A 255323-nucleotide genomic window follows, 5' to 3' on the forward strand; every position below is an offset into this window, starting at 1 on the left:
CCGCAGGTGACGATCCGCAGCTGGTTTAAACAATCGATACGTCTCCTCTAAATCCCACTTTTTTTTTGTTTTTGTCTCTTTGTTTATCCGCGCCGTTCCCGAACTGCGGGGTATCCTCCGAACTCCCCTCCGCTTTCCCGGCGGCGGACGGCGGGAGGACAGCCCGCGTCCTCCCTAAATGCAGCTGGATTAAAAAGCCACCGCCACTCGCACCTGCCGCACCGACTCGGAACAGGTGACGACACCGACGCCGTTCTCCCCCCTCGACAAGGCAACCGATTTTCCAGGGGGTTACTGCCCCCATTTCCAGTCGGGCTTCCGACTCGGTCACTACCGGTCCCACTAGCTTTTTTCTTTCGGTTCCGATTGGCAACACTTAAACGTCGGAAGTGACGGGGAGAGATCGACACCGCCTCGCCCTCCGAACCGATTTTATCGCGTTTAAATTGGCACGGAAGAAATGTTACCTTGGCGGCATGTGTGCGGCGGCGTCGCATTCCTCCGTCCATTTTATTTTTCTTCCCGGCGGTCGAACTTAGGCGTAATAACCAGCTGGGCGATAGAGAAGTGGCCCGCGGGTCCGAAGTTGACGGTCTTCTGCGGAAGAGAAAAGATTGCAATTAAGAAGCCGAACCGACTTACGCGTAACGTCGGTCGGGAGAGGGGAAAGGGGAAGCCCGACCCGAGGAGAGAGGGAGAAAAAACGACGACACAGAGAGTAAAAAATTCATTAGGTAATTAGCCGAGGAGGCAGGTGAAAGATCCGTCGGTTCGCGCAGATGTTCCCTCCCGAAACGACCGCTAGGTGCGGGCGCCCCGTCCGCCACCCGCCGCCCGACGGACACTCGAGGAGACAAAAAAAAGAGCACCCGCCCGGACACTCTCCTTGGAGACGGGGTCCGTAAGGATCGTTCTTTGGACGCGGGAAGAAGCGTTACGGACAAACCCGCATATAGCGTTTTCTGTTTTCTCGACGGCCAGGCGGAGGAAAACCCAACGTCACTTGGATTGTTGACAATTCTTCGAGATTAGTTTGATATTTTATACGTTTTCGCGCCCGGGATAAGTAGGAGGAGGAACGACGTCCTTCTCCCCTTTCGTTCACAACTGGGCACGTGACTAAACTAATAATTATCGAATAAAACATTTAGTAACAATCGACTCGTGCATTAAATATTTTGTGTTTTCCAACGGAGAATCTTCGATATCGGCCTCCGTTACACCTCGAATTTATTTCCGCCTTTCCCGATAAAGCGTCGTTTTGTTTTGGAATTTATTCCCAAAATCGCAACGATTCTCCACATTTCTGCTCCTCCCGGTTTCTCGGATAAAGCGCCGAACGACGCAATTCTCTAGCGAGGACGACGACGTTTACGACGTGTCTTCCCAAAAAGGATTAGCCACCAACTCAGTCCACCTTTGTAAACTAACGGAATTCGTTAATTCCGAGAACGGATACAAAAAAGGGGCGGAGAAGATTTCCAGGCGGTTTTTCGGGCGAGAAAATTCCCAACAACGGGAAATATCCCCGCGCGGACAATTGGGGGCGAAATTTTAGATATCGACCGGAAAGGAGGGGAAAAAGTCGGGGCGGGCGAAGGTAAAATTCCATTTTTGGCGAAAGACGGAAGAAAACGTTTGGAGGGAAAAGGGTAATCCGGTGGGTGGCGTTTTTAATAGGCAATCTCGGCGTCGGAGAGGTAGAAGAAGAAGTTTCTCCCACCGGCCTTAAAAAACTTCTGGTTATTAATCGGAGGTTGGCTGGGAATAATTGTCTGACGGAGATATATTTTGGTCGATAGCGTTAAACACCTTCGTCCGAGGATCAAACGGGCAAAGCTAAACACACCAAAAAAAAGAAAATCCAGAATAAGCAAATTTATGTCTGTATTGTTCGAATGGTTCCCCTCCTCTTCCATTCTTTCCTTTTTTCCCCCCTCCTCCTCCTCTTTCCAGACGTTATTCATCAAGTTTCTGGTGGAAAAAATCTCGCGCCAATTAAACCGCGCGTTATCAAAATAAATGTTGGAATAAATCTTAATAAAATTCTTCGCCTTTCCGACAATTGCCGCCGACGAAAGAATAAAAAAAATGAACGCGGGGATTACGTAAGCGCCGCATCCGGTTTCTTCCGTAACGCCGTCGGTTCTTCCGTAACGCCGCCACCACCTCGCGCGTGGCGTACCGTGTTACGCACGCGCGCGCGCGCCGTTATTCCTCTTCCGGTAGTGGTTTCGGGAGGCCTCCCGCCACCCGGAAGGGGGCCCCGGGCAGTGGGAAACGGAGGAGGCGCCTCCGCTCTTCCTACCGAAATTCTTCGATTATCGGCCGGGAGGGGGATAATTCGGAGAAAAATATGAAAAGAAGAGCGCGAATCTATAGAGGGATTGATTGGGAGAGGCGTTGGTTATATCCATCGGCTCATCAATCCCGGGACCAATGATCCTAGATTTACGTAACACCTGCTCACACTCGGACGGAGGGATCGAAGGGGGATTAATGAGTCGAGTCGGTCTTTTCCTATTTCCACTTTTGCCATCTGCCCCCGACGCGGCTCGCGCCGTCCGCGTTTTTAATTTCCCACCCCCGACAGCGGGAATAATTACCCTCCGGGTGGACGGGGGGAGAGACGCGTAAGAAAATCATTAGGGGAGGTGGGAGTGCGCGCGATTAGAATTTGTGTCCGGGTCGGTGTACCGAGAGATCCAAACCGCACCTTTTAGCTGTATACACAACTTGTGTGTAAGGACCAGCTGTCGCGAGTATCGATTCATCGCATTCTGCACCGTCTGCTGTCCTCTGCTTCTGTCAGATACGTTCTGCCGTCCCGCATTCTGTCCTCCACAGCGCTCGGTGACGTCCGCACCACGTGACGGAACCGGTAGGATAGATTTGTATACCCGAAGATACAAAATTATTAAATGGTTTATCCTTTGAGCCGAACGTGACGTAATTAGTTACGTGTCATTTATTTAAACGCGCGTAGAAACCGCCGCGGGGAGGAGGAGGAGGGTTTGCTTTCCCGGATATTTCGCCGGGTCTGCGAGGATTTTCTCTTTTAAACCGTTTCCGGCCGTCGAATATCGATTTTTCGACAATCGATTATCGGAATGAAAGTTTAAAACTTTTGTTACGTTTCGGTCGCGACGGATAACGGGCGGAGGCTCTTACGCCGCGCGCGCCGCCGCCTCCCCGCATCGGAGGCCAGCCACCACCGGTTTGGCCAGGCGTAAGACGCGTGCCGGGCGCCATTTTCTATCCCCCGAAAAACCTATGGTAAATAAGATATTTGGTGGAGTGTAGAGCTTCCGGGCGTAACGCTTCCACCCCGCAGGCCGGGGTTGGCCTCAATTTCTAGAATTCGGAGAGGAAGACGGCCGCGCACCAGGGTGCGTAAACGCGGCGCGACGGTGTTTGTGCCGAAAGCGAATGTGAATATTGGGAAGGCGACGGACGGTATAATAAAAGAAAATCTCAATCAATGGACGCACCATTTATCACGCGTGACAAGTCACGCCACGGCCGGGAGTTTGACGAATTCTCGGAAGACAAAGAGAAAAACAAGGATTAGAGGAGAGGAAGACGAAGGGAGGATTAGGTTCATCCGCAGGGAGGAGTCCAATTACCGGATTCCGGCCGAGTATAAATATATACTGGTGTTTACAATATAATTTTACGGCGAGGAAGAATAGTCGCTACTTTATTATTTATCGCCACTATTTTCGTCTGACAGGTGATATTTTGAAGCGAAGCTATCGACTGAATTACGATAACTAACGACGAGATTTTCTAGAGTTTTTTGGATACTTTAAAAAGTCTGAAAACGAATTATTGATAAATTACCTTCGAAGTAAGAGTAACAACTTATAACCCGCCAAAGACCGCCCGAAAGCTACTATATAAAGGCGGGGAGGGTGGCAAATAACGCGGCTCCCCCGCCTTTTCTCCTAACAAAACGTTAACCGACTTCCACCCTCCTAACTCGGCCCGGGGAATGGAAATCTGGCCCATAATCCCTTGCCTAGGTGCGAAATTTAAGCCGGGGACAAGCCCGTCTTCGGGGGGCACGAATAAATTCCGGGAAAGATATTAGGCAATCGGAGCGACACCGGGTGGGACGAAGAAGAAAATGCGGCCGTTATTCCGGGTTTAATTATCGAGTGCGCGTGCATCTTACAAAAGTTGCACGCGAAGTAGCCGGTGGCGGGCGATATTTCATTAAAAGATAGGCGGAGATTGCCTACCCGCGCCATTCGTCATGCGACTCTCTCTCTCTTTCTCCCCGGTAGGGTTTTTAAAAAAGGCCGGACTCGAACCCCGACCGCTCGGGGGAGGTTACCGAAAAGAATGTTTTTGGCGGGAATCGATTCGGCCCCCCTTCATTACCGTAACACAACCTGTCAATACACGGGAAAATTTAAATTGTAGGAAAGACGCCAGATGTGCCGGTCTCTGTGCCTCATTGATTGCAGTATGAGCCGAGCATGCTGCGGCCTGTCGTCACCTCTATCTTTCTTCCATTTATTTTCCCGGTCTCTGGTAAATTGCCCCTTTTTTCCCTCCCCCTTTCCTCTTCTCGGTCCCACCCACCGACGAAACAACCCAGCTGCTTCATTAAGGACACTACAGTCCGAGAAATTCCTTCGCCGGCTTAGGTGTTGCCGTCGGAATAATGACTGCTTCCGCTATTAACCTTCTCGTCTGCCGCGTGACACCTTCTCCTCCTAATTGGCATCGACGTGACACCTCGCCGCGAAAAAAGCGTGGGAGAATTCTTTTTTATACCTCGCTCCGCCACCCACAAAAAGCGATTCTGCCGCATTACCCAAAGGGGGTCGGCCCCCCTTTCTTTAATTATCGTCGGGGTGACGTTCACCTGGCAGTCGTCCGAATCCGGGCGGGTTCCCAATAAATTCCACGGGGAGAGCGCTTAATTAAACGCCGGTTGCGGTCCTTAAATGCCGGAATTTTTTAACTAAATTCCGGGAAATTTATGGGCGATTTCTCGACTTTACTCGATTTTAAATCGATATCCGAAAGGAAAAGGATAAAGAAGGGAACAAACGGGAATAATTTACCCTGGGATAATTAAACAGCGCCATCTTCTCTTCGAAACGCCGGTAAAATCGGTAAAGGCCCACAGCAAAAATGCCAGTTAACGGAAACCCTGGCCCGGTAAAGGTCGAAATGTCCTCCGTCCGAATAATTCCCTAAAGATTTCCCGCCGATAACGAATTTCGCTTACAAACCGGAATCTCCCGCTCTCTTTCCGCATTTAAGGGTGGTGGTCGGCGTTTCCTTTCTTAAATATTTCGCATCGTTCACGCGGGGAGCGTTACGAATAAGACACTACCCAATCCGCGGACGGACCCGCGCTCCATTAATCCGGTGGATCACCTCACAAATCGAATGGCGTTGGGCAGAAAATGCTAGAACCGAGCATTTTCGTTCCCGCTCTGCTACCAGAGTGTCGGATCGGAGTTCCCGTAAAATCGGAATTGGCCGGAAACTTACCACTAAATGAATAGGATAAGTTTAAAACTGGTGTACTTTTGCCTCCCAACGGCTCACCAGTGGCCAAGCGGTCTTCGTTCCCTGAACACTGGGAGTTCGGTCGTGGGTTCGTGCCTCGCTCGGACGGGCTGGCCACGTGGGTTTCCGGGTTTTCTACACGTCTCTAACGCCTAAATAGAGGCCAGTTTCCCTTAAGAAGACCTCTCGAAAGGCACCCCCGTAGGCAGATCGCCCAAGTGTTGCTAACTAAACAAAACAAACTTTTGCCTCCCCCACGGGACGGTGGCCAATAAACATTTCGATCTTACGTAAGCCCGAGAATTCTTTAAAAAGATCGACGGGTCGGAGTCATCCCCGACTTAAATATTACGGCAAATAGACGAAAAATTTCGGTACCCATTTTCCGAGTAGTCGGAAACGATGAGGGAGGAGGAGAAAAAAAACAAATAAAAAACGTCTACCCGCTTCCCACGGGTAAGGCGCCTTTAGTGAAAATTAGAGGGGAGACAAAGACGGTAAAACAGCGCGACCCGTGGGGAGGGGGAAAGGTGGCGTCGAGAATAAGTCTTTCTTCGCTCGCCACCGCCAATTTCAGGTGTTAAATTTCTCAGGCCCGTCGTAATCCGGTCGGCTCGTCACATAAATCACTTAGAGTCTGTCGTGACGCCCCCGCCGAACCGGGTAGATAGGTCGGAAGATACAGGTGGCGAACCTTTTATGCGTGCCGATGCCGCGTCCGGAATTCCTACCGAATGACGTGTTTGCGGATGCCGTTCTCTTCTCTTCCCTTTTCCTTCTTTCGTCGTCGGAAAAAGAAATTCACCGACGACGATTTGGTAAAATAATTTCCAACGTCGGTATCAATCTCGCGGCTCTCTCCGTCGTATCTTTTGCCCCTTTTCTTCGTCTTCTCGCTCGGAAACTTCCACATTTTCCAGATTACTTTTAAATTTTGAAGAACTGGAAGGCCAAGCTGTCGAAGATTCGGTACGGTCCAACGCGCGAGGGTTTCTCGCTTCTCACGCGGCGTCGAGCGTCACCGCGGCCGGGGATCGTCTTCCTCCCGTCCCAGACGAAAAGAAGGTATAACGCGCGCCGGGGACGACGCATCACGCGCGTTCGAAGAAGGGGATTTTGATGCAAAACTGAAAAAATAGGATTGGACCGCGCGACGCGGCGCGAGGCCAAAAGAGGAGGAATTACGGGTGGGAAGAATCGATCGACTCGTAATTTGTTGCTTAGAAATGTGGCTTACAAGTTTTGACATCGAGAGAGAGAAAAAGAATGTGTAACAAGGGAAAAAAAGTCAACAAATGGTTATGGGAGGCAGGAAACTTTCTTTCCGACATTCTTCCCCTGATTTTTTTCCTTGGTCTGGGTTACGCGGTCGAGGTGTCGAACGGCGCGTAGGAAGGGAGGAAAAAGCGCCGTTTCTCGGTGGCGCCGGACGGAATAATAGGAATTAGGTTAGATAAATATTTTCCCATTGATAATTACTAATTTAATGGGTTTACGAAATTAAAGGTTTATCGATTTTTAAAAGTAATTAATTAAATTTATTTACGCCGCTTTATGGTTTCCGGGTGCAATATTTTTGCCCGTTCCGAACCGAAATGGCCCCGGCCGTCGCGTGAACCCAATCGTTCTTTGCATTTTTCGTCGCCCGGATGCCGTTTTTCTTTATTAATTTGAAAAAACGCAAATTCCGCCGTCGCTTCCCGACGAATGGCGTCGGGCGCCACTGATATAAATACCGCGGTAATCGCCCGGATCCTTCCCGTACGTCGCGCGTTTAGTCACGTGACCGGCGGTAGGCTTCCCGTAATCCGTCTATCGGCCGGGCCACCGGTTCGGGCGTCGTTGCGGGGCCGCGATAACTCCCTCCCCTTCGTAATCGCGCGTGCACAATTGTCCGATTAATAGCGCCGCGCTTAACCGCCCACCGATGACGTAAAAAATCCGACGGCGGGTGCAAAGTCGTATTCGGGATTTGTTTTTCGGGAAAATTTCGTCTCGCCGAATGGAGGAGTATCCATTCGGCGATTCCATTTCCTTTATTCCAAGCGTAACGGAGAGTTCTCTGTAGTGCCAGGGCGTGAAAAACGATTATCGCCACCTTCCCGTATATAATAAATACCGAATCTTCACGTAAATAAAGAACTTAATGAATTAAAAAATATCCTCCGTCTTCCCTACGGGGATTCTTACGTAATTATATTTTCGCAACAATTTAATTTCCTGGCCTGGGGTTTGGCCAATTCCAAGAAGCTACTTTGGGGCTAAGCTCTGAAAACTGCATTAATTGTCGCACTTCGACTCCAAAAACTCTTTACGCCAGTGGCGGATGCGAGTTACGATGATCGATACGACCCCGCGCAATCGTTTCTTCCATGCAAGATTCCTCAAAGACAGATTTTTTCCGGAATTTCCTAAAGGAATAAGGCTTCCTAAATGCATTTACTGGGGCCTGTGATAATCTAAATGTTTTTAGGAGGAAGCTCTCTTTTGGTGTGACGAAAGACCGTGGCGTTATCCGGAAACGGGTTCGAGACCTCCCGGAGGTTGTCAGCACCGATTTGAAAACTCTCCTTTAAAGGATTCTCCGTAGTCTAACTCCCGATCAACCCCCCACTCGAAATTTTGGCCTGGTAAAACACGGGATGGAATCTGGGACGGAGGAGTTGGGATGCAGAACAGAAAAGAACGAAGAACGTTTCCGACCACTTCCGAGCGTCTTCTGGCCACCTGTGGCTCGAGAAAAGAGACGAGAAAATTCGTCTCCGATAACCCCCCGCAACAATGACAGATTGATGACATCTGCAACCAGAACAAGATACTATTTTATGACGTCAATTAGCTGTCAACCAATCGTCGGTGTCGACGACAAGCCGAAAGAGTCCGCAGTAATGTAACACCGTGGGGACATCTGGCGCCGTCGGCCCCGGCCGGGGGCTCGCCCATTAGCGCCATCTGGCGTGCGGAGGCGGTGACGACCGGGACTCACTCTCACGACCCCCGTTATATATATATTACGCGCCATTAAAAAATTAACACTTTCTCCTCCACGCGGGGTATTTCCCCCTTTTTTTTTAATCCACGTTCTCGAGTCGGCCTAACGAGACGGGGCAAGAACTCCGGTAGAAAGGCGTAGGGCGGGGTGAAACCCGAGGTTAAAAGGCTTAGGAGAACGAAAGGGAAAGGAAAAAAGCACGCTGTACCTCACGTCGGGAGCGCAGTTTATAATTTACAGTCTGCACTTGCCAAATTGGGATATAATTCATCGAAGTCTTTCATTTCCCAACAACACGCCACATGTGCTCTAGATAAACAAGAATTATTTATTTTCGCAGATAACAAAATGCGAAAACCCAATTTCGAAACGTCGACGTTTTCTTCCGATTACTAAAATTATCGAAACTTGCGGAGGGGGAAGAGAAGGGGAGCGGGGCGAGAGAATCGAAGCCAAAGACGATTGGTTAGACGGCGGCTCGCGCTACCAAACTCGACAATTACGAGCGGTGTCGACGTCCTCGACCCTCGACCCCGTCGTGTCACGTCTTAACCATCTGGTGCGACGTCTTGGGTTACTTTTCCCACCGCGTCGGAATCCTGAGGTTAGAGAACTCTGACCCGGTGGATTGGGAAACAGCTTTGCTCTTAGCAGCGGCATCTGGGCTCAAGATGTGCACGTCCGAGCACTTTTTGGGAAAGGGTGCAGTCCGAAACGGGACACTTTCGTACGGATTAACACATGGGTATCTTCCACTCTTACGGCAGCGCCACCGAGGATCGAATTACCAACGAATTAAAAGGGTTTTGACCCGACTTCGGCTAGGACGGACGATAAAAAGAAGAGAAACGGTGACGTAACGGCGGGCAAAAAGTCTCTCTCGAACCCGTAACGAAGAGCACCTTATCTTATTTTTAATGTTAGCCTTAGGATAACGTTTCGTAAGTGGCCGAGAAATTACATAATTCCGATTTTAAAAAACGTTTCGGGAGCCCGAAAATCTACTTCAAATATTGTGGTGCGAGTTATAACAACAAACTACGGTAACAAAGATTAATTTATTATTAATTTTATGCGCAGAAGCGAAAACGATGCGGGACGAGGAAGGTGGTGCACGGGTGGAAGCCATTTTGGAATATTTAGCATGGGAAGGGGAGAAGCAAAAACGATTTCTATTAATTTTATTTTTATAGAAATTTATTCAAAAAATTGAAAACGTCTAAAATGACAAAATAGGAAATAAAAAAGAAAATTGTTAAAGAAAGAATAAATCTGAAAACGAATGGGCCAAACGTCTCATTTTGCGAGATTTCTTCTCAGCCGGCGCCAGAAATCTTTTAATATGTTCTCTCCAGATACGGAATATCGACTATTAAAACGAGAAAGGCAACTTTAAGAAGTATAAATACCTAAGGAACGATCGACATTCCCCATAAAACTCCCCAACGCCTGCCAAAACGTTTCAGGCCACGTTTCGTTAGCTCTTCGTCATTTGCAGAGTCGCCGGTAAGAAAACCTCGTTTATCAACTCTCTCCCTCTCTTTGCAGAATTAAGGATAAGGCGCGGATTATCCCTCTCCCGCCAACTCCCCTCCTCCGGTGTTGGGGCGGAGGGGCGGAAGACGGCCACCGCCTTTGACGTTTCTGCAGAAATTCGGGACGTCTCGGACCGGTTTATTTTGGCGAGTCCACCATTGATTTCTTTGGTCGGAAGGCGTATTCTTCGCTACCGCATCCTTTTGCTCTCCGCTGCACCTTGTACCCCCGGGACACGCAAGCGTCGCACGAGGGGGTCGAACGTTTATTCAATCACGTCTCTTCCCACATCCATTTTGGTCTTGGACCCACACCTATCGATCCGGAAAAAAAGAGGAAGAAGAAGAAGAAGAAAAAAAGAAAGTAAAACTTCCTTTCTTCCATGTTTCTTAAGTAGTTCTTTCTATTTTTGCTAATCCCAAAGTGGATGAAAATTTTCCTTTTTCTTTTCCCACGAGAAAATTTCGTAATCGTAATTTTAAGACTCCGCCGAATTTCAAAATTTATTTTATAAATTCCGAATTTAAAAATCTTTGGAAAAAATTCCTTCCGAAATTAAATACGCCACTCGATTTTACAAGAAAATATTCGAAAATCTTCACCCTAAAACAAAGAATTGAATTACGTAAATTTGGAATAAAGCGCTAAATATTTCTAGACATTAAAATATTCGGTGGCTCACCATCCCAACTTAATTAATATTTACCCTGAAAATTTTAAATAATAAACTCTTCGATAAAATAATCCCCAAAATATTTAAAAATCGTTTTCGGGGGTTAAACCACCATCCGATCCTCTGATATTGTTAAAAGGTGAGCCTTGTTTAATTCTCCAAATTACTTTCGGATTAAAGAAATACCAAAATTTGTGATCACACTTGGAGATGGAATAGTTGTCGCGCATAGTCAAAAATTTCGGGAGGGTCTGTTTCACCTCCCTAAGAAGAACCCGAAATATTTAAGATATATAAAAAATAGGTTTATTTAATCGCTTAAAGGGTTGCAGAGTTAATTAAAACGGTTCTCCCAAACTGGCATTTATTTAATGGCGGAGTAAGGTGTTACGAAAACTCTAAATTCGACCTCAAATCTCTTAATTATATATTTTTACCCGCAAAATATCGGTATATTTTGCAGGATTTCAACAGAAATTAGTGGGTTGGTCTACGCCAGTGCGCGACGGGACCACGGCCCGATGCAAAATTTCGAAGAGGAATTTAGAGAAAAATGGGGTAACCTTCGGAAACCGAAACCGATCGACCTTCGAAAAATAAAGAAGGGGCGAAAGGCAACAATAATTTATAATTGCCAGCTCGTTAAACACGCCAAACGCAGCTCGAAAAATGCGGAGGAACTCGGAAAGATTTTTATACAAATCGATTTTTTTAAAAACTCTTCTTAAATCAGTTTTACCACTAAATAGGGTGAATCGGAGGTTTACCGAACGGTGGCGCTGCGTAACGACGGGAATGGGAGGAGCCCGGTGCGCGTCCACCCCCCGCTCGCGTCGCGGCCCCCGGCGTGAGAGGAGCGCCACGTGCGACGTCTCCTGGGAAAGTATCGACTCGTAACACGTGGACTAGCGCCTCTAAGGTTTCAAAATAATATCTTTGCTGTAGCGTCCAAGTCTTTATTGGGTACGTATTACTCCTAAGCAGGCAGAGATGATTAGGTTAAAAAGAAAGAAATGTACTTTACTTCTCATCTGTTTCTCTTCTTTTTTTTCGTCTCTCTCCTCTCCAGGTCGTAATCCGACATCGAAATGTCTCTCGGGTCGCCCGCTTGTCATTTACTTGGCGTGGATTCTTTTTTTATAGGCAACACGCTACTGGTTAAACCCAAGGCCAGAAGAACTTTCGCCACTTCCCAAGGCAAAATAACAGGTGAGAATAGCCCTATAAGAATTACACCTTACCGGGACGGCCTCCGCCGCCCGTAAACGGTTCCGGGTTCGAGCACCGGGCAAAATCTAAAGATTCTACGCTCCGATCTCCGTCGACCTGGATTAAATAATAGCGGGAAGGTGGCCGAACGATTTCAAATTCGAATAATAATAATAATACCAGAAAATATTATTTCCGACGGAGTTTTCATAAAATTTTATTATGGAATTGTACAGTACATCCATAGTACTTACACAGTCGCGCACCTGTTTAAAGTTTCCTATTTACCGTCTGTTTAACAGATGTGTATTATGTGTCATAGAGGCACGTGGAAAGCAGATCCACACGACTTTTGTGTAAACACAAGTTCTGACCGCGAGTAATTCGCTTTAATATCGTTAATGGCGACCGGCAAAACTTCCAAGACGCCTTCGCCTAGATAATAAGTTCATTAGACCAGTCCAGATATCGCCGGGATAAGCCCCCCCTCTTATCGCATAGGTGTAGGCGCTGGGAATTTTCGGAATCTCGTCGACCCGAGCCGCCTGTGTTTACCGTTCTTTGACACGGGACCGATAACTTTTGTCAAACGTTCCACGCGTTCTTATCGACGATAAACAAACTGCAAAATGACGGGCGGCTATAATTAACCGTGGCCGCCCGCATCCCCGGTGGTTCCCCGCGGCCCGAACGTAGGGCCTCTCGAATATCTTCCAAAACATTATCGTCGCAGGCCCTTCCCTTAAGACAACGCACGATCCGCCAGCGACGATACTCCAACAGACGTCGACGAAATCGGAATTTTTAAGCGTGTGGACAAAAGTTTTAGAGATGGGAAACAAACCCCATATTTCGCACCGCTCCTCTCTCAATGGTTACGTAATATGAAACCTTCGTTTCGAAGCGGAAAGGCTCTTCGCCCGTCTACATGTAAATCTACGCACACTTCCCACAATGGCAACAAGATGTGCGGGAATCAACCCGGCCGAATATTTCCCGCTTAGGCTCGGAAGGCTGCCATTAGGGTAAGGTTTAATCTGGCGGAACCCAAAGAAACGGAGCTTATGCAAACTTCTCGATTTTTCCACGTCCACGACAATCTGCGGACCGCATAATTACTTCAAACTTTACTTCCACCCAAACTGGAGTACGCGACTTGTAAATAAATAAATAAATAGATTCCCAATTGTTACGTCGGCAAACGATTAATCGGGAATTTGTTACGAGGCCCGGAAATTTAACGCCCGGTAAAGCGGAAGCGTGGTATTTTGTCGAGAACACGGGAAAAAAATTATAGGCCCGGACCCAGGCAATCGGAAGGTCACGGGATAATTAAAAAATACTGGAGACACTCGGCACGCGCCACCCTCTCTAACCTAAAGAACGTTCCACCAACGCTGCGGATTCGAGACGCGCACTATTTTAGGATCCCCAGGTAAAATGCCCGGAATTTAAGGGATTTCTCCCCAAGCACCTTCTTTCTACCCCTTTCACCGTCGGCGTAGAAATTCGGAGCTTCCTGTAACGGCGTTCGGTAAACAAGCCGAAACGGTATCGGAAGAGCGAGGTAATTTGTACTTCGCCACTTCATTAAACCCGATTTTTAAGAAGCTTAAGCGTTCCATCAAAAGTTGGGAGTGTTTCGATCGTGCCGTGACGTCATCAGTACGTACGTAAATGCATCTCCCTGGCAGACGTCGATGGCGGAAGCGCGTGGCCGGCGACGCCTCTCCTCTTCTTTGTCGGAGGAGAGCGTCACGCGGAGAATCCGACCGGGTCCGAAATCTCCGCCCCTAACCCATCCGCGCCCGGCGGAATCCGGATCGCTCCAGATTTCCGCGCCGAGTTATTTAAGTTTGCCTCACGCATTCTGGAAGCCGTCGGTCGCGCCCCTTCGGACGACGGAGCATTCGTCGGACCACTTCCCATCAGATTCGGGGACCGAACCCGATCCCCCTCCGGAAAACTATTTCAGAAACGGAATTACGGCGCGGCGCGTCCCAACCAACGGGGCAACCCCGATTTCCACCGGGGAAAGAGATCGACTGCGGGGTAGAAAAACTTTAATTAAACGCAATAAATTTGGCAGCGTAGACGAAAAGAAAGGGAAGGAACGTCGTAAAAAGTGGGTAGGAGCCAGAGCCGCGGTCGTAAAAACGGCAGACGGAGGTTTCGGGGGAATTTTTCTTCCTAATTATTATCCATTAGACTAATTAAGACCGGGGAAAACCGCCGGAGACGGGCCTGGGTGGATGGACGGGCGTTTACGGCGAGAAGGTCGCAGGACCGGACGGATAAAGACGGAAAGGAGTCGGCGCCTACCCAACTTCGGACCGTCCGAAAATTTCCCCCCACTGTAGCGCCCATTTCTCTCTCCGTCCCCGATTTTATACTTTTACGCACCTCCCGGCGGGAATTTTCTCCGCCTCCTCCCTCCCTCGCATTCCCGAGAAGGTCTAAACTCTCGTGGGTTTTTATCGGCAGAAAGGGCAAGGACGGGAGGGCGCATCTGACCGAATTGCGCCCGAGGCGGGGAGTTTCTTAATTTACGTGGAAAGGCGATAGACCGGGCGGAAAGGGGGAGCGAGATTTGTCAATAGGTTAGTCCTGGGTCAACAGTCACGCGACGGAATTGGAAGGCGCGCCCGGAGAGGTTAATTACGTTCTCCGGTAGAATTTACCCGTCACCGGGCTGGGGGGGAAATGTTTTGTCTCCCGCCGGCGGACGGAATAATTACGGCGGAGACGAGGAGGGTCAAGCGATCTCCTTCTCTTCGTGATTAACTTTCAATTTCCTTTGACGCTTCCGTAATTAGAGCGCGTGCCGGAGGTGTATTACCTGTCAAGCGTTCCGCATTACCGGGCGGGAGTAATTAATCCGTCCAAGTAACGGCGGGAGCCGGCTCTTCTCCCGCGGACTTTTTCCACCTCCTCGGCGCAACTTCTTCGTCTCCGGTCCGGATTGGGCCATAAATAAGGCGCCGGCTCGGACCCGGGCCTGGGCCCGAACCCAATCGCGGCGGCGGCGTCTAATGACGGAGAGAGCGGCAGATGTCGCGCTTCCCACCGGGTGCCGGGTGATTGATACGTTCATTTGCGGCCGTCGTCCAAGACCGAGCGGCGGGCGTGCGAAAAAAGACGGACAGTGGCCGAACCGTCAAAGGGACGAGGTGTCGACGGCACCTCCCCTTCCTCCTCTCTTCCGGGGGGGCGCATTTTCCGGCTGGGCTAATCTCTACTCTTTCCCGTTCGCACCCAGCCTGGAAACTGCCCGAGAGGGGGCCGAAATAGGCCTTTCATCCCTCTTCCCAAGGGTGGGGAATTTTAACTGGTCCCTTTTTGCCTTCTTTAAAGTAGCCACCGCCGGCCGCGGGTGGTTCGTTAGTGGCGCCGGCCGAATTGTATCAATCTCGTCTTTTATATATGATAGGAGTTCCTCCCTCTCGCCCGGCAAGAAAATGAACAGTTTTCGATACGGCGCATAGACAAAGGATAGCATTACCGAGAAAGCTCGCTTCCTTTATCGTGAAAAGACGGTACGGCTTCGGGAAATAGCGCAGATGTCTGGGCGTTATCTTCGCCGTTGTTTCGTGTCCATATTCATAACTCCGCTTCCTTCCCGTGGCTACTTACCTGTCTCCTACCCGTCCATGTGCGGAGGTTCCCTTCGTACGTTTTCTACCTGCAGACCGCCGACCGTGTCCGAATATACTTTATGCATACGCCACGCACAAGATGTACGACCTCCTCCTTCCCGCCCGTGCCGATCGAAAACTTCCTCTTTCCTTTTTCTTCTTCCTTTCTTTAAATGGTTATTGCGCCCGGCGGCCAGTTCCCCCACCTTCCCGCGCTGGGGCGGCCGCGCGCGCAAACTCAACCCCCGGCGGAAGTAGGTGGCATTCCCGGGTTACGCGAGTGTCGCGCGTTAAAAAAGTCGACTTTTAACGTCGGACATAAAAGAGGTTGGGCCCGTTTTAAAGGTTAAGACCTGAAACTGGGAACGGAACGGACATAAACTGCGAAACTAGAAATTTTCCAGTCGTATTTTACGACGATAAAGCTTAGTTGGGGAGGCGGAAGTCCGACGGGCCTCCCGCCGAACTCCGTACTTCCTCCCGGATGGAGGAGCAAAGGTTCTTTTTACGCCGCCCGGCTACCGGACTTTTCTTTTCCGGGGGGCGGAAAGTTTGCTGGGGCCGCGCGCCCGAAGACGCGCTTGCGTGTAAGAATTCCAACGTCACACACAAAGGAAGGGGGAGGCCGGTGCGGAACGTGCCGGCTCGAAGCAATCGCATTACGAACGGCTGACGTTGGAGCTTTTGCCGAGCGGCCGTTTGAAGCGTTAGTGCCGGTCACAGCTGTAGCTAAATACCCGACAGAAAGGAATCGAGAAGTGCAGCTGTTACCGTACTCTAAATGCTAGAGTGTGTACACGTGCGATGCGGCTTTCGATGGTATCGGTGCAGAAGCCACCCTTTTCCCTACCTTTCCGCGCTTTTCGTCTAATTAACCCTTTGGGAATTTCGGAAGGTCAACTGCCGCCGTCCAGCGCTTCTCGAAATACCCTGACCGACCTTCGACCTTTCCCTCTTCCTCTCCACCCATCTTTCCCGGCCCGGCCGCCCCTGTGCCCCTTCCTCCGTCCACGCCGCCGATTCGGGAGCGAAAAGGCGCGCCCGACGGGCGAAATCGTGGCTCGAACCCGGTATCCCCGCCGGAAACGTTTAATCCGCGGATCGATCGGATACCTCCGGTTGTCTGCCTCGGCACTCGGCCGACGTAACGTGTGCCAAAGGGTGTATAAGTCATCAGTAATACATTAGGGTTTACGTAAATGATGTCAGATACACGCGCGGACGTAATTTCGTATTTTACAGCCGAGCAAATAAAAAAATAGGCGAGAAGGTATAGTTAACCGAGCGGGAAACAAGTCGGTGCGGTTAAAGAAATGTCGAAAAACTAATTTTAGATTTCGCTAACTACCAGACAGAAAAACTAAAGAAGGAAAAAAATTAGTGTTTCGGTCGGTAGAATTCGCCCCGGGCGAATAAGGAGAGAAAAATATTCCTGGTCTGCGAAAATAATTTTTCCACCCCCGAATCCCAAATAATTGGAATTCAAATATCGTCTAATTAATAATCGTTAATCGATTTTCGATTACGAAATCGATAAATATTCTCCGGGAAAACCGTCGGGTTGGCAACATCTGCAGAAAATCGTATCTCGTAAAACGGACGGCGGAGGTGTTAATCAGAAGAGCCTTTCGTTTCGTCACACGTACGCAATAAAACATTAAAGTTTATTTCCACCTTTCCACCGGGGCTCTTTACGCGTCGTAACAGGTGCGCCCTTCCGACCGCCCTATTACCAGAGCGGGCCGAGCGTAATGGCGGAGGGCACGGCGATCAGCGGGGTCGTCTTATACTCGAGTTACGACCAACACCGGTGACGCTTAACGCCGACGCGTAACGACGCGCGGTCCGAACCTATAATGCGGGTGCGGTTAAACGGTTTTTACGCAACGTCGCTACCCGCATCCGTGCAAAATCGGGGTAGCGGAGTAGCGGGGAGACGGCACTAAATGTGGGAACAGTTACGCAAAAAGCAGGTAGAAATTTGAAGGGGTGATAGGCGAGATGAGTGTTAGGTGAGGAAGTGCGGGAAGATAAGACTCGTCAAGTAAGAGTGTGACGCGGCGCTAAACTAGAGGCGAGAAGAGACGGAAGTGTCGGAGGGTGGCGTAAAGATTAGGAAGACGAGGTGCGCGGCAGGTAGGACCGGTCGATGCCGGCGGAGAGAGAGTATTCGGGTGGGACCGTTTCTCTCCGGAGACGCCGACATAAATCAGGAGGGCAGCCGAACGTGACCGAGCCGTTATTAATTTAAGTGACAGACGAAGGAACGACGAAAAGAGAAACAGAGCCCGTCCCACGCGCGTTATTTACGCAAACAGAAGCTACCGTCTTGACCGCAATAATTAGGCACCGGGGGAGGGGGGAGGACTAGACGGGCCTCTCTCGTCTGTCGAGACCTCCGCGATTTTCTGCGAACCGTCTAATAAGTCCTTTTTGGCGGAGAGTGAGATTGTCCCGGTTTAGCTCGTGGTGTGTATCAATGTCAGCTGCTCTGGTATACGTCAATGTCTGCCACCCAACACACAACACATCTGGCTACCATCTTTGCTTAACGAATACAGAAACGTCTGCTAAAAGTGGTTTTATCTTTCTTGTCATCTTTCCACCCAACATTGAAATTTTTACCTCTGCTTCTCTTTTTTCCTCCCCCTCTTCTTTTTTCTTTTTTTATTACAAATTCTTGTAGCAATAATTACGGCTTTTCGCGCTCGAGTTGTGATTTATCGTTACTAGATGGCGACATGCTTTGATTTTTTAATAGTCTCCCTCTTTTTTTTAAGTTTGGATAAACAAGCGGCGTGTTTATCGTTTAGCACTCGGCGTTGGCGCGAATTTTCGGCCGGATCCACCCGCAAATTTTAAAAAAAAGAACACAGTTTTTTGATTATTTCCCTGGTAACTTTTAGTTAATTTTCCTCCTCGCCTACGTTATTACAATAGATCTCATTGTATTTTTCGTATTTCGACCTTGGAATGCGCCGCGAATCACGTGTTTAAACTGCGGAACTTCAACTAATTTTGTGCATGCACGGCCGGCCACAGCTGTAACAACAAATCGAAAAAAAGTTTTTTCTTTTTTTAAAAAAGAGTTTTTACAATTATTCAAGCTTATCTTCGACGTTTCTGGGAAAGCAAAACGATCCTTCACTTTTATCAGATGTCGATTAAACTACTTTAGCAATACGGAGCATAATTATTCCCGGGCTTCTGCTACTACATTAGGAACAATATAATAAAGACGAAGAGTCGTCGGTCTGGATGCGATTTCTAACACTCCGCCGACATGTGGCTTCTATTAATGTAAAGGTAACCAGAACCTAGACGTCCCCCCGCTTCCCACTATTACAGAAATAAGATCTTTCTAACCGACGGTTCCCTCGTCTTACTTTTATGAAATTGTTGCTACTGTAAGGGCCTTACGATTCTTCCCACCGTATGGGAAATTAATACTCTAGCCTCTTCCCGCGGGATCTTGCCACCGATAATTGTTAACGTTTATCCAATTTCCTACCGCCGGCTAATTCTTTTTCGGAATAATTAGTGTATTTTATATTAATGTTTCGTCAAAAAGAACAGGCCGTGCTCGAATTATTTCTACAAACGCTTACAATTTCTTAAAATAAGTTGTAAAAAAATATCGAACCACTTTAAATTCCAACAAAAATTCTTAATTTGCCAAGTACTTTTTGTCCGATTGACACCAGTCACGTGAATTACGTCACAGTACACTTATTGTTCGCTTTCAAAAAGAGGGACGAGATCTCGACCCGGCGAAACCATTCGAATATATCGGTGACGAACTTGAAAACTACATCCCGAATAATAAAACGGCGTTATATAGAGACGAAGTAACAAAGAAGATTGCAAACATCGCCGGATAATTCTACGAATATATAGATGACAACTTTAGACATTTCTGCGCAGTTTATATCAGAATGTACTCCCTTGTTAACTAACTGGCACCGTTCCCATTCATTTTTTTCTTCTTATTTGTCAACAAATTTATACGTAACGTAGGCCTATATATAATTTCACGCGTGGTTCGTTTTTCCTATCGATTTTTTGTCAAACCTATATTTACGATCGATTATTTATTAGCTATGAACGGTAATTCGCACACATACACACAATTTATAGGCTAAACAATGACAAATTGCAAGTAGAATTTCATTGAGGAAAATGCGCTTTCTAAGGTTATACAGAATAACTTATATCGAACATACCAGATGCGATTTACTTATACCTTCTCTCACACGCTTGATAGGGCCTATAACCAAATACTTCTAGCTCCATAAATTGGCATTTTAATGCGTGGAATATAGAAATTTTCTGGAATATACACTCTACGTTTACCTGGTAGGAGTTATAATCGGTTTGGGCATGGCGTTTACTACTTAAAACAATCATCATCCTCCATTGTTAGACCATATTCATTTACAGTTTTAAACGATCATATGGTATCAAAGCATAAGATTTTTGATTTTTAAATTCGTTATAACGTCGTTAAGGGGAGGCGATGGATGTCATTCTTTAACATTTCGCTCGATTTTGGCCGGAGAACCACGATCGAATCTACTATTTTGCTACCGCAATAGCAATAAATAAATCGTTTAATGCACAAATATAGAACTGGTGACACCCCGCCACGCTATAGTAATAACCGCAGTAACCGAACGTGTCCAAAAATTCGTTAGAAAACCGCCATTACTCGAATATTTTCCTTTCTTCCTCCCAAGCCACAATGGGAATTTAATTAGACCAACCATTTTTAATTAAACAATTTCCTCTATTAAACGAGGAGGTGGGCGTTTCGACGACCGTCCCCGACCCACCTGATACACCTAGCAGATGATCTCCTCCTAATTCCGAATTTGTCCCACTTTTTTGGAAGCGAGATGAAAATCTAAATTTGGAACGGGACCTAACATCTGCTCTTCGTTATTTCGGGACTGAATCGCGCCGGAAAAAATAAAAAGAGCCAGAGAAAAATTTTGGTGGAGACGACGCGCGTGCAAAGGTCGGAGGACCTACACACGTTCCAAACCGTCTCGTTAACCGTCCCGAGAGTGTGATCGAATTCGCCAACTGTTAAATTAATACAATTACATCCCGTATGATTTCCTTAACGGTCGATTATTTTGACCCGAATTTAATATTAACCCAGTTGAAATTTTCTACCAAACCGGTCCCGGTATAATTAAAACCCTTTACGGTTGTAAGGGTCGGTTAAAGTTCCGAGATCTCCGCCTTTAAATGTATTATTAAACTCCCATTAGTTTCTATTGTTATAATGCGTTAAGCACTACGGGGTTGGCCAAAACGGCGGAGGGAAAAAAGAACGTGGCCGACTAAAATGGTAAGGGCGTGCACCACCCGACGACAGTTATTAATGTGGCATCCGACTATTTTAGTAGTCTGGTAATTCCTTCCTGTTTGTTAGTCTTTCGGGCGCGCATCCGGAAGCCGAGACGACCATCGGAAGCGCAGACGACCCTACCAGGTGTTGGACGCACGCGGCGCATCCACCTGGTCGAGCGGACCTCCTGCCCCGTACGGGATCGTCCTCTTACAAATTAATACCTCGAACAGGTAAACAGACGGGCGGCAGCAGAACGTCGACGCTTTAACGGCACGTGCCGTGGCGGTTTTTATCGGGGAAGGCGGAAAAGGTAATCTTTTTCCATTACGTCCCCTTTCTTTCCTGTAGCGTGGAACTTCCTTGCCTCGGGCCACTTCCGCTTCCGGCGATCGCACTAAAGACAGTGGACAGGATATCCGGAGTAATCACCGCCAGAGGTGTATCGACGGCGATCAACAGCAATTTGTCTTTGGAGAAATTCCTCCCCTTCCACTCGTCGCCTTTCCATTAAAGAAACTCGTACTTTCCACCTAACTCCGCAACACTGCAGGCAGCTCTGTTCCTCCGTTTTGTTTAATTAACTCTTTTATACAATTATAATAAAAGGAGAAAATTGGGTGTAGATTCTAAACCATGTCCAGGCATAGGCCTACTTTTTACAATATAAATAAATCTGTAATACGCGTGAATGCAGGTTTTTAAATTTATAAATTTCATATCAATACAACATTGGGAAACCGAAAATATCACCGAAAGTCTCTCCATCTGTTTATATATATATTATATTAATTTAGAATAAAAAGAATTAAAATGCAGAAGGCGAAATTTTAACACAAACCCGCATGATCATTCATTCGCTTCTCACGAATTATAATTGTCATTTCAATAGCATTTATTAATTTATTATTACGAGTTTTAACTTTAAGAAATCAGTTTCGACATTAAATATTCAATATCAATTAGCGTTAATCGTTGTTAATTCTTAATGTCAATTATTGCAGCCCGTAGCCGATTAATGATATTTAAAAAGAAATCATCCATTGCAAAAATTAAAAATCTCGGATTTAAGTAATCGATTTTAAAAATACGATTGTTATAAACTGCATTAATTTTGCAGCTTAATTGACATTGAAATTAAAAGTTAATCGTAATTAAAGAAAGACGTCGCCGTTCGGCGGCGCTAGTAGTTAGTTACGGGCAATTAAAATGCGTGGAGCGACACGCGAAATCGCTCGCCACGTGGCGCGAAAGAAAAAGAGAAAAAAGCCTGACGCGCGATCCGAAAGGAAAACGGAAGAACGATGCGAATTTTTATCCCGTTTGTCACGTGGCAGGGGGAGGAGGAAGCCGATTAGCGGCGGGAGTTAAGGGAAAGTTTTCTCGGGAAGTTTGCAGGGACAATGTCTAAACTGTCAATAATGTCGAAATCAAGTCAAAATTTCTGCCAAGCCGTCACGTGATATTGGCAGGAGGGGAAAGAGCGATAAGACGGGAATTTACAGTTCAAACCAGTGGAGTGTACAGCAGACTTAAGTGTGTGTTTGTTATCTGTCAGATTAAGTTCGGTTCTGATTTTGTCTGCGGAGGAAATTATTGTTGAAGACATAATTGATTGCGGAGTTGGCGTGCACGACCGGAGAGTGAACGCTTAATTTTCCGTTTCTCCTTCTTTCCACTCCGGTGTGTGCGTTCGCTTCTTTCATCACCGTTTAAAACTCAACATTCGACTGCTTGTTACTCGAGATTGATGAATTGCCCCAACGCCATTGGTCCGATTCTGTTTTTTCTCGGTGCTTTTTCTTTCCCTCTTCAGACGTCCGACATCAACTCGCTGCGTTTGAAAAGAAATTAACTCTAATCTGGAGTGCAGGAAAATCGAAGAAAAGTTTCGCCCGGCATTCTTTAAATATTCCCTTCGCGCTACTTTCTCCGTCACGTGACCTGCCCAAGTTCCCCATTTCCGAAAATCGCTAGCCGGATTTCGTCCTTTCGGCACGCGACTTGGTCCGGGGAGGGACGGAGACCATCGACGTCCAAACAATTTGGCCAAAGGTCACGAAACGGTTTAACGATTTTAATTAACGTCGTCGTGGGTGGCTTCGCTCGACTAAACAGTGCAAATTTTTGCCTTAATCGAACGCGTTCCCGATCGATAACGTGTTTACTTGAGTTTTTATAGGGAGGTGGGTTTTAGCAGAGATTTAACTAAAAGAAGGGACTGTGGAGATCACGTGATCGCGCGCTTAATCCCCGGCTCGGGCCAACGAAAGCAATTTAGGCTGCAGTAAGAATGCCACCTGACCGCTCGATGTCTTCCCCGGTCACGTGATCGGAGTCGGTCTGCTATCGATCTCTCTGCGCGATCCGACAATAACCTGGCACGTCGCTCTCCTCGGAGTTAGCTAACGAGCAGTTAATCAGAGCTCTTGCCTCGACGTTCGTCAAACCCGTCATTAACCGGCGCATTGGTCTCGCCCGGCAGCCCACGACGCCGAAGGGGACGGCTTCCTCTCCACCCGACCGTTTGACCTTTCTCCCGTCTGCCTTAAATCACCGGTCTGCACGGACGGCCCCAAACACAAACAATTATTAACCCAGTCCGATCGTCCCCGTATCGAATCGTGGGATCGATAAATATTAAATCGGCTAATTGATCGAATCTTGGTCTCGTAAACCAGCGAATAGTTAGGAGGAAATCACGCGATTCGGTATTGCGGAGTGGAATGCGTGGTTCTTTGGCAGCAGTCTTGTTTGCGGGAGATGCCGTAAAGGAAGTCGACGTGTGATATTTCCCTTCGAAAAGCGAGCACCTGCCTAGAGGTGGGCACAGGTATCTCCCTATGAGATTGTCCAGGTGGTACGATCTCCCACCTACCGTCGTTGTTGCTCCGGAAAACACCTACATCCTCTAACGGAAGCGAAAATTCCGGCTATTATTAGTTAGAAACTAGCAGGGAAAAACTCGGTTCCTTTTCTTAATTTCTCTTCTTCCGCCTGCCACTTTACAAAGTCGTGTGATTCGCACTTGGGGCAAAATACTAGTCTTGGCCATTCGCCGGCGACCGATTGTAACGAATATGCTTCGACTTCCCACCCGGCAACTGCCCGGCAATACGAAGAGATCCGACACTTCCTCCGACGTCTTCACCAATAAACTAGCACGCGGTACCAGATATGGGTCACGTGGTCCGTCCGGATGGCAGTTCTCTCTTATCTCGGTCTACGGAAGCGACCGAGTTTACGTCCAACTTATAAATATACACACGACCGTTCTCAAATCACGTGACTGCGCCATTCTGGAGGATCAGGAAGACTATTGACAACTTATCCAGAAAAATAGAAGTCATCAAAGAGAGGCCGGTAAAGCTTTCGCTTACAGCAGTCGGGGTCTTGTTTATTTAGAAAGAGAAGATGGTAGCAGGTGGTCTCCGGACGCCCGATCATCAGAGAAATGGATCCAACACAACAAGCTTAAAATCAGATCCGTTATCCTTGGAGATTCCAAATTTATATAATCCTTTCCACATAAATCAGACAAATTTTTCCTCCGTTTCCCCCGAGCCAACCCCGAATTTTATTAATCGAGTTTTTAACAAGAATAACTCGAGTCGCCATCGGAATTTTGATACGGAACAATGCAATCGCCGTATACCTAACAACCGGCGCGGTGCGGAGGGCCTAAGAAATCGTCGGCATTAAGGAAGAGTCGCAACATCCGACCTGTACTGCTCGTCACGTGACGAAAAGAATTCCCATGCCCGAACGATAACAAACGGTGGAGGAACTATCACGTGACGGCCGGCCAAAGGCATCCGTCTGGCGGAGGAAGACATTTTTCTTCGGCGGGGCGGCGACCCTCTACCCTTTGGCTGTCAGCGGCATTTCCCTCATTAGCCGTCTCACCCGCTGCGCCTCGTTTCCCGTCCCCGGAGGAAGACTCGCCAATGAAAAGGTCTGCACGTCGTTTCAAGTGCACCGGGTTACGCGCCCTAAAGGTCACCGGCTAGGAAGCCAAGGAACTACCGCCATTCCTCCTCCAGTCATCGTTTCCGGTGTGGAGACTTGCCAGTTCCCAACCAGTCACGTGAGCAGCCAGCAGAAATAAGGCGGAGGACGGAAAGGGAATAAAAATTCCAAGTTAATTCCGAGTTAATCCACAATATATATAAATGAATTCTTTTTTTTATTGAGGGGGAAAGGGAGCCGGCAGCTGGCGAAGAGGCAGAGAGCGAGAGAGAGAGAAAGAAAGAGAAAGAACACGTCTTGGATCCTATGGGAAGAGGAGCATCTTCGTAATGCATGCATCTCTGCAGTTTGTCTCGCTCGATTGTGCTCGTGTGCTGCACACGTGTCGCGACCACCATCTGGATACCGTCTGTTACCCGCTTTTTCCTAAGTCTAGCTTTCCTCCCTTCTTGCCCGGTTGCGGCGCCGGTAATTACCTACGAAGCAGCGTTTAAATTAAGGAGTAGCGCGTGTCGCGCCCCGCTCCCCTTGGCGTGATTCGGTAGCGCGCGCGTACCGGCAACCGGAAGGCCGAAGAGACTACCGGGCCTGTCCGAAACTAACCTCCCTGGCGCGGCGCGTGCGATAAATGGTCGCGCGGAAAAGACGAGTTCCGGATCCGATAGATGGCGCTACGCGCGCCGACCCCCGACGCGTCGGAAGAGGAAGAGAAAGAAGAGGAGAAAAAAATGCTAGAGAGAAGGAGTGGTTTACTCCGGCTACCAAACAGCCGCTTCTTTGTTTCCGGCGCCTTTTTCTTCGCTTCTTTTTCGCGGTGCCGTGTTCCGAGAGCGGTTTAATTAATCCCAGCAGCTGGGGGCGTTGGCTGCAGCTGTGGCCACGATGTATGGCAGCCATTATGTGGCTTCATTAGACTGCCATCCGCTTCCGACCGGCCGTCCGGGGGAGAGCGGGAGGAGCGGGACAGTGAGAAAAAAGTCCCGAGTGTCGACTACAAACGTGACGCTCTACTACCGTAAAACTGTCACGCCAACGTTTATTGCCCATCGCTACGTCATTTTCCCTTCTTCTCTTTCCCGTAAGACATAAATTTGTTTGGGGATCCCGCCGCCGCGGTGGGCGCTGCCGTAGCCACGCGCGCGCCAGATATGTTATACAACTCGGCGTGGCGAGCCGCAACTATCGAAGAAGAAAGACTCGTCTTACCCCCGTAACAACTTTCGCTTTAAGCCGTTACGCGTCTTATAACGGCGCCTATTACCGTTACGACGGTACATCTCCACCGAGATTTACGCGTTTTGTCCCCGTCATCGTTACTTTCTCTTTCAATTAGTGCTTACGTTATCAGTTCTAGTAGAGTGACGGTGCTATTAATGAAATCGATAAGGGAAGAGGGGACGGATACCGCCGGCCGTCCGTCACGGTTTGTTTTTTGTCTTACGAAATGCAACGTTTATCTACACCCAGATGGATGCCACATCACCTATAACTTAATCGTTTACGGTGGCAATTGGCCATAGGTATGAGGAGAGACCACACAACATACACTAACCGTATTAATAAATGGGAATAATTTCAAAACGAAGTGACGATAAATAATTCCCAGCGACTGCACAGTATTGTTTAGTGATGCGGTGGTGACCGTCGGCAACAAAAACGTGTTCAAGTCGAGTCGAAGACGAAGTTGTTAACACCACAATAGCAACAATGCGTTTCTCTTTGCACAAGCGAAAGTTAGAGAAGGAAAGTTTAAACGGTTGAGGAAAAGGAGGTGCGACGTTGCCCAGAGAATTTATCGTCACGAGAGAGACTCCAGGCTTTTGCCACCTTCAAAATGCGCGGGAAGTCCTCCCGCGGTCGATCAGATCCTTTAAAAAAGACCCAATTTTTTCTCTTCGAATTATTGCCGATCAATTGCTCTAACTACACTAACTAGACAACTGCGCAATTGGTTCAATCGATCCGTTTAAGGGTCCGTTTAGCGCGATTACTTTCGACCAACCGATTACCTTCAGCAAAAAAAAAAAAAAAATAAATAAATAAATAAAATAAAATAAAACTCGTCTGGAAGGGGCGCAACGTAGTAGAGGGTCCGTTTATGAATGGGATAGTGATTTGTTAAAACGTGTTCGACATCTGGAAAGGGTGCTTCCGGCGGACTTACCTATTGTCGGGAGGGGCCCCCGGAAAATGCCGAATCGCGTGGAAAAAAAACAGAGTGTTTAGAGGGCGGCGTAGCCTGGAACCCGGCTAACACCTACCAGAACGGTAACCCTCCATTCGAATTAGCGTCACGTGTCATCAACCCTCTTACCTACAAGAACCGACAACAGTTTGCGCCAGCTGATCGGTGGGCTGTCGAGTTAGCGTCCGTTGCGTCGAAAATTTGCACGTGGCCGTTTAATTGGTTCCCTCTTCCTCCCGACACAAACCCCTTCCCCGCATTCGAAGCCAGGAGAGGGGGGGGGTCGGTTTCAGCTGCGATAGGAGGGCATCTGCGAACAGAGGCCAGCTGGTCTAGCGAAGAGGAGAGAGAGGAGAACCTCCTCCCCCCATCAAAACGGTAGCCTAGCACCCGTCCGCTACATTATAACGGACTATCCCTTAAATGTGTCATTCGTTTCTTAACAGGTCTCGTTAGGAGAGGCGAAGAATCTAAAATTTAGTTAAATAGTTCGACAAAACAAACAAATCTGTTCGACAAAACAAACAAAGCAACGGCGCGACAAACGGACGTCTCTTTCCAGTACTGTTTCGACGTTAACGGGAGAATCGAGGTATTCTAGGGAGGTGCCAACAGTCGGCGTAAAGTGCGATCGAGAACCGGATGCACTCTCTCGGATTAGACGAATTTCCTGTTAACTTCATTCACAAACCGTAACGGAAACCGAGCTAAGAAACTAGCCCTATGTACCACTCGAGCGAAGCGTACGGTTACACGTCGGTGACGTCATCGAGTTCCCTCCCCATCGAGTTCTATAGCAGATGGCCGACAACCTTCCCCAAAACAACTACCGAACCGACTTCTTCCCTATAACACGTGTCCCATTGTTGGCTCCCGTCTCCCCCACTCTAGACAGCTGGGCCCAAAATCGCAGGTGTTCCGCTGCTCCGCTCGCCAGTCATAAGCACGTGCCATAGATACGTCACCTCGTCACGTGACGCGTCGGGAGTACGTCGGGTCCGGAATCAGTTGCGTCAATCTATCGGGGAATACACGCACGCACACACCACAGTTGCGGCTTAGCCATGTGGCCGTCCGTCAAGTGATCTGGTCTGCGTCATTCCTGCCATTCGGTACTTGCAAGGATAAAGTCGACGAAGGAAAACAAAGGAGAATAACGCAGCTATGAACGGCTTGTTGACTACTAGCAAAAGCTATTACGAGTCCAAAGTCACCTATCGGGAGATGCAACCTTACGGTGAGTCTGTCCTTTTTTTTCCTCTCGTTTACGAATTCGTGAAGACCATCCATCTAAATTTAAATTCTCAGTGTCTATCGAAGTAGCCTTTCATACAATCTACTGTATTATACCGGTTATTGCGGCCCTCTTCCAATTCGAAAGTGTCACCGTTCTAACTACTACAGACACGTATCGGTCTCTCGCGATAATTATAATATCCGACGTAAGACACTTACGCCGATTAACTTTGACCAACGTACGTATATAAACAAGTTTCTGCCTGTTTACTATAGCGGCGTCGGTGTCGTGCCTATTGTATACAATTCGTATTGCCTAATAAGTAATACGTAATTATAAGTGAAATGCCCACTACTTAGGCCCATTGAACATTCTACTTATTTGTGATGTATTACACACGACCTTACACGTATAGGCTTTCCCTTGTGTAGTATGCAATTGTGTCCAATACTTTTGAACTGTATTTAATACTCTTATTCGTATTTATGTAGACAAGAATAATGTAAAACTGGTGTTATTTGGCGTTTTACTGTATATAAACAGTTTATACGGTCAACGATCATAAGTAGCCGTATCGAAGTTCGTGTAAACGCGCCGGATAGGGGGCTGCGAAAAACGGGTTTGCAGTTAACGTCTATATTTTCGGCGACGGGTCGCGTCGACCATCTAAACTCGCGACACTCCTAAAATTTTTATCGCCCATCTATTAATTATGAATTTTAATTAAAAATGCAGCGGCGCAGCTGGGAAGAGAAGGGATACGAGATAGATCGATCGATCAATCGATCGATTTCCTTACGTGCCAGACCCCAGAAGGTCTAACCTATAAGGGGATATAACGGGATATAGAAAAATCTTGATTAAAACGTTCCTCTCCCCATCGGTTTACATTTTCTCCGAAGCAACCATTCGCTCTATTCTCTTACGTTTTTAGCACATCTGTTCTCGGACTCTTTTCTGTCATTAGCTCGGTATTGACACACCTGTGCCACCTGCGATTCCAGGTACGTCCTCTGTAGCACATGGTGAGTAAGTTACCATCTGGATGCACCAATAAACTCTGTATTAGGTTCTAGGATTACCGGAGAGGAGTTTTCTAAACTTTTAATATCCGAAGGAGGATACGCTGCGCAAACACCAGGGGAAGAAAAACGTTTTGCTTTTCGCGATTTGCTTTATTTTAAAATTAATCGAGTCCCGCTCCTTCTACTTATGCCACTTTATTTACATTATACGGTAACGAGTCGTATCTGTTAATTGAAATTTCGGTTAACTAAACAACGTTCCGTTTTATTTTTAAAATCCTCTAACCTCTCGCAATTTCCAAAAAGAGTTTCTGCATCTTGGAAATTTACCAACCTCTATATAACGCCGATTAAAATTCCAAATACTTAAAAATCGTTTCTCAAAGCGTAACGAAGTCGGCCGCGTTTATATATCCCAGGGTTTGTACAGAAAATTATAAACACAGGTTTCTAAAAGAAAACTTAAAAATTCGTAATATCGCGCTTCCCCCTATGAACCTCCGTCGTATATAAAAGCTAGCTGGATTTTGCACAAAAAATTACAAAACTGAGGGTTAGAAGGGAGGAGGAAAAAATGTGCCACTCTCCGTCCTTTCGGAACAGAATTAAGAATTCAAAACGTAGAAATTATTAGTGGAGTCCAATAACTCGATACAAGTAGAGTATTTCAAACCTGGAACGAGGCGTAGAGCGTGTAGAAACCGCGCCAGCTGACACGACCCAGGGCTAAAGCTCCGTGAAAGGTCCTGCACCGAATTACCCTGGGGGTTGATCCGGCTACACAATCGACAGGTAACTGCGGTGTAATTACCCCGACTGTAACGGCACCCAATCGAATTCGAGTCGCGGTGATAACACCATTTAATAACTTGTCAACTAGTTCACCCCCCTCAAGGCTCTTCTGTGGCTTCAATTACGTCACGCTACAAGAAATAACGTCATTAGATAAGGTGGAAACGAGTCGAACGGATACTTTTTTACCCACCCCTCCTCTTAACGGCATTATTGTTAGCCCCCCTTTAAATTTCCCGTTTAATTTTAAAGAAGGGATCGGTCGATCGACGCCATGACCTCTTTAAAACGCCTGATCGCATAAAATACGGAGAAATGGAAGAAACGAAAAATATTTTCCTGCTCTTTATATAAGTATTTACATCGGGGAATAGGCTAGAGCCGAAATTTTCGGGAAAGATTTGGGGATATAAAGGGAATTTTCGGGGTGATTTCTATGATAAGTAGGCACTAAACGATTTTTAAGAACGAGCCGAAATGACGAATTTAAAAAAAATCCCAAAAGAGTAGATGGAAAGTTTAAATATAAAAAAATAAAGAAAAAGATCGGACGAGGAGGGGAAAGAACCGTAAAACGTACAACTTTAAATACAAAATAATATTGATTATTTCGGGGTTATTTGTTATCGAGGCTCTTCCCGGCCACGAATCGAAGCGGTAGCAAAACGTGGTTAAGAATACGAGATAACGGGGATCAAGGGAGATGGAACGGCGTTATATCGGGGAGTGGGCTAGGATGACCTTCTCTTCATTTCTACCCGCTTAGGACGTTGGAAGTAGAATCGGCGGGAGACCTCTGCAAAAATATCCGAGGGGCGCCTCTCGAATTTAATTTTTATAAAAGTTTGCGTTAAGACGAAACCCGGGATGATAACGATCGTCTTTCGATGGCAAATTAAATCAAGGAAGAGGAGGAGGCGGAGAGGATGATGGCCTGTTCTTTATCATCTCCCCTTCGAATATATCATCCGCTAGGTGGCCGGCGAGCCTTTTTTTCGGTTGCTCCCGTCGGGGGGATTTTTTCTGGAGCGGCATCCCTTCGGGCCTCGGCATCCTAACCCAGGTAGTTTTGTCGCCGTCGCTCATTGGACGGCGGCCGGGTCACGTGACAGGCGAAGGAAAGGAAAACGCGCCGGAGGTGGCGCTGCCATAGGAGCAGGAGTCGTCCGAATCCGTCTGCGGCAGACGAGCAGCGTACGTCGCCGTCGTCTGACGCGAGTTGCGGGCAGAAGCCGGCTTATTTTAGTGCAATTGTCTGTTTACTGTTCCGGGTGCAGAGAATCCGACGCTCGACACCCGCCTCTCCCCTTTGGAAGTGTTTCTTTAACCTCGTGTCAAACTTTCGCCCGCTTCCTCCTCGAGGTGTTGCTCTCCTTCGGGTAAGTTTGCTTCCATTACTCTATCTCAACTTTCGCATTTGTCGGGGATGGGCAAAATTCTTTCCACCCTCTCCCTACCAATTTCCTACTATCGGCGCGTGCCGACGTTAAGGGTCGACCCCCACAATTATCCCGGGGGAAAGCGGTGACGTATGAGGGTTTCTCGATTTTGTGGGCCTTCCGCCGGAACGGATGGCTTACGCCGGGTGGGTTTCGTTTCGTCCACGAATGACGTAACGGCGCCGAAGTGGAGACGGTGGGAGTTTGGCCCAATTAAGGGGGGCGCGTTTGGGAAGACGGGCAGAAGGGCCCCGCCGACTTTTTCCCAACGTTAGTCGGTGGCGAAGGTGATGCAGGCGGTGGACAAATCGACCGACGGTGGGTTGAGAACCACGTGACGTCGGTCGGGGTCAGGGGAGTGGAAGAGATAGATGCCCGGAGAAAGTTATTCCGGAGGTGGACTCGGAAAGGGAGGGAGGGCAGACAATTTTCCAGAAGAGATAAATCACATTTCCATTGTAATGCATTTTCTTGGTACGAGGTACGGGGTCTATCTGTTTGCCATTGATTGATCTGATTTGGGAGTTTTCGGATTTGCCTCACTAAATACTACCTCCAACGGTGCTCTCTTCCATTTTTAACCTTTTCAATTCGTCGTTTTCTAAGTCGGATTTTTAAAAGAAGAGCGCACCTTATTTTATTAATTTTCGAGTGCAAAACGGGATTGGTTTTTTCAGAGAACGACCGAAAAAAAGAGCCAATCCCGAGAGAGGACTTATTGGCAAATTATATATATATATATAAGAATATATATTTTTTCCGCGTTTTTAAATACAACAAAACCAATATTTTCCGAGAGGGAAAGGGAATAAATTCCATTCCGATATTGCTGCATACGAATTTCTAGAGGGAAGTCGCTTCTTTCGCCGCTGCAGCTTTTTTCCCTCCTCCTTTTTCTTCTTCTGCCATTCCAAAAAGTTCGGAAAGGGGGAGGAAAAACTAACCAAGGCAGACCAAAAGTGGTTTGCTTAGGAAATTGCATTTTCTTAAGTTATATACGGATAGAAAATGGAGGTTTTAAAAAGAAAATTCTAGAGTTTGGCTTTGTTCTTGTCTCGATAACTTATGCAAACGAAAGCCACGTGGCCCGTAAAACGTGACGATGAGCAGATGGCCGAGCAACGGCGACAGAGATTTGTGACAAAATAAAGGTGTCGTTTCCGCTTTAATTTTATTCTTCTTCCCCCCACTTTTGGCGTTTCGCTCCGCTTGGTTATTAAAAGCAAATCACGTGCGAGAACTCTTAAGGTCAAGTCGTGACAACCGTAACACGCCAACTTTAATCATTGTCGCACGTCGGAGTAATTGTTCAACGTGTCGGTCTACGACCTCCGACGCGTCGCACGGCGGGTCTGACGTCACCTCCGACAATCTTTCGGGACCTTACCGAAAAAATATCAAACGAATTGCCAGACCACTCTTCTACTTATCAAACTATGGACTTTCGCTCCTAATTTCGTAGGAGTGCACTCCGTATTTTCTGCCTTGATCCCTATTAATGGCATTTTATAAAGTAGTAACTTGTACTGTATCTCCCTACTGTACAGTACGTACGGGAGGATCAGTCTGGTAATAAAGGTAGGGGGTCCGGATCGAGGTACAAATCTCGCACCTTCTCGTCACCCCAACGACTCTTACTATTACTTTATCCAACCGATAAAAGTGCCGCAACCGTCCGATACTTTTCTTTATTTCGAGGTTTGGTAGACCCCCGGGACGAGTGGTGATCCTGAGGAGAGTCGAGTCCCTCTCTGGCAAAACGAAAAATAAGGAGCGTGACGTTATTGGGAGAGCGAGGAGAGGAATTGGTTACAGTTGGAGGTAGACAATCTTCACCCAAACGATTCGTCGAGGAAGATTTCGAGGATAACGATCGAAAATTTCGATAACAGAAAGAAATTTCCACACACTTCTTACAAAATATTGAAAATAATTAAGACTACAAACGAGGAAACACTCGAGATATTTAATGCCCATCTTTTTAGTAACGGGAGTATTTTACGGGGAAAATCTGAATAGACGGTCAAGAAAATTCATTGGATATTTTATCCAAACAATTTTGTATACCGAAATACAAAAAATTTCAAAGAATAAGGATAAGACGAGGGAATTCGGGGAGAAATGGCGTGAAAATCTTACCAATAAATTAATGGTAGTAGTAAGCGGAATATTTACACGGGAGCATTTAAAACGAGAATGTAGGAGATATTCGGGTAATTCCCTACACGGAAATTATCGCACCCATGGTAATTTCGTAAACATCCGATAGCGTTCTTCTTAAATACGAATTCATTTTGACTTTGTGTATCCGACCCAAAAACACGCCTTCCAGTATTCCATGCATGCTTTACAAACTAGGAATCGCGTCGGTTCTTCCACGCGGGAATCCGCCACGGCCACGCCCGTGCATGACGTCAGAGGATCCCTCCCAGTCTTTACACCCCGGGGGCCGCGAATTTCGGCCTCCACGGGCCCTTACGGGACGAAAAGCAGGAATCGGTCGGGTGGCGCGCGACAAAAGCACGTGCGAGAGACGGCGTCCGAGAAGGGAGTTAAAAATAAGGGACCTTAATGGGATGTAGAAAGGGGGACGAGTGCATTTGGGAAGAAAGCGCGGCGGTGCGGAGGCGAATTCCGCTACCTACGACCCACCTCCCACGTCATTGGAGGACGCGAAGTCGTGCAGTCAGCAGTAGCTGCGTCCCCCCTCGTCCCCTGGCGGCGCATTGAACGGCGAAGCGGGCACAACTGGCGGTCACTTGCAGCTGGCGTTGGGATCTGAAGCGACGGAAGAGAAAGGTCTGGCGGTGCAGCAGTTGCTTGAAGTACCGGCGGCAAATGAATGGAGGTCTGCTGTCAAACGCAGCACGAGTCACAAGTCCCGTGTTCATAATCAATCCCTGTAGGTTTTGACAGTCACCGAATTCCCCGCTCGAGTCCTTTTGTTTGGAGGGTGGTAACTGGAACTGACAACGGCACCGGTTTCTAATGGCCCGATCCGTCGCAGCCACGCGCGTGCTATCCCACCCCCTCCGCCGGCATAGAACGATAGGAGAATATCTTTTCACAGTCCTTGCACCATGTAATTTGCATGGTATTGTCGAGGAGAGGGTGGAGCAGTCGAGGTAAAGAAATTTCTCTCTCTTCTCTAAGCCACTAGCAGATTTGTTTGTTTTGCAAGTGAGCTTGCTGGGTTAATGCGATACACACTGGCCATTGTGATGCCTGTCATATGGTGGTGACGCTTCGTTCCATACAATTCTTTTCTTATCACTTTCTCGCATTTTTTCTCCTTATCGTCGTCTTCTCGCTAACGTCTCTTTTTATTTCCCCAATTTTAAAGCCAAGGACAATAGACTTATGCCGATTCGATACTCTTCTTTCGCTTCCCGCCCGGCAACAAGTCTCCGTAACAGGTTTTTGCCACTCGCCTTCATTAGAGGTTTCCACCTTCGCCTCCTTCTGGTTCCGGGTTCGATCGCGCCCTTTAAAACCTCCACCCTTCTCCCGTCGTCGTCGCTTCCACCCGCCCCACTCTCGCCCGCTCGACGCGACTCCCCGATCAATGGTAATGTTAGGCTGGATGTCATGTTATCTGTTACTTAGTTCCATTCCATGCCACCAGGTGATATGCCGCAGCTGTTTTTTGTTATTAATGTCGCCGTGTGACGTCAGACGTACGACAGATGGTCGTGAGACCAAATCGCATTCTGTCAGGATTCTTTTTTTATTCCTTCTCTCTCCCTTCTTATCGCTATTCGCGTTTGTTTATATTCCACGATTTTAATTTTTCGAATTTCTTTACCGCGTCGGCCGACGGAACGTTCCCAGGAAAAAATAATCATAAGAATAACGTGCGACAATTAATAACATTCTTTTTCCCGGGAGAGACAAACATATTGTTATGGCGTGAAAAGAAATGACGGCAACAATTGCCATTTGTGATTTTCACACTCCGATTAACTACGGGGTGTGTTCCGGAATATTTCTTTTAACTCGCCGCCATTCTTTCCGACGACCGGAGAAATCCCTTAATGGACGTTTTAAAAAACGTGCGAAATTCCCTACGTCACAGCTTTCGAAAAATGTCTCCTACCGCTGGGCGTGTTCCACCTTTTAAGTCTCCGGGGTTGATAATTTGGCAGGCGCCTACTTTAAGGGGTTCGGAGTAAGTTCTCCTAACGCGGTATTTAATTTTCGGAAAAAACAAATATCCGTTCGTTCCGTTTAGCGATTCTTTTTAAAATCGATTCTCCACCCCGTCAAAAATTAAACGCTAATTAATAAAACTTTCGGACAGGCATCGGGAGTTTGGGCTTTTACTCGTCGTGCCCCCTCGATTGTATCTTTAGCCGGGAATTTCTAGAACGTTAAGCAAGGACCATATGACACCATTGACGAACACGGAAACAGCTGCACTCCGTAACTTTACCTCTAACCCAGCTGTCGTATAAGCATCGATGTCATACGAGGATGTTTGTGTGTTTTTACTTATAGCAGACGCGTCGTTTGTAGCTCTCCGCTTCCATCGAATTACCCCGTCGGAGTAAACGTTACGAGTTTCGCTTTCGCTCGGCCACGCAAGCGAGAAAAGGGGCAAAAATCGGGAGGGGTTTTAGGGAAAAGACGGAAAATTTTCGTCGGGACGGGGAGGAATAAAGCGCCTGGATATCGCAAACTCTGCACGTGTTCCACATACGGCCGGACGGAAATAAACCGGCGAGTAACGGCCTATTTTAATCTAAAACCGTTAGGGGAGTGAAATTCGCGACGTTTCTTGCGTCTAGCGTGGCGTGGGATCCAGTCGCGCGCGAGACAGAGCGCGGGGGTGGATTTCGCTAGCTTTTATCCCGAAATTCGCAGTTTGTCCGGTCGTTAGGATACCGGGCACGCGGTCAGTCGCCCGGGAGAAACCCTCCCCGCTTACGAATGGCCGCATTTTCTGTTTTCGCCAAACATTCCGCCGGACAGTCGACAAACGGAATCGATGGAGTGGAATTCGGTCCTTTAGGCGAGGAGCGCGTGATTGGGTTTGGCAAACGCTTCCTATTCTCGGAGGTATATCAGGGCCAGACGGTCCCACCCGTCCGAAAAATCTCTAGCCGGCTTCCGCTTCTTTATCGTGGGGTAGAAAATGTTTCTCGGTGGCTAAGAGCGTCCCTCCACGCCACGCACCGCACCGCACGCGCGCGCTGCCGGGTGGGTGGAAGCGACTTTTGGTCGGTCGGTAACGCGCTAGGAGTCATCGGAAAATCCGTTACGACGGATGGAATTTCGGTCGCAACGTTTTAACTCGGAGAAAAGAGGGGAGGGAGAGAAAAAATGGCAAACGATTACCGACGGCTTCTCTCTCTCTCTCTCGCCTATTGTTCGTCTAGTAGTGGCACCGATGTATCTTCCGCAGACAACGTGACATACCGAAATATAAATAACGCTACCACAGGCTACTGCAGCGGGGAGATAAGATTGGCGATGTTCCGGCTCGTTTTTCTACCGTGTACTGCTCTAGACACAGCCACACACCAACCGTGTAATTAAACACGTGGCCTGCTAGCGAACTGATAATACGGGAGGAACCGACTCTAGATCTCCGACTCTTCTCGGCCGCATCTTATCCGCTTCTTGCAGGATCGGGTTTTTCTCGGATCCTCCACTTTTCCAGGGGGTGATTAATAGCGTGGCACTTTTTCCCCGGCCTTTCCCGCTCTCGCCGGTCGGAGCCACCGATTATTACGTCACTACCGCGGTCACGTGTCGACGTTAGTAGCGGAGTACCAGCTGCTGCCGGCCGGTGCGCGTGCCTTTCACCTCCGAAAGGGGTGGCAATCGTCGCGAGTTTTCTTCGCCCCTTCCGAAATTTAGCAGGTAAGAAGGAACGCGCCTGTCCCTAGAATTTCTATCCCGACGCCGGCAGGACAAACCTTAAAGCGGGAAAATTTTCGGTAAAGAGGAAGCGGGAGGCATTACGTCGACGCGTTAACGGGGGAGCGTTAATAAAGGGGTATAACTCTGGCATGGCGCCGAGTAGCGCCTCCGAGCCGACCTTGATCTTCATAGCGAAGCCTCTTAAAGAGGACGGAGTGTTACCGTTAATGTGTTTAGACCGATTGATTTGAATAAATAAAACAAAAAAAGGTATAAAGCCCACAGAAATCGATAAAGACGTGGCCGACGAAAATGGAACAATGGATAGGTACAGCTGGGACATTCCCATCTAGCTTCTAACACGAGCCTATATGTGTGTGTATATATATATATATATATATATACACACACACTATATATATATATATATGTATGTATGTACTGCATATTATAGGGGTAAAAGCATGATTTTAAAGTTATAATTAGGGAGAGGAGAGGAGAGAGCGCAGCTGTTCCTTAATTTGGGTTTTTCGAGCGGGGTTGGTCCGAAAGTTTTCCGGAAGAGCGGCGAAACGTTGTTGTTTTCCGACGAGAATCGCCCGGTCCCGTGTTTAATCAGAGTTTCTTAAGTGTAAATATCTTGTTGCATTTTCTAGGCGACTTAGTTCGGATGCACGTGCAGGCTGTTATTTTTTCCAGATGGTCGTGTGTTGCGACTGGTGATGGATGGATGCTATTACGTTGATCGGAAAATTTGATTTTTCCACAGAGAGGGTGTTCTTTTTCTCGATATCCATCGTAAATTACAAATTAATGGTGAAAATTGATTTGGCAGCTCGCTCGCCTCGCTCCACTGGCCAATAAAATCATTCCCTTTCCGAATATTTTTAATTAATCTTTTGTTATTTTTCCCAGACGGAGCCCGGCGTTGGGTCGTCTCCGCTCCATTTTTAACAAGAGCCAGTGGCCACCTTCGACACTAGCTTTCCCCGGCCCGGTAGCACCGTCACCGGATCCTCCGTTAATTTGGCAATCTTTCGCCCTTTCCCCTCTGTCGTTTATCTCGTTCTCGGTGTAAAAACGCGCGATTTGAATCGTCGAGAGCGATCCTTTGCCCACTGTTCCCATGGCGAAACCAGATTAAGTCCAACCGCCTGGCTAAAAACTACGTGGCTTGGTCGCGCCGAAATTAGAGCGGGATTAAAGGTCGAGCAGTTAACTTTCGTCGTTCTGGCATAAAGTGCTCGCGAGGAGCGGAATGCCGAGTTGTAATTTAAAAACATGAACCGAACCGGTGAGACGGGAAATTTAGTCTTTTATGCGCAAAGTGTCTCTCCCTTTTCGTAAACATCTTAAAGACAGAATATATGCAGAAAGGGAGAGAACGGTCGAGCCGAAACCTCTGTCCTATTCGGCAGGTGTATGCATGAGTGATGAGAAAGGAATTGTAAGTGGTGGGGAGAGATCACGCCAAAAACCTGTCGGCTAATGTTGTGGTCACGTCTATTGATTGGCCGTGTACACAAGTCGTGCAAATAAATATTTCAACTCGTATCGACTGATGTCATGGTTTTGCAGTAACGCCAGATGGTTCCAACCAGACAAACGATATTGAAAAATTACAAAGGCATATTCACGACCAATTTTTCTTTGCCCGAGGAAAAAAAAGAATTAAACTAAACTCGGGGACGTCCTCGAGTTCCACTCCGCCGGGATTTTGGTCAGACAGTAGGCAAAATTGCGGGAAGGAAAATTATTTTGGTAATTTTCCGAACTGATCAATCGGGTTGCGCACGGAAAAACAATATGGCGACGCGGCGATCGAACCGTTCGACAGAAAAGAAACCTTAAACCGTAATCACGGGGACGCCGTCGCTTCCAGCTGCCGCTCCATTCCTCCACTTCGATAGATATATATTTCATTCGTCACCGGCTCCCATCGTCTAGAGACGTAGCCTACGGGAGTGTGTCGGCCTTCCTTCGACCCCGGACGGGGAGCGACAAAACGCACGTGCACCGAACAGGTGTCTCCACGGACCTGTTATTAAAGGGCCGTCAGCTGTTATCCGGCGTGAAGGAAGACCCGAGCTCGTCTCTCACCACTTAATTAAAGATCGACTGGACCGACCGGACTCCAGCGTTACTCTCTCCTCTCTCGGCTCGATCTGTTACTCCGACGGCGTAACCGCTCAAAAAATCGCGTCTTTCCGGCAAAATTACAGAAGAGAAGACGACTGGCGACTTTCTACTCCTTCCTTCTCGCTTTAAAAGGTCGTTCCGTAATTAATGGAGAGAATTTAATTAATAAAGTGTAAACCGTAAAGGATTCCAATCTTCGGCTGCCCCCGGCCAAATCAATTCTTACAAAAATAGTTAATTTTCCCAAGGGGTCGAGAGTAATTTCAGAGTGGCTTACGGAGGGCGTATCGGTGCAGACTGCTCTGGTCTCTACTACCACCGAAAAAGTATCGCTTCTTCCTTTGATAGGCAAAGAACTCGCGCTTTCGAGTGGCGAAAAACGTCCTAACTGGCAGCGCACTCCCCCATTCGCCGTTTTCTTTCTTAAAAGCTTAAAAATTAAAACCCCTCGCACCTTTAGCTCTTTATATAACCGTAGACTCTCGGACACTAGCTCGAGATTCTAGGAATATCCGTAGGATGTGAGGAGTACTGTAGGATCCCGGAACATTGGATCTTTTACTAACGGCACCGGTTAGCGGCTTAGATAAAGATGGCGTAACACATCCAGCACGTAGACGATAAGGAAGGAATCTTATAACGAGCGATAGTTGTATATTGTTTATAGAAGGGAGAAGTTTTAAATCGTAAAAAAAGGACAGAAATCCAAGAAGTAGACAGTTAAATTTGTCGGGAGGCGTGCTGGTACCAGCACAAATCGCTTCTCTGCTTCGCTATCTCGGGATGATCGGAGAGGGACATACCCTCATATCCTCTTCGACTCGTGTGTACTTAATAGAGAACGCTTTCGACGTGTTTCTCTCCTTTCCGACGTGGAAAGATTTAATTTGTGTAGGATTTTATCTAGGCACGTGACCGAGAAAACATTAAAAAAAAAAAGGAATCGGTCGACGAAAAAGGAAATTAAGAACACCACCGGTCATTAACCGCAAACCCGAAATAAGCCAGGAGAGGGTTTCCACCCCCGCGGATGCGGAACGATCCGCGGATCGATACGCTTTTATCCGGGTTATTTTAAAAATTTGATGGAGAGATATTACAAACCTTAACCTGCCGCATAAATCAATAACGACGCTTATACGAGCGAGTAATGAAAAGGTGGCAAACAAGGTGCAAAAAAAAGTAAAACGTCAAAAACATCTGTATCGTCACCTGTCCTGTAGAAACGGCTATTTAATCTAGAATATTTGGGTTAGGCAAAAAATATTCCCGTTTAATTTCCATTCTTGTTACGAAATTCTTACAAAAGAAGAGTCGAAGACGATCGAAAGGTGACGAATGGCGATTTTTGCCATTTTTAACGTTTACTCGCGCCTCCCTCCTCCAATCTTCCAATTTCTTTCCCTTTAATAACAAACCTTCCATTAGTTTACGCCAGTGGCGTAGCGAAGGGGGTGAAAGGGGGTGTATCATGCACCGGGCGCCACTCGCAGAGGGACGCCCAAATGGTCTCCAAGACAAACTATATGTGTTTTTGGAGGAGGAGGGGGTGCCAATAAAGTGTCGTGCCCCGGGCGCCAGTTATGTTCGCTACGCCACTGGTTTACGCGCATTTTCTTCATTCTCCATTCCGTGTATTTTATTATAATATTCTACCTTGGCGCAGGAGGGAAAAAATTAACTTTTGATAGTTTGATACGCATTCATATTTTACATTGTTTTCCCTTAATTACGCGTCATAAAAATTTCAAAACTAGAATAATTTACTCACGAAATCGAATCTACAAGCCGGTCACGTGGTCGTCGTCACAGACGAGAGGCGGTTTTTGCCCGGACGAGGCTAGAATATTCGAATTTTCCAATGGTATTAATGGCCTGGTCATCGGAGGACACCCGCGGCGCTCAACGGTCACGCGATTATTAATTACCAATAGGAGACGACGTCGTCAATTACGAATATTTAAATCCGGTCGAGGAATTCCGGCAATAAATCGCGGGAATAAAATCGATATAGGTTTTTAGCGTAGGCAGACGGGCAAATATTTACGGGAGAGGCCATCTCTTTTACGCTATTAAGAAGGGGAGGCAAGGGCGGCCCGCGTAAACTGATTTGTCTTCCGTCGGGCAAACAAACGAACAGATGGCGAGTAGACCAAAACGCGTCCGTTGGACAACCGAAGGTTCCAGATGTCGACGGCCACGTGACGGTGAAACATCGCACTCTCATCCGACAACAGAAAGAAAGCGAATTGGGAGAAGAGAATAGAGGGGGGGACCACTCTCTTTTTTCCCTCCGAGTGACGGGTACGGCAGCGTTGCCAGTCCGTGTCGTAGTAGAGAACGTTGGAAACTTAGCGTCGCTGTCATTTATTCATCAGGCACCGGCGGACTTTTGCATGCATAGCAGCTGGCATACTTCCATCGAAACGCAGCAGATGGTAAAGTGTTGCCATCGGTGCCGTGTCGCCGGTACCCGATTCCAATAATCCTAAACGTGCCCACTCGACAATAATACATCTCCGACTGGTACACTCCGGATCCCTACCCACTCGCCAATTACCGCCGTGCGATACCTTCTCCCGAAAATACCTGGCGTTTTAAAGGGAGGAGGAGAGAAGACGGTTACGCGGCTTCTAGGGGGAGGGGAGGGAAAAAAGTCAGAAAATAACCTACCTAACTCCCCGATAATTTATCCATTATTCACAGTCGTGTCGTTCAGGTGAGTAAATTATTCAGGACGGTGACCCTCCCTTAATGAGTTTTCCATCTCCACAAATTCGAAAAGGCATTTCAATTTTCTAGATTTGTAATTGTCAGATGGTACCATATGCCATAATCTGCATACGGTGTAAATCACAATTTGAAACATCTGACATCTTACCGAGATTTATGTCCGAAACGGCGGAAATAATAATAATAATTTTCGTTTTACGTAGCGCCAACCGGTTTTAAAAAAAGCTGTCTTTTCGCACTTTTAATATCCTATATATATTTTTTCTTCCAAGTTTATTCCGCCTTTGCCCTCTAATTAACGTACACGGTTTCCGAACGGCTAACGAGTGGAAGCATTTGGACCACCCACGCCTCCATTAGCATATAATGTGGGTGGTACCCTTCTTTTATCCGTTAGCGGTAGACGGGCACCGGAGGTTCGAATCTCGTTTGGAAAGGGAAATGGCCAGTCTCCGGCGGACGGACCGGGATCCGATTGTCCTTCTAATTAATCGAGAGGTGCCAGATGGGGGACGAAAAAGAGGCGAAAATGGCCGAGTGGAAGCGCGACGAGGGGGCGAAGTTGTCGGTCCGAGACGATTTTGCTCGGGTCGTTATATCTGTGGGAACTTATGACGCCCAGAACAGGCTGTCTAACAAGCGAACGGGGGAGGGCGATTGATTAGATCTTGCAAGTAATCCATATCCTATTTCTCTCTTTCTATTTCCTCTGCCGTCTGCTCCGGTCACACAGCACCATTGACAAACGACCGTCTCCGGCACGTAAAACGGTATTTTTAAGAATGCCATGAATATTTACGGCCGGCCAAGCAGCCTCTTCTTACTCAACTCCCGACTTTCTACCGAAAAAAGAAGGGCGCGTAATTCCGTCCGACTTTTGTCTCCGGTCCGGCCCCAGTTCCCCGGGCGTCGTTTCGCGCCTTTTTCGGTGGCGCGCGCGGACCGACCCGTAACGGTTCCCTTTCGTTGCTTGGTTACCGGCCCGACCAAACACTACTCTTGCTCGATACGTCACGTGACCGACGCACCATCAAAATTAATGACATCGATTACATGGTTAATTTCTTCGCGATTTCTTTTCCTAACGATGTCTCGTTGCCAATGAAGCCGATAAAACGATTACCTGTTTTATTCGTTTTTTTCCCTCCTTCTTAATTCGTACAAATTTATTTACAAAGGGGGCTTAAGACCAACACGATTACTCTGGGAAACGATCGAATTTTCTCGTTAAAACCGGCGTACTTCCACCCCTTTGGCCTCCGTTTTTGCCACTCGGCGGGGCTGCCCGCAGGCCAAGCCACCCTTACGGGTTGCCGCCGCCCCCGCGAATTAACGAAAAAAGAGGCGCGCCCCGTGGGGGTGTGGGAGTCGGTGGCAGAGGGAGCAGTTAGTAGACGCTCCCCGCCGAGATAGTTAGGAAAAGCAAGTGGAGGTAATGAGCGAGTCGTCGCGGCCCGGCCAGTGTTTGGAGTTGCAAGTCCAATTACCATCTTACCCTTCGGTCTTAATTACCGAAGTTTTCAACAGCAGTACAAATAAAATGGTTCGTTTCTTTCGTAATCTCCTAATGGAAGCGATTTCGCTCGTCTTAACTGCTCCGGGCCAGAATTACTTTCCAAGGATTTTTTCCCTTTATCGAATACTCTCTCCCTTCCAAAGAGGGTGTCGCTTCTTTCTAGATGCGCTTCTCGCGCTTATTAACGTCGCTTAAATTCCTTTTCTTCGCCGGATAAACTTATAAACTGGCCCACCTACACCTTTATATATATATATATATATCCCGGCGGCGCGGTGGCCGGGGGAATTAGCTGATTGAAAACTGGGTTGAAGTCGCGCAGTTACCGGCCGGGGAGTCGGTTCATGGCACATTAACCTCCAAACGTTCCTCGAGACATTTGGCTCAGGTGGAAGAAAATCCTTTTCTGCTTTCTAAATTTGCTCCGTAATATTTCTAAGGCGCTTACGTCCACCTCCTTACACAAAGAACCATTAGCATTCGCATGTTTAACACGCTGCGAATTTCCGACCGGGTTTGCAGTCTACTTATTTAAATCGGCCCGAGTGCAAATTTACGAGCTGGCCTTTTATATTTACCGAATTTTCCCAGTAATTTTCGCGCCGGGCTCGGGTATCCCGCGGTCGTCTTCGGAAACAGCCACCGGCCGGGGTGACTCTCCCGCCCCGGAAACTCCGCACACGAGGTGGAGGCCGACCGGTCGTAATAAATTTTAAAATAATTATCGTCGTAATTTGGATTTCTTATCTGTTTAGAGATTGGAAGTTTATTCGGTCTGGTTTTATTTTAATGATTCCGGCGACGGTAAACACTTAGGCGGGAAGGAGCGTGCAGGTGCTAAGCAGCGAATCTGTACCCACAAGGGAATTACATCTTGTCGAGACGTAATATTAATCAAAAGTAAATGTGTTGTGCGAGAAAGAGAAGGGAACGGAGAGAGGGTTCGCTTCTCTGCGGCCTGGCATGCGATTAAACACCCGCCCGCCACCCTCTAAATTTGGTTAAACGGTGCACTTCTTCGCTCCCCTTTCCCGCGCGCCACGCGATATTTTAAGGAAGGTCGAGGGTCGACCGGGCCTACCGGTGCCACCGACCGAACGGGTTTCGTCAGCGATGTAAGAAACGAAACACTAGAAACAGAAGAAATCGTACGTTCCCGCCCGCAAATAGACGAACGAAACAAAGGTCGAGCGTGTGACGAAACAAATACAATATCCGGATACTAAACGATACCAACGAACTTTTGTGTGTCTAGGGATAAGAAAGAAATTGCAGTGTTGCGGTTTAAGGTAGGCCCGAATTAAACCTCCTTAAAAATAACTAGAAATTCATCGGACTGTAAGGGGAAAAGGTAAACGATGCTCTATAGCTTATTGTGACATTGGGGAAAACGATTTAGCGGTATAAGAGAGACGGATAAAAGTCCCTCTACGAAAAAAATCTCTGGCGAAAAATATTGTTTTTTAATCTCTCGCCACGCTCCGGAAATAAGTAACGATATTTGCCCAGCCCGACGGAGGTAGGGACGTCGACAGTAGGCGATTAACCGAGTTACGTGACGAGAGAGAAGAATCGTCGGTCACGTGACCCGACCGGCCCTTCCGGTGGAACCCTTTCTTAACTGCGTTTTACCCATTTACTGCACGTAAGAAGGTTTGGGACGTGGACGTTTTGAAAATGCGTCTTAATCCGGGACAGAATTAAAATTTTACGTTTTCGGTGGCAGACGGCCGCTAAGTGCGTAACTAATTTTACTTTTGCAGATTATTCGGACGGCGTAAGAATGCCAGATTCGCCGGATTGCAATGTCAAACCAGCACCGGTATCGACTTCGGCCAGTATGGCGTCGTCGGTGACTAATCACAAGATGACCAACGTCCAAGGTAGGAGGATGTCGCTTCTTTGGACCGTCGTTTAATGTTGTTCGCTTAATTATTAATTAGCATAAATTGTCTAAAAATTTAATTAAGACGGAGGTTAATTAAATCTCGATTCACACTAACGATTAACTAAAAGGGTAGGCGTACGTTAAACCCGGTTTTCATAAATTAACTTAACTTGGCAGAGATAAACGGAGGTCGAGTTAAAACTAAAATTTACCGTTGCGCGTGGTGGTAAAATTACCCCATTGGTAGGCTATACCCAATTTTCTTTGTAAGGAAAAAAGAAAGCATTTGTAAGAGAGTTGGGAAAAGTATGCGGAAGAATAAGTTTGGCTATTGTTCTTTCAGGTATGAATGGAACTCATTCTCCGCACACGACGTCGTCGACGGAGACCCCATCTCCACCGGCTACAAGCCAACCAAATATGTCAACCAACTCCATACCTACAGCCGAGTTGCCGCTCGGTTGCACTATCCGTCAGCTGGGAAAGTTGAAACGGTTCCTAACAACACTCCAACAGTTCGGAAGTGACATATCACCAGATGTTGGAGAGAGAGTGCACAATCTCATATTGGGGCTTGTGGTGAGTGCTTTTCTCTCGCCTTTTCCTTCTTATTCTTTTCTGCTTACTAATGCTCCCTTAATTACACGTTCCGACTAGTTAATATTTCCTATTATCTTAATTTGAAATCCGAACCGTTCGACAAATATTTTAATGTCCGAAAACTCGATTTAAACGTATTTCGCGTATTAGAGGATGCGACAGAGCCGAGTCCCTAGCGTAAATCCCCGATTAAGGAAAAAAATCTGTTACAGAGTTCGTCACTGACAATAGAGGAATTTCATCAAAAAGTGCAAGACGTGACTAACTACCCGCTGAGACCCTTCGTGGTACCTTTCCTAAAGGTAATTTTCGGCTTAACGACACTTTGGAGAGCGCGCGTAATGGCGAGAACGAACTTGACCGTGTCTTATTTCTAAAATCTGCAGTCTCACTTACCTTTGCTTCAAACCGAACTGATTCATTTTGCTCGACTGGCCAAACAAACACCTCAGCAATATCTCCGTCAACACGAGCAACTAGTCATCGATTCCACTCTTCATAACGGAGGAGAACCATTCGAAATTTTTCAAGCGGATACCAAGGAAAACGGAAAACGAAGAACACCACCCGACACGTGAGTTCTTTTCCTACGTCTAAATATATATAAATGCAAAATTAATATTCAAAACCCGTTGTACCCACCATTTGAGTTGTAATTAATCCGTCCTTACCAATCTAATGTTTTAAAAAATGGAATGATCGTTTATCTCGGAAAATATTTATAAATACCAGATAAATTATAAATATTTTCCGAGATATACGATTAATAAATATTTATTAACTGTATATCTCGGAAAATATTTATAAATATTTTCTGAGATAAACGATTAATAAACTCGTTCCCACAAGATAAATACTGGACACGAAATAAGATATAAAAATCAATTGTGTTGTTAAAGTACACAATTTCCCAAATCCTTTAATTTCTCCTCCCTTCCACTCCAGACCGAATATGTGGAAAAAATTAAGGGATTTCCATATAATTTCTTTTCCATGTTTTATTTACCACTGGTAGAAATTTTTGAAAATATATTTATTCCCTTTTTTCCTTAGCATTTATCTGAATGAAAATAAGTTTGAATGTTTTATTAAATATATCTAAAATGGAATCAATTGTTGCAAAAGTTTGTAATCTTTAATGGAATCATGCCAAAGATGGAGAAGGATGAGAGGAGGAAAAAAAGACAGAAAATTGCTACAAGTGGTATATATATTTTCTTAAAAGATTTGGTTTGTGTTACATTTATGTAATTTTTAAATGCTTTTTGAGTCTGGGACATGTGGATGTGGGAGATAAAGTTTAACCTTGGCAGATTTGTGGAAGTGGTGAAGGACAAATGGATTGAAAGCTTATCTCTCTTCCTATCTAAATCATATTAAAAATTTGGGGATCTAACTGTTTTTTTTTTATAACATTGGTGCTTTAGCCATTTAATTTACTTTTGCCTTTTATTAATAGTTTTTTCTAATTTTTTAATATAAACTTATATTAAATCTTTTAATTTTTATATTCAGAGTAATGATTATTAACATTAATTATAAATTAATTTTATGTTAAGGTAAAATTTATTTATATGCAAAAAATATAAAATAGAATAATTCTCTGTATTCTCTAAATTGCACATCTGTTTTTCAATAAACAGATGTGTGTGTCCGTTGTTCGCTTTCTGGAAACGCTTATTGTCGTATTTTGTAACGATGAATATTTTATCCCGATGCATAATGTATCCATTCTTTAAAAATTTACCAAATTTATTTATTTGAGGGAGGACGCCGTTCCGCCGCCGGCATTCTGATCCGTCGCCCCTCTCTGGGTCGCCCCGCGTGGCGTGCCGGACGACGTTCCCGGCCGAGTTAAACGGGAAGAGTTTCTCTTTTTATGTAAGTTTTCCTACTGGATTTACTCCAGAAGTTTTTCTGACAGGTTGTTAATCTAACAATATTCAGTAAAAGAATGATGCTAATACAAGACAAAAATTTCCAGGTGCCCTAAGTCATCTGGCCTGTATCACCTTGAAAAGGACTGGTTATTTTATGTGCTCTTTCTTTGTGGGGGTAACGTTTGTTACATTTGGTAGCAACAACATTCATGCAATTAAGTTAATGCACTGCAGTTGGAATATTTGAACATTACAGGCAATTTAGAAAATTTACAGGTTCTATACAGACAGGATACATCAAAACAAACTAAACATTATGTATGGAACTTTCACTTGTTTTAAGCTTTTTAGATTTACCGTGTATTTAAATTGTTGGAGAGAAATTGGAAGAATACTTTTTTCTTTTTTTACTTTTTTATTTCACACTGATCCAGTTATTGTTGCATGGCTAAAGCATCTACTCTGAGTAATCTGTCATTTCTTGAAGAACAAAATGTTTGATGCTTTTTCTCTGGCAGAATTCCAATTACTTTCTCCCAAAGCTTGCCACAAATTTTTAGGTGACTGCTATTTTGTATTTTCCACATCATTATTCATACATGCCAAAATTTGTTTACATGATATTAAAATTGAGGAAAGTATAAAATTTTAAATTATTGAACAGATGGTAATAAGTGCCATTTAACAAGTGTAAGATCTACTTAATGGAAATGTCTAATTAAACTTTGTTAGCATTTCTATAATCGTAAAGAGAAAAACAGCCAATATGAAAGATGTCAAGCGTGAAATGTCGCGGGCCCAGGGTTCTGCATTATTGTTTTTTTGATCGGAGGACTTTAACATGGGAAACATTCAGCCACTTATTTTAATGATTTCTTCGAACTATGATTATTAATATGTTTCGATAATTTAATGTTTTTCTTTTGCAAAGTCTCGATTATTGTGACTGTTTCTGTATCCGGGACAATTTTTATATCAAACAGGCGGAGTCGCGAGAACGGCTACTCGGACAGCGGAGGAGACGGACCGCCTCCGGCCAAGAGACACCAACCTCTACCCAGTCCAACGCTAGGATCAAGAATGAGTCCCGCAGCCGGTCCCAACCATGGACCAGTCGGAATGAGCTTCCGTTTTGATGACCCATCCGTCGTGTACAGAGAGAGGGAAAGGGATCGTTACGAACGTTACGAACGTTATGAGCGTGAGTTCTATAGACCATATTATGGTTAGTTTGCACGGTTTCTTTTTCCCCCTTTTTAGCATCTGTCAATAATAGGTATATATTAATAGTATTTTACTGAATATTTTTTAAAATTAAATTTCTGTTATTTTTTCCTTTACTCTAAAGTGTGTTTCATTTTTTTTTTGTGGTATTTTGTAATTTTTCTTTTTCAATCTACTTTGTTTAGTTATATTAGTAATAAATTTTTCATTCAGATTAAAAAAATTAACTGCACTGCATGAATTTCTCTATTTGCACTTACCTTTATTAACTCTATTATGTGTTTAATTTAATTAAAAGAACATTTTAAACTTATTTTTATAAGTATTTAAGATTACATTAATTACAAGTATATATTTAAATTGTTCCAAGTGAATAAATTACACAAACTATAATAAACAATAGAATTGAATACATGTAAATTAATACTTTATCAAAAGTGTAAGTGTATTAACGTTTAAGATTATTTATAACTAAAAATAAAAAATTTATTAGTAAAACTTTATTTATATAATATCAAAAGTTTAAGTATTTTAATAAAGCCAAATTTTAGAGAAAAACAGAATTCAAGCATTAGAAATCATTTATAAATGATGAAATATGACATATGTATGTATGTATGTATGTAATATGCATATATATACACACACACACATACCCAACATATATATAATAAAAAATATAAATGTATATAACAGAAATTTATGTTAATTTAAAGTTCTGTTATATAAATTTAATTTTTCATATTTATTATATTTTAGTAGAAGAAAAGCTATGATGAGATTTTAATCATAGAACAAAGTTCACAAAAAAATGTTTTAAGACAATAAATTTATATTTTAAACCTTAAAAGTCAAACTTTTGAGAGAAAAATCAATTTATTCCTGTAATATGATGAATATTTAATTAAACTTGTTATTTCTTTTATTTTTTTTCTTTTGCTTTAAATATAAACAGATTTATTTTTTCAAAAAAATAAGAAAAAATCTACACATTGACAACTAGGAGATTCTTAACATGCATCTTTCTCAAAACATGCAAGTTGTGATGACTAATCTTGCATTTGTTCTGCATAATATCGCAAACAATAACTTTGCATTTTATTCTGTGAGCAATTTGTTCTCATAACCTTAATATTCATTAATTAACTGTTAATTATTATCATTTAATTATATTATAATAATCATTAATATTCAAGTATTTATTCTTGTTCACTTTTACTTTTTTGTACAGAAACATAAATCAGCACATATCATTATAATATTGCAATAAAATACAGTTACATTTTAATCATTTGACTTGATTATCTCAAAATGTTTTTAATTTTACTATTTTGTTTCAAAGAACAATTCTAAAATATAATCATTACATAATATTTTATTTATTCAAATAATAAAATATTTAAATATTCTTTAGTCACAATGCTTCAATAATTGAATGTAGAGAAAGATACATATTACCACCCTTCGAAGCTGTTAAAGCAATGTTCTATTATTACTTATATACAAATATTTAGCTACATATATTTGCACATATTGATAAATTATATAATCAAACTAGGAAGACTTACAGCAAATTATCATCTAATTAGGTGAAAAAATTTAATTTTCATTATAAAACTATTAAGACATTATCATATACTTAGCATTTTTCAAACCTTTTATATAATATGGATTTTTCTTTAACATATCATCATTATATTATGTAAATAATAATATCTGTATTTTTCATACAGGCACTTTACATAGAGACTATAATGAGGAGAGGGATATGGAAGACGAATGGAAAAATATTCACACGGTAAGAATTAATTTGTTAAAATATATTACTTACGTTTCAATATATATTGTGTTAAATACTGTCTTTTCAACATTTATTTTGTTCTTTCTTCACCTTATTTAATTATTATTTACCGAATAGTAAGATATCTGGAAAAAAATATATAAATTCTTAAATAATTCAAATTTCTATAAAATTATATCAGTTTATTATTTTTTCAGAAACAAAATTCAAATAAATTAATTTTATAAATATTTATTTAAAAATTTTAAAGAATGAAAAATGTTTATGCTCATTAGAGCAGAGAAAAATATAAAGTAAACATTTTTTTAACTGGTAAACCACGAGCTTAATAGTTTCATTAAATTCGATACAATTAAAATGGCGAATCATAAAGCCTGGACAAATCTAGTTTAAGTAAATACTAAACAAATAAATCGCAAAAGAATTTTGATAAAATTCTGAATTTTAATTAAATTCAAAAAACAAAATTGAATAGTTTCTCCAAAGACGGTCAACAATGACCAAAAATCTTCTCGTTAATTAAAATCTGTATAGAGACAAAAGAATTGAGGTAAATTTCGTATTAAGCTCGATAAAACACTTCATTAGTTTAAAAGCAAACATCTTCCATTAATGTAAATTAACCAATATTTAAATGCCTATTTATCATGTGGATGATTTCTTCATTATAAAGATATTATTATAAAATTTTAAAAATTAATACAAAACTTTTATTATATTCGTAATTAAAAATTTCTTGTAATTTATAACTGTAGTATTGGCCCACTTTTGAGACTATTAATTGATTTTTAGGAAAAACGAATTTTCTCAAACTGATTTACAATGATGCAGTATTTATATTTATATATTTTTAGATAACACTTCAACTTTAAAACTTCAACTTTAAAACATGCTGTATATTTAATGACTAATTGAAACAATTGGAATTTGGAAATCTTTGCATTGCAAAGCTAGGATTATAAAAGATGTAGGTTTTTCGTCTTACAAATCAGAAAAAAAGATGATAATTTGCAATTAAACTGTCTCCGTGATTCATTTCTGACTATTTTTTTTTACATATAAATAATAAATGATACATCTATTCATCTATAATGAATTTTTAATTTAAAAGTCACATTGGCAAGATTGATTGTTAATTTATTATATAAAAAATTATCTTTGGAAACTCATACAATTTATAATTATTAATTTTTTTTCCTTACCAAATGTACTAAGATATGAGTTTCAGATCTATTGTATGATTTTTAAATTACAAGTTTTTTTTGGTGCATTTTTAATTACATTGTGATCAATATTTTGTATTAGATTAGTAGATTATAAAAATGAGATTTTTACTCAAACTTTCTTGAAGTAAACTATAATTAAATTTTGAATATATGATTAAGACTTTGCTAGTTAATTCTGCAGCTTTTGTGATAAGAAATAATTTTCATTAGTCAAAATAATTTCTGTTGTAATTAATAAACTGTTACCATGGTGTTTTCAAGACATGTTCTTACATTACAAAACTTTAGAGTGTTAGATTACAATTAGCTAACTTCACACATACAAAAGTATAAATGATTATATAAATATATCATCCATTATATCACTGTAATTATCATATTTATTTTTTCTTTTGAGCTTTTAGTCAATTTTGATGATGATTTTCACAAGAAAAGAAATGATTTGAAGAATATACTTAATGAAATAGTATATTAATTACTGTATGTTTATATATATATATGCAAACTCAAACCAGTACTGGCAATAAACTGGTTTTTGTTAAACCACAATTTTAGCAAAAACTGAAAACTGGTTTAGAACTTGCATAAAATCAGGTATTATTGTGTTGATATTTTTACTTTTAGTTGATGCTTGTTTTAAGATAATTTTGCATAAATGATGCCCTACCAGAAAATTTCATTATAATGTTACAACTTGTACACCCAGGGCTGTAACAACATATAGGTGGACCCCTAGGCTTTCGAGTATTTTGGCCTCCTCTGGCACTTCAATCTTCCCTCCAACTACAGCTGACAGCCTGACACTGGTACAGTGGGTGCTAGAGCACAGTACATAGAGCTACTTTTGTGTATTTTTATAAAACAGTATTAGTCTCTTTTTTTAATATATCTTCCCAAGCTACAGATTCACCATTTCCAGGGCACTAGGCATGTACCTAGTGTTCCCAACTGTTAAAATAGCCCTGTATACACATCATCCATCCAGAACATTTTAAAAATAACACCAACTATCATTCACATTTAAATTTGAGAATTAAAATTAATGTGAAAACTAGTGAATTAATTTCAAAATAATAAAGTTTTAAATTCTATTTGTTAAATACTTAGATTCCAGCATTTACCAGCATCAAAGAAATGCTGACCTTTTTGGTAAGAGTAATACATGTTACAGACATATTCATGAATCATGGCTAATATTTACTGTGGTGCTTCATTAATTTTAACTATAAAATATTTAATTATTATTGATATTCAAAAAATTCAATAACAAAACATTAACTCTACTGAATTCAAAGCAGTGTGAAACCAGTTAGGCATCCAACATTCAAAAACCAGCTAACCGATTTCAAGAATTTCTGGTTTTTACTATTAATAAATCAAACAACTTTTATTTCAGAAAGCCAACAATTTTTATTAAACAAAAGAAATGTTTTCAGTCAAATATTTGACCATTTTCAGCTTATAAACATTTATTTAACAGTTACGCGTGATGTAGAACCTATAGCAACATATAGAACATATAAATTATACATATGTATACTATTTTTGTTTCTATAATGTAGAAATTACAATCTTCATTCTTTTAATGGCTTACATATAAGTTCAAATGCTTAATTTTTAAATAAAAATTATTTAAAAAACTAAATTGATTTATTGTTTTAATTCTAAAAACATAAACAGTTTTTAAACTGCAGAATCAACTTATTTATGAGTCAGTGTTTTTAACAAAATCTATTTGCACAATTCCAAATTTTGTTTTAAATTATTCTATGATTTTCATAAGACTTTCCCACTGAGCATTTTAAAAAAATTATAATCACAAATCATCATAAACTTTATTTCAGATTTTTGTTTTTATATAATGTAAATACTTCATTTTCCAAAACAGAATTAAAATTACTTAATTAGTTAATTGTTCAATTTTTTTTTCTATTAATGATCCAATGCAATATAATTTTTATTTATAACAGAGTGCAAAAATTAAAAATATAAATTCAAGACAATTAGCCAACTTGAAATACTTGACAGGATTTCGTCATATTTGTTAAATATAAATTTGCATATCAGCATGTTTCAAAAACTGCAGGTGCACATAAATAATATAGAATCCACTTATTAAAAGATTGAGCAATAAATTTATGAAAAATTGGATTATTTAGTGAACCGAAAATCAAATAGACGTTAGGCATTTAAACCAACTCTATTATTAATCGATTAAAATCTTTTGAACAAACATATTTTTGCACATAAAGAACTATATTATTATTTCACAACTGTCAAATAAATTCAAAGCAGCAGACTAATTTTAATGATTGGTATTTAAGCTTTTCTTTTGACATTATCAGAATTATAATTTCTGTCTAGACTTATAAAAAAAAATATTATATAGAATTCATGTAAACATCTAATAGATTGATATAATTATTTCTTTTCTTTACAAATTCTCCTATATTACAAAAATTTTCTTTTTTTTTTATTTGTTTAAATGTTTAAACTCATTATTAATGATTTAAAATAAAATTATATAAAGTAATATATTTAAGACAAAAATATAGTTAAATGTAACTTTTTCCATACTAATTACCTGAACGGTTTGCTAATATTATATTTCTCTGTTTATTATATTTATATGAAAACATATTGAAATTATCTTTGATGTAAGCACTTTCATTAACATTACATCTTATAAATGGTTTAGCATTTCGTGATAACTAAATTTATTAATTTTAATATATAGAGGAGGTATCTTTGTCTATTTAACATAAACATGTTTGATGATTGATTAACTATACATAAATATTAAATATATAATTTTAATCTATAATAATTAGTGAATCAATAAATTATTTTCAATTTTTCTTTGTGTTCATTCAGTTTATATTTGTATTACATTATTTTATATAAACTTCTAGTCCCATAAAATTTAGAGAAATTCAATGAAAAAATTGAGATTATAATCAATAAAATTTAATTCTTATGATTTATTTTTGATTTTGAAACTAGTTAATTTCAATTATTCAAATTCTTCTAATTTATAATTTATGAATTACATATAAATTGATAAATTACATTCCATATAAATCTCTAAATTTACAATTTATAAATTATTTTAAATTATTTCTAGCAATGCATAGTTAACATTACAGATGCTTTTCAAACATAATTTTCAAACTATAGGACAATGTACCGTACCGTATATATGTAAAATGTACTTTACAAATGTACTTTGCAAAACTTATTCTATAAATCTAATATGCAGAATATACTCCATCTGCTACTATAATTCAATAGTTTTTTTCTTTTTAGATTGTAAATATTATATTTTTTTTATGCCTCCAAAGGGTTGCTATATCTGCTAAAGCTTTTCTCACTTTTAGTAAGATTGTTCATTTATTTAAATGTTTTCTATGTTCTTCAAAAATTCTCAAACTTCAAATTGATAATTAAAATTTATTATTTTAAAAATTAATTGCAAAATTACAACTCTGGATTCTTTATTACTGTTATTTCTTAACTAAGTATCTATTATATAATGCAAACTATTCAACTTGAAAAATGTAAGCTCATAATTTTAAACACCAAAGAATTACTTAGATGATAAAGATAGTAAATTTCAACTGTTTATGTGAAGTTTGAAGGGTTTCTGTTGAAGGTAAAAGATGCCAAAAATGTTTAGACAAATAAACAATCATTCAATAGTGCTTCTAGAAGTGGAAAAGCTATGTCAATTATTATAAGAAATTACACATAGTCTCTCAGTAAACTACTTTATATCTATTAATTCTCTTTTTATAAAATATATACTAAAACTGAAAAAAAATGATGAAATATTTTAGATGCTAAACTGCATTCTGGGCATGGTCGAAAAAACAAAACGGGCCCTGGCCATTCTCCAGCACCGGAGCCAGACGGAAAGACAAGATTACATTTCTTGGGGGAGAAGACATTTGGATGGAATGGACTTTGACATCAAAAAGAGAACAAGTGACATCATGGCTCAGTACAAAACGGCCGAAGAGAGAGTTTGTGAAGTCAGGAGACGAGCAGGTAGAGTGACATTTTAAATTTGGATTTCGATAATAATAGTACATTTAAATTTAAAAGACAAACAAAAAAATAATTAAAATATTTTAAAAAATTTCAATAATCATTATTAATTTAACAAAAGAGCTGTTTGAATATTTATACACATGTATATGCATATCATTAATAAATCTCTGCTATTATATGAATTAAATTATAAAATTCTTTTATAACTATAAAAATCCAAATGAAGATATCATATAAGCAATGTTAATATTTATTGTTTTTAGTAAATCAAAGTATATCTAATGTTACTAAAAACTGTTCAATCTTTTAATTAAAAATAATTTAAAAACAATTTTAAATACAAGTAACCCACTTTCCTGTCAAATGTAATTGCCATGTTAAAAAAAGTTTTGTTTCTCATGCACCAAAATTAAATTTGTAATCTAGACAACATTCATTTATATATTGAAATCTGTTTAGATAAAAATAAGATTTTGTGTTCAGGAACATTGGATATAGAAAAATTTTAGGTCATATAAAACCATACAGCAACTAGAATAATATTTAAAAACTGTCATACGATGTTGAAACATTATAAAAAGAGAGAAAATTTAAATTTCTGAAAAGAAAGGGAATAAATGAAATATACTGCTAGAGCAAATATACAGTAAATAAAAAAATAATAAAATGTACAATCTAAAAACATTCTGAAATTATACTGTAAGCTTCTGTATTTCGGAAAGAATTCATTTTCATAAGTAATACAAATTGATCAATATAAGTATGTACAGATAATAAGTATAATACAAGTATACAGTATAATGGTGTCAAGTAATTTTTGTTGTAAAATAGATTTTAAAATCTTTGAAATTGTGATGCTTTATATCATTATTACTTTATTCTAAGAGTTTATGTTATAGCTACTTATTATCACACACATGATGAATTGACAAAATTGAATTCACTTTCTTTATTCTTTCTTACAATTAGATCAGATCACATCATATTCTGTAACTTTTATGCTCCCTTGTGTTGCAAACAATCTGCTGGATTTTATTGGGTTATATTTTTTTAGGTTACTTTAATAATCAGAAGCAAAACAATTTGTCTAGAGCTAGGCATTTAGAGTCCCACTCTGAGCCAATTATTTTCTTCCAGAATATTCTAAAATTAATTAATTCCGTCTTTTTAAAGCTGCTAGGGGAGGAAACCAAACACAATTGATTTATTGGAAACATTTTTGACTCTATATGGTCAACTTCAGCCAGAAGGTTCTTTTACAAACTTACAAACAATATTAATGAATGTGAGAATTCAAATAAAACTTCTATAGAACTTTTCATTTTTAAAAATTTGATTATAAAGAATAGAATATCTGTAGAATTTCCGTTTTTTAAGTTTTTAAAATATAGAATATTTTAGAGAATACAATAATAGATGTACAAATAATGTTAATAAAAACTAAATTAAAAAATGAAAAAATATCAAGTTGACAACAATTTTATCCTTTTGATTAACCAAGAGACATCACTCTGTTGAGTACAGATTTCCAACATTCATTTAAGTCAGCTGCGTAATTTGCATTTAGTATATTGAGATGCAGATATATACTTGTTCTAAAACTCTGATTGGCAATCCTTTTTCCCATTCTTTTATTAATATTGGTTTTTATCATAAAAACACTTTCCAATGAGCTTACCAAGTTACCGAAGTGGATATCTCCAATTGCAGAGTTTTCATTGACCAAGTGTTCTTTAATTCTTTTATGAAGTGACTTGGTAGTAGAACCATACAAGAAGTTCTTATAACAATAATATTTGCCATGCTTGTTTAATTGCGGAGCATAAATTCTAGACTTAAAACAGAAATCCACTGTCTTTATCACTGCATAGAATATGCATTACTGTAGGTAATCTTATAATGTCAGAGTTAAAAAATATTGATTTTTCTTGTGTACTTAGGAGCTACTTTGAAGCTGATTCCATAGAGTAGAAAATGTTTCCAATAAATCTATTTGTGTTTGGTTTCCTCAATTAGCAGCTTTAAGAAAAAGATAGATAATAAATATGGTGCCAAGTTTTGCTTATTATAAAAAGTCTAAATTAAATTTAAAAATTAATTTATTTCTAATTATTAAATTCTCCAGGAGATGGCAGCATAACCATCCACTGTACCTCTAGACAAATTGCTTTGTTTCTAACTATTAAAGTACAGTACTCTTAAAATATAGTCCAATAAAATGCAACAGATCATTTGGCAATGTTACATATTATCTATCATAAGGATATTAAATAAAAACATATCTTCAAATAATTAAGACCCTATGTGTTGCTTAACTTCAAAATTTTGTTTTAGTTAGAAATGTGTAAAAGTTATTAATATACATTTCTCCTATGTAATATGATGGGCTAAGTTCCAGACTACCATCAATGGCAAAATACAACTTTTTTCATTAGACAATGCACATAAAACCTGACAATATATTTATACTATCATTAATTTCATTAAGCATGCAAACATACTAACTTTAAAAATGCAAAAGTAAAAATACAATCAATAGAAAAATCTCCAGAACTTCTAAGAGCAAGGCAAGTGCCAAAAATAATAAATAAGAATATAATTGAATAATGCCATAGCTAAGCACTGTAAATCAAGATATATCTGTATTTAATATAATAAAAACTGCAATAGCTAACACTATAACATTATTTTGTATATTCAGAGCATATTATTATCAATATCCTTACATTAAATAAATGCAAGAAAAATTTAATTAAATCTAAACGAAATTCAATAAACTTTTTTTATCCTCATAAAAATTTGGAATCTAAAACATTATTATTACTCAGAATGAAATTTGAACTAAGCAATAGAACTTCTGCATAATACCAGTTGATAATATTTATATTTATTTACGTATTCATTCAAAATAAGCTCAGTTTTAATATCAAAAAGCAATGTTTTAATAAAAATACATGAAATAGATAGCATTAAACTATATAAAAAGCATATTGAAAACAACAGAATAAATGTGCTAGAAAATAATCTTAATTTTGCTTTAGGAAAATATCACACACAAGAGTGTTAATCAATCATTATATGTTTCTTAAAAGTTCTAGTTTAAATCAAAATGCTGAATTTGTAAACTGGAAAAAAGAACAAATCTTTGATAATAGAATATATTTTTAAGCCAGGGGCCAGTGTTTCATAACATTAACTGGAAAACACACCTGTAAGTGATAGAAAATGCTAGCCTATTAAAGAATTTTCTGTTAAAGTTGTGTTTTCCAACAAAATAGTTTAAGATAAAAGTATGTTTGAATTATAGGTATTGACCTATCATAATTTTGTGTGGATAACCTATGGGTTACCTGTGTTTGAAAGGGGTGCGAGTTATGCAATTTGGTGGGTTATGTGCCAATTTTAAATTACAGAAAATAATTTTAATACTAATTGAGCTACAGTTTGAAAAAATGGTAGACTTATAAATTCCCACTGTCATCTGTCCATCCATCTGTCTTTTCTTAATCTTGAGAATGGAGTTAAATAGACAAAATCCCAGACCAGATATGGAAACCTTAGAGGCAGGAGATCCCAATTAACTATATTCAAACTTCTGATGCAAACCAGAAGTTACATTATTTCAATTAAAAACTTTACCCCTGAAAGCAGTTAATAGATGACTGGCACAACTGTATTGTTAAAGGAAAAGTATGATGTACAGGGGCAAGACACTACAGTAGTAATTTGAGGTGGAGAGCATATATGTTAAGTTAAATAAATTTAAAATATGATTAAAAATTGCAACCTGGCATTGTGACAATATCACAATAAATAATTGCTCATAATAAAATCATTTCCAGTTTAATTTTTTTTAATGTTTCTCTTATTATTATTACTGGACAAATGAAATCAGTCACAAAATAAAAATGATAATTGTATTTATTTATTTTTACACTTAATTTACATTAGGGACAGTTCATAAAACACCTGTAATCGAATTACAGGGGTGGCCAGTGAGTACAGGGGTGAATAGATTTCTACATTAGAGCTTAAAAAATAAAGTAGAAAAAGGTAATGCCATCTTTATTTTTGAATTTGTTAATTATTATTTTGAATTAAATTGGGTATACTATAGATTACCACCTATGGAATTTCAGGACTTTGAATATATTTCTGAACTGAGGGGACTGAGACGAGTTCAACAATACCCTACTTTTGGACCAGAGACGAAAAATAAGAAAGTTATCATACTTTTTCCAGTGATTGCATGATGATTGGATTAAACACGGGATAGGCTCTCTCTGCTAAGCCTATCATGTGTTTAACAGGCAGTCTGGCAAGTTGGCCATATAATACCCTCAACAGAGGCAGATGTTGATCCACAAGCACACTGATCGTCTGCAGTTAGAGTTAAGTCCTTTTCGCACACCCTCACGCTCCTCGACCTCAGGGCCTATGGCTCTTCAGCCGCCGACATGCTTGCTATCGCTCGTGGTCGGCTAGTACTACGCACTGCTATCGCAGCTTGTCCAACAAACCTAACCTATCCCTCCGGGAGATGATCGTCACCACTAGGTGGTGGGAAAATCTGAAATGGAATGGAATGCACTGTGAAAGGCAAGAAATTGTAAATATTATAACTTTCTTATTTTCGGTCTCCAGTCCAAAAGTAGGGTATCATTGAACTTGTCTCAGTTTCCTGAGTTCAAACGTATACTCAAAGTCCCAAAATTCCATAGGTGGTAATCTATAGTACAGCCATTAAATTTAATAATTATTAAATTTAATTCAAAACTTCAATAATTTTTGTAATTATTAGTCAATGTTAGTATAAGATGACAGTCTATTCACTTACCTTTTAAAAAAAATTATTTTTTGTTAATTATTAATACTTAACCAAATTATAGTCTGGAAAATCCAGAAAATAATATGATTATTATAGAATATTTAGGCTTGGTTGTTTATTTATATCTACAATTATTTGTTAACAGAAATAAGGAAACAGAAAAAGCAATATTTTGATGCTTGAGATGGCAAATTCTAAACTGCATACCAGTAATTATCTTGCTTTTGACAGTCATCCGGAGGCACAGGGTATATGGTGAGGCAGGTTAAAAGTTTTATTTTTGTTTTTGCAATTTTCCACAGGGTGTACGTCATCACAGGTTATCCACACAAAATGCTAAAAGCACAAAAATTGAATAAACCAAAAATTTGCTTATTTTATGTAATCATTTAAAATTTTAGGTATCTGCTTACAGTCCCAAATACAATGCATTGAATATAATAGGAATATTCTTAATTTTGCAATTTTTCAATAATAAAGTTATGGTTCTATACCCATGGTATTCTTTTAACAGAAATAAAATACCTTAAAAAAATTGTAAATGGTAATAACAAGTAAAATCATCATTAAGTCTAACTTTACAATTTTTTGTAAAACTCATTCCTACCGTCAAAATTAAGCTTTTCACCAATAATTAAAAATATAAAAAGTTTTTAAATAAAATAGCTTAAATTTCTTCTATTGAAAAAGATGTACTTTTTCCCATTTAAAACAGATAGAAATTACTAAATACAGAAGGATACTTTCAACAGAAGTAATTAATTTTTATATCAGTTTTAAATATATATTATTGGCTTATAAAACATTCTATTATATAACTTTATTCACACTAAATGTGCAAAGATATTTTTTTTTTTTTGATATAACCAGAACCTGATCTCTAATAACCAAAACACATCTATAAACTGAACAAGACAAGAATTAATAAAATTACATGATTTAATTCATTAATAAATTACTTCATTTAGCCCAAAAATAATCCAGTTTGTAGATATGTTTTGGCATTTTTAATAATGAAAATATTTATGGGATCCTCATTTCTATATTCAATTCATTTATATTCAAATTTTTAAACTTTAAAAAATTATAATTTTACAACTTGTCTTAAATGTTTAAAAATGTTGATAATATATATAATGCTCTTCTGATTTCCAATGTTTGCAGCACTGAATGCACATATATAATATAACTCTTTTCTTCATTATTATATGTTTTTTTGTAACTGTGGTTTTACTTTTAAAATTAGCAATAAAAATGTATTTTATCTGTACAGTTAGAATTTAGTTAGTATAGGATTAAATTTGTAGATAGATCATAAACAATTGAATTAATTACAAAGATGGCTTTCAAAGAGTTGGAACAACATTCTTTTGGATTCCCTAAGGCTGTTGTTTCATATGATTTCAGTTAAGAAGTCAACTTGTCATCTTACAACAACAAATTAATATATTTAGTATTTGTAAAAATTTATTTTAATTTAAAATGATCTTAACCTTGACTTCTGGTTTAGATTTTTTATTTCAACTTATTGAATATTATATATTATCAATTAATTGAGAATGTGCCAATTATGAATATTTGAATATAATCATATTAAAAAATATCAAAACTTCTAATATGTTTATGCACACATTTTTGAGATTTAAATCACAAAAAAGCTTTCAAAAACAATTCTTGAACATATAGTGTAAAGCACATATTATCATAACAATGTGTTTAATTGTTGCTATGGTAATATAAATAAAACATATTAGAGAGATTTTTGAATTAAGTATGTACTTAGAAGAATATATCAATATCACAATGAAAAATATATTACATGAATAATAGAAATGAAAAAAGGACCCTGTTCTAACTAAAGCAGTCCTAAACATGAAAACTGTCCATGTGACAAGACAAAATTTTTTGAAAAATTGACATCAAATGAGATTTATCATGTCTGATATCTTTCCGATACATGGTAACACTGAAAATACCAATAAATTTATTGGAAAGAATGCAGAAAGTCTTTAATAGTTAAGCATTAGAATGGATATGGAAGAAAAATTAATAACTGATGCATTCCAATTTGATGATTGCTCAAAAAAAATCTTGTATCTTAGAAACAGTCTTGGAATATTTTATTTAAAAAATTACAGAACAATCTTTTCTATCTTTTGTATTTTAAGTTATTTATATTACCAAAGTTATGCTTAGAACAGATTAAGACACAGTCTTACAGTAATGTATTCTTGTTACTGAATGTTCCACAAATTTTAAAATGAAAATTTAAAGATAATTAGTAATTTAAATCTCAGAAAACAGTTCTGTAGTTCAGAAAATTGCAAAATTTTTTTTATTTTAATTTAGATATTTAAACTTCATAGTTTAAATAAATCTATATTCATACTTTTCTCTTTGCAAAACCATTAATTCATTTTAGAAAATAATTTGAAATTTTGCTTATTCAAAAACATATTATCTCCCTATTATTCTCTCAGTATGAAATGTTAAATGCACTAAATATAAACTCATTAATAATGAATGGAAGGTTTCACACTCTTTTTAATTTAAAACTTTCAAAACAGTTCATTATAAATATGCAATCTTTCACATTATTAAAATTACATCTGAATGAATTAAATTTAAGATGCCAATTATTAAGAAATATAAATAAAACTTGAACAATTTTTCTTTAAATTATAGAAAACAAAAATCTGTTCAAAATGCTACTCCAAGCAGATGATTGTGTAAAATCCTCCCTTCATATTTGTTTTCAACTGTTTTATTTTATCAGTATTTAGAAGAATGTAGAATTTAAGATATTTAATTAAAAAATATTCAATTTGTAAAAATTGACCAAAAAATCCATTGCAAAATACTCATCAGTTTTGATTTAATAAAAATACTTTTATCAAACTTTAATGCTCATAATATTATATCGGTTTATAATTGGGTATTCAGTTACTCAGTTACTAAAAGTTAGTTATTAACAACAAGTATTACAATGTAATTCTGTAATCATTGAATTGGTAATGATATTCATTATAATAATTTTGTTTGTGTAGGATAATTTAAAATACATTTATTGACAAAAAAGTTATGCATCAAGGAGGAGGTATTGGAATCAAATGTAATGATAATGGTAATAAGTCATTACAATACAATGGCAAAGTGACAATTTCCTGTATAGCAACAGTACAATTTAAAGGAACATTGTAAAACCTTCTCTTGGCAAGAAACATTCAACAATAAGGTTTAAAATGGAAACACACAGGCACTGTATGCTACTCTGCATCAGATTTGTTTACAGATGTTGCAACTGCTGTTCCAGATTCTTCTCACTCAATAGATGGTCTAAACTGGCATCACATTTGGTCCCATAAATGCCTGAAGGGAGAAAATCTGAAGGCTGGGCTGGACAAGCAAGTATGGTAACATGAAAAAGACATTCCTGGAAAACCCTAGATGTGTATGACCAAGCATTATCTTGCTAGAAAATGTCTCTTTACAGTCATGCCATGAAAGGCAATGCAAGGGTGCAAGATTTCCTTAATGTAAGCTGTGTTATCAATGTCCTTTGCAATATTACCAGAAGTGATTGATTGTCATGTGTCAGCAGTGGAGACACTGTACTTGTCAATAGTAAAGGTGGGAATGAAGCACTGAATGGCCTACCATACTAACATGATGGTCATCCATTCCCAAACAGAACTGAGATTCATCACTAAAGACAGGCAGTCTTTAGCAGTCTATACTTTTCCATAAAGGCACTGCTGCAAATGAAGCCAGTGATGTTGGGTTGCTAATAGTAGAACATTTAGTAGTTGCCATATGTACAAATTTTCCTCTGCTAAATGCCTGCCAATGGTATCTAAAGAGATAGGATCCTGTGGCAAGGCTTCTACCAGTCTTTGGATGATGGACAAAACTGCCATTACAAGTGTTTGTTTTTGTCGTATCATTTCTCCTGGTGATCTGCCTAGAAAATCCAGGGTCTGCCCAATGTATCCACTGCTTCAACACCTTACAGTCAGGATGGAGGAATGTACATGGTGAGCAGTTTGGCAAAACAGCTATCTTGCTTCCCCCAGCCTAATGATGTGGTCTTTGTCAAACTCCATCAATTGTGCATAATGTCTTTTATTGCATTGTACAGGCATGTCTAGCATTTGAAGACCTCCAAACAGCAGGTATACCAAAAAATTCTAAAGACTGTGAACCTCTGCAAGCCTGTGAACCTTTTATAGGATACTGGGACAATTTTAAGAGACTCTGGTTGCATTACCTGGTGTGCAATTGGACTATAATTGTAATCATTTAGAAAGCAGTCTGAGATATATTTGCATGCAATGTTTTGCAGTAATCAGACAATTCTATCTGGATGCATAACTTTTTATCAATGAGCTTAATTAATAACGATCAACCAATGCCGAATTATCGGGCTAGCATATGGCTACAGTAATATAAATAATTTAAGACAATTTGGTACTAGAGTTAGGCGTTAGGCGCCATCTCTTGCAAGAGTCTAAATTGTCTTAAATTATTTATATTACTGTAGCCATATGCTAGCCCGATAATTCGGCATTGGTTGATCGTTATGTATAACGGGCTAGTAGTTGTTTATTTATATAAGCTTAATTAATTTTAACAATCTAAATTTGGTGATATAGAATTCTAGGTTCATAAATTATCTTTGATTTTATTATAATTATACACATATAATAAAATACTCATTTGATAAAATATACATACTTAGGATATGTTGTAGAAGGCAATGGAAATGATTTAATGTTTAGAGGCTGATTTGTTTATTTAATCTCTTAGCGGCTGAAACAATGATGAAACTACCACTCATCCAGAGACAACCACCTCTTCTTGCACCTCCGGAAGAAGCCGTAAATGAAGTGAAAAGGCAGGCGGTTGCGGAGTTCCAAAAAGCGGTGTCGGTGGCAGAAACTAAAGCCAGTGAACTAGTGGCCGTCGAAAAGAGCAAAGATGGAACGGCTGCTGAGCGAAGCTAGACGTCAGGCAGCCGAAGAAGCTTTAGCAGCAATTAATCAACAGGAAGATTCCACAGAGGTAAAAAATAAAAGCTATATTTTGATTTCGATATTATAAATAAATTTAATAATTGATGAAATTAAATGCGGTACTTTTCAAGAATGTTTTAGCTGCTACTTAAGTTTAAAGTATAAGTATAGTTAAGTTTAAAGTATTTTAAATTATGGACATTACATTAAAATTAGTGTTTCATAGATAAATTTGAAAATAGCTTAACATATGAAATCTATTAAAAAAGTTAGGAAAATTTATTCTTATCTTTTTAATTTACCAAAGTCAGGTATTTTTGTAAATTATATTAAGAATATAAAAATTTGATAAAACCACAATAAAATCCATTATTATCCTTTTACTTTCTTGACCTTAATAACAATAAATTGATTTTAAAAGACTTTAAAATCTTTACTTTATGTTATTTTCTTTAGATTTTTTATAAATGCATTTTGATCTTCCGATCCTCATCAATAAATGACACAGATAAGAAAACTTGAATGTAATGAAGAAATTGAGTAAAGCAGCATTTGGAAAAATTTGTTCTATGAAATGTATTAACATACTAATGAGGTTCAGTATTAACATTTATGAGAAAACTAAAAAAAATAGCATAAAGTAATGATTTTAAAGTCTTTTAAAGTTTATTGCTATTAAAGTTCACCTCGGATGAAAAGTCAGGAAAGTAAAAGGACAACAATGGATTTTATCATGGTTTTATCAAATTTTTATAGCTTAACATATCTTTTAGTTCATAGTTTGGAAGTTTCAAGTTATAAATTTTAAAATAAGCAAATTTATTTAAAACTTTAATTACATTTTATGAAATTATATTTTTGCAAATATTGTATCATAAAATCCTGAATTGCTTTGTTTCCCTTAGACATGTTGGAACTGTGGCCGCAAGGCAAATGAAACATGCAGTGGATGTAACGTTGCCCGATACTGTGGTGCTTTCTGTCAACACAAAGATTGGGAAAATCATCATCGAGTCTGTGGTCAGTCAGCTAATCTAAATGTTGGCACAACATCTGTGACACAAGCAACAACTGGTGGGACATCGGCAATCACACAAGTGACCGGAAGCACGGTACTGAAAAGAAGTCCGAGTCCTACAAGAACTGGTTCGATCGATATCAAACCCACTCCCGAAAATAAACATTAAAATGTTCATGCTGCATGGCTAATTATTTCTGTTTCATATTCATTGCTGATGATTTCATTGCTCACATTTCAATCTCTATAAAGAGAAGACTTCAATATCATTGGTGTTCATCGGATGGTCATTGAACTCATTATTGTGATGCAGCATTGTAAATAGGAAAAAGTAAAGCAAGTTCCTGTAGCATCGAGTCGTAGGCTGCACTGTATTTCCACAGAACTGCAATTCTGACCATAGAAATTTTTATTTGTTGTCATATTCAAACTAAGACAATTTATGTGCTATATCATTCATTGTAGTGCAGCATGTTTATTGTATAATAATTTCGTTGCACATTTTCATTCACTAGTCATTATATCAGATAACATAAAACATTATTCACTTGTTTATTTAAGCAAGCACCCGTAGACTTTACCTAACAAATCTAGTGGATCTACGGGTGCATTCTAGTCACCAACCATTCGAATTGTGCAGTGATTGTTAACGGCAGCTGTTGTACGTTGCCTTAAAACAACGGAAAATATCCTAGCAGTAAGTTTTGTTTTGTTTCTCTTTGTTTTTAAATGTATGGTCTGTTATCAATGTCCTAAAAGATCTTAGATGTCATTAAACATACCAAATATTTATATTCGGCTAAGTAGGTCAAACAACTAGGTTTTTGCTGCTGTTTTCCAGAAATAATGACTTTTGTTATTTTAATAGAAACCTTTTATTTTTATTTAGTTTTCAAATACTATGTATCAACTGAAGGTATGGCTGACAACTCCACTAAGTTATATTGTTTGATATTATTGAATTAAAAGTTGCAGACATTCAACTTTTAATATAAATAAATATATATATATATAATATATATATGTAATTTAATTATATATGTTTTGATAAAATAGATAACTAAATTCTTTTAATTCTAAAACATAAAATTTGAAAATGAGATAAAAAATGTGAATGATAATGTTGAAAATTTGTAGTTATGTATTTGCATCTCTTTATAGAGAATGCAAATTGTAAAAGCTGTGATATTGTCAGCTAATTCTATAAAAATTACAAATTCTCATCATTATTTAAGTATTCTCAATTTATAACAATAATATATTGAAAAAATATATCTCGTTTAATTAAAAATTATTAGAATTTCATTAATAAAATTATGTGTAAATTTATACATTACTTCTTTGATTCATGTTTAGGCTAAGCCACAATAAATATTTCTCATATTTGTTTAGGCCATTTTATTTTAACATTAAAAATGATTAAAAGAATTTTGTTACTATTTATAAATATACCAAAGATAAAAGAGATGTTTACTAGCTTACCTAGAATTGTTATGTATCAATGTTGAATTATATTTTTAGTTTCTAATCTTACTGATTTTAGAACAATGAAAATTTTCTATTATATAGCTTATGCAATAGCTAACAGTATTAGACAATATAATTTAATGCTATATTGTAGCATGTTAAAATAAATTAATATATTATGTATAAATATCCACCAACTGTAAACTCTCTGAAAATACAAATGGAACAAGCAAGAGTGCAATAATGTCATTTCATTGGCCAAGCATTACCAGTATACGTTTATAAGGGATTCAAATTGAGAAAAGTGCAAAAAGAAAAATCGTATCTAGTCAATTTAAAAGACTAACTTGCTAAATAACTGTAATTCTTATTCTGACTTTTACTCAAAATTTGGTCTCGAAAACTCATTTGTCAAACTAATATTTTTAAAGCAAAAGGATGAGCAGTTGAATTTGATTTTAAAAATTTTTAATTAAATAATTTCTGCAAAAATTTTACTACTTAGTAAATTGCCATATAAATATCAGAAGTACAAATCTGACTGAAATTCATTATTATAAATATTACTATTATATTACAGCAAATAGTTTGAATTCATTCTTTAGAATTTGTGTATAATAAACAACAAAGTATCACTTTAACATACCTGAGTGTTTATAATGTCGGTTATTGAGAAATGTGAAAAACTGAATGACAAATTAACTTGTACAAAAAATTTTATTTTCAAATGTTTACATAAATTATGTCAATAGCTCAATTTATATTCTCATAGTTAATATATAGTATATCAAAACAAATATTTACATTACCAATGAAGTCTCTAAAATTGTATATTTTTTTTAACAGCAGGATTTTTTACAACTTCATTTAATTGGAAACAATGTTAAATTTTACTACAACTAAACATGCTCTCTCCTTTTTGTGCCATATATTTAGGTAAAATTGGCCATGTATATACTTGTTCCATAAATTTATCTCAACATCTCAATATGTTTTGCTATTCTCTTATACCTTTTGTATATTTTAATACCTCTCCAACTGCATGATATTATTTCTTTTCAATATACTTGAATATTACCTGATATTTGTGATATTAATTGGAAATTATACTTCTAAGACCTTTAAGAGATTAATTAATATATTTATAAACATATTTTGAGTTTATTTGAAACCAAAGAGTGGGAGTGGAGCCATACCATGTCATTGTTTTTGCCAAATTTCCCATTTTAGTTACCATCTGTTGGATTAGATAAAACCATACTTGCAGCAAAGCGAAGCTACCTTATACCAGCCGGTAGCTATATTGTAGAAAAAATTAAAGCTGGCAGGGTAAAATAGTCTAGTTTATGACTGTGTGGAGTTGCTTTAAGTTTCTCATCACAGTAAGCTCATTTGTTTTGTTTCCTTATATAATAAGTTATATAAATATGTTGTTTTAATTTAAAAAATTCCTCGATCCTTATTTTTTATCTTAAAAATTGGGTATTATATTACAGGGTCAACCAAAGTAAATAAAAAACAAAGTGTCAATTTACTTTTTAATTTAATTTTTTGAAATTGTTTTTGGTTTTGATATGGTAAGTTGGTGTCCTAACAAGACAATAAAAGCTGTTTATAAACGCTGTGTTTAATGCATTCGTGAATAACTGTCTACAGAGTTCGATCTCTGGCTGCTGTTGTATTTAGAAACATTACCATAGACACTGTACAGTTGTGTGTATCAAACCTGTCTGTGCACAGAGCTCTCAGTTAACTGTTTGTAAACATATATGTATCTGTTTTGTATGGGACATTCAAAGAAGTCTTAATTTGTAAAAATGTTATCTATTCAGTATTTATTTAAAAATAAAGTGTTACAATCAGAAATGATAGCTACTTACTTCTCTTATTTATCCTGCATGCTTCCATTTGTAAATAAATTTAATTTTCACATCTTCAAAACTGGTAAATAAATTCCCAAAACACTGGATTAGTCACAATTACTGTACATTCTAAATATGAAAAGAATAAACAAGTTTTTAGAAAAATCAAACATTAATGCACTTATATGTAATAAAACAGTTAAAACACACTTAAATAGTTTAAGTTAGTCTTCATATCTATTCAACCTATCAATATATAGTCAGACTGTATATTGATGATAAAATTATTTTATTGCTAATTGTATTGCATATCACAAAATGATGAAAGACCTCAAAGTATGTTATTGCTAGGAAATTATTTCTGGAAACTTTTGTAAAAGTACTATTTAAAATTATTATTTTTTGTAATATAACTTATTTCATATACAAGTATTTAAATTAAGATATGCATTCACAATAATTCAGCATATCATTTTCTGCCTTAACTGTACTATCCTATAAAATTATAATTCCAAAAATTAAATGTACTGTAACTAAATATATAACAAATTCTTATTAATAACTTAAAAAATTAAATGTCCACATATTAAAAGTACAATTAATTTGATGTTATTAGCACTATAAGAATTGCAAAGTCTTCTCCAGAAGACAACCAAATATCTGTTAAGAATAATTTATTGAATTGTTTTATGTTGACTTGTTTTAAATTATTTTATTAAATCACTTCATTTTTATGAACTTTACATAGTTTTGTTTATGTAAATGTAAATTTAATTGAAGTGAATTCTTTAAATGTAGTAAAACCCAGGTAATGGAGACAAGTGCTACCTTGGATAACCGAAAACTCAAATGACTATGGCCATTTCAAATTAAAAGTTATGAATATAAAAGATTTATACGGTGTACCACTTTTAGACCTCTTTTTACACTTGAATAAATTTTAAGCATATATAAGGACATATTTTGCATAATTTATTATACAGCTAATATATGTACTATACAATATTTTTAAAAATAAAAATATATATTATTGTAGTTCCATTTTAATAGAAATAATTTGTCTCACATTGAAGTTAACTGAGAAAAGCTGACAAAACAAATCATTTTAGAATACAAGTTATCATTTTAAACTTTCTTTTATGAATTACAGTATAAGAAAAGTAGTGTGTTTGCTTATGAGTTTGCCTTGAGTAATGAGAGTTCTACTGTACTCAAAACTCAAGCACTTATGAGCCTTCCAACCTTATCTTCAGCATATAAGATGTTCCATTTATTAAATTATTTAGAATATATCTATTGTAGCATGTTAAGAAGTAAAATATGTTTTATGTATTTAATTAATACAGAGGTTTGTAAAGATACATATTTGATTAATGTAGTAGAAATTGCAAAAACTTTGAGCAAAATTTGAAATATACAAAAATTATGCTTTATTTGAACCAATTCTTTAAATATTCTTATTCTTTTGAGTCTTCCTGACTCATCTTCAAGGGTAAAAGATTCCAGAATACTTAAATTTAGAATATTTAAAAAATAAAGCATAATTTTCTTATATTTTTAGTAATCTTTTGTTAACTGAAGAAGGACATTAAAAACAGTTGAAAACATTTTTATTTATTAAACAATTTGCTGGATAGTTAAAGGTGGCATTTATTTATATTTTGAGTTTTGCTTGAAAGTTTAGTAATTTCTACCATATCTACTATATTTGTGTTACATTTATATACTTTTGCATTAAATACATAAAACATATTTTCCTCTTAACATGCTGTAGTACATTATAATACTTTGAATAAAGTGTAAAACAGAAAGTTGTTATTTAATTTATATAACAAATTCTTATTAATAACAAAAAATTAAACGTCCACGTATTAAAAGTATTTACTACCATTTAACCTTATCCATGAATTTTTTGAAGTTCTTTCATTGAAAGTCTATGTAGGTTAGGTCCTCTCATCATCACTAAAATTTTTTCCAAAGTCTAAACTTTAAAGTTCTCCCATTTAATCACTTTCTACAACTATGAAATCAAACATAATGGAAATCAGAATTAAACTTACGTTATATAGCTGAATCGGACAGTTTTATATTTCTTTTTCTATAATTTAAATTTTTAAGATGAATTAAGTTTATCATTACATTGATTGCTAAAAGATAATTAAATAATTTTCTGCAAGATTTCAAAATTTTTGTGTGATAAAAATGTCATTTGATTCCAAATATCATCAAGTAAAATTATATAAAAAATACTATCAATGCAATTAATTATATTAAAAAAATAATTATAATCTACTATTTATAATTTTTTAATGAGAGAATGACTCATAACAATTCATAATTAAACATCTTTCACAATATCTGCTGCAACATTTAGTACCGAAAACACATGCAGTTTTACACTTTTTGTGATAGAGAAACGAACACCTGCTTGAACTACAAATGCTTTATTACTCTGTGAAATTTTTGACAATGAAAATGTCAGGTAACCTTTATTATATATATATATTATTATAATTATAATATATATATAATATATATATATATATTATATATATTTATTTGATTGAGACATAATCCATATTTACAGTTGACAGATTCCATACCATAAAATATTGGACGGTGTCAAAAATGGCCTCATTTTTGTGAAAAGCATCTGCCAAAAATAGGTCAAGGTCAATAAAATCTCTATGTCATATTCTGGAACAAATAATTCAATCTTTAATTTCATAATATCTTATTGTTATTATTTAATAAATATATAAATCTGATTATTATAAAAACATTAAATAATCAACAATGTAAAATACTAAGAATTAATCCTCTGCATACATTTTAGACGGAGTAATTATTAACGCACCGAGTCTATATATTCTGAAATGTCTATGAACTGGTAAAAGTATAAAAAAGAAATAATTTTAATTTTCTGTATTTATATTAAATGAAGAATAAATTATATTCTCCATTTAATATCATAAATGTATTAAAAAGAAATAAAATTATGCAGTTGGAATAGATATTGAGTTGCACACAAAAGACAATAGTAAAATGTATTAAATGTCAGATAAATTTCTGGGAAAAGTATACAGGATGGCTCAAACATCAGTTAACTAAGACAGGCCTATACAATGAATTCTTGACATTTAGACAACTTGCTCTTTCATACAATACTTTGATACCCAGAAATCACATTTTGCATGTAAAATTTCAACTTTTGTACATTTTTTGCTGACAGACAGAAATTTCAATCTATTCTGTGGTGATGCTTTCTGTCAGTTTTGAATTTTGCCACATCAAAATCATTTGCAAAAATTAATTTTTATAGACTATCTTCTGCTTAATCTATGGTTTTAATATTTTAAATAATGTTTTATGAATTTCAGGATATTCATTTTAAAAAGTAAAATATTTTATTTTAAGAGATTCTATAATTTTTCTTTTAACTTTATAGTAACTGAATGTTTTTATAATACACTAATGCATTGTTTATAAACATTTTTAGGAATGCATTAAATCTGAAAATTGCTGACTGCCTGTATTTTACAGTTATTTTAAGATATTACACAATTTTATATTTTATTTTTAAACAAATAAATACAATATAAAATTGTAAAAGTATTATTTTGAATTGAATCTTATTAATAAACTAATAAACAAATCAACTAAAGATCCTTCTCCCAGCCTCAAGGTAGAAGACAAGCTTTAATAACAAATTAAATTGTAATCTTAACAATGCTTTATAGACTCTTATTAACATTCAAAATATAGGAAAATGTTAGTTAATCAGATCTATGAACTATATTATCCAATTGCAGAGAAGAAAAAACAAGTATTAAATGGCTGGCTTTTAAAAATTTAGAGGCTTCAATCCATTGCTTCAAATTGCCTTTCAACATTTGATATTCACTTTAATTTAAGTCAAGTTAAGAAGCATTTTCTTTTATATTTTGGACGTTTATAAGTTTGATATAATCCAATGTCAAATAACAACTGCAAGATGTTACCAAAAAAAAGACGGAATCATATACCTTTGTTTATATTAAACTTAAACAATACAGGTACTCCTCACTTTAAGACCGAGTTCCATTCCGACGACTACGTCGTTAAGCGAATTGGTTGATAAGAGAGGAGCTTGCGCCGGGAATGTAGGATCGTTGTAAAATTATACAAATTATGCACAAACTTCAAATTTATTCATAAAAAGACATGCATATGTACATATTATCATTTGTTTATTTGGTTATCTGGAGCTATAGAGGGTCCAGGTAAGGGATATGACGACGATGAAAAGTTGTACCTTCAAGGGCAGAGGTTCTGGATGTAACAGTCAAAAAGTAACTTGTGTGGTTTGCTTTGTAATCTTTTCTTTTGATAAATTTCTCTATAGCGTTTCAAAAGTTCACTCATCCCACGTTCAACTTTACTAAAACGTTCAGTATTTGGATCCATAGCCTCAAGTTCCAACATAGCTGCATTAATTTTGGAGAACACACCAGCTAACCCTCTACCATGAATTTCTTTTTCACTTCTTCAGTTCTTTCCTCTTCTTCCTCTTCCAACTGCTGCATCACTTCTAACTCTATTAAATCCTCATTTGTTGGCTCTCCATCGGCATAATCCACTAATTCAACAATGTCTTCCACTTCAACATCTAAATTAAGCGCATTGGCAAGGCCCACAATTGTTTGAATCACATCAAACTGACTAAAAAGTGTATAGTAAGTCTATAGTATGCTCAGTTCACATGTCACCAATCGCCACTAATCGACACCCATGCTGAGAAAGGGGATTCCCCGAATTGCAAGTCAAAACTTGATTGGTTGTAAGTGCAAGTGGTCGTTAAGCAGATAGGTCGTAAAGTGAGGAGTACCTGTACTAGATAAATCCTAATAACAGTATAATTTATGGTAAACTTTGCTAGAAATATTAAATTTAATGAGATCAAGAATTTTTTGACCCAAAAGAGTATACAGAGATGAAGACACGAAACATAGTATTGTGCTGACCACATGGTCAGGCTTGCCCTCTATTGGCTCAGAAGGTTCCAATTCCAAAAAAGTGATAATTGAAATACATTAAACAAGGATTCTTTTAATCTTCAAATAAAATTAAAAAATCAAAAAATATATTAGCAAAGTTAGGATTGTGTTGGCTATGTTGTCAACTTTGCCCTTTTTGTTGCTCAGGTCCCAATTTGTGTTCCCCACTCTTTCTCAGTTATAACACAATAATGACTTCTTCTAGTAACACTGTAGTGCATAACAAAGAGAGACAGTCTAAAAACCTTTCACAGTGTTGTATACAATAGAGAACCAACAAACATTTTCGGCCTCCACCGAGGCCTTCTTCAGGTTGAGAACTAAAAGTCATCCCCACCAGATCGCCAGAAGAGTGTTGCCTGTAAAATAAACAACATAGTGTCACGTTTCACCCCTCCTCCCGGCACTGTTCAAATTCTTCGAACAGGTACCTCCACACATGTGCGACCAAGTCCCCGTCCTTAAAGTTGATGCCGGTGCCATTGACGCTGGCTTTATATATCTCGCTTGCCTCTATATGCCGTATGTGATCGAAACGAAAGGAGGCCTCGGTGGAGGCCAAAAACGTTCGTTGGTTCTCTATCGTATACAACACTGAAAGGTTTTTAGACTGTCTCTCTGTGTTTCTCAGTTATTTTTTATTTTTATTAATGTTGCCACTCTTGTCGACAACAGACTCCCTCCCCAGTGATAATGGTAAGGAGCTTTGCTGGAAAGTGGACATGACATCTGGAGTGGGAGGTGAATGATGATGGTGTAGTGGAATAGGTAGTTGTGCTGGTGGTGTATCTTTTGAAGGTACAGTAGGCTCTGAGTACATTTCTCTATCCTGATCCCTCAACAAGAATGCAGACTTTAATCTGTCTATGATTATTGTCTGTTTCCCTTTTTGTGTGATGACATTAAAGTATTTAGATGTGTTGGATGCTACTTGGAATGGTCTATCATATACTGGCTGGAGCAGTTTGTGCATCGCATCATGCCAGATGAAAACGTGTGAGGATGTTAATAGTTCTGGATGTATGAAGATGGATTTTTGTGAATGATGTTGCAGTTGTACTGGACGTAGATCTTTGATGAAAGTTCTCATCTTATATAGGAAGGTAGGAATGTCCATGGATGTGGAGTTGTCATCCAGTAAGTTAGCTAGTTCGAGTAGTCTGATAGTCTGAACATATGATAGTCTGAGTAGAACTGTTGGTAGGGCAGTTACCAAGTTGTCTGTTAGGCAGGTTCTTAATGCTGCTTTTAAGTTATGGTGCCAATGTTCAATTATTCCATTAGAGGCAGGATGGTAGGCTGTCATTTTAATTTGGTGGATTCCAAGTGCATTAGTGTGTACAATTGCCAAGTGCGTGAACAGCTGTCATTTGAATTGTCTCCCCATTAGCAACAGTTTGTGCCAAAATGTCTGGCACTGGAACTGCCTCAGGCCAGTGGGAGAATCTGTCTACCATAGTTAAAAGGTAACTGAATCTCTGAGAGGGAAGCAAAGATCTCATGATGTCAAGATTGATGTGAGAAAACCAGGTTTCAACAGGTGAGCATTTGCCAATGCTAATAGTTGTGTGTTTTTATATCTTGGCACGTTGGCAGGGAATGCATGTCCTGGCCCACTGAGAGATGTCTTTGTATACATGTAGCATTAAATAGCAGTCATCAAAATTTTTCCAGAACAATTGAATTCTCCCACTTGAAGAATCACATGAGTTGCACTTGATTGTCCAACTAAATATCCTGAAATTTGAGAGAGCATGTGGTTGACTTGAGAAGCTTGGTTAGTTCCCTGCAGTTTATCTCTGCAGCAGCTATGTCCTCCAATGTGATTACCAAGGTTTATCCTTGAGCAGGCATCTGCTACAAGGTTCTCTGAGCCAGGTAGACATCTTATGTCAATAGTAAATTGCCCAATATAGTCCAAATAACAAAACTGCCTAGGTGTGCTTTATCTGGTTTTTGTTTGAAGGTAAAGGTGAGAGGCTTGTGGTCTGTGTATATGACAAACGTGCAACCCTTAAGGATGTGTCAAAAGTACTTTATCACTGAATATGTGGCAAGTAGCTCTTGGTCATAAGTGTTATACTTACTTTGTGAGTTTGAAAGATTTTTAGACTAGAACCCAAGATGCTCTATCAGCGAAACCTGCAGACTATGAAAGTGGTTCCCCACTTTCATAGTCTGCAGGTGCAGGGCACAAGCTTTAAAAAAGGGCATTGTACATTATGTGAGGAGCTTCGAACTCTATGATTTAATGTCAGATCAGTGCTTCCATAAGGTGGTGCTGGTTGCACTTGGGGTTAACTTGGCCTTGAAAACAAGGAATGGGGTTTTGTCAACATATGATAAAGTTGCATGGGTCAATGGACAAGCCTGAGAGGGGGCAAGTCTGACCATGTGGCCAGCACACTGGTGACCACTTGTGACTCCATTGTAGAAAGAACAGCAAGAATCAAGTAAGAGCTCAGTCACAGAAATCATGCTTTCAAATCTCATGAAATGGTGGACAATGAATGACTCAAACAAGATTCAGTTGGTAAACCATAGATTGCATGTATTACAGTTAAGCTACTGCCATTTTGGTGAAAGAATGTTGGAACGTGGTTCAGTCAGGTAGAATCACAATTTATTTACCACTGCAAACATCATCAGTTACAAAATATCATTAGTTTTCTCAGTTCAGTGGACAGTGAAGTGATGGATTTGGTTTCAGACCTCATTTCAAGACCACTAGTGAACAGAAACTGACATATTATTCAAATTTAACTATATTTAATGGTTACAGCAATAAAATACTGGAAATGTGTAAAATTCTATCATACTCCATATTCACAATTTAAACTACAGTCAAACCTGTTTTTATGCGCTCTTTTTATGTGCGATTTTTATTTGTGCGATTTTTTTAATGCGAATTTTTAATTTGTGCGGTATAGTTGGCGACTAGTCTCGTGCGATTCGTCATGTCTTACGTTGACTTATTATAGCTAAATAAACTTATTATAGCATAAATGCACTTATTATAGTAATATTATTGCATGAATATGCGAAAAATGAAATAATTTACTTTTTAAGTCAACAAAACACCACCTGGACAAAAATATGTAAAACAGACGATAGACCAGACGATGCAGTCAAGTGCTGACATCTGTTGTCAATAAATTCTATTTCGTACGGTTTTGAGTTATTTTCTATGTGAGACTTCTTTTATGCGGTCCCTGTTGACCGCATAAAAAAATTATTTTTTTAATTGTGTTACGAAAACTATTATTTACAGCCATTCGTGAAGTTTCGTGAGATTTTTTTTAATGCGTTTTTTTTTAATGCGGTCCCTATCCCCCGCATAAAAACAGGTTTGACTGTATAATAATATAAAATATGAGCAATGATTTATTGTGACATGATCACAATGCCAGGCTGAAATTTTTAATCAATCATATTTTAAATTTATTTAATTTAAAATATATGCTCTCCATCTCAAATTAGTATTGTAGTTCCTAGTACTAATTTGTCTTTCTCCTGTACATCATACTTTTCCATTAGCAATGGAGTCATGCCAGTCATCTATCTAACTCCTTTTGGCAGCAAATTTTTGAATTGAAATAACACAACTTCCAGTTTGCAATGGAAGTTCATACATAGTTAATTGGAGCCTCCTGCCCCTAAACTCTCCATATCTGATTGAATTTCATTTATCTAACACCATTCTCGAGATTACAGAAAGACAGACGAACAACAATGAAAATTTATAGGTCTAAAATTATTTCAAATTGTAACCCAAATAAAAATATTATAAAAATACAAACTATTGAAGCTTAAACAGCCAGCCAGTGGTGCTTTTTATTTGTGGTTTTGTAAATTTTTTTTTTTTATAAAACTGTATTCTATGAAGTTTTTTTTTAAGGGAAAAAAGCAATAAAAAGTAGAACTACACATACAGTTTAGTGTAACTCTCTGTACAAATACGAACAGCTGAGTATTTTAAACATTTTAGAAATGTTTCCTAGAATTCAAGTTATTGTCTTTCAGTTTATTTTTGCTTAATTTATTAATTCTGAAATCATTAAATTAACATAAAATTTAAATTTTGTTTTGAATTTGTGAAGTAGCACAATAATTTTTATTTATATAATAGTTATGTTTATTTATCATACTTGACATTGTTTTATTTGTATTATCTTAAATTTTGGATGTTGTTTTGTTAAATTTCAACAACTATCTCAATGCTTTCTAGTTAATCTGCATAATCATGTTGTGCATTGGTGAATTCCACAAAAAAAATTATAAATAATAATTTTAATAATTTATTAATAATATTTGTTTATCATTTATTTATTTGTAATGTAAAATAATATAAAAAATTTAAGTAAATTAGTGATGACAATTATATAAAAGATGACTCTAACCATAGTAAAAATATCAATTGTCACTTGGCACATTTAAATGGTACACAATAACAGAAATAGTATGAATAGACTTGTTAACAAAACATTTGTAATCAATCATTTATAGTATTCAAATCATTTAATTTTATGTGCTATGGACATTATAAATATTTTAAATGCTTTGGCTAAACTTTATCTCATTTAATATATCTATCTATTAGAACTTCCTACAATAATTTGAGATCAATTAAAATCATTAAACACCATCTTGTTATACATGTTAAATGATTTTAATTGCTTTTAATTTAAATAAATTTAAATTTTTGATCACATTTATCTACCAAAGACGAAATTCCAAAGGTTCTCTCACAAAAACTCAAATGCATGTTTTAATGAGCTAAAAATCAACTTAATTGTCTACAGATTTGCAAAATTCTCTTCCATTTCCATTATACAGACACTTCAAAACTAATGGTTAAAAGTTTAGATTTAAGCTTGGTTTACACAGTCATGCAAACTGTTAGGAACAAATGAAATGAACAAAAACCGAAGAAAAATAATGTCCACACATACTATGTGACACAAACTAAGTTAGAATGCAACTGATTAAAAAGGTTTCGAACACTAGCTGTGAAAAGTCAATTGGTCAAATGAAACAAAGTTCAGCAAAAGTCAAGATATTCTCAACTCCTAATGAACTTGTCAAACACTTTCCGAAAGGAATTAACTACCAATTTGTATCAACTTTGTAGTGGTTTTTGTGCCAGTGTGAACCTAGCCTTAGTGATTTATACAAAACTCATATACAGCAAAACCTCTTTAGTATGAAGTTCAGGGGACTAGAAAGTGCAAACTTCATATTAACCAAATTCAAATAAGTAATACTAATAACTATTGTAAATGGCAAAACACAATGGCATTTTGAATGCCAATCATTCACAAAGACCAGCACTCTTGTTTAGTCTTCTCCCAAAATGAAGAAGGCACAGGAGACTCGCATGCATGGCTACAGAAAATAAGAAGTGCCACAATGCTGTCAAAGTCAAGTTCAGACTCGGTCCTAAAAATTATAGTAATGTACTAGCAGATAAGCCTGGCGTTGCTTGGGCAAAAAGTAACGATAGTGAAGATTAAAATTATTACATTATAGCCAATCTTACCTGTTTACACAGAATGCAAGAATTAGGTCCCCCTGTTTCCAGACTAATTAGAGAATTTTTAGATGGGTCTAAAAATATTATCGATTTCCCGCAAAAAACCGCATCTGCGCCTGTAAATCTTGCATGCTGCTTTCTCTTAACACTTCCGTTGTTAAGGAATAAACTTCTTTCATCCCCACATGGTACTCTACTAAAACGCAGTTAAAATCAAAAAATTGCATCTAAAATAGTAGAGTAGAAGGAGAGTTCTTAAGGATAAGCTATAATCCTCTCCCTCTCTCCCATGGGGAAATTTCGAAAAATCCTTTCTAAATGTTCTCGTGACGTGCCCTGTGTACCAAATTTCAACTTTCAACTCCTAACTGTTTGGGCTCTGTGCTGGGTCCAGAACATTCGAGAGTGTTCTGGAATATTCCAGGATGTTCTTGAATACTCTCGAATACTCTCAAATGTTCCGGGATGCTCTTGAATACTCTTGAATGTTCTGGACTGTTCTAGAAATTTCTAGAGGGCGAAACTTCCAGCCCTTATATCTTCAAAGGCACGCCCTTCAGGTAAAAACAGTAACCTTCTTCATGGATGGGGGATAGAGGGCTGCCACACCAACTCCCTTGATCGTACTGGGACTCGTTTTTGAGTTTTAGCTGCAAGCACATTGTACACTTACTTTTATAATATATACTGATTAACCAACCCAAACAGCACGACTTTGAATTCCGGGGACCAAAATTGTATTATATATTAACTGAACAGCCTTATATTAAAATTACTATCTTTGCTCACAGGACCAGAAAATGACTTGATAAACAAAACTCCATATTATCCAATCTCAGATAAAGGAGGTTATACTGTAGTTACAAATTATAATAAGTAATCATTATCGGTATCATTTGACATATAAATTACAAATTTTGTTTCATCCACATTAATGCATTTTCTTGAATTTCAAAAATAAATTTTACTGAAATTATAGAATGCCTGAAAATTTAATTTATTGAGCAACATTTGGTTTTATGAACAAAGCTATTTCCACAAATGAGTTAATTACAAAATATAAAATGCAAACTTGTTCAAGAAAACTATTTCTTAAATAGCAAAATTTAAAATTCCTTCATAGATTTCATCATTAAAAATAGCATAACTGTCATTTGTTTCAATGAATTAAAATATTTTGATGTAAATTTAATTTCAGAAGTTATTTATTTATATGACACTACTCAAAAAACTGAACATGATACTTCCAAATAAACATACTAAAGCCAAAAGTAACTTTAATAAACTAAAATGATAATGATGATGGTTCAAAACCATCAAAGCATTTGTTTTAATTTATATTTTTATTATAGAAATTAATATTCTTCCCATTAAAATTTACTGATATATTATTAAATGTAGATTTCATCTAATAATAATCTTTTAACTGACTTTAAAAATATTACATTGTTTACACAAATAATTTTTAGTTACACTTTTTAAGTGCAAAATAGAATTTTTAATATAGCCAGGTTTACTTTCTTATAATAATTATATCTTATATTAATTGAATAATTATTATAAGTAAAAACTAAATTTAAGTTCTCAACTCAACTAAAAATACAATTGCTTACTGACTTTGTGCTAACAAGGTGGTTTTACAAATATAAATAATTTGTTTCCTTAAAACTATTTTCCCATTTTTCATTAAACTCAGTATGGAATGTCTGTTATTAAGAATTGCATAAACATATTTTGGGTGAGATACTGATCAGAAACCATCACAATGGATGCAGCAAAAGGGTGACAATGGCAACCTAGAGATAGAAAGAGACACGGGAAGACGAAGGGCATAATAGAGAGATGATATTGATGCAATATCCTGGGAAGCAATAGACAAGAAAGGCACGGGATAGAAAGACTTGGAAAAAGTTGGAAAAGGCCTAAATTGTTCGGCAGTGGACATCAAAAGGCTGATGATGATGATCATGACAAACAGATCTTAATTTCTGGTTTTCAGAATCATTTCTTAAGAATTCTGAGCCAGCAGAACTTTCATAACCTACATAAATCATTTGGATTATTTAAGTTTCTTTGAATTAATTAATTCTAGATGCTTTGATAGTATAAAATATAATGGATAATTTTTTCAGATGCTACAACTGATGCACCAGTGAATGGATTAATAAGCTTTTACCAGAACATCTGGCAACCTATCGCGATGGCAGAAGCAAACGATGCTATATTGACATTCACAGACTTATTTTGTTGAAATAACTTCGGGATAATACAGATGAATGGTAAAAATGGTATTACTAATATTACATTATTGCTCTATTATTATGTATGTATTTATCCGTGCTTTGATATATCTCTGTATTTAACCCAATTATGCTCTGGCAGTATCAAGAATAAATAAAGATAAATAAAATACTAATATAACCGCAGAGACAGTCATATTGCTTTGTCGGAACTATCCGCCCCCAAGAGTGCAACATGCATTGGTTGTAGTACCGACAAAGTCGTCGGTTGAATATCAAAACACATTTTAGTACATTGTGGATCACTGATACATACTGGAATGTACCCACTTTCTAGTTGTAAGCTGCTCTATTTTAGAATTTATCTTTGACTCAGTATAAAAACTAACTATAAAAATATAAGAGGAGCACTCCAACAATTACTGTACACTGCCAAATATTTTCTGCAGCTGCTGTTCAACACATTGCTGCAAATATTTCAAACTAAAACTTGTGTGGTAAACTTAACAAAGAGAATAATGTAATAAAAAATAAATACAGTAGAGCATCGATTATCCGACTCAATTGGGGACTGGGGTTGGTCAGATAACTGAAAAGTCGAATAACCGAAAAGTATGAAAAAATACATTATTAGTATAGTGTATTAGGCCTGGTTTAAATACTAGCCTCCCTTTCATGGTCGAGCCAGTGCTGCCAACTAAAATATGCAAAAATTTAACAAAAATAATATTAAAGTAGCCAAGACATAACCAAATATTGTAGCGCCACATCACTAGCAGACATTTGAATTTGCCGACTAGAACGTGGTTGGTTAATCGGGGGTCGGATAATCAATGCTCTACTGTATGTGCTACACCATATGCTGTTCCAACAGTTAAAGCGCCAAACACCGACATAAATGATAGCATGAGCAAAGGCACACTACAGTGTTCTACTGTTTAAACAGTAGAACACTGTAGTGTGCCTTTGCTCGTGCTATCATATATACTAAATTCAGTAATGCAGTCATGGTAGTATATTGTTTAGACTATTAATATTTAATATTTAATATTTTTTGGCAGTTTTGACTATTTACATTTACAGGATACTCCCATAAACTACATAAATGATTACTCTATTCAATTTAACGGCCAACAACAATCTGGGATTTCTTAAAAAGCTTTTGATAACGAAATGTATGAATATCTTTATTTAAATCTGTTTTTGATTACAATTAAAATTTTTACAGTAGTGGAAAGATATTAGATAAACTAAATTTCAATAAAATTTAGTCTGTTTATGTAATTTCTTTTCCACTTTTATTATTCAGGGTATCTATAACGAAAGTTCCACTTTCAGAAATTTATTAGTCAAATACCACGATAAATTAGCCGACACTCGTGGCACAAGGCACCTGGGTTCACATTATGGCCACTGCACGAAAACTTCCGTTACACTCCAGATAATACGTCGGGCATTGCCACGGCTTCTTCAAGTCTCATTTGCAGTTTGCACGGAATGGGCAGAAGAAGGGGCACAGACTTCATCCTTTACACAACCCCGTAAGAAAAAATTGCACAGACGGAGGGGACGGCATCATAAAGGCACCGCAATTACAATTTTTGCAACCAACTAGGGTAATTACATTAGGAGACCAGACAAGAGGAAGAAAAACACCAAGCCCGTTATTTTGCTATACATCCAATGCATTCTATGTGTGTCTGGTTATATGCTGTAAGTTACTGGAAGTGGGCCTTTTTGTATAGATATCCTGTATTCATAAGGCATATTAAAGCTATTTAATGATGCACCACCTTTGCAAAGAATAAACGACGTTTTGAAGTTTAATAAATGATATTTCTCATTCGATTACACTTAAACGTAATCCAAATCCTAAAGGGTAAATGTTGACAAATACGCTTGCTGTTATTACTATTGTTATGATCGAAATCGATGCACCATTTCCATTTGGGACTGAACATCTTATAAGTGACAAATTTATCCTTTCAAATGTATAAAATTAAAAAATTTTGAACAATTACTTTCTACGAATGAGATCTTCGCAGTCAAATCTGCCTAATTCGACGATGGTGCCATCTGTCGAATTAAACTTTACCACATTCATAATTTTTTTCTGTATTCTTCGTTCGTACTTTTATATGTTCTTATAACTGCGGAAGCGTCTGATAAATATTATCTGGATATATTCCAGCAATTATATTTAAGATAACATACGAATCTCGTTCGAATCGTATTCGAGTTAAGACGTCACGTCTCCGTTTGGTCGTTGTTGCCAACTTTAAAAATAAAAATTTACTAGACTTTACCGAAGACCACTATACACCGGTCTCAACTACATTAGCGAGGTTGAGGCCGAAGTTTTAAACGCGAAAACGTGTACGTCGGACGTTCAGAGCCGCTTTCCTGTAAGCCTAGAAGTTTGACAATGGCGTTTGGAATGTCAGGGGAATCATGCTCGGCATTCCAAACACCATTGTCAAACTTCTAGGCTTACAGGAAAGCGACGCTGAACGTCCGACGTACATGTTTTCGCGTTTAAAACTTCGGCCTCAACCTCGCTATTATAAAGCTGTGGCCTACGAAGAGCGTTGATGGGAAGTTTCGAAAATTTGACGTTAGAGGTCGCGATTACGAACCAAATTCGCGTGTTTTCGTTAGCATTTACTCGCGTGAGTAGCCTGCAAATCCGTAAATTAAATGTTTATTTTAAAGAGGTTATATTACCTCGTGCCTTTTTGAACGTCACGATCCGAGAGAACTAATGTAAATAAATTTCGTTTCGTTGGTTTCCTAAAAATAACGAAACAAACACGAAATGGGTCGTTGCCATTTCCACGCTCAATAAGTAAGAAAATTAGGTGACATTTGACTAATATTTTGTTTATGACAGCAAATTTATACAGTAGTTTGAAATTTTGATAGACGTTACTTTTGCAAATGCAATGACTAATGACCATTTTTTAACGGATTCAATGAGTAATAATAACTAAATAAAATGTAAAGAAATCATATTTTTATAGCCTATCCTGTAAGTGATTCTCGTTTGAAATAGAAGTTACTTTTATGTCATTTGCGTATACGTACGCTATTATTACTAAATGAAAGTAAAAGTAACTTCTACAGTACTTTCGTTTAGTAACAATTAGAAAAGTCCAAAGAGGACTTTTACTAATATTATTTAAAATGAAACTAATCTACATTTTCAATGCATATATAGAATGCCTCCGAAACAATACTAACATGCTGTAACAACACAAAATCTGCGAGTGCTTGAAAACCATTTTCGGAACACTTACATTTTACAAACTGTATTTATAAAATTTCAAATTTTGATATATTTTTCATTCTAAATTTAATATTTGCATATATAATAGAATTATTTTACTTTTCCGGCTGTTATGTGTACAAACAAGGGAAAGTATTGGAACCGTGTCAAATTTGACCCTCAGAGTTTTCTTTCTTTTTTTTTTTTTTGCAAATCTTTACGTTAAGACCCCCTGAACTCAAAAAAAAAAAAAAAAAAAACGGAAAAAGTTCCGTGGATGTGTGTGCATGTGTGTGTTGGCGTTTATTTCGCTTAATATCTCAGGACAGGGTGAAGATAAAGTAACGAAATTTGGCTTGTATATGAGGGGAATTGATACTATTAAATTTTGGTTGTAAAAGGTCATAGGAATAGATAGATAATGGGTGGTCATACGTCATATCTTGCGAAGAGTCAAACTTAATGAAAAGTTTACTTGTCAGCATTTACAGTATCTTATAAAACTCATCTCTACCCTCAAAATTAAGTTTTTTTTCTATTTTATAATAATTATGAAAATATAAATTTTTATAAACAAAATCTCATAACAGATAGCGTCACATACAATTTTAGTTACGTATTATGATTAATAATACAAATATTATTTTTCAAATAAAATCTCATAAAAGCTGGAAAAGTTACGCAACTCGTTGCTAGATTTTTTTAGACTTGAAATAACAATTAAAATATATTCAAAGTAGAAATGTGATCTGCACGATTTAGGCCTAAAAAAAGTATACCAACATCTGTTTGTAAATGTTTAAACGGTTATCTGTTTAGAGATATTTAGAGTTCTTCATAATACATATTTTTTATCTTATAACTTTTAATAATGTTTATATTATTTATCAACAATAGATAATTGGGGACTGTCCACATAAGAAAGCAAAAGTAAAAACCTTAAAACTATTGAATTTGATGAATTTACTGAAGTAAATTCTTATTTCAGTTGTTAGTAAAGTCTCATCGTGCCAATAATATATTGAGTCTTACATAAAAACCGCACGTATGGCTATTCAAGCACATAATGATATAGAATATGAAAACAATGTGTTAAAATGCAACTAAAAGAATTCAATAATACTGTATATGAATGAAACAAATATAAAAGGTATTGTATCCTTTTGTCAAACTGGTATATTCGTGCAGAATGCCTTACTAATCAATTGAAATACACCAAAGCACCAAAGAGTATAAGGTCGGAGTCTGTCTTACGTCATTGTATTAATTGGCAGGCCTAAGCTCTGGGAGGTTAAAACCACGTAAGAAAATCAAATGTATTGAATTTGCAGCATGTGTAGCTTATAGCATTCGAAAAATCTCGAAAACTGCCCTCATATCTACAACAGACACATCAAATGTTTCCCGTTCTGAAAAAACTAAAACATTATTTACACAAAATATATAACTGTGTTGTAACGAAACAATAATTATGGAAGTTACATCTAAAGAAGATTGCGGCAAAAAATATTTTTGTATGATTACAACACACTGAGGCTGGATTTAGCTTAAAATATTTTTGCATTATTAACGGTTATACTAACTAATTTTTTAAAATATTTTTATTTGAATAATTGTATTTCTTTTTAATGTTTTCCTCCAAAAACTACGAGAAGTTTTGTTTATTTGGTTATAGCAACGAAACACTTGAGCGATGCCTTCTGGGAAGTCTTTTAAAGGGAAACTGGCCCCTATTTAGGCGTTACAGACGTGGAGAAAACCCGGAAAACTCCATGTGACCAGCCCGTCCGAGTGATGCGCGAACCCACGACCGAACTCCCAATGTTCAGGGAACAAAGACCACATGGCCACTGGTGGGCCCACTATGAGAAGTAAAGCTTTAGGAATAATAGGAGATTATATAGTAAGAACAGTAGAAGAAATTGTAGAAGAAATTGTTTACAATGCGTTGAACTTCTTTCAACTGTTTAGATAAGATCACCTTTGATCAATTTAGTAAACCATCAAAATTTGGGTGCACTAGGGTTCATTTTTCCTTTTAAAAAAAATAAAATTATTGAACTGCAATTTGAAAAATTGTAGACCTATAAATTCTCACTGTCGTCCATCCATCCGTCTGTCTTTCCTTAGTCTCGAGAACGGAGTTAGATAGATAAAAGACAAGACCAGACATGGAAGGCCCCGATTAACTATATACGAACTTCCGATGTAAACCGGAAGACGCGTATTTTAATTCAAAAATTTCCCCGAAAAGAGTTACATAGATGATCGGCATGGCTCCGTTACAAACAGGAAAAGCATGCTGTACAGGAGCAAGATACAACTAATTTGAGAATTGAAAAAATATGATTAGAAATTGAAGTCGGCATTGTGACGATGTCACAATAATAACTGCTCGTTAAGTTTACAAAAATATAGTAAATTACTACTGTTCCTCCATACTAACGTCTAATTGAGGAAGCGAATGATCCAATATTGATGTGGTTACCGTACTGTGAAACCCCAACCGCTTGGCACCTGGTGGTTTGGGTTGCTATCAGGGGTGGATCTATATTGGGACTAATAGGACTTAAGCCCTGGGCCCCTAAGTGTCAAGGGCCCACAAAAATTGAATTATTATCATAAATTTTTAATACTTTTTCATTAACAATGAGCACTTATCGTATAATAAAAAATAGTTAATATTAATATATATAATAATGATAATTTATAGTATTATTTGTTTATTGTAATAATTCTTAATCTAACAAAAAATGGGTCCCATTGGACTTCAATAAGTTCTAAGCCCCGAAAAACCTAGATCTGCCCCTGGTTGCTATAGAATATGGTAAATCTATATAACACAGCATTGTCAAGATGGCGTTTTTGTACTCTTACTGGCTATATTAATTGAGTTATTAATATTTTTTTAAAAAATGCAAGGAACTATGCAGGAAAACGATCACGTTCGAGAACATCAGAGTACAAATTATGGGAAATTTTCGTATGGAACTGACTTTGTTTATTTGATTTACAGTTGATTAATTTCAATCTTATACATCTGAAATAAGAATCTAGGACGAAAGACTGATCGTCTTTGGCTCTGTGTTTCCTTTCAGTCGTATGCAGAAATGTTGGACTATTTCGAAGATTTTGTGTTTTACTAATGAGATAAAATAGAATGAAAAATTACTGAGACACTACTTTAGGAGTAAATCATTTACGGACTATTTATATAATTATTATATATTGAAATTTCATAATTAATGATAACATCAAACTTGTTTCGGGTCTGCAAACTGGCAGATATTTGAATTTATAAAGTAGTGTAATATTACGACGACAGATGGCGGAACCAGTTTAAATTCGTTAGAAACTAAATATAGTACACACGAAATAGAAGCATCATAGAGTGCTCTTGCCTTAGACTTTGAAGCCCCAATGCGAAGATAAAAGAAACGTAATCCGCCATTTTGTATGTTGATCGAAAGTAGTTGCTACGCATGGCGGAAATTAAAATAGTAAATCAGAAAATTTAAATCGGCTTTTTTAAATGCCGATGTGTTTTGCATATACTTTCACGAAGATTTAAAATAGGCTCGGGAATTACATTTTACAGCGAATTAAAAATATATTTTAAATACAATAACTACATACTGACTGTTATACCCTAACTTAATTTTCAATGTGTTTATAGTTTAGATACAACAATTATCTTTAAAAAAGTATTTAGTATATATAAATATTATTCTATAAATCTTTGAAAAACATTAAAAGTATAAAAATTTTGATATATATGTCTAAAATCGTTAAACAATCGTTAACCCAATAGCAACTTTACATTGTAGAAGAAGGTTTTGAATATGGTTTAATAGTTTGTCTTTATCTACAGTTTAAAGTGGGGGGTTTTTAAACTGGAGTCTTTCAACCCCTTAAAGATCACAGATCACAGATGAATTTCGGGATCTGTCGTCTTATATAGGAAAAGATTTACATGATTATTTTCTCTAACCTCTACTGTAACTGAAATTTAGCTTTTTATAATGAACATAGCCTAAGTATCATAGTTATTTATGGCCGATCACATCATCCAGTTTCTTGACAAATTCAATCATTAATTGAAAAATTTAACAGTTTACATCTATACGCACAGTATGTATTTAATTACGTTTTGTGCTTTATGTGAGGTCTTGTAGGTTACACTCCTCTTAAAGAGGTTCACGGCACACAAAAAAAATCCTGATTTGGAATATTTAAAATTTTTATCAATGTACTGTACTACTTATCCAGATAATTCTTACAACTTGTTTGATTGAAAATCCTTAGTTTTTCTTCTGTGTAAAGTCTTTCAATGAAATCTCTACATTTTATTAAAGACTTATCTGATGTTTCATTCTACCAAAACATTTTACTTATAATTTTTCAGTTTTCCTTTCCGTGATATTAGCTTTACGAATTGAAGCCCCGAGACAGAAGAAACGGAAAACGAATAAAAATACAAGGATACGCTCCGAACAAGCGTTAACTTTATTAATTCTTGAAGCAAATCATTCACATATCCAGTGCCGTAACTAGCCATTCCTGTGCCCTGTGCAAGAAGTTCCATTTAAGCCCCTTAATTAATTAGGTTTGTGAAAATAATACAATAAATACATTCATTTTGTGCCCTCCTTCGAAGTGGGCCCTGTGCGAGTGCACTTGCCTAGTTACAGCACTGCACATATCACTAAATTGAAACCTCTATGTATTTGCTTAAAATGTGCTTGAATTTACTACAAGTTGCATTGCAAGATATATTTCTTTTTTTTACAAAAGTCAAATTGTTTGTTACGAATAAAATAGAATCCTCGGCGATAAAAAACAGAGGCTAATTTGAAAGCTAAAGGTGGTCTTTTTTTTTTTTTTTTGTAACTCTTTCCGCCCAGTGGGCACTAAGAGGGCCTCTTATAGCAAGCCCATTATGGGTTCGGCCAGGCCCACAATGGGGCGGCCGGGCGGTGAGGGACGGGGACCGACATATCCGGACGGACCACCCCCCGAAAAATTCCTGGGGATTTTTCGACCCGTCTGGATTCGATCCGGGGTCCCCCAGGGCGGCAGGCTGCTAACCTTGACCGCTCGGCCATCCGGCCGCTGCTAAAGGTGGTCTAGGTGTATCTTCAGATCTTGCAAAATTATGCAAATATGGAGAAATGTATAAGTTGTACCACCAGTTCAATGAGCAATGATAATAACTACTTAATGAAATTTCAATCTGAAGTTATGAATATAATCAAATATTTTAAAAGCTAAGTGCACTGCAGTATGTATCATTTGGTAGAGAATAAGTTCAAAGTTACGTCACTCCATCAGTGTGGTAAAAATATTAGACAAAAAATAAATAATTTGATTTACTTTAAGAGGCTATAAATACTGTTATAAGGTATTTTAACAATGTTTTAGTGTATAAAGTAAAATGCAAAACATATTACTTGTTTAAATTTTGTAATAATTATTTTTTAAATAAATAATAATAATTTCGGTTAATGGTTTTTTTTTTTTAACTCTTTCCACCCAGTGGGCACTAAGAGGGCCTCTTATAGCAAGCCCATTATGGGTTCGGCCAGGCCCACAATGGGGCGGCCGGGTGGTGAGGGACGGGGATCGACATATCCAGACTGATCTCCCCCCGAAATATTCCTGGGGATTTTTCGACCCGTCCGGATTCGATCCCGGGTCCCCCAGGGCGGCAGGCTGCTAACCTTGACCGCTCGGCCATCCGGCCATTATGTTACCTATGGTAGCGAACATGGCGGCTCGTCTCTGAAACAGTGGGGACGCACGTTCTAACCTAACCTAACCTATTCTAATAAACTACCCCTTATTCTAATAATTTGGTTGGCAATAATTATGGTAATTTATTAGAATAGGTTAGGTTAGAACGTGCGTCCCCACTGTTTCAGAGACGAGCCGCCATAGGTTCGCTACCATAGGTAACATCAACCATAATTTCTATAAATAAGAATATTCTTAATCATAAACAAGTATTATTTTTAATAACTCATCAAAAATACAATAAAAATAACAAGTAATTATGTGTTGCAAATACAATAGAAATACAAATTTGTTTGTATTTCTATTTTTATTTAGAAGTGTTTTCCAATAAATAATGCGTTTAAAATTAATCGTTAATCTCAAAAGACACTGTGGCCATTTGGCCTTTTGCAAGTGCCACAAAAATACAAAATAAACAAACAACATTAGAACATCAACAAAAAACAAAGTGAAGAAAGTAATTTCCTGCATTAAAACAGGAAAAGCATAAGTTATACGTTGTAGCCAAAAACCCTTCGGAAAATTTACTTCGCCCCCTTCCTTCATTCTTCAGTTCTTTTTGGCGTATATCAATTATCATTTTTAGATATTGAGTACGCAGGAAAAAGTCTTTCATCAGCAGAATCGTTTGTTTTTTCTTCAGTTATAACGTTCTCACTTTGAAGATCTGACTGAGACGGTTTTTTCTTATGTTTGAGTTAAATTTCTTCTTGTTGGTTATTTCTTGAAAATCTCTATGTAACAAGTTCCAGTATTTTATCAATTGAAAGACTGGGGCAGTTTGTCCAATTGAAAGTTTTGTTGAGGGTTTTAAGAAGTTATAATTTAGACGACGGCAGTAGTTTTCCTTCCTGCGATGATTTTCGAAAATGTTTAGAAGATAACTGTTATGCGTTTTAAACTATAAATTTAAAGGAGAGAAGTACAGTTTGCTTTGCGTATAAAGTTTTTACGTTGTCGATTTTTTCTTGTTGATAACAATTGGAAGTTGATTCGTAGTAGTTTAATTTGAAGATGGCTCTCATTAGGTGATTTTGTTGTCTTTGCAGACGGTTAACGATATAATCGGATGTAGTTCCCCATATAGTTATACTGTATTGAATTTTCAGTTCTGTACAGATGTGATATAGTCGTTTTATCGTGTTTATGTTTAGGAAATCCTGTATTTTTCTGATTATACCAGTAAACTTAGTAACAGTTTTTGTTAAATTTTCGATATGTCTGTCGTATCTGAGTTTATCATCTATCAAAACTCCGAGATATTTTATGCAGTTAATTCTTTCTATCTTCTTTTCATTTATTACTATTTGAAGTTGCTCCTTGTCAACATTTTTATTTTTATTTACAAAATAACGATATTTTGTTTTGTTCACGTTTAGTTTTAGCATATTTGAGCTCATGTAATCAGTTTGTTTGCAAAGGATGTTATTTAATTCTTGTTGCGCAGCTTGGAGGTTATTATTGGAATGCATTAGGACAATATCATCTGCATATGCTATTACTTTCGCTTTTGGTATCACTTCAAATAGGTCATTCAAGTAGATATTAAAGAGTAACGGTGCAAGTATTGATCCTTGGGGATTCCGGTTTTAGGTGAGAAGCTTTTTGAATACACATTGTTTACTTTTACTTGATATCTTTGGTTTAACAAATACGACATTAACCATTATAGAGGCACTCCTCTTAAGCCTGTATTAAAAAGTTTTTTTCGAGAATTCGGAGGTCTACGCTGTCAAAAGCTGGACAGCGTGGATAAGTCTAGAAATAAGGTCATTATTTAAATTGATTTGTCTAATTTATTCGTGACTTCCTGTTTGAAATGTAATAATGCGTCTATTGTGGAGAAGTTTTGTCTGTAAGCATATTGATGACAATGAATCAGGTTCAGATTGGCAATGTATTTCCAGAATTTTTTATAGATTTTCTCTATTATTTTCACTAGCACGGGGTGATGATAATCGGACGGTAATTTTCTATGTCGCTTTTAGACCCTTTAATTTAATACATCAAAAATTTGTTGTAACAATTCCCGTTTATTCGGGATCTAGTATTATATATAACATACCACGTTTATATACTATTGTAATAGGTTTATATTCGGGTGTTCTTGTTCGTGAATCTACACTTCTGCTTCTTAGATGAAGTTTTAAACAAGAGTATTGAATTTCAATGAAATATAATTAAAGAAACGAAAGACCCGTATTCTACGGAAGCCGTAGTCCTTCACAGATGAGAACTTTGCCACATTTTATACTAAATCTTGTAATTCTGCAAACTATTTTCATAGCCAGTGTTGGCTATACGATGGTTCTTAATAATAAATGTAGGCTATACACAATACGAGGCTGTTCGGAAAGTTCGCGGCCTCAAATAGAACAACAAACAAAATAATGTTAAAACTTTTTTTTATTTTTCAATATACTGTAGTCTCCTTTATTAGCAATGCACTTATTCTAGCGATGTTCTAGCTTTTTTATGGCATCACAATAGGTCGATTTGTCAAGGTGTGCAAAATACTCATTCACTTCAAAGATGACTTCGTCATTTGAGTGGAATCTCTTTCCAGCCAAGAATTTTTTTAGGTTTGGAAAAAGATGGAGTCACTGGGGGCCAAATCAGGTGAGTACGGTGGATGTGGAACTAATTGGAAACGAAGTTCATTTATCTTTTGTTTGGTGATTCTGGCGGAATGTGCAGGTGCATTATCGTGGTGGAACAGAACCTTTTTCTTCTTCAAGTGTGGCCTCTTTTCTTCGATTTCTTTCTTCGTTTTTCCAAAAGTTCACAGTAATAGACAGCATTGATGGTCTTTCCTCTTTCTAGGTAGTCAATAAAGATGATGCATTTAGCATCCCAAAAAACCGAGGCCATCACTTTCCTCGCTGATGGAACTGTCTTTGCCTTGTTTGGTGGTGGCGAACTGTGGTGTTTCCATTGCTTCGACTGTTCTTTTGTTTCAGGAGTGTAGTAGTGGATCCACGTTTCGTCAGTAGTCACAAACCGACGCAAGAAATCCTGTGGATTTTTCTGGTAGAAGTCCAAACACTCCTTTGACATCAAAGTGCGAACACGTTTTTGCTCGGCAGTCAGCAGACGCGGCACCCACCTTGCTGAGACCTTCGTCATACCCAAATTTTCGGTTAAGATGTGGTGCACTCGGTCGACAGAGATGCCTGTTGTCTCAGCTATCTCACGCGTTTTCAAACGGCGATCTGCTAACACCAAATCGTGAACTTTGTCGATATTTTCTTCAGTGATAGCAGTTGACGGCCGTCCGCTGCGAGGGTCATCTTCCACACTCTCTCTGCCAGATTTAAAAAGGACTGTCCATTTTTTCACAGTGGTGTACGAAGGAGCAGACTCTCCCAAAACTTCATCCATTTCAGCTTTATTTGAGATAGGGCCAACCCTTTTTTGTCGGGTATTTTATGACCGCACGACTCTCCGTCTTCTCCATTTTTGACAAAGCACTTGCACACTGTCTATCTGCTAAGCTGTCGTGGCAAAACTTTACGACAAATCAAGCGGAAATTGGTATCGTATCTTTAGCAAAGATGGCTGAATAATTCCCGCCAAAAATTAAATTGATTGCAGCGCCACATATAGGCAAGCCCGCGAACTTTTCGAACAGCCTTCGTAGATGAAAGATATGAGAATTGTTTATTCTTACCTTAAATTATGTGTATTTGCTGTTTTAAGTTTATCGAAATGAGTATTGTTTGGAGTCTTGGAATGGATTAATTCACTTTCCATTATTTCTAATGAGAAAAATTGATTGGAGTTTGAACAATTGCGAATTCGAACGACCTCCTGGAATGAATTAAATTCGAAGTACGAGGCACCGCTGTAAGTGTATTAAACATGTATTTTGTTTCAAGAAAATTTAATACCGGACAAAAAAAATAAATAAATAAAGCATTCCAACAATAATTTTAAAAAAGATTTATAAAGAAAATAAAAATGATTAATTTTAACAAAATATTTTAAAAGATTTAAAAAATTACAAAAACAATTACGGCAATTGCATAAGGTTCACAGCCAGTATTCTGGTTAAATAATTGCATTAATGGATACATAATATAAATATAGGTTCTATGTCCCTCAAATTAAAATTTATTATTTTTGCCAAACAGTTTATCTCGTATAAGTAATTTCATTGGATAGTGTACTCTTTCTCGCCATATTTTTGACTAACTACGATTTTAGACCACGCCATTTTTTAAAATTGCAGAATTTTGAAACAATACCTGAACCGAATACATTATAGAAACTGTCTAAAATGATGGTACAATAAATCAACCCTTCTTAGAACAAACACAAAATATTAATATTTTTCTCATTTAATTGAAAAGTTCTCATATTCTATCCCGTAGAAATAAAAGGGTCTGGCCTGGAGTCCCTTATGTCTGCTGTGCTCCCAAACCGGATTGTCTAGTTACCGTGGTTCTAAATGTACCACTTTTAAAGTACTTTCAATAATATCATTTGTATGTATGGACTTAGGCAATAACTAACAGGATTTAAATTAGTTTATGTTTTGTTGAATAAAAGGCCTACCATTTAAATTCGTTCAACTTTAAACGGGGTTATCTCTGAACGAGTATTACTTTTCTACTCTAAACGTAGCATTGTGCGAATTTTACCTCCAGATAGTAAGTTCGTTGTATTAGGTGTTGACATATTATATATATATATATATATGGTCGGTAGATATTTCAATACAAAAAGTAATATCTTTTTACAACGACAGACGGCGAGACAAGTAATGACGTGTATCGTCTCAGTAACTTTTCGTTTCGTTGACAAAATGCGCCAAATCCGAGGTATACGCGGTTTGCGTGATAACGATAATAGCAAAGTTGAGGCCGAAGTTTTAAACGCAAAAACGTGTACGTCGGACGTCGGACGTTCAGCGCCACTTTCCTGTGAACCTAAAAGTTTGACAATGGCGTTTGGAAAGTCAGTGGAATCATGCTCGACATTCCAAACGCCATTGTCAAACTTCTAGGCTTACAGGAAAGCTGCGCTGAACGTCCGAGGTACACGTTTTCGCGTTTAAAATTTCGGCCTCAACCTCGCTTATGTTTGTTAAAAAACGATTTAACTTATGCATTTGTTTATCCGAAGAAGAAATAAGACAGAGTTTTATAAAAAGGAGAACCGTGGTTGATACAAACATTCAATTTTGTGCGAATTCCATATTGTAAGTTCGGAGGAATATCTTATACAGTATCTGAATCGATTTGACGGCCGGGTCAAGGTGACAACCTACCGCTCTGGGGGACCTGGGTTAGAATCCCGACGAGTCGAAAGATCCCCAGGAATTTTTCGGGGGGTGGTCCGTCTGGATATGTCGGGCGCCGTCCCTCACCACCCGGCCGCCCCATTGTGGGCCTGGCCGAACCCATAATTGGCTTGCTAAAAGAGGTCCTCTTAGTGCCCACAGGGCGGAAAGAATTTTTAAAAAAGTATCTGAATCGGTAGTTTGTGTCGGCAATCTTCAGATTTCTCGTTAATTTCCCGCGAGATAGTTTGGATCATAGAAAAGTGAAAGTATTGATCTACAGGTTATATAAACTGTAAAACTGGAAAATGCAAGCATACGTTAACAGTGCTTGTTTTATGTGGATAGAGTAAAATACTAGAGAAATGTGAATATTGAATAATTACAGGTTTAATTCATTTTTATAATATCTCAACATTTGTATTGCTTTATAAATTCAGTTCGTCGGAAATCATAGGATCCAAATTAGTTAATTAAAGTTATATCAGCCGGATGACTGCAGCGGCTTATCTTCGGCTCGCCGTTTTGGGGGCCCGGATTTGAGTCCAAGTCACAACTATCTGGATTTTCAATGACTGCTGGCGGTCTCCGAGAATTCAGCTGAGGATGAGGCGACTGCTATATCCGGTTGAAAAAGCTACTGCTGCCTACGTGAATATTCAGGCGGGCAGGGTGTCGAATACGTGGATCCCCACACCCTAGCTTCGGGCCGAACCCAGCACAATAGGCCTTTCGAACCTGTGATGGATAACTCTTTCTTTTCAGCATTAATATTATACGCACTCGTAATAAATCAATAGATTAATCGGATTCGTATTTGCCCGTAACTGAGCTTTCAAGCGGCTAAAATAATTTTTAGAAATCCTCATTCGTCACGAATTTACTACAGTTTTCTAGTTATCCCTATAAGTTTCCCGTATTTGCCACTAGAAGCGCCTCTACGTTTCAGTATTTCGGAAAATCGTTTCGTTTATGATTTAAACGATCACCGATGACTTTTTATTAAAAATTTAACAGTTTATTTTCATTTTCGTATTATTAAGGTTTTCTATTGTCCAATTTAAATTTGAATATTATGCCGATAGGCATTAACGTCCTTATCCGAAAATGTGTAGGAATTACTAATTTACAGTATTGTATAAGACGTAAAAGATCAGAAGGTGACGAACTTCAACGGTAACATTTTTAACAACCCGAAAACGTATGTTATTTTAATTAACTACCATTTAAAGATAAATAGTTACAATTATTATTTGCCTCATTTCAAACATATCAGTTATTTTAATAAAAAGTCAACTTTTTATTTCCTTGTCGTGATCCCTTACATTGCCGACGTTTTTGCGTTGATAAACTAAAAAACGTTGATAAAGAAGTTAGTACGAAGACATTTAAATTTTTCTAAAGATGCATCTTGACATTTGAAATAATGCGTATGATTAGTTTCATTCAAAAATACGTTTAATTGCTTTAAATATTTCTATATCCGAAGAAATGATTAACAGAATTGTAAGAAGAAAAGAAAACGGGAAAAAATTATAGTTTACACTAGAGTAAGTTTTATAATTACATTATTTTTTAGATTTCAATGTGGTAACTATAAATAAATATTCTCATTTTTCGAAGAATTCTGCTATTTTGAGAACAAATACTCGAATTCTAACTGCATTGAGCCGTCCTGTGCTTTCTTTTCCCTATATGGAAATAAGTTGTCAATAAAAAAATAACAATTTCAACTTTTAACATTCATTGCACAATCTCCTAGGGTGTCGCTCCCATTGTTACATAACAACAATGAATTGTTTCTATTTATAGAAAAACCTCGACGTGACAACGTCGATTCTTTAAGTAGTATACGAGGAGATTCACTTGAAGAAAAGTGAAAATCTTTCAACATCAATCCAAGATGTCGTCACTAACTTTCAAACTGCAATACAGTGCTGCAATCAATCTCCTTACAGTTTCGAGACTTCCCACAATTCTCATTTTATATTGTTTACGTCCCGAATTCACGGAATTAAATGCTCTTGCCGACAGTAAATGTCACTATCAGAGAAAAATGCAGCATCGCAATTAGTTTCAATGATACCGGGCGATACTTAAATATTATTTAAATCAAATTAATATAAGTTACTCGTGAAGAGAATTATATTTTTTATCCGACTTTTCCAATTTATGTGAAACCGGAATCTTCTCTGTCAAGCAGAATTAAATGAATATAAAGCTAATGGTTGGTTGGTTAGCTGGTGTTTTATGGCACAAGGGCAATATAAAGGTAATCCTTTCGACTTTTTACTTTTTGGTAATTTAATCGACATATACAAACTTGCTATCATCGTATATTTTTCTAAGTGATTTCCTATGTATTTCCATAATTAAATTAATAATTCGGGCTGTTTAATAAGATATCAAGAAATTTTGATTAGAAGTATTGTATTAAATGAATTTATTTTTTATTATTAAATTTAACACGAGATAGTGTTTTAACCGCCTATACCTTGAAGTTCCAGTTACGAAAGTAACGGAACGCATTTTTGTGGCTTTTGCCAACGATTGTTATCTACGATTGGTCGAGAGACTGTCACGTGATAACAAGGCGCCATTTTCTAGTCAAACGATAGATAAAGGCCTTGTCGCTTGTGTCTAAAGCATTTTAGTTTACGCGAGACAAGTTTAGATAATTTTAACGTAATATAGTTTAATTACTTAACGAAAATGAAATATAAAATGATTTTAGAAGAATTAATATTTTTATTCATTTTCTATGTCTAAATACAAGTAATATCTTTAATTTATGCCTATGATTTCTATGAAACTTTTAAATTGAATACACACAGAATAGATAAAAAATTGTATGAAAGTGTTACTTTTACAACTTTGTGTGACGTATGTTACGCCAGCAGGAATATAACTCAGCAGTTCCTATAAGCTGGAAAATAAAATTTCTAAAGATTAGTTTAACATAGCCCGAATGTTTTAAAGAAATATTATTAATTTTGTAAAGTTTTATTGCATTTAACCGATTAAATTAGAAGTTTCAGTTCTTTTAATTAGAATTTCAGATATATGACTTATACGTAAATAAAATTCTAAATACAGTACACACAAAACTAGCAAATACTAGATTTATTAATAACAAGAGTAGAGCTCGAGTGCGAAAAATAGCACTTTTAATTAAGCAAACTACTTTTCACTTTTACAATTCAAAAATTATTGATAATAATTCTAAAACTTAACAAAATTAGTCTTCTTGTTATATCAGTTCCAGTTAATCGATTAAATTTTATACAGTTTATAAAATTTAGCGTCATTAATGCGTGATATTAATTTCTTTTTGTATCAGTCGAGTGTTGTAGTGCTGTAATTGGGCTGCAATTTGAAAAAATTGTAGATCTATAAATACGCACTGTCGTCCGTCCGTCTGTCTTTCCTTAATTTCGAGAATAGAGTTAGTTAGAAGAAAGACGAGACCAGATATGGAGGGGGCAAGAGGTCCCGATTAACTATACATGAACTTCCGATGTAAACCGAAAGTCACGTTACTTTAATTCAAAATTTTTGCTCGAAAGGAGTTAGATAGATGACCGGCACGACTCCATTGCTAACGAAAAAGTATGATGTACTGTACAGGGGCAAGACAAATAATTTGAAGTGGAGAGCATACATTTTAAATTATAATAAAAAATTGCAGCCCAGCATTGTGGTCATGCCACAATAAATATTTGCTCGTTTTCTATATCAAAAATTGAATTGCGTCTTATTTAATTTGATAACTTTGCCTTTCTAAAATTGCTGTAATTAGAGTTTCGTTATATTTGAAACAGTTTATGTTGAGCGAACTCACTGTATTGCAATTTACGTGTTTTATTCCAGCCTTGTTCTGCGTGATGCTGAAAAGTATCTTTGCCCTTGAAATTATAATGACAATTTTATTTTATTTGCATTTATTTATGTTGGCAAAAGTGGCAACATGCCATAATTTGAACTGCCTTTTAAAAATAAATATGTAATTCAACATTATTGTGTTAATTTTAAGTACGTGACAAGTGCTGAGTATTGCCAACGTCCCAGACACCATGACTATAGTAGCATTCCTCAATTAAAAAAAACGAATACAGAGTAATAAGCATATTAAATAATATATAACGGAAAGTTAAATAAAGGAACACACAAAACTATTATTATTTTCAGAAAATAATCACTTATGAATTGATAACAAGTGAATTTCCCGACAAGAATTCTCACAATTTAGAGTTGGTTGCTTCTTACTAAGTCACTTTCTACGCACGGAAAATTTCCAATTCGTATTGTAAATAGCAATTTGTAATTTTCAGAAATACAATAATACATAATGAATCGAGTTTGAACTTCCCAAATATAATATATGAAAAAAACAGAACGATACAATAAAAGAAATGACAAAGCAAAAAAGACACTTTCAGATTACGAAACATTAAATATTTAATAGTCGAATCCTTATTAAAATGGGTGTTTTTTTAAAGAAAAACCGGAATAAAACCAAAACAAAGTTTACGAAAAGTAGGAATAAAAAATTGCAATGTCCTTACAGGAATTTCTAAATGCGGCCTTCTTATCTTGTTTTCTCAGCTGTCACTTAATCAATTGACAAAAGCAATGAAATAACAATTATAGGAAACCAGTGCTACTTAAGAAAAAGCGTTGAAAAGTTCGATAACCGAGCGGGAAGACTCATAAAACAACCCTTTATCATTAATTAAAATACATTCCGCAACTTCTACATTTTCGTACGTTTCCACGCGTCGATTTCTCACAAAGAATAAGAGATTTCTGGCCGAAACTCTAACCAAAATAAAATTCCCAGCGGAATTAACGCCTAACTCGGGTGGCTCCATCTAGTGATCGAAAGTAAATACGAAATGTCACTATTTTCCTCAATTTGCGTACCGTTTTGAGAAGTTTAATAAGAAATTTGCCCGCGCCCAACGAATCCGAGCTTCCGGACAATGATTCGGGAAACAAAACCGAATCTGGACAGTGGCGGATAAAATTGATAATGACTACGTGATAAGGTGACGTTATCGGTTCGGTTCGATGAAAGCTTACCTTCTCGGACCGAGGGATTATCTATCGTCCATCTCTTCTTCCTGACTGGGCTCTGCGGTTTCCCATCGGGATATTTATCAACTATCTCTTCCTTCGCGACACATCTGACACGGGTTACAACTCATTCCGCCCGATATTAATTTCCCACTTTGGACACTCTTGCCACCCCCTTCCAATTCTCCTACGTCGTCGATGCTCACGTCAACGAAGCCATTCCTCCTTCACCCATTTTCTTTCTTTTTTTTTTCTTTCCTTCGTGGACGAAGAACGTAATCGAAAAGTTTACATTGTTCTTGTAGTGTTTTACGTATTGGGGAATTTTTAAATTACAGATTTTACACCATTTTTGACAGGAGCAAAGTGTTTTGCTGGCAGTCGGAAGTCATTCGAGCGCTTGGAAATAGTAAAGTGTTTGAAAAAGATTCCAGATTAATAAACCGTTCTTACTTTTATAAGTCGGTGACTCGATGGCTAACTCGAAAACGATTAGCGCTATTAAAGAACTTCATCCACTTCTCAATAGGGAGCCTTTATCTAACGAGTGGAATGTCGAGTTTCTAAGCGATCTTTATATCACTCCATCAAAATAAATGTCCGAAAATATGTCGAAAATCTCGATAGTTTTTTTTTTTTTTTTGGATTGACAAAAAGAAGAAGGAGAAGAAGAAAAAGTAAAACTCGTTGGACAGAGTTAAAAATTATTGATGACAATTCTTTGTAGGTTTTTTCTTTCATTCGGTAAAATAAATATCGGTTTTGAAGATTAATGATGGCTTTCTAAGAAATTGTAACAAATACAGAAAGTATTTTACGACAGTAAAAAGTAAATAAAAGAAGAAAAAAGACGAGATGGACTTCTCTAGCGGTGGGTATAATTAAAAGGCGAATTTAGTTGGCGTTTGCCACGCCAGATGGCGACAAAGACGAAGGATATTTGAAATATTCCCATAAATACATCTGGGTATTTCAAACCGAAAATATTGGAAAAATAAATGACGTCTTTAAATAAATTTTTCAAATATTTGAAAATTAAAAATAACGCACATTTTAATCCGAAAAAAATTAATAAATTAAAGGACAGGAATATTTATAATTTTTGCGGGTAGAAGGATAAAATTTAGTTTCTTCTTCCGCAAAAATTATAGACGGAGAAGAAAGAATTTCTAGAGGAAGACATTCTGCTATCCTTCATCTGTAAAAGTATAAATATTCAAACATTTAATTTAAAAAAAAAACTGATAAAAAATTATTATAAATTTCTCATTGCGGATTATCATAAAAGAATAATGAATACTTAGTTATTCTCAATAATGAAATAAGTCGTATTTAATAAATGAAAATGCAAAGGAATAGGGAAACAAATGGTAGAATAGATAAGAACGGAAAAAAACATTATATTTTCCTCGGAATTTTTAAATTATTTTACAATTAAGTTATAAATTTTAAAGAAAATTTAAAAGATTTCGTTACTTAAATAAATAAAATAATAACTTTATCTTAAAATAATAAATAAATAAAGTGCAAAAAATAGATTAAAAATTTGTAAAAAGTAGATAAGTGATTTTTTTTTTAATATTTACAAATTTCTATCAACAAAAAATCAAAAATTTTATTTATTTATTTATTTTTGTAAGAAGGGGAAAAACAGAAAACAAATTTGTTTTCTTTTTTTTAAATAATAAAAACGCATTTTACGAATTAATTTTTCAAATTTTCAAGTTACTAAAGTTGGCATTTTAATGTTACAAATTAATAAGCGTAACGCAGAATCGAACCGAAGCAAAATAGAAATTCTTGGCTGAAATGTTATGCAAATATCCACATGTTACAGGCAAAAAAGAAAATAATAATTTTTGCGTTAGGGATTTTAAATATATTTAAATATTTGTATAATTGTAAATATTTTACCGTTCGGTTCATAATTTATTCTTTACAACTTTGTTTTTTTTTATTTAATGTTTAACGTTTTGCCAGACTGCAAATTTTTCGATAAATGTGAATAAGAGGATGCATTCCATTTATGGTTATGCTGTAATTTATAAATTCCATCTGCATTTTTTAAGTGATAGCATTTTTTTTTCGAAAAGGAAAAACTTGATAAGATAAAGCACAGGATGTCTGCTTAAGAGATTGAAAGCGACTGTTTACTTTATCGCAGTTTTTTTCTCTCTTATAAATTTGAATTTTTGTTAAATTAATTATAAAATTATAATTAATGCTTTCGGTAAAACGTATAAATACATTTTTTATATATATATTTTAATAACTTATAAGGTAAAATTTATTTTCTAGATGTAATCGCTGTAATAATCTTTATTTGTACAACTGTGGGTAAAGATAAGATTATCAATTTGTATATTTTTATATATTTTTATTGTATGGAAAGTAGGGGACGAGCCGAATATAATACAGGATCGACTGCAAATTTAAGAATCTTTATACAGAGTTTATCGCGTAACTTTTATCAATTTATTTTCTTTTTGCAAACTAAGATTTTTTTTATTTGGAACTGGTATTAAAATACCAGGCGAACCAAGATTGATGATATAACAATTTTATATACGGTCCATCGTTAGATACCAAACTCACGATGCACTTATTACATAATTATGCGAGTTCTAACAAAAGTTCTGACTATCAGAAGAAGATTAGACAGTAGTTACGATGTATTCTTTGCAAATTAGAGTACCAGAAACGGAGAGAAAGAGACGAAATCTTTGATTTATAAGCATTGCTTTTTTTTTTTTTTTTTTTTGGTAAAGATGTCGTCGCGCCAGGTTAAAAGTGAAAAACCCGCGTTAAGGAAATTCGTTTATTTCCCTGACATCGGGCCGGGGACGGAAAGAAAGTTAAAACGCGGAGTAAATTACGAGCAGAATACTTTATTGCTATTATTTTGGGGCGTTTTGAAGAGGACGAGCGACGTCGAAAGTAAGTGCGAAGCGATCGTTTAGTCCGGCAAGGCAGCCTAATGTACTGTGACGTTTTAATGGTTATTCCATTTTCCACGTCATGGGACGATTTCGGAATGGTCTCTAGATCGTTGTCTCTGACGAAAGAAATAGCTTGCAGTGAAAATAGACCGTACAAAAGATAGGGAACAATTCTCCCCCTTTGCACTAGATAAGAGTTCGATGAAATAATCAGCGGCGGTTTGGAAAAGAAATTTATCACGCTCACTTACTCTATTTAATTACGACATTACCAATCCTATACGAGGCATCAATAGTGGAAATGGACGGTCGCCATTGTGCCGGGGCCCCTTTTTTTTATCTACCTTCGTTAACAAAACTCTGACTTTGTCTCGTGCGCTCCAAATGCGTCAAACAATTCGACTCCCACTCGAAATGTTCTAAATAAGATTTACCCTGTATTTTTTGTCTCTAAAGATTTCAAAATATTCTTAAATGCTGCCTTTTCCATCGTCTCCATAGAGATTCACTGCGTTAAACACTGGCAATTTTCGCTTACTAGACGAAAAAATATCCTAAAGAAAAATTTGTGAATATTTTAAATTATAATTGAAGAAGCAAATGCATTTTGAGATTTTAAATTGCATTAAAACCGGATTCTCAAACGGAACTTATTTTAAAATCTTAAAATACAGCCTTAAAAAGAGCCACCATATTTGCGCTCTAGTGCTGCCATCTGTTATAAAAATATTTGTCGAAAGTAAAAATGAATTTCGTAAAAAAATTATTTTTTAAACGAAAAAAAAAATTCGTAAATACATTTTTTTAAAAATTACGCGAGACGGAAGAAAGTCGGATAACAAATTGGGGCATAAAAATGCGTGAGAGACACGAAAGGGAAAGTGTAAATGCGAGAAGGGATGTGCGAAACGCTCCAGCACACACGACAGCAAGTGACGTGTGACACGAAGACACGCGACAAGGTGACAGTATCTCTGACGGTCGGCTGAGTGGAAAGCCAATGATCGATCACCGATCACGTCACGAGGAGGAGGCCGGAATTTTTAGGACGGGTCCCGCGCGCTTCCTTCTACGGAGGGTCCCCCACCCCCGTTACGCGTGGGGTGAGACTCCCGGACACCTAAAACACGAGCCAAAACACGACGAGTCCACACGCTCCCCCGCCTCCAATTACCCAATTATATTCATAATTAAAGCAGGAAAAAGAGTAAATTTTATAATTTTAAAAATAGAAATAATTTATGAAAGAAGGACTTTTTTTTATCAGTGAAGGGTCGATTAGGGTAATATTCGCGTTAAATTGCGATAGCGAACCATCAGTACTTTACAGCAGTCAAAGTGGATCAATATTGCTTGGGAAGAGCAACATCAAATATTCCTGCAGATGGGAACATCTTGACACGGAGGAGAATATATTTCTCCAATTCTCCATAAAATAAATTCGACAAAAAGAGAAAAAAAATCTACCTTTCTGTTTGCACAAAGTCGATTCGAAAGCGATGGAAATGCACGATTTAACCCCTCTACAACAGAGAATTTTCGATCGTAAAACTAACCCCGATTAGACCCAATTTCTACACAAGTAGAGAAGTGGCCCGGTCGTTAAACTGTAAGAAGAAGCGCAAACCACCCGAAATTCGTAAGCGGCGGATTGATTTTCTTTTTTCTATTATTAAATCTACGGAGCTTTCTCTTCTAATCCCGGAGCGTGACTTAATTCCGAAACTATGCTGATTAATTGGAAATTACTTAGTACACGACTCCGTGTGCACCACCTACGTCTTCTGGACAAAACACTTGTATAAAATTGTTCTCGGGTTGTAACAATAGCCGGTAAAAAAGATATAGAGATCTGGTTGTATACTGATAGGCTCTCGAATCGCGAGGTGGATCTGATCCATCGTCTGGGGCGCAAACAATGCGAATGGATGATTTATGTTATCCTTCATTTACGGCATAAGATGCTCACGTTCGATAACGGTCCGACTCGATCAGATAAAGGTCGAGCGTGTTTAACTGCTCGGCCAGTTAAAGTTATGTTTCAGAAATTTGAATTATTAAAAAAACGGGGGGAGACGCGTTGGAGGTAGGTGGGTGTGCATTTTAATCGGAATAGACCCGACGACAGGGCGTTGCGATGTGACAGAGCGGTTTACCTTCGAACGTTCTGGTAATTTCGAAGGTTTTCGACGGTTAATCGAGTTAGAGATTGGCATTGGACCGAGGGATGCTCTAAGAAAGGTTACGGTTTGCGGGGGGCGCCGAGCACTCCTGAAAATGGAGAGAGAAGCGTTTTGGAAGTGAAAAATTGTAACGAATAAAAAGGTGGGATGGAAGAACGAGAAAGGCGCGATAAGAGGGAATATATTTTAGTTTTGGGGCTCGAAAGTCGGCGGAGCAAAAAGCGGCGCGGCATAACAATCATCCGGCTCTGTTAATTCGTGTGTAGAGCATCTCGGCGATTGCGGACTGTCCATGTCCACCGCAGAAGCAGACGACGTCGGCATAAGGACCAGGGATAGTTACGCGATAGCACCATCGTCCATAAAGGCAGTACAGTGTATATAGCAAGGAGTTTATCACAGTCCACCATGCACACTGGCGGATGTGATAAGAGTAGGCACCAAAACCGTGCCCAAATAAGGGCAATTTGAAACTCAACGTGTCTTATCAGTATGATACAGGTTTTGGAAAGCAGTCTAAACAGCAACCTTCCCTGTCAAGTTGTCGGCGTAGGAAAACGGAGAGAAAGAGAAGAGGAAAGGAGGGGGGAAAAAACTCTCCGATGTTCTGGTGACAGATAGAAGATCGCTTATTGAATGGGGCCGTCCATTCAGCACCGATACCCAACTTCTAGCGTTTGTAAATACTTTATTGACGTCACAATGAGATCGTAAGTGACGTAGCTACTTCCTACCTCCAATGTAAAATCTCGGTGGGAATAATCATTGGCCGGAGCTGCTCGGAATACATTTTATTTCCAGTCAGAATAAAATATCTGGAAAGCCATCTGAAAATAAAGAGCTCGTTTAATAGTTTATCTTGATGCAGGAAATGTAGCCACGAAACAGGATGAGATAATCCTTTACTCTTTTTATTTATTTATTTTATTTTAGCCCCTCTTCTAAGAATTGCATTTCGAAGGATCACATCGGACGATAGGGCGAGTTACCGCTGCAATTTTGAATTATTTCCAGAAATAAGTCTGGTAATTACGCGCGTATTGTTGAGAGAAACATTTTAGAAATTTCACATTTTCTTCGGAAGAATTTTTCGGGGGTGGAAATTTTACTAACGGTTACTTAAGGCTTAATTTATTTTCAGATCGAGGTAGTCGGTGCGGAAGGAAGGAGGAGCGATTCGTCTAGTTCAGCCGTAAATCCTCCTAAATCGTCGCGTCTTTAGAAGACGACCGCAGATTTAGAAAGGTGAAGGAAAATCAATTGCAGCAACTGGACCTGTAGCTGTGTGACATCTTATTTTTCCCAATTAAGAAATGGAAAGCGTGATTTTGATAGAACCCGAGATAAACTTAGTAATTGCAGATTGCAACATTTCCTGTTAAGATTATTATTATTATTATAAATAACAGTTTTATTCAAGTTTGTGGTTTGCCAGGACGGTAGATAGCATCGCCTTTTTCACATTTATTTTTATTTATTTTTCGCGTGCTCACGGTTCTAAGGGTGTGTCTCGATGAATAAATACATCTTTTAAGTTTAGCGAAAAGAAAAAAAAAACAACAGAAATACGAAAATATTCGACATCCTGTTTATTTTAGGAAGCTTTCGTCCCGCCATATGGAGCGTAAATTACAAATAAAATGAAACAATACGTTGGTATTACGCGCTAATGGAACAATTAAAATTATGAAACGTGTAACGTATTACGTAGCGTAGTTTTAAGCTCCCAAATCTCCACCCTTACGCGTAATAATCGTAATTTAATACCGTTAACCGGATGCTGATGTTATTTCAGAAATAAATGATTTCTTTAAGATGAAAAGAATATGCAAATTACCAAGTTTCCTTTACACGAGTGTCTTTTCTTACAAATCTCCCTCTAACAGAATTTAAAAGAATGACACACTTTATACTTTAAATTATTTATTTATTTACTTATTTGTTATACAAATGCCCATTATCTTTCGTCTGAATCGCTATTCAAACGAAAGATAACGGGCAATTATATTATAGATACGTAGCAAATAAGAAAGAAATAAGAGCATGTAGCAAATAGAAAGGAAGGTACTTACGAACCCATTGAAAGACACTGTTCTACACAATAGGAAGATACTCAATGATGAAAATAAATACGTAAACGTCTTAAAAATTCAAGGAGCGGACACCTAGTACGAATTTCTTACTCTTACTCACATTAGTTACAAATATGGACTCGTAATACAATAGTGTTTATAACCTATATAAACATACTCTATTATTATGCGAAATTTATATAGCCTACATAATGATAAAAATGGTGAACGGTGATTTTATTCTTAAATCCGTATTCTAAATTTATAAATTTATAAATAGGGGGAAAAAATAGCAAAAAATCTATAATGTAAACTTAGAAATACTGGAAAGATTTGATGCTTTACCGAGCTTATCTTATTTTTTTTTTCTTATAGAGAAGTTAAATATTAATAGAAACAATCGGATCAAAAAACGGAACGAAGCGAATTGCAAAGAGCTATAAATGAAGTGGAGCGACGTGTCCAAATGAGTTATAATTAAAATAAACTTCTCCCCTCTCTCTGGATTTTTTTTCGAAGGGGTTTTACGGTGGGGCGTCATTTTGATCAGAAAGTCATTTTCTTCGTTATTAGAGACTCACAGCCGAAAATGGATAATAAGAGATAAATGGAAGTGATAGGAAGTCTATGATGAACCAGGTCCTCTCCACACTACTTCTTTTTTTAGTAGAGGAAATTATACAGGGTAATCAGAAGCACGAGTTTTTTTCATCCTTTCTCATTCTCTCGCTCTCTCTCTCTATCCCTACGGCTGGTCGAGGTGAGAGAAAAACTGCCTCTTATCAATTCTACCGTCGAATGTTTTGTTAAGAACTGTAGATGGGTATTGACGATGGGTAAGGAAACGTTAGGGACACAATTGCCCAATCCTCTAGGGGAGAAGAATAGGGAAAGGGTTGGAGCGAAAAAATCTCTCTTCTACAGATGATGCTCCAGATAGGAATTTCGCTTGATTGGATTCGGCGCTTCGTTATTCTTTAAATTACGGCTTTCTTCATCGACTGTTTCTGTTTTATTACGTCTTCCACCTTAATTACGTTCTCCGCCGAGAACAACTCTCCTTCACTTCTTATAAAAGGCAGAAACGAAAAGATATAAAGCTAAGGCTCCATAATTATTTAATTAACGGTCTTCTTAGGGAGATCGGAAGGAGACGACGAAGAATAAACAATGCAAAAATATAGGATAGAGTTAAATTTATCTTCGCGCCGAGCTATCTCCTTATCTTCCAATTTTTTTTCTCTTCTTTATTCATCATTTTTTTTAACATTTCGTCATATCTGTACTTAGCCGATAATTCTCATCAATACCTCTTCACGTTCTTTAAAGAAAATCTGGGTATATCTGCACAGGAACGATGCAAAAACTCTCGTATATTCGCCCTCCGCCCCTTTGATGTTAATAAATATTTCAAAAATCGAATTTTTCATTCTATTGTCGAATTATCCAGATTATTTTTCTTCACTCCGCATAATTTACCGACCCTTTATTCGTCTATAAACAACGAAGGAAATCCTCAAAATTCCTCCTAAATTTTCTCTAGGATTAAAGGCGTTTTTTCCTCTTAGTGGTTCCTCAGCTTTCCTATTTCGGAACCATTAACGGTTAAAATCCTCCGGCCAATAATGTCCACTACGAATTTTACGTCCGTAATACGTCAATTTTATATTCATTCTTAAAGAGTATTTAATCAACAGAACTTAGGAATATTGCGCGTTATATACGGAAAGGGTATTGATCAGCCTCGATAGTTAATGCTAAGAATTTAAGAATCATGGCATAATTCCGAGAGACAGACAACAAGAAAATTATTCTTTCTTACAATTTGTGATTCAGCTCAGTTTATTGATCAGATTAATCATCACCTTGTGGTCAGTGGGTAATCCTAGCTGTCAAGTTTCTCTTATCTTATTCGAGAAGACATTCGGGAATCTCGAAGAAAGATTAGCACTTTCTTTGATAATGGTAAATTAGAATTTTCGGTATTCATTTTTTTCCTCTTATAAAGATATTATTGTAAGTATTCGAAAGGGTAAGGACCCAACCGGGATCGATATTTAATTATAAAGCGTAAACATCCGTGAAAACCAAGCGCTTGAGCTTTAATGAATAATTTTATGGCCTTGCATAATTATTCCTGCTGAAAATTATTGTTAGAGGAGCGATTTTGACTGGTGCAAGAAAGTTTTGCCAAACTACATCGGTGCAATAATTCAGGAATAGTTTGCATAATAACACAACGGTGCAATACCTCGTCTAGTTTAAGCCGTGCTGGAAAGATGCTCTTCCAAGCAAAAACGTCCTTATCGAAATATATTTTAAGAGCCAACTTTCCATGTTCTTCACTCCTAAGTCTACTTTTAACAGGAAAAAAGAAAGGATCGTCAATTAAAAATTTTAAACACTAAATCGCGTATTGGATGTTCTTAGTGCGTGTCTTAAAAGCAGTTTTTTTAAACAGAAGTGAAGTCGTAACATTATCATATAAATTGCTAGTTATTCCGAGCTACTTCATCATTTTTGAAACGTAAATAATGGACTTTAAATGAATATCTATACGAGTTTTAGGCGCATTCCGTCATACAGAAACGAGACAATTAGGATAAATTAAAATTATTCGTAAAAAAAAACCATTCTTTCCAAATCTAAGCGGCAAAATACACTTAAGAATGTATTAATTTTACGGAATATTCGTCTCTTTAATTAAATTAATAAATAACCTAATGCCTGGCGGAGAGTGTCCAATTGCCAAAAAAAAGGCAAAAATTTTTGCAATTCTGCTCAGACAAAATCGACTCGAGGCGTCGGTCTAATGTTATTCGAGACGAATTTCGCATCAGTAGCCGGCTATGACAATTTGACAATACAGTTGTGACAAGAAATAGCAGTTTTAGCTTAGTTTACGTCTCGAGGGAACGGGCATCTCGCACACATTCTCTCACTCGCTATTTTTTTTCTTCTTTTTTTTTTATCAAAGTTCCATCGTTCCCTCCCTAGGTGTAAGTGTAATCACACGGCCTGCTTATCTTGCTTCCAGACTGGAGGTGTAACCAAATGTATGGGGAGCCTATTGAAGCGCTAAAAGTTGGCGACGATAGATGGCGCCGCTATCGACGCGGCCGAGCGGAAGGAAAAGACCGATGAGAAGGTTTTTCTTTCTCTCTTCGCTTCTCCTCTGTGAATCGTTGCCTTTTTTTTTTTTTTTTTTCCGTTGCACCTTCCCCCTGCCACACATTCACGCAATTGTCGGACGACGGAGACATATCGCGCACGAGCTGTAAAATACGGATAAGCCCGAGAAATAGAAGCAGATGCTAAACGTCCACCTTTCGGAATGAGTAGGATTTGCAGCTGAGATTTTTCCCTCCTGCATTTACAGGAACTCAACCCAGGTCCATTCATTTGAAAAATGCACCGGCAAAAAGACGACTGGAAATTTGTAGGGAAAAAAAAGGAAAAGGGAAAAAAATATATATTCCCCTCCCCGCAGAAAGGTTTTTCGTACTTGTTTATCTCGGAGAGAAATCGGCGCGGGGACCCCCCTTTTAACACGGAGCATGCAGGCATCGACTCCTCTACTTTAATAGGAATTCGATAAATCATAAATTTACTAATAAAGATGGTGGCCGGAGTGCGTTACGAGACTTTATACGATTTTTCGCGGGCTAAACGACCCCGCTTTAAAATTGTTGCGCAACTTTTAAGGCACGGACACCGGGAAAATTGGCTCAACGTTTTTCGTAATTAAATGGTAAAGATTTTGCGTAATAAAAATGGATTAATTGTGTGGGAAAAATAGTAATTTCGTAACGAAGAAGAGAAGAGAAAGAATGCAAAATGCCAAACGATAAATCGGGGTAGAAAGAAGGAAAAATTCGGTGTTGTAAAAAGAATATTAGAAAAGCTATTAATACATAATAAATTTTGCAAGTGGGAAAACGGGCCGGCGTGGAAAAAAAAGGGGCAAAGTAAAGTTAGTAGTCGTAATTTTATTCGTTATTACGAGAATGTTTAAGGTATAACTATCAATGCGGCGATCACCATCTGCAGTCGGTTAATAGAGAGAAAGAATCACTTTTAACAGTAAAAAAAAGCAGCCAGGAGCAGATAACTATCGGGCGATGATTACAAAGAGAGAGAGGTTCAGCGGTTCGCATTGTGTCATGGAGCAATTTTGTGCAGGGCTATTACAACGTTGTTGGAGGTTAGTATCACGACTGGTTGGTCGGTCTTATCGCTTTTCGAGATAGGACGGATTTTACTTGGAGGGCGGATCCGTCTCTTTGCCTCTGAACCATCAACTATTATCGATGCTGGCAATCAGGCCTTATCTCGATTGAGGGAATGCAAATGTGACGGAGAATCTGTCGTTCCAGGGACATTACACGGATGTCTTTTCTGGCGAGTTGAGAGGAAAGTAAAATGGACGTTGATGAGTTTTATCGTTTACAAACAGCTACATTCGCTTCTACTTTTGTGTAACTCGATGAAGCTTTTCTAGGCGATTTTCTCACTTGTTTCTGCGATTCCTCGCTCGCCCCTTTCCAAATGCTTCTGGGCTTCCTCTTCTCTTTCCTCTTTATCGAACAAAACATCTTCGGTTTTCGAATATTTTCCAACTTCTATAAACATTTTTCTGTTCCTAACCACTTTCGATTATAACTATTTAGCGGGTCTCCGGTCACCCGCCTACGAACAGTCTGTAATTATAATTATTGAGATATTTTCTGGTATGCAAATCTTAATATCTAAAGTAAAAACCATAAGGAGAGATTTCTGCCTGTACAAATCGGCAAGGAACCGAAAATATTTTTACAATTCTACACTTAGGTCTAAATAAATAAACCTTTTATATTTTAGTATTCTAAAAATGAACAGAGCTGGGATAGGAATCTCGTACTTAAAAACGTGTTTTGTAAGCATTCTGGCATCACCCAGTGTCGTTTATATCTATGCAAATAACACTTAGTCATTATAACGGATCTTATTAAATATGCTAACGACTTATCTTATCCAGTTGTTAGACTAGCCTCGATGGAAATACCAGATTGCAGGTGGCTTATTTACAGCTTCCGAAACTCGAATTAATTATTATTATTTCTACAATTTATTAAGTCTGAGAATGTAGAAAATTTATTATTCAAAGCAAACTTTGTAACCGTCCAAAGAAATTATTTTTTTAAATCATTAGCTAATACAAACACTTATACCAGACGAAATTAGTTATCAATCTTTCTGCTTCGACAGGTGATTCTACCGACTTTAATATTACTTGGAAATGAGCAGATTCATCTTCTACATTACTGAAATTAAACTTACCTTACTGGCTCCGAAATGATTAAAAAAACAAGCAAGCCCGAGGCGGTTGAGTCTTTCCATTAGCAGCCCTACTATCTGAGGAGAAACACGTATTACAGGTCATCCCCGTTTAGTGTGTCGTATACGGGAGGACGAAGGTGTCTCCGAGTGACCCTTATTGATAAGGATATTCCTCCTCCTCCGTCCGAGATAATGCTACCCTCCGAATGTCGCCTAGACCTTGACAACACCTGTCTCGTGCATCATAAGGGGTGGGTAAGGGTCCTAGATTATCAGGGCTGGTCTTTGAAATTCTCTGCCCGGAATAAGATAAAAGAACTTTTTGGCTTCTTATCTGAAGAAAAAGAGATCTTTAGAAGATAAGTTCAAAACCAATTCCAGATGAACGAGATATTCTTAAGTATGAATTGCCCTCTATTTTAGATTAATGTTTTGAGTGCTTATATCTATTTTTTGTATCATAATTATATTTATCGAACTTGGCGAAAAGGCCTAATAAGCCCAAAGAGTAGAAAATTCCTTATTATCCATAGGAAACCGATAGCAATCTCTTCCGAGAAAACTATAATCAAAATAAATTTTAAAACGTGGACACTTTAATTCTGCGAATCTCTAAAGCCTCAAACGACTGGAAAAGTGAAAGATTTTATAGAATAACTTGGATTCTGCCACAGTCAAGCGCGTGATTTAATCAAGGGTGTCACTCGGTAAGACCCATATCAAAATAAAAAAAACAGTTACAAATAATTGTTTGTTTTTGAAGTTAAAGCGATAGGAAAGTTTGTTTGTATTAGAAAAGATAGACAGTTTTCCGTACGGGTTGTAAAAAATAGAAGAGAAACAGAAAGGGTTATCTGGGTCGCGCAGTTTCGATGATCTTTAACCCACTCGGGAACAAGTGACGTAGTACATTCGTCGATAAGTGCAACGAAACGTTATGAATCAGAGCCCAACTATTTCGAGTGAGACGTCCCCCCGGATAAGACCGATTTCACTTTGTTTTGCTTTACTATAAATAATTACTGCCGGGCAAACCTTTCACCGAATGCCACATTTAACAGGAGAACCGTCGGAACGAGCCGATCGGCTGGATAACCGGTTTTTGCCACCTCCTCGCGAGTCGGCATTTTATGCAAATCCAGACTTCGGCCGTCCCGGGGGATGTTCGAAAGTGGCAACTTATCACCCAACGGCGCCAAACCGCGGGCGCAGAAAAAGCCATGCCACCAATAATAATTATATCGGTTGGCCGTGTAATACGAGTGCGGGATGGCGGACGGGAGCAAAAATGTCTCCCTCTTCGATAGCCGAAGATAAAAACGGGCGAAAGAGTACGACACCGAAGCAAACAGATAAGAGTGGAGAGACAGAAGACAGAACCAGACATTTAAGACTGTGGTTATGACAGAGATCGCAGATAACGCCCACACAACACTTATATCTTCCCAAAGAAGATACGGACATTAGAGTGTCTGGTAGTGGCAATACATTTAGCCACCATATCTACGATCCTATTTTTTACCCAATCTTTGTCTCCCATCGTTCTTATCGTTGCATCGTGGTTTGTGCGCGCTCCCAGAGTTTGAAACTCTTCCAGTAATACTTTGCAATAAATTGAACGAGGCAACCTTTCCAATAATACGGACAAACGTCGTTTTCGCAGTGTGTCCCAGACAAATCCCACCCTCGATTATACGGTGCAGAAAAAATCTTGCGTGTTAAATTAATACTGGAAACTTATCTTCGTCCTATATTTTACTGTAGAGGACGAAGATAAGTATCCTGTTTTTGATCAAATATTTGGAATTTTATGAATAAACTGTAGATAATTTACATCTTTAAACATTTATAAAGTAATTTTTATTATGATAAACTTAATTAATAATTTATAAAGTGTGTCTTACAGTTTCTAGAAGGCGTCGAAGGGAGTGAATGTTCCAATGTAGCGAAGTGGGTGTTTTAAATAATCTGTAATAAATAAATGGCGAGGCCGATTGTAATTCGAAAAAACGTGATTATTTATTTTCAATGTACCTGATGATCTGGAGCCAATAACGACCTTTAGGCCGTATCTTCTTCATCTAAACTGCCTCTACACTTCCTCTCTAAACCAGATTTACAACAATTTGCAAGCTCTATCGATCTCATTGAAAGACTAACTGCAATAACTCTCTCGCAACACGTTTCACTAATGTATCTGTTTTATAAGATTATCTATTCCTTTATCTATTATATATTTTTTCGGTTTAATAAAAATAAGATTACTGTTATTATCGCTGTGACACACGATCCGTCTCGAGGGTGATTCCCGTATCGTAGGCCATGGCGACATCTGGTGATATTAAAGCGAAGATAAAACCGCCTGTGGAATTTGAACAAGTGTTCTCGATGGGGGTGACTTATAATAGGTGAAGATCGGCCCGTTTTAGGGAGTGTCGGGCGGGAGAGGGTGAAAACTGCCTATTTTCTTTACCTTCCTTCGAATAACGGATGGGAGGACGACTCTTCTATCGATTATTTAATCCAGATGATAATTTGTGTATCCGGATACGAATATCGTCTCGACACTGCCCGCCAAAGGTCACGATTCCAGATAAAATCTGATTTCTTTGCCGTAGGTTAATTCGACGTTTGGCGTGATGCGGAAGATGTTTCGAATTACAAAATATCAACCGTGAAAGAATCGATCGAAATAGTTAATTTTCTATCTTCGTTTGAAAGGACACCATTTTAGTAGGCTATCTCTCTATAAAATCTGATCGATTCTTTGCAGACTTAAAATCAATTATAAGATCTCCAATAGAACAACTCCAAGCTGGATTCTTGTTAAAATTTATGAATTATCACACGATTAACCTCACTCGTCCGGTTAATTTTACGAGCTAAAATTTATAAAATAAACCCCCTAAAAATGCTTTAATTTAGTTATCAAAGTTTTGTTAAATAAACTGGTCGAAAATGGGCCCTTTGATTAATGACGTTCTTGCATCAAACTGTTGCTCGACGAATGGCAGACAAGCAGAAAAATATTCTTCTAATACTTCCGAAGAGTCTAAACAGCCGAACTCTCCCGCTCCTTTGTATTTATCATCATCATCATCGCCAGTCACCCCGGTTCGGCCCCAAGGCTAGGTCGACTGGTACGCAATTACCGAACGCTCTTAGATGGTGGAGTCGACGTCGTTAAAGACAAATAATCCCTCTTTATAATCTGTAGTAGGTAATTCGAACTCCGAAGTCGCTATTCCAAAGGTCGTCGCCACTTTAACATTTTATACTACTTTAGTAGCCGGTGTTCAATAGGTTAAGTCGAGTTTCCACACCCATCGTGGCGACAGCCAAGCGTTAATTGTATAAATTAAGACACCGTCACAATACACTAGGACGTATCTTAAACGCCAGTTATGCAAGCGTATATTAAAATAGTGCATCATCTTTCTGGCAGACGACCTTTGAGACACATCAGACATCATCGATGAGGAATACCTATACGTGGATGGCTTTAGAATAAACTATTTCTCCGTCGTTAACACTTTAAACAAAGTCATAGACAGGCAAGCTATTTTGTCAATAAATACGTTACAGGCCGTAATTTTCAATTATAAAATTTAAAAAACAATAGTTTTCTTATTAAAATAATGAATTTACAGAATACGCAAATTATATTCTCTCCTCTCGCAGTATCAACTGGCAGCACTTCTCCTAAGGGCATCTTGCCCAAATTCGTCTCGCATACGATTAGGCCATATTCATTTCGTTTCATAATCCGCATATTTCTCGCTCCGGGTGTTCGAATTTGAACACTTAAAACGATTTTCGTCTCAGTCTCTTATCCGATTACAAATATTTAGATAAAGATAGGTGAGGTTGGAGTCGGAATATTGCTAATCGGCAATAAGAGATAGCGATTTGTGAATGGAAGCGCGCAAGTTCTATTTCTAAATGGTCTTTATCGAGTCCAAATATTTATAAATCCTTTAACTGGTGACTCGGTAGAAACGATGGGATTGTGAACAAATTACCGACTGTAGACGGAGTGCTATTTTGAATTTCCTGATGAAGAGATAGACCTTGCCTCCGAGCCATTTGTTAAACTGCTATAAAATGTTATTAATAAGTGATAACGGCAAATCCACCGAGGAAAATAGCAACGTTGTCTCTCTATTGATCCCTATGGGGGCTAATCGTTGCGCATCTCTGCAATAGTTTAGCAAAAGATCCTAATTGTGAAAATTGGATTTTAGTTTCGAAAAATATTTACGACGGTCAAACCTGTTAATAGATTATATTTCTACCATTTATTGTTATTATTAGTGTAACTTTTAATTGCTTAATTAGTGTTTATCTTGGCAACTCAAGCGTAGAAAATACGAAGATAGCTTAAGTTTCGGATTTTTCAACGATAAATTTCGAAGATATCGTTGGAAAATAATGGTAAAAAGTGAACTGTGAAGATTTTTATAGCAATTTTCAAATATTTAAAAATATTCAAACTTTTGCTTCTTCGTCCCAAACGTAAGCGTAAACACAGAGGCTTACTCTAATATTTTTTGTTTAATTCTTCATATTTCTGGGACTTCAACAAATTAAATTTTAACTACTACCCATTCTTTTCTACAATTTAAAGCGATTGGTAGGTAAAAATCTCCGTCGCAATGTCCAATCATCATCAGAAGGGCGAAAAATACATCTTTTAAGTTCCCTTTTTCACATTTATAGAGGCGAGGTGGTAACATCCCGGTAAGAAATACGTAGCCCACACGAAAACAGAAACAAGTTATTAAATTAAGCGTATTTTAAAAGATATACCAATCAATGATAATTTTACGGACAAGTCGACAAGGTCGTATCTAGTAAAAGACACCGATAAATAGAATAAAATCGAACACGGGCCCCGAATAACCGAAAGAATTAGGAATTATTAAGGGAGTGACGTCATCGGTCGAGAAGACCACGTTTATTTGTTTGTCGGAGTGACATGGTCATAGCACGAGTCGGAGCATCCTCGGTCTATTATAACAAAATGTGACGAACCGACAACACGAGATAAGTCCGATTATTATTCCGCGGCATCTCTTCTCTCGGCACGACAGGACGGAATAAAGTATTATTCTCCTTTTTTTCGCTATCGGAACCCAGATTTTGCTAAGTGAAAAAATCGGCCCCATCTTCAGATGGCTATCTTCGCGCTCGACACGTAGCGAAGGCTAAATCCTCGTGACGTCGGAAACACGCCGGTGGCAGTTGTCGGCGCTTGCTCGATGATCTCCGTATAGGTTCGGCTAGAGTAGTGGGAGCGCATGCGCCGAGAGCAGGAGTGTCTGGTCGCGCTGGCACACACGGCAGACGGCCAGATACGCACAGAGATCTCGTCTCGAACGGTACAACCCACTTTACAATCCAGGAGTTGACTCGATGCTTTGGAAACTCGAATGGTGACGTGGTGGAAATTGTCCGGAGATTGTAACAAATGTCCCGTCGGAAGCAATCGAATCCAAAGCCCTTAAAACGTGAGTACCCCATTGGTTATTCTTATCTAAAGAATCAAAGGTTTTGTCTAAGTCGAGAATAACGGATAAGCGAATTTCGCCTCTCCCACCGATCGGACGGGTGGTCCAATCGGGCCAGAAAGGTAAGTTTTCGGAAGGGTGGACCGCCGGTGGCAGACGGACGACACTACACCGCATTCGGGCTCCATTACTGGACGGTAATAAAGCGCGTGATCGGCCGGAGTAGACGAATTTCCAACGGGTCCGGGATCGGACAGTACGTGTCGATACGTCGACCGTGGACCCGGCAATTCCCCGACCGACGTTGCCATTTTCGAATCCGTAGTTTGACGATACGAGCGCGTGGTTAAGGGGAAATTTCACTAAGGCCTCCATCCCACGCATCCATAGAAAATGCCGCGAAAATTCGCGGAGGGGGAGGAGAGAACGGCGACGAAGGAGAAGAGAAGAAGGACGGGAGACGTTTGGCAAACGGAGAATCCCGGAGAGAAGAGCCGGGTCCGAGATGTGGCGCAAACGTTTCAATTAGCGAGATTGATGGGAGGTAGGGGCTAAGTGGGGAGGCGAGACGGAGTCGGCGTTAATTTGTCGTTGCGGCATGCCCGGCGTGCCGGTAAACAGTCCGGAATTCTCACGTCGACGTCCAGAAACATCCGTCGGTAAGTGGGAATTACTTATGATGTATGATAGGGTTTGTTGTTTGAGTTTGCCTCGTTTAACTGCGCTCTTCGTGCAGACCGAGAGATAAAAGCCGGCGTGGTTGGCACGTCCCTTTCGCTCGGCCTTTAAGTCCGAAGGGCTTCTAAGGCTCACTTTTTGATGAATACGTCGGCGGAAAACTATATTTAAGGCCGGCTCCGAATACCGCTCAATCCAGATGGGCGGGCGACTCGCATCCTACTTCCATTTTATTTACTGGCGCGGCCTGCAAATGACTTTTAAAATGCCCGCTTCTACTCGAGCAAACGTTTAAGTTCTTTGTTAGTTTTTTAAAGTGGCGTACAAACCAGACGCGGAGGTAATTAGGCGCCTGTTACGCACGTGGAAATAATGGCGAAAATCGTTTATAAACTCTTAATACGCGAAATTCGTTTGACAGGTCTCGAAGTGTACGCAGACCGTGTACCACTCTTCCCGGCGGGGGAGAAGCTCGCTACATCTGACAACACATCACTCGTGCATTTATATAGGCTTATCGCCAACGCATCGTGATCCGCGCTGTCTCAACAAGTCATACTTTCCGCTCGCTAACTTCTTCCTCCTTTTCCTTTCGCCTTTATTTGCTTTGCTTGGACGTAAAAGTGAAAACATTTCTGGTTTAACTCAAACTGCTCCTTTTTCTTTTCTGTACTAAAGATGGAGGAAGCTCTACCGCCGCAATTTCGCGGAAGGGGATGAGCCCAATGTCGGAACCGAATTTGAATTATGATCCAGATTAAATGTCCTTATTTTGATAAGATACGAATCGAGATAAAGCGGCGGTCCTTTACAATACTTCCACAGTTTAAAATAAGGAGAGGGAGGGAAAAAATAAGTTTACGGCTTAAAATAAAATGACTAAATTGTAAAACCAGATCTTTATCAGTCGATTTATAAAAGGATTTTTAAATGCTGGCAACGTATTTTTCTCCAAGGCCTTACACCTTCTTTCCAAATACGAATTTCTAACCCACTTTCGAGACGGCCACGTGTTGAGCATGAAACAAAAACTGACTAAATATGTCAGGGGTGAGTAGACGAACGGAATTACGTAAGCGCGCCGCACGGCGTACATGCGTGAAAGTTCTATTTAGGTCACGGGGCAGATCGGATTACCAGCGCCACGTTTGGACCTACCTATGGGCAGCTCTTAATGGCCAGGGCTCGAAACTCTTCGTTAGACGAGGGTGGGTTGCAGAAGTGCCGAGGGTGGATTAGAACTTCTGCAACTTAATCACGCGGGGTGTGTCCGCCGCCGTAAACATGTTATTACAATTCTGATCAATACGGTCGACGATATTAATAATGATGTAACCTTATAGAAGGCTAATTATGCCCGGAATTGGGTCCTATTGGATTATGGGGCCGGACGTAATGAGGTTTAATAATAGATGGATTACTTAATAAATTACCCCAGATGTTTATCTATGTATATTGGACAAGATCTCGGGTGGGTGAAGTTGAATGACTTGTTGGCTTTTGGTTTTGTCGCAGGAAGTATGTAAAGATTTCGTACACGTGTAAACACGCTCCGGATTTTTTTCCCGAAGGTCTCCATTCTAGTTATTGTCCACCGGCGATAACATCAAAAAATTCGCCAACTTGCATAATTTCGTCGCTCGATATTCTATTTTGCAAGACAGAATGTGCCTACAATCCGCGTGTAATACGTCCCCTTTTAGGATCTAAGCTTAATTTTACGTGCTACGTAACGCTCGATATACGAGAAATGGCCACGTTCGAACAATAATTTGGCACCGTCCGCACGTTTCACTTTCTCGTCACTCCGCATTTTGCAAATCTTTACAGGTTTTATTTTCATACAATTGTTCGAAATACTACCGAATTTTATTTATAGATTTAGTTATTCGGGATCTGCGTAAAGGTATATTTAGCTCTCGATAGTGTCACTTATCAATATTTGTCTGTCTATTTTCAGTTTCTAATTTTAGTACAATATTTAACAAATACGTTCTATCGAAGGTAACAAAATTCTTCAGATATAATTCTTGATTTATGCGCGATATAATCTACTGGATACAGAGATATTTTTAAACCTGCCTGTTACATCGACTTTAAATATATCCTCTTTATGAGTCTGCGATTGGTTTTTTTATAGAAAGCTTTTTGTGTTTTTCTTCTATAATTGTTTACTTCCTTTACCAGGATCCTTTTTTTCCCTTGACGAATTTATATCGTCCGTGTACATGTTGCTAGACATATTAATTTGTTAATATAAGAAATGCTGATTTTAAGACGTTGTAGGAACATTGGATACTCTTATCTTCAGATTATTACGTGATATGGAGAATATATTTTAAAAATTTTCCACGGATTCTGGACGTTTAGAGAGGGGGAGAGAAATTTGGCGATTGCAAAAAATTCGTCGAGTAAATTGTAAAGGAGGAGGACGATTTTACCTAGGAAAAACGATCAAATATTACAAAGAATTTTAGTATATTCTTGTTGATATAGCAGTTTAAGAAAACTTGTAAAATACGACTTTGACCAGCGATATAGATCGATAAGAAGAGTAAACACAAGCCTATCATGCAGTAAGTGTACTCGTTTCAAGATGATCATTGATGATAAGAAATTATAACCTGCGATTTGAAGATACCAGCTTTCAGTTGATAACTTTTTAAGAAACAAAACTATGTTTGATACTTTAATCAGCAATTTAAAATTATCTTGATATTTAAAACTTTTGCTCTGACAACGTATCACTTTTTTTTTGTTTGCCTAATAACAATTTCATATATTAAAACTTCGCAATGTTTTCATTTTTACACCCAAGATTACAGAATTATTTTTTTCTTGTGATATTGTATATATAAAATTATAAAATTTTATTTTAGTGTACGGTATTTTTATCGGTAATTTTGATCTATAGAGGGAAGGTTATGTAGGTTAAAGGCTATTTAGAGGTAATATACGAAGGCTGTATATATTTAGATTGCATTTTTACTATTAATAAGCAAAAAAATACAATTTTAATGTAGATTATATTCAATTTTTCGAGAATATTACATATTTTGTGTATAAAAAGACTAACTAAATCATTAATTGTGTATTTAATTTACCTTGCACGCTTGTATATAAGGGAATTGGAAGAGAAATTGTAGAAATCTTCAGTGCTCCCCTGTAACTATAGAGAATTTTTTGTTTTTATACTAAATATTTTTATACCGAGAAGGAAGAAATTAAATTATTTGTTTTTAATTATCAGAAAATTTATTAAAAACACGAATTTTGAGGTAGGAAGGGCTCAGATGGCAATTCAACCCCGCGGGTAAATTTCTTTCTATTAATTTACGATCTTTTTGGATCGGAGAGCTTAAAAAAGAATTGGATTTTTAAAATCTTCTGGCTATTCAAACACATATTAGAAAGCCGTAAATTTATTACCGCCGTTTTAATATCCGAATTTAGCATAAAAATAATCCTTTGCGGAAGATGGAAGGAGCTTCTCTACTCTTCTAAAGACATAAATAATGTATGCAGAGAGCCTCTAATAAATTATCTCTCGACCGAACGTATTCTTTTAGCTTAAGTAATACGGAGAAAAGGTGGCCTCTCGGAAGACATCTTGAAAATTTTGGAGAATCTCCCCGGGGGTGCAATTTTGAAACCTCCTATCTGGGTACTTTAGGCCTTAGATATCTTTAGATACTCGCTGGAAAAATTTCCCTTATCTAAGATTGTTTAAGTTATAAAGAAGCGAAAACTTTAAGTATTTTTAGAAAAGCGTGCATTTTTCCCTATTTTTATGTCGGTGGTTGAAGTCGTTTATGAGAAAAGGAGGAAAATTTTTATAAATATATACGTAATCTATATTTATCTGTTATTTTCCCTTAGCTCGTTCAAACAATATGATATTTCCTTGGCCTTAGTCACACCCGATCACGTGGTCCGATCGAGAGAAGTTTGTTTCTGTTGTTAGAATAAACTGGTTTTTATCGTTTGGATCGAACGTCGGTTAATATGTTAACGTTGCACTTTATCCATATTAATCGCTTTTGCAAATATTTTCCTGCAAAATAAACAAACAAATCGTTCGAGAAGCAGCATTAGAAATTGGCGCCGACGTTTAACAATTGTTTCTTTATACGTTGTATTGTTTACTAAAACACGTCATCTGCTTGATTACGTCATTCCGACCGAGATTGCTTTTCTATTATTCGGTGGCCATTGGGGATGGCCAGAGGATAGCATCTGCCACTCCTTTATAAATGGAAGCTGCACTACTTTCTCTAGTCACGTGAACCACAGGAAGTGAACCTGTAGTCCTGTTACATTGAACTTCTGCCCACGTCCTGTTTAGTTTCGCTTCTTTATTAGGAAGGACGTGATAAAAATTCGATTCGAAGAATTAATTTACTTAATAACGGGGTATTTATACTTAACAAAAGAATTTATGCCAAATCGTGCTTTTCCCGAGACTAGTACGAAATTGTTCCTTAAGGGGAAAGCTTGCATCCACGAAAAAAAAAAGAATTGGACATAATTTTACAAAAAAAATTAAATAAAAATTAATTAAAACGACTTTCGGAATCAATTTAAAATTAATTATGGAGATAGAGTAAAAGGACCGGTGTCAATAGTCGATCAGTTATTTTTCAAGGGGACAAACTGGTTTCCAGTTCCATTTGTTGCTGGCAAGAAAAGGTTACAGAGCACGACACTCAAAACTAGATTTTCTAGTTTTTTAACGAACTTTTTAATTCTCGATTTGGCTCGCTTTCAATATCGAAATTACTTCTATTACATCTGATAACCTCCTAAGAATGTAGTAGACGAATTAACTTATGCAAGCCTCGTCTTCCCCGGGAGGAGCCACCGGAATCACCAATCCCCTAAACTAAGTAAACAAAATTTGCTTTCGTCACTGGACCTTTAAACGAGGTGTTAATGTAGACGTAATATAATTCTGACACCAAGGATAACGCTACCTCTGGTACGTTAATGTCGCAGGCCAATCATACGTTTGAGTTTGGCAAAAAATCAACTCGCGCCAAGTAGTTTTAATTAAGTGGGAGTTCCACTTCCTGATTTCCCAAGGAAATGGCTACATTTCTGAATCACGAGGCCCTCGACAAACTCTTCCTAGTGATGAGAGAGTTTGGAAGGGAGAACCGTCTAGCGAATGATCCTATTTCAAAGTCCCATTGTTGGAGTTAATCTTGACCTCGTTATCTCTCTCCTTTACTTCGTCTAGCTCCGTAAGGATGCTAAAAAGGGTCAGTGTCGAGAAGCTAGCCAATTACGACTTGGACAAATTTTTTTAAATTGTCGATTCTGGGGACTGTTAGGAATTATGAGGGAGGAGAATGTAAAATCTCTGGTTAAACTTTCGCCTTGTTAACGTCCACGAGATGGTTTTAAATTCCGAATTTTCAATCGATAGTTACTTCTTAAGGTAATTTTGAACAATAATAATGATGCTTTACTCGTTTAAATCGGGGTGATTAATTCATTAGAAGGGATATTATTAGGCCTATATGGAAGTGTAAATCTCTGATTCGGCAGACGTGTCGTGTATCTTTTAGGTTGCTCTCGTGGTTTATTTTCATAAGTTTTAAGCAAAAAATTATATACATTTTCCGAAAGTAATTACAATATAAAAGTAATTAAAGCCGCACAAAGGCAACAATTTAAATTAAATTCGGCTCCGAACAGGTTAAAGTTAATGAGAGTTTTACTTGACTATGTAATTACGCATCTAACGTATTTAACACGAATGATTAATGGCTATTTTATATTTTAATGGATAAGAAGAGGCTAAAAAATAGATTATCATCTCCAAGAAGGGAAGGAATGTCAAGCTTTTCGTCTATATTAATTCCCAACGTGTTAATTGAAGAGATAAGAATTATGAGATTTCTCGGAGTTCAATGACATAAGAAGACTTAAGGGCTTTATTTACGATTATAACTGTTGCACTTTCACCTTTCAAATCTTCATAATCCAGTCGATTTCTTCTTGGGCTTTGGGAACGATTCTCGGTCGCACTCTGCACATGACAATCAGATAATCGTTATAACACTTGAGGTTATAGTGAACACCCCATTAAATCGGCCATTACTTCAATAGTGCCCTCTAGCATACAATAAGATCGGTCCGCTTCTTCATCTCGGATATCATCTCAATCACATCCCAGACAAAGTCCTGCAGTTTTCTTTCTCTTCCTCCTTACGACTTTACATACCTTTCTACACACGAAACTTTTCTCGTATACTTACGCTACAGTTATTCACGTGTTACAGTTACCATTATTCGCGATTTCATCCCCCCATACCTGGTCACTAGAACTGCTGTATTCTGATTTACAGCAGACGACCCGTTTAATCTATATCCAATATTTAAATTGCGCTTTCCTCGTATAAATATCGTGCGTTTCCTCGCGTAATTCGCATACCTCCGAGTCTTCCTATTGTTATAGTACTGCCCTACTAACTTCTATAAGCAACAAACACGCGATTGCTTACCTGTCACGTGACGCTCCCCATAGCGATTAGCGGCAGCGTGGCTTCTTATCGATGTCAGTGTGACAAGGCTACGTGTGCGATGAATTCTTATCTGTATAAATGCAACACCGAATGTAATCGACTATCTGGAGCATATCGTAAATATTTTATTTCGATGATTAAAATTTAAACGCGAGAAATTCGAATTTAGACCAATTTGCGAGTTACGTAATCTTGCATAACAATTGCGTCGACAGTAGGTTTTCCTTCTATTTTCAGAAAAAGCTTGCATGCGCGAATGAAACGTTTCCGTTGTCGTTTCCTATCCCTCCCCCGAGTTAAACGGAAGATCTAAGGTTTTAATAAGTTAAACGGTGAATCGGGAGTAGTAATTTGTAACGCGAGCATGCGATCTTTCCTTGGTACAATTTACTATCTTCAAAACAAAATTTTCGAACGTAATCATTGTATCCTCCTCGAGATGCTCATTTTACCATCCTGCCCCATAGAAAATTGTAGCAGGATTTAGTATAGAGGAAAATTTATAATAATTTCTAAATTGTTCAAAACAAATATTAAATCCCAAGAATATTTGACATTTCTTAAGCATTCTTCAACAATTCCTACGACTAAACACAGATGAGGATTTTCAATTTAATTTCGTATGAAAAACAAAAATAAATAAATAATAATAATAACATCGGGATTCGTATTGCTTAGATAGTGTTTAAAATTACGAGTTTACAATAGGAAAGCACTCGGTCGAAGTAAGAAAATCCCATAAGATACGATGAACAAAGTATAATGTTGTTATAATAGTGTTATTGATTTCGTAAGATAAATAGTAGAGAAATTTTTCTTAGGATAATTTTTTCGATATCTCGCGAGAGATTCCGCTCGTAGCACCAACAGCCATCTGTATTATGTCCGAAACCCAAAGGGAATACGTACGTAAATATGGAGTCGTGTATTTATAAATTGGGACTTTGGCTTTAAATGGGAAAAGAAGATACGAAAAATTACAGTGACGAGGGCGATAAATAACAAAAGACGAGGGTCGAGCTACCTGCCACAGTTTTAAGGCAGATCTATCGCGCTCTTAAGGATCTATCAGAATTTTTCAGCATTATAGTTAAGCTGGCCGATGGCACCCATCGCTCGATAAGAGCAGAATGTGACGATAGAGAAACCTCTTCGGTCAGAGGGATTCTCTACCAGACGTATCGTCCGGCTTCGGTCTGTCGAATTTTGCTGTTCGTTTGGGCATTCGAACCGGAGGAAGAGCCGATTAAATTAACACTTTACCGATCTTCCGAGACGGGGGTCGTCCACCCTCCAACTTCGTCCCCAATTACGGGGTGAGTTAAACGATCCGAAACTGTGGTTCTCTGGTTAGGAGGCTCAATAAAATCTCCGCTCGTCGCCCGAGAAATTCAAATTCTATTTGGACCCTTTTGGCACGTGGTTGTAAAGAGCCCGGAGGTTGTATTAATGGTTTCATTAAACTCCTTTGGTCTTCCTAGTAATGGAAGTTTTGTTTCGCTTCGACATCTCGAAGTTCAGTTTTATCTTTCGACGAGATGCAAACAGAATATCAAAGAGCAAAGTAAGGGGCAAGGACGCTGCCCTTCCTACTTCTCTCTTATCTCATCTATCTATCTATCTATCTATCTATATTTCCTGCGGATTGTGAGAGTGTCTCGCGGCTCGCACCGTGGCAAAGACACCTGTTTGCTTATCGCCGCGTCCAGGTCCCGGGATGGTTGATATTCGATTCTCGTTCTTATCGTCTTTTATCTTACCTCAATACTATTTCTATAATCTTATCTTCGGTCCTTCTTTTCCTTCAGACTCGTATATCATTTCGTTTTGAAAAATCTCTCTCGCTAAACCGCAGCCGAGTAGCCTATTTACTTTCTACTTATTGCAAAATGACCTTTTATTGACGTCGTCCTGAAAAGTCCAAAGACGAAAGATATTTCCGCGCGTGGCTTTCGGTTTCGGTTCACCCAACCAATCCCTTCTTTTAAGCAAATTGCTGACAAATTTCATACGACGATTGCCTTTAGTGGACAGCTGTGCGCGAGTTTTACAACTTGTGTAATAGATACTAAAACGCTAAATATTTTTACTTGAAAACTGCCAATTTCGTAAGATGAAGTAAAAATGACCCCTCTAGGCTATTCACTTCATTAACTTTTTTTAAAACGTAACTGAATTTTCAACAAAGTATAATTCATCTTTAAATACTTGACATTAGTATTCATCTCACCTACCTTAATTTCGAGGATCTATTGTTTGCCTTCACTCGAAAGGGAAAATATTGAAACAGTTTTTGGCAAGACCACCTCATTCGCAAGGACAAGACACATTAATTGAGTCTTTCTACTGTCAATATATAAATTTCAACCAGTTTCGGATCGACGAGTGACCAAACATGTCTGCCTTCTGTCTAGTCTTCTAAGAAACGAAAAAAGAAACCTAGAAAAAAGTTAATTTAAGAGACGTTTTCGACGAGGATAAAATAAAATCGAATTTATCTGCTTCCAAAATAGCTTTAAATCAATTTATCTCGATTATAAATAGATATCGTGTTATTTCATTCTCTAAACTTTCCATTAGGAGTGGCCTTGGAGGAATAAAAATCATAAAAAATGGGTGGAGTCGCTCCCAGATAGAGAAATTATGTAGGGAATAATCCCGAAGTTTTTATTTCCAGTTATTTACCGTGCACACAATCGAACCTTATTGAAATTCCATCTTTGCAGCCCCTAATGTGGCACCATGCAGATTTAACTCCATCTATCACACGCTATCAGTCTGTAGGTTTTTAATGCAATTTTTTTATTATTTGCTTAGAAGATTCTTTAACGAAGAACGTTATTAATTATTTAAAATAATACCAAATTCTGTTTCACCCCTTCTAAGTCCGGCGTACCCCGCAACAGAGGTTTTGCTGTTGATGCCATACGCAAAAACATGCAAATTAAGACGTACAGAAAGTGCATATAGAATCAAAATAAACAGGTGACAAACTCTAATTAAAATCTAGTTCATGCCTTATACCCTTATAACATTAGAAGGAAATTAGGACATTCCTCCGCATGCACGTTTCAATCATTGCTCAAGTGCTCTATAATGCTTCGAATCTTAATAAATAGAGGCGTACAACCGGTTGAAAAGTGAGCTTTAGAATATACTTGTGTATCCAGAATATTTAATCAGTTACTGTATCTTTCTGAGGGTCGTAACAGCGGTAGTGCTAAACACAGACGGGGGGATTACCCATTCTTGCAATAGTAGAGAAACAGTCGGGTTTGGTTAAGAGCGCGAAAGGAGCGGAATAGTCACATACGTGTCGGAACTACATGCAATCTTGCATGCGTTATCGAATAGAATGCCTCCATCCGAGGAATGATGCATCGAAGTCGTTTGGGCCGATAACGGGCTTCGATGAGGAAATGTCACCTTTTAGAAGACAATGAAGAGAATCCATAGGTACAGTACGTGATAGATTACGCACGACAGATGTGCAGCCGGAATGAAAGGGCCACCACGATAACGGGAATCACTTGATTGATGACGTCACGGCCGACCACGTGATTAATGGTATTCGGTGCGGGAATTTTGGGTTCTTAAGATAACGGGCTAAATCACACACGCTACGTGAAATTTTCGCAAAGTGTTCCTTTAAGAAATTGCACGGAAGATATCATCGGCGACGTCCTTTATGCAAAAAGAGAAATTTGTAGGCTTGGCAAAAATTCCGGTCAACCATTAAACCCAGACAAAATTTCGCATTCTTCCTTCTAACCAGCCGCGAATTCATATACATTTTAAATTAATAACACTTTATTTCTTCATTTTTCCTTGTGTTAGCCTATTTATATTTAGTATTTTATAAATTAAATATTTTTTTACTGACCTTCCCAGAACATACTACAGAAACCAATTACGGTGTTTTCCCAATTGCTCGTACCTAAGTAAAAATGAAAAATATATATCATTTCAAAACATTTCCAATCACTACGATTGTTAAATATTCCGGAAGACAATGGCTAAACACCAAAGATAGATTTATATATAAATGAAAGTCCCGTAACATTTTGTCATTAAATGATTTATTCACAGAAAGGAACAAAATTCATACAAGTAGATTGGTTTGTAAACGATTCGCAGTAATTTCAAGTTAGAAATGGAGTAAAAATAAATAAACAAGTTAATTATAATATTTAATTCGAATGACCGCCGCAGAAAATGGCGCAATTCATCATTTTACGTTGCAAATGTTTACAGAACACGGCGAGGAAACCAGTTCTATTGCATAATCTAAGACGAACCTCCCACTCCTTACTAGAAATTGTGGTAAATAAACGAAACTTTTAAGAAGAAAATTCGAAAAAAATCCCAAGTTCGGACGTTTAGAGTTAACCCGGAGGCCCGGAAGGGGCCCTTTAATTGTCGTTTTAATCGAAGTGTAAATCTGAAAAAAAGAAAGGAATTTTTTTTCGATTCGTTTCGACCATAAGCGTGGCACGAGGGGACTTTCGGTTCCCAGATAGCGGAGCCGGAACGCGGTAGCAACAATTCTTCATCCAAAACTCCCAGCAGGTCATCCGAATCCAATGGGGAGTACCGGAACTCAGATAAACAGCAAAGCTAATTGAGAAGGAAGTAAATATCGGATAATTTAAATTAAACCACGTGCAGCTATCAAACAACGGCGGAGCAGATGGGTAACTGCCTCCTCTTTTGTTTTGTGCGCCAACTCCAGTTTTGCCTTTCTATCTGAATCCGTTTTTTTTCCCTCTCTCTCTGCTAAAGTCCCGTTTTGCGCGCCCCAAAGTTACGCTTTAGTTTGTTCGGTTCTAACTTCGTAATTAGCAAATATCGCCCCGCTTGTGTTTGTGTAAAAGCCGGGTTTATTCGAGCAAACACTTCTCGGTGCGAATTGATTGGTGGGTAATGGTAATCTTTGCTTCTCCCCCGCCGCTATCTGGCCTTATAGCGCACAATGCGTGCAGATAAATGGCGACAAAAAAGTTAAATTATTTGATTAAAATTTTAAATTTTAAACGGATTTATTTAAGAACGACTTTACAGATATAAGCTTTTATATTCGTTCTATTTGTCCGCCTGGTTTCCATTTGGAAATCGTCTTTCTTCGTGTTTTTTTCGCGTAATTAGCTGGATTTAAGAATTTTGCCTTCGATTAAATAAAATTCAAGAATCAGAATCTTAATTCCTACTTAGCAATTTCGCCGTTTAGGTCAAGTCGGTACAGAAGCCACGCATCATTTTCCAACAGTAAACTGAAGATACGTGTTGTATTATTATAAAATAATGGCTCGTCGTGGTGCCACCTTCCCGCTTAGAAACCGTAAGATCCATTTTGAGAAGAAACTTTCAAATTGTGCATTCGGCTTTCCAAGTTTTTCCAGAGAAATTTTCCAGTTCGTGAAATATCGTACTTAAATAATTCTGGATTTAAGGAAGTGTCAGGTTCGTCAATTTTATACAGAAATCTGGCAGAATGGCCGAACAGTTTGCACGGGAATATTATAAAATTAGAAACTGATTGCCATTTTCGCGGCTGTTTTTCTTTTTCGTGGGAATGGCTTAAACCTCAAACTACTTAGAAATCTCTCGAGTTAAAAACTAAACACCAGATTTTCCTGTTAACTTCTCAATATATTGTTTTGTTAAAAATTATATATTGTATTCTCAATATATAATTTTTATTTTAAATTATATATCACTTTTGTCAGGGAGGAAATTTAAATCTCACTTTACTAAGATAAAATGCAGTCGAACGGTATTAAGTTTAATGTTATTTTAACGGTCGACGGTTATTAAGTTGAATGGCGAGTAACCGAAAATTTTGAAAGGCGAAGACGTTTGAGTCGGGGGGCATTCCTGAGAGAATTAAGGGCTCGCCCCCACGCAAATCAGCCTAGACGTGGAGGATAGGGAAGGGTCAGCGACGGTCGCGCAATTCTAGATACGAGCGAAAGGGCATTATTGGCCATTTAATTGTTATTTAATTAATAGTTATAAGAGGACGGGAGAGTGCGAGTGACAAAAAAGTGGATCGTAAATAAAAATTAGTTATCGCGAAATTCCGACCCATTAAAACGTAATCCCGGCGGAGGGGAGAGAAAGCGGGAGATTATTTGACGGCTCGGGTTCAATCGCAGCAGGTTAGTGTCGACCCCGGGCCGACCTCGACGCAACGATACACCTGTCCTACTACAAGTTTTACTACCGTTTTACGGCAGCTTAATGATAGGCCTACAGCTAGTCTGATGGACCAAAGTCACTGCCGAGGTTAATGTCTACCGTCTCTCGACTGGTTTCCACCATGTTCTGCACCCAGATTAGACTATTCGATCCCTGGAAATTCCTTCCGACTGGGATCTTTACGACTCTACCACGTATTACCGTTTTAAGTATTTTGTAGGGTTCTAAGGGCGCCACTCGCCTTGTTCTACTCACTATTTTCGCCCGTCGGCGTCGTTTGGACACACACACAAACCATCTTAATTTTTATACGAGACTTGCACCTATTGCTTTGGTCCTACTCGCTTTTCTCTACGTAACGCGACGGTATTACGACTCTGTAAGTTTGCTCCGTGCCAAATTTGCACTCCTTTTACAATTTTAATTGTATCTAAATAGGTATTTACCCCTCTTTTCGGTTGTAGGCGCATCTGTAAGGGATCGAGTATGCCGTGGTGTGATGATCAATCGCGCTTACACTAGAAGAGTACGTGTAAAGTAAAACGTTTACCTACTTTATAATCTCCAGATAGACCTACGTATGTCCTATTTACGTCGGTTGTGGTGAATATATTTAACATATTTACCAGAAACGACAAACTCCATTATGTATGATTGTGCAGAAGCTACCTTCTGTTCTAGAAAATAGTACTGGAATTCCCGAAATTTAGCATTTTAAACGAATTGCCTTTAAGAATTTTAACCTATTTCCTATCCTTTATCTACGGCTTTTGTCTTTTTCTATTTTTAGCCGGAGTCTTTTTCCCAATTTATCCCCACTCCGAATAAGACACTAAAAAAGCTTGCTCTTCAACAATATATTTGATGAAAACTTCTACAGCGGAAGATATAATGGGCCCTTCTTCATAGATTGTTACAGTCGAGAGAGATGCTGAAATGAAAACCAATTTTAAGATACATTTATGTGTCACGTGACCGCTCCTGGAACAAAAAGATAGGCTGATTTATTGCTTTCCCTCTACTTGTTCAATAAAGCTGTTTAATTGGTTGCACAATTTTAAGATAACTCCGACGTTACGACGACAATTCGGCGTATAAAAACGAAAGAAACTAAGGTGATTTCAAACTAATTTATTTATTACTCCGCCATCACCTGTTGAATTTTATAAAGGTGAGGAGGAAATGAATACGGGTTAAGCCGAAACACGTTCTATTTGTTACCACGCCGACAAGGAAAAGGTTGAAACGGTCTAAATTAGATTAATTCTTAGATTTGAGGTGGCGCAAGAAATCCGAGAGGCGATTACGATCAGTTTCGATTTAGACGATTCCTAGTAAGGGAGTGTATGGATAAAAGATGCCTAAGGGATTGTAGGCGCTTAGCCTTGAATTTCTATTGTTTCACGATACCGACATCGATGCAGGAAAAAAAAACATGTCCTTGAATTTGGTTGGGAAGGGCTGCCTGCTTTATTCCACTAGAGGAACTTTTTAATAAATCGAACTTTTGCGGAGAGGACGCATCTTCATGAAAACGATTCTTTGCGTCACAACGTTTTCGCTGACGCAAAGAAGTATGACGTACTTTCGAACCCTCCCATCGAGTTTTTTTTATTCATTTCCTTACGAACAATAGACCCGAGTCACAATAAAATAAACAAAAGTTCCGTTTTTGTTCCGGTTTAACAATTAAAGGAATTTTTCAGAATTTACCGAAACACGAAATACGCAACTTGTTTCCGATTACGTAGAGCTGAAAAATTTTTTAACTCGAGTTCCGTTAGAAAAAATATAGCGGGGGGGAAGTGTGATTTTTGCAAAGTGCAGTCGACGAGACGTTTTCGGTTAGCTTAAATTGCATTTTATGCTACAAAAGCGTTAAAGGCAGGGATAGACAGACGAAAGACGTCGGAGCAAAGTCCATAAATAAGTGGCATCACACAATCGGCGAAACGGCGGAGATTTGGAAAAACAGGTTATTACTTAACGTCACTCCTTTCCACCCGAGATACAATGGATAGCTCCGGGTTACTTAGAATATTTATCTGAAATCTAGCCGCTCTGCCCGTACGGGAAACAGCTTGTCTTCTAACACAGTGTATGGCTTACATATACAGACTGTTATCTGTTCAACCTCCGCTGAATAACTGTCCTGATTTCGTGCTGGCAGTCTGCAGCTTTTGTTTCTCGACTGATATCGTGTGCACATCTGAAAGTCGCACCCGATCACAACTCGATAACGGCCCCGTTCTAATTACGGGATCGTTTAGAAGGGGAAAATGCGGCGATTGTTAAGAGCGGCCACTGCACCCCTCCCCCTCCTGGCCCTATCTGGCCCTTTTGTCTTTCTCTTATTTTTCTCGAGCGGTTAAGATCTTTATCTTTTTACTTTTCGTTGAAGAAGATGGAAGAACTGATAACGGCCGAATCTGGACTGTCTAAGTAGATTTCTTTTCTTCTTTCCTCCTTCGCTTAGTTCCATGTAGCTCAAGGTCGAAGGTGATTCGCGCCTCCCCTAATTGTTTCGTGAAGAATTAAACTTCGCTACTTCCTCTGAATATTTATAAAGTTTACCAGCGCCAAATTTACTTTAAAAAAACTTCGTTAATTTACAATATTTCTTGGAAAATTTCGGATAAATCTGGAGATGTGCAGAAAATTTCTGCTTTTAAACGGAGTTTTTGGAGAAGAGATGCGGGTAACATTTCTGTATCTAACGACTAATAATTCAGTAAGTATCTCCACCATCTGCGCTAAATTTGATATAAATATTAGCACCAGATTTAAAATAAAACTTGGAAATTGTTATCTCGTACGAGTGAATGATTATTTTTTTTAGCACGATATTCTTTATCGACTGGTAACAACTCTACGTAATGACTTAGATTCGGTTATCAAATTTTGTTGGCGAGTAAACAGGATACATTCGTCCGACTTCTGCTATTCTTCCTACCTCTAGAAAGACAAAACGCCAAATTTTAAAGTGGACAGGTACGATTTTTTTTCTAAGATTAAGAATTATCGCCATCGAAGCAGAAGTTATAATTAATTAAATTGAAAAAAATGTGTTAAACGACTTGTAAGTTGTAGTTGTGCAACTCGATGTTGCAACTTTTGTTACAATTGCTGCGGGCTTATAAAGCGTACTTAATTCTAGAGAAGCTTTCTTCTAATTGTTTCGATATTATTCCGCTTCTTTTCAGTGTTATTTTTCTAATTTTTGCGTAAAATTCCAGTAATTATATCCATTACAAGTGTAGAAAGTACAGTCTATTATTTACTTTTTTTAAGGGTAAAATATATAAGAGAACAGAGTAGCTTATTTTTAATTACACTGTTATCGTCCGTCACTTATTATCGAACTCTAAAATATGTAAATTAGAAATGTACTATACCTTGCATCGTGTTGTTAGACTATCGGTTTGCACTGTGCACTACAAAATCGAAACTTTGGCTTCTCAAACTGCATAGATTCTTTCGATTCACGCTTAAATTCGTTAATTATTTTTAAAAATGAGTTGAAATGACACTTCCATAATTTATGCACCTCCTATTTTTCCACCGACAGTTTTCTGATCGTCATTACCATATCGGTCACGTGAATCTTTGACGATTTCTGGCGAACAAAAATGTTAATTATCAATCGTTGCGAATCTATTAAATGGCTCAGAATGGTTCCTAAAAGGTTCGCACCGAATCTCTACTTGTGCAACAACCACAACAGTTCAGTGACACTTTGAGATATTTCTGACTTTTCGATCAGATACGATATGTCAGTCGAAATCTCTCGTCACTCCACACCAGCAGTTTTCGTGCGATGTTTCAAAGATTATGCTTTTCCCAACAGTTTTTAATTTTCTTTTTTTCCTTTCTCCGAAGTTTCGATAGAAAAATTACAATTTACAAAACCGAAAATGTGTCAAAACACACTTCTACTCTAACGTCTTTTCGAACGTAATTATTAAAGTTAGGAATATCGAAGAAAAGGCGCTATCATTAAATAGGGGTTTTCTCGTATATAACGAAATTGGAAATATCGAACAAAAGTTCTGCAGCGTTTTTCTTAAATGGGGCACTTTTGATTCTCGGATATAACGAGAAAATCCCGCATTTAAGAACACTTTTAGATTTTCCTCTGCAGTAAATTTCGATGTTAATCTCGTTTTTCTAGCAACCGCAACGTCACGACAATAAGCCGATATTGGCCAACCATTCCGAAATTGTTCCTTATTCCTTAACCAGATACGAAAAATATAAAAATATTCGGCTGGTATCTAGAGGTATTATCGATGCACGCAGATAGGCATATAGGGAAAAGCGGGACAAGTTAACCAGGTTAACTTTGTTATAAAGCTGCTTCGGAAATTGCGATAACAGCATATAACTTATTATCACTTATAAAAGGATAATTTATATTCATTATTACTCCATTACATCATTCCTTTTAATATAATGCTTGGCGGAAAAAAACGACAAAAGCGATAGTAAACAGATTAATCATCCATCCAATTTGGGGGCAAGATGACGAATATGTTTTCTTATGGATTTTCCCATTGATAAAATTCGCTTACGCATTGACTAACGTAATTATTAACCTGTTTCTCGCTTTGCAATTCGATATAATATCGAATACGAGAACGACAATTGACGTATCCAATAATGTATTAATTCTCTTCCTCTCGTACGGGCCAGAAGAATCTAGAAGATAATTATATTGTTTATTTTCCAGTTAAATTCTCGAGAACGTCATTTTAACCGCGAGTATCGAATGTAATGACATAAATCAGTCTCGTATTGCAAAGAATAATCTTTAAATTATTAGGCGTGTCCCGCTGGAAAATTACTATTCGTCGTCTTACCCCGGGCACACTTGATTGAAAACACAGAAACTCGACACGGAGAATTAATATTCGTTAGTGTTTAATGACGAATCTATATCTCAATAAAACATGGCACGGAACGATTATTACGCAGATATTATCGGCATTATGATTCTTGTTTCTCTTCCAGGAAACAACAAAACAGAAATTATCTTAGTAATTTCTCTTTTGAATATCTGTAACAAATTCCGAGTAAGCGTATATTTACATAAAATATTAAATAACTTCTCGTCTTGTAAAGAAAATTCGCCTGCCGAACGAATTCGTTAAACGTATCGAAGCATAATTGACAAATTGTTTCGGCAATTGTGAAATTTCGGCATTTCCAGCGCTCGCCTAATTAAATGAAGAGGTTGGAGAACGACGTCGTTCGTGTAATAAAATTTCCTACTGAGTGGTGTCTCTCCTCTAACAGGGCTAATGAATTTTCCGAGTGCCCTACCGTGAAAAATAGGAAAAATATTTAATGATAATTGAGAAACCGGTTTACTTCGTTACGTTAGAAGAATTTCTATAAGATTCCGCTTACTTTTGTTGTTTCCGAGACGAATAAAGCAGGCGCCACTTCGACTCTATAATGGGTTAATTTTTAATATTTCTTCTTCTCCTGGCGTAGTCATATATATACACGAACGGTGACGTGCGTAGAGTGTAGCGAGTAGATTTTGCAGCCAATTCGAACGCCGCTATAGGAAGGAAAGTGCAACTTTATCCTTATGGAAAGACGGTAACGTCACCAAAAGAGAGAGGACCCGAAAACCCAGGTGGTCCGAGTAAAGAGGGGAGATTTCGGATCTCGTCTGCCATCTTATATAGGGACCAGCGCGAGACGGAAACGATGATATTGGGTGCGTCATGCAGCCTCCCGACCGTTCTTATCTGAGCCGAGCTCGGGTATGCCCCTCCGTCTCCAAAAACACACAGTCTAATGGCGCCAGTGCGATGCCGATAAGCTATCTGAGTTGGATCGGGATGGAGAGATAAGCAGCCGGTCTGCGTGCGAACACAAGGACTCGGCAGCCAACAGATCCGCTGCCCTTCTCCAATTATGAGAGTTTATCTCTTCTGTGTTCTCTTAACCTACTTACTATTTGTTTGCTTTCGAATTTGTTTCTCTTCATTGTTTGCTTATCTTCCACTTTACTAATTTCGTATCCCGTCTCTTCGCCTTCTTCTCCTGGCTAATAAATAATTTGCATGACGATTATCTCGACAGATAGCGGCCCGAAGCAAGCTTTTTATCTAAATGAAAGATCTGAGTAACTATCGAATTTCGTAATTGATTATTATAAGATTCGAGCCGAATCTATGCAAATGGATCGATAAGGCGACTCGTCCTCGAGCTGACAACTGATTTTAATGTCGGTTCGTTTCTGTGTTCGATTCGTCTTTTTAAATTCGCCCACCCCCGGAAACACGTCGTGGAAACGATTTAACGCGGTAGAAGGAAGCATGGATAAACATGTGTGGAGGCTAAAATGCGATACTCGTCGAGCTAACCCGGTCGACCCCTTCGTCGTTTCTGTTTCGGAACAAAGCCACCGGTTCAAATTCTCCGGCGCAAAGTACAAAAAGTCACAGGAGGCGATAAATGCAACGAAATAGGACTCTACTGTTGTTTGCAGTCACACGTGCTAGCTATTGGCCCAGTCTCTCTCCTATAGATTCTTATCTTATAGGTATAGTATTACCGTTTCCTGCTTTTTTTGCCCCTTTTATTCTAAGAATGTAAACATTTGGTTACAGTCCGAGAAGAATAAGAGAAGTCTTATCTTCGAATAATTAATAATTATTAATTAGGTGGAAACTCGAGTGGCTAAAAACAGTTGACACTTTATGTGTCCAGTTAGGAAGTGGAGGGGCGAATAAGGGCCGTTTACTTTTTAATATAGTCGATAGTAGATCTTGTAATAACTAGGCTTGTGGCCACAAATATGCGGGAAAGCGTAAATTAACGGGTTGCCGACCTTGAGTCCTTTCGAGTAGTTATGTGACAGTCGTCGTTGATAACGGAGGCATTCGTGATGCAAGGTTCTATTTTTGATCTTCGAGATTAACAGAACTTTGTAGAGCAAAATCTAAAATATTGCTTGGATCTCGGGCAGATAACATTCTAGAAAATACAGATCCACATTGAAGATACACTTCATTAGCGACGTCGCATTAACAAAACAGTATTAAAGTTACGTCTTCGCAGAATGAAACAGTATCACTCGTTAGTCTGCGATACAGAAAGTTACGCTTACGTAACGCGTCGTATGTTATGAATTACGTCCAGATAAATCTTATCGTTAAAACGTTACGTCTTCTTAGATACAAGAACAATGGTTTGTAGTAAACAAAAAGTTATAATAATAAATCGGTTATGGATTTGAACGATAATTCATCAACCAAATCGTATCAATTCATCTACATCATTTAATAAATGTGGCGACCGTTAATAACTTAATACGAGTTTCCAGTCGAGACTCACTCCTACATAAATCCTTGAAAATCCATTAACAGTCGATCCTTTGAAAAACATCAAACGTATTAAGAGTTATCCTTAAAATATATCGCCAATTAAAATCCAATTATGCCAATTTTATGTAATCGAAGACCATAAAGGTATAATTTCATTTAAGGATCTTCAAAGAATTGATTGTAAAGGACCTGAAATGTCACTTACGAAAACATAAAACCAGATGTAAAATTAACGGCAAGACTGTTTATAAATGTCAGAAATTAATTATTTCGAAGGAGAAAAAAGAAAATAAAATAGGCTACACATTATATATTCCGAGTTCATTGGCACCTTCCTACTAGCTCTTAAGATTATTTCTTCTCGAACTGCTTCCAGCCGATTAATATAGGATACTCGGTTAGGATTATCACGACACAAAGTTAATACCTCCGAGCATTTTCCTTAAATTTTTCTCACGAAATTCAAAAAGTAAGCATTGATCCAATTGATAAATATCAATCGGGGATAATCACGACTCTTAAAAAATTAATCACGTTTTTTAACGCAATGTTTACAGTAAAGTGCGAGTGTTAACCGGTAAAAAATTTCACGATCGTATAAACGAGATAATAAATTTAATCGTAGTGTAATTTATGAAAGTAATCTAATTAAATTAAGACGGTAAAAATTAATTAAAATCAGCATATTTTGTACGAATTAAAAAAACAAATTCCTTGGCATTTTTTATTTATTTATTAGAACTACTTTTAAATTAGAATTAGTCTCGGGGCTTTAATTAACTTAAAAGTAGCTTATTCGACAAGAAAATTAACACAGAAATCGACTTTTTATCAATATCGAAACGATAAAACGTCGTATCGCTCGACGCGTAACAAGTCTAGAAAGGAAGTCGAAAAGACAAAATGTCTTTCATGTAAACTGGCAAAATTTCCTTTTTTTGCAGCTGCAAACGAATGATTAAAGAGGTAAATTAATTCAATAAATTAATAAAACGCGACAGACTAATTGATGATGATAACAAGAAAAGGCACGAATTAAAATATATATAGAGAAAAAATTCCATAAATCAATTTCGATAATTAAGAAATTATATATACTTATAAACAGAGTGTGTGACGATTAATAAATACTGTAGAGACGTAAAATATGATGGAGATATTTACAAAAATATCAGGAATATTACGAAATTGGCCAGCCAATGTTGAAGGGGACGGTCATAAAAAAATGTAGAATTCTATCAGTTATTTTCATTATAATTTATAATTTATAAGATATTTTATGATTAAAGTTCTTAAGATAAAAGATGTTTGGCGTTCGTCTTTATCTATTTAATGATATCGTATCTCGGAGAACATCGGAATAATTAGCGAGAGAGGTGATAAATTATAACTTTATAGTGGATTTATGTTATTAAGATTTTTCTGATGAATTTTTTTAAATCTCATTTGCCCCGTTTAACATTCTTATAAGTGGATAATTATAATCATTTATCATTCGACTTATGAGATTTAAGTTTCTTGAACCTAAAAATCTAACTTTAAGCCAGTTTGTAGGACCCCCCGAGGCGCGGACGGCTCATTTGTTAGTTTTTTCTATTGAACGACGGAGCGTAACAGATATTCAATCATATCATCGACACAAAGGCCACTCGGAAAATTGAAATTTCTCGACCCGTATACGGTCCTCTTTCCATTTACTACTAGGGCTGGACCGGGATAATGATGGGCGAAACTACACGTCCAGCCTCTTAATGACTGTTATTAATTGTTTACGTGATAAAATGGGGAACTAAGTGACTATAATAGCCGATTATAAGTCGTATATAATTATTTTGATATACGACGCGATGGAAATTTCCAAATTTACACTCGATTTCTGTTTCGTATCGCGTTCGATTCCTTCTCGAGCCTCTGGTGTGATACCGGCCTTTTCGTTATCTGTTTTGCAGATATAAATAAGATAATCTAGATGGGTAATTAAATAAATGGAACACTTATCCGACACCTGTTCTGGCTCGGTAGTAAAAACTTCCATTCCGAGGGCATACTTTGTTTTAGCTATTTAATTAACTCGGCAGTTTCTTTCTTCTACTTTCTCACACGCTAAGAGCATGAAAACGAAATCCTAATAAGGATTATCGTATTTACATAGAAAAATATAGCGCCCGTCACTCCACTGTAGTAAATGACTAAGAACAATGGCGGAACCAACCGACTGACGAAAGCTGTAATTGTTACGCCGGCTGGATTTGTTAGAAGGGCATCACGCGCGTTACGTAGACGAAAGCTGCGAACAATGTAGGCTGTAGAATATGGGTCGAGCGAGCAACATGCCTTCGTAGATCGTTTATCGAGCATTATCTCAAACACAGCGGCTATCTCTACTGGATCCTGTTTACAATTAAATAACAATCAAACTTCTAAGAACGAGCTTTATATCGATAGACGTAATCCTATATTTAGTGCCCGTTTCCTTAGAGATCTCGCCTACGTTTGGGATGTATTTAAAAATATATATATCTGCAGATTTGCTTTGTTTTTTCTGTGTTACACTGGTGTTCGAATAGGATAGAAAATTCTGTCCTCGGACCGGAGATTCCTTTCTATTAACCTAATTTAGGAAGTTTACGAAAGGTCGACGGAGTCGAGTTGCAAGCGGGGAAACAAGGTGCCACGTGCGTTCCACATCGGGTCCCACCTTAAATACTAGTTATATAGTTAACGAACTCGCGTCTTATCGACATTCTCGATTATCACCCTCGGCCGTTGCTCCCTTGTCAGATAAGATTATAAAAAGATAACCATCTGTCAGGTTACGAGTTGCCTTTAGCCGTTGTTTGTCAGGTTGTCCTTGAGGCCTAGTCAATAATGCGTATCTATAAAAGGATCACTTCCATTTTATGAATGGATATTTTAGATTTAACGATCACTTAATTTCATTTCGTGTTAAGATTAATGTTCGGACGAGTCATTACTCCATCTATACAATTAAGTTGCGCCCGGGTTCCGAGAGGTCGAGTATAGCGGTCCACTGGCTTATGTTTCTTCAGGTGAGCCTAAACGAAGAGGAGGTGCCCCCTGTCATTCGCTTCTTCGCCTATTTTCTCCGGATTATAAATTGACTTCTCCCGGTTATGGCTACTAAAATAGATTATCCCCATAAACCGTTAGGGAATTAAAACAATGGCGGAATTTTATTGCCAACCGTCGCTTCCTCCAAAGATATCCCGGATTTAATATCCCAACTGACTAATTGTTTCGAAAATCCTCAAACATTCCGGCAGATTGTCGAGGAAAGCTTCGATCGTCGGAGTGATTCTCGTTTGGGGTGTTCACTTTAGACAGGGAAATCGCTTAGGACAATTTCCACAGCCAAAATATAAGGTTTAAAAAATTCTTATAATGCTGAAAAATATGATTAAAACGGCCGAATTATTGGTTGGAATCTTGCAGGTGTCTATTTGTAGCTCGGGAGCATTGTAAACACTTATGGCGACTAAACCTTTTTACGAGTGCCCACCCACTACAGCTTAAACTACATCGTGAGAATTTTATAGATTCCACACGAGAGGCTGCTTCTTAGAACCGAGTAGATCTCATTGGAGCCATGTGTATCGTGAGAGCCTTATTGGTTCCCATTGGAGTTAACTGCGGCGTGAGAAACTCCAAGACTTCTTGATTCTCCATAACGAAAAAATACGCCACGTAAATTTAGGCGCGCGTTTTAAATTTTAAACTGAAAATAATTTATACGAAGATATTTTTTCAACTTTTATAAATATTAATTTATCAATTTCTTGCATATTTAAGTCTTTTTTCGCAATATCGATGTCTCTATCTAATTAGGGTACAATAATTATAAGTTGATAAATCCCTTCGTAAGCATTGTAATTATCTATGGTACATCTATAAATATGTCACAGTGTCGTAATAATAGCTAATAGGAAGGTCGAAAAGCGGTCGAGTGACTTCTGTGCGATAATCTTCTTATCTTAAAAAATAAAAAAATAAAAATAAAAAAAAAGGAATTTTCCGTGGAGACGTTTTCGTCTTCATCATCTCTTACGCCAAATCATCGATTTATCACGACATAGTCCACGCCATAAATTACATCTTCATTAATCACTCCTATAATTCCGAAGTAAAATTATCTTCACCTTCTCCACTCTCTTCCTGGTTGGCAAACGTGGCTGCCAATATGCGGCGTCGGACTTAATGAAGACACCTATATCGAGAGGATGGTAAACGGAATGTTTAATACCTTAATTTATGCCATGCAAAGGGATATTTTCATGGCGTGATGAATGCGTCATCGATTGGGGAAGCGCCTTATCCTAAAGATTTCGCAGAGACTCTCTCTCATCGGCAGATCTAGGAGTATTGTATCGTGTCCGATAAGTTTGTGCGGTTCTATTGATCAGTCCTAGTCGATCTAGGTTATCCCCGCATCTCGCAGATCTCCGATTTCGGTTCTTCACCCGCAACAATTAAAACCCCGCCGACGTTTCTCCTGTTAAATATCGCATTCCGTCCGGGGTGGCGACCTTAACGTGTTTAAATTTTTAAAAAATTCTTGGAATTAAACCACGTTTGAACCGGCGATAGAGTGGCAAAAAGTGTTTTCGCATCCGCTTTAAGTAAACATTTGGTCGGTTGGTAGGTAAAGTAAACTTGGAAGAGGGCATCACGAATAAGATATCACTTCCTCACGCAAACGACATATTAAAAGGAACACGATAAAATTCGTAGAAACCAGTTTGAACTTGACTTCTCCGTCTTCGGGTCAGACAGCAACGGGTCACTGCCCTTACTTTAAGAACAAAACACAGGCTCACCCCGGTCGACCTTTTCCTTAACGAGAAAGAAAAGGTTATAATGGATGGGACGAAAGAACGGCCTTTTAACGGCTCTTCCTCCGTCTCGTCACGTCGGCCGAGAAGTCAAAGATCACAAGAAGCGGAACAAATTAATTCTTGTTTGTAGAAGGGTTAAAACGACTAATTATTCAATAAAACCGTAGCCTTGGGCTTCCCGGAACAAAACAGAAAAGTAGTCCGTGGCCACCACACACTAAATGAATTTAACGACTTATAAAAGGTGCTGTATGAGTTATAAAGAAACACCAACCTTTAACGAGACATTAAGGACTATTAAGATGTTGCGACATTTCTTTTTATTTTTATATATAAACTAACAAAAATATTTACTTCTTCAAAGAAGAGCGACGTTTTCCGATGAAAAATTGTAATTTATCACCCGTTTATTCCTGTAAAAGTTGAGAATGAGACTTTTATTTAATTGATTGCAATTATAAAAGTTGTTTCGCACGTTTTTCTCCCCTCGTCCGATCCATGCGATGAAGGATTTATTACTCGAGCGTACGAGTGCCCGAGAGGGATTGTCTTATTTTTCTAGAAAAGCGGTTCCCAGCCTATCCTAAGCTCAGATACTTACAACTTTTGCCTTAAGATGTTTTTCTAAATCAATTTTAAACTCAAGTCATGATTTTTATTTTTTAAAACTACGTTTAGAAATATAATAAAATTTCTCGACAAGTCGGAGGGCCATTTAAAGTCTCGTTATCCGATCGAAATTCGTCCTTTAAATTTCTTCTCGTAAATGGAATTCGAACGAATTCCTTTCGAAATATTTACAAATTTTTAAGCTAGTAGAAGCCGCCATTTTTATGTTTTCTGCCCTTTAGAATATTGCCACTGTACAAAAGTCCTTAACAAAATCTGAGATAATACAATTGAACCAATGCTCGCTCGTAGCCTACCGAATAATCTCTGTTACTATCGAGAGTTTTGCCTATATTTTTCATCTTTTTTACGTATTTTTATATAAAATTCGAAGCCAACAGCTCGTTGGGTAAGTCTACTGTATTAATTAAAGCTTTAAACCCATTCGACTAGAAAATATCAGGTTGGAAATTTTGAGTTTATTTGAAATCTAGTTGCATAAAAATCCCACAAACTCTTCTAATTTTCACAATTGATTAGCGCCTAAGAATTCGCTCAACAAAAACTGATATTTTCTTAAGATTTCGATAATTGTACACGTAATTCGCGAAATAAATGGCCTAAAATATGGAAGTAAACATCGATTCGTTTGTAAATATTGGAAAATAAAGCAAAGACGACGTTACTTTCCGTTAATTCGTTCTCAAAATTGGTAGATAATCGTAATAAAATAATAAAAACGATTAAATTTCGTTCGGTCCAGATCTTACACTCGAACTTAAATTCGAATTTCCCGACGTAGTCGACGAACGAAAAATAAAATAATCGTAATTAAGTCTGACGAATTTTCTAAGAAACGAGGTAATAGAGACTTAGTCTGATAAATATTCTATCGAAATATTGTTAAATAATAATTATTTTTTAAATATTTCTAAGACATATTCTCACTTCCTTACATTGATTTGACTTAGGAATATTTGTGACTATTTAAACGGTTATCGAATATTTATATTAATTACCACAGTTCGTGAGTCATCTAACGTATAAAAATGCGATGAGAAATAATTTTCGGTCGTCTTATTTAATATTCTTTTGTTAGAAAATAGAAATAATTAATACGTATTTAACTTTTCAAGTTTTACGTAAGGGGAATGGAATTTTTTAGAAAGTATAAACTTCACATTAAATAGAACGAAAGAAGAAAAAAAATATTATATAAATTAAATGTAAGATATGGTCACGACCGCAGGATTTTACTTTTTCTTCCAATCTAGACCTTAGTAATATCCGGCAGGGAGAGGGTGTTGTTGACAGTTTAGAAACAGGAAATTCGATCTGGAGCGATAAGAAGAAGCGATTTTTATTTTGTATCGACACTTATCAATCCAACAAATGACCAAAATGTCCGACATCGGTTTTAAATATGGAAAAACAAGAAGAGAAATCATCCAGAAGAGATAATTCGCCTTCGTTTTCCTACTGAGACAAATAAAAGACCAAAGTGAATAGAAGAAGAGGCAATTCGGTTGGCGAGCGAAAAACCCGGACCATTGAAAAATTAATCTGGAGTAAAGATCGGAGATAAAGGATTGGAAGCATTCTTTAATCTAGTCGACCGGCGACGACGACGCAAATGGTGTCGTAAAAACTCTACGACGATGTCATGCTTAATTAAGTGTGCATTCAAAATACAGGAACAGTCTATTTAGCAGAAGAAGGTGTTTAACTCCTGCAGATAGAGTGGAGGCGATAAAATGCGATCTGCGGGCAAAAAAAAATTCCAAATCGAAAATGAGACGGAGGGACGACCCGGCCTCCTAGGGACTTAACACCCTTTGATTGCTCCTCCTGATTAGCGCCACCTAAATTATACTAGCACCGTCCCGGCTTCGCTTCCTTCGTTTGTTTTTGTGTGTGTATAGGCAGATTCTCTTCTTCCATTGTTCGTTCCAGAAGTGAGAATTACACTTGATTAGTAATATTGCCAGCAACGAGACGGTATGCAGTCGCCTGTTAAAAGATATTTAAATATGGCCGTTGCCATGCGGAAGTGTGGCTCGGAAATTCTTCCAAATTAAAATCCTTCCCGTCTTAATTCGAACGCGCTCCGTCCGATTTCGTATTTTACGGGGAAGGATCTACCATTATTTAAACGTTCCAAAGTCTTCCTCCGGTTCATTTGTAAGAATTTAAGGATAAATAATTCAGAGTTGAAAATTTTATCGACTCAAATATGGTTGAAATAATTATCCTTACATCCCATTTATTAGTAAAGAACATTAAATTTTAAAACATTGAAAATTTTCAAAATCTTTAAAATTTCATGCGGAGAGTCGCCTTACTTCTGATTTTTACATTATAACCTTTAAAGAAGGGTAAAAATGACAGGAAAGTATCTGCTTTAACACCTCGAAATCACACTTTGTTAAACCATTTTCCTAATATTTTACGATATTACGTCTATAAAAATGTATAAAATTATAAAAAAAAACTCTAAAATTTCTATTTATTTCTCGTTTCAAATTTTAAGTTTTAATTATAAAACAAAAATATTCGTTTTTTTTTTAATAAGGAGGGAGTGTCTATCGAAGTAACCAACAACAGAGAATTAACAAGAAATTAAGACGTTTACAGTTCATTAACACGGCCGGAAGACTTATTTTTTCTTCTTTTTTTGCTGTTTTTTGTTCCTGGAATCTTCAATAAAGTTTTGTGGAAGAAAAGTGGGATGAACGCGGCAGACAGCTGTCTCCAACAGATGTTCCCTCTAAATAACAGCAAACAATCAGTGAAATACGGTATGTTGACGTTGGCTCAAACCGACAAAAATGTCATTCGGGGTGTCGACAGCATCCCGGAAGCAAAGCCAGTTCAAGGAAACTGCTAGAAGGGAGAAGCAGCGCTGAAAACGTCGTGTAGTGGGGTCAACTTAGATTGTTTTGATTGGGATATCTACGTCCACGCCACAGTTCAACAGCTTATAACATTATTCCGTAGAGTGGAAACTGCTGATAGAAAGCGAAATCATGAAATAGACGTTGGACCACGACTAAAATTTTGGTAGAAAGGAAGAGAATTAATCGAAATTTAGTATTTTAAAACTTCCTTAAGCAAGAATTTTAAAGCTCGTTTTCTAAAAATTTTGCGTGGGAAACATATGGCACACACAAGGTTAAAAAGTAATTTTTGAGATTTCTTTCTTTAATTTATAGCTTCGAGAAGCGTAGAAGATCGACTGATTAAAAATAATAAGTTTTTATACAGTTCTAAAGAATAACTTAGAAACTATTCAGTTGGAAACTCGCTAAGTAATGCTGCAAACATTTTAATTATTTAAATTAGAAGCGAAATAGTGAAAAATACAACGGTTCACTTAATAAGAAGAGTAATTACGAGTACTTCTAAAAATTCAATCTAAATCATCTGAAATGGCAACAATCAATGAGGAAAAGAAGAAAGGAAAAAAAACCGATTTTTATATTTATTCTTAAACTTCTTAAGCAGAACGGACGTAATTAAGGTAGTGACTAAATCACATTCCTTAGCCAAAAGTGGGAGTGAGGAGAGACGAGCTAAAAAAAAAGTGCACCAACAGTAGATAACTGTCATAAACAGATTCCTCCTTTCAAGCTTGCTTTTACCATTCATTAAAATCGAATTGATTGTCTATAAAACTGGGAGGATTCCATTAATTGAAGAGACGCGTCGATGCTGTTAACTACCTGCGAGCTACCATCTTTTCTTTTCTTTTTTTTCCCACTCTCATCTCCGAACTTGGCAATCTAATGCTGATCGAAGTTTCTCGAGTATAGACACACAAGGATACTGTGTTAATTTTCATCTTTACCCGGTCAACATCTGTTTATTGGGTGCCTTAGTTGATGAGGTTGGTGTTTAGATGAAAATTATCCTCTCAATTAATTTGATTGTTTCTTTTTTCTTCTTCTTCTTCTTCTTCTTCAACGGCTTCGGGTGAATTTTTAAATCCATAATTATCCTATTTATACGTAGAAGGAGGCTGGGATTTTTGAAGGCGATACTTCGAGTTGATCACATTCTCTTCTTTCCTCGCTACTACGCTAATTAAAGTTGATTTTTGCGTATTATTGGAAAAGCTTTAAAGAGACGAATTAAATTATTTATATCTTTATACACTTCGTATTGGGCTTGAACGGCTAAATCCTTGGCTAAAAATTCAATTATAAAATTGAAAATTCCGTGCGAAACCATAAATCGTGAGGTAGATCTTAAAGATTTAGTGTATTATTGAGAAATTATGTTTAAGTTATACGCGAAACCTGCTGCAACTTTATCAAATATTCGCATCGAAGACTAAAAATGATAGATTATTTTGGCTTTTATTATTCGATATCACTTCTTATACTTTCAGATAAGCTTGCGTAAAGTATGTTTGGTTAAACTGCAATCAAATGTAATAACACTAAAGAATCTAAGATCTATGGGTTTTCGTCTTTGCTAATTTCAAGAAGAGGGTAATTTTCCAGATTAAATAATTTAAAATAAAACCAAAATAAGTTGTTAAAGCTCCATTTTTACAATTATGCAGAGAACAAAGTAAAGACGTAAGTAAACAGAAGCATTTTGTAAGTGTTGCCTTGTAACTTATATTGAAACATTAGGAGCATTATTTGGTATTTTTTCGCATCCAATCATCATAAAGGGCATATTTTCTTCGTTAATATAACGTAAATTGAGAGAACCGAATTCACAACTTCATCGGATCGTTCATCCATTATCCCCTCCTACCATAGAAACCAGATAATAAAACCATTGTCAATTAACGATAATTAATTATACAAAACTGCAAAGGAAAAAAACAGGGAAAGGCTAACTATTAGACAACAATAAACATCAAACACTAATGAGAGATTTTTGGTTGAAAAATGGCAATTCTGTTTATCGGCTTTCTTACACAACAAATTTCCTTTTATTCTCCTCCATTCTTTTCTCTACAATTTCTGTATCTTTGGAGACGACTACTTACCGATTCGGTAAAGCTCCCATCAACCTTCTTAGAGAAGAAAATTGTCCTCAAGGTGTATCATGTGCTGGGGAGCATGAAAAGAGAACAACGCTATCTTTTCATTAAGTTTGAGGGTCCGTTCAGGTAAGACGCTTGATTCACTAGCACTTTCTCGATAACGAAGGCAAATCGGGGTTGTAATTTATCAGTAATATATCGATTCGTCTTTAATGAGGTCTCGTGTTAGATCTCCCCCTCTTCTCTTTTCTTCCTCCCTACCTGCTATGTTTGTGGATATGCCACTCTCTTCTTTTCAATTAATTTATCACCCATTCGTGTTGTTATTTATAAAATTAACTTTGCATCACCTCGCTTTTAACGTTTATTATTTTTATAATTTAATTTTCGACTCGTCTACGAGTGTCTGTAACCAGTCCTCGCCTACAACTTAATAACTTAATTTGAGGATTTGATTAATTGCATTGGCATTTGTCGTTAAGCAAATTTTCTCCGTCTTTGCCGCCTTCTACAATAATCTGTTCTTAGAAAATGGCGATTTCAAGTCGCTTATCCGCTGTAAAATTTTCAACATTTTTATTTTAATAACTATATTTTAGCGTAAAAATTCAATTCATTATACAAAATATATATGGCTTTTAAAGGCTATTATGTAAATCTTTAAAAAAAGTTACGTGCCTAAAAAACCGTCGTAAAGTCGTGTAATAAAACAATTTTTAATTAAATTTGCTAAAAATAGAAGCTTAAGTCTTGCTTAATAAAGTTTCTAAAATTATTGGAAAAACAGTTCCTTATGTTTAAGTTAAGCAGGAAATAGTTAGCTAACGTCTTTTCTATGGAGCCGCGAAGGGAAGTGTGTTTTACAGGCGCACAGTACATTTTATATCAATTTACGATATTCTAATGTTTTATTAACATTCATTTCAATAGTTTTAATAACTATTTCGTACGTTATTAAAACACTAAATACTAATTAAAATATTTTAAACACGCTAAAATATTCATTAATTTATAAAATCTTAATTGTTTTAATATTATTTTAAAGTTTAATTTTGAAGATTAGTGTCGAGGAGGAGGGAAAAGTTTCAGGATCGTGAGAAAATAATTTAAAAAGTTATAATTAAAACATTTTAAAATTCAATTAAAATTAACTAATTTTTAGTTGACGCTAATTCAATTTGAATAAAATGGAGGAAAAGTACATTATGTAACTAAGAACTTTAATGGTTTACAAAGCTAATGATAACAATATTTAGCTGCAATTTAAAAAAATTTATATACTTATATTGAAAATATATAAATGTTTATGGGCGTAAATAGAGAGAAGGAACTTAATTTAAGATATGATTTTAATGATTTTCCACGATATCATCGCAGATATCCACGCCGTACATTATTAAAGTTAAAAATCACAAAGAAGGGAAGATGTAACTCTATAGTTATAAATAAGCAAAGATTTAAAAATTGATAAGGACTGCATTAATTAAATATGTTTTACATAAAAAACACGCTTTTTTCTTTTCGTATTGATATTTAATTACGGTAATTAATTTTTGTAATATTGTAATCAAGTCAAATTTAAAAACCTATAGACTAATTTATCTTTTAGATTTTCTCTTAAAAAATTAATTTCGAGAGAACTAATTAGGTGTGAATGGAAGATTCGATTAATTAGAAAACTCTTATATTAACTGCCAAAATATTACAGATCTATATTTACAAATATTTTTTGAAAAATTCAAATTTTCTAAAAGGTTCGAGGCGTGTTTAGAAAGTTATTTACAAGGCTAACGGCTTGCCAAAAGATTTTCTTTTTTCTTTGATCTACGGAGATAGATGTTGGGGAATAGTAAATTTGATGGTCGAAGACTGAAAAATTCCTTAAAAATGGAAATCTTCAGTTTATAGAGCGTAGGGCTAAGCTGCTAATTTGGAAGCGTAGTTGTAGAGAAAAATCTTCACTAAAATATGATCTAAGATGTTAAAAATTCGAATTTTTACATCTTAAGTTATAATATTTAAATTATGCTACATTTTTCGATAGGTTTCCGGTGCAAAATGTCAATGTTTTCATCGATTCCTTCGAAAACATTGCCGTTATCCATAAAAAGAACACTGCTTTGCATTACGCATAAACAAATAGAAATTAAAAAAGATTTTACGGATAAAAATGAAGTTTAGGATGAGAGGCAGCCAATCCGTATCTATTTTAGAAAACTTTCCAGCAGTTTGTCGTCATTTAGATGGGGTAAAAGTAAGTTTTATTCGAATGTTTTCAACGCCCGAGACAATTTAGATCGGTAAGAGGTGGAAATATTAAAGATAACGAAACTTAAAATTCGTGGCAGAGAAGCTTTCCCCCAGTAAATTGGGAAAAGAAGCCTAATCCAGTTTTGCACCATATTTTATCCATTGGTAGCAAATGTCTCTTAATTTGCCACTTGTTGCGGTGACGCGGTCGAGAATATCAATTTTGAAAGAATCCAGAACAAAATTCCATCCACGTACAACACAAACTGCTGTTACTCGGTGTCATTAAACCGTATTTAATTGGCTAGACCAAAAGTGTAAATTGGAGTTCCAATCACGTCAGCTGTCATTCTGGCTCGACATTCTCGAGAGCCGACTTTTTATTTCTTTTAATTAAAATTATTTTATCCTTTTTACCCGAGTGGGAGGTATCACGTGATAAATCTCGGTATAATTAAAATTTCGTCTTTCCTCCCCTTTCTCTAACAATTTAAAGAGGATTTTTCACTTTAAATAAAGAAAAGGCTTCGATTTCGATAAGAAATAAAAGATAAGTTAATCTGATTAACCTCAAAAAATACATTTTTATTAATTAGAATGCTTTTAATTCTTATCTCGGGCTTTTATTAATATGTTTCGAATATTTTCAAGAGTAATCGTCGAAACAGAATGCCGTAAGCTATTAAAAATGAGCGACGAAACTCTTTAAAAATGTACTGGATACGATGGAAAATAAATAAATACATAGAAAACTCCTAACACCGATTTAAATACAGAAATAAAATGGAAATTGGGTCCAATTTGTTGACAATTTTTACCATTTAGAGACGAAGACACAAGTGTATAATATATTTAATATCTTGAGAATTAGAGATTTAAAGTATTAGATAAAAATTTACAACCTAAAAAACAGTAAAATAAATTCATTCGCCTCAGTGGTTCTTAACCTTTCCCACTTCTCGCACCCCCTCGAATTTTTAAAATGCATCCTCGCACATCCGAGAAGAATCTGTCGAGGCTTTAATGGAGTAGAGTGGTCTCGTTTTTCCATTTTAGGTGCAGCGATTAAGGAAGAAAATTCATTAATTTAGGTCTAGGTAAGAATTTACAACAGAAAAAAAAATCCAAAATTTAATATCAGTGCATTTTACTTCAAGAAAGAACTGGATTGTGAATGACAAAAGGTGGAAAAATTCCAGAAAGGGTCTGGCAGAAGTGCACCCTCACATTAACAACTGCCGATTTGTGTTTACAATTATTGAAATTTTTAGTAAAGATTGACTCCAGGTGAGAAATTTCACTTTTCGATGACTTAAAAAAGTTTGTTAACGGGGAAAACACCTTTCTTAGTGTTTAAAAGGCCTCTTATAATCTTAACATACACAGCAAAACGATAATGGAATATTATTGTTTCCAAAAATGCCTTATCTCTATCGATTTCCTACATACACACGCATTTTTTTTTCTAATTTTATTTCATATTATTTTTATCTTACCACATTCGTACTCTATTCAAGATAATAGCGATTTGCGAATGAAGCTAAAAATTATCTTGAAGTTGATGATTCACAATATCTGCAAAAGCTAAAGTCAGATAAAACTTCCAATAGGTTACAATAATATTCCTACTCTGGGGATGGGGGAACTCTCTCGCGCTCTTTATCTTCACTTCTACACGTTTTATCTATTGAAACAGATAACAGAAAAATGAATAATTTAGAAAAACCGAATCGGAATCAATCGAAAGTGGTAATATTCTTCTTATAATTATCGTCGTACGGGTTTTAAATTGTTTAAACCCGCGGAGGGATCGGGATTTAGTCTTCTCCTATACTCTAAATAATTGCTTCGTGCTACGGCAAGTAGATGAACCCCGCCTTTCTTTTATCTTGTAGAATCGTGGGAAGAAACGGTCACTTGTCATGCATGGCTACTTTGCTCCTAAAGACGCTTTATTTCTTCTTATTCCTGTCTCTTATTAGAATTTTTTAATATATAATTTAAGTGCTAAGCCCTTCGGTAATTTAGCCTTTTAAATCTATACGCATCATCTCTTCCTCTAGACGTTTCTCTAGAAAAAAAAGCGATTTTTCAGATATAAAATTCTTTAAAATTGTCACGTTTTTTTCGTCTCTTCCGCTTAACTTCGCCACTATTATTAATTATATCGGTTGATTGGAAAACAATGCCACTCGTCGATAGAATTGCCAGAGAAAAAAGGGCCAAAATGAAAAATTTCTCGTCCAGAGTGGTAAAAAATTAGGCGGAAACCTGTTTTGCTCGAATATCAATTAAGGTTTCGTTTAAACATAACAAAACAGTCATTAAGATATAAGTATCACGCATACGTCTACCCGACTTTGGCGTTGGTAAAGGTGTTAGTTGCTGGTAAATTAAGTAGAAAGCGGAGAGAATTTCTTGTTAGAGAGAATTGCGCCGGCCAACATTAAAAAAAAGGGAGGTGATAAATCGATAAACGATCACACAGGTAGTATCAATTTAAATTCTATTCGATGACAATATTTAGAATGGGGAGAAGAAATTCTTTTTTAACTCGGAACCCATTTCTCTTCAAACACAGATGGAGAGATGGGATGATGCGATTCCTGCTTCATTTAATCCCACACGGTACGAGGTGATTGATGGCTGTTTAGACACTTACCATTCAGCAGATAGCACGGGACGATAAGGTTTGATAAAGCGTGGCGATATCCTTCTCTCTCGCTGCCGACGACCCTTATCAGATGTTGGATGCTGTTCGTTAATGGTTATACCCCCTACATTTCTATCCCTTCCACCAACTAATTCGCATTCAGCATCTCTTTCACTTTATCTATACCTACGCCCAGACTTGGTCTTTCTGTTTGCATTGCTTTTGCAACATCTGCTGTTGGAAGATAATCATGGTTGATTAGCTTTGCAATGAATCACATTCTCTGGTTTTAAAGGCGAATGGAAGATATTTTTTCTTTCTTTCTTTCACCTCTCTGTCCACTAGAAGGCCTTGAATCACGCCTGGGTTTTATTGATAAAAGGTTGTTTCAGTTTCGGCGAGTCGGGGAAGTATGTCCCTCACGTTCCTCCCCCGCATGCTAAGAGCCAATCTCTTTGAAATTCTGCGACCGGCATTGAAACGAAGAAAAGAAACAAGATATGGCAATCCTGTTGAAGAAACTCAGTCGATTGGGGATTATAGTCCGTCAATAAACTTTATTCTTTCTATGGAGAAAATCTTTCTCTTACTTTATACTCCCAGATTATAAGGATTAAGGTCCGCCAAGTGTTTTTGGATCCGCGGCTATAACCGTTTCAATTCTTTAACAGATCTCGAAACAGGTTGAAAAATTGATTGTCCTCTTTGCATAGAAAATACTTTTGATCCTCTCTTTATTCTCCCATTTTTTAAAGCTACAAAAATTGATTGTTCTATCGTTTTTTATGCACGTGATTTGTAAAAATGGAAAATATTCCTGTTACTCCGGCATCAATCTTGATTCTTTTCCAGAAATTTACTGATTTAAAAACGATTTTTATTACTATAACAATTTCTTTAAGTATTATTAACTGTTTTTATCATTAGAGGAGCTGCGTACCTTGGCGGGATTAGAAGAATTGCTCCGCCAATTCCTGTATCAAGATACACGTAACGCTCGAAATTTCGGTTTAAACATGTTTAAAAGTGAAAAATTAAAATTTAAAAAAATGATTTTTAAAATATTGAAGAGGAGTCGAAGATTTTCCGAGTTATTTTCCATCTTCCTCCAGCAGATGATGCTCGTAGCAGTTAGTCTACACTATTACTCATCTATTCCAACTTTCATTTTAATGCAGACAAAACTTAATAGCGCTGAAACACGCGAGTAAAATAAATGGTCGATAACCATTAATTTTACCTATAAATACCTATAAGGCTTTAAATGTGAAGATGATCCTATTCTAAGTTTTAATATTAAAGTATCGAGTAAGTGAGAATCGATCGATCAGTCGCACCATTCGATCCGCTGGGGGCTCACTAATTTTAAATATCTTTTGAGTTGCAAGACTTGTTCTATGCTGTCTTACTTGGCATATATTCTTACCATACGAATAAGAGGAGATTTTTACACCATAAGAATTAGCCATTAAGTACAGTAGTGGAGTAGCGGTTAACTATAGAAAATCAAGTATTCTGTTGTAGGATGCATCCCGGATGAAGATTGGAGTAATCCGTGACAGTTATCATTTAACGATAGACCAAATTAGTTCGAGTTTACTTTTATAATTGGACCGTAGGCGTGGGCCCTATTAATAGACTAATTGAAGGGCCGTGACCAGATAAACTTTAAAAAGCGAGAAGTATCGAGTCTAGCATTCATAAATCAGTATAGGAACCTTTAAGAAGTGCGAATCCCGTCGATATATCATAACTTAATGATTTTTCCTTTCTTAAATTTGCGAGGTGTTTTATCTCCCGAGTGGATTTTCTTTTTTTTTATGGAAAGTAGGGAGTGATACTCTCATTGACCTATTCCTGTTTTATCTGACCTACTGCAGATGTTATCGGAAAGAGGACCCTTAGAATATCTCATCTGGACAACCAAATGGATTTTACATGTAAATGCCGGTCTGGTATTCCTTATCTCTTCCTTATCGTTCGTCCTAGGATTAATAATTTCGAACCATCCAGTCTTATCGTCTTTCTTTCTATCTAGAGGTAGTTGTAAGGGAAGAAAAAGCGATTGATTTGATCCTCTTTTCTATCACTCCGGGTCAAAACGGTCACTTTTGTTGTTAGCTTTTAAAATTTATACGGGATCCTCCCGATAATTGACTGATAACTTACACTAAATTCAGAAATCTGAGCTGGAAACTCTGTAAAATTTTCAAAATGTCAAAAATTATGATTTTAAAACACATTTGTAATACGTAAACGACGAAAAATTTTATTTTAATTTGTATTTTTATGCACCTAATTATAGAAATGAGACTGTTAACTTGTTTGAAAAAAATTTTAAACGTTATTTTTTTTTAATTATAAGAGGAAGAAACGATCTTATTGGTCCAACGCTTTAAACAAAAGAAAAATAAATAAAGATGAACTTAAAACACTTGAAAGTAGGGAAAAAATAACCAAATAAAATATGCGTAAAAGCTAAAATAAGGTATTTCACGTGGAAACGCTTTTAAAATATTCAATTAAAAATAGATAAAATCTCCACATTAACCTATCCCTCTTTGTCGACCTTTTAAGATATCTGCAAACTTTATTCTTGAACTTTGCTTTTCCGAAAATGTTAAGAAACTGATTATGAATGGGGTTAAAAAGGTTGACGAAGCTCTTTTAAACGCATCGACAGCAAACAGCATCCCCATTAAGAGCACATCACTCTCTTGTAACGCGATAGCCAACGATCAGTTGCGGGAATTCCACTCAACTTAGGGACCCGGGCGACATTTTGACACCATCACTTATCGCCAACCATCTCCTTTATCCAGTTTTAACCTCTTTCGCTGAAAGCCAACATTCATCCGCATTGGATATGCATTTATGTATAATGTTACCAGACAATCGGCAAGGCTAAGAAACTTTCTGGCATTTTCTCCCGATACTCGGCCCGGAAATAAAGGGGAAAAACTGTTCTAAAAGTCAGAGAATAATTTTATTTTTTTTTAAATAAAATGTCTCGCCGCATTAAACGAGATTTGGAGACGAGGTCGAGAAGTTAAAGCCCGGTAGAGCCACGCTGGTTCTAAGATAGGGCACTCTCGAGTCTTTCGGTAGGGTGGACGTTTCGTCTAACGATGCCACGATAAAATAGGAGATTCTTATCCGGCGTCGATACCTTTTCTACTTGCAAGCCGGCGGATTGAATTCGAAACAATTCCAGGACGAAAGGAGCCAAATTGAATACGAGATATTTCAATTTGCCTCACTTAACCTTCATTACCGGGCAATTCATGAGCAAAGTGCATAACGAATAGGTTTAAAACCTTAACTAAAAGACTCGCCGCGCCCTTAAAACAGACTAAATATAAATCACTAAAGAATTGAAGAAGGACGAAGAACCGGTAGTTAGATACAGTAAGCAGGGTCTAGTCTTGTTGCAGATCTTTATCTACTTCAGATTGCATCTTCTTTCCAGTCACCAAGGACATCCAGCTTTTTTCCTCGCTGGTTTTTTTCTTTTCTTGCAACCTACTTGACATTTTAGTCCTTTACCGCTTGCAGAATTTCAATTGGTTACTTAGTAGGCTTGATTTATGCTTTTAGTCAATGTCGTTGTACCGATATAATTCAGGCTTATCCACATATTCATTATCGCCGACTTATAAACGAATTAATCTTTATCTAAATGCTATCTTATTTTTCGGGAGATTAGAGATTTAAGAGATGACTATCGACCTTCTTAATTTATGACTTTACCTTTTATATGGCTGTCGTTTGAAATTCTAATGTTAGAAATGCAGTGGCAATTTCGCTTTTGCCATGTCGACGATAGGAATTGTTGTTTATTTGTTGGATATCCCCCTTTTTACCTCCGGTTATTAACTTTCTAGTTTAAATTTTATTACTTTACCAAGTTTTGATCTTGTCATACCGCAGAACCGAGAAAAATTTTTGCATAGCGACTTAAGTTACTCAACTTCTGTTAACTTAGGAAGTGCGAAGGTGATCAATTGAAGTCCAGTTTGTTAGAAACGAGACTTGAACTTTCCTGGAAAAATGGAAAATCCGATACTTGGTGGAAATTTATATTTCGTTTAAACGAGACGGTTACATGAGGCAAAAAGACGAATTTCGCCGCGGAATTCGGATCCAGAAATAAAGGAGAAAGAACAAGTCACGATAGAAATGAAAATTTATTCTTGTACGGGCCTTCTCCCGGGTTGAAGGCCTTCACAGATATAGAAGAGAATCGAAAGGAGTGATAAAAAAAAAGTAAATTAAAATAGCTTATGGCTGGAACTCTTCTCCCAAGCGGTGCTGCCAGTAATGAAAGGGAAAAAAAGCGAGGAGATGCAAAGTAAACAATGAAAGTCCAATAGAATGAAGAGAGCCGTAGAAGAAAGAGCAGCTTTAACAGGGAATGAAACTGAACGAACAAGGAGAAGTGATTTTCAAAAACTTTTGAAACGTCGAGCTGATAACGTTTCGAGAGGAAGCACAACAGTATCGCAGCATCTGACTGACTTTGCCGAGTGCCACTAGCATCAGTAATGGATGCAGGCGCTGTTCCGTTTCTAGTAAATGAGGAAAGAGATGAATGAGATAGGCACCTTTCCCTCATTACCGGGTACCATCAACTATCTTCTCAAATCTGACTAGTCCATTCTGCAATCGGCTTTTGTTTTATTCAAATTGATAAATTTGCTATTTGGATTTTTTAGGTCGAAGGAATAAGGATTGTTAGCCGCATCTTCTCCACTGAAGTGGTAAACCTTTACAAAACTGGCGCCTTTATTAGAAGCAACCCGTAAAACCATCGCTATCTTTACACTTGGCTTAATTGATTCGACATTTTTATATTTTCATTTAAATTCTCCTTTTTATAGACTTTCTTTACAGCTATTCATCACCAATATATATATATATATATGTTTGTGTGTGTCTGCGTGTAGGAAAATCTAAGATAAAAGAAGATTGTCGCCATCTCTCTTCTCTACCTTTTAATCACGTGCTTACGAACTGGCATTATACAACTCTATTACACATTTTAGATCATGAATAAAGATACCCTAGTAATTAGGCGTCTATCATCTATATCGTGAGCTCTTCTTCATTAATTATGGTTTCGTGACCAGTTTTACAGATTTCCCCTGCCTCAATCCTCTTATTTGTTATATTTGAAATTTCTGTTAAGAATCTTTGGCGCATTCGGAAATTTCGGCACTTTTGTTTTTTCGACGCCGAGATTCTCGTGTATCAAACGACACGATTTTGTTAGATGGGAGTCGCCATTGGAAACTTATCTGGCGGCGTCACGTGGCGGCTATTCTAGTCCCTAAATATCCACCTATTTCGGTGTCCTGTATTCGATATCTCAAACATTTCCCTATCGCTTTACGTAATTCACGCGTTCGAACATCGAACGGGGAGGCCACCGATCGTTTCAGACCACCCAAAGACGAATGCGGGAATTCCCCAGAGGCCCTAAGAGGCCTAATTATCATACGTCACCTAACGTCATCAGCTAAGTCTGAACTTTCGAGAGATAGGGGCGAGTGTCATTTTTGCAATACACCCGAACGGTCGATAGACATTTTATCATCAGAAATCGGACCTCTTGTTATCTTTCCGTTGGTAATGGACTTGCAGATAATCAATTGGTCGCTCGAAAACTTTAACCCGCCACTGCTCATGCGCCGTGAGACGGTTGGCAATCTAACTGACCTGTATCGACACCTTATTCCGATGCGTATTTATCGTCGCTACCAGTTCGGGTGTTTGTCAGATATTGTCAATACAAACGGAGACAATGCCAAGTATCGTTACATCTAAAAACCATTAATCTGTCATTTAGAGATGATTTTCCTCGCAGATAATGAATGCAGTTTGTTTAAAGCTTGCCAACGGCTAGCTTGCTTGCGAAGTAAAAGTAAACTGGTTTGATGTTAGATATCTTAATCTCTTTTAATAAGCGAAGCAGATTAGAAGATCATAATTCGATTAATTAAACTTTAAAGATAACTTGTATACACTTAACAATTTTCTGTTTATTTTCGCCATTTTTCAAAACTTTTTTTTTTCTAATTTAAAGTTTAGAATTTCTCCGAATGCCTCTTCTCCTTTTCTGTTTTATAATTTACTGGGTTTTCTTATACGTTTTTCCCTCCCCTTTCCGTCTTAATTAATTTTCTAGCCTTGTTTGGGTTTCCTCCTTCACAACTTCCTCTTCAATTTCTCCATGCTTCTTGTTGTATTGTCGACTTTAATTCATTTTCGCAGCTTTCTGGTAGATATTTCTCGAACGGTCTTTCATTAATCCTACTAAATTGCATTTTTCTGAACTTTTTCTTCTTCTTCTTTTAAAAAATATATACTCAAATTTAGAAAATTCTCTCCTAGTTTAGCGAAAATTTCAAACAATTCTACGCCATATTTGTAGGCGAAAACAGGTAAAAAATCGAATTGATATCACAATATTTATTAAAGTAGTAGTTAGAAGGCCTTGAAGAAGATAAGATAAGCTAAAAATAATGTAGAGTTTTAAAAATATATCTTATAATGGGTTAAACATTATCTGTTGATAAGTTTCGATGCGTTCTTTACTATTTGCATTCTTCCAGATGAGCAAAAGTTGAGAGGAAGCGAAATCTGCTCGGCTTGCGTAAGATTTTTTAAATGATATTTTACTCTTTTAATTACGTTTAAAAATAATTTTATAATTATTTACTAGTAAAAGGGACTGTACGCATTATTAAGAATAGTTTCGCACGCGTTAATCTTCGCAATTAAATTAACATTTCGCTTTTTTTTTAACTCGAGTTACTCGTTAATTATGCTATTTTACTCGATGTCCGTTCTTACGTGTTAATTATTATTATTATTTTTTGTAACATAACTTTATCAGCATATGTATTAAGTAGATCTATTATAATCACTTAATTATGACTACAATACTTGTTATTAGTATATCAGTTCTGTATCGACATAAATAATCGGCATTAAACGTCTATACTTTGTATACTAATGCACGCTAAGTATAGACATTAATATAAATTAATTCGCAGTAAAAGTTGCAGTGTTATCTGCCTAGTTTCGTAACATAATGTTTACCGTCGAAAAAACCAAAACGGCTGATTTTTTTTAAATTACGTCTTCGTATTTTCTCAAGGAAGAAATTCACTAGTCGATTATTTATCTATTTTTTTCGTCAAGGCGTGTTATTCGTGAGAAAGGGAATTTTTTATGGGGGTGCAATTCGAAAAAAACGACACCTTACCGCGTGGTGATGAGCAAGCGGCTAGAGTTTTCGTAAAATTGAAAAGGATCCGGATAAATGAATGCCGGGAGCAAAGCGGAGAGACAAACTATTGTCTGTTTGGGTAATTCTCGACTGTAAAATTAACCCAGTCGACGGCACTCGTTATAATTCAGACGTTATTGACAAATACGTGCCTATTACGTACACCTTATTTAACAATCCGCCCATTGAAAGGGACTGTCTCACTTCTCTCTACCAATTCGTCTATTGTGCGGAGGCGTATTACAACACAGTTCTCCCTTTGAATAGAGAAGTCTTACATCTTACATCAATTCACCCATTGAATAGAAGCATTTTGCGCCCAACTAATTCACCTTTAAAAAATAGAAGCGCATTATCGCGCCGATAAAATTTAAATGATAAGCAAAACATTCCTCCAATCGATTTTCGTCTGGGTTTAAGCTTTATATAAAGTCCGGGGCTTTATGGAATTCGTTAAAATTTAACGTTTACTTTTCCGGACGTAATGCAAAACCGGCTTTAATTGCGCATGTCCGGAAAAAAAGGATTCCCAATGGGTGAACAAGAAGAAACATAGACCTACTTGATTAATTTCTACATTTTTTTTCCTACTTGGCTGTTTATCTCGCGCGCTTCTTCCTTCCCGACTCTGGCTTCGGATCGGATTTATTAGTGAGGAGTCTCGAGTCCGTAATGAAGCAGATGGAATGATAGGGACAATGCGTCGACCTTATTAGGGATTGCCAGTGGATACAGTTAATAGAACCGAGTAAGAAATGACTTAATTTCTTCTCTCGTCTTAACACCCTTCCCTTCGCTTTTTTACAAAGCTCTTTTTCCCCTCTCTCCGTACTCATTCTCTCCTCCCTTTGCCTTTAAAACTTTCAATAATTATCCTTTCTATCTTCATCACTTTTATTTAACTTTTTTCTTTTTTTTTTGTTTGGGCGAGATATTTTTTAAAATTAATTACAATGTTTATTCGAGTGTGGAGTGAAGTAGATAGCCAATTTAATTCGATTCTAATCGGATATTTTCAGTTTGATTTAATGATCCGAATTTTTTTTATTTTTGGAAGAACGATACCGACTTTCTAACTTACTTTACATATAAATGTATATATAAGGCCTATTTGGTAAGTTTTATTTATTTTTGTCCTCGTATTTATTTGCTGAAAGTGTTTTGTAATGATTAGAAATTCCCTTCTCATTTTATGTTAGTTAATCTTACGGATCTTTGATTTTCTCACGTATTTTTTAAGACAATTTTTTCGAAAATACAATATTATAGCAGATACAATATTTGCCTTTTTTTGTATATTTGACTCTCATGAAAAAGTGTAAAAAAATTTGTTTTTCTAATTCTATTTATTCTTATTTTTTCTCCCAAGTAACGGAAATTTTCGGACAGATTTTCACGCGACAAATGATTAATATAAATCGGTTTCAATGAAAACATGGCCCAGAAAACAGTCAAAATCACCAAAAATATTTTGAATTTTTTTAAAAATAAAGATAAAGAAATAAATTTTGTATTAAATTTGTAACAGCTTACCGAAATATCAATATTTAAAATATGAAAATCGATTCAATTCGTATTTTAGAGCTCAGTTCCAAAAAACTGGGCATTTATTTACGAGAAATTTAAATAAACGGTGTTTCAATCCGTTTAAAATCCAATAAACACGCTTTTAATGTATATCTAGATTTAGAATAATTGTATAAATGCGGCTTTAAAATTCGTCCTATTGCTTTGTACTTGCAAGAAAAATTTATCTATTCGAAACAGGCCCGTATCATGTTCCCAAAACATGTAAAACAATGAAACAAATTCAAAAATTTTATCAACGGGTAATTAATTATTTGTAATATTTTCACGGTACAACATTCCGATTAAAATATTACGGGGCAATTTTACAATTATTTTAGTGTTTAATGAGGTATCGATCCGTAAACCCGTCACAAAGCAGGCAAAGGATTGAATTTTTGAATTTCTGCTCCTTCCCCCATCCTAATTTCTTCCGAAATTAGGCAAAATGAAAAGATTCCGAGGGAGGTGATGTTATTAATTATCCGAGTAGTTCGATTTCTGGACAGAATGTGGAATTTCTTATTAATCCGAAGATATTCGGAAAATCCCACGATCGATTTTCGAAGAGGTCCCGGTGGGTGGACGTGAATCTAAGTTACGATTAGCATTATTTCAAAGGACGATGAAAGGAATAGATTGACACAATTTGTAATATTCAACTCGCTTTGCTTTGCTCTCCTTATCGCAAATTTTTATCGTCGTCGAATCTGAAAGATAATGAGTAGACAGTTCCGAAGGGTGGGCCGTCTGCCGGTTAATCGGGGCAACGCTGGTTTTATTATCATCATCCCTCGTAACACATCGTAACTTCGGGGGGTGGCGGGGAAAGAAAAACTGCTGTTAGTGGAGATGTAGAGATATAAAACATCCTTCCCTCGTAACGATATACTAGGAGGATGCCGCACACCCCCTTCCCGTTTCGACTCTTTTTATCACGCTTTGCATCTCTCCTATCGGCGACTATCTATGCCTGATGGCATAAGTTTGTTAAGCTCGTTCCTTAGAGATTAATAGAAACACAGTCGGGTAAATGAAGTAGTAAATTCTCCAAAAAAAATCCGGCCAATCCAATCTTCTCCGGCTTCATCTATCACGTGGTAATTAACGAGCCAAGATGTTAAATGCAAAGTCGAACGGTTATCTCGTTACGGAGAAAAGTAGACATTTCGGTCCTCCGGGCTAAAGGAGCCGTCCCCCCGCGAATAGTGCAGACGTTCGGATTTTGATCCTGTAGGAATTGAAGCGTGGCCAATATTTAACGCCATCGGGGACGTCCATAATGTTTACGCTTCCTACGTCGACCCGAGACGACGTTTCCTGGGGAATTCTTGCATTTAACTTCCGGACAGTTACTAATACTTCACACTCTTGGAGGGAATTAGTCGATCTCGGTGACGTAAAATAACCGTTACACCGTCTCCTCTACGTAAAAGTACTCCGATACTCCGTTAGATTTATACGCGAATGGTAGTGTTAATTAAAGTGATTAATTACAGTTGCAGCCAATTGTTAGATAACGCGCGGAGGGAGGATTTAATTTTCTTAAAATAAAATAAATTTACCCGTAACCCGAATGGAAACGGTAAAAAATACGTCACCGGTAGGCAGCGCGTGCTGGCTAGGTGGACGCATACATATTAAAGGAGCAGTAAAGGAAATATTGGAAGGAGGAGAGGGTGGTGACGAGGACGGCGAGTGCCCCTCCCATTCAAATAAACAAGCCGGAGACATGTTTATTTCTACTTCGTCGAATGTCTTTAGCGATATCGGCAGAAGGGAAAGTATATCGCTTCGTCGACGTTATTTTTTTTCCTTCTTCCTCCCCCCGACGCCTTTAGCTCCGTAATCGTAACAACTCCCCGACCACCATTACCCTATCAAAAAAGTATTCGACCTCTTTTCTAAGAAACCTCTCCTTAACTCAACCAGTCCTTCTTCAGTGGCAAGATTAACATTAATCATATCTGGGTCACATTGTGAGTGCACTCACACACACATCGCACATATTCGCGCGAAGCTCGGATATCCCCCGCTGCAATAGCGCGGGGGGAAGGGGAGCAAGAGGGGAAAGAGGGTAAAAAGAAAGAAGACGGGGCTAGAATGATAGCAAGAATGATAAGATAAGAGAAATGGATTGGCGTTGGGGCTTATGCACCTAAATTTCACGCCTTTGACGGGGGCGGGCGATGAAATATGAAGCCGAGCACTGACGGCCCACTGCTGATACGGGAAGTATTAAAGAAGGGGGTGGGCGAGGGGGAGGCGAAGGAGAAGACTTTCTGCATGCTCGCTTCTCTCGTCGCTTGCCAAGCTGATAATGTTTGCAGCGGGCTCGGCTGCAAACAGATCGGTCGGATTCCGTTCGGCGATAATTCGCCGGCCTCGGATCATCCCACGGCTTACTTCTGCATTTAAATCGATCCCTCTTTAATGTCAAGGTCGGGCCCGGCCGGACTCGCGACCTTCGACCTTATCTACGGAGGCCGCTTCCATTAAGTGGCGGGAAGGGCCCACCGCCACCTCCGCGCTTTCTCCTAAAATCGCCAGACCCCCAGCAAATCCCGTTCCGGCACGAGACACTGTATTCAAAGCGCGTGCAAATCTTTCCCGGATTTCTAGGATCGTGCTCGCGATTTATTTTGCACCTTAAAAGTTCTTTAATTTCATAGCGCTTAAATCACGACATTTTATAATATTCTGACGGATTTTAAGTACAGTCGACATTTAATAATTTCTGAAATTCGTTGGCTTCGCTTCTTTTTTTTCTTTTAACATTTTCTTATTTTAACAACAAAATGCGAAAAGAAAACAGGGGAGAAAAGTTTTCGATTAATTTCCTAATCGGATTTTTTCAAAAAATACGTTATGCGGTTGGGAAGATGCAAATGCGGATTAACAATGAGAGACAAAGCCAGACGAGTAAAGGGGGCAAAAATAGAAAACGAGGAATATCAATGAGATATGAGCGGGGGGGAAGAGACGTAAGAAAAAGTGAAAAGAAAGGGAAAGAATAAAAAGATTTACGCGAGGCACATCACAATAATGTGTCTGAAATGCCGCTCTTTTATAAACCTTTAGAGGGAATCGCGTTTTGTCAAAATGCTAACCGCCCGTACCTTTAGCCCCGGGCTGGAGGTTCCTGTGCCGGGATATTTGTTACGGTTTTTGACACGCCAATACCTTACCAATATTGCCGCCGTCTGGCTAGAGGGATGTTAATACCTCCAAACCACACACAGATTAAATTTGTACTCGGCCAATCCACATTAAAGCATTGCATTCCTCCTTTCTCCTCGGGCTCGTCTTCTCTCCGAATATATATCTCGTTCTTATTAATTCGCCCTTTTGTGCCTAAAATATATCCCCCCTTTTTTTGTCCAATTGAAAAATTGTCGACCGAACATTGTTCCGCATTTTTATATTTCTGATATAATTTTTTCGACAATAGAAAGCGTAACTTTCAAATGCCATAATGGGTGCATTGTTACTTTGTTACGCAATTTATTTCGAAGCCAAATTCTAACGTCGAAAAGACGTTTAGATAACGACTCTTAACCGTTACCCTCTGTAAACGAAGTAGAGATTTTTATTAGGGAGAAAAATTGTAAGCTCTTTCTTACTATTTAAGAAGTTAAACCTAATCAAAAATAAATAAATAAATAAAATGAAACGCCGAAGGGGGTAGAATTTGCGTTATAATCGCGAAATTACCAGTGTCTCCGACTAATAACATACGGTACCGTTAGAGGGAGCCACCCCACAAGATAGTCGAGTAGAGATGAGATAAGGGCTTTGCTTTTTAACTTTTTTCCCCTCCTTTCCCTTCCTCTCGGCTGAGTGTTTCTATTTAAGTTTTTATCTTAGAAGTGATGTTAACCCCTCCACCTGTTTAATGTCAGCTTTCTTAAAGACGTAGAGAGTGCACCACCTCCTTCTGCGTGGGTGACGAAGCAAAGGGTTGAGATAAGGGCTCGTCCTTGCCCTCTTTGCAATAGCCTACCACCAGATGGTCTGATGACATTATCATTACTATTGAACTTCTTTGTGAAAATTTTAAAAACTATTTAAAGATTAGAGATAGAAGACGAGCCATTCCGGCAGGGCACGAACCGAGTTTAGAGTTTCTTCCTCCCATTTTTCTGCAATTTAAAACGTCGCGATCGAGAAACAATAGACTTCTTTCTACTAAGTTATTGTGTTTGTTTAAAAATTTTTTTTTTCTTTTCTTTACGTGACTTCAAACTGGTGCTAAAGAGCGTGAACCGGGGACAAATTCCTTACCTTCCGGACATCCCTAATCAATTAAGGGGTCGAAGAGAGGAGAAGGGGATAATTATGGGGTTGCAGATGACCCATAGTTGGTGTGGGAACGAGTGATGGTTATCTCTCGTCCTAGGACGGGGTGGAACTGGTGTGGCCACGTAATGTCGGGGCGGGCCACGCTGACGATTATGCTACGTTTCCAGAAGAGAGAGGTCGACGTGGGATCTGGTAGTTGATGCGGGGGGATTTCCCGGGATTGTGTTACAATTTGTGAGGATTAGCGGGGTTGCACGTTTGTAAATTACACCCTTCTCTGTTTTTTTATAACCACCGGGGAAAGTTTTGCTTATTCAAAACGAGTTTTTTCCCTCGTCGACGGCGCAAAAACATCGAAGAGACGAAGCCCAATTTTTTATTTTTATGATTTAAAAAGGAAAGGAACGAAATATAAATCATTTTATAAACACGTCGTCTAATCTAACAAATGCAAAATAAAAAACAAAAATAAAAATAAAAATTTGAAATGTTAGAAACCGTTCTGTGGACCCATAAAAATGGAGAGAAAGAAATAATAAAAGGCAATGGAATCAAACTAGGACATTTTATTTTATTGAAATTATTTGGAAGGTGTGTAAGACTTTATTTATAAACAAGAAAAATAATTATCGAGGAGCTGAATAGACAGAAGGAATAAAAAGGAGGCGATTATTAACGTTTAAAATAAAGACGAATTCCTCTTTTACTTCTCACCTTCTAATGAAAAGGATAATTCTATAAAGGTTATTTTAAGTTTTTGATTATTTTTGTTGTTGCGCCAGCGTCGATGCTTGGGCGTTGAAATCGAGATAGCATCTTCTAAATTAGCTCTTAAAAGAGGCGATATTTCTTTTCGTAGCGAGAAGAGTTTCATTCTAAGTTATTGTCTAAGTTTTTAGAGTCTATTTACATTAGAAACAGTAGAAAATAGCATTTCTTTGCTTGGCCACTCGGTCCCTCTTTTTAACTGCTCTTTTTCCGGGATAATCGACTTTGCTCGATTGAATATTTATAATAATTAAATTATAAATGGAGTTTTCGTCCATTCAAAAAAGCGCTAACGGTTTGCCACTTCGGCAACCGTTAAACTGTATCGAGACTGCGAAAAAAGGAATGGCGCCGGCTTGGGTCGGGCGTAAACAATTGAAAAGTAAGCCGAAAATCCTGAATTTGTTGCGATTTATCTTCGGCGCAGTTGGAATTTTCAATTTTCTGATGTTAACACTGGGTGGCGAATGGGCTCTTCTTTATCAAACAAATTCGAGGGGCTAATAAAATAAATGCGGAGGAGCGCCCCGCACGGTTGAAACGATTTACTTAATAATCGAGATAAATCCGTAAATATAATCGTACAAATCTGTTTAAGATGGCAAATTTTTCATTAAATTTTTTCTTCTCCTTACCAAAATCATTGGAGTTTAACAATTAGAGAAGAGAAGCGTCGAACATAAAAAAAATTAATCCCGGCAAACGGCCCGTAAATCACAAAAGGACTTATAAACCGTTACGAGGTCAATAGTCGGAGCGGAAACTAGAAACGTGACGTTGCAAGCGGAGACAAGAAGAAACCATTAACAACATTTGACGACAAAAGAGGAGAAAAAAGTGTCTAGCGTGACAGTTATGTGACGGATCGTGTCTGTGGTGCATGCGTGCCAACTTGTTGACGTGGTGATTGGAAAGAAGATCGGATTGTCAAGAGGCACATCGTCTATTAACAGGTCGGCTAATACCCCGAGACATTGTATCTTGTCAGGTGGGGGAATTAAGGTCGGCCCCAAGGTTTTACGAGGAGCCCTCCACGCGGCTGAGATAAACGAGGAGGTGCAGCAATGCGCTGCCGCAATAATAACCTGAAGATTGTGTTCCCAGATTTAACTATAGGTTGCTGTAGATGGATTACCGTCGCTCGGTTGACCCGTCCGAGCAAAAACAACCGGAAGTGGAAAGCATCCTTCCATTTTCCCTGCAATGTTCATTGATAATGTTACGTTTCATCGACTTACATTTATTTATTTATTTATTTTTTTACTCCGTCTTACTGTACGTGGCACAAGATCGAACGAAGAGAAGTGTTAAAATATTTATCGGGTGGAAGGTCGAACCGAATTGAATCGAATTTATAATTGAATGAGGCAACGAATCTTCTGTTAGGTAAATATAGGAGGATAACGAGCGGAGAACTTACGAATTTTGTGTACAGCCTGTTGATTAGAGGGGGAGAGGTTGCCAACTTTAGCCCTTTGGAGAACTTATCTTTCCATCGGGCCCGGTTTCAATTACGACTTAAAAACGAGAGAGAAAGGGAGATATCTGCTAGGAAATCGGTCCAAATTATGCCGAAGGAGGACACTTATATAAATATGAGGAACCGATTCATTAATCGAATTAGGGAGGAACCGGCAAGCGAATGTAATCAAAGAGAAAGCCCTCTCCTTAAATATTCGAGACAAACAAAAGATCGACATATTCGGAAGAAAAACTTAACAATCTAAGAGTAAAGATATTCTGGGCAATCTGCTTCATCTCTGGTGAGAGGAGAGAAGTTGCAGCCAGATATACAACGGAAGATAAGCTACATCTTGCTGTGTGTGTGTACTTTAATTCTAAGATAAGAAACATTAAGTTTTTCGGAGAAAGGCCTAGTCTGCTAATGCTTCGACGACACTTGCAGCCAGAGATAGCGTTCTGTGATTATACAGAGCCCTATACCAGCTGACTCATAAACAACAGGATCTGGTAGAAGATAAGCCAGTTTTAAAGTTTTGTATTTTTTGCTTTTATGTTTTTTTTTTCCTTTCTTTCCTCCTTCTCCTTCTTCTCGACTCGAATGCCACTATAGATTTTGCACTTATATCAACAGTTCGCATTTGATTTTATTTTCCACCAATTTGGAACTGTGGGATACGAAGGATTTCCAGAGTTATTGTGGATTTTTATCTTATCTGCGATGAGATAAAGTTTCTGGAATTAGAAAGTCTCTTATCTGGCTCTTAGGTTCTAGATGGGAGTTTTAATTGATAATTTTACTTCTCGAGTGTTTTACTCCAAAGTATTTTTAAACTTTATTTTCTACTTAACTATTTCGTACGTAAGCTTCACGAATTTGTACTCCTATCTTTATTTATCTCTCTTCTCTCTCAAATAATCTCCCAAATAATCTCACTTGAAAAATATTTTTATTTGTTTTATATTTATAAATATATCTTGTTTACTTTTTATAATTTTCGATTTTATAAATTTATCTTTACAGAATTAATTCCGTAATTTTAATTACGTTAAATAAGTTAGTTTAACGACATTTCTAGGTAGTTCATATAATTATTTTAAAATATAATTACCATAGAAAGGCGTGTTTAAAGATTTATTGAACATTTTAATTACAAAAAAAAAAAAAAAATCCTCCAATAATAATTCGAAGCATGCTTCAGAGATGTGGTACTTATTTTCTTTTTAACACCCCAAGAAACTATTGTCTATCACACTTGGCCCACGTTTATGGGAATTCCTAGTCAGTCCGTCGGTCTGTCGACTTCCCACGCTCCTTGAACTGCAAAGTAGTGCCGTGGCGCAGGCTCTCCAGGAAGAGCACTAAAGAGAAATCGAGGCACTTTCCTCTTTGGCACAACGTCCCAGAAGAAGGATCGAACAAGTTGGTTAAATTAGCCGACGATTTCCATATATGGAAATCCGGTAAATGCCGAGATTTGACGACCAATGAGTGCGTGGCTACGCGCTATCTGTTTAGTGCTTCCGTCCATATACGTCGTTAACCATCGACCATTAGTGCAAAGCATGGCAGTTAGTGTCCAGAAGTGTTAATTGCAATTGCGGAACGTGTGCCGAGGATATTTAGTTGCTTTCACTCGTTATAAACTTGAGTAATGGTGGCGACAATTTAAACGGGACACGTGTCACAACATTGCAAACTGCATCTATCATTTAGTATCGTGTTCGCAACTATATGAGAATCCAAGCACTGATTTGCTGACCAATGTCACTAATCGGAGTTGATATCGTTCGTTTCGATCTCTTAATGGCCCTTTATAGTTTGGTCCCTATATATATATATATACATATATATACATATATGTCTACCCGACAAACTTTTCGACTCTATACAGGCCTACCTAAGATATCGACGATAGAAAAATATTCCGATATCATTTCAAAAATCCTCTCCGCGTAAATGAAAGCTAAACAATATAAATTACCGCATGAAGGATTTAAATTCTCGCAGCATATTGGACATAATTCGTCACGAATTTTTTCGTTCACATTTCCGTCGGCCGAAAGTTTTCTTTAAAATTATTTTCGTAATTTATGTGAATGCTGTAAAACTTGCTTAAAATTTTCAATTTTAGCACCAATTTTCTACTTAATATTTATGCTTTATCTATGGTATTTACTGTAAGCATACAAATGCCGATTTACCTGCGCAAGGAAGGAAAATCTATAAATCGATACAGGCAGTGGCTAACCTATAAAAGTGGCAATAGGCTAATTGCTACACGGCGAAAGATGTGGTGGACGGTAATCAAAATGACCTTAGACCATTAGAGGGATATTCGATCTCTCCGGTTTTGGCCCGGCTCCGGACAACGTTCGGACGGAAAGGCCAACGTCAATAACAAAACGTTAATGGCGGTCGATGCGAATAATTGGATGCGATTTCTTATATCCCACACACAACAAAAAGGGGGTTCTTTTACAGATCAATGATATAATGGAGGATGGCCGATTTCTTCACTGGCTAAATAGTAAATAACAGCAGAAATATCTCAGTTTAATTTATTATCACAAATTTGGATTAATTGAAAATGGATAGCCCTTAACAATTTCTGTTATCGTAACACCGACTTTCACAGGATTCGTGTATGTATATATATATATTTGGAATTTCCTATAGGATGTGTGGTAGTAACTTGAATAGGGAAAAGCATAGAACATTTAAAGCGTTTAAGATGCCGTTTTCGCTCTTCTGCCACGTAAGAGCGGTTACGGTGCTAACCCGCCAATCCCGTAACCACCCCGAAACGTAACCGTGGCGAAGGGGGGTAGGAAATTGGCCAAGACCGAAGAGTCTGGCGTTTGGCAGCTGCGGAGGGAAGAAAAAGGTAAAGCGCACCCCGCAATGCACCCATGGGGAGCGACGACTTTTATAAATTCGCGATATCTCTTCGGGTTTCCGCCTTCCATTTGACGTTAACGTCAAGAGCAATAGGAGGAGGAAGGAGCGGCGGAAAGAGTTAGCGGGGGGAGGAGGCAGTCGAAATAGGAAGAGGCAGAGAGACGCAATTTGTTTATTTGAGTGCACGAAAAAGGAATCGGTAGAGCGGAGTCGGTTTGTGTCTTCAGCTCTTGCCGCGAACACTAAATGCAAGTCTACATGGCTGGATGCGATAAGGGAGAAGAAAGGAAGAAGGCTTAAGGTTCACTGCAATGGTGTGGGCTGTGTTTATGTGATAAAATTTGGTGTGTGTGTGTATGGAGTCAGCCATTTACCCGCTGGTTATCATATCGGTCCTGTGCCATCCATTCGTCCCGCCGGCTGTGTTTAGAAAAGACTCGGTCCAGCCATTGGACGATAACAATAAGCATTCTATCTGTCCGAGAGATAAGAACACTATCTTCCCGTAGCATGCATCGCACTGATACTTTACCTTGCTTGATTCTCTGCACCCCGACTAGGATTTGGTACCAGATAGCATTCTTATCGGACCGTACCAAGTCGCATCGCGTCGCCCGAGGAAGGTGGGGGCTTCTGACGGTTCGGGAGGGACGGGACGGTCCAGATAATGTAAATGAACCCGGGTGTGATGTCGTTCGGCCACGCTCGACAGTGTTGCCACCGACGGATGGAGACTATCGACGTCACTATCGGGAAGGCGCCACCGCTTTTCCTCTCTCCCGTTGCCAGCCGACGGTGGCATTTTTCGAAGGTGGACACCTTTTCACCTTAACATCCGCGCAGGGCGAGTACCTGGGCCGCAAACTCTCGTAAATGCGTTCTTTTGGATTTTCCTTCGTAGAGATTGAATCTTTTTTTCGGCCACCGACTTAGTCATTTTTTAGCCACTTCATCTACGTTACGACTTTCGGCCCCGAGGCGAATTATTATCGAAATGACAAACCGAAGAAAGGAGAGATAGCGTGATCCGGGAGATTAAAACGAGAATTTCCTAGTGTGAGTGATGCTCCAGAAAAAAATATAATAATAAAGTGAGGTGAAACTGAAGATAGATTTTAGAGAAAAACGCTTTGATTCCGGTTAACGTCGCAGCGTAGATAGTCGGAAAAAAGCCGGTTATTTCGGTGGTCGCCGTTATTAACATTGTGTTTAATTTAATTAAAAGTTTACACCTGTCCGGGCGCGCGAAGGGTGTCGAGGTTTGTCGCGCAATAAATCGATCGGGCACGTGTGCACCATCTTAAATGGATGGGCTATCTAGCGTCCGAGATAATGCTTTAGAATCTCGGATTCGCTCCTTAGTTCCCACAGAGTACTGATGTATATCTGGCGATACCCCGACGAAGAGAAAGCGAGACCCAGTGTGTATGTATGTGTACGTGAGGCGCTTTGATGAGAAATGCATGGCTTATCACCAGTAATCACACAGTCCGCAAAAACAGGAAATTAATTCGGTGCCCAAACGTGTCATAACTCAGCACATTTGCAACGTGCTCAGATAAGGCAGTACATTTATTATATATCGCTCGGCTGTGGAGCTTTTTTCCCTCTTCGCCCCCCGCGCGCCCCCCGCAACTTTCCCCTTCTCGCCTTCTTCACGGAGAGGCAGTACTGTCGCTGGAAGCTCAGATAAGCAGCCACTAACATCAGGAGATTTATTGTGAGATGAACTGTTCGATCGAGAGAAGAGGGCTCGCCCGCCAGCCAGTCGACTACCGAACGCGAGTTGCTACACCGCTCACGCGACACTCACGTAAGTCGTGACGTTGAGTAATGTCGTCGCCCGCGATTTACGTCGCCCGCCTAGAACAATAAGAAGATTGGACTCTAAGGGTCGAGTTCGTCACCCCCAAAGTCGTCGTCTTAACGACCGTTACCCCGGAGAAATTATTTTTCGACCCCTTCGTCTGGCCACGCGGATAAATAAATCACTCCGGTGGCAATTGAAGACGTTGCGGATGGGGCGGATCGTACAATTAAAGAAGGAGGGGAGGAGGGGGTTTATCTGGGTGCATACAAAACTGTTATCTGTTTTCCGAATTTTTCTTATTTCTGACGTTTTGCTTTTTTTTTTCTTTTTTCGAAAAAATCCGGGATGACGCGAGCGTAATTAATATTTCAGCTTTGTTGCTTCAACACTTGGCATAAAAAAAAGATGGCTCCCGCCTCCCGTCATCACCTGTTGTGTTAGTTCGTCAGTTTTTCTTCCCTTCTGTTTCCTCGTCCCCCGCTTTTCCCTCTGTATCATTTCTTTCACAGAGTGTTTGTCATAAGCTTCTCTTTCTTCATCCAGGAAAAGTTAACGATGATATGTTATCTCGGTTTTTCAATTTTTGCTTCGGTCCAATTGAAACCCAACTTTCATTTTCGTTTAGACGGGTGTCATTTCCTTGTTTTTAAAAATCCTGCGCCTGGATTTATCAAAAAATTCTCTCGGGTATCGTATGGTAATTTGGTCGACTATAATTGGATAAGTTTTATTTCGTACCCCGATCTAATCTAACCAATAACATATCGTCTTGCCGTTTTAAATTTATGACGTCTCGAATCTGCTCCTCCCTTTCGAATTCGAATCGATTTATCTTCGCACCGAATTATCTGATATCGAAATCGACATTCTTAATTTATATAATTAATAATATTCCGATAAGCTTATGAAGTCGTCGCCAAAGGATAGATTTGTGAATAATGACCGAAATATCTTTGGTAAGAGCTTTGTGCCGTGATTAAATATTGCCGTAGTGTTTCATAAATACAAAAACGATAGTTTAGCCTCCATACAAGCCAAATTTCCATCTACCTTCCTCGTATTTTTGGCTAGATTAAGGAGTCTCGCGAGGAACTAGATTGGATTTTTACGGTTTACAAGTATTTATACAGCGTTATACTATTCGCCTTCTGTTATAGAGCTTGCTCGGCGTATTCCGAGTGCTTAGTAAAGAAAAATAAACACATCTGTTGTGAAATCCTATATTTAAAAAAACGTGAGCGCCGCGAAGCGTGAAGAGCCATCGAAGACATCGGTTCGCATATTTTACAGATAATGAAACGAGTCATAATTTGCCAACAGGTTAAAACAAGGTTATCCCGATCGTCGAATCGCGAGGGGGGATAAAATAAAGAGCGAGGGAAAAAATTAAAGCGGGAGCGGGAAAGTTAATTAAAGAGAGGAGGGCAGAGAGAAAGAGAGAGGCATTTGCTGCTTTTTATTCATCCTTTCGAACCGACTCAATCAGCAGAAGAGAAGAGTAAATTCCTCGGTGAGCAATAAAGAAGGCCGACAGTGCAGGGCCACATCGATCCCGGAGGGACCAAACTGCCGACACTTCTCTTCATTTCCACTTCTTTCAATCGGACCCGTCCCGAAGGGTCCGTATGTGGGTTACAGGTATATATATCACCGACTTTAAGAGGATGGATGGATGGAGAAGAGGAGGGGCTGGATGGAACTCGTAACCGACGAACTGCGAGTGATGGGAGAGGAAAGTATTAAAGATGGAAGAGTGAGATAATGGAAGGAAATCTGAGACCGTCTTAGCCATTGATGTGTATTTAAATAGATGGGGTGAACGTGTCTCACATCTCATTTCGGTCTCCTTTACTTCTCCGCTTTATTTCCGTTTTGGAGAATGTACCTTAGAATCTTCTTACTTTGCTAAGTTCGGCTAAACTATAAAAATGCTTCCCTCCTTTATAAAATATGCAAAATCCTTCACCTTTCGACCTCTTTGTAAAATGTATAAACTTAAAACCGAGTCGATATTTATCTATTTTAAGCAGTCGACTTTAAGCTCATAATTTCTCCCGGACGAAATATTTCCGCGATAATTTATAACGTTATAATGTCGTATCGGCGACGAAATTTTTGAAAAATATTAATTCGAACGAAAATAATTCTTAAATAGTGAAAAATTTCGTTTTTTCCCCCCTCGGAATATTGGAGGAAGGCATTAAATGGCGGATAATTATTGGGCAGGTTGCGCCGTCTCCTTGTTTATCCCGACGAAAGAAGACGATTGCCGGTCTCGGCTAGTTATAAAGAAGTTTTAAATTCTCCGTTAAGATTGAGGAGTTAAATTTATCTAAGAGTTAGGGTGATAGGAGAGACTTTAAACAATGTCATTCGATCTGGCTCTGGCGCGACAATTATCGCTGAAGCATCTAATTGAACGACTTGACACGTTGAAGTGATGGCTACGTCTCGAAACGACGAAGTTTTTTGAAGGAAGAAGAACCGTCTCCTACACTCTGCGAGGTTAAGTAATGCCGTGAAGACAGATAACACTTCATCGTCTTCGAGTACGTCGACGGCCTCCAGGTTGACCTAAGGCTGACTATTTTTCAATCCATTAAAACCATTCGAAAATATCGCCAATACGCTTTCCTTAATGAGCAGTTCTCCTTCGGAAAACTCTCCTTTTCTCAACGATTCGGATTAATTTTTTTAACTTCTTTCCAATATTTCAATTTTATATAAACCGCAATTAACTATAAAAACGATTCTAGTCAATTCCACAATTAGTTGTGGATGCTCCAGATGATAAAAACGTTAATAAGTGTATTGAACGTAATTGCGGCTCTGTACCCAATTCTGCCGCTTATTTTAAAATTATTTTGTGTAAATAACTGGAATACGATAGAAAGATAATATTTACGTGTAAAATAGGGACTAAGAATTTGAAATTTGTATAAAATACTGTCTGGAGCCCGGTCGGAAAAGAACTGCCATCGTTGCTCCACCACGTCGGACGTCACAACCGGCCGCCATATTTATATCAATATACATAAAGTTAAAGCGAAAAGATGATTTTCTAATTATTAATCGATAAAAAACGTACAAACATAAAAAATTCGAATCATCCTCGTCGGTAAAAACGGGAGGAAGATTTACAGGACTGGTTTATAATCTTAAATTTGGTCGACCTAGGAATTAAAATTGATTCGATTTTCATTAAAATTAAAGTAACGAGAATTAAAAAAAAAAAAAAAAAATCGAATCTTTCTGGATGCAAAATGGAAGGACGACGATAAATGCGCCAGTTTAATCATCCACCCCGCTTATATTGCCATCTATCGATCGAAATCGCAATTAAAGTTATTTAAAAAATTCTATAAAGAGAATTTGGAAGCTTGGAGGTCGAATGGCGTTTGGAGGTTTATTTATTCGCCTCCCGACCAGAAATAGCCGTAATACATAAAGGGGAAAAAATAAATAAATTTAAAAGGGAAAAGTGGAAAAATTGGAGCGTAGTTATTCGAGTGGTTGCTTATCCTTCAGAGCGTGCTGTATCCGACTTTAATCTGAACAGATTGAAGAGTAAGAGAACTATTAAAGGAAGATTAAAAAAAGGCAAAGGAAGCATCGACTAATCGCTGCACACGTTGTTTGAGTTAGAAGCTTGTTTCGGTAAACAGTTTCGCCCGGTATATCACACGACGGTGGGTTTGGGGAGGGGGAAGGTTCTGTAAAACATAGAGGGGGGAACGAATGTCCAAGATTGATGTCTCGCCGGCTAGTCGTTGACTAGAGGGACGGTCAGAGGAGATAACACATGCACGAATGCCCAAAGAAATGGCACGCTCCTATCTAAGTCCGGCTGACGCGCCGGACGGCTGGCCATGCCGAGATAAATCGGCGGCGTTGACAACGTAGGGGGTGTGAAAGGGGGAGCCGAATCGTGTTTGCGGTAGTAGAAGATTCCGAGTGAGGTGTCTTTCCGATTGGCGCAGAGTTACGAGAAAGTTTGGCGTCTTCTCCGTCGAAAGTTTTGTGCGGCTGCGGTCGAGGATAAAAATCCCCACCCCGGGGGGAAGAAGAACTTTCTCTCCCCTGTAATGCGCTTCGAATGCTGCAACCCGGCTATTTTTTAAATAAGAAGAGGCCGAGGTTTTTTGGAAAATGTAATTGCAAAATGGAGCGGTTAAAATGGCTCCTAAAAAATGAATTTCTCCGTCTTTTCTTTTTTTAAGAATACGATTTAAAAATACCAACAAACAAGTCGACGCCGCATGTAATATTTAGTCGAAGGTATTATAGAACAATTAATTACTATCCTCTAAAAAGTACCCCGTATAAATGGACGAATTAGGCAAAACTGCCACTTGGACTAAACCTATATAAAGACGATAATTTCGTGAAAATAAATGTCAAAATAGCCGCGTATTATCGTTGGAAGTTTATGACTAAATGACAGATTTATAAAACATTTGAAAACGTAAAAGATTGCCTCGAAAATGCTCTCTCCTCCCACCGACGACTAAATCGATGAGGCTTTAGTATAGTTTGAAACGTGAAAATGATGCCAAAAACCGAGTTTTCGATGAATTAAAATACAGTCAAAATACTATGGATTAAAGTATAAGTACATAGATATAGATGTATAGAGGTACAATAGAAACAAGAGCATTTACACCACAGAAATTCTAATGGCATACAAATTCGCGTATGGTAATGGAAGCAAATTCTCGTTCGATTTACTTTAGGACGTAATTACAAAATTTATTGAAGATTTTACTAATAAAGCACCAGAAAAATAACCCTTTCGTAGGCAGAAGGAGATAGAAAACTGGTTTATTCATAGATTCTGTTGGCTGTTTAAGATATAAAAATTTTTTGTAAATCCAAATGTTCTTTCGAAATCGTCACTTTGCGAAATATCGGAGATGTCTCCACGGGAACACTGCGATGACGAGAAAAAACAATCTCCCGAGATGTTATTTATGACGTTGCCAAATGACAAATGCAAATTCCGAGTCTACTATAAACACGGCCAACCGGATCCTTAAATATATGCATTTTTGAAATATGTCTTTGTATATCTTTTGAATAACGTGACAAAATCTGTTTAAACAAGGAAACGAATGAAATTTAAATAGGAAAATTTCTATTTTCTCGGTACGTCAACGACTTTACCAGGTGTTCTTTATCAGAATTTTGGTAGTAGCGTTCTTCGATTCTTTCCAAAGCAGACTTTTATTAATAACTGGTCAATAATTATTATTTTGAAACGATAAACACGCTTTACCTGCACGTCACAATACTTTTAATTGTACTCTCGGACGTATTAGTCGCGATCCATTGCATTCGTCATCGTATCAGATAAAAAGGAGTCGTATCGCCGACAGACAAAGAATAACGTTTCATCACCCTGACGAGATCACGAACGGATTTTCTAGAAACTATTTTAAAAAAAGCGATTATATTTGCGGATAGCACAAAGTGGACATCGAGTTGGAGTACTTCTTTAACTGAAGATTAATCAATGACAAAACACGAAATTATTCTTCATCGCGGACGACACGGTGTCATCACGCATTATCTTTTCGCTCGCGGTTAGTCACGTAGATGTAAAGCCCGAGAAATTAATCGATTATTTTAAGGTATCGAACGATTTGCGTAGGCCCGGCGCGAAAATTTTGCAACGCTTGAACCGGAAGTTCGGGGAGAGAAAAGAATTTCCCTCGTAAAATGTTCTAAAATACCCTTTAATGGAGAAAGAATGAAGTAGGACGAGCGGGTGGCACCAAATTAGCATTTTTCGAAGGGACGTCGGTAGTCATTAAGGCTTTAAAAATACACCCGAGTCTCCTTAAGATAGAAAAATAAGTAAGATTTTATGTGTCATTCTTCGATAAGGGACCCTTTGAACCGAAATTCTCTTAAAGAGACCAGGAGAGAGCCCAAAGAAGACACGCGAGAAGTCGTAAAAGAAAGGTTGGGTCCCGCACTCGTTTACCTCAAAAACAAGTCGAATTTACACCCGAATGCGCTCTCGGTTAATTCGTCGGGGCGGATTATGCGCGGAAAAGGCGGTTTCATTTTAAATTAGGATACTTTTTTGTACGGACGAGCAAATTAAACGGATTTCTAACGATTTTCTAACCGATCTCCTCAGGGAAAGCAGAAGACGAATTGGAAGAACTCGCAGAAGTATTGAAATTGCCGACGGATGTACTGGAAATCCGGGAATCCCAACAAGCGGACGTCGATTATATTGTTTGTAGCCACGTGACTATCAGGGAAGGAACGCTTTTCGGACCATACGGTGGACATATCGTAGCTGACGTAGATAACAATCACAAAAATAACGTTCTAGAGGTAAGACCGTTAAATCCACCTAACGTGTTTCCGTACAAGTTGTGTATATTAGTCACAAAACAGAAGAAATTTAGACAATTATTGGCATTAAAAATACACGGAAAAGATTTTAATTAATATTGAAGGACGGTCTACGTGTGCAACTTATTAAAGTTAATTGCCACAAACAAAATACCTCACCCTTTTACAAGAATTAGCCAGGGCGCAATTGAAAATTTCATCTTTTCCACGGTAGAAACGGAAAGGATACTGCAAGAAAGATGGAAACTTTTCTATTTTTTACTTTACATTTACTTAAGCGGCACGGGTTTTACGTGGATCTTTCGTCAAAAAAATGCGCTAAACTTGCCAAAAAAGCGGATGGAAATTCGGTCGTTGTCTTTGTGACAATTGCTCCAAACTTATCTCTGGATGAAGAGATAAATTTCGTATATTTATTCAAAAAAGAAACGTTAAATCATTGCAAAGGACGATAAAAATCTTTCTTTATTCGACGCTGGAAGCTCGTTTAACGCTTAAAAGTGATTTTAGAACGACTTTCGGTTAATTGGAAATTGCCATTCGCCACGTTTAATTGTCAATGCGATTTTCTAGAAATATCTTAAAATAAATTTTCATTTTAAATTTTCTAAACTCCGGGGAAAAAAGTCCACAATAAATAGAATCGGAGTGATAATAAATTTAAAATATCGACTCTTTTCTTTTTGGTAGACGCAAAATACAGTCAAAAGTGAAGGTGAAAGTGGATATTTTTGGAAATCGGTTCTCTTTTTATGAAAAGTTGCCGAATAATTCGGTTTTGACGAGTCTAAGCGAAAGTTTCTTTTAAAAATTTCTTTAATACAGGACAAACTTTTTAAAATTTTGGACCTTATTAACGACCCGATAAGATCCACGTCTTTTCTGAGGAGTGCTAGTGGGGCCGTCGAGGGAGGAACGTTATGGACCCAGAAAACTCGAGAGCCCGCAGTGGTTCTTATCTCTATAAATTAATGCTATCTTTACTAACAAAAATTAAAATCTTTAAGATTGCTTTTTATTAATAAATAATAAAAAAGTGGAGTAAGAGGCTCGCTCTATCGGGGCCCCAAACAAGCCCCATACCCCTCTTCACTAAAAATAAAATTGTGAATTTTTTCCTAAACCGTTAAATTCCTAAGCTGGATCTAAATGTTTTTATGTATGGACACGAATGAGTTTTCACGCTGTAACTAAAGTTAGGCTAAAATAGAGGCAAGAAAACGAGACAATCTCGCCCCATTAAAGAAATAAATGAACGAATTTTTACTAGTTGCTAGAGCGTGTTGAAAACGTCGAAGGGGTGAGGACAACAGAAAAGTTAAGTAATAAAACCGAACTGGTTTCTCGCGCTAATAATTAGCCCTACATAAGCTATATTCCCCCTTAGGAAATCTTATATTCTTGTTATTTTAAAATGGACGTGCTTACGAACCCATTAAAATACACGAGCGTAAGTTTTTTGGAGTAGTTATTTTTATTTATGCCCGAATAATTTTAATCCTATATCTTTAGGCTAAATTTCTTGTAAGGAAAAATATATTTGAACAATACAATAAGTTAACACATAAATTATTTTATCTTTAGGTTAGGGATACTTAAACAAAGGAGCCTGTAGGCAGAGAATTAAATAATTTAGAGATCGAATAAAAAAAATTAATTATCCTATTAATTTTCAAATAAATTTAATAAATCATGGGACAGAAGGCTAACAAAACTGAAAAATACAATAGAATTTCCTAATATCGACCCCAAAATATTAATAAAGAAACGGATAAATTTAAATATCTTTTCATATATTATCTGGAGATGAAATCTTTACATTTCGGCATAATTAGATTATAATTGTATGTGACTGACGAATTTTTCACCCCTTTCCACACACAGGCGCGTGACAAAGAGGGACGAAAAGTACATATTTTGCCAAGGAATGATTCTTGCGCCTGGCTCAAAATAGTACGAACGGCATCATCCGCTTTAGAAGCTAATCTCAACGTTCTTATGGACGGTAAGTAACTAATTATATTCACGAATATCTAAATACCATAATTTATATTACGAATTGCTCGGATTTTCACAAAAATAACTCCCCTATATTGTGTTAGATCCCTAGGGAAATACTCGAATTTAACGCTGGAGAAAGAATATTTATTACATCGGATCCGTTATTCCTCGATATACCGTCGATAGTATATGGAAAAGTAACAGATATTCCTCCATATACCGGATTATCAGCACCAGTTAACACGTCATTTTTCGGTTATCGATTAGAGTAAGAGATGCTCAGATTAATATATGCTATTATCTTTACTAAGGGCCAGTTTCGATAGGTTATTTTTAGTAAATAAAGTGAATATTTGGTAAACTTTGTACCGTGTTTTCATCTAATCCAAATGAATCATTGGGCCGTAACAAATAGCGCGAACTATCTCAATTTCTTACTTTAACACGCGAATAAATCGTCAGAACAGCCCGAAAAAATGTCTTCCGCCCTTCTTTATACAGTGAAATATGTATTTATAAAGTCTGATCCCTGTCTACAATACTACCCCGTTGAGAGGCTCAATTAAGGCTCGAAGTCTGGCTTTAGTTAGAGCGGGCTTCGTCAGATGGCGCCACAGAGCGGACGGGTGAAAATGGCAGAAGATAGTGTTTCATTAAGCGTAGATAGTGCGCTAGGTTGGATCCGGTCATTTGTCATTATTATTTGCTGCTCTGGTTATGAATAGCAACACGATAGGAAATGAACGGATGAGGAAGCCCCGATAACTCTTTATTTGATTCTTGAAAACTTTTTCCAACCCAGTTTTTTCGGATTTCGGCATTCGTTCCGCCTGTTTAAAAAGTAAAAATAAAATTCCGTTTTAAACCGAAATTTCGTATAAATATCGGTCAACTAAATAAGTTCTATTAGGAAAAAAACTTTTCAAGCTCATCGACCTTCCGAGATGTGTTCGGACCGCATTTTACTTGATGATTCGTAGAGTATATGCACGAGTTGCCACTAAATCATCCCTGCAGAGCTAAATATAACCTATTTTCCCACATTTTACGCAAAATTTGAATACGTTTTTTGCTATTTTTAATCCTATAAAAGGTAAATCAATTATATCCGGGGCTAAAAACATTTATCTTGTTTAGTTTGAGTGATTTCTACACTTGGTTCTTCAGTTCTGAGTTGCGAATTTTACTTCGATCGAAACTAAATTTGTTAGATTTTCAGAAATTCCATAAACAAAAAGAAAAACTTGTACAGATTGCTGCATCTTTTTGCAGCTTCCTGGCAGTATTAAAAGTGTTCAGAGAAATAAAAGTCCTTAAAAACAAATTATTATCCAGGGCAAATAAATGTATATTTAGCAAATTCGTCAGTTTGCCTTCGATTAAAAGCAGTTATCGACTGCTAAGTTCTGAGAAATAAAATCAAACATTGGTTCTTGGGGTATGATCTAATGAAGAGAAAATACTGATAATATCTAACCTGACAGACGAAGAAAAACTGTTAACGTATCGTTTCTAACGAAAGGTAGGAAATCACGATTAAGTGTGTCCGAAAAAAGAAGAAAAATACTGACACGAAATCCTCGAGAGACGTATAAAGCCAAAAAATACTTTCCAGACTGAAACCATCAGATATCGAAAAAACATTGACATTGAATCCCCAAATACTACACAAAGAAAAATAAACTACAAATCGAGATTCCAGAGATATGAAGTATTGCTAATAGAAAATACTTCAATTATTAAATCTATTAAAAACTGTGTCGTATATGCTATGTGTTATGTAAGTTGTGTATGCTGTGTGTTGTGTGTGTGTAAGAATATTGCAACATTATTTCTCTTTTATTTAAGTAAACAACAGGCACAAGCGTGTTATGATTGATTAAATTTCTTAAGAATGGATTTCTTAATTTCGCATTCAAATAATCTTTTCTTCTTTTTTTTAATTAGGAGAAGAGATATGGTGTACAGTTTCCTGTGATATACCGCCAAACATAGAACTAAAGGCATGGTACACGATTCGTAACGATGCTCTCAGATATTCCAAGAGTGGCACGTGCAACGGTCCAGCCTTCTGTCTTCCATCGCACACCACATGCTACGCGACTAACCACGAGTTCGAGGACCATAAATTAGCTTTACCCAAGACGTCGGAGGAAGGAATAGAAACGTCGCAAAAATCGTTAAGTCCTAGCAGAAGTGTCCACTCTGCGGGGAACAAAGAATCTGGTCAAGAGCCGGCGGTTCTCAATGGAGATTTGCTAAAACACGAACCTTTTAGTCCCACATCTTCCACTTCTCCCGGTTCCAGTCTGGAAATGTCTCAAACAGAACAATATTCCGAGAACAATAATCAATATCCCGGAAGTACATCGAATAATTTCTCGGCCTTTCCTTTCCGATTGACTTCGAATCTTCCTTCGGGTGAGAGATTCGCATTTTTAGTGACTTTTTTAACGCTAGATGGCACCACCGAGTGTTAAACGCGTTTTACTACCCCCAATTAATTCAGTTACTCTATATGCTATAGACAATTACTGAATAGATAATTCGCAATTCGAACTTAATTAACAAGTAATATTTATAATTATTTTCCATTAGGTGGCCATTTCATTTATGTGCCATTTGTTCCTCAAGTCGGCGGAAATCGGACTCCGGCAACGGAAAGCAATGGAGAAAAACTAAGTAGGTAACTTCTTGCATTTATTTAGATTTAAATTTTCTGTAAACTTCCCTCAAATTGTACAACTAAGTTTTCCCGAAATCTGAAATTAATCTGGAACCTACGTCACAATCTTGTAATCGGTCGCAAAATGCTCTTTATCAGGAGGATCTCACTTAACTCCGTCCAGTATAACCTTCTCAATTGTAAATATCTACCAATCTAAGCCGCCTTTTACGATTTGTAAAAATACGCACTAACGCAAACGTAATTAACAACGAATTTCCATCTATTTGAAATTCGAAAATAATCACGTGATTAACGGAAAATCGTTTGATTGGTAACCGAAACGATTCGAACGTAAACTAAATTCCGATTGGTCGCGGTACTGTGTTCGGTCTGCCAGTTACCAACGATTTAAAGTGGTTATTTGCCAGAGCGAAACTAACTTTATATTAATTTTATTTATGTAAATATTAATTAATACTCCGATTTCGATATAAGTTATATTTTTTTCTTTGATTGCTACTTTCTACAAAATTTCAAAACGCATGCGATTATATTTATATTGAATAATGGAAGATCTAGAAACAATTCGGAAATTTTACACCACCGGGGTGTTAAGACGCTACTGCCATCTGTCGGGGAAAATGTTACGTATAGAAAATTAATAAACTATTTTCAAGTTTTGTTTTAAATCGAAATTTTACAAAGATAAATTTAATGAGATAAAATCGCGCCCTGCGTTACTAAAAAACCTACAGATTTATTATTTTTATTTTATTTTATTTTATTTTTTTTGCGAATTTAAAGGTTTTTGTGAAAATTGAATTTTAGGCTAGTTAGTAAATGTGCTAAAATCACTACGGATCATTAAGTTATTTCATTAGCGGGTTTAATTATAATTTATTTAATTAAGTTACCAATGAGATAAAGAGTGTGATGATGTCAATCAAATTTTATTCTCTGGTTAGTGTTTGTCTATGCATGTTTTTTTTTGTTAAAAAAAAGATTTTTGTACTTCCAGTTTTAAGTAGTGTTGCAATTAATTTCATAACTCCGCTTACACACCAAATTGCAATTAAAGAAATGCGCAAATTCGATAGGTTCTACAGGTAAATCTTTCAGAGTTAATTGGAACTCGTTCCGCACAACACCGTACGATCGGCGTTAATGACAGAGCAATATTTGGTGTGTAGGTCTTAATATATGTACAAAAAACCATGTGTAGGTTCGGTATCTGATAGCCATGCCCCATCCGGTTGCAGGTGCCAAGTTTCAATGCGTACATTGTGGCATCGCATTCAGCAACGAAAGGAACCTCCAAGTTCATCAGGTTCGCTATTGTTCCCTGCGGTTGGGTAGACATTCGCAATGTGGCTACAACGGAGCAACTGGGGAAGACGGCAAAACTGGTAGGTGACTATTCTTCTGATGTCTTTTCTTTACCAGAGATTGCGGCAATCCGCCTATTCTATCGGCGTAAAGATTCCATCAGACGATGGTGTTTTGGGCACGATAGCGGCACCTTTAGTTTTACTTTCTCTTTAAAGATGTCGGTGGACTTCTCTCATACGTTTTATATATCTAAAATATAGAAGGCCTTTTTAGGGTTTATATTACTTGCTTATTTATACAGAATCAGACATTTTGTATAAGAGATGTTTCTTACAAACTGACATTATGGTTGAAGAACTACAAGCCCGATCTCTAAATACTCCAAGTTCAAAAATTTTCATGGGTTATGAAAACAATAAGAATGCCTACGTCCGCAATCTTTCTCTTTAACTCCATATGCTACAGGCCTAATTATCGCCTACTCTCATTAAAGAACCTAAATAAGCTCTAAAACTAAAGATTACTACGGATGTTTCCATCTACACCGTATTACCACCGTTACATAAGCAAATATAAAAGATATAACTATGAAAGATATAATTTTCTGTCTTTCCATGAAGAAATATAGTTTGAATTAATTCGAAAGTATTAAATTAACGAGGTACTGTACATAGTTATATTTCGAGGCACACGGAAAACGTGGGCTAAGTGGGCACGGAACACCTAACATCTTACCATCAAAGTATCTTTATGAAATCTTGAAATTCAATCTATTAACGGATGCTATATCGGTATAGATAATTTCTATATGTAATATTAAATTATGCTGATAAATTTTAGCCACGGTCAAACGAAATATATTACAGGTAATTCGTAGTAAAAGAATCTTCGATGCTCTAAGATAATTTATAAAATCACCTATAATTTAGATTATAATTATATTCTTAATCAGGGCAGTATTTTTTTATTTAAATCTAAGTATTTGCGTTTATTAACTCAAACTTGTCTCGTTTTTACTTCTTATTTCATTTTCTTTTCCAAAGTAGACAAATATATTTTTTCACTGTTTTTGTCACGTAGTGCGCTAGCATATCTTAAGAAATACAGGCTCGAAATTCGTGGTTGGACATATCTGGGGATTGGTCCACTCGTAATCACTACCAAACTTTGGGTTGCCGAGATTTCTTTTCCCCTCCAATGTTTCGATAAAGAGGTGAAATTTGTTTCCAATTCCATCCGGTGATTGGCACGAAAGTGAATAACAATCGGAAATACGTCACTTTCTTCTTTCTACGTCAACGATAAATTTCTTCCTCTTAATTAAAGAGAAACTTAGAAGTCAGAGAGCGTAAACGTCATTCCCAGCGTGTTTCTACCAATCAGAACGGACGATCCGAGTGACTAAGTCAATGTTTCTGGAAGGGAGGACGGGACCCCCCGGTGCCATTCGGCAGCGAATAAAACGAAAATTAATTCCCACGAACTCCGACTAACAAATATTTTGAGTGTCACTCTACTAACCGAACGGTTTCCGGCTGGAAACGACCAATCGCGGATGACACCGTTATAAATATTGCCAGTTCTCGGACAATAAACTTCGCCCTAATTTGAATTTTCCCAATTTAAAGACGTCGAAATGCTGGAGAAATTCAAACCGATAAGTGCAAAAACATGATTATATTTACCTATATTAGTTTACGTTGACATCTCTTTAATCTCATTGGTCGATTTGCGAAGCAAGTTTTAAATATGGCTGCCGGTGACGTTATTTAAAGATGTCGCGCTATAAAAGAGACCGAATTAGAGACCAACAACGAATCCAAGTGATCTTCTCGCCAGAACAATATCAAATTAATTCGAAAACACATCAGAATAAAGCGGCATGGAAGAAAAATCAATTAAATTAATAAAAATAGGATACCATTGCGATTAAAAATGAAAATATCCCACAAACCGATTGATAGAATCAAAAGAAAGGTCTGGAACTTTACTTAAAATAAAGTTTTCGACCCACCTTTTAGTTGCGTGCGTTGGTTTAAGGGATATCATCGCGATAGCAATTGAACAACACTCTTTATCTACGTAGATAATGCCATGAAATCAGATGTTACGGATGATAGAAAATCTTAAAAGTCATTAATTTTTGATGGTATTTTATTACCGTATCAATGAAACTTATGGAAAATCGACATTTTCTACTAATTTTATTAAGTTTCGTTTATCACTTTGCACGTTTTCGTAAAGCCTGCGACACCTCGAATGCTGTCGTCCGATATGATTTTAATTGATATTATTCTTTCTCGCGGTAGATTTTGTAGAATCTCTAACGATTAACGGTATGGTCGATCCGATCATCGACCTGCCATCGTAAATAGTGTCCGTTTGTCTGTCTACGTGTCGTTTCGGCGATATTGTGCCATTTTACGAGTTCTACTCGAATTTCGTAGCATTTACAACATCGTAACTTACAGAAATATTATTCACGGCGTCGTTCGGAATACGTGGTAACAAGAAATATACTGGTACCAATATATCACATCTACGGTTTCCGGTTAGAATTGTATTTCTGGTAATAGATTGCTATAAACACCGATTCAAAAACCAGAAATGCTTCTGTTTCCAAGCTTAAAATTTGAATCATCTTATCGATCGAGCGATATGACTAGGTTTGTGCATAAGTTTGGATGCATTCATTCAGAAATATTCGATTGAAAATTCCAGTGTGTGCCTAGAAGTCTGTTTTCATTCATGTTTAGCAACGGAATCGCGCAGTGTTTATTAATAGAACTTTCACGACGTAACAAACGTCAAAAAACGTAAACATATTGTTACGTTACTCGAGTGTATTTCGGTTACGAATAAGAAAATTAATCTTACCCAGCACATTTTTAAGTGACTTTTTGGGGGGAGGTCGAGCCCGCTTCTCGATTTAAATATAAATAATTGGCTCCACCCCAGTTTAATGATTAGTTTTAATGAACTTTTTTTCTTTTCTAAAAAAAAAAGTGGGACAAAAGGGAAATTTTTACGACTATTTCTGATATTGCCGACAGAATAGTTAAAAGAGAAACGAGAACGATTGTGACGTTTCGAGACTTTCTTTTGGGCGCCATGACGAACACAAAACGGCATACGGGACGAAAATTAATAATTATTATCTGGAGATAAACAAACGGCAAGCAAATCATAAATATGCACATTTAGTTGGAACAAAAGACGAAAACGCTATCCTCATCTTCCTTTCGCCGGCACAGCGACAGATAGCCGGCAAAACTCTCTCTCTGACGTCCCCCCCTGCGCTTCTGGTCACGTGATCGGGATGAAAAAGCTAATTAATGCGGGAGTTGCGGTTCGATGTGACGATTTGAGCTACTTTTGTCAACAGCTAATTAATGTGCGGCTTATCTGATGGCCCGTCGCACACACAATTAAACATTTTAATTAAAAACCGCGATAGCTGATAAGAGTTTGGGTTTTGTGAGGAAATGGCACCACTCTATCTGCGGCACGATTAGGTCGGAAGGTAGTTAAGTCACCTGGCCCGACAGACTGACTTTTGCGCCTATCTGCAGATAAGCCTCATATTCACTTACAGTCCAACCTCATTAAGCTATTAATGGCGATGTCGGGCTAAAGTTTCTACGTCTTCCGTTCGGATTTTCTAATCTTGTTTTGGAATCGGCCGGCGGATTGCCAGATGTCACGTGATAGGCTCGGGATTCTCTTCCGCTTCTGTTTGTTGCTTCGGGCGCAACATTCCCTATTCTCCGCTCTTTATTAGTTCTTCTTACTCGTTTCTTGCCGTTCAGGTGGCGCCGAACAGACTCGTAAAATGTCATTTTATCTCACCTGTGTCAGGTATTGCGCTTTCTGGAGAAAGAAACGCCATGACGTAACGGAAGACAACCCGCATTAACTGTAAAGTGACCGGGCAAAGTTTTTGAGAAAAAGAAGAAGAATTTTTACACTCGGCCTCTGATATATCGAATGCATTAAAAATACCGTTTACCAGCGCCAAATTGCCAAAAATACACTCGCAACGTCCCTCCATCTGGTTGCCGGTGGACGAACTAAAACCGAAATCGATTTATCGAATACGAACCGAATGACGTGAAAATAAATCGAAAGCGGCAAAAATGAAGTGAAGAACTAGTTTTAAACTTCATCTTTATTTATTTAGTTTCTGTTTTTAAAAGTTTAAAGTAGTTTTCGCATCTTGCCTTTATACTAAAAAACATTTATAGACTCCCTGTCAGATACGTAGGCTACCAAGAGTGAATCAACCGTGATAAATGATGGGAAAACACTCCAAAATATTCTTAAAATGCAAATAATTGCTTACAATATTCTTTAATTATATTCTTTGATTTAATTTTCTTATCTACTAATGAAATACACTCCTTTATGTTAAGGTACTGTACCAGAAATTAACGGTTCGACTTTAGTGGAAACGAGGCGGTTTCTGGGGGATTTTTTTAGGGTTTCTGCATTAAATAATTTGAGAATCGCTGTAAATTTATGACTGCGCGAGACACTACTTATATACGATTTAATACAAATGGTTACGGAAGTAAATTCTCAAGACAAAAATGCGTTTTGTCACCGGCGAGTTAGTGTATAAATTCACTAAAAAGTTCGACGACACAAGGGAAAAAAATAAGCAGAGATTGGGTAAATTACTGTCGTAGAATAGATTGTTTTCAATTTCTCGTCCCCTACGAGACCTTCGAAGTAAATAAGGTTCTGAACTGGGATCGTTTAGAACAGAAAGTTACTTTAGAGAAATGACGTCTTTCAATTATATTTATAGAGTTTAACCGTTAAACCGGCGAGTGTTAAACAGTGCAGTTGCCATTCGTCTCTATTAGACGGATGGCATTTTGTCTATTTTGTCAAATTTTTATTAAAATTTATGAAATAATGTGTTGAAACAAGGACGATAAGTTATGGACCGTAACCGAGTTAATGTTACGTTACGTTTTTTTTCTATGTTAAATGGAGCCAAGACTTATTATTTGTACCAATTAGTCATTTTATAATTAATTTTGGCAACGTTTCAATGTCGAATGGTTTATAAATTCTAATATTTTCATCTTTTGCTTTCTTCCCTAAAAACAGACATTGAAAAAAGTAATTTTGAAATTAATCTATAAATTTCCATATTTCACGTGACAGCAAAAGCTGGAAAAGTGTAAAAATTCGTACTGATCCGTCGATATTTTAAATAAAGTTTTGAAATTTCGAGCTTTGTCAGTTTAGAAAACAAACTAAAAATAAAAACAATAGAATAAACAGTAAATTTAGTTACGAATTTCGAATGCAGATGGTGCCACCAGTTCGAGTAGTCCTCCCTGTTCAGTGATGCTGGAAAATTCGTCGGTCAATCCTACATTTAAATTAGTATCGCCTGTTACATGGATAATATTTATTAAAAACTGAATGGAAAGCATTTAATTAGCAGTTTTTACATTTGATTTTTATTTAATTAGATCGAATGACATTTGGAAGAAAGAACCTTTAATATGCCATATTAATTCACTAGACGGCCACGAGAAGGCGCTCGTTTCATAATTTTGAACTAACACACGGCGAAGATGTCGATACGGGGTGCAATTGTATTTCTTGCTACAAAAATGTCTCCTAGCTCAAAAATTCTTTGCAGTAATTTACAAAGCTCTTACATACAAATTTAAACAATAAATTTCTATTCACAAAGAACAAAGATTAACTAGCAAATACCATTTACTACGATATGTCTAACGTAGAAAGCCAGAATTTCCCGAAAAACTAAATTTTCTAGAAAGAATTATTCCCTTCCCATTATCAAAATTACTTGGGGATAAAGAAATTACTAACGAATGTTTAATATTGCCAATTTTGCTTCTAGAATCGCCGCTTTCCATCCCGTACGAGAAACAAATTTCGGTTGTACCGTGGAGGGGTGAGAACAATATCGGAAACACGTGGTTTGGTAATTATAATCACCCGGGTCAGTAACAAAGTGGGGAAGCTTGCGGTCGACAATTGTAGGTAAGGGTCGTATCGATTTTCGTCTCATTCGGTCCGCATCCGATGATTGGATTGGAGAAAACAAGATTAAAATTCTCCAAGCGTATCATTCCGCATCTTAACCGAAAACACGAGGTTAGTCGTGCTCGATCCATCATTTCCTTACATCTGCATGAACTGCTTCTTTTATGGAACCTTTCTCGGGGGATGTTGGCACTGCAATAAAATGCGCTTTCTCCACTCCACTTATGCTCCGACCTCCTCTCATCAATCTGCACCCTTTCAGATTAATATATTAATATATATATATATATATATATATATATATATATAACTCCTAATTTTAGAGGTGGTGTGGCCATTGTTTTTCTGTGTCGAGGTTAAGCGCGCAGCAATAATATTCGCAGAACGGACAAATATTTATAGCCACTCGAATTAACAGGCAATAGAGTTGTGAGAATTTTCCACAAAAATAATTCCAATATTCTTGAATATTCTGTCAAAAATCAGACATTTTTAATCGATACTTCAGAGAAAATCGCACGCTTAACGATAGTTTGCGATAATAAAAAGAATTCAAATTTAATTCCTAATTAAAGCTTTAATGTAAATATGTCGAGTAAAAAAAAAAAATCATTTGTTTGTAAAATTGTAGATTGATTGTCTCTAGAATTGTAGAAAATCTTTTAAGTCGAAAAGAAGATTCGACTGGAAAAAAAAATATTCAAAAAATCGGTTTTTTAGAATAAAAATGAGAAGAATGGAGAATATTCTTTCTTGTGCCAGTGGAGTTTAAAACTATCTGCGAAAAGTATTGGATAGTCTGGCTTTTCAAAAATTGTAGATGGAAAGTATCCACAAAGAATGTTTGTATAATCTATCAATTTCGAAGAGATCTTAGCCCGAGGGTGTTAAAATGCAGCAGCTTTAGAGTAATGAAAGTTTTCGGGGGCGGGTTACAATCGAATAAATGCGGGGAAGACCACCTCACCACCTTTGTAATGCGCCGGCGAGCGGATAGAAGACGGTAGAACTCGTTACCGGGAAATTCTGAATAGATTAAAGGCTCTAAATTTTATTTTAGGAGACTTTTACATTCTGGTCCCAGTCTGTTGACAATCTCCTACAAATATCGCTATGTCCCCCTTCCCGAATTATCGATTGTCCTTTGCGGCCGCGATCTTTACTCTGATTTTATTCGCACGTAAAATCTAGTTAGGGGTGGCCAATTCCCAAATTCGCTTCAATTTTAAACGAAAACTTGCAAAACGAATTGGATCGAAGTTCGGAGTAATTTTTAAAATTTTAAATTTGCTTCTGACGCTGGTAACACTACCACAATGACTTCGTACGTCTGTCCGTAACGCAATTATTATTTACCACTTAAAAACTTTTTAAATTTGTATATAAGTTTACTATATTTTATTGTACGTTCTAACATATAGTGTCTTATAATAACCGTATCGTCTAAGTTCAATTTAACAGTAAAAATTACTATAATACCTATTATCCCGTTATACAAAATTATTATAGTAAAGATTTATTATTTAGAGATTTCGTAAAAATTTTAATAATGTAATTTTCCCGTATTTATATATAAATTCACAGTTTGTAGTTGGCCACATAGGAACATCGACGTGAATTTCTTTACAGACACATGTAATTTAGATACAGATATGCGAATTCCTTCAACTGTGGCAATTTATCTTGGGAAATTTCTCTTACGTAAGACTCAAAAAAGTGCTCTTCGCATGCAATTTGTTTCGACTCAAATGCTTCTTTTAAAACAAATCTCGTGTTTCCTAACTATTCTATATTTTTGCCGGTACATTTATCATTCGAAGAATAAACCGGTGTATAACATTTATGTAGTTTGAGAAATAATTCATTGAAAATCTGTCCTTTCTCTTAACTATCCATCAAATTTTCTCATATTTGTCTGAAGACGCTTCAGGTCGAACCGAGAAATTTCTTTTTCTTTTTATTTTTTTTCCAAATCCCACAAACATGTCATAAATTTTAACTCTCGAAAATTCTTCCGTTTGTTGTGTTCTTTCCGATTTTATAAATTCGTTTAATTCGACAGTGCAGCATTAATGCATGTAAACGAAAATTTTGTTGTAATTTTAGCGCTTTATAACAGAGTAATCGTAAATAAATAAACAAAAACGGTAGAAAGCAAAATGTAGTAGGCCTATATTAATTTTCTTCCGCAAAATATGTGAGGAAATGCTGAAAAAATACAACTATTGTCTCCTCATCTTACACGTCCAATGCGAATGTTTATAGCGACTTTATTTATTTATTTAAACCTCTCCTAGGATCCTCAAACTTAACAAAATCGATCAGAGATTTTCTCCCTCAACCTCATTTCGCCTTTATTCAAAATTAAACGTAAACACGAAAAAATGACAGGATAAAACGTGGAAAGACCAAGCACACTGTAAATATTTAACTAATCGAGAGAATTTCTGGATAAATTCTGCGCGAATTTCGATTCCGAGAAGAAAATACGACTATATTAATGAAGTGTCACCGGAGGAGAGGCAATCTGGAAGTTGGAAGTAACATAAAAAAAAAAAAAAAAAGGTAGAAAGCCGTAGCAGACGGTCTCTCTCTGCAATAGGATCTCGTATCAGCCGAGCGAAAAACTATTGCCACTCACCCTCCACTATTAGATTTCCTTCCAGATTCGTTGGACCATTGTGCTCTCGGTTATTGGAAGGAGGCATCGGCACGCTCTCCTCTAACATAATTGCGTCACCAGACGTCCGTTTCCGACTTCTCTCGACTAATTGGGTCAGAGCAGTTGCCTAAATACGAAAGGCTCCCCCCTCCCGAAGGCTAAATCTCTCCAGAGATACGAGCTACTTTCTGCTTTATCCAATTAATGACAGCGATCGAGAGTAAGAGAGAGCCTATCGATTCTTACGTCTTCTTTCTTTTACGGACGTATACTATATTATAGAAATGTATTCCCTGAAGAAAACGAGTTATGTCCAGATATTTGGTAGCCGTGGCGCAATCTTACGTCACACCAAAAGATATTTTTTTTTTTATAACCGAACGAATCAAGACGTTGGTTACTCCGGTCGTCAGGCAGCACGGTATCGTAACAGGAGCAAAACACATTTTTTCACTTTTTCGGCTCTGTTATATATAATAGACAGAAAGTATGGCTATCGGTCAAAAAATGACCCCCAAGATTTTTACATTTCTGGACTCGGGGAACCTCGAAACGTCGAGAAATGCAAAATAATTCGGGGAGTTTTTTCTGTATGTATGGATGTTAGTGTGTGTGTGGGGAGAGGGGTGATTTTGTTCACTCTCTTTGAAGCTTAATAATTCCCGTGCTTAGCGTCGAAAATTTTAGAAATTTTGCAGAGAGGTTTGTTTATTAGGGGATCGATGATCTTAAATTTTGGTGGTTAAAGGTCGAGGGGTGGGGATATAATGGGGGTCGTGTATATCAGGGGTGGCCAACTTTCGTTCACATAAGATCTACTTTTTATCGTAAAAATGTGTCGCGATCGACTTGTTGTCATAGGCATAGTCTAAGTGGGGAAGGGGAAGTGTGAAATACATACTATGTTTATACACTGTTTCAGTACGAAGTGCACTCACTGCTTATGAGTCGAGTCATAACTGCATGCATACAGTTGCGTTCGGTTACAAATATAATACATTAAGTCAAGACATCGCTAGCGATCGACTAAAATTGGCTTGGCGATCGACCGGTCGATCGCGATCGACTTGTTGGCCACCCCTGGTGTATATCTCCCGTAGGGTCAGGTCGGACTTAACGACGATTTTACCGGTTATTGGCATTTACATTTTTTTTTTTTTTTTAAATAAAATGCGTCTCTACCCTCAAAATTAAGTTTTCTGCCATTTTATAATAATTGAAAATATAAAAAGCTGTTAATAATAAAATATCGTAACAGATGGCGCCACACACGCAGTTTTAAATGTTGCCGGGAAAGTTAAGCAATTCGTTGCTAAATTTTCTATCCGGGTTTTTGTTTGCTTCCTCGAATGTAAGAACGAATTATAAACCGGGTTTTATACTTTAATTTGTTTATTAACTTGTTATTTTTATTTATTTACTTGTTATATTTATTATTTATTTACTTGTTATTTGTTTATTAACGATATCGTTCGCTCGGTTAATACGAGAATCTTTTGCATATTTTAAACTTTAATCGAACCGTGCAAATTTTATCGGAGAGGCAATAAAATGAAGAATATTCGATATGGCAAATTCGAATGAATTTTTATTACTCGCCGTCGGTAGCTACACTGTGATCAATATGCGGCCGTCACTTGGAAGTACTCTGCGCTTTAACCTTCTGGCTAAGCAGTTTTCGGTTAAAATGCCGGCATTCGTGGATGATTTTTTTTTTTTTTTTTTTTTATACATTACTACATTTTCCATCGATGTATCTACCGGAAAAGCTGGCACGATAAGCCCCAACAGAAAATTTCTAAACCTCGTGCCACGTGCTCCCGTAGCAAAGTCCTTCGCTTAACCTGATCAAATCTTCGAAGTGAGATCATTGTAGAGAACTTTGATATATCACGTTATTTGGCTATTTCCTGATTCGACTAAACATTAAAAATTTAAACTTAGATCTTGACCCTAGCCTAAAATGAAACTCCTCTACGCTATTAGAATTTGGAACTTCTAAATAAAGCAGGAAAAGAAATATTTATCTAAATATAAGCATACGATTAATAAACACGATGGAATTTTTACAACTTTGTTATAGGATGAAGCTAGTTTCATCCTCTCTTTCGTGGTTGTTCGAGTGGATCCATTAATAGGATTAAGGCTTATTTATCATTTCTACTCTGGCTTTAATCAACATAACGGTAGGAAACGAAACAGGTTTAGTACAATGGATACCATTCGAGCAACTAGTAAATCTTTAATTAAGCAACTAATACTTATACAAAAGAATAAAACGGTAAATAGGATTAACACATCTTAACGTGAATAAAAAACGTAATTTATCACGCTTAGTGGTATAAAAAGTATTGACAAAGTGAAAGTTTTTCACGCTACGTAAATAAAAATTTCCTATATTAAATGCTTAAAACACGCTGGAAAATGTGAAGGAAATTTATAAATTTAGTAGATTAACTCAAGAAAAAAATTTCATAAATTTAAATGAGCCAGGATTTCGCTTTGATAATTAATTATCGTTTAATGTATGCGATGTAAGTATCTATTTTGCGCATCCTTAAGAACTTTACCTCGCATCTTCGGACAAAAAATTGTGAATACCACGCTTATGAAAAGAGAGATAGATGATAGTTGCCCGAGGAAGAAGTATTTTTTGCCATCACTTAGATGCTATCTACTTTCGAAAAAATATCTATTAAATATATGAAACATGCCCGCACCGTGTTAAAGGGTTAAATATATTATTATACAAAAAACTAATTATTTTTCCAGTCTATTTTGCTCTTAACTTGTTCTCATTTTTAAAAAATTTAAAATCGAAAAATTAGGAAGGAAAACGTGGATAATAAAAGCGGTAATTAGGCGAAAAGTAAATAGCGTATAAAATCGAGAGAATTTTAAATTTGTTCAGTCGAAAATTTGCTTTATTTACAGTAATGACTAGACATTTCGAAAAATATTTACTTATATTGGTCGATTAAATCCAGGAAATTCTTAAGTAACCCATAAGAGATATCCAATCAGAGTTAATCAAACAACTCCTAAGAATTCTTATTTGTCTTTCTGTTTAATTGAGCACATCTCTTCAATGGATTTTTATCCAGGATCACATCAACACAAAATTCCATATTTCCTTTCGCGTATTTCTAAAATTGGTGAGAAAATATCACCCAAAATAGGCCGCGCTATGTAAATCCTAGCCAAAAAAGAGTAGATAACGAAACTTTGTTCTAATACACTTGCGTATAATACTTTCAATTCTTTTAAAAAATATAGTATTTTCTTATATAACAGCAAACGCTTTATTCTGTGAATTAACAACGTATTTTCCTATAAAAGCACTATAGTTAAACATACGTCTTTACTTAAAATTATTTTTCTTTTATAATAAATTTACATAACTAGTGAAGGATTTGCTACAGAGTATGTCTAACTATTTACTTATTTATTTGCTGTAGACTATGGATAAGCTAGTGTACAATTTATTTCGAATATTTAATATTTATTTGGAATTTTTGGCTTTCGCTTGTGTTGGCCTGTTCGTAGCGCGAGAGTTTATATATCATAATATCGAATATTATTCCAAGAAAAATAGGATCATAAATTGTAATGCTAATTGATCATTTTTATTGTAATTAATAATAGAAAGCATTAATATCGACATAGAGAATCAATTGAATTTGCAATTATCTTTTAAATACAATAAGAGAAGAGTGCCAAATCGATCATCTTTGTCGTTGATTTTCCGAGGAAAGTTAAACGGATTTGCAGGTTATTATTTTTGAAATATTTATTTTAAAACCAAACTCTTTTTTAAATATTTTTACAAGGGGGGAAAAACGAATTATTGTAAGATGTGCCTAACATTGATAACATTTTCATCTACTTGATCAATAAATCGAATACGTCGAATGAGAACATCCATATTGGATTAACTCTTTATAACTTATACATAGATTTTGTTTTATGCATAATGCCTTCCAATGGAAAAAATGTATTAAACTTCGCTGTCTAAAAACATACAGACAGTTCGACGTGCATTATTCGTCCCAATATAAACAGTTTTAATTACAAAGCTGTTTAAAAGTCGATGAACATTTACATGCCTAAATTACCTTTCATGACATTTATGTGCTTTCCTATTTGAACATGCAACAAGAGAATTTGACGAACGTGACGGATCAAAAGTTTTGCAGAGAATCTCCATTTCTTAATGAGTAAAGTGCACGGATTCGAAAGAGGAGGCGTAAATATTATATTAATAGTAAGTTAGGATACGTGGTGAAGTGTTAAATCACAGAATTCCCTTTAGTTTCGCAGTTGAAATGAAAGCGGAAACGATGTTCGAGTATTCGCTTCGGGAAGCGAATTCCGAAGGAATTTATTGAAGCAAAAGACAAAAGCATTTACTTATTAAGATGTAGAGTTATGTAGAGATATACAAAGATTAAATATACGGCTAAAGTTAACAATTCTTGCCGGATATAATTAGTTATTTTGTTAACCACTAAAACTATGGTTGTTACTATAATCGATGCAAAGTGAATGTTTTGAAAAAAATCAACTCTGTCACAGGTTATAGTGACGAGGGATGGTAAAACACCGATACGAAATGCATATAAATAAAAGATCTGTGTTAGAAACTGAATTATGACTATTTACAAAAATATAAAATTTTCGAGTCCATCTTACATCCTTTTTCACTCCACCACAGAAGATATCCTTGGGTGTTCATGTTATGTTATTACGTGTGCTTTTATGCAAATGAACTTTATGATTACCCGAAACCACCACCAGAGGGCCTGAACCAGTAATATATTGTGCTAAAGGACAAGGTAGTTGTGATTAAAAGTTGTAACCATTGTTTTAGTTTAAAGGACGCCGGATCCTCTAATAAAAGGTCAGCGTTTCGATCAATTTTAACTTTGTGTGAAAATTTACTTATAATTTACCTGTTGTTCTAATGAAGTTTATTCAAGCCAATACACTGTTACTTCTGTGGTGGAGTGAAAAAGGATGTAAGATGGACTCGAAAATTTTATATTTTTGTAAATAGTCATAATTCAGTTTCTAATTGAAGATATCCTTGGGTTGTTCATGTTATGTTATTACGTGTGCTTTTATGCAAAAGATCTGTGAATTAAAAATTATCTTGGATGGTTCTTGACCTCTGGTGAATGTTGAATTAGAAGGACATAACAAATTTTGTTTATTAGTCTATAAACCCCCTTTTAGTGGTTACCAAAATATACGAAGATTGTATACTTACGATACAATACGATGCACAATATTAAAATATTGGTTACGTCTGGCGTGTTCCCCTTAGTAACACGATTAGTTTTTGACAATTATCATGCCTCCTTAAAATTTTTTTCTGTTTATTTTATTGGTGAATTGGTTTAAGTTTATTGTTGTGTATTGCTCGGAATATTCTTCTAGGATATAATTTTAAGGATAATATGTACTTCTAGGATAAATAGGCGATAATTTTAGATTAAATTACAACTGCTTGGAATTTATTGGCAGAGCATTGTCGGATGAGGTGTAATATTAATTTATATTATAGTTACGCCCATTTATACAAAGTATAGACGTGCTGTTGTTTCAGATCGTCTCTTACGTTGCGCAAGAGCGGTGTCTGCTTCGTAATATTCCATACACGAAAGTACAAAGTCAGTATTTTTAATTATTATATGCCTGAAGAACGATATCGTTGGCACGATAAATGCTTATCTGTAATAAATTCTTTACCGATCCCAAATATATCTGAATGTTTCGAAAACGTTATTATTATCATAGTGATGATTATTGTTATTTTTCAGAGCTGGAAAGTCAAGAGGCATCGACAGAATCGGGCGAAGCGTCGAAGAAAGAAGAAAAAGAAACGGGATCGACTTCGAAACGGGTAGTGGATCGAGAAGTTTCCAGAAACGATAAAGTGGACGTTAAACATCAAAAATCCGGAAGACAATACTTGTGTCGATACTGCAATTACACCGCAGACAAAAAAGCAAACTTAACTCGTCACATGAGAATCCACGGCTCACCTTCTCCCACATCCGATTGCCATATCAACGAAATACCAATCAGGACTCCCCCCATTGCTCGATACTGTTCTAACTGCGATATTCAATTTTCTTCCTATAAAACTTACCACGTGCACAAACAGTTTTACTGCAATACCAGGCACGTGCAAAAGTCTACCCCGTCTATATCTAGCCAGGGGAACGCTAGTCAGACGGAACAAAGCTCTCAGACTCCCATCAACCAATACTCCATCCAGTCGCAGGATAAAAGCAGGAGTCCTTCTCAACTTTCCAATCCTTACAACTTAGTGCTAAATCAACCGGTCTATGCAGCTATTTCCACCAACCCTTTGATACTGATTCCCTGCTCGTACGTGGCGGGAAATGGTGTCACTTCTCCGAGTGGAATCATTCCTGCTGGAAATATAATTATTCCATCCGGTTCTCCCGGACTCAATAACGACAGTGCTAACATTATACCGGCATTTACGGTCATGCCGGGAGGTGCGGATACCAAACGATGTAGAGATTCTACAGAAACTAAACATTCGAATTCGAGACACGATACTTCCGACGAAAAGTTATGTCCTCAAGAAGATTCTTCTCTAGGAGTACCCCAAGACGTAGATGCAACAGAAAAACCTCTCGATCTTAGTCTTCGCAAACATGATACTTCGCCGGCGGTTACGGACATTGATGACGGCGAGTGTACTAAGTCTTCTATTTCCAGTGTTCCTGAACAGCAAGAGAGTAAAATCGGTGCCAGAAACTTTCAACTGTCGCCCTTGCAGTCGGCTCTCTCTACCACGCCTATAATCGTTTCCCCAGCCTTGTCCACAGGGACATTACCTCTAGCTGCACCTACAGGTGACACAGTGCCTCAGATCACATCACAAGTGCTAGTCAAACAAGGTAACAGCAAATGTAAAGAGTGCAATATCGTATTCTACAAATATGAAAACTATTTGGTGCATAAAAAACACTATTGTGCAGCCAGGCAACAAAAGCCAGTAACTAGAAGCAGCGCTTCTCCGGAACAGAAAATTAAAGACGAAACCATTTCATCCGTCTCTGATTCCGAACGGAAGGATGATGAAAATGGCGCTTTGAGTAGTAGGATGAAACGGCCCAGATCGTCCACACCCGGAGAAACATGCGATTCCATAACTCACTCTCCACCTCTTTCGCAACCCGTGTATCAATTCTACTGCATGGCGTGCGGAATCAAGTTTACGTCTCTGGATAATTTGCAGGCGCATCAGACCTATTATTGCCCTAAACGAGAGGCGCTCAGAGGAGCACAGTCGGGATTGCCAGTGACGATGCAGAGGCAGCACGAATTCAAGTGCAGTAAATGTAAAAATTCCTACCCCACCGAAGAAGCTCTGAAAGGGCATCCCTGCATCGTGCAAAAGAAATGTCCGTATTGTGACGTGTTCTGTCCGACTCTAAGTGCGGCACAGCGTCATTTAGCCACACACACGGGCGTAAAAGCGTTCCGATGCACCATTTGCGGATATAAAGGTCACACTTTGCGAGGAATGAGAACCCACATTAGGATCCACCTAGACAAAGGGCGAAGTACACCCGAAGAAACTTTCATCGTATGTGTAGACGAAGAAGGCACGACCATCGGATCTCCATCATCTCGCAGGAATAGTACCGACAGACACGTACAGGAGAGTGCTGCAGTTGTAGATGTGCCTTGTTGCGATTCAGCATCTTCTAACCTGTCGGCATCTGCAAGTTCGGGACTTCCCGAATATCAGGACACCAACGGGAAGAAGTGTTCGAATCAGGAAAAGAGTCCGGAACAGACTAGCGAAATTACCCACTGGTGTCAACTGTGCGGTTATTCTTCCTCTTACAAGGGCAACGTAGTCAGACACGTAAAATTAGTACACAGGGAGAGAATAACAACTCAACAAGTCCAATCAGCAGTTAACAGCCGACCTAGTGAGGCGACCGACTTCAAAAAAGCCGAATCCCCGGTCTCTTCTACCAAAGTAGAAAATGAAGTTACAGTGGAAAACGGGCTAAGTATTAACGAAGAAGTTACAGAAGCTTCTTGCAATACAGAATGCAGTAACACAAGCGTGGGATCTTCTCAAGAAAAACAGAGTGCTACAGACCAAAACACGAAAGTGGCAGGACCAAAATATTGCAAAACTTGTGACATATCTTTCAATTATTTGTCCAACTTCTTAGCGCACAAGAAGTTCTATTGCACACCGAGAACGGACGATGTCGGAAATCAAGAACCCGCACAGGTACAGTGAGAGAACGTCTTCCGTCAGACAGGAGGTAACACTACTTCGAACAAAATATCGATATTCACAAACAAAAATTAAGAAAACAAATCCCACCGCCTCCTAAAATTAAAAAAAGAAGCGAATGCATTTGCTACATACCAACGTTGTTTTTTTAAGTTTCTTTTCCTAGTCCTGTCGATGCCATTCCTAGTCTGTTGTCTAGTACCATGTAATATATACTCTAATGTACTTACGTGTTATCTATGGAAATAGATGAGAAAGATGGATATTTGAAGCATTTGTCAACCCTATGTTGGGTTTGTAGGTTGCTGAAACCTGCTTGAAGTAAAGTGTGTGTTTGTCAATTAAAAGTGTTGCTTTATTCGTATATTTTATTCCTCTTAAGTCACCGAAAAAAAACCGATTTTAGTCCAGTTGCACACAATAAAATCATACACCAGACTACGTCAGAAAGTTCTGATGAGTTTAAGCGATCCTCCTGCGAGTTTGAGTTTAAGCGAGTTTAACAGGTTTAATTTTAGGCTATATATAACATATAATTGTTTTTAAACATCGCAAAACTATTTTAGAGCTTATTTCAGGCTAAATTTTTTAAGATGGGAATTGATTCTTATTTTTTCCTCAAGACCAATCTCCATTAAAACAGTTCCACATTAAAATACTTTGTTTGTGTTCTTACACGCATCACAGAGTACTCTCAATTCCACTGCATACGTAGTACCCGTATACATAAGTTAGGAAACTGAAATTCTCGATGTAACAAGACAAGTAATAATACCAAAAAAACATTATAAAATACAGGACAATTGTCTAATTTTTAAGCGAGTTCGAGTAAGGAAACATCTTAATAAAGTCGCTAGTCTAGGCTATTCCGAAGAATATTTTAATGTGTAATTAGCGAGCGGATAGTGCCGTATTTCAATATTCATCTTCATGATTAAGTGAAGGACTTTTATACATTAATCACGGTTACTTTCCGAAAATTGAAAGGAGTAGAATTCTCACAATTCGAATTAAACCCGACAGCCATTCCCTGGATGCCGCCGCCACCGCAAAAAGGCCATCAATCATCCGCTACTTGAATGGAAGTGAATATAACACTTTCACTCTCATTCCTCCTCCTAATTTTGATTTATGTCGGCTAAAAAGATCTTGTGCACCTATTACCAAACGAGGTTAAAATTCTGTTGAATGAAACGTTTCGACCAACAGGCGGGCACAGTTATTAATGGCAAGTTATTCCGATGCTGATATTGTTCCAGGATGTTGATTTGCATACGACTTATTGTTAACAAACATTTTCATACGTTCGTGTAAGATTTATTTATCTATTATTTCTTCCACTGTAAATATGGCTTTTTTTTTCAAATTTTAACATAAATTCTCATTAAACTTACCAAAATTTGTGACGCAAAAGTTACAAAAATACAAATAAGAACGTTTGACAAATCGACGTAGGAGGAAGCGGGAGTTTCTCGTTGTCATGAAAGATTATTCAAATAATTTATCAAGGCCGTAATCAATCCTTATGTTTCTCGAACTACGCCAACTATAGACGAAGTGGATAATCTCTATACTCGTAAAAATAGCACAAACAATTAGCTCTACATTATCTTCGGGATTAGAAGTTTTTACAACGAAATCCGATCGCTTCGGAGAACTGTTTGCCCTTCAATTTATCGACTTATTAAGTGACAGGAACCACCGCAGACGTCTTGAGTAATTGATGTCTCGGAGAAAACCTTTTGTTTGGAAGAAGACAAGTAATCTCTCGCTGAACGAAAGACGACATCGCTAATCTCTTTATCACTTTCTGATAATAGCAAAACAAAACTTGTCTACCTTAAACAATGAGAAATTAAAGATCTGAAAATAACTTCGACCCACACACGTACATATGGAGAAAGATCATTTTTATTAATATCGGATTAATTCTAAAAATACAACAAACAAATTGAAAACTATATACAAGTGAAGTCAGTATTACGTTTCTGTTACTATAATTAATATTAAAGCTAGGTTACCGAAATAAAAAGTGTAATTTACCAATGGCTAGTTTCCCCTTTTCATTCTTAAACGGATAAAATCGCCCAATGCCGTTTTTCTTTGTTTTCTTTTTTTCAAAACCACAGGTGACATTTCCTGATCTTTATCTGTTCTACAGTCTGAGAAGGATAGTTTATCGTAGCTGACGTTTCTATTAAATGTCACTTCTACTTTGTTCCTATACTTTTTCTCTCAGATATAAATTTAAAGAATTAAATGCGAACTATTTAAAATATAATCCATTTTAATATTAAACTTAACGTATTTTCCTAACATCGCCCTTAAATTTTTTCTGCACACAACTTTTAATTGCTTGACCATTCTTCAATTATCTTCCTCGTCTCTGCTTTTTACATGAATATTTCATCCATAAATTAGGCAATTTTCAGCTGTACAAGCTTCAGTTTTCGAAAGAAAATGTTATAGTAGTAAATACAAAGCAGGAAAGCAATATTTTCTTCAATACTGTATTTATTAAAATACAAAATAATTACTCAGAAAAACGGAAAGACAATTAATTCAGCTATAAAAAAAAGTGTTATAAAAGATTAATCAAGATGTGAAAATAGTAGAAAAGTATAGGAAAAGAGAAGTAGAAAACAAGAGAAAAAAAGAAAACAGTAAGTATAGAAGCTGGAAGAAGAAAAAACAGAGAGTGCTATGACCGGAAAAGCGGAACCTCCGTACTGTACAGCAATATCCAGGAAAGTAAAACAATAGCAGAATAACAGCAGGGAAAGCAGAGAAGAACAAAGAAAACCGATAATATCTAGAAACCGGACCTGTCCACAATATTTTCTCCATCGAATTATTATTTAACCAACGACTCACTTTTTATCTAATAAACAAGAAATTGGTGGGTAAAGCGTAATAACATATCTTATTAAAAAGGTTGTTTTGTTAAAAGTGGAATGATTGACGTGCCTCGCAGCCCAATAATTTATTACCAATTCTACTATTATCGTAAACATCTCGCGACGTGGGCTTGTTCAATCCAATTTAAATGATTATTCCTACGAAGACACGATAAGGGATAAGAATCGATGTTCCGTAACAAACAACTCTGCTTCGGTATAGCGGCTGTCGACTTTTCTCTAGTAACAAGATATCAAAATTCCGAAATTTTTCCCCCGTTCGATAAGATTTTTTCGTGTAGACAGGAATCGATATCTATTAGGAACCTCTACTCTCCCGATTTCTCTAGCCCATTCAGTCACGCAAACGCCTACAAATATTTGACCTTTCGGGATCGGCGAAAAAAAAAGACAGCCCAATAGATGAACCTGCACTGTCAAAAACACATAGTTTTCGATATAATGCGTTATTTTGGGGCTTTTCCCCCGTTTCGAAATCGTGCTGAATAGTATCTGTTGCGTATAAAACGGGTACGAGCGGCTTTACAAAATTAGGATATAAATACACCTAGATCAAAACACGAAAAATACCTTCCTCTATTCGCTTACTTAATTGTTTCTTGACATATTTTTACAAGTTTTCATACGTTTCAAAGGAAACTTGATGAAAAACAATTTCTTTTTAATCAATTACTTTATGAAGTAAAAACAGGTAACCTAGGGATGCCTGCGATAACGATTTTTAAAAACAGATACTAAATTAATTGCGTCCTATCACTTTTTCTGACATCATAAACGTCGGAGGAAATTTTAATTTTTGCTAGAAAATCTGACATTCAATTTATTCGTGTCTATCCTTTTTTCCCTGTTACTTTGATCAGAATTTTAGACACGTTTACTAATTTCTAATACGTTAGAAGTCTGTTAATTCGGCACCCACGAGAGCAGCGTGGTGCCAGATTACCGGATGGTCTTGTACTTTTCCAAACTTTCGTAATTTATATGCGATCCGAACGTTGTTGATATTGATGCGCATTTTGTATGCTTCCGATTTGTTTATGCACGCCCTTTAATCACTCCGATGATGATACAGTGCATAACTCTACTGTGTTAAGATTTATTTAAAACCTGTAGAAACATTTAACGAAAACGTCATAGCACAAAAATCAGATTTCGCAATGTTTCGTGTGCATATCTTCTTCAGATATGTACTGTATTCCGCTCGGGGTGTTTAGCGCAGACACGTGATTCGCTAAACACCCCGAACTGAATACAGTACAGTACATACATCAAATTCCCATTGGTGGAATACTACAGTGCCAACATTATCGGACAATTCCAGATTACCGGCTACTTTTCAGCGGGTGCCGGATTAACGAGCGTCCATTTAACAGGAAAAATATATTCTAACCAACGTAAAATTTATCTTTCTTTAAAATCATATTTTTCGATTTGTTTCTCGGAGTAAATGGCTATTTTTTTACAACTTTAACCACCGGATTTCGGTTTTCCGCCCTTCTAACTGGAGAACATCCTTTTCGCATTTATCTTCTTTAAATCCCTCAGCAATTTAATCTCTGCTAAGATCACATTATATGGAAAGATAAATTTCGTGTCCTTCACTATCGGATATTTTCAAAATCGTGTCTTTCCTTAATAGTTCGGTTCCGCTTTATTCTCTTTCCACCATTCGAGTTTGATCGCGTGATTCAGACCTTCCTCGAGAGAATTTGCCTTAATCTTTACACTCACATATAAACACTTTTAGAAATAAAGAAACAAAAAGTCCATAGATCGAATCTTTAAGTGTATTTTTACGTTTAAACTGTGGCTTAGAGAGAGGGGAAATGCCTCAGTTAAACAAAGAAAGCTGCGAATTTATAAAACTTAAATTGTAAAAAAAAATCTTAAGAAATGAAATTAAGATATTCAATTTAACTTAAGAAAATATTCGCTTAAGAAAAGAGCAGAGAATGTTTTCTTATATAATTACTCAATTATTCCATTCCGTTATTGATTTGCAGGAAATTTCTTCTTCTGCATATTTAATTACTTTATTTGAAAGGATTAATTTTGTTTGCATTAAATTACGATTAATTTCGTATTCCCTACAGATAGGTTAATTCTCTATCGTTTCAATCGTCCCTCGCATTCTTTATTATTAAAGTTTCAGATAGAAGGGTAAAAATACTCTCCTCTTTAAAGGCCATAATTTTCTTCAAATTATTTTCTGTAAAATAGAAATTACAGTCATAAAATGATACGAAAATTTCACGAAAAATTAAGATATATAATCTAGTTTAAGAAAGAATGCTTCATATAAAAACTATAATTAACCTAAGAGTCTGCAATGTACGATTACGAAATAACTATAACTATCGTTTGCAATAAAATTATTAATTCGAGGATTTTAAACTGTAATTATGATTTTTTTATTCTTCTGACGGTAAAGATATGGAAGAAGAGGAAAGAAATTATCAATAAATATAGGTTTATAGGGGAATACTCTATAGAAACGAGGACAATGTTTATATCAAAGTTCCTTTCCGAATCAACTTGTATTCTACTTACTTGTTAGTTGTCTGCAGCTTTTACAAACTTTTGACTTTATCAAAGTGTAATGATAATGTAAAACTCTGCACCATATTCAACTCCTGCGAACTATTATTAAGCGCTCCATAATTATTCGATCGATAAACTGATAACCCCTTCTTGCCTTTCATTCGCTACGAATACAGCAGATTCCTAACAGAGCAATTATTTATTTCGACAAAAGAAAATAAATACTATCGAAAATCGACCGAGAAAAAGTTATCCGATATTTTCTGCATAATCGATAACGTATACTTGTTTCCTTTCTGTTAACTTATCATTCGCGCAGTTGTGATTAATTTCTTTAATTTATGGAAATTTTGCCTTCGGAACTCCATCGATATTACAGTTTAACACTTAATACTTTTAATTACATTAAAACAAGCGTAAGATCGAGAAACTTGCCTGGTGAACCGTAATATTTCCCCCATTCCCTCCTGGAAACACGTGATTATCTGCATCACCGGTCAACTGCCGGTGTTATACGCTATTTTCTTTGATTCTTCCGCTATATCATCTTAATTTTTTCTAAGAATAAGAAATAATTTTCTAGTTTTTACGAAGGAAGATTGTTTGACTTTCCATTTGCCAAGTGTTAAAAAATACCACTAGAGATATCTAAACTTATAATGAAATTACATTTGTCCACCGACACCCAAACGATCCCTAGTAATTTATCGACCTCTCTCTCCTCGGAGAGACCGTTTCAAAATGTTTTTAAAGAATTTCCTAATTTATTCATTGAAATACTTTATTCTTTCCTTTGTATCCGCGCAAGTTAAGATGAATATCTTTTCGATTTTTATCGTACGAAACCATAACAAAATACATATATTTGCACAAAGCCAGAAGTAGCGATTTTCCAAAATAATTGGAGGAGAGCGAGAATTTCGAATAAAATATTCTCAGATAAGAAAAAAAGTTGCAACGCATAAAAGCTACACTTTGACGAAAATTGACGTGTGGTACATTTTATCATATTTTTTACCCGAACTCAATTTTAAATGCAAACTTACAAAGAAAAAATAAATTATTAAATTTACAAAAAAGTCTCGATCTTCGATAAAAGTCGTGAGGGTACATAAAATTATTCTAAACGCAATATTCGAACTAAATTTTCAAGGCACAAATATAATCCTTCGAATAAATTTCCGTATTGTTAGCCTACAATAATTCAAAGAAATGCATACTTCGAGTTTTCTCATTCCAAATACAGAGTCTAAGTTCGAATTAAATTACACATTAGTCTAAATCAATACAAAGAATTTTTCATTAGAAACAGCAAAAAGTCTATAACGTTTCCCCTCAATCTTAATCAATAATTATATTAATTACTTTGTGATTTGAAATGTAGAAATGTTAAACTTGTAGTTTTCCCATTTGTTATATTGACTAACATTCGCAGAGGAAGGCAAACGAGGCAATTGCCCCCTGGAATCGAGTAAAAATTTTCACAGATTACAATCTAAAACTAACTGTGATACGTAACCTTACATCCTCGAACATGGGACGCTTTGATGCAATATAGTCTACTTGTAAAAAAAACCCCAAAAAATTAAATAAAAATTTATTGACGTAATTATTTGTCTCTGAACTTTGCCCTCGTGGAAAATTTTCTGCTTTGACTAACGTACTAAATAATTAAATATATTGATATTTTATTAAATTATTATATAAATAAACGCAAATAAAACATCCTTGTTATTGTTTTATGTTTCAAAAGTTTATTAGTAAAATTATTTTAAGTTTTTTGAAATTGCCCCTAAAACAGAAACTAATTTCGTAAGAGAATTTACTCGATTGATAAAATATTGGTGTAGAAAATGAAAACGCCTTCATTTCTTTAACACGGGACAGTGTCAAATCTCACGTGACGCAATATCCTTTTAATCGGTCACTCTACGTCTTCGATACTTCCCCAATCACCTTCCAAAGAGAGAATTCGATCGACAGCCAACTGTCAATAAGTTAAAAAAGAAATTATCCTCCAATCAAATTTCTGGAGAGAATTTTCTCATTTTCCATTTAGCTGGATATCGAATTAAAAAAGCAAATACAGCGAAGAAGAAAATAATGTAAATCGACGTCTGTGTTAGTCACACTCACCTCGAAATAGCGACACTTTCGTTTCGACCGAAATCAATAAATCGATATCGATATCGTTGTTTATGGGAGTCAAGGCTTTAAGTGCGCGGCTTCTCCTTTCTGCGAAAAATAAATAAATGAAATCGAAGGTGGTCGGAATCTTTAAAAGCTTCGAAAGAAACACACACGCCCCTCTCCTTTGTATTTCTTACTTACAAAATCCAATAGACAAACAGCGCCTTTACAAGCTTAAGCGATTTTAAAAAATTCCACTGTTTGTAAATAAAAAACTTTGTAATTATATATAGCGACCCGAAAGTCAGTTATCCTGGCTATATATATATATTAAGAACGGAGTTAAAACTGGTTCGGAACAGCTGCGCTTCGGTGATTTAGTGGTTTCATTGGAAGAAGAATAGCGTGCAGCTGTTCCAAAATATCTTTAACCGCTCCCAGAATATACTTTGGTTTAATTGAATTTCGGATCACACAGTACATGTAAAATTAGTAAAGTAATAGCCGCAAAGAGATTGATAAATGCATGAAAGTTCTAACTAACAGGAAATTTGATACTTTCTGTTGATATACTTGAATTTAGAAATCCCGAAACAATTGAAAGGAAGAACCGTAAAACAATAAAGATTTTGTAAAGATTTCATTTATATAATTCCCAAGTAGAATACACCAGCATCCCTACGAAATAATTTTCTAAAGATGCAACAGGGAACGAATAATTTTTCAGCGTAATTCTACATCCAACCTCAAAAATAATGCATTTTCCTAGTTTTAAATTTAAAAAATAATCAATATAAAATATTTAATTTTATAAAAGAAAGAAATTATAATGTTATCTGTATGCGAGAGAATTGCTTAGATTCGTATTTAAGATCATACTTGAGCGGCGAGAATAATAAAATTTGATGAAGCTGCGGGGAGTAACTTGTAGCACACTCGAGTCGAGTTTCTTCACCGCACACCTTCTCGAGTTTAAATTCTAAAATTTATTCTGATTTCACTCACACTTTAGTGTTGACTTTTTTCCCGGGAGAGGAAAGAAACAGCGGGATGATTGTTTCCCACTCGCGCTTCGTTTAATTAATTTTCGAGTGGACAACAACGAGACACACCAAACGGAGTTAAGAATAATTAAAGGCAGAAGGAACTGCACTCGTTCTTAATTAAATATTTTTAAAATTAATTTGATAAATTTTAATTAAATGGCCACAATTGGTATAATAATAAATTACACCAAAGGACGAAGGAAAGAAGGGTGACAGATGTCGCTTTTTCCTTTACAAAATTCGGAAAAAATAATTATCGAAATCGAAGATCGATAAAATAGAAACTATGCTGGAAGTTTTTAAAATAAATATTTAAAAAACGAGCAAAGATTTATTGTGACATCGTCACAATGCCGGTTGCAATTTTTAATCATATTTTTAATTTATTTAATTTAAAATATATGCTCTCCATCTCAAGTTAGCAGTGTCTTGCCCCTGTACATCATACTTTCCTTTAACAACAGAGTCGTGTCGGTTATTTATCGGATAAAATTTTTTGAATTAAAATAACCTGACTTCCGGTTTGCATCAGAAGTTAATATACAGTTAATTGGGGGCTCTTGTCCCTAAGCTTTCCTTACCTGGTCTCGAATTTCATCTATCTGACTCTTTTCTCGAGATTAAGGAAGGAGAGGCAGTGGAAATTTATAGTTCTACAATTTTTTAAAATTGCGCCAAATATTTCTCTTTGTATTCTAGAGAAAATTATCATTTTCTTTCTTTATTTTTAAAATGAAGTTTAGACCGTCGTTACGATTCGATGAAAAATATCAGTAAAGGAGCGTTTATAGAGCACTCGAGAAGGTGCAAATTTGATAGGATTTTTCCATAAGATGCAAAAACAGATGGCTTTTCTGCAACGAATCGAGAAATGCCGATTTAACAATGGTTGACAGACGGCCTGTGAGCTCTACAAGTGTTTATTCCATCAAAATATACGAAATTCATTTTAATGTAACGAAGGTAAACTTTAATTAAATCCGGAAATGAATTTTATTCGAGAAAATAAAATATCGCAAAAGTGTTTATCCATTATCGTATCCGACTAGAGAAATATTTCTATAGATTTAAATCGTCTTGGCTTACGTAATTTCCGTCAACGATTCAAATTCGTTCTTTTTTGAAAACTTTGCATTTTATTTCGAAAGAAAGAATCGAAAAATCTCGCCGTATAAAGGAAAAATATTCACTTTTATTCGAGTCTCGTTTTATCAAACCAGAAATCTTTTGCAGTCAAAAAGGATATAAAATTCGTCTTATAAGCAATTTTTCACACGCCACAAAATTTCAAAATATTCGAGAAAGAAAGAATCAATTCTTCTCATCTTTATATTTCGTGTTTAGTTAAATTCACAGAATGAATGTTTTATTAGAATAGGGATCTTCGAATTGAGAAGAAAACCGTTCCTCCCGCAGTTTTGGCCCATTAAATATTTTCCGTGCAACCGTCTAGAGATGTAAAGAGCATCAATTTGATAAATATCCGTTTAAAGAAGAATTTGGGTAGATGCAGTTTTACAGTCCATAAATCGAAACAGCTAATGCTGCAGTCATATTTCTTGTTTTCCGAAGCTGCGATCTTCTTAAAACGTTTCTCTTGGCTCTAAACACGGAAGATACTCGAAGAAGGATAAAACGGTTTTGAATTTCCTCTTCAATTTTAAGCGTAAATATTGACCGACACCGTCGTCAGAAGTAAAAATCGTTTTACTTCTCCGTTTTCCGCGATTTTTTTTTCCATCGGGAGACAAAATCGATCAAACGAAACAGTCGAAACCGCTTCGTCTTCCTAATCTACCGGCAAATTTATGATAAGATGCCGAATATTAAAACCGAAAGTAGTGAGAAATGAGGTTGCGATTGCTGTTTTCTATACAAATTATGTAGGAAGCAACCTCGTATTATTGTCTCAGGACAGTCTGATAGGAAGGAATGTTTCCCTTATCGGGTTACTCGAAATTGGAAAAATTGATGAGATACCGACACGTGCATTTGAAAATTGCAATTTGATACCTTTGGGCAATGTAAATTTGCCTTTATATACGTGATTAAATCAATTAAACACATATAACGATGGCTGGAAGTAAGACTGACGATAATCTCTACTGATTTTCGGAAGATCCGAAATCGAATGAAACTAAAATCTACTTCAATTATTCCCAACTTTAGTTTAATTGTAGGGGTTTATTCTTTCTTTAGTAAAGGATAATTACGTTTTAATTTATTTCTGTTAAAACGAAAAATTTAAACAAAAAGAAATAAATCGCGTAGCGACAGGCGAAAGTTGAATTTTACATTAAAAAAATATACAGTAAAAGAGCTATAAAACATCGCAATGATAGACAAGAAGATGGAGAAAATGGTGGATGATGTATATGGAAAGAAACGTCATATAAAGGAAAGAATAGAAAAAAGTCGGAAAGACTTTCGTTCTGCAATGGATCGAAAATGGTCGAAAGTTATAATGTCGCTAGACCATATTAATGTCTGAAAAATAAAGTTTCACTTATATTCCGTGGTTCGCTTCGTATTTCCTCGCGAAATTCAGTTTCGTCCCCGCAAGCTTAATTCTTCAGTATTTATCATTTTCAAGGAAGTTTCGTAACTCCACCTTATCGATTTATTTTTTGAGACATTATTTCGCATTTAATTTCCTTTACTTTGTCTATCCAATTCTGCCTTTAATACGATTTAACACGTCGATTCACTTCGGTTTTATTCCCAATACATATGTGTGTATTAGTGTTTTCTCCACTTCATATTTCCTTCGGTGACTTTCTGGACGACCTCCAAAGACAAAAGAACAGATTGCTTTTTGTTCTTTGTGTGCATCGCCGAAGACAAACTGCAAGATTATTTTTCACCGTGCGATTTAATCGGTGGAAAGTACTTTGTATTGTTCCGGTTTTTTGTTTAATTTCTGTTTGAGAAAATCTCCTATTTGTCTAGTACAATTGCATTTTTCCAATTCGCCATTTGTTGACACGGTCCAAAAAATTCTTCCCTGTTTCCAATTTTTTTCTAATTACGTACTCTCCATCAGAAAATATACAATTTAGAGTATTTGGCTTAACCGTAATATTTACACCCATATTTATCATCAATTCGATCTCAAAAGTCGAGCGATGTCACCACCCGATCAATCGGAAATTAGAAAAGTTTTACGGAAAATAAACATAAAAATAAAATCATTTTTCACGAAAATAAAAAAATGCAATATTTTATAAATTATATGAATTAGGAATTCCGATTTTTAATAAGAACGTCATTAAACGACCGTTTTAATGATTCTCTTGTTATAACGTGGTAATTAGATTAATATTCTTCTTAATTTTCCAAGTTTCCTCAAATCTCCCATCATCATTTTTCTAAAATTTAGATATTTTCATAGTAAGCTGCATTATTTGCCAAATGATTGTTTCCATCTGGATTTTAGATATACGGAAGATTCCCATTTTTCATCTTTATTATTGTCGTCATTTGTCACAATAAGGATTTCCATGCAATTCCGTTCTTTCCTGAGAGATTTTATTTTCATTCGACGACGGTATGATCAAACTTTGTCGTAATTTCTATCGTTTATTTTTATCACCCGAAACTTCAATTACCATCAAAGTATCGTTCTCGATCATGGCCCCCTTCAATTCGGTGTCCTTTAACTCGAATGCAAATTATACAAACAGTGTAAGTAAAAACACAAAGAAGAGAATTATTTTCAATAAATAGGAGTAATCGCATATAATTTCTACTGACATTTATCAACCTATTGATTTTATTTATATAATTTTATTAACACTTCTCAATTGTGAATATATTATTTCCAATTACATACACTATATAAAAGGACCTTGAAGTCATTGCCAATTTTGACTCTATCCAACATTCCTGTATTTATAAAAATATAGAAAAAACAATCTATAATCTTAATCTCTTAAAATATATTTTAAAAAACAAAGTTGAAAATATTTTTCTTGGTAGTAAAGAAAGCAATTGAACAAAAATTACTGGTAAATCTTTTTCCAGTAAGACAGCAAACGCAATTTTTGGAAAATGTAAGTTAGTTGTATAAATACAGTATATAATATTAATGATTACCTATCCAAATGGCTCCGTTGGCATTCCTCTTTGCAAATTCGATGCCAATAGAACGAGGTTAAAATATTCCATTTTATTTATTAATGATGAGGGCGTCAAAAGACTTCTTATAAAGAAAATTAAATTTAATTAATTAACTGAACAAAAATAATTGTCAAAAGTTCCTTAACCAAGAATTTATTAAAAGCCACCGATAATCATTAATCACATTATAAGTTATATCAAAAAACGAGTTTTTAAGTCTTGAAAAATAATACATATAGAAACTTTACGAAATTGAAATAATAATAAGCAAATAGACAAGGATTATTCGATTTTAATCTTTTGATTTTTACTCAATCAGTTATTCGGTTAAGAAGAAATAAAAACATATTTGTTCGGACTTAACTCCGTTTATGTAACTTTCACATTAATCATTTTAAGAATAAGAAACTTCCAAGGTAGAAAAGATTCTGATGTGTTTCTAGTAATGTAATTACATTTCCATTTAATTGCCGCGTTTTACAGGACTAAATTGGGTCGATTGCACGTACTAAATTAAGACAAATAAAATACGAAGACTTAATAATAAAAGACAAATTCCATTTACTGCAAAATTGTATATAGAGAAATTATTTCGAATCTTTGGAGTTACGATAATAGATAATTCTGTATATTGTTATTAAAAATATTCTTGCTGACTTTTTCGATTACTGCACGCTCCAAGGCCTCGCAATCCTCATTAAATCGGCTTTTTAATCGACAATTTTGCTAGTTTAATTTAGTTTAGTAAAATCATTTACAATTTACAACTTGACACATCTAAAATTATGATAACAATACTACTGTTTCGTCTTTTATACAATTCTTTCTTACCAAGACCGAGAGTTCCTTCGTATATAAACATATTATTTTCGAAAGTATTGTTTCCTTTGTTTTTCAGTGTGTTTTATAAAAAAACCGTTTTATTTTATGACCAGTACGCGTTTGTTTTAATTATGTATTAAACCTAAATTCCATAAATGTAATCCTCATTTCATTCCATCCTATCTAAATCTTTATATAAACTTCTATTCGAGAAAATAGCTGTTTAATTCATAACTCGGATAACAAAAATTCGATTCGACGGACATAAGCGCTCTTAGCTTCAAAGATGCCAGATGTTTTGGTATTTACATTATCGTAGAATTTGCTTTGAAGTATAAAGCCGCAATCGATTTAGAAAACATGTCGAACAGTCTAATCGTTTCGAAATACTTACAATATACTTTAGCGTAAAGTTTAATTAGACTAAGGTAAAAGTTTTCGTGTATAAAATATTCTCCAGTATTTAATATTAGTATTTGACTTTATACGACCTCGTAAATAGCTAATTATCTAATGCTGCCGAAGTAAGTTTCGTATTGCATCTAGCCGTTTTCCCAAGACAGCCACATTTCCATTCGGTAACCCAAGTCAAAACTGCGACCGTCTTGGAGAAAGCAGAATGTCTCGATTCATTTTATAGACAGGCATTCTCGTTCAATACGCTGGTGGTCTTAAGGGTCCTATCTCGATTCGTTTCGCTTCGTTTATATTGTCTCGGTCTTACAACATCAATCGAAAACCAATTCGACGGGTTCTGCTCCATATCTAGAGAAGACAATAATAAATAGGTTGGTCTATTGCGCTCTAATATTTCAATCACGCGAAAATTTTAATGCCGTAATAACATCTAAACCCTCCCTCGTCTTATAAATATTCAAAGTGGCATTTTATTACGTGGGGTTTTTTTGGAAAATGTACTAAACGTATTTGAAAGTTTCTGTCCAATCTGTCGGACTACCGAACCCGATAAGAAGTTGGTCGAGTAGAAAATGTCAAATTGGCACGACACGCATGTCATTCGAATGTAACACACCAAAGTGACGACGTACGCCGAATATCAGAAGCCAAATGTCACGCGCTTTTCTTGTCAACATCGGCAATAGGGAAAATATTTGGAAAATAGAGAGTAGCTTCGACTGTAACAGGAATGATTCTTAACAAACATGGAATATCGGAGACGGGTAAGAAAATGTTTGGTTTTCCACACTATAAGATTTTATTTACTAATAAACTCGACAATATAGTATTGGGATTGGAATGGAACGACACCCTCCATCGGTTATTCGGCACTCGTCGAAAGTGCAATATATAAAACAGTACGCGGTTTCTTAGCCGTATACACTCTTAAAAATAGAAATTATTTTAATCCATATAACACGAAAAGTTGAGATCAAAAAAATAATCCAGCGGCAAAAAAATTTCCGTTTTACAACCTTTAACAAGTAACCTACAAGAAATAAATTCAAATAGTTAAATAAAGGTATTTTTAGATAAAACGGATTACACTAAGATCTAAATAGTTTTTGGCTTCACCACAGTTTGAAATGTATTTTTGTGGAATTACTTTTCTGGAACTTCTCTTTCGTGTTTGAATATTTTAAAATGATTTAAGGCAGAATTCGTATACTGTATATATTTTTCTTTATAGTCGTAAACAAATTATAATTTATTGACCGAGATCTTAGAAACGTTACTAATAACTATCAGTCCAGATTTACTTAAGAAAAGCTAGAATCTGTTTAATATTAATTAATATATAAGCTAGATAACAAAATATTCAAAGAGTTAATAGAATCATTGATGTAAATAAAATGCAATATTTTTATTTCATAATTTCAATTACCAAAAACTGTTTATTGTTTTGTATTTCCTTGGAGTAAGAAAATACTTTAAAAAATCAGGAAATGGTAAAGATATATTTTACTTTTTCTACGTGCCTTTCGAAGAAATGCTTTTTCTTTCCTCTGGTCATTTACTTTTCAATATTTTTATTTTTCGTTCTTTGTCTACATCATTTATATTTGGTTCGATTTTAAACTGTTTATTTTCTTTAATTCTAACCGAAAATGTTCTAAACGTTATTTCAGCGAAAGTTTTCTGATGGAAGTTAGCATTTAGAAAATGTCCTGCATTATCATTTACTTACTTATTTAGCAAATAGGTGCATTGATGAAGGAGGGAGAAAATTAAAATCAATGATTATATTTCAGATTTCTTCCCGACTGTCGGTATTTTCTGTAATGTTATATTTTAGTAAATTATATTATTTAATTTATAAATATCAGAAATTTTACATCAAATTCGAAAACAAGTAGTTTTAAATTATATAGAATAAATTTTAAACTTTATTCCCATTTGGTTATTGAGTTTTGAAACGTCCAATACACATGCTATTAATATAAAGACTGTCATTGTTTTGAATTAAATCGGCAATTTCTAATGTTAACTAGTTTCTACATATCCTGAATTTAACTACCAATTAAAGTTATAAATATTTCATTGTCTTGTACAATCGGCGGATAATAAACTCATTTTCAAATATTCTACAAAATTGTTTCACTTATTTCAAACACTAAATAGAAGAAAGAATAAATCTAAAGCGTTAACCGTTCGTGAAAAATAAGAAAATTTATTTTAACATTTAGAGAATAAACGCTTACGTTATTTGGAAAGATGAATGCATAAACAAAATAACCAGTGGATAGAAATATCAATTATTCTCTTCGTTATTAAAATATTAATACGTAAATCTCGACATTATTTATATTAGAAATTCCCCTTTGAATATTTCCAATGAAATTACAAATTCACTTAATCGAGACTATCGAACGTAACATTTACAAATTAAGTTTTGCTATTGAAACATTCGAAATGTCATCCGCAATTATCCACGTACCGCACCATTCGTAACATCATTACCGAAGTATTACAAAGTTTTTGATTAGATACATTTAAAATCCACCAAACAATTTATTTCTCATTATTACTAATGCCAAATTTATTCGATATAAGTTTAATTTAAACATTTTCTGCCGGTCAACAAAGAACTCGATGCTCGGACTCTATTCTGATGTAATTTTAAACTCTGTAAATATAAAATGAATAAACCTTAAAAGATATAAATCGCGTGAAAATTTTATATAAATTTACTGCAAACAACTAACAAATCATTCTTTGCAAATTAGAAAAAAAAAGAAAGACTCTACGCTTTAATACTCATTCGTCTTTCAGACGAATTTATCAACAGTTAATTAACGTTAAAATATTATTAATTGTTTCCAAGAAATTCGTTTATATTCATTAGACTTTTTTTAATTAAACGCGATCAATTCTGCAATGTATCCTAATTATTTTCTAAAAAACGAGAAAGATGAAGACAAACCTCACACCTTTATCTTCACGAAACTAGAAAAACGAAGACGGTAACAATCAAAGCGTCTTCTTAAAGCTTCCTTTATTCGTCAACCTTCCTTTTAAATTGTTTTTGCTTAAGTCGGGAGAAAAGCTTCAAATAAAACTATAAAAATATTCCGTTTGACTGTATAAAAGACATGTTTATAATCAGTGTTCATTTAATGTTTGTCTTTATTTTATGTTTTATTAAAATAAAAAGGAGTAGGGAAGTTTCGTGAAATAAAATTTAAATTTTATTTTAAGAAATCATTCTGTAAACCAACTCTTTCCTCGTTTCTTAATTTTACAGCTTACTAATTACGCAAGAATCGATAGAATTTAAAATTATTTTCTTGTTAGATAAATGCTTTGCATTCTTGTTTTCGCCTACCAAATTTGAAATCAAAGAAATACAGTAAATTCAATAAAACAGAGGCGAAGCTGGAAGTCTCAGAAACATTATCTCCACGAAACGAAATCTAAGTTTGTTAACAAAGCTCATTTTATATTATTAGAAGTCATCGTAATTCGATACGATATATTTTCTTTCCAATTAGTCGACAGGAAAATTCATTTTATCCAATTTGATAAGTTAAAAATAGAAATCTTTTCCCTTTATATAATTTAATTTAAAATTATCAAAAACATTCATTTTTGGTTCGCTTTCGAGTCTAATCTTCGCAAGTTTTACGAAATTAATTTCATATCTTCGGTAGAAATCTGTAAATTTTGTCAAGAAAACACGATGCTTAAGAAGTTCGTCTTACTTATCTAATTTAATGCATCGATAAATAAAATATGAAGAAATTAAAGATAAAAAGGACATTTTTAGCGGAAAAAATACACAAAATAAATTAAAGCGAGGAAAAAAAATAAAGAAGAGGGAACTAATTATCATTCCTTCAAATCTTATAATTTAAACGTGCGCTCTTTTTATTATCCAAAGAGAAGAAAAAAATGTTTTCGTGATATCGAGTCGTAACAATAGTAAAATTTACAAATGAAATTTTTAAAATTCTGAGATAAACGAAGGAGGAAATTTCGCTGCGAACAATATCATTTAAGCCAGGCAAATTGACAGCTTTTCTGGCAGCTTGTCTTCGTTTAATAGCAAAGGAGAATTTTATTCTTTTTTTATTTTTGAAAACAAATTCATTTTGATTAAATCCTCGACCATTCCAAGTCGCCTCGTTAGGTGTCACGAGCAACATTAATATACTTTAAGCGATTTAAATTGTGAATTTTGATACCGGCTTGCTAATTTATATCAAGCTGTCACCCCCGTCACCACTGTATTAATTTTAAAAAATAAAATGCATCTTTTCTGCTGAAAAATAACAGAAATTTACTTGTATGACAATTTGTTTCGAGTTGATACCGTAGAGTTAGACCTGAAGTGATGTTACCGTATTACAAATTTGCATAAACTTTCGGGCTTAAATAATTCTATTTTTAATGCAGTGCGAGGTAAACGATAATTTTAATAACCTCGGTCGAATGCAGGAAAAACAAGATTAAAAAGTTATCTCGCTGACAAGTTATTTTTACTAAAAGATTCGAGTATGAGACTACTTAACAGAAGATATCGCATAATCAATTTGATATATTTATAGTGATGTTTATAGTGAGTCCCGTGCTCTCCGAGTAGTAGTAATTCGAGGAGAATCGTTGTTTAAACAAAAATAAAACTCATTAATAAGAGAAATTTTCTCCCGTCTAATGTCCTATCGTGATATTTAACTCCAAGTCGGATGACTTCTTCTTTATTACGATACGACGCTAGTCTGAGGCACTATACTTAAACATCCCGTATACAATTTCTATCGAAATCATTGCGCAGATTCGAAACAGAACTTTATCGCAGTCAGATACAATAAATGCCAGATAACGGTCATTGCCAGTAGTTGTGACTCTTGGACTACCCTCATTGATCGTCGACTTACGTTTCCGTTTTTTTGAAATCATTCCAAAATCTACACAGGACACCGAAGAGCATCTAAAGCTTTTGAGAACTCAACTAGAATCTCGAATGCTTTAAATTGGTCTTTCTCGAAGCCAACATTCTTCAAAAACATAGTCGTGTAGACATAGCCTTAGCTACAGTATATAACGACGTTTTCTACGTGCAATTATAGAAAAATTAAATTAAGATTTATCACATTTTATAATAAATATTGTGAAGCACGTAGAAATAAAAATTCTTTCTTTCTGAGTCTCATAAAAGATCAATTTAAAAAAAATCCAGCAACGAGTTCCGTAACTTTCCCGGCAAAAACGTTTCAATTTGTGGTGACGCCATCTGTTACGATATTTTATTGAAATACTTTTATTTAAGCTTTTAAAAACATTTTAAAGCTTAATTTTGAGGGCAGAGAGATGTTTTATAAAAAATTGTAAATGCTAATAACAAGTAAAATCTTCATTACGTCCGACCCCACTCGAAATACGACACACGACTCGCTTTACTTCTCCATCCTCTCGATATTTGCCACCAAAATTTAGTAGCATTAATGCACCTAATGCACAAACTTTCCTGCAAAGTTTCAGAAAATTCCGATGAAAGGCGCAAGAGTTATGAAACTTCAAAGTGGATACAAAAATTCGTGCCCCTTACACAAACATCCATAGAAAAATCCCCGAACTTTTTTGTATTTCTCTTCTAGGTCCAACGAGTCCAAAAATGTAAAAATACTCGGAGTCCGTTTTCTGACCGATCGCCATGCATTCCCTCTAATATATATAACAGCCGGGAAAGTAATATTATACCATTTCTTTATTGGGCTGCAATTTAAAAAAAAAAAAAAAAAACAGTAGACCTATAAATTCCCACTGTCGTCCGTTTGTCATTCCTTAATCTCGAGAATAGAATTGCATAGATGAAAGCCGAGACCAGATATGGAAACCTTAGGGGCATGAGGCCCTGATTAACTGTATATGAAAGGAGCAAGCCGCTACTAATTTGAGGGGAAAATACAGTTCATATTTTAAGTTAAAAAAAAATTAAAACTATGATTAAAAATTGCAGCCCGGCATTACGATGACGTCGCAATAAATAATTGCTCGTTCAGTTATAGCTATTTATTCAATTAATCGTTTTAAGTCAAGAAATATTAAACTTTTATCTAAAAAACACTCAATATTCATAAGAAACGTTTATATTCAATCATTCATATCCAGATTTAATTACAAGTTTGTTGTAGTTATGACTCACCCGCACTTCTTTTACAATTCTAAAAATTATTAAATTTAATGGACCGAATCCATCGACGATTGGGCCACACGGAAACGTAATCCAATCTAGAACATAAAACTTATAAACAAACATTTGAAAATCTCATTCTTTGCTGATAAGATTTCCGGAATGTCGACGTCATTCCAGAAATATTTTCGACTGATATATTCTTAATACAATCTCAAAAATACGTGTATAAATGCTTTTAAGTCATATCGAGAAGTAAAAGGAATGACATTAATCAATATCGACTCCATATTTTTTCACAAAAAAGGTTAAAAATATAGATCTATGTTTGTTCTTTTCATAAAAACCAATAATGTTTACTTTATCTGTTTTCAGTCCAATAGTCAATTATCCGGGATATTGAATAAAAGCGATCGAATCAATACAGACCGATTTTATGTTTTTGATTTATCGTTTGAAGTTTGAAAATATTTTATTTTTCTTCCGAGAAGATAAAAAATAGAATTATTGCATTCTTTTATTTCACTGACTGAAGAAAGATATTTTGACTCCCTTTATGCTTTTACTGCGAAATTTAATTTTTGAACAATAAATTTTTACTACTCCAAATCTTTTCGGAATCACTTGGCATAGTTAATGCACTCGAAAAAATCCTATTAAAACTTCTCGCTTTGTAATTCCTATTTTTATTTGGTGTAATAAAGAGTATTTGACAAGAGAAACCCGATAAGGGCGCGTGTTTTGGGGGAAACACGAAGGAAAACAAAGCGTAAACTATAGAAAATATAAATAATCGACGGATCTCTAACAGAAACTCTTACATATTTTATTCAAAATCGCATACAGATCCGGATTTTTCGACTTATTATAAAAATGAACAATTTCTATGCAAACAATAGTATAGTTTACGATTCCGAGCGATAATACTTCTGTCTGTAATCTTGTTTCCTTCTTGGAGATATTGCAAACATCGTCTACAATCGCCGTAATAGTAATAAATTATCCGAAAAGTAGAAAATTTCCGTTTACGTCTCGTAACATTTACAAAATAATATCCATATACAATTCAATTATTAAATTTCATTCGCTGTCATTGAAACCAAATTTTCACCAAGCTTTTCTCCTCGTGAAAATCTAATAGCATATATTAAATGGTTTTATCTTCGAGAACAGAACATTGAAAATTTCAAAAGTAATTTATGAGAGTAAGAAAAGATCAAAGGATTGAAATTATAGATTTTAATTAACGTACGAAGCAGTACGGATGCAAATGAGAATAATATGTCAAACTTAAAAGTAATATCTTAAAAGAAAGAAAATTAAGAACCTTCTAGTCGTCGTTGCGACACAAAATCTACTAATTCCAAGTAAAACATTTATTTTAATATAAACTGTACGTTTGTTATTTACTTTAGCGAGAATTTTCCTAGTGAAAAATGTTTGCTTACTAATTAATATAGTTTCTGTAATGAATACGAAGAATCATTTAAGTCTTAAATGACTCCGCCTGAGTCCTAGTACGTCAGTTTACAGCTCTGGGAACTCGGGATCGAATCCAAACAAGCAACTCCACAAAAATCCTTCTGAGCTGTTTGTCTGATATGTGGAGCCCCGTCCCTCATCACCTTCTGCCCCATTGAGCCTGGCCCTTTTTTTTACCACAATGGATGTGGTAAAAAAAAGCCCTCTTAGTGCCCACAAGGCGAGAAGAGCCGAAAATGGGAAAAAAGTCCTGTTAGAGAAAATAAATTGTTAACTTTCGCTTCCAAATGATCGCCGTTAACTATTAGTGAATTATATAAAAATTACGCTCGAAACTTTGAATTAATTAAGATATCACGAACAAATTCAGTTTTATTATTAACATAAATCAAAAATTTTAATGGATATAACCAAAGTTTTGAATTACACGCACATTACCAAAATTATTCTCCGTGGAATAATATAAATTATTACTTCAGATTTATGTTTTAATGACAAAACCATCCTTAATTTTTCTTATATTTTATCCGTAATAAAGTTTTAAAAATTTTTAGTATGGTTTGAATAATACATACATGTACTGTTATTGTTTATCAAATATTCGAAGTTTCAAATCTTTCAATGAATTGTCAAAAGCGTAAGCTAGAGAAGAAAACTAAATGCTTTCAATATACTGAAAAAGTACCGCAAAGAAATGATAGAAAATAAAGTTGTTTTGGAATGAAGTAAATTGTAATTTGCAAAATCCAGATGCTTGATATTCTTATCGGAAACGACGAATACATGTACTGTACAGTACCTAAGTAAGAACAGCGAGCAGAAATGCTACGAGATTGCGAGTGAATAATAACATCGCTATACATCTTTAAGATCGTTTAACTGCATCATAAAATCAATAATTGCTCAATAACTATTCATTAACTTCTGGAAAGAACTAAAGAATGATTTATGGCAATTTACTAAAGATAACGTCTTAGCCCGTATTAGTTAGTCATTTAACCCATTATTCCAAATGGAAATCTTCAACCAATATAGAAAATACTTCATAAATCTTTCACAAATCGTGCTTGTTGGATGAAAATACTTTAAAATAATGCATTAAAAGCGTAAACACTATTGGAATTAAAAACATCGTCAAGACAATATCGGACTGTATTCGTGAATATTAAGAAATGGAAATTCTAAGATATCAAATAAAGTAGTTTCATGTGTAAGCAACATATTTATTTATTTATTTTTTTGTCTTTTTCGCTCAATTTGAAACTTAATAACTATTGTACGTTTCGTCGAAAATTTTTGAAATTCTGCAGGATAGTTTGTATATTAGGGAGAAATTAAGAAATTTTTAGGAAAATCGAATAGATAGAATCGATAGGTTCGACAGATATAAAGGAGATGGAGTCTTATCTCAAAAAATTTACGAGTTATGTCGAAAAATAAATGTATTCGTTTCAAAAGTTTTCCCATTCCCAATATTAAGGTTATTTGGAATTTTTAAAATTAACGTCTCGTAACAGATGGCGCCATACACAATTTTAACTTTCTGCTAGTGTCATAATGTTTTTTTAGACTTATGTATTTTATTTTTTTAAATGGAGATTTTTATAACTCGAAAAAATTACTCCTTTTAAGCTTTTGCTATTACTTAAATTTTATATCTAATTATAATCGAAGATTATCGGACCTCCTGATGGTCCCCTTAACCTCCTGTTTGTGTGTTGGGAAAGTGGAGCGACAGCCATTGACAGGTTTATTTCATTTAAATCTACGTAGCGCATTAAACTGTTTTGTAATTACTTCCCAGTGAAAAACATTACTTTATTATCTAGAAAAACCCGATTACTGTTTGATTATTAATTGTATCCCGTGTATACCAATGCGACGATTCACGAATTACGTGTAAAATGAAAAGAACAGTAATTACTGTTATTTTTCATAAATATTGAAATTAATGAATTGCGATGCGCTACTTGTTCGTGACAATGAAACAAAATGACAGTTCTTGAAACTTTACTTTCTCAACACTGGAATGACCAGATTAAATAAATCAAATTCCAGAATTATTTTTTAAATCTATAAATAAATATAAATTGAACGAAACTCCATAAATCAAATTTAAAAAAAGCTTATAAGAGATGAACACGACAAATTCCTAATAGGAATTTTGTTATTATATTATCGAATTACGCATCTAGATATAATTTATAATGCAGACTGTGTTGAAGAAAACACTGATAAGTTCGCAACAGCATAAGTTAAATACAGCAATAACAAAAATAAAAAAAAAATAAATAAAAATCGAGCGGGTTGTCTACATTTAAAATCCAGCTTCTAACACAATCGAATCCAGCGATGACACAATTGTAATTAATAAGAATATATTTATAAATTAATTAAATAAAATTTATTTTTATCAGTTTCTAAAATTTATTTTTATCAGTTCTAGTTTTCTATGGCAATTAATATCACTATTTATTTACTAATCTAAACGTGTTTATAAATTATATTTCATATAACTTATCTAGTGTTTGATCTCGAAAATTTGGAGACTCATTTAAGAAATATTGTATTAGCCATTTTTCATAGGGAAAAAATATACAAATTATTCATTTTATTAAACGAATTATATAATTACTGTCACAAATCACGGATTAGCAATTGATAAAAGCAGTGAGAAGAGGAAAAAAACAAATATAATTATTATAGAAATTAGTCTTACTTTTCGAAATTGTCAATTAATGTTAACATTACTTCGACAGCATCTTTTTTTCTATTTATTTACTTTCTACATAAAATAAATAAATAAACGAGCAATTATTTATTGTGACATCGTCACAATGCCAGGATGCAATGCTTAATCATATTTTTAATTTATTTGATTTAAAATATAGATCTTGATTTTAGTAGTGGCTTGCCCCTGTACATCATACTTCTCATGTTAACAATAGAGTCGTGCTGGTCATTTATGTAACTCCCATTCTCATTCCCATTCCCATTCCCAATATTATGGTTATTTGAAATTTTTAAGATTAACATCTTTGAATTGAACATTTTTGAATCGAAATAACGTGACTTTCGGTGCATGCCGGAAGTTCGTACATAATTAATCGGGGCCTCCTACCCTAAACTTTCCATTTGTGGTCTCGACTTTCTTTTATCCAACACCGTTCTTGAAATTAAAGGGGGAGAGACAGCCAGACAGCCGACAGTGGGAATTTATAGGTCCACAATTTTTTCAAATTACAGCCCAATAAACATTGCACACATTAAAACGGATACTAACATAACAATAGGCTTTTCAGTACATTATTACCTAATCTAATTAAATTATTTAATGTAGTTTAATAAAATTAGCCTATATATATTTTTTGAAAAATGTTAAAAACCTGTAAATTTAAGAAACAGCCAAAAAATAAATAAATTCTTTGAATAATTTTAAAGTTCTACTAAGTTGTAAACACATTTCCGGTGTAAAAAAGCGGAGAAAAAGAGATGCTGTAAATTAGACAATTACCAAGAAAATGACAATGCGAATCCAGAATGTAATTATTAAATTAAGATGCAGTAAAATTTTATAATTAGCGATATTCCCCGAAGAAAGTGTCGGAGAGGAAAAACGAATTCCTAACTTTTTTCTTCGCATTCTGTCAGGACTGTAATTATCACGAAAAAGATAATTTCCAAAGAGCTCTGTTAATTGCTCTACGCGAAGAAAAGTAATTCGAAGAAAGAAGAAAATTGCAGTAATTAATTATAAATCAAATTAATTAATTATTTAAAAACCTTTATCGAGTTTTATTTTTAAATAATTAAGACTTCGAATTCCTTTTTCTTATTGGGCCATGAATTAATAATAATTCCCGAGAACGAAAAAAAAAGAATATAAATAGTCATTTAACGAATTTTATTTGAATAATATTTTCAATTGTGTTTGTATCCTTGAAAATTAATTTTGGAGTCCGCGAGAGAGTGGAAATAGTGTTAGAGTAATGAATGTTATCTGGAAATAAATCTGATGTTAGACAATTAATAGAATGATCCCCAGCAATATTTTCATGACAAATAAATTGCATTTCATCATTTGACTTTCCTCGGGCGACGAGATGTTTGCGGACAGTTTAGGAAAATGCACAAAAAAATATTCCACTAGAAGCTCTTACTCTATTCCTCGACACGGATAAAAGATAAGGAAAAAGTGAAGTTTCACAATTTAATGGATTTTAAAGGAGAGTAAATTGAAAGTACACCCTGAAGATTGAAAGGTTGTTATTGCGGAAGCGCAAAACTCGTATATTTATATATATGTGTGGCCTGCATCTGGAGTAAAGTATGATAAGAATATTGTTCGACTACTAAAAAATATATTCGAGTGCAGATCTTTCAAAGAAGATTGTCTTAAAGTTTCAAAAGAAAATCGTTTTTACAAACGATAAAAACAGGTGTAAGATAAACATACCTGAAGAAACCGTCAAACGTTCTTAGTATAAATGATAAAATCGGTTTTACAAGAAAGTACCAAAGACGAAAAGATTGCGTGCTTATACCTTTACGTATACACATTATAGCACTTTAAATATAAGTTCGCATCTAAGGGTTTCTAAATATAGAACATCTTCAAATATTTAAACATCTCCACTTAATTAATGACAGAGAATTCCATTAACTAATTCGTAGCCTTAGACTAATATATTGTGGTCGTTTCCACAATGGAGAAGCGTACGAATAACCGGATAACATAACTAAACCATTATCAGTTTATATTTTTCACATAAGTTTATATAAAGTTTTAAGTTAGTCATTTATCTAACGTCCCATTCAATCGAGAAATATTTAGGCAAAACTTTCGAGTGTTTACGTTTGCAAAATGTCCTTCCTATTGATTTTAACATATTAATAACGACGTTTGATAACTTGGAATTCGACTATAATTAAGTCGATTCGCTATATCAACAATACAAACGAGCCTATATGGGACAGGGAGAGCGTATGACACGATAATAAAGAGCTACTCTTGTAACAATTAATCTGAGATATACGCTATTGAATAAACTAAGCGTTGGATATATAAGGGCAGATTCTGCATTTCAATGATTACATTCAGTTATTCCGGGAACAGCGCAAACAACCGACGTTACGCGGCAACAATTATTAAATGTTTCTTCACTCGTAAATTTTAAATCTGCCAATTTTATACCATTCGATGAAAATAGATAGCCTACTTCTACCTTTTACGAAGTTACTGATAAGTCTATACAATTTATAAAATAAATTTTCAAAACAATTATAGATACTAACTCTTCAAGTTTATATGTAAATAATTATTAACATTATTATCTTAGATATTTCATTTTGTATTTAAAAATATATTTACACTTTTATTTTTATCAACATAAAACAGAGTGCACTGTCTGGAAATAATTCGAATTATCTATTAAAAATATTGCAATCGATGTAGTATAGTGGCGAAGAATTCAAACGAAAATTAGCGGAAAATTAAATCAATTTTAAATATTTGTTCAATAAAAGTAATTTATTTTCGTTTATTTGTTGGTAATTTATTTTTTTTTCGCATTTAAAAAGAGTGCGGAATCTGAAATCTGTCAACAAAGAACCGAATGCACATTTAAAAAAATATTTAAAAAATACTTATTCTGAATTCGAAATTCTCTATTTTTAAATCTATAAAATTAAGCGAAAGCAAACAATCGATGTTCAGAAAATTTTTAATAATTTATAAAGTACGCTTTATTTTAACAGTTTAAGAGGCCTACCGGTGACCCGGTGGATAAAACCGCTAAACACTGTAGTAAGTGGCGGGTTCTCTCCTCTCTAAGGAGGGGCCACATGGAGTTTTCCAGGTTTTCTCCACGTGCCTAACACCAAAATAGGGCCCGGTTTCCTGTAGAAAAACCTCCGAAGAGAATCATCCCCCTTGGCAAATCGCCCACGTATTCTATTGAGCGAAATCATTTTAACAGTTTAAATATTGAAATAATTAAATTAATAATTCATTAAACTTTGGACATTTTACATTTTCTAATTATTAAATTTTATATTGAAATATTTTCACTATTTAAGAAAATAACGATAAGGCTTTCGTGTTCGTTTCGTTCGATTAATTAATTAATTCAAATAAAAATCGAAATTTATCTAAATTAATTAATCAGAAATCCAGAAACTCATTAAATAATCGCCATTATAAAATAAATATGTTTTAATATGAATTTACTGTATTAAACTATACTTTTCCTATTCGGATATCGTCTCGTAAAGTTCATATTTGTAGTTTAATTAGTTTCTTATTAAGCGGTTAATACATTGGCGCTCATATGAAATAACAAATGCTTGCAATACGCTTTTAGTGATTGCTTTAACGAATGGCACAACAAAGTTTTCAAGAAGGAATTATTTATTTACCGGCTACTTTCTCTAATCTCTTTATTTATTAGATTTAGATGGCGGCAGTCGATATAAGACGGTTGGAAATTCGGTTGGCCTGGTTACATTCCGAGCTACAACAACATTAGAAGTTGGAACAACGAACATAAATAAGCGGGAAAAGTAATTCGCTTAATAGAAAATCGTCCGTTTGATCGATATTAAAATTAGAAACGGAAAGAGACGAACGAATAAATCGATCGATTTTAGGAGAGAGAATTTGAAAACGTGGACAAATCATTTGGAATAAAAATGAGATTTAATGGGGATAACTTTCTCGGCTATTAACCGAAATTAATTAAGTAATAACGAGAGAGAATACAAAGCGGATTGAGAAGACAAGTGGAAAGGTTTCGATTCATCAAATTGTCAAAGGGGATTCAACAAGGTAACGTTTCCGAAAGAAAGCAAAGTTTATAAAAATAATTTCTTTCGAGACGAGCAAATATTTAAATGTCAAATTATGAAAGAAGCGAAGGGGACGAAAGGAAAAGAACGTGCTTTAATTAATAAAAACGAAGAGAACGTTTTCAAATTAATAAAATTAGTAACAATAAAAACTCATTAGAAAATCGATTAGTGATGAAGTAAAATGTTTTTATTCTACTAATGATGCAAATTAAATTCTCGGTTCGTTTAGAAGTGTCATTAGCAGATTGTATGGCATCAAATTTCCGAAAAATGCCGACGGATCCGACTTTTTACGTTTTATTTTATTTATAAACTTTTTTACGCTCGATTCTATTTGCGCAGATGGTAAGAAAAGACAATTTCGTACGCCAATGAGATTTTTTGGACGAAAATTAAGGGTGAGTACCGATTACTAAAATTAAAAGCCAGTCACTTGAGTTTATGTAAACTTAAAATTTTTCAAAAACAAGTAACTAATTTTTAGGAAATTTGAGCCTCTTTCTACTAAGAACACTTAACGTAACTTGCGATTACAATTAATTTTAAAAATAGCTTAAATTTCTAAGTAAACTTTCGAATTAAAGAAGTTATCGGAAACGCGAAAGACAATACTCTTTGGAACGAGTAGGTGAAGGTAAGAACAAGAAATCTCCAAACTTGAACGATGTAAAGTACCCTTTTAAAATGATAAATGAAAAATACGATTCTCATAGAAAAAAACGTCTAGCAATGAGTTGCTTAACTTTCCCGGAAACATTTAAAACTGCGTGTGTGGCGCCATTTGTTACGATATTTTATTAAAAACCTTTTTATATTTTTAATTATAGAATTATAAAATGGCAAAAAAGTTTTATTTTGAGGTTAAGGACGGGTTTTATAGAAAAATTGTAAATGCTAATAAAGGACTTAATTCGAGATACGGCACACGACCCTCTTTATCTTCCACCCCATAGTCCTTTAACAACCAAAATTTAATAGCATCGATCCCCCTAAATACACAAACCTCCCTGCAAAATTTCTGAAATTTTCGACAGAAAACACAGGAGTTAGTAAGCTTCAAAAGGTTGAACAAAATACCCACACACTAACATCCATACATACAGGGGAAAAAAAAACCCGAAATTTTTGCATTTCTCGATGTTTCGAGGTCCCGAATACAAAAATGTAAAAACCTTGGGAGGGTCAATTTATGACCGATCGCCATACATTCCCTGTATTATATATAACAGAGCCAGGGAAATAATAATAATAATTAGATTGATTTTAAAGTTAGTTAAGAAATCAATAAGACCCCCATCAACTTATTAATTTCTTAGTTAACTCAATGGTTTATTGAGTTTTTAGTTTTAAATTACACTTAAATAATCAGATTCTTATTTTCCATTAAAAATATTTTCTAATGGAACGTATAAATCTGGCCGCTTTTATATCATTAGGAAAATTGATAATGTAGACTTAAAACGCTTGTAATATTATATGCAATATTCATCGTTAATAAGTATTGTGTGGCGTTGCCATCCTTGGAAGCGGTGGAAGCGCCGCTTTCCTTGTATTTTCTAAAATATAAATACATATTGCGCGATTATTTTCATATTTGAACGTACTTTGAATTAATTAAAATTTATATTTTATTATAACCGCATTATGTATCTCATTACAAATTTCTATAATACATGTGAAAAAAAACGATAAGATTGCTATTGTATACTTGAATATAAATTCGTATAGGATATTCCCAATGGAAAAGCTGTGTTATCGAATACGGGACAACTTCCACGGCAAAATATTTGAATGGTGTAAAGCAGCCAGGTTATAGGCATTTGCGCATGCGCTTTACAGAGCACCAACCTCAGGCGGTTTAGCTAGTGGAAGCTACACACCAAAATATCCTATAACGCTTCCAATGATTCTATCCAGGACCGGCTCTGGGCTGTTAGCAGCCTGTCTGCTAGATATTTGACAGCCCTCGCTCCATTATGTGAATGTTGAGTAGATTTATAACTTAACCCAACCGATAGGAATTTACTAGTATGTTTTTATGATAGTTCTGTAAAGTTGACAGGAGTTTTAAAAAATCCATTAAAATATTTGATATAATATTCTGCTTTTATTCTGCTTTCTCATCTTGTATTACTTATAGATTTCAATGTTAAACTAGTGATATTACGATTTAGTATGTCCCATCTATAAGGGGATGCAGAAAAAAACGCGTACAATTCTTGTACAATGTTAAAACATTAACTATTAGTTTGGCAGCATCATTTACAACTAAATTTAATGAATGAGACGCACAAGGTAAAAAAAATGCTCTAGAATTTATATTCCTTAAATTTACGATTTATGTATCGGTTGCCATAAAAATTTCTTTCCACTTCTTTCCCAAGACTACAGATATTCAAGTACAAAGTAACCGGTTTCGACTTATTAAGAGATTAGGGAATTAGGGACATAAATAAAACCCTGCTAAAAGAGCCGAAATTTTACTTAAAGGCTTAACTGAACCAATATCTAGCCAGTACAGTGAAGACTGATTTATACGTAATATAAGATGTAATAAAGACAAATTTTTCCAGTTCAATGAGAGTGATGAAAAGTTGTAAATTTTGGAAATTTTCGTGAACACCTGGTCCTAAAACGAATTAGTTAGAAAACAAATGATTAATTTTAACGTAATATTTAGATTTTTACAGCTATGGTGAGAAACGTTTAAAATTTACAACAACCCTGTCGCTCCTTTGAGGTATATTAGTGATGCAACAAAAAAGGCATTTGACATTGACCAGTATCGGCACCCTCGGGATTTGGCATGCACGCACTGCACACCTACCAGGACCGCTTCTGATTCCATCCATTAGCCCACTGATAGGGAGCTATTTGTCTACGTGGATTGTTTTAAGATTTAAAAAGTAAAAAATATTTTATGTTATTCTTATGTACGTTTCTTTACAAAGCTATATTAATTATAATTTTCTTTAAAAGTATATTCATACAATTGAAGAATATTTTGTACCAGGTATGTATAATCCACCACACATTTTATTTTACCAAGTAAGATTTTATAATTTTATTTTTAATTTTATCTCTTATATCACGGCTAGCGATTCAAAATGTAATTGCGACATTGAAAATTTATTTTTAAAAAGTTTAGGCTCAAGACCATATAATGGAAAAAAAAAACATTATTAAAAGAGAAAGACCAATGCCTAAATTAAATATATATACTTCAACAAAAAAAATTTGTTCGACATTTTTACGATAAAATTTATGAAGACATAAATTGGCTTTGTGGATGCATAAAAATGCAAAAATTGTTTTGTTGGCCTTGCCTACTATTTTCAAATGAAATAAGTGTGGAATAAGAACGGCTTTAATGATTTAAACAGTTTGAGTAAAGCTGGCAAAAGACACGAAAATCGTAAATGTCACATCGATTCTTTCGTAAATTTGAAGCAATTTGGAAATCAAAGCAGAATAGAATTTAACATTAGTAAACAATATAAAATAACTATTGAAAATTATAACAAGATAGTTACAGCTAATAGATGTTATATGTTTTTTTATCAAAGCAAGAATTGGCATTACAGGGTATAGGGAATCTATTTAATCTAATAACAGAAGTAATTATATTGAACTTTATTGAATTGAATTTATATTGAATTGTTTATTTTATTGAGTACGTCAGATAATCTATTAAAATACGTTTAGAGAAGTCTACAGTTTTCACTGACTTATCGAACAAACGAATACGAATGGACCCTAGACCAGGGGTGGCCAACTTTTGTATACATAAGATCTACTTTTTATCTTAAAAATGCGTCGCGATCGACTTGTTGTCATAGGCATAGTGTAAGTGGGGAGGGGGAGGTGTGAAATACATACAATGTTTATACACTGTGTTTCAGTACGTGGTGCACTGCTTATGAGTCGAGTCATAACTGCATGCATACTGTCGTGTTCGGTTACAAATATAATACATTAAGTCAAGACATCGCGAGCGATCGACCAAAATTGGCTTGGCGATCGACCGGTCGATCGCGATCGACTTGTTGGCCACCCCTGCCCTAGACCATCACTGACGCACAATTAACTGATTGCCCCTGGAAGTCGGCTTCTTACAGAAACACAGCTTCCCTATCATCAAATGTCACGGCACGCCACGGATAATTACAAAGCAAAAAGTATAATTACTCGAACAATAATTGGTAAAATAATTGCATGTTTTTCTCTCTATAAATATTTTAACTTCTATTATTATTAAGTTGAGAAAACTAAATAGATTGAAGTTTAAGTAGCCTAATGCTTCGAAATTTTAACATGATAACTTGAAACATAAAATATTTGAACTTAAGAACAAACAAGACTAGATTAAAGTCGACTTCCGAGTTTCATATCTATTTTATCTTCATCATTATTTCATAATAAAATGTTTACTTAGTAAAAAGAACAAAGAAGGATAATTAAAAAATGTTCCGTATCCTTATTACAATTTCATAATTTTTTGCAAAATTTATACGATTAAATAATATAAGAAATAAATCATCTACAACGATCTATAATATATTTCGGCCTGGTTAAAGGGATAAGCAATTAACCTAAGAATTTTGTACAAAAACTATTGTTACAAACTTTAGCTGAGAATGAGATTTCCTAATATGTTGACGGAATAGCTAATTACCGTAATTATTAATTGTTGATTTTGTAAATCACTTCTTCCCTCTTGAGTTACAGCTTTCATAAGATCGATAGAGAAAGTAGAGTAAAGCATTATACATAGGATTATACTACTAAGAAATTTCAGTTTGCAACAAAAATATTTCGATAAAATCCTAACGGACAAAATTTCCATTTTAAAAAATAAAATTCTGTAGAACTTACTTTTAATTTTTGCCAAATGGGAATTTTTTTATCATACAATATTGCCTGCCAAAGCAAACTATCATTCAAGTTTACTCAAAAGAATAGAATTTAATCTAAGCCAATTTAAAAAAATTATATGGACGACGTTATGTTATAACGTATTTTATAATCAAAACTGATGTACAAAATTTGAAATTTTTGATTATAATAAATTTGGATATAAAAGTTTTTATATTATAATGGACGAAAGAAGAGAATGATAAACAGGCAACAGTCAAGACCAAAGGATTCTCTCTTCTAATTGGAAGAACATATCTCATTTCAGAAGGCTACCATAAGGTCACGCGTTGTATTTCAGATTGTATAAGTGTAAGCCTATACACGCACAAATAAATATACATATATTCTATTTAGACAGATGTTTTTAATGAAAAAAAAAAACACACTTTGGTAACTCAAAATTCATGAATTTACACCATTTTCTACTTTATCAGATTGCAATAAAATCTAGAAAATTCACTGTTTTTTCAATTCTTATTTAGATAGAGGTGGAAAAGAAAGCTTAAATAAGTGGCTAAAAAAGTTTTCACAAAAGTTATTTTATTTATAGATTTACGAATAAAAATGTTATCGTTGTAGCTCGAATAACACTGTACATCTCTAGTCTTGAATAATTTATACAATACGCATGTAGACACATAAATATACGTAAACATAAATAAACCTATGTTTGCAGACGAATTTCAATATACTGATTTTTTATTTACGTCAACAGAATTGATTTTGAAAAAGATGCTCCTCGTTTGTCTGTTTTTTTCGTCCAAAAATTACATTTTTGAAATAGCAAATTTTATTCTCATGCAGAATATCGGATTTACATTACGGATAGGCCTTGGTTAAAAATTATTTTGTACGCGATTTACGCGTAAAAGAACGTTTCAGGACGTAATAATTGTCAAAACAAGTTAAAAATAAAAAATATTTAGGAATTTTAATATTTACGTATAACTCAGAGCTTTATTCTAAATCAGCGCAGCATAGTTTGGGGGTTTATAAGAGTCATTGCGATATTGTCAGAAGTAGGTTATATACAGCGATTTCTATTAATTCGACAAATTCTTAGTTAGAGAGTAAGGCATACTCGCCAAAATCTCAACCATCGCGCAACAAGAACAAGAGTATATTCACGTATTGTGCAGGGGCGTTTCGAGTCAAATTCTGGTATTCTTAACTAGAGGTGTATTCTAAATTGAATTTCACTGTTTTGAAGTTCAAGTTCTGTAAATGCAAAGTATCGTGTTTGTTTTCTATAACAGAATTTTACTAAAAATTGTGATAGAGTTACTATTGTTATGGACGGGTTAATCAGGAACCTTTGTCCCGCTCTCTGCCTTCCACTCCTTCGGTACTTTCTGCAATGTTAATGAAGAAACGACGTCCTTCTCTAGAGATCCGAGTAATATCCGTCGGCAATTCCCTAACTGTAGAGAACTACTCTTCCAATCTCGATGTTTAAGATGTCGAGATCGAAAGAATAGGAAAAGTGGGAAATTGGCGCCATTCCTAAAGAAAACGTGGCCCTTACCAAATACTAATAGTTCAGGCACGAAAAATTCTACATAAGTATAATTTATACGGCCTGTTCTTTCATTTAGAATCCGTGAAAAAGCATAACGATTTGTCCTAACACTTTTTTTACCACAAAGAAAAAAATTTGCATGATGACTGTATTACCCTATCAATCGCGGTAATTCCGCCACACACTTTAGACAATGTCGTCATAATCTATAGCACGGAATTACCTAACAGTCTCAGTAAATTTTTGAAAAGTAATTCAAGTTTTTCTATATTTATCTCGGTTCTAGTCAAAACAGTGAACTCTCGCTTATCGCAATTATCATTATTTGAAATGACTACTGGCAAAGGAAGAAATACCAGTCACAGACACAATAAAGTTAAACTTTCCAGCGCGAGCTTCTGCAGGTGACATCTGGAAAGAATCTTTAATGCTTACACATAATAGAAATCACAATGAACGCGCATACGGTAATCCCGTTTATTATGACGCAATTATATCTCAAAGAATTTTAAGATTTGAAAACAGAACATGTGAAAAAGACTGTTATGTAAGCATGCCAACTTAGTAAGTAATAAATTTAGTTTCGTAAGAAAGTAACCATAAAAACAAAAAAAATTCTTAAGTCCATTTATATGAATTTTTCGGATGTGCAAAAATTACATCGTATCAGTATCAACACTGATAAACAAACATTCTGACAGCAGACAGAGGAGCAGAGTTATGGTTTCAACTGCATACGTTTGCAATTGTAACCGCTACCTACTGGGAATGTTGCCAGATCTCTGACGCACATAACAAACTACTTACCGAGAGTGGCAATATTACCAAAGGTGCCGCAATACCCTCTTCTGTCAGGGAAGAGTCGAGGATATTATTTCTCCAGAGTTTTTGTCGTATCTACAGAATACTTTGCTAGGATTTTAGCAAGATGAACGAAATTTATGAGAACATATCTGAAATCCACAGACTGAAAATCGTTTTATTCGGGTAGAAATGAAAGAGGAAAAGTTAGGTAAAGCAACTGATGAGCCTTCACACACACTGTTTGATTTGGACTGCCTGGAAAATGAACTGATAAATAAATATGTAATTATCAATGATTTATAAAAAGTATAATATTCGAAAAAGGTTACAGTTCCTTTTAATTGTTTTAGGAAAAAGGTACACTCATTCATTACTCCTCTAAATGTTTCTTCCCCAGGTAAATAAATCATATTCATTGATTTGTTTAGCGTTAAGCTCTGTAAATGATAAAATGCTTATATACAAAAATCTTAGCAAAATTCAATCTTTTTAATATTTAACCAAATATAAAAATATCAGAATGTTTAACAATTTATATTAGTGGTCAAAATTACGAAGGAAAAGGTTGATTTTTTTGTGAGGCACGCTCTAAACACGATAAAGCATTTTTAATGTGGATGTATTAAGAGACCGTACTGCATGCTTTTGGATTTATATATTATTTCTCTTAAATCTTAAATCTCAAGAGGTATTTAAAGATAGGTTGGTCTTTAGTGTGTCATATGCTAAATGTTTTGAATTAGTTACTTTCAAGGAACTGTCAAGATTTGATTCCTTATACGAGTACTTATTGCATTCACTAAGACATATTTACCCGATTCTATTGAATATAAATTCTGTACAATTTTTTTGATTATTTTTGCTTCGAGTCTTTTAGCAATTAAATCGGTTGGTCCTGCTAGGCCATCTGGAGTTGGCTATCTCTTCCTTATGATTTCCAGTGTTTGGTCATTCAACTTCAATACTTTCCGAAAATTTCATTGTGGCTAAAATTGCTTTAAATCATAATTCGTTTAATATAACGGATATTTTATTTACTGTTTATTATTTGCATATTCCAACAATTCATATGTTACAAAGAGAGATGAAAATATATGTAACAGATATGGTTATGTCAGTTCAGTGTCGCGTTATCCTGTGGGAAAAAGGGCCCTAAACCAATCTGTAGTAAGAATATCGAAATTAAAATTTGGCGTCATATCGATTGCCGATGTGACGCAGGCGCAGAGCAAAACTCCCTCTAGAGATCGCGTTTAAAAAACGAACGAGGATACCGGGGAAACCCCAAAAATTTCCCCGAAGAAAAATGTTTGAAGTCAACACTGTACAATGGGCTCTCTAATTCAAATTTACCTAGGCTCACGAAGCTATAACGCGTCACAACATCAGTTAATGTGTAATATTAGCTAGGGTCCAATACTGTATAAGGACTGGACAAGAGATGGATTAAATTTTTTTTTTTTTTTGAAGGATAAACCCGAAGACGTTTAATTTGAGATCTTCCTCTGATAAAGCTGTTAATTAACAAGGGAAGAAATATTTAAAAGTAATGAAAATTTTTGTTTTTCTCATAACATTCCAGCCGGTTTTACTTTTATATGTCTGTTATTGATTACGTCGTTTTGATTTAGAGTTAGTCAATGACTAATAATCAGTTCAGGCCATCTTCTCAGAGTTTTACAGTTTTTGCTATCTGTAAAAAAAACGCTAAATATGTGAATAGGTATGTGTCTCAAAAGAGGATGTTTTGGGATTTTTCATACAGAAAAAAAATTCATCTTTCATATAAAGGAATTCAATTAGAAAAATACCATATAAAATACACTTTTTGAAATTAATTAATTGTGTCACGTCGAAATTAAGAATAACTAATGTTCGTTTGGAGAAATCTTCGTTTGATTCTATCTGTAAAAGAAGTAAGTAAAGGCCTCAAGGAAATTTATGAAAAATAGAAATGAAATATTTCTAAAAGAATTTGGTCACTCGAAGAAATGCTTTAGATTGATACGTAGAACTTAGAACATGTAAACTTTAGTACAGTATAAGTTTAGCTTAGGGCCTTTAGATATTAAGCACAGAGATTCTCGAACTCTAGTTAACAAAATTAGCCTTTTCTCGAAATGATATTTCACTATTAGAATGGCAAACAGTCATTTACATCTAACTTTAAATACATATCACTAAATTCTGATTTCCACTTAAGTAATCTTAACAGTTGCCCGGTTTTGGATGACTCTTTTAAGTTAAATATCAGAACTCGTTTTATTTCTATTTAAAAATCACCAGAATGTTGGTTTAGACAAGATTAAAAAACAAATGACAAAATGGTTGCCAAAAATGTTACACACGAATTATTAGCTCTTTTTAGCAAATTTAAGATGACAAATATCTTTCCAGCATCCTGGAAACAGATTTGGATTAAAATCATTTTTAAAAATCCAGCAAAGAGTTGCGTAAGTTTCCCGGCAACATTTCAAACTGCGTGTGTGGCGCCATCTGTTACGGTATTTTATTATTAAAAACTTTTTATATTTTCAATTATTATAAAACAGCAAAAAGCTTAATTTTGAGAGTAGGGATATCTTTTATTTAAAAAAAAATTGTAAATGTTAATAACGAGGGAAATCGTCATTAAGTCCGACCCTACTGAGATATACACCACCCCCATTATCTTCCCACTCCTCGATCTTCATCTACCAAAATTTAATATCGTCGATACTCCTGATACACAAACCATCCTGCAAAATTTCAGAAATTTTTGACGAAAAGTACAGAAATTATTAAGCCTCAAACAGGGTGAAGAAAATTGTGTCCCTCACACACTAACATCTATACGTGCAGAAAATGAAAGAAAAAAAATTCGGATTTTTTTTTCTGCATTTCTCGACGTTTCGAGGTCTCCGAGTCCAAAAATGTAAAAATCTCGGGGGTCATTTTTTGATCGATTGCTATGCTTTCACTCTGTTATATATAATAGAGTCGGGAAAGTAAAAAGAATAATACGCGAGACTAACAATTATAGGAATGTTACTATTTTGGACAATGTAAAGAAACTATTTTCTCAACTGCTGCTGACAGTTTGATAACTTGAAATTCAAAAATTCTAAAAGAATTTTAAAATTTCAAAGAGTTTTTGTAACGAACAGATGCTCAAGGTATTTATTTTATTAGGACTTGTACATTACGCTGTGGCTACGAAACAAAACAATATTTTTTCAGCCTTTACTGATTGGAGAAAAGCTTTTGACAATTTTTGAAAGTCTACCCTATCAAATTACAGTTTTGTCAGATAGAAATCTGTCTCAGGGTGACCCTCTTAATATATATATTTGTTTATTTTATATATTAACGACATTTCTGAAATTTTTAACTACACGTATATAATAAGTAAATTTTCTTTGTCACCTTTTACAGGTTAACTGCTTACTGTATGCAGATGACGTATTGATTTTAGCAGTTGTAAGAATATTTTTACAAAACAAACAGAATTTATTCGCTCAATACTGTTTGGAAAATCAATTAATAATTAATAAGGATAAGTCAAAGGTAATAATTTTCCGTAAAGGAAATCGACCCGCGAAAAACAATAATTTTTTTATTGATTATAACAAAGTGGAAATTGTATCTACAATTATTTAATGACAAAATACAGTCAGAGGAAGAGTAGGTACAGTAGTACCTACTCTTCCTCTGGCTGTTTTAGTAAACATTAAGAACATTTTTAAATCTAAGCAGATATTAAATTTAATTTTTTTGCAATATAAAATGAAATTAAGAAATCTTGGAAGATTATTCAAGCATTTTGACTTCTCGATTGTGTGAAGAGTGAGTTCTTTATTTTCTATTTGAGAAATCGGCTATTTGGGTAGAATCGAGGATGTTCAATTTTGATACTTGAGAAGACTTAAGCTCGATCAATCGATTCGCGAATCTCTCATTCGTTACGAACCCGATTGTCCCCCGTTAGCAATTGATTTATCTAAGCTGATTTTAAAATTTTAGTGTTGTGTTTTGGAGTGATCAGACGATGACTTAAGAAGATTAACTTTACAATAAACTTTATTTAATGGAACAAAACGGTTTATGGAGAGATTCTTACAACTACACAAGGTACCGTACGTTCATTTTTTAAAATACAATAGGTTTTCCTATTTTATTTTAAAATAAGTTTATGTAACTTCTATTAGATAAAGTTATATAAATTTCAGCGCTATGATCAATGTGAACATCCTTCAAAGCTATTCGGAACAATTTTGGAAGATGGTTATAATATATATTACAAGCTGTAACAGAATAATATATAGTCAATGGTTTCTTCGGTTTACTCGGAGTTATTTATAATCCCAGTCGTATTTTCCCGTAAAATCTTTAACCACGCATTTGAGGCTTAATAGATTTAGAAAAATAATAATAAAAAGAAAATATCTACTTATTAGGGATATTCCAAACGTATGTGTTATGAAATAATTATGAAAAATGTTGTTAGGTATGTACGTACATTTCGTCGTGTATAAAATTATGCGCTCTGAAGGACTCGTGAAGATCGACTCCACGTGTTGGAGTCGGTCTTCATAAAGCTTATAATAATTTTCACATTTTAGCATGCTCTTATATAAGCTTAATATAAGAGCATGCTGAAATGTAAAAATTTCTTGCTTTCTCAATCTTGAAACACATGTCCTGCTTCGTGTGTGCCAACTTGTTTTGGCACTGCATTGCTATGTCAACGTAAGTATTCGGTGACACTTCTATAATAACCATTATTAGAAATAAAAAACCAAAATGAGAAGTTCTTCCGATACTGTAATTTTTTTTAAATAGTGAGTTTTTTTACGTACTTTGCCGAATATAGTTCCGATTTTGCTCCATCTACATCTACAAGAGAATGCTCTTATATGCGCGGAAATACGGCACGAATATGTTAAGAGAAACATCTTGTCTTATATAACAATATATTAAATTAAGAAATTTGTTGTGTTATCAATAGAATTATTGATACGAACACTGTTTTGTCTTCAAATCAATGTAAGCTAAAATACATATTTCTACGAATTCGTGATTTAGCTTATCTAATATTCGTTTATTAATCTTGCTTTGTTTGTTGTTTTTCAAAGTTTTCATCGATGCTCGTTTTATGTTTTTATTTGCATTTTTTTGTTTATTATATTATACGAGATATTTTCATTGCACTGTAAATCGATTGATGACGTATCATCAATTAAACTTGCAAAAAGTATATACTCATAGCAATAACATTCTATCCTATTTAAAAATATTTGAAATTCGTGTAAAATAAAAAAAAACTATGTTCCACAGAGCAATAAAAATAAAAATTGAAATCTTTATATAAAAGAAGCAGACAAGACGTAATATGTACGAGACAAACTAAATCAATTTTCTTCAAACTGTAAAAATTTGAAGGGAAAATCTATAAAAAGAACAAGTAAAATATATTGAAAATTTTATAATTCTTCTAGAAAAAATATCTAAAATGTTACATTTAGAAATCAGAAGTAATTTAAAGGAAAAAGAAAAATACAGACAAAAAGATGACACGTCAGTTAATTATAATATATAAGAAATGGTCATTTGTCAAGAAAATGTTTAGATGTTAACCGAGAATATTAAGAAGTGAGAAGCAATACTGTTTTATTTACTAATTCCTTCCAAAGAATATGCACGAGAATTCACGATGTAATTTAAATAAATGATTCGATCGTATCTCTGGTCCTTTGAACCGAAAACAAATTAGTCGATTCCAAAGTACGTGTTAGTCTACTCAAAAACTACATTGATAAATAGCCGAAATGTTGCAGAAATTTTCATTAATTATCCGCAATATCTCAATTAATACATGTGAAAAAAATTTTGTAATTATAATCATAGAAATTAATGTTCCTATTTCAATTCGAAGTTTAACAAATTAGAAATTTAAGAATCCCGTAAGAGCAATGTCTGATAATTATAAAAAAATTAAATACATACCCACATTTATTATAGGCATTAACTTATATAATTTTAATCCCTTGCTATTGATAATACAGTCGACTCCCGATAGAGCGAACTTTGTTGACCCTTGTTATTCTTTATGTACAGTATACGGTAGGTAAACTCGATATAGTGAATAATTTAGAACTCGGTCGTTTGACAGTTCACTATATCGAGAATCCATTTTATTTAGTAACAATAATTAACAACATTGACTAATAATTTTATAAAATTGATTTATTTAATTTCATAAAAATCAAGACATATATACCTACTTACGTTTTGTTGCTTACTACGTGTTTAATCATATTCCATAAATGACTTTTGATATAAATAATTTATTCTTTGAATATTTTTCCAATATTCTACATTCGGCGATGCTTATTTTAATATAGTAAATATAAAATAAATATACTCGGTCTCGGTAATATATAAACTAGGTTATGTTTCACATTAACAATACAAAAGAAAGGAAGAATAAAACAATTCAAAAAATAAAACCAGTCTTATATCATTATGATTAAATCTTGTTTTGCATTAAAATACATACAGTGTATAAACTATATTTGGAATTGACTGTAATGTTTATTTTATACAACGAGAAGGCTACTTAATTCGCATTTTATAAGGAGATATTGTATAGTTTTAAATGCATATTTTATTCATTAAAAGCTCTACGATCAAAGTTATGGATTTGGAGAGACGTATCAAGAATTTACATGAGTATTGTTACGAGAATGCTGTTTTATATGTTTCACGTATTATTTATTAATTTTTTAAAAAAGACTTATAAGTCAAGTTAATTGCCATATTACCAAAATATTATATATACCCCCATTAATATATATACCCCCATTAATATATGAACTTTTTGTAATTGTTTACCTTCAAATCGATACGGTACTATAGTCGATTGATATTTAGCTTTATCTAACTTAAAATGTATAGATAATAAATAAATAAAGGCAACGGCGTACACTTTTCTCTTCTTAGCACATATCACTCTATTACTTCACTTATAATTTTAATATACACGGAGGATATATATGTATATTATTAATTAAGCTTAATTAATTTACGCCTATTCGGAATTAATAACAGCTACTTTCAAATTCTAATTTTGCTGTTGCTTAATTACCGGTAACATAGAACAGCTCAAATTATAAAGTTGAAATTAGCAACATTCAAGTAAACATTCCGCATTACATCATTATTAAGTTGATCATCATCCGAGTCTATTAGACTAAATTTCCCATTTACTTAAATACATTTTTGTTTTAATTTTAGCTCTATAGAAACACTTAATTATAAATCTGTGTTTAAACTTAACACTTAATTCTAAACATAATTTAAAAAAAATAAAGTTTGAATGGTTGCATCCCATTAGAAATTTTTCTAATTGAGAAGCATTGATAAAAAATGAATCAGTTTAGTGGAAATTCTTGAATTAACGGGTGCACAATTATACAAGTAAACATAACAATAAGCAAACTTTTTGTAATTTAACATTATCTATGATTAAATAGGCCTTTTTATGCTTTCTTTTGGCTCTGGCACCCTCAACATGTGGCCGATAACATGAAATTGCTATAAGCTGTCGGTCTTAACCATCTCTTAGAGAATTATTTGCTGGAAAAATAGTTTAAATTGCCGACATGAGCTACCAGACAAACAATACTAGAGAAATTATAATTAATATCTTCAAGTTATAAATCATTTTAATTCTTTTAAATGTTATAGTCAATGAAACCAGCATTTGCATTGTAATTGTAGGATTACTTCGCATAATTAGGAGAGTCCCAAAGTGATTACAACATAAGGATTTATGAAAAACCCGCAAATAACACGATTGACAAAGTGACGTAACGAATCGATTTTTCTCAGTTTATTTTTTGGTTTTTCTGGCTTGTTTAAATAATTATAATATGCAGAAATTTAATATTGAATAGCGGAAGGAAGCAAATTAAGCAGAGAATTTCTAACGATAATGGGTAATCAGCCGCGATATAACATATTAACCAGAATGAATTTTATGGTAAATAGTGTGGAAATAGTTATCTTAACGATGATTGGTCGAAAATATAGAGTAAGCTGAATATCCGATGAACTTAGTCCATTCTTATTTGTTTCCACTCGACTTTAATTATGGCAATTAAATCTCCAACTGACGTTAAGACACAAACGACCGAAATTTATGAATTGTGTATTAGGCAAAAGAGAAGTTCGTCACTTAATATCAATTCCTTTACGTCTACGAAGATTATTAACTTTTATTCTATTTGTTACGTATAATATTAATTAATAGATACGTTAATTCTACTCTAGATCTATACACAAATTTAAATTACGCACGATGGCTATTTCGCTTTATTATAATAGAATAAAACAAATTTTAATGCATCAAATACGTTTTGACACAGTAACTTCACATTTCACTCGAAAGGATTCGAAATTTTCTGATTTATGTCAAAGGAACACTTTATTTTCATCGTAATAAAACGAAATGAAAACGTTCCAAAATGCATGCTTAACGAATAAGTGAATTATTCACACTAAACCGAAAGCAAATTCAGTTCTATTCAAAAATATACGATGGATTCTAATAGGAAAAAGGCAGAAAATCCAAAAAATCCAGCAACGAGTTGCATAGCTTTCCCGGCAAGAAAATTACAACTGTGGTGCCATCTGTTATCGATTTTACTTTAAAAACTTTTATATTATAAATTTTATAAAATGGCATAAAGCTTAATTTTGAGGATAGAGACGAGTTTTATAACAAAACTGCAAATGTTAATAACCAGTAAAATTTTCCTTAAATCCGATCCCACTCGGAAAATATGACAAGTGATCCCTTTCATCTCCACCTCTCGACCGTTAACCACCAAAATTTAATATCATCAATGCCCCTAATATACAAACCTTTCTGTAAATTTTCAGAAATTTTCCACGAGAGCACGGGAGTTATTAGGCTTCAAAGTGGGTGAACAAAATCGTGCCCTCCACACACTAACATCCCTACATAGAGAAAAAAAAAATTCCAACTTTTTTGCATTTCTCGAAGTTTCAAGGTGCCCGTATCCAAAAATTTAAAAATCTTAGGTGATCATTTTTTCCATACTTATACCCTGTTATGCATAACAGCCAAGAAAATAAAGTTAAGCCCAATTGAACTTTTTAAAAGCATAACGAACGAATAAATCTCTTCGGAGGATAGCATATTTTTCAAGTTCTTTAGCATTCGACTAAAAGATTTACTAAAATGATAAGATAAATTAAGGAAAACGATTAAAATATTCCCGAAAGTCTGCTTAATTACGGCATCGAAACGATTGCACGGATGTAAAGGCACCATAGACGGATGTAAAGGCACCAGAACAAGTAATCGAGATCGAAATTCGTGAGATAAAAATTTTTTTATTGAGCAATTGCCAAACTTTTAATTATATCAGGAAAAATTAATCAGCAGGAAATCCGAAGGAAAAAACGAAATGATGGAAAAAGCATAGGAGAGGGAATGAGAGATAATGTAGATATCGATTACATCCCTCAGATAGAGAAATTTTTTCATTGACGTCACAGCGCTATCATTTTAACGTTGGCAAGCAACAGCTTGAAAAGAAGAATTCTAAGCAACAAGTTAAATGAGAAGATGCGAGGAAAATTTACTTTACTTTTGCCATTTTACAATTTTTTTTGTTTTGAAAAAATGAAAGAAAAATAATATTCGGCTGGAAACGGATGTTGAAATATTCAAAGCATCGATCGTTAAAAAATCCCGGCAAGAATTAAAAAAATAATTACATTTCGTCGCTTCAGCTCGCATTTTTCTGGAGATTACATTCGGTTTACTGACTAATAAATTATTATTATTACGCGCGCAGAAACTTCATATTCATTCGCCGAACAGGAAACTCGAGGGTTTTTTTTTCCTGAATTAAAAGCGGAAGGAACTTGTTTACGGTAAGAAGAAACCGGGAAAATTATTTTTTTATATAAATTTTTCGAGTTACGTGTAAAAAAGAAGACATAAACTGGTTTAGATAAAGTTTAATGCGTTAAAATTAAGTCATAATTTCTTAGCGGAGGAAGAAAGTTAGTAATTAATGTATTCAATTTATTAGAATAACCGAAAGGGGCCGTCTTAAAAGGTATAAAAGCTCTGTTTATGCCAATTAGCATTCCGAGTTTGTAGCCGTAAGCAATAATCTCTAATAGGCGCATCTGCGAATTTTCAAACACGAATGCTTCCAGACCAAAAACTATGAAATAATCAAAATTATTTACGTTTTAAAACTTTAATACTGAGAAATTAATCAATTAATTTTAAATGTAGTTTACTTGTACACTATCTTTTAATAAAAAATTAACATAATATAAAATTATATTTATATATGATAAAATTACTTAAAGTTTGAAAAGTTAAATTAAAAGTTTTATGTTTAAGAATTCTTCAAAAATCAAAGAGGGGAAAAAATTGAAGAGACTGACAAGGAAAATAAAGAATCGGTCTTAAGGCTTTCTAGTAATATCTTAGCTAATACTGTTTAACAATATCTGAGATAAAAGGATTAAAAGAATAAGCTGAGTTTCGAGGAAGTGTCTTAATACAGAATAATCCCGGATTTCCTGTTAATTTCCGAATTCATTCCAAGTAGTTAATTCCCCACATTGCACAAGCATACAAATTTATTTTCCAGGCTCCTTTCATTTTTGAAACAATAAAATATTTCAAGAAATATTTCAATCTTCATATTTAGATAGTGTATGGCTAAATGGATAGAGCGTTGTTTTCGGGCTCTACACACGCACGTGCTGTGTAGTAGACGGAAAATAAAAATAAAGTATCATCATTTGTGGTAAAGAAACAGGAGTATATTGCCATTGCAGTCGAATAAAACCAGACTTTATTTTGTTCTACCCGAGCACAAACAGGAAACCTTCAAATGCCGCCGCGTTAAGAAATAAACCAAACCTAGTATTTACTCAAATGCTTAATTTATTAATTAACGATATCAATATTTAATTGTTTCTTCGACCAAACTTTAAATAGAACGATCATTAAATAAAAATCTCCGGGCATTAATTAATTAGAACGATTTGATGGGATAAATATGAGAATCAGTAAAATAATCTGTTGAATTTTTCAAATAAAACACGCTTTAAAGAATACTTTCGATTTTTTTTTCTTACAAGAAATTTATCTAAATCACAGAAAACAAGTATCGCGTATCAATCTACATATATTTAAGTGTTTTTTCGCTTCTTTCTAAATTATATTTATATTTTGTCAACAATGGAAGAAATCGAAAAAAGGTAATCTAAGACGAACGTAATATAAACATATGCAAAGGTTGTTGGGAGAGAAGATGCATCGCGCAGATTGGATTTATGTTTTTGTCATCTCTAATTTCACCGGTTGGCTGAGGAACAGAATATCTAGAAATGAACGATAATGCTATCTTTCGGAAGAGGAAACACAAGCAAAGTGAAATGGATACCAGAAGAATTGATAGCTCGGAGGACCGAACGACTATATCATGATTCATATCATAAATTGGAATTTATGCTATCTATCAACTTCACTCTAAATAACGGAATAAATATTTTAAAACCCTACTAAAAGGTAATTTTTTTATTTATTTCCGCCAGTATCGGTTATCTTCATTTTGCCACTAAACTATTACTTATTTATCACCGCCCAGTCGTTCCACTTAAGTTACTAATGAAGTGTTTGGGCGGACAGATGGTAAAAAAATTGGAAATTCTTATAAAAATTTCATCGAAAACTTTTGCTTAATTTAAGTCTTCTAAGAGTTTTCTGTGCATTAATTTGATAAAAATTCGCCAAAGTTTTTAAAATTTCCAATATTTTCGATTTAGTGCAGCTAAGAAAAATCTACGGTAGCGTATTGGGAATTATGAAAGAGAATGGTTACTCCGAATATTGGAATTATGGATGAACGAGCTGCATATACATGTATTGGTTTAATGGATGCTGCCAGAATACAGTGAGCGATAAATGGCAGAAAACTAGAAGGTATAAAGTCAAAATTTTATTACAATCAATGAACCAGGCTAGTCTAAAACGAGCGGTAAACTAAGATAGCATTAGAACTAGTATAACGGAAACTGCAATATTTTAATTACTATTAAATTTTCGCCATTTTGTCGTCACTAAAATTGCCACAGGTAACTTAAGAACGAGGAGAAAAACTTTAGCACTAAAAAGAGGTAAATAAAATAGATTAAAGTTTAAAATAAAAGTTTCCGTGTAAACACAAAGAAGATTAAAATCAGCAAAAAGTTTCCTTTCTATCATTTCTTAAAGAATCCAGATATACTTTAAAAGCAATTTTATATATATAACAGAAATAACTATAAAAATTGATAAAAGTAAATAAAACCGAAATCTAATACTAGAAAATTCTGTGCCATAAATCTAAAAATATATGATAAATTATATTTTTTAAAGGATAAAAGCAAAAGTTTATATAAAATTATATAGCCGCATAGGAAAAAAAGAGACTTAATACCGGAAAAGCATTATATTATGGTAGAGAAGATAAATGAGCTTTTTGTATAGACGACAGAAAGGTCATTTATTTATGACTTCAATAATTTTATTGGGTTGCTTATGCATTCCTAAAGACTCGTTATTTATATTATCTTTCATTTTTCTATTCTATTCAATTATATTTCGAAAATTATAACTAAGATCTCAATCGTGCTACAAACGTGAAATCAAAGATGCGAATTACACCTATTGAGAGGTAATATACTTTATATCTGATTTTTCTGTTTATTTGGCTCTGTCGTTTCTATATTGTTTATCGTAAGAATGATACAATGCACACTTTTCACGCAGATCCTGGAACGTTTCCCATCCTCAATTAGTTTATGGAACAATTATGAACTTAACGAAAGAAAACGATGTTTGTTTTTCCAACTTTTAATCGAATTATTTCCTATGATCGAGTGTTCGAGACTACAAACACTACTTTGCAGACCTTTTTGAACCTTTTTACAATTTTTTTCCAGTAATAATTTTTTTACAACAAAAAATGCTTTCTTTAT

At 36.3% G+C, this 255323-nt stretch overlaps 3 protein-coding genes and 3 long non-coding RNA genes across 8 annotated transcripts; 4 read left to right on the forward strand and 2 right to left on the reverse strand.

Annotated features, from left to right (window-relative positions):
* Positions 1 to 473: 473 nt before the first annotated feature.
* Positions 474 to 85572, reverse strand: LOC136990528 (uncharacterized). Its single transcript, XR_010883071.1, has 4 exons — positions 85292 to 85572; positions 70708 to 70818; positions 46718 to 46914; positions 474 to 597 (listed from the first exon to the last, which is right to left on the reverse strand). It is a non-coding gene; the product is annotated as an uncharacterized lncRNA (long non-coding RNA).
* Positions 11861 to 21625, forward strand: LOC136990531 (uncharacterized). Its single transcript, XR_010883074.1, has 2 exons — positions 11861 to 11942; positions 21285 to 21625. It is a non-coding gene; the product is annotated as an uncharacterized lncRNA (long non-coding RNA).
* On the forward strand, positions 27611 to 70693 carry LOC136990515 (protein CBFA2T1-like). The gene is given in 11 exon segments (XM_067288919.1): positions 27611 to 28324; positions 45597 to 45716; positions 46065 to 46300; positions 46534 to 46623; positions 46708 to 46895; positions 49185 to 49426; positions 51159 to 51223; positions 56289 to 56499; positions 66137 to 66297; positions 66299 to 66391; positions 67248 to 70693. Coding segments are annotated over 11 exon segments (1761 nt in total). The 5' UTR covers positions 27611 to 28251; the 3' UTR covers positions 67530 to 70693.
* Positions 73084 to 83684, forward strand: LOC136990530 (uncharacterized). The gene is made up of 2 exons (XR_010883073.1): positions 73084 to 73171; positions 83391 to 83684. It is a non-coding gene; the product is annotated as an uncharacterized lncRNA (long non-coding RNA).
* A 6274-nt stretch (positions 85573 to 91846) lies between the features above and the next one.
* On the reverse strand, positions 91847 to 95937 carry LOC136990538 (protein GVQW3-like). The gene is made up of 2 exons (XM_067288940.1): positions 95419 to 95937; positions 91847 to 91996 (listed from the first exon to the last, which is right to left on the reverse strand). The coding sequence occupies exons 1-2, from the start codon at positions 95935 to 95937 to the stop codon at positions 91847 to 91849; spliced, it is 669 nt and encodes a 222-aa protein (XP_067145041.1).
* A 24803-nt stretch (positions 95938 to 120740) lies between these two features.
* On the forward strand, positions 120741 to 206869 carry ush (Zinc finger protein ush). Of its 3 annotated transcripts, XM_067288911.1 has the most exons (7): positions 120741 to 120939; positions 183304 to 183506; positions 185412 to 185532; positions 187476 to 187949; positions 188127 to 188210; positions 189456 to 189602; positions 204043 to 206869. In XM_067288911.1, the coding sequence occupies exons 1-7, from the start codon at positions 120900 to 120902 to the stop codon at positions 206523 to 206525; spliced, it is 3552 nt and encodes a 1183-aa protein (XP_067145012.1). In that variant the 5' UTR covers positions 120741 to 120899; the 3' UTR covers positions 206526 to 206869. The 3 variants fall into 3 exon arrangements, with proteins under 3 accessions (XP_067145012.1, XP_067145013.1, XP_067145014.1); XM_067288912.1 differs by lacking the exon at positions 189456 to 189602 and having other exon boundaries at positions 120742 to 120939; XM_067288913.1 differs by lacking the exon at positions 183304 to 183506 and having other exon boundaries at positions 120754 to 120939.
* Positions 206870 to 255323: the final 48454 nt, after the last annotated feature.

This window comes from Centruroides vittatus, unplaced genomic scaffold (assembly GCF_030686945.1).
Source record: "Centruroides vittatus isolate TY-2023 unplaced genomic scaffold, ASM3068694v2 scaffold_944, whole genome shotgun sequence".
NCBI lineage: Eukaryota > Metazoa > Arthropoda > Arachnida > Scorpiones > Buthidae > Centruroides > Centruroides vittatus.

Excerpts from the sequence above, each read along its gene's own strand:
- ush (XM_067288911.1), top strand. The coding sequence starts at position 120,900 with ATGTCCCGTCGGAAGCAATCGAATCCAAAGCCCTTAAAAC. Across the intron at positions 183,507-185,411 it reads ACAAAAATAACGTTCTAGAG|GCGCGTGACAAAGAGGGACG; the intron begins GTAAGACCGTTA and ends TTCCACACACAG. Across the intron at positions 185,533-187,475 it reads TCTCAACGTTCTTATGGACG|GAGAAGAGATATGGTGTACA; the intron begins GTAAGTAACTAA and ends TTTTTTAATTAG.
- LOC136990538 (XM_067288940.1), bottom strand. The coding sequence starts at position 95,937 with ATGGATGAAGTTTTGGGAGAGTCTGCTCCTTCGTACACCACTGTGAAA. Across the intron at positions 91,997-95,418 it reads CGAGGAAAGTGATGGCCTCG|ATTGAAATTTCATTAAGTAG; the intron begins GTTTTTTGGGAT and ends TCATAACTTCAG.